The following is a 288,358-nucleotide window of genomic DNA, read 5'->3' as shown; positions in this document are numbered from 1 at the left end:
GTAGACCTGGACCTGAATCTCTGCAATGCCACTGACTGGCAAATTACTTAACTTCTCTGAACCCCAATTTCCTTATGTCTAAAATGGAACAAGTAACACCTACTTCTTATTAGGATAAAATGTTGCAATATATTCTTTCTTCTTGGCTAAGAAGCTTCTAGATATCTGAACACTGATCTAGTATAACTGCTGGTTCCGCCTAAAGTAATCCTTTATATTCCACAAGGATGATTGAGTACACAGCCAACCTGGGAGAAAGGGGGCAGTTGGATACCTGCCCCCAGGGCAAAGTGGAAAGCCCTTCTTTGAAGTCTTTGCAATTCAAACGCATCCAGATATTATCAGTGTTTCTCAAACCTTTAATGTGAACACAATCACCTGGGGCTCAGGTTAAAATGCAGATTTTTATTCCAAAATCTGGAGTGGGGCCTGAGTTCTGAACTTTTATCACGCTCCCGGAATGCAGCTGCTGCCCTTCCCCAAACCACACGATGATGAGAAGACCCCAGGGTCTGTACTGAATAGGAGATCTCCCAGACTGGGAACTCCTAGGACTTCTTAGCCTCCTTTAATCCATCTTCATTCTCATTTTCATTCTGGGGCAGCAACTCATTTTAATGCCCATATTTTTAGTTTTCTTTCTATTAAATGTGATGTTCCTTCCACCATGTTTTAACGAAGTAAAACTCCTTTTCCAAAATAACTAAAACAGAGTGTGAGCTGCCAGTTGAAGCCTCACTAAGGAATTAAATAAACCATGAGCATCTCCACAAGCATGAAGGAATGAGTTTTGCTGTGGAAAGTTGGGAATGAGAAAGGAAACTTGGCAAACAGCTGCTCAGTGTGCAACCTTGACCCCCGGGGCCCCAAGGGTGGGCAGGAGACCTACAGTCTCTTGCAACTGTGAAAGTGAAAAAAAGGGGAAAGCAAAGCTTTAGAGAGGCGAACCCGTGAACCTGTGCTTTTAGGCTTCTTTCTTCACTTCCCTCTCCAGCCTACAAGTCAGTGCACGCATAGCCCTCCCTCCTGTGGGAGCGACTGGGAGCCTAGTCCAGCAGGTTCTGGCCCGTTCAAGACCTCCCTTGGTGAGTCCTGGTGGCTCGCAGGGCCCAGAGATTTTTAAAGAGCTTGACTTAGCATATGTTTAATGTCAGTGAGTTGTTAATGTGAAAGAGTTGGCTAAATTTCTCCTCTACAATCACCGAAAGAAGTTTTGAGGTTTTAAAAAAAAATCAACCAAAGCAACAAACACTTACGGAGAGTCCATTAAAAGCTAAGAATTAGGTTAAGGACTGTGGAAAATCAAGTTTAATGAGACACTCCACTGTCTTAAGGAGTTTTCATATTATTAAAGGAGATAGACAAGCATTTTAAAAGCCACAAGACATGAATAAATGCTGTAACAGTGAAACGAGTAAGAAGGTACAGCTAATCAGAGATGGAGTCCAGTAAAGTATAGTCTGTTTTTGCCACAGGGCTTGTTACGTAAATGCACAACTATTCAGTATAAATGAACAGATGAGTGTGAATAAGTGAATGCAGAACAAGACCTTAATCTCTTAGAAAACTAAACCAGTTTTTTTCCTGTTTCTTTTCTTTTTCTGAACTATCATCTGCTAGCCTCACATGGCATGCAGCCCTCACACTGTGTTCCATCCTCTCCTCTAACAGCAGTTAGGCTTAGAGTACAAATCACCCCTCACTCTGCCTTTAATGGGCTTTGGGGGTGGGGTGCTACTTGTATATTGGTAGTTATATCTGTCAGTCATTTCCCCCGGCTATTAGCAGGTATCCTGAGAGCAGTCCTATAACCCTCGAAACAACTGTTGCCAATTTTCTCATTGAAGAAAACAGGACAAGGAGGAAGAAACAGGAGACAGCATGGGGAAGGTGCACTGACAGTAAAGGACTGAGCTTGTCTGGAAGGACAGTTACCCAGCAACCTGCAGGTGGTCAGTCATGCCTCAGAGCCATGTGGGGCTGAATGAGACCAAAGGCCTGTGCCCTGTTCAAGTGGGAAGGTGCCCTGTTGATTGTGTTTTATTGTGACACTATGTGTGCTTAATAACCATCTTTGAGGAAAATTTGCAGAAGACTTTGAAATGGGCAAATTTAAAAAAAAGATTTAGATTTCCAGGTGTCCTTTTAATGCAATACTAGGTGGTGTCGCGTAAGCCCACCTTTCAGGGTTTATCTCATTCTGTAGGGTCTATGCCTTTCATTGTCTTTGAGCTATTTTACAACTCTGTAATTTGTAGACAACTGACAGCAATGCCAATAAGTCCTGTTCATAGAAATGCAACTTTATCAAGGTGAATGTGCTGTTAGTTCCACCATATGAAAGAGGCCAGTTTTGCCTCTATTGGCAAATTTATTTCAGTGCTCCTATTTGCCTGTATATGTATCTGTTCTCTGAAGTCTCCTTTGAACTGGTGTTTACATCTTACTGGTTTCCTCATTAATTGAGTTAAGTAAAATATTTGACACACATCCATTTTATATTTGTATGAAAGTCATGATAACAAGGCATCAGATATTCATACCTCAATGGCAATGGAGAAAATAGATCAAATGCAAGTTTGTAATTATGAAAGATAGTATTTTGTGTACAAAGTGAGTATTAAAACTTTATCCACTGGAGCTGATAACTTTAAATACAACATGTTCAAGTGTGGTAGTTCTAAGAGAACAATTTGACACCTTTACATCTTCTTTTTCTCATTGTTTATCAATGGGAACTCTTTGCAATCTCATTGGTGTAGGGGAGGAAAAACTTTTCCTCTACCTTCTTATTGTAAGAGCCTGTGGCCTGCAAACTAAATTGACAAAAGCTAGATTAACAGGAGAAAAGGTTAATTCTGCATGTACACATGGGTTTTACAGAATGAAAAAGTGAAAACCAAAAGAAATGGTTAGGTGAGCAGAAACAGACTCGAAGACTAAGAAAACAAACTTATGGTTACCAAAGAGGAAAGGTGTGGGGGAGGGATAAATTAGGAGTTTGAGATTAACATGTACACACGACTATATAAAAAATAGATAATCAACAAGGACCTACAGTATAGCACAGGGAACTCTACTCAATATTCTGTAATAACCTATAAGAGAAAAGAATCTGAAAAAAAAATAGACATATGTATACGTATAACTGAATCACTTTGCTGTGCATCTGAAACTAACACAACACTGTAAATAAATTATATGCCAATACAAAATAAAAATTAAAAAAAAAGAAAAAGAAGAAATGGTTAGGCCTGGAAAGTTATATACCATATTAACAAAGGGTGTTAAGTTGTGGAGGACCGGTCAACACAAAGTAAAGGAGTTTGGGCTTCTAGGCATGGTAAATTATGGGAAGGTAAATATACGGGGGAGAAAACGAATGGAAGTTAAGGGTTATTTTAGTAAACTTTGTTTATGCAGACTCATCTCAGTTCAGACGTTTTATCTCCTGTGATAAGTGTTGTTTTCCTCCTCCTGGTGCTGGAGAGGGGAGAGGGCCCACCTTCACAAAGGGAATTTAATGCCTTGCTTTAAGTCACAAAGGGGGAGGGCGGAGAGTTCCTGCTGTGTCTATTTCTTAATTGTCATCAGCTCAAAATTATCCTTATGCTAAAGTGGCATATTTTGGCGTGGCGTATTCTGATCCCCCTTCATTGACACAAATTTAATTGCTTTATTTATGCCTGCTCCCTGATGTTGCTACAATATGTACATTATTTCTCCTGACGTAATCACTGAAGATCCCCTTTAAAGCTTTCAGAGCCAGGTCTGCACTTCTGCATGGCTGATCTGCCTTACATTATTTTCTCATCACATCTAGTTCCCAAGACTTCTTACCATTAGGGATCCACGAAAGAGAATCTAGATTGGATCTAGATTGGATTGGAATCTAGATTGGATAAGACTTTTGCTTTAGCCAAAATAATTAAAGTTATAACCAGTTCAATCTCCAGAGGATTTTGAGAATGATGTAACAACCAACCCTACTTCATTTTCGAAGTATATAGAGCAGTTCTAACATGTAGGTGCTTCACTACTCTTCTAGACTGCACCTTCACGTACTAATATGGAGTGACATATGATATATTAAATGAAAAAAAGCAAAGTGCAGAACAAGGTGTACAATATGCTACCTTCTGTGTAAAAAACGGAGAAAGATCAGAATCTATATTAGAATTTGCTTGTATAGAAAAGATGGGAACAAAACTGGGTATTTTGGAGGCAAAGATAGAAGGGAGATTTTTAGACTATATACCGGTTTATGCTTTATGCTTTTTGAAACTTGTGAGTGTATTATTTATTTTTTTAAAATTAACCATTTTTCAAAAAAATTTTAAGTATAATGTAGCTCATTAGGCTTTTCTTAAGTTCCAGTTTCAACAACATGTTAAAAAATAAAATAAATAGTGAAATAAAATGTGAACTGTAAGATTATGTGTGTATATATTTGCCTGTGCTCTATGTGCCCGAATGATCCATCAGAACAGAGTGTGTGCTCCAAACAGATGACCCCTGGCACACCGTGAACACAGTCACTACCGATCAATAACGGTATTATGCATAGCCTTTAATTTGCAAGCAAAAGAGGTTTAAAGAATGAGAGATTTGACATATACACACTACTATATATAAAATAGATAACTAATAAGGACCTACTGTATAGCACAGGGAACTCTACTCAATGCTCTATAATGGCCTATATGGGAAAAGAATCTAAAAAAGAGCAGATATATGTGTATGTATAACTGTTTCACTTTGCTGTGCAGCAGAAACTAACACAACATTGTAAATCAACTCTACTCCAATAAAAATGTTTTAAAAATTAAAAAAAAACAAACGAATGAGGGAATTTGTGTTAGGAAAAAAAAAAAGAAAAATTGCAAACATAAGACTAACACCTGACATTCTTCTTCCCTGCTCCCCCATTCTAAATCTCCAAAAGAAAGACCTCAGTTTCCAGGGTACTCAAGCATTTTAGTTACAATTGCAGCTACAATTAAACTATGTTTTAAGATGCTTGGGAGCTTATCAAGTCTTTGGTCTGTATTGGAAGTGCATAGGTCAAATTATTTACACTGGGTTACATAAAGTCTTACAAAAAAGGATACCTCCCACTTTGTAATATTACTGAAATCTTCATTTCACACAGGGCTGGTTAGCACCCATAAAGGAAAGGCCCTAAGCATGGAGCTTCTGCTGACTCTAGGGTCCCTCTCCCACATCAATCCAAACAAAAGCAACGCAAATAGAAAATAAATATCAGAAAAGCTGGCAAGTGTTTTATTTTTCCCAAAGTGACCACTCTAGTGCATGTTAAAAATATAAAATGTCTCAAAGCCTTTTCTCTTCTATATTTTGAGGGGGGCGTGCCCTGTTTTGTGAATACCTTCAAGCATGGGCTTCCGTTGCCTGCTGGGTAATCCAACAATAGATTTGCTCTACATCGTTACAGTCAAAACAGTGTTTTCCAGATGTTAAAAGCAGATAAATTTGAATCTTATCTCCACTATTTACTAATTACACAACCTTGGGCAAGTCAGTTGGCTTTTTTGAATCTCAAGTTCCTCATCTTTTGAAACGTTCAAAATAATACCCACCTCTCAGGCATCTGTGAGAAGTAAGAATAGTTAACACCTATGCTTGCTGTACACCAAGCCCTGCTCTGAGCACTTTAAGTATCACAAGTCATTTAATCATCAAAAGGACTTTAGGAGCTATGTACTCGTGTCAAACCTCAGAGGCCTGAGGGACATTGAATAATTCCCCAAAGTCACACACCTGGCAAGTGTCTGAGCCAGGATTTATACCAAGGCAAGTCTAGATCCAGAATTTGTGCTCTTAACCACCACAGAATACTGATAGTGCTTCTGTGATGTGCTGACAGACTAAAGTAATAGTGGATTATATAAGAGAGAATTTCTTTTCTTTCTCAAGCAACAGTCTGTGTATCAGCATTCAAGTCAAGCACCCAGGCTCCTTCTATATTTGTGTTCTTCTGCCTCGACGGAATTGCCTTCATCCATCTGGTCCAGGATGACTCATCATTATACACACATTCCACTCAGTCAGAGGGCTGAAGGGGACAGGCAGGTATGCGTCTTCCCTGCAACAGCATCCCTCTGAAGTTGCACATCTCACCTTAGCAAACTTCCTGTTGCCTAGTATGTGGGCATACAGACACATCTAACTGCAAAAGAGCCTACAAACATAGCTTTTATTCTGAAACAGAGAGGGAGAGGGAAGGTGGTAGAGAGGGAGAGGAAGTAAATGGAGCAAAATGTTTAAAACTTAGACAATCTGGATAAAGGGTGTATGGGTGTTATCTATACTATTCTTGCAATTTTTCTTTTTTAAAACTGAACTGAAAAGTTCAGTTTTAAAGTTTTTAAAAAGTCTATTTATGACAGAGAAAAAAGGCTATATCTACTACTTAGTCAGAACTTAAATTCCAGGCCCTATGCTAAGTACTTGTGGCAAAAACTGCAGTTTTTCCAATCTATTCTTCTTTTCTTCAGAAAGTAATATAACCCTGATCTGGACGTGTGTGTGTGTGTGTGTGTGTGTGTGTGTGTGTGTGTGTGTGTGTGGCGGGGGGTGGGGGTGGGGGCGGGGGTGGGGGCGGGGGGGGATTGGCGTATGGGCAAATCCTGCCACCTGTTTTTTAAATGAAGTATTTTGGAGTACAGCCACTTGTTTATATATACATTTTTATGGCTGCTTTTGTGCTACAATGACAGTTAAATAATCTGGCCACAAGGCAGAAAATATTGGCTGTCGGGCCCTTTACAGAAACAGTTTGCTGACTTTTGCTCTAAACCAGTTGGCTTCAAACTTTAATGAGGGGGCTTCCCTCGTGGCGCAATGGTTGAGAGTCCGCCTGCCGATGCAGGGGACGCGGGTTCGTGCCCCGGTCCGGGAAGATCCCACATGCCACGGAGTGGCTGGGCCCGTGAGCCATGGCCGCTGAGCCTGCGCGTCCGGAGCCTGAGCTAAAACTTTAATGAGGATTAGAAACACACACATGCATATACATACAACAGGTATCTTTTCTGAGCCATTTATATCATACTCATTTACCCCTTAATATTTGAGTGTATTTCCCAAGAACATTTCTTGCATAACCACAGTACAGTAATCAAATGCAGGAAATTTAAAATAAATACAATACTTTTTCCAACCAACAGTCTACATTCTGATTTTGTTAATTGTCCCCATAGTGTCCTTTACAGCAAGGGTCCCCAACACCCTTGCCGCGGACCGCTAGCGGTCCCGCCTGTGAGGAACCGGGCCGCACAGCAGGAGGTGAGCGGCGGGCAAGGGAGCGAAGCTTCTCACCGCTTTCCATCGTTTCCCATTGCTTCTCATCGCTCGCATCAACCACCCCGTCCGTGGAAAAATTGTCTTCCACGAAACCGGTCCCTGGTGCCAAAAAGGTTGGGGACCTCTGCTTTACAGCATTTTTCCCCCCTTCCACTGCAGGATCTGATTCAGAATCACATACTGCAGTTTTAAATCTTTTTGGTGAGTTGTTTTTCATGTCTTTCCCCGATTTTCAATAGGCGTAAATTTTTTTCAAAATTCAAAAATTCTTTATTAGAGATATTAACCCTTCATTTCTGATATCCACTGCAAAAATTTTCTTATAATTTGCCATTTGATTTTTGACTCTGCTTATGGTATATTTCTGCCCATGTAACCATGCAAAAGTGTTTCTGTTTTTTAAATGTAATGAAACATCTTTTTGCGTCTGGATTTTGAGTCATAGTTAGAAGCTTTTTCCTACACTGAAGTTGAAGGTGGAATTCACCTATGTTTTCTTCCAGTACCTGTATAATTTCATTTTTTACATTTTGATCTCTGATTCATTTGGAGTTTGTTTTCAGGTGAAGTGTGAGGAATGAATCTAATTTCATCTTTTTCCAAATGGCTACCCAGTTGTTTCAACAGCACTTATTAAAAGTCCATCTTTGCCCCAGGGATTTGAGATCCCATAGTTATCATATATGATAACATTCCACATGTAGTTGGGTCTATTTCTGGACTTTTCATTCTATTTCATTGGTCTGTTTGATTACGCATGTGCCGGTATCACACGGTTTTAATTATAGAGGCCTTGCAGTGTAATTCAATAGCAGGCACGCGAGTCCCTCCTTGTAGCTCTTTACTTTGCCATGTTTTCCTAAATATTCCAAAATGTTTATTTTTCCATATGAACTTTATTTCAAATCAACTTGTCTAGCTCCAGAAAAAAAGTGTTGGTGTTTTTGTTGGGATAACATTAAAATTCCGGATTAGGCACAAAACTGATATTTTGAGACTAGAGTAAGGGACTTTTTCCATTTATTTCAATTTTCTTTTGTGTCTTTCAAGAGTGTTTTATGGCTTTCTTTGTATGGGTGTTCAACATTTTTTGTAAAGTCTATTCTAAATATTTTATCTTTTTTGGGTGCCTCTGTAAATAGGCATTAAGAAATTTGAGGTTTAGGAGATTTAAATGTAACATGTTAATTTTATATCCTGTTACCTTACTGAATTACTTCATTGTTATCTAAGTTTTACAATTAATTATCTAGGGCAACACTGTCCAATTGAAATATAATGTAGTCATTCATATAATTTAAAATTTTCTAGTAGCTAAAGTAAAAATTGTTAAAAGAAACAGGTGAAATAAATGTTAAAAATATGCTGTGTTTAACTCAAGATATCAAAAATTTAGAACATGTAATCAAGAGTAAAAATAAAATATTTAAAAAATTTTTATATAGGGTCTTCAAAATCCAGTGTGTATTTTATTTATTTACAGAATATTTCAACCTAGACCTTAAACTTTTATCAGAAATATTTTGTGAATTTAGATTTCATAAATTTTACAGTTGGAAGAGCATATTCACATACCCAAATTATTCCAAACATACTTAAAAGTTTTCTTGTGACTGAAGCAAGTACCAAAAAGATCATTTTCTTTTAATATTTGTGTCCACATTGACAAAACTTGTTCTTCTTTAGAAAAACTGACATGACTTTGTAGCAAAAGCATCTATCTGTTAAATAAATTCACTAATTCTTGTGTCAATTCTGTATTACTAACATCAAATTTTAAAAGGTATTTCATAAATTGAAATTCAGCCTTGAAGTGAGGAATTAAAATCTCCCAGGGGTAACTCTCAGCAAATGGGGATAAGAATCTGGATAAATACTCCAGCACACCGTTGTTCAGGTGGGCAATTCTGAAAGCCATTCTGTAGGCTTCGCAGGAGATTACGTGGACCTATCCTCAGGGGTGACCTTGATAATGCACCCTTGCGTCAGCTTTCCCTCCTTCCCCAGCTTATCCCCTCCTGTGTTCACTCTGGCTCCCTGGGACTAGCTTCTCCAAAAGCAGCCTGTACCTAAGTCTTTATCTCAGGCTCTTTTTTTTAAAAGGAAATTCAAGAAAAGACAGAGATCTACCAAGTTTGGAGCATGGGCATGTGTAAATGGTGGAATGCTTGCGGAAAAACAAATTAGAAATATCTGGTGAGTCCTTAAAATATTAATCTGGATTTTGATTGAAAGGTGAGACCTAGAAATATAGATTTAAATGTATTCGTTATTAAATTAAGTAAGGAGAAAGGCAATGTTAAAAACTGTAGTCTGTACTGTGGCTATGTAAGAGAATATTCTTATCTTTAGGCATATACAACTTATTCTTAAAAGTTCAGAAAAATATGTATATGCATATATATGTATCTCCTTATATACATATATGTATACATATATGAAAAGAGAGAGAGAGAGAGGGAAAGAGAGAGAATCTGGGGAAAGAGAGAGAATCTGGGTAAAGAGTATATGTGTGTTCCTTGTACTATTCATGGAGCTTTTCTGTAATAAAATTATTTCCAAATAAAAAGTTAAAAAAAAAACTACTATAGAGTTTCTTTTCAAAAACAGCAAACTTCAGTCATATAGCTTCAGGGTCAGCAGCCTTTTATCTTTTTACCACCTACCTATAAAAAAATTTCCTGAAATGCTGACAAGCTAATATTGTCAAAGGCTCCACATTTGGGTTCACTAAGAAAAACAAGGAAACATTCACTCGGAAATGATTATAAACAGTCACACTTTCCCCCACTTGAAAACAAAAGGTAACGTTGGCTATTGCCTTTAAAAACTTGGCTGGCCCTTTCCTTACTGTGATGACCTGGTTTGCAGAGGCACTGAGAAAATTCATTAAAAAATGGTAAAACAGCTGAGATGTTGGATTTGAAGGTCATGTGCTGATGTAATTTCTTCCCTGGATTTCTTGGAAACTTTGCTCAGGAAATCTCTTGCTGAGTTAGTAAATAAAGACAATACAGATATAATGGGGAGAAGGTCTGTTAATGAACCAACAGCACACTGGCCAGCAACTTGAACAAATGCCTGTGAGGCAGCTCTAACATGTCAAGGCTGAAGAACTTTTACAACTGATAGCACACAATTCCTTCACTTGCCAGAGTTTACTATTTGGCAGAGCTCACAACCGTCATCTGTTCTACCTGCTCATCTGCAGTTTTCTGCAGTCTCTAATGGTACCTGTCAGGTCATCATCCGGTCTATGCCTAAATATGTCCATTATGCTTGAAACCGCACTATTATTCTTTCTCCTTGTATAAACAATGATGTTCATGGCATTATTTTTAATAGTAATTAACAAATTAGGAAGACCTTAATGTCAGTCAATAAAAAAACTCATAATTCATTGAAATTCTGAGTATTATTAAAAAGGATCAGTTGGATTTATAGATACTTATTTAGAAGAAAAAAGTTTACAATATATCACTAAGCAAAAAAAAAAAAAGAGAGATTGTAAAATAGTTTACATAACATCATTCTGATTTTTTTACAAAAAGTTATAAACTTTATCTCCATCTGCCCAAAAAAGTCTGGAAAAATAAATTCCAAACAATTCCAAACCATTAACAATGGTTTCCTGTAGGGAGGATGGTGGAAACAACTTACTCCTACTTCTTGTGTTTCATTGTGGTGAGAGTTTCCCTTACACTTCTGACCTCTTGATTCTTGTTCCTATTCCACTCCTTGGAGGTGTGTGGGCAATATGATGGGATACGCTTATTCTCTCTGACTCTTATTTCCAGGTAAGGAGTAGGCATTAGAGAAATATCACTCCTGGGTGAAGGAGTAGATTGGCAGGTTTGAAGAAGAGCGTTGTCTCTTTCCCTCTGGAATCCGACTCTAGCAGAAACCACCCTTCTGCTCTTTCATCCCATGCTGTAAGTTATGGGGATGGACCCCCTTAGGTGAGGAGGCCGTGGTTGTAACGGGTTCCCAATAATTCACTGACTGGGGCAGATAAGTGCTATCCTGGGGTTTGGTATTAGCAAGCCCACTGCTGCCTTCTATCTAGACTGTAGATTATACAGTAGATCTAGCAGTAGCAAATCTGATGTTTTGCTATCTGCCTGATTCCTTATTTCTCATTGGTTCTAAACTTGGATGAGTCATAAGTATCATTCATTGGAAGCCCTCAAATGCGAAAACACTATTTTCTTTTTCTTTTTTATGCTTATATATTGTCTGATTTTTTTGTAATGGTGAGCATGTATCAATACTACATAGAGAGATATTGATACCTCTAGATATAGAGGTATAAGATCATAAAATCTATATCCTCAGTTTTTACCTAATATCAGTATTCTTGTTTCCTCTCTGATTTGTATTGGCCTTCATACTTCAGTCGCTTAAAGCAACCACATTGCCTTCCAAGCTTAGGAGGGGTGCTTTTCCTTGATCTACTCTCTACTCCCTTGGTCACTGGACACTAATTCTCTTGTTCCATACATACTTTCCCCTATGACAGAAACCATCTAATTTGGCTTCTCTCAAGAAGATCATTGCCTCTCTATTCCATTAAGTCATTCCTATTCAGACTAGGGAAAAAGCTTTTCCTATTTTTCTAGACCCCCAGAATAATTTTGCTCTGGTGACAGACTAAGAATGGTCTCCCAAGTATTTATGGAATGTCTCCTTCATTTTCCATATCAAGGACTTCAAATATATAAAATACTATGTCCTCTCAAATCTTTATTTTTCCAGGCAAAATATTTCCACTTTTTTCAGCTATACATCACATGACATGGTTTTGATTCCCTCTAATGTATTGGCCACTCTCCTCTAAATGGCCCCCAGTTTGCTGATAAGCCTCCTAAAAGGTGTTAAGGAATGATACCCACAGAGGAATATAGTTCTTTGGGTGTGATCTGAGCAGTGCTGAACAGAAAAGGGTCACAACCGACTTGTTACAAGGATGGTACACTCTTAGCACAGTGGGAAGACTGGTGGTATACTTATTGTATGTGCGATATTGGTGATCATGTCAGAGGATCCACTCATATTGGGCTTACTGTAATATGAAACACATAAGTCACGTTCAGCCATGCTGTTGGTAAAATAGATTCATTCCTCTCAACATACAAACATCTCACGTCACTTCCACACTAAATTATAAACGCCCCCATGTTTTCTACAGTGATCATCTCTTCACAACAAAATATCCTTCCTCCTTTACTGTCTATCACTGCTCAATCCAGGTGATTCTGATCTGAGTACTTTGAAGTTACTCTTATAAATAATGCTAATAAGAAAAATCCAATAGTTTCTTTTCAGGCCCAGTCCTGCCCTCTAGAATGTTGACATTGTTGGCCACTCCCTCATTCTTGGGTTCTAGATTCTACTGCCTTCCAACTCCCATAGCACTTTCAAGGTTCCCTTCCCATTTCAAACAGTTTCTCTTCAGGCTGTCCCACCCATATCTCTGTTATTATCCCACTTAAAACACATCAATGCCTCCTTATAGCAGTTGTTCACAAGCCATTTATATATTGGAACCATCTGGGGAGCTTTTAAACATAGCTAAGTCCAGGCCCCATCCCAGACAAATTGAATCAGAATTAATATAGAGACTCCTGGATTTAAAAACCATCAGAGATGGCCCCTACTTTTTGGTCCAGCATCACCTCTCATCCCTTACCTAATGATCTAACCATATTAAATAGATTTCTTCAACATGGGCTGTTTTCTCTTTCTAGGTTGTGCACTGTCAGTTTAAGTGTCACCTCCTCTGTGAAGCCTTCCCTAGGTCTACATCAACTACACACTATTTTTTCCTTACTATTTAATTCCTTTGACTTGATAGTGAGACAGGGTTTAGGTTGAGTCAAGTTGGTAAAGCTGTAGGTATGCCCAAATCAAGGAGCCAAGAGTAGGGAGGGGTAGAAGGTAGAGTATGAAGAAGGGGTGGTACTCATATCCCTTTCAAAACCTTCACACGCATGTACATAGACACACACACACAGACACACAGACATACACACACACAGTGAATGAAAGTGGGGTCCTCTTCAAAGACCTTAGATTGCAAAGAAGTGAAAAGAAAGCATTTGGGGAAGAGATAAAGGATGTAGGAGGATTGTTTTATAATTAAAGGATCAAAAGAAAGTAGGATGTAGTCGGCTGGGGATAATAGTGAGGGAGAAGCGATTGTCTTTTGGCAAAGGGCCTTGGGTGACTGGAATGAGAAGTTTGGGGCAGACATGAGGGAGCTTGTGGGATTTACATAGCTGGTGGGGTGAGGGGTGTGTGGTCAGCAGCTGTGGGCAGCTGTCTGCAGCTTCTCAGAACCAGTTTTTGAGTCTTAACTAGGATTGATGTAAAGGTCATTGGTCCGTTGTTTGTGGTCAAACTTTTTTCTAGTTTTGAATACTTGTTCTTCTGATTGTTTCAAAAGTTGCCGTCCTGTGATTTCCCTCTTAAACTATCTTAGTATCTTGAAATAGAGAATAATATTGATTGCCTACCCAACACCATTTCCCATTTACTCTTTAAATAACTTCTTTCCCATACAGCTATGTGCTTTAAAGAAACATGATTCCATTCCCACCTCCTTATTATGATTAGTCTAAAGTTTAGAGCAATCTGTGCATGGCGTTTCCCAGGCAACTGTAATTGGTTTGGGGGATGTACCTAACCCCAAATCTAATTGGTTAGGGGATAGGGTTTCTCTTCTTCTGGACACACAGAAGAACTTTTGTAGCCCAGTGACCACTGACAGCCATCTTCCAACAAAGAGAAAAACAAAGGGATAAACCCGCTCCTGAAGACAGCAAAGCAGAGGGATGCAAAGAATCTAAAGCTTTGATGATATCACTGAGCCACTGAATCAGCCAAACTTGGATCCTGCCCTGCCTCTGGACTCTTTGTTATATGAGAAAATAAATGTTATCAGTTAAGCCATTTCTGGTGATGATTTCTGTTATTGTAGCCAAAAGCATCTTAACCTTCATCTGGATATAATTTAAAAAGATTAGATGCCTTAAACTCACATAAATTAAATGATTATCTCCTCAAAATTTCTTCAACCTTCTTGAATCTTGGCCTTAGTTCTCTCTTTCCAATATTGGTTCTAGAACTCTGCATTCAAATATCACTGAGATGCACATACTGCTGCTACCACTCAGCTCATAGACCTTCCAGGAAAGCAAGGGAGGACTGAGATGAGAGCTCCTTCCCCTTCCCAAGGCTTGGAAAGGAGTCAGATTGATTTTAACTTACCTAGTACAGGAAGCAAGTTGTTAAAGCTTTTTAAAATTATTATTATAAAATAACATATGCATCTGAGATAGCTCTAGAATGGAATTCCCAAATGATAGGACTGTATGATTTGAAAGAGGAAGAAAAAGTTAATGTGTCATCTGGTGTGTGAATATTTTATTGTCATTGAAAAAAGTTGTAAGTCCATTCATCACACTTGGTTTGCTACTCTATATCCTTTGCTTGTTCTTCAGAGGAAGACAGAATAGTTTTTGTAGCTACAAGAGGCACATCTCTCAGTTCCTGAAAGTTTTGTAGAACAGCAGCAGGAAAGAATTATTTCCAATGATCTCACAATTGACACAAAGTTGTAATTTCATTTCTCTTCAAGAAGGCGGTCTTTCAGATATTGAAATTAGAAGGCTTTTTAAAAAATGATAATACAGAAGAGACAAATTGACACTTTGATGATGATTTTTTGTCTTTCCTGTCACTATTGGCAACACAAGTCACTACTAAGGTGACTTCCAAAAACACTTAACAACTGTAAAAATTACAAATTAATCAAATGAATTAAAACTTAGGAAAGAGAAAGTCCAAGCGATCCTTCTAATTAGGGAATATAGACCAAAAGTAGAATATTTCACAGTCAAATTTAGTATACAAACAATCAAGGAAACATATATTTTGAATTATTTGCATGTCTGCATTAAAAGTTTAAAATATCTTAAAAGTTTAAAATATCTTAAGTGAAAATGATAAAAATACATTCAGAAACTATGGCTTGTGGAATCATTACTTCTCCCTCTTCATAGCAAGAAGACTCTACAATAAGATTAGTCTGTCCCCATCTCCCCGTGTAAATTAAACCTCCCATAATCACTCTCTATCCAATTAACGTTTTATTTTCTTTAGAGCACTTATCGCTCTCCGAAATGTTCTTCTCTATTTGTTGTCTAATTCCACTAGAATGTAAACTCCGCAAAAGCAGAAACCTCATCTAGTGTATTGCTCCTGTGTTCTCAGCAAGGCACTTAGAACATCTAATGCCTTTTAGGGGCTTGGTAAATATCTGTTGCATACATAAATTATGGATAAATAAATCTTGGTGAAAATATGTTTTAATTTACAGGGGAAAAGAAAAGACTCTGTACAGTATATCCTAACTAATTCAATTAATTAGGAAAATTTTCCCCGAGAAGTATTAATAATGTGACATTGTTAACAGATAGGCATGGGCATTTAGAAGCTAGTTATGAAAAAAGAATGCAAATATGTACAGATCCTTTTTAATACAAAAAATATTTACGGACTGATTTGAATTATTTTAAACGTTTCTAAATTTAAATCTTCCCAAGTTGAAAGGTGTTTTACTAAGAAGGACAAATGCCATCTCGAGAATATTTATGATCAGAGATTTCTGACCCAGCCTGAGACCCGGGGCAACAATCACCAAAAGTAATTCTTCTAATTGCCCTAACTAACTAACTACTCTTTCACATGTAGCCAAAATCTCCAAAGATGGTGAAAACTTGCCAAACACAAACTATACTCATTTGTTCAGATTGCTGTGACACAGCACCATAAACTGGCTAGCTTATAAACAACAAACATTTATTTTTCACGATTCTGGGAGGATTGGTGAGAGCCCACTTACGACATGGCTGCCCTTCTGCTGTAAACTCACAGCGTGGAAGGGGCGAGAGATCTCTCTGTGGCCTCCCAGATGGGATAAAGGTACCGAACCCATTTATGAGGGCTCTGATCTCATGACATAAGCACCTCCGAAAGACCCCCATCTCCTAATACCCTCACCTTGGTGGCGAGGATTTCAACATATGCATTTTGGGGAGACACAAACATTTGGACCATAGCACAGACAGACAAAAATGGCAGAGCCAAGAGTTGAAATTTCAGGTGTCTAACTTCAAAGCCTGTGCTTTTTTCAATATATAATATTTTCCAGTAAATCAGAGTTTGATGACATGTCAGACATGAAAATGAGATAGAGAGAAGGAACAGTTTAGAATCGTTTGGCATTTACAAAATACCTGCTTTTCATGATCTTAAAATTTTTGTGGTTAATCAAAAAGTGAAGGTCACATTAATAAGGTACTAGATGCGGTCAGACAAAAGTCAGTATCAGGTAATACATACAAACAGCATGTATGACGTTCCATCCAGGGAAGACCATTTCCATCATCATCACCATCAATTATTGAAGAACCTACTGGATGACAAAGCAGGTGTTATACTAAGGAATTAACCCAAGCATTTGAAACAGTAAATTTGATACTCCAAAGATCTTATTTCTTGAGTTAACTACAATTAACTGGAAAGCTCAAATGTGTTGACAGTATGTTAGTGTGAAACAATTAAGATATGCATCTTTGTCAAGCAAATTTCCTCCTCACTTCCATGCATTGGAAGCCAAATGCATGATTAGTACAGATTTGTTCAAAGGGTATAAAGTGGCAAAAATGCTGAACTAGTAACTGTATATATTGAAATTAAATGACAAATACTTGCTCTTTCACCTTGAATATTTACAGTAATATTTTGTTTCCTCTATGAGAGTCTTACTGCATGTAATAGAAAAGAAAATAAAAATGTCTTGAAATACAAGAGAATCTGATAAGGTCATTTGTAACATTTCTGAAAAGCTTTGAAATGCGGTCTTTAAAAAAATGCAAGTTTTAAAAAATGTCATCTATCAACATTTATTTCAGATTTATTCCAGCACAGATCAATACCTGATATAACTAAAGCATTGTTTTTCTCAATGCAAATGAAAAAAAAAAAAAAAAAAAAGGAGCTTCAGTTAAAACAAGCCACATAGACCCAAATTTGAGATTCTCATAATTTTTGTCAAGTTCTACTAGAAAGTCTAAAAGTTTTGTTTGGACTTCTAGCTGGACTGGGAGTATAGAGAACTTTGCATTTAGGCACAATATTCCTAGTTACCTTTTTGCCCAAAGCTAAGGTTATCGCTTTCGTAATGAGTATTAATACTTCCTGTAAAGCAATCTGCTTTACCACCTGTTGTTGAAAATATTCCATTTTCTTTCACAGTTGCTAGAAGATTCCTCTGCTTACATTTTGATTTCACACAGCTTCTGTGAGCCTTTCATTAGAAAGAAATCAATTCTGTAGCTCAATTAATAGAAAATGTTTGTTTATATTCTAAACAATCTGATCAGGAGTGGTTGAAAGGAGAGCTAAGTGATTCAAAAGAGGGAAATAGAATATGCAGTTTCGAAGCTACCACTGGCCGAAAGCCAAATATATTCCAGGGCTGCTCAGTGACCAGCAAGACACAAATTGATCTTGGTTGTAGTCATAGAGGGCAGGCAGGTGCTTTTGACCCCAAACAGTTACATTTCTTGGCCTCCTCTGTTCTGGCAGTGTCATCTGTAAGGCCAGGTAGCAGAAGAGCCTGTAGGACTAAACTCTTTGCTGTAACTGACTTGATTCATCTGGTGGGGGAAGCTGGCCCTTTGCTGGATTTCAGCAAACAATTGCTGTGGCACCATCTTTTATAAGCATAACACTCAAGAGAAAATACATATTAAATTTCGAAAGGCTGTTCTTGGGTCTCTAATCTCCATACTTTTCTTTGAAGATCATGTTTTCCATGAATATAATGGAGCATCATGAGAAGTTAAATAATATAAATATTGAATTATAAATTCTTATTAGGAAATGAAATGATGTGACTAAATTTTTAGTTTTGGAGAAATATTTTCTGTTTTAACTGAAAAATAAAAAGTGTACATTTAGGAAAGAGGTATAGAATAGACCCCATCTCAAAATTCATACCAATTTTTAGGAGACACAGAGAAATTAAAACCCACGGCTAAGCCTACATAATTACAAATGCCCATTTAATCACATGAATTCAGCCAACAAAGTAAATTCCATAAAAATCAATAAAAGTCTCTTTAGTTTTCTTTTCAGTCACATAGATGAGATAAACAGTTGATTAGTTGAGGATATTTTTAAATGGCCTTTTAAATAAATATCTGTTGTTCTTTTATTTAATCACAAAAGTAATACATGCTTATTATGGAAATTTTATAAAATATGAAAAGATCCAAAGTACAAAATAAAATTATCCATAAAGCTATTGTTCAAGTATAATCATCATTATGTTTTTATTGTATGTCTTTTGGATTTTTCTATGCATAAATTATATGTATGTTTACAAAAATATTGGGTTAAAATTGTATGCATCATTTTGTGACTTGTTTTCCCCCTCAATATTATACACAGTTTTCCTTTATTCTACTACATTTAATCTCTTATGACTGATATGTAAATTGTTGTCAGTGTTTTGTTAATATAAATACAGCTGCAATAAATGTCTTTGCAAATAAATTTGTATATCTACTTTCCATTATCTCATTAGGGAAATATTAGCACTGGAATTCTAAGATAAACACTTAGCCTTGTAGAAACATTGAAATAAATTATACTCTTACAAATGTGATAATAAGGCTAGTTTGACGATGCCCTAGCTAACACTGGGTGTTATCAACCACCTGTCTTCATATGTAGACAGAGCATAATCTAACAAGTGCAGGAGATAGACAAGTAGATATATTTCCTTGTAAATGGTCCAGAGATTTCCCCTGAGTTTCCTTTATGCTCAATTATAATATGAGTCAGAACCAAGTCTTCAAAAGCAGGACAAAGGGACTAAATTGACAAGAATTTGGGCCACCATGTCCATAACTTTCCTGTTGACTCATTTGTTCCTGCACACTCATGTGCCTTAGCTCTGAGGCTGCCTTTGTTTCAAGTTACTCAGTAAATCACAAAAGTCAAATCAGCAACAAAAGAAGTGAGTTGGAACACAGTACAGTGGTTGGCGCTTTTATCCCTGCAAGTTCAATGTTTTATTAAAGTATATTTGTCTATTTATCCATGAGACTAAAAAGCTGTGATTTGTTCCATCTTTTGTTACCCACAACAAAATCAGTATATTGAAAACAAACAAAACCAAATTAGTTTCCTAAGAAAATTCCAAAGGAATTACACTATCACAGGCATCAACAGTGTTTTCTATAAAGAACCAGATAGTAAATATTTTAGGTCTTGCCAGCCATATGGTCTCTGGCACAATTATTCAACTCTGCCCTTGTAGTATGAAAACAGTAATAGACAATATGTAAGCAGATGAGCGTGGTTGTGTTCCAATAAAACTTTATTTACAAAAATAGGCCGCTGGCTGGATTGGACCCTGAGGCTGTACCCTCAGGCAGACCCTCAGTCTGCCAACCCCTGCTCCATCTTACTATTTGATTGTAAAGAAAAAATACACCAAGGAATGTTTGTATAATTATCTTCCTGAAATGAAATCATTGTTTATATGAAGTAAAATCATTCTTTGCATTAAGATATAATTTTTATTAAACATCTGTTTAGTGTGAGGGATCACATGAGCCCCTGACATTCTAAGAAAGGGCCATAGAAGGGACAAGTCAAAGAAAAGGGCTGAAGGTGAAAGGGTCTCCACAGGGTGCCCTTTGCCTCACCCAAATAAAACTTAATACTGAAACTCTTCTAAAGTATCTTAGAGCTTATAAATCTTCATAGTTAGGAACAACGCTAGATCCCAAAGCAAAAACAGAGCTCTGCTCGGTGAAAAGGGACAGCTCTACCATCACCAGTGAAGAGCGGCCATTATCATCTTGATCACTGAGTATTAGTATTGGCAGGTTTGTTGCACATTATCGATTATTTTGGTGCTTATTTGGAGATAATTTTCAAACATTAGCTATCATGGCTAGTAAGAGTAAATAACAAAGGAGTGACGGAACGGCTTGAAAGTGCTTGCGAGAGGCCTGAGATGATAAAAGAAATGTTCAAATGTAAAGTCAGAACGAATACACAGTTCTTTTATAAAACCACTTAATATAGCTGTCAGATTGTATACACTTTTATAGTGTCACTTTGGCTCTATGAATAAAAGGACTTATGTATCAATGAGCTAACATGCTCAAAAGTTCAGAAGAGACTTTGTATTCTTTTCCTTCATGACACAAACCTTTCTGCCAAAGAATTTTGGCTTCTGTTGCAGATTAATTATGGCCACAAATCCTTTGACACTTTTACTGAGAGCTGGGCTCTGTACTCTCTCAGATTCTCTGACTAAAAGAGTACAATGAAAGCCCCCTTTCTCAGTTTTCAGGCCTAGGTCTCAGGAGCCTACCATTTTCATTTTCTGTTTCTTGTAACACTACACTTGGAACCATGAATGGCTGAGTAAGAAGTCCAGTTACCCTGCTGGAGAGTAGGAAATCCAACTATCTTGGGACACAGAGAGGCCCCAAGACCACATGAAGAGGAATAGGGGCCCAGCTGAGCCCAGCCCTGCAGCCATCCCATCAAGGCATCAGCCATGTAGGCAAAGCCATCTTGGACGCTCAGGACCAATTCAGTGGCCAGAATGTTAGCAGAAGAATCACCCAGCTAAATCCTTTCCAAATTCCTGACTCACAAAATTGTGAGATATAATAAACGTTTTGTTGTTTTAATCCACTAAGTTTTGGTGTACTTTGTAATGCAGCAATAGGTAACTTGAGTAGCATACACGAATGACAAACAACAAGAGATACTTATATGCATCCTAGCAATTAATTACTTTGCGTTTCTCTCTTTTATTTTCCGGTTACTTTCAATAAAATACACATCCCCGGTTTTGCACCTCTGGGTGTCGTCATCTGAAAGTTCTGTTTCACTTCCTAAACAATGACCTTCACCAAGAAATATCTAAGATCACTGTTGACACATAATTACCAATAAAAAAATTACTTTTTAAAAATTTAAAATCTGGGGAGATTGGTTCAAGATGGTGGAGTAGAAGGACGTGCTCTCACTCCCTCTTGCAAGAACACTGGAATCACAGCTAACTGTTGAACAATCATTGACAGGAAGACACTGGAACTCACCAAAAAAGATACCCCATATCCAAAGACAAAGGAGAAGCCACAATGAGATGGTAGGAGGGGCGCAATGAAAATAAAATCAAATCCCATAACTGTTGGGTGGGAGACCCACAAACTGGAGAACACTTATACCACAGAAGTCCACCCACTGGAGTGAAGGTTCTGAGCCCCACATCAGGCTTCCCAACCTGGGGGTCCAGCAATGGGAGGAGGAATTCCTAGAGAATCAGATTTTGAAGGCTAGCGGGATTTGATTGCAGGACTTTGACAGGACTGGGGGAAACAGAGACTCCACTCTTGGATGGGCACACACAAAGTAATGTGCGCATCAGGACCCAGGGGAAGGAGCAGTGACCCCATAGAGACTGAACCAGACCTATTTGCTAGTGTTGGGGGGTCTCCTGCAGAGGCGGGGGGTGGCTCTGTCTCACCATGAGGACAAGGACACTGGCAGCAGAAGTTCTGGGAAGTACTCCTTGGCATGAGCCCTCCCAGAGTCCACCATTAGCCCCACCAAACAGCCCAGGTAGGCTCTAGTGTTGGGTTGACTCAGGCCAAACAACCAACAGGGCGGGGACACAGCCCCACCCATCAGCAGGCAAGCAGATTAAAGTTTTACTGAGCTCTGCCCACAAGAGCAAAACCAAGCTCTACCCACCAGCAGTCCCTCCCATCAGGAAACTGGAACAAGCCTCTTAGATAACCTCATCCACCAGAAGGCAGACAGCAGAAGCAAGAAGAACTGCAATCCTGCAGCCTGTGGAACAAAAACCACATTCACAGAAACATAGACAAGATGAAGAGGCAGAGGGCCATGTACCAGATGAAGGAACAAGATAAAACCCCAGAAAAACAATTAAATGAAGTGGAGATAGGCAACCCTCCAGAAAAAGATTCAGAATAATTATAGTGAAGATGATACAGGAGCTCAGAAAAAGAATGGAGGCAAAGGTCGAGAAGTTGCAAGAAATGTTTCACAAAGATCTAGAAGAATTAAAGAACAAACAAACAGAGATGAACAATACAATAATTGAAATGAAAAATACACTAGACGGAATCAATAGCAGAAGAACTGAGGCAGTACAACGGATAAGTGGCCTGGAAGACAGAATGGTGGAATTCACTGCTGCAGAACAGAATAAAGAAAAAAGAATGAAAAGAAATGAAGGCAGTCGAAGAGACCTCTGGGACAACATTTGCATTATAGGGGTCCCAGAAGGAGAAGAGAGATAGAAAGGACCTGAGAAAATATTTGAAGAGATTATAGTCGAAAACTTCCCTAATATGGGAAAGGAAATAGCCACCCAAGTCCAGGAAGTGCAGAGTCCCATACAGGATGAACCCAAGGAGAAACATGCCTAGACACATAGTAATCAAATTGGTAAAAATTAAAGACGAAGAGAATTATTGAAAGCAGCAAGGGAAAAACGACAAATAACATACAAGGGAACTCTCATAAGGTTAACAGCTGATTTCTCAGCAGAAACTCTACAAGCCAGAATGAAGTGGCATGATATACTTATCGTGTTGTAAGGGAAAATCCTATAACCAAGATTACTCTACCCAGCAAGGATCTCATTCAGATTCGATGGAGAAATCAAAAGCTTTGCAGACAAGCAAAAGCTAAGAGAATTCAGCACCACAAAACCAGCTCTGCAACAAATGCTAAAGGAACTTCTCTAAGTCGGAAACACAAGAGAAGAAAAGGACTTACAAAAACAAACCCAAAACAATTAATAAAATGGTAATAGGAACATACATATAGATAATTACCTTAAACGTGAATGGATTAAATGCTCCAAACAAAAGGCACACGCTTGCTGAATGGATACAAAAACAAGACCCATATATATGCTGTCTACAAGAGACCCACTTCAGACCTAGGGACACATACAGACTGAAAGTGAGGGGATGGAAAAATATATTCCATGAAAATGGAAATCAAAAGAAAGCTGGAGTAGCAATTCTCATATCAGATAAAATAGACTTTAAAATAAAGAATGTTACAAGAGACAAGGAAGGACACTACATAATGATCAAGGGATCAATCCAAGAAGAAGACATAACAATTATAAATATATATGCACCCAACATAGGAGCAACTCAGTACATAAGGCAACTGCTAACAGCTATAAAATAGGAAATTGACAGTAACACAATAATAGTGGGGGACTTTAACACCTCACTTACACCAATGAACAGATCATCCAAACAGAAAATTAATAAGGAAACACAAGCTTTAAATGACACAATAGATCAAACAGATTTAATTGATGTTTATAGGACATTCCATCCAAAAACAGCAGATTACATTTCTCAAGTGCACACAGAACATTCTCTAGGATAGATCACATCTTGGATCACAAATCAAGCCTCAGTAAATTTAAGAAAATTGAAATCATATCAAGCATCTTTTCTGACCACAATGCTATGAGATAAGAAATCAATTACAGGGAAAAGAATGTAAAAAAAAACAAACACATGGAGGCTAAACAATATGTTACTAAATAACCAAGAGATCCCTGAAGAAATCAAAGAGGAAATCAAAAAATACCTAGAGACAAATGACAATGAAAACATGACAATCCAAAACCTATGAGATGCAGCAAAAGCAGTTCTAAGAGGGAAGTTTATAGTTATACAAGCCTACCTCAAGAAACAAGAAAAATCTCAAATAAACAATCTAGCCTTACACCTAAAGGAACTAGAGAAAGGAGAACAAACAAAACCCAAAGTTAGCAGAAGGAAAGAAATCATAAAGATCAGAGCAGAAATAAATGAAATAGAAACAAAGGAAATGATAGCAAAGATCAATAAAACTAAAGGCTGATTCTTTGAGAAGATAAACAAAATTGATAAACCACTAGCAAGACTCATCAAGAAAAAGAGGGAGAGGACTCAAAATAAATAAAATTAGAAATGAAAAAGGAGAAGTTACAACAGACACTGCAGAAATACAAAGCATCCTAAGAGACTTCTACGAGCAACTCTATGCCAGTAAACTGGACAACCTGGAAGGAATGGACAAATTCTTAGAAAGGTATAACCTCCCAAGACTGAATCAGGAGGAAATAGAAAATATGAGCAGACCAATCACATGTAATGAAATTGAAACTGTGATTAAAAATCTTCAAAGAAACAAAAGTCCAGGACCAGATGGCTTCATAGGTGAATTCTATTAAACATTTAGAGAAGAGCTAACATCCATCCTTCTCAAACTCTTCCAAAAAATTGCAGACGAAGGAACACTCCCAAACTCATTCTATGAGGCCACCATCACCCTGATACCAAAACCAGACAAAGATACTACAAAAAAAGAAAATTACAGACCAACATCACTGATGAATATAGATGCAAAAATCCTCAACAAAATACTAGCAAGCAGAAGCCAACAACACATTAAAAGGATCATACACCATGATCAAGTAGGATTCATCCCAGGAATGCAAGAATTCTTCAATATATGCAAATCAATCAATGTGATACACCATATTAACAAATTGAAGAATAAAAACCATGTGATCATCTCAATAGATGCAGAAAAAGCTTTTGACAAAATTCAACACCATTTATGATAAAAACTCTCCAGAAAGTGGTCATAGAGGGAACCGACCTCAAAATAATAATGGCCATTTATGACAAACCCACAGCAAACATCATTCTCAATGGTGAAAAACTGAAAGCATTTCCTCTAAGATCAGGAAATAGACAAGGATGTCCACTCTCACCACTATTATTCAACATAGTTTTGGAAGTCCTAGCCACGGCAATCAGAGAAGAAAAAGAAATAAAAGGAATACAAATTAGAAATGAAGAAGTAAAACTGTCACCGTTTGCAGATGACATGTTACTACACATAGAGAATCCTAAAGATGCCACCAGAAAACTACTAGAGTTAATCAATGAATTTGGTAAGGTTGCAGGATACAAAATTGATGCCCAGAAATCTCTTGCGTTCCTATACACTAATGATGAAAAATCTGACAGAGAAATTAAGGAAACACTCCCATTTATCACTGCAACAAAAAGAATAAAATACCTAGGAATAAACCTACCTAGGGAAAAAAAAAACCTGTATGCAGAAAACTATAAGACACTGATGAAAGAAATTAAAGATGATACCAACAGATAGAGAGATATACCATGTTCTTGGATTGGAAGAATCAATATTGTGAAAATGACTCTACTACCCAAAGCAATCTACAAATTCAATGCAATCCCTATCAAATTACCAATGGCATTTTTTACAGAACTAGAACAAAAAATCTTAAAATTTCTATGGAGACACAAAAGACCCAGAATAGCCAAAGCCGTCTTGAGGGAAAAAAACAGAGCTGGAAGAATCAGGCTCCCTGACTTCAAAGCTACAGTAATCAAGACAATATGGTACTGGCAGAAAAACAGAAATGTAGATCAATGGAACAAGGTAGAAAGCCCAGAGATAAACCCACGCACATATGGTCAACTATTCTATGACAAAGGAGGCAAGGATATACAGTGGAGAAAAGACAGTCTCTTCAATAAGTAGTGCTGGGAAAACTGGACAGCTACATGTTAAAGAATGAAATTAGAACACTCCCTACCACCACACACAAAAAAAACCTCAAAATGGATTAAAGACCTAAGTGTAAGACCAGACACTATAAAACTCTTAGAGGAAAACATAGGAAGAACACTCTTTGACATAAATCACAGCAAGATCTTTTGTGATCCACCTCCTAGAGTAATGGAAATAAAAACAAATGGGACCTAGTGAAACTTAAAAGCTTTTACACAGCAAAGGAAACCATAAACAAGACAAAAAGAGAACCCTCAGAATGGGAGAAAATATTTGCAAACGAATCAAAGGACAAAGGATTAATCTCCAAAATATATAAACAGCTCATGCAGCGCAATATATTATAAAAACAAACAACCCAATCCAAAAATGGGCAGAAGACCTAAATAGACATTTCTCCAAAGAAGACATACAGAAGGCCAAGAAGCACATGAAAAGCTGCTCAACATCACTAATTATTAGAGAAATGCAAATCAAAACTACAATGAGGTATCACCTCACACCAGTCAGAATGGGCATCCTCAGAAAATCTACAAGCAACAAATGCTGGAGAGGGTGTGGAGAAAAGGGAACCCTCTTGCACTGTTGGTGGGAATGTAAATTGATACATCCACTGTGGAGAACAGAATGGAGGTTCCTTAAAAAATGAAAAATAGAACTACCATATGACCCAGCAATCCCACTACTGGGCATATACCCAGAGAGGACCATAATTCAAAAAGACACATGCACCTCAGTGTTCATTGCAGCACTATTTACAATAGCCAGGTCATAGAAGCAACCTAAATGCCTGACTGATGAATGGGTAAAGAAGATGTGGTACATATACACAATGAAATATTACTCAGCCATAAAAAGGAATGAAATTGGTCATTTGTAGAGACGTGGATGGATCCAGAGACTGTCATACAGAGTGAAGTAAGTTAGAAAGAGAAAAACAAATATTGTATATTAATGCATATATGTGGAACCTAGAAAAATGGTACAGATGAACTGGTTTGCAGGGTAGAAATTGAGACATAGATGTAGTGTCTTTCCCCCCTTGGTGTCCACAGATGTATGGACACCAAGGGTGGAAAGCGGCGGGGGGATGGGTGTGGTAGTGGGATGAATTGGGAGATTGGGATTGACATGTACACACTGATGTGTATAAAATGGATGACTAATAAGAACCTGCTGTATTAAAAAAATAAATAAAATTAAATTAAAAAAAATTTAAATCTGCCACAGAACCAGTGTGATTTGGCAGACAGATCTTAAAAATAAGCAATGGAGCAAACAGTTTAATATAGTAATTAATTTCATAGCCAAACCCAACTTAATCACCATAGCCAATGATTTCCAATCCTAGTTTTAAAGCATGCCGGCATCATTAATAGATTCAAACAATCACACAATTCTCTTTAATATCTCAAAAAAAATCATTTTCTTTCATTCCCTTTAGAATAAAAATATAAAACATGTCAAACAGCAGGAATCTGGGTAAAGGGTAAATGGTATGATTCATGCATAAATAAACTTCTTCAGAATGTAGAATATGTGCCATAAGAATATGTAAATACTTGTTTATATACGATTTTTGTATCCCCATTTGGTATTGCCATCTATATAATTCTACAGCAACATTCTATTCTCTTAGGTAAAGAGCCAGGAAGTTTGTTGCATCTCTGTAACCACCTCTCTTATGGTCTCACAAGATGTACCAGTTAACTCATGGGAAAAAAAAATTTTTTTTGTCATGAAGAGAAAGGATAGTTTATGAATGAGAATTCTTTTCTATAGAAATTACTTTCTAACATAGGCTGATGTGGCACGGTATTTCTCAAAGAGGTATATAGGATTTGAACACCTCATGATATTAACATGTATTAATTGAATTAAAAAGTGTCTTTGCAAATAAGGTCAGGAAAATTTAGGAAGGAAATTGTTAAACACGTTTCCTTTTCAGAATTTTCTGGGAAACTTTAATGTACTAAGCTCTATGAACCTCTAAGGGATCCCATGGTGTGCTGAATCAAACATAGATGACTGTGGCATCCTTTTTTGGAAAAGCATTTTGGGGAATGAGTGTGGACTGAAACACACTTTGGGAAATACTGGCAGAGTGGAAAGATCTGGAACTTGGAGCCCAAAGGCCTCTGTTATAATCTTGATCTTCTATTTACTGGCTGAGCAAGTCATTTACCCACTATTAGTGTCAGTCTCATCTTATGTAAAAGGATGATTATGCATGCAACTTACTGGTACTCCACAGAGTTCTTATGGGAAATAAATGAGAAATTTTAAGTAAAACTTACTAATTCAATGCCTGCCATACAGCAGGCCCTCCTGATCAAATGCTGGAGGATGATTGTCTTTGTATGACAACATCTTTAGGTTTTTTAAGGTACTGGTGAGAATTCTAGTGCTGATTTCTTATCAAGTTCAAACATTTACCCTACTTGGATGAGCCTAGATCCAGTTCTCCAAAAATGAACCCCTGCAGCCTCACAACATCTCATGGCAATGACCACAGAACATGATATATTGTCTGCTGAGCTGAAGGTCAACTTGGTTTTGTTGTCAAACCCATCTGACAGATAGACAACTAAGCTCAGAGATTCTAAGTTAATTTCTCAAGAAAATATAAAATGGAGATGAAACCTATCTTACAGCAGAGGGCTAGTATCAGAAATTCAGAACATGGTTCATCTCTTTGACCCTTTGTTTCCTCACTTATAAATAAAAACAATAATTGCCCCATAGGATTATTTTGAGAAATTTGATATTATGTATGGTAAGTACATTGTGTGGTATAGGATATAATATACAGTTAATAAACTGACATCAAAAAGATTTTTCATAGAATTATATAATATTGAAATTAAAAGATCTCTTATAGACCACCTAATCCAATTCCTTCCTTTCTAAAATTAAAAAAAAAAAAGCTCAGAGGGATGAAGGAATTTAGCCAAGGTCATACTGTTCTTAATGGCAATGCCAGGCAGGAAGTAATAGCTTTCTCCAAATATTCAAAGAAGGAGAATAGATTGGTCCTGTATGACCCCAGGGGATAAAATCGGTGTGAAAGCCAGTGCAACATGAAGAAGACATGTCTAAAAATCTCTGTTCCCCTGTTGAAATGGGTTGCCTCGGGCTGCGCTTCCCCCCTATTATGTACTGAAGCTAGCTCTAGGAAGATGAATCAGGCCAGATGTACAGTGATCACTCTCTGGGGTGTATGCATTGAAAATTAATCATATGCATTGTGGCTTGGCCACAATCGTGACTTGGCACATGGTTGACACATTACCTAAGATGGGCCCAGTCCTATGACAGAGCCAGCTCTGGAACTTCTACTTTACAAGAATATAGGAGCCACAATCTCATTGGAAGAAAAGACTCAAAGCTGTAATTTCTCAGCACTTTGCATAAGACTGAGACTATACCAAGTATCCATATCAAAGAGTAGGGTTTCAAGGAGATTAGAGGGAGACTAAATGCCTTTAACCCAGTTGGCATTGCCACTGGGTATATATAGAAGTCTGGTTCGACTCTGCTGGATGATTAACCACAATTTTAGAATCTGTAATGTTATCTGTACCAACAGCCTTTTTATGTGGATAATTGAAAATTGGCTGCAATTATGAGATCTGACCACTCAAGACAAACTCGTTGAGCATCACTCTTGAGAAATAATGTGGATTGAGATATTCCACCCACTAGACAACCCAAGTAATGTTTGCTCATGATGAAAGAATGTGCTGTCAATCACAGTACCCCAAACCAAAAACAACAACAAAGAAAGTCCTCTCTTAGAAGCAATCTGAGTGAAACAGGACTGATAGCAGCAACAAAAGAGAAGTGAGAGGTGATTTGAGGAAGTAAGATAAAGTTCAAGTAAAGGCTGGGATATTTCAGTGGAACCTATTAAAAGGGGAACTCCAAGATATGCCTTGCATTTGCTCAGATCTGGACCTGAGTTTGCATATTTTATGATTTCAGAGTATGTTCTGAATAAAACAGCAAATATACTTAGTATGAGTGGTTAATGAGGCCAGCAGTAAAGTGGGCACATCCTGTTACAGTGCACATAATAATACAAAGCTAACATTAACCAAGCGCTTACCGTGGGCAGGCACTGTGCTAAAACGTTTCACATGAGTTAACTTGTTCAGTCCTCCTAACAGCCTTGTGATGTCAGTACTATTCTTAACCCATTTTCAGGAAACTGAAATTTAGAGAGATTAACTACTTTCCACAGCTGACAAGTGTCTAACCTCAGGTTTGAATCAATGTCTTCTGACCCCAGACCCATACTCTTCACTATTGTACTATAGTGCACTGTAGGCTATACTGTCATTTACCCCTGTGACATCTGAAATGAAATCCAGTCTTGTTGCATTAGAGCTGCTGATTTTGTTCCTGAAGAAGCCCATCATTTACCACCTCGAGTGGCCAGCCTTTGGGGAATGATGTGCCTCATTCATGTCAATCCTTGGAAAAAACCTACCCCAGATAAGTTCTTTTCACATCAAGGTCATCAGAGATCAAAGATCTACTAAGGATGATAAGTTTGATCAGGAGAAGTGGCATAAATTGAAATATAATCAGGAAAACTTTCTGACCATTATTTCACTTACATTGATAGTTAAGGAGTGGCCCACGGGTGTTGCTGAGGAATCCACTCAAAGGCCCAGCCTATCTGTGGCAGCTCTAACTTTCCTCAACATAAAGAAGGTTGGGTACAAGACCAGCCATATACATGTATAAAGCAGGTGAACTTTCAGGATGCTGAAAAGGGTGCCTGCACCTACCTTGTTTTCCTCCAGAATTGCCAACTGGTCTGAAATTCTCACCACTACTACCACTAATTTGGATAAAGCCCCCTGTCTTAGAACATAAATATGTTCTTGAAAAGGTGAATACATTTATACATCAGCATTCACTATAGACCAACCAGTGAGCTGTAGTGTTAGAAAAGAGAACTGGGCTTCAAGGGAATGAGACCACGGTAGGTAAAATTTGATGAATAAGACAATTGGAAAGTCACCACGGTGGTTTCCAAACACAGGTCTGCAGATAGAAGTTGGTCCACGGTGAAGTTTTCATTAATTTATGGTGAAACATGAGCAACAAGGACAATGTAGTAACTTTTTAAATTAAAATTGTAAATTCTGAGATGATGTTCTTTTTGGATGGTACTATGTCGTTTCTTTTATAAAGTGATAGTGATAGTAGACGAAGGTTGTGTTTTTTTCCTTAATGTCTTTACTTAGCAAAATAAAAAGCTAGCAACTTTTCGTTCATCTTTAATGTGTACATGCACATGTGCTAAGTACTTCACATTCGATATTTTATTTATCTTCACAATGACCATATGAAGAATATCCTGTGATAATCCCTATTTTATGGATGAGGAATCTCAGGCCTGGAGGATAAATAACTTACCCAATGTAATATAGCTACTGAGTGGCAGAACTGTGATGTATCCTCCTTACTCTTCCAATTTAGGGTAGGGATATTGAGGCCTTTATGGGAGGTATGGGTGCTAAAAACAGAGAGAGAAATGTTAGAGGAACTGAAGTACAGAAGATAAATTTCACCTACTTAATTTTACCATAGGCTCCCTAGAACTTTGCTTCCAAAAATATTTCCCCTTATAGTCAACATTTATAAACTAACATCATAAAATCCTACAGGGCTAAGCAAAAAGAGCCTTAAGGTTTAACTTCTTATTTTTAATAAATGAGGAAACTTAGAGGTAGTGTCTGACTTAAAATTCTAAATACTTGCATTGCACTAGCACTCAGAAGTGTTTATTTAAAGCAAAAGATATAACATAGCTGTTATTGCTACATGTAGAAAAAGAAAATAGACAAAAGAAAATGCAGCCTGATCAAATCAGCAAGGTATCTGAATGTGATAAACTCTAGCTCAGCCAACTCAATCATCCATCCCAAATGAAGTGCAGTAAATAGGAAAAAAAGACTCCAAAATACAGCTAATTTCATCTCAGTGCTTTGTACATAGTAAGCACTCAGCAAACAGTCAAGTACTAAAAAGACTGAATGAGTCCCTGATTTTATATTACTCTTCATAACATGGGCAACATGCATCTTTTCTTGTTCTAGAAATGAACATTGAAGACCTGTGAAGACGCTTAACTATGAAATAACTCTTACAAGGCTACGTTTTAATCAACTAAGTCTTGCCACTGACTAGATGTGAAATGAAAATGTGCAAATATGTTAATATAGACATACATAATGCATGCAGTGATTAACTCTTAAGAATGAGTATCATTCATTTGGCATTTTTCCAAACTCTCAACATTTGAAAACATTTTACATTACTGTGCCTTTTTGCCACCAGGGAGCCCAGCTAAGTCCAGAATCGTGCTAACTTCAGGGAGGGAGGTGGAATTCTTAACAACCACAATAACCTTGGCAGGCAGCTCTCTTATGCATGCTCTGGAGCACACTACCAAGAATTAGAATAAAGAATAAAGGATATGCTCAGCATTTCCAAGTACTTATGTACCCCTAATTGGCATCTCCTGTTGACTATGGGACAAATGAGTGAGGAGTCATTTAAATTACTTTTTTGGAGGGTGAGGGTAACTGAAACAGAATAGTGTTTTGTGGACTCAGCCCTAAGCTTCAGGAATCCCATTATAACTCATATCTCTAAGCCAAATTGCTAAAGAAGTCCATGTAATGCTTTTGAAAGGCAGGCATTGAGGTGGGGACCCCTCGTCTACCCTGTAGATCAAGATACAACCTATTACAGTGGGAACTCAGGTACCACACTGAGGCACTTCCCACCATGGCTTGGGTTTGTATGAGAAACATGATCAAATGGAATTTGATTCCTGAAAATGTATAGAGACAGGTAATTTTCAAGATGCCTCTTCACTAGGGATGAAACTAGGACTTGGAATTGTGGGTGATGACCAGCATAGTTCACAGGCTCCTCTGAATATGGGGCCAAGGGATTCCTCACTTAAACCCCTGTCCCACATTTCACTCATCCCCTCAAATGGTTGAGGCATTTGGCATCATATTCATTTTTATTGGATTTTTTTTCCTCTTGAAAACTTCTAAGCCAAGATCTAATTACATAATCTCATGATACGTCTATCATATAGGGATATCAAGGCTAACACTGTTGGACTGTATGCTAATCAATAAAAACTAGATCTATTTTAAATAAATAAAAAAATAAAGACCTTGTCTTAATTCTCTCTTTGGCCTCCAGTGCACAGTACATGCTTATTCCATAGTGGACATTTCATAAACGTTTACTGCATTGAAAAGAATTCCTATGGTGAGGAATTTTTACCTTGGTCTTTGTTTGGCTGGATGTAATCATTTCTTGGTATTTTGTCATTTGAAATGTTTTGAACCAGTAAGTAGTAATACTGAGTAGCAACATAATAACAACTGATTTATTTAACTTTTAAGCCAGGAAAATCTGCCCACTCAGGGAGCAAAATTCAGTCATACAATCTACCGAGTATTTGCTTACTTTAATGTCAAATTTCAGCTTCTCTTGAAGTATTCATCAAGGGTGATCATCTGAAACTATTCTGAAACTATCGATTCTATAACTTTTGCCCTTTGATAACAATTGACAATTTGTCAATTAAATTTGTCAATTTAATAACAATTTGATACCAATTGATAACCTTGATAACTCAACTTCCCTGTTATCAATGCCTATTCCCTAGAAATAGGTAGAAGGTTTGTGAGCTACCAGTTAGATATTACTATATACATGCAATTACTATTACTCTCAATGGCAATGATTCAACATGCAAAAGTGTTGAAATAAGTTGTATATTGCAAGCAATAAATGACTAACTTTTAAAAGTGATATACTTTAAACATATTCAAATCTAAGACTATCCCAATAACATATATTCTCACTCATTCTCACTGCCATTTGAGTTGCTTTTCGTTAGTGAGAGAGAACAAGGTGGAATTATAGCCAGGTACCAGGAACTACACATAGCACACAAGGTCTCACTGGTCACTGGTTCACTTATGGGAGTGTGTGACACACGTGAATGCCATCAGCCACATGCATCACAGTGGAGAAAAAATTTGCAAATTCTTGTTCTATAGCCATAGTCTTTTTACGAACCCGTGTCCCCTGCATTGGCAGGTGGACTCTCAACCACTGCACCACCAGGGGAGCCTGCTATAGCCATAGTCTTTTACTGAGAATTAAAATTACCTTTGGAAAATTTACATTTAAACATGTTACAGTGTGATTGTTCACCGTTATAAATAAGACAAGAGCTTCCCTGATGAAACTATTTAATAATGCACCTAACTACCTACATTCCTTAGTCTCCTTTTCTGCCTTTATTTTCCTCCATAGGATTTATCTCCATCTGATATACTATATATTTCAATTATCTGTTTCTACCTTCCTTCTAGAATATAAACACTCCTTGAGGACAGGGAGTCTTGTTTTCTACTGCTTCTTCCACCTCTAGAATAGTCCATGAAATATAATTGACACTCAGTAAATATTTGTTGCTTTCATTAAAAGAAAATTTGGGAGTTTCCCTGGTGGCACAGTGGTTAAGAATCCACCTGCCAAAACAGGGGACACGGGTTCAATCCCTGGTCCTGGAAGATCCCACATGCCACGGAGCAATTAAGCCCCTGAGCCACAATTACTGAAGCCCGCGCACCTAGAGCCTGTGCTCCACAACAAGAGAAGCCACTGCAATGAGAAGTCCGTGCACCGCAACGAAGACCCAACGCAGCCAAAAATAAATAAATAAATTTAAATGTTTTTTTAAAAAAAAACAAAAAAGGAAATTCAGATGATGAATAAAGTAAAAACAGCCCTAACAGTCTAAAACACAATAGTTAGTCCAAAAGTAAAAGTAGAGCAGTGATGGAAGAGAAACCATCGAATATAGCGGTTCTTTTCTCTGCCTGACAAATTAGAGAAAGATACAACATTTTTCAAAGGCTTGAATAATATATAAATTCCAAGAGCTTGTGAAGAAAGGAATACTTCTCAAATCAACATCTTTTAAAGGAAAACTAACATTAATTGTCAGATTAGACAGTAATATTAGTAAACAATAGAATAGTAATTCTACTAAATGAAAGTAATAAAACATTCATCTGAACTATAGTGCTAAGAAGGATGAAACTAAGATGAATTCATTTTTATTTATCAGCTAGAAGGTAAAGGATTATAAAGTCTCATTTTATTTCACTAAAGAAAACCGTAAACTTGAATAATTCTAATGCTAAACATGAATTGGCTAATATGATATATTTGTTTATTTTTAATTAAACTATTTTGTGTAAGTGTGAATTCATATGCAATGGTAAGAAATAATACTGAGAGATCCCATATGGTAACATCTTACAAAACTATAGTACAATATCACTTACTGACATTGATACAGTCAATACATAAAACATTTTCATCACCACAAGGAATCCTCAGTAGCCGTATCTACTTCCATTCTGCCCCCAACCCTCCCCAACTCCTGGGAATCACTAGTACATTCTACATTTCTATAATTTTGTCATTTCAATACTGTTACACACACACACACACATTTCTTTTTCCGGCCATGCTGTGTGGCTTGTGGGATCTCAGTTCCCCAACCAGGGCTTGAACTCAGACCACGGCAGTGAAAGCCCGGAATCCTAACCACTAGGTTACCAAGTAACTCCCAATAATGTTACATAAATGGAATAATTTGTTCTAAGTTCACAGTATGTAATTTTGGGTATCGGCTTTTATTTTCACTCAGCATAATTCTCTGAAGGTTCATATAGGTTGTTGAGTGTATCAGTAGTACCTTCCTTTTTATTTATTTTTTTTTAACATCTTTATTGGAGTATAATTGCTTCACAATGGTCTTCCTTTTTATTAAATAATATTCCATGCCATGGATGTACCATAATTTGTTTAACCTTTCACATGTTAAAGGACATCTTTAACATCTAGTTGTTTCCAGTTTTGGATATTATGTATAAAGCTGCTACAGATATTCATGTACAGGTTTTCATATGAACTTAAGTCTTCAATTCTCTGGGATAATTGCTCAGGAGTGCAAATGCTGGGTTGTATAGTAGCTGCATGTTTAGTTTTTAAAGAAATTGCCACACTGTTTTTCAGAGTGGCTATACCATTTCACATTCCCACCAGTAATGTATGAGTAATTTACTTTCCATGCATTCTTGCCAGCATTTGGTGTTGTCACTATTTTTTAATTGTAGTCATTCTGATAGGTATGTATTGATATCTCATTGTGGTTTAAAATGTGCACTTCCCTGATGGCTCATAAAATTGTATATCTTTTCATGTGTATGCATTCTTACCATGAAATGTCTGTTTCTATCTTTTGCCCATTTTCCAATTAGACTGTTTTGTTTTTCACTATTGAATTTGTAAAGTTCTTTATGTATTCTAGATACTAGTTCTTTATCACATATATGGTTTACAAATATTTTCTTCCAGTCTGGAGCTTATATTTTCATACTCTTAACAGGGCTTTCCACAAGCAAAAGTTTTTAATTTTGACAAAATCTGACTCATCAATTTTTCTTTGATTGATCACGCTTTTGGTGTCAAATCTAAGCCCTACATTCCAATTATTTTCTCCTACTTTTTTTCTAAAAGTTTTAGAGTTTTAAGTTTTACATTTGACTACAAGACCATTTTGAGTTAATTGTTGTATATTATGTGAGATTTACCTCCCTGTATGTTCCTTTACTATCCCTTGTTTACAATATAAATGTCTTCAATATTTCCTATGTAAAACCACAACAGACAGTGTTATAACTTCTGGCTTCCACCAACAATCTTAATTTAGAACCAAGAGGAGGAAAAAAAGCCTATTGTATTTACCTATATTTTTGTTTATCATGTTCTTCTGATGTTCTAAGTTTTCTTTTTTATCATTCCCTTTCTGTTTAGAGAACTTCCTTTAATTATTCTGATAGAGTTCGTTTGTTGATGACAAATTCTCTTAGTTTTCCTTCATCTGAGAATTTCTTGATTTCTCCTTAACTCCTGAAGGGCAATTTTTTGCTGGGTATAGGATTCTGGACTGACAGTTCTTTTCTTTCAGCACTTGAAAGGTCTTATGCTACTTTCTTCTGGGCTCTTATTGTTTCTGATGAGAAATTTGCTGTCATTTGAATTATTTTTCCCTGTAGGTAAAATGTCATTTTCTCTGGCTGCCTTCAAAATTTTTTTGTTATTAGAAGTTTAATTTTACTGTGCTGTGGTGTGGGTTTCTTTGGGTTTATTTAGTTTGGGGTTTGCCAAGCTTCCGGAATCTATAGATTTCCAAATTTGGGAAGTTTTCATTAATTATTTCTTCAAGTCCTTTTTCAGTCTCACTTTCTCCTCTCCTAACGACACAAATGTTATCTTTTGTTTTGGTCCCACCAGTCCCTGAGACTCTGATCTTTTTTTTTTTTAATTTAATTTTCCTGTGCTGTTCAGATTAGTAATTTCACTGTTCTATCTTCCAGATCACTAATTCTCTCCTCTGTACCTTACATTCTCCTGTTGAGCCCACCTACTGAGCTTTTTATTTTGGTTATTGTATTTTCCCACAATTTTCTAAAATTACCAATTGGTTCTTCTTTATATCTTCTATATAATTTCTGAGGCTTTGTACATTTTTTTGTTTGTTTCAAGTGTGTTTCTTTAAATTGCTCATTGATTGCTTTTTATCATGGTTGCTTCAAAATCTCTGACAGATAATTTTAACATCTGTGTCATCTTAGTGTTGGCATCTTTTGTCTTTTTTTTTCATATGAGTTTGAGATGCACTTATTCAACTGAGGTTCATTCATTGTGGAACCTCTGAAAGAACAATATCAGTTTCAGTGCTTCCCACTTTTGGTGTGACAAATAATTTTTAAAAATGAAACCTGAATATTTTTGTATTCTGGAGCTTATTTAAATCTTCTGTGCTCAATAATAGCCACATGTGTCATAGTGGCTATTATATTGGATACAGAACATCTTGAACATCTCAGAACGTCTACTGGACAAGGGTGAACTAGACACTGAACAAAATGGCTCATGATACTACTAAATGTTGATGTAAAATACAGGGGAAGGAAGAAAAATATGAGGAAGGTGGGTGAATAAATGACCCTATGAATTACAGGGATAGAAAAGATGTGGATTTATTCACAAGGCAAATCTGCAAAATGGACACCAACCTACTACCATACCATGGACTGAATTTTTAGTGATTCTAGCTGCATGGGTCTGTTCCTAAAAAAAAAAAAGGAATTCCCTTTTTCTATGAGTTGATGTAATTTGGAACAATAAAAGCTAATTGATGTGACAGCTGAGATTAGTGTGTATTTACCCTGACATTGCATGTTATGTTACATTGAGATATATCTGACTTTAGCAAATGTTGGACATATTCATTCAACATCATTTTATTTGATAGAGGAGATACAGCTACATTATAGAATTCAGTTTTTTTAAACAATAAATGAAATGATATAGAGATGACTTTGGCAAGAGAGTACAATTTCAGGGCAGCAAAGCCCAAATAAAGATAAAATATATACAAATAAATGTAAAATGGCTAAAAATCATAAAGATTTCAGAACTAGAGCTTCTTGTTATTTAATTTATTCAACAACTATTTATAAAATGTATGTTATTACAGTTCAAGCATCAGTTTCTCAGCTGAGAAACTGAGCTACAGAGAAGTTGGCTTCATTACTTAATGGGAAAGTAAGGAAAAGAAACCTAGGCCATTTCATACTACATCTAGTTTCTTTCCTATTTATATCATATGGCCATCAAATGTCTTTCATAGTCATACCAGCCACACTGGAGAGTTTTGAAAAAAATATCTTGTACTTTCTGCCTCCACGATTAACTTATAATTTTCCCTCATTAATTCATTCTGCATATATTTACCAAGTGCCTACAATGAGCCAGGAAATTCTAGGCACCAAAGTTCATCAGTGAACCAAACAAAGATCTGTGTTTGAACACTTACATTCTAGTGGAGATAAATAAATAATAAATTAGAAGATGAATATTATGAAAAAAAGAAAAAGTAGTACAGGTTAAAGCGGGGTGAGATGGGAGGTATGAGGCAGATTAAGTCACTCTTGCAGGATCTATTATAACCATCTGATGGATCTCAGCTCTTCTCCAATATTCATCTCAAGTGCCACCTCCTCTATGAGGCCCTCCTTAATACCTTACTTAAAATTTATCTTTCCGCTCTGTTCCTTTAGCACTTCCTATCTCTATTCCAGCACTTAGCATTCTGCCTTGCGTAAGATATGAATGTATCTGTCTTTTCATTAGACTGTAATTCCTGAATAAAGAGAATGTGCCTTATTAATCATATTATCCCTTAAAGAGTCACACATGATGGTTGGCTTAATAAGCATTTGTTGAATAATGAAGTCTAAATTGAATGAACTGACAAAGACCTGGAATGTTTATAAAAGGTAATCCTGATATTAGAATTCAGGAATATAAATTCAGCATGCAGATTTTAGGGCCAGTTCTCTATCCATTCTAATCTTGTTCTGTTCTGCCCATACCTATGTGGCTAGAGAGATAGTATTTAGTTTTGTTGGAGACAGTCTTTATTTTCTGCTCTTGCTGATTTCTAGTAAAAAATACCACATATTCACAAATACCATTTGATTCACTTAACAAAACAAGCAAAATAGTGGCATCATGAGGAACTTAAATTTGTCTTCAGAGCTGTCATGCATTATCCACACAGCCTATTAAATTAACTGTTACACACCAGAATTTAGGCAACTTAACCAACACTATGACCCTTATATAATATCACACTTTTACCTGAGAAAGTAAGATTTATGTGAAATTGTCAATCTTTATTTCTCTTTTGCCAGTGAATAAAAAACACAGAAATCATCAAGCTATATTCTTCTCTATTTCTTTCATGAAATGTACTGCTTTACATGCTCAAGAACCAGTAGGACTTGTTGGTTAAGAAATGTATTTCTTACAGCATAGTAGCATATTATCTTGAAAGTGCTGTTATAAACAATATTTACTACATTCACAGGTACTGAATAAAGCATAGCTATGAAACTGATTTTGGTTATACATTCTGTAGGTATTCTAATTGGTAGGTATGAATAAAAGACTTCCCCTAAGCAATCATATAACTAAAAGTACACAAAGTTTTCGCATCTTAATTCTTTAAAAAAAATCAGTTTTAGAATTTAAAGATTTAGTTGGTGCATAATTATAAAGTATTTATAAATTCTTAGTAATTCCGATATATTGAATTGGTTGAATTAGTGATTAGTGTTGCTTTTTTGAATAGAGATGTGACGACATGAAATATTAATGAAGGTTCTACTGGAATTGCTAATGATGGATTCTTCTTTTGAAGAAGAACTTAAAACAATTCTCTTTGAAATAAGGGAATGTGTTTGTATTTTTGATATTTTTATTAAACTGAAACATTGATGTTTCCCTTAAAGGTACTTATTTTTATCCAAGATGCACATACAGTATACATTTCAATTAAATTTTATCCCTGTTGTGCAGGGCATTTACTATAAAGGATAATCATTAGAGTTCTCATTATTAGAGAAACAGGGATTGATTATACATTATGATTATTATAGGAAAGTTGATGGGTCATAAGTGAGAAAGGTAACAATGGTGAGTGGACAAGAAAATGTGCAGGCCAGAAGCAGAAGAAATGTAAAAAACGTACAGGATGAGCATGAACACAAGAAACCATGTCTATACCCGCTAAATTCAATGTTTGTTTGGCTTAAAGTTTGGATCTTAAGTCTTATTTCTATTTTCCCATGTGAGTAGTAAAAGGCTGCATGCATGTGTATGTATATATAGGCCTGCAATAAGTGCCTATTTAATTAGTTTATTTACACAGGGACAGCCAAGTTGCTAAAGTAACTCTTTGTCTTTGAGACTGTGTGTAAATGCTATCAGAACAAGTGATAAATTCAACAAAATTAAAATTGTTATGTAAAATTATTTCAGACAATTTTAATTGTTTAATTTTTTAAGGTTTTGATCATCTATTTGTTGTCATATCAATACTAAAAAGCTCAAAGTTTAAGTGGGCCAAATCTACAGTTGGTTAATCCTCTCTGGTAAAAATATGAGCATTATTATCTCTTACAAAAACTATTTTGCTTAAAATGTATTGTTAGACACATTTTCAAAGACCAAGTGTATTTATGTATTTGTGCAAAATTTGAATTTCGTATCTGTCAATACTGAATGAACATTTTAGTGCAAAGCTGCCTAAACACACACATAAAATTTATAAGTTTAGAGTTTATAAAAATGTGCTTGTTTATAAAAAGGATATAACATGGGGACTCAACAAACGGTATTTCATTTAGATAAAAATGGCAAGAATTTTAATAAAATGTTAACAATGTATAAATTTCTTTTAGCTTTCCTTTTTTTTTTCACTCCTGAATTAAAGTTCTTACTCAGGAGTGCTAATTCCTCTTGCATCTTGTATATGTTCTGACTTGCTACTAGTTTATCAGTAAGCATTAGCTGGGTGTTGTCATGGTAAATGGGAAAAATGTTTTTAATCTGTCCCCATAAGTAGGTGCAGTGCTGTCAGCAGATAACAGAGAGAACAGAAACAAGGTATCTGTTGAAGTATGAAAAATTAAAAGTTTAAAAAAAGCATACTTATGTTTAAGAATCATTTCCTTGAATATTATATTTAGAGCAACATGTAAATTATGTAATTGAATAAGGTCAACAAACAGCAACTTACAAATATTATAATTTAAGAAGTGGGTACATAAGTATAATTTTCATGTTAGCTTGAAATATGCACTAAGGTGGTGTTTGATCATCACCATGATGAAAATAAATGATAAAAATCGCTATTATATAATATCTGGTCACATTTCATTAAGATTTTTCTGAGGAAAGATCTATAATAGGAAGCTCTCTTTTACTTTTAAACAAAAGTACATTCAAATTTATCTTTATTTACCTAGACTCTGATCAATTGTAACTCTCCCCTCATAGCATCTGTCTTTTATTCCTTTCTGTGAATCTAAAATGCCATTAAAAAGCACATTTCAAAATATCAGTTCAAAGTAGCATTTATTTTCCAGGTACTTTGTTTAATTCCATAAGTATTTAACACCTATAATGTGCCCAATATTGGGCTATGTATGCAATGGAATTACTTTAAAATGATAACTATACATTGTGTATTTTGTTTCACAGTTAAAACTTATATACACTCAGCAATTAAAGGACACAATATGCTAGGCTTTGCATGCAGACAAGTGCTACAATGGTTCAGAGAAATGATGGATTACTATGAAGTGGGGAACTTGGGAAAAAACTTTCTGGAGGAGGTAAGTTGGGAAAGCTGTATATGTCTAAAATGGATGACAAGGAGGGAAAGACAGTGCTCAGAGTCAGGGAAATAGCAAGTGCAAAAAGACAAAGGTGAGATTTTAGCCAGTGGAAAAGAAATCAGCCTCTTGGGGCAGATTTGTTTGTTTCGAGTGGCAGGAACCAGGCTTTCATTATAGCCTCAGGCTTTGCTTTCAGATTTACTTAAGGTTTCAGAGTTTTTACCTCTCATATGCGTTTGTCTTACTGATGATATTACTTATGGCACTCTCTTGCTTAAGCTATCCTGATTTTACCCTTTTAAGTTTTCCATTCCAGAAGCAGAATTTCCTTTCTTATAGTTCCATAAACTGAGCAGTTTCCCACTTGTTGTTTTTGTTTTGTTTTCAACTACCGGCATTTCTTCTCTTTAAGACTGTCTGCAAAGATCCAGCAAGCCACCTAAGTTTAAGTTGGTCAATGTACCTGAGTTCCACAAATGTTTATTAAGCAATTATTAGGGACCAGGCATGTACGGAGATGAAGAAGCCATGGTTCCTACCCTCCTGAAACTTTCAGCCAGGTAAAGGCTGTTTCTTGCCCCAAGTCTGCCTATATTGTCCTATACTACAATTTGCAGTTTAAAGTCTGCCAAAATAGAAAAACATAAAATAAATGATAAATGCTAAGAAGCCTAAAACTCACTCCAAAGAAGAATCAATAGGTTATACCTGTGAAGCACCTGTGATGAAAGCACCTGTGATGAAACTACAGTAGAGTAGTTTGGGTCCTAGCTCTGTCACATTTAGTACAACTTTGAACAAGATGATATAGAGAAAGGAAAGGGGACATTTCTTCATTGCCTACTGTGTGCTGGCAGTGTGATTGGTATTGGTTGTTCATTATTTAATACTCATAGATCACATCACCTTCCAGCTCCCACTTCAAAAAACAACAGCAAAAAAATTCAACACCACCACAGAAAAACAAAATTTAAAAAACATATTCTTGGGAGTTCCCCGGCGGTCTACTGGTTAGGATTCAGCGCTTTCACTGCTGTGGCCTGGGTTCAATCCCTGATCTGGAAACCAAGATTCCCCCAAGCTGCACAGCATGGCCAAAGCCCTCCCCAACAACAAAAAAAAACAAACCCATATTCTTCCTATTTTTAAGACAAATGAAAGTCCGGTGTAGAAAAGCTATGAAGCTTGGGATTTCAGACACACCTGAGATTTGAGCCTGGTCTCAACCCCCAACTCTACCACTTACTAGATTTTTGGCAAAGTTATTCACTTATTTATTCAATATTCACTATATGTCAAGCATGTTGCTAGGCACTGGGTTTTAAGAAAACCATGTGGCACAGTCCCTTTCCTTAAACCCCTTAAACTGCAGTCGAGGGAGACAGGCATGGAATGAAGTCCTTGTAATTAAGTGATAGGTGTACTTCTGGAAGTTGTACAGAGTGGCGTGGGGGACAAATGAGTCCATTCTACCTGGCATTGGCAGATGGGAGAGGACAGGAAAGGTTTCCTAGTGGACGTGGCCCTGGAGTCCCATACAGGCACCCACTGATTCAGATGACTGTGGGAAAGAACAAGACATTCTACCTTGTGTGAGCAGTGGGGCCTGAAACAGCTTGGTAAGGAATGAAAATGGTTCAGGGTGGCTGGAGTGAGAGAGCTGTAAGTCAGAAGTAGTAATACCTACTTCCCTTGTTAGAGGATTAAATATATACAGTGTTAAGCACAATGCCTGAGACATACTAGGTGCTCAAACAATGTTCCTGTTCCTCCTTCAGTTTCTCCGGTAATTATATTGCCTTCCAGCTTGAAATTCCATGACTTTATCACACCGTATGGGTTCTTATTGTATATTGGTTCATACACTATTTAGCACATCATACAGTTTCAATAAATAGTCTCTACCACAGTTGGCAGAAGTCTGGATAAAACAAGATGTGAATTTTAATAAGGGACTGAAGGAAAAGCTGACTTTAGCTTCAACACTTTCTTTCTCTCTGTCCCTCTACAGTAACTTGAATAGAGTTTTGCTTGAGTATGTGTGAATATTGTGTAAGTAGAGAGATTCAGCGTCAGTTCAACACATGGGGACAGGATTCAATATCTTTCCATGGGAACTGCTCACCCGCTTCCAAACCCAGAAGAGCTGCTTTTCTGTTCCCAGAAGTTGTGACGATCATAACGTCAACCACACTGTCAGGAGATTTGAAGGCAACGTATCATCATTGCATAACCTTAGAGCTCATCATTTCTGGCCAGAGCTTACAGTCAACTCTATCTCCACTTTCAATCTTTCTTCCCTGCCTCTATTATATGGTTGTGTACATGTCTCCCCCACTCCACAAGAGTATAAACTCTGAAATCTTGTCTTATTCAACTTTGCATCTCCTAGTTACCCGCCCCCATCCACAGTGCTTTACCCATTGCAGACATTCAGCAAATATTTGTTAAATTTTAAATATACCTGGCTAATCAGAAATTAATCTCACTTATCACAGTAGGGTTCCCTGAACCCTAGCAGCACATTCACATTTGGTGAGTGATGTGACCAGAGAGCATAGGAAGGTACCTTTTCACCTTAAACTGCAGCAATCATATTGTTTATTGTGTGTTTTCAAGGAAAGTCTCCATGGTGTAGTGGGGTAAGAGCATGAGCTATAAAGTTATACTACCTGGTTTTGAAACCTGCTACAAGTCACAAGACAGACCTTGGGTATGTAACCTATCTCTCTGTGAATCAGTATTCTCATCTGCAAAGTGAGAGTAATGGTCTAAAATGTTATTTCATAGTTGTGGTCACGAAGATTTACTGAGTTAATAGCACTGGTACATTGCTATTTTTGAAGAGCACTGGTACATTGCAAGTGCCCAATAAGAATTAGTTCTTATTTTACGCTCTGCTAAGTTTTATATGAATGTAACTGGGAGCAGGGAGTAGCTCGGCCATAGCAGGGAGATGCAAAGGCTAACAAGAAGAGGGAGGGCAGGAACATATCCAGGGATGTGACGGTAATCCCCTTCTAGGAAACATGCTTCTTGAGGCAGGAAGATATTCCTGTCATGAGGTGTGAGGCTAAGGTGCTGTATACCTGGTGGACTCTCCCCCCACCACCAATTCAGCAGGGTAAGGGATCAAAGTACCTCTCTTGGTGGTGAAGTTGCCTACCTCTTGCAGTCTTTTTTTTTTTTTTATATCAAAAGTAGTTTACTAGTTAAACATTGTTTATTATAATATAGCAATATAGACCATGGGTTAAGAATGTGGAGGCAAAAAAAGATCTAATCATGGTTTTGACCTTTATTATCTGATTGATCTTGGGCAGGATCCTTAATTTCTCTATGCTTCTATTTCTTTTTTTTTTTTTAACATCTTTATTGGAGCATGATTGCTTTACAATGTTGTTAGTTTCTATTGCATAACAAAGTGAATAAGCTATACATGTACATATATCCCCATATCCCCTCCCTCTTGCATCTCCCTCCCACCCTCCCTATCCCACCCCTCTAGGTGGTCACAAAGCACCCAGCTGATCTCCCTGTGCTATGCAGCTGCTTCCCACTAGCTATTCTACATTTAGTAGTGTATATGTGTCAATGCTACTCTCTCACTTCATCCCAGCTTACCCTTCCCCCTCCCTGTGTCCTCAAGTCCATTTTCTACGTCTGCGTCTTTATTCCTGTCCTGCCCCTAGGTTCATCAGAACATTTTTTTTTTAAGATATATATGTGTTAGCATACGGTATTTGTTTTTCTCTTTCTGACTTCACTCAGTATGACAGTCTCTAGGTCCATCCACCTCACTACAAATAACTCAATTTCGTTTCTTTTTATGGCTGAGTAATATTCCATTGTATATATGTGCCACATCTTCTTTATCCATTCATCTGTTGATGGACACTTAGGTTGCTTCCATGTCCTGGCTATTATAAGTAGAGCTGCAATGAACATTGTGGTACATGACTATTTTGAATTATGGTTTTCTCAGGGTATGTGCCCAGTAGTGGGATTGCTGGGTCATATGGTAGTTCTATTTTTCGTTTTTTAAGGAACCTCCATACTGTTCTCCATAGTGGTTGTATCAATTTACATTCCCACCAACAGTGCAAGAGGGTTCCCTTTTCTCCATACCCTCTCCAGCATTTATTGTTTGTAGATTTTTTAATGATGGCCATTCGTACAGTCTTTTTTTTTTTTTTTTTAAAGATGTTGGGGGTAGGAGTTTATTAATTAATTTTTGCTGTGTTGGGTCTTCGTTTCTGTGTGAGGGCTTTCTCTAGTTGTGGCAAGCGGGGGCCACTCTTCATCGCGGTGCGCGGGCCTCTCACTATCGCGGCCTCTCTTGTTGCGGAGCACAGGCTCCAGACGCGCAGGCTCAGTACTTGTGGCTCACGGGCCTAGTTGCTCCGCGGCATGTGGGATCCTCCCAGACCAGGGCTCGAACCCGTGTCCCCTGCATTAGCAGGCAGATTCTCAACCACTGCGCCACCAGGGAAGTCCCTTGCAGTCTTTTTTTAAAAGCATGGTCAAGTTACAGGAAAAATTCTATCACAGAAAAGTATTTTAAGTCAAATGAGTCATTTCTCTTATTAAGAGTATTTTTGAGCATCTTGGCATTTTAAACTATACTATCAGATTGATTTTTCTTTGATGTATATACATTTTTTACAGGCATAGTAATGATGTTGAGTAGTCTTAACAGAGGATTTAAATATCAGTGATGTTTTTTAAAAAAACGCTTTTTAAATGGATATATATATATATTCTTTTAATGGACTTCAGGACTTTTACTTTTTTGGAAAGCAAAGATATGGGCATTTAACTAGGTATAATGTAATTCTGTTAGGCAGGGAGGATATTTTTTCCTTCTAGTAAAACATATTGAGGCTAATAATGATTGAAGACACATCATCAAAGGAAAACATTGACTCCTGAGGAAAAGTGATCAATCAGGCATTGGAAGAGATGATTTATAAAGGTAATTATGGCACTGGAATAAGCTTTTGGGATAAGCATAGTTTGATCCATGTCAGTCATTCTTACTTCACATATGTCTTTGAGAGCCACCTTAGTGCAAAAAAGATGAGGGTCAAAGTAACAAGGTTTATAGCTTGACAGTGGAAGACAAAAATACAACAATAATCCTCCCTCCTCCTCACCATTGTCAAATTCCTTCCTGTTTGAGGATCTCAGAATCATTTAGTTGGCTACAATGATCTGCTGACTTTATCAGTATATTGTAACATGAAACCTTGTAAACTGAAACAACCTGCTTTAAATAAAAGTATTATGTGGCTAGTTTCCAACTATTTTAATCACAGTACAGCTGTAAACATTAAAAGATTGACATTTATATTAAAAAAAAACCCCTGAAATGTAATTTTAACTTTTTATCTCTATTAAACTATTCTATATCTGTGTTCTTACTGTAAGTCACCTCAATGACAGTGTTTAAGATAATCAGAATGTACATTATCCATACTTTTTCTTCTAGAGATTTTAATTTCCAACAGGAAACCAAAGTGAAATGAGTGCAAAACTAAAAGACTAGAATTCTCAATAGTTTTTCCACTGATTAGTATCTCATTTTCTGCCTACAAATCGGTTTATGGACACAATTTTGAAAGTTGCTAGGAGGACACAATCTGACAGTTAATATCAACATCTTTTGATAGTGTTTGTAAATGCTTGGCATTCTTCTTATTAGTAATACAATGTTTCTGCATTCTTATTAGTAACATGTTTGTCATAGAATATTGTGGAGTTAACATTCTGAGAAGATCAAACAATATTCAAATTTTTGTTATATGCTTGATGAAAAATTAAAGAACACATTGCTTAGTGTTACCCATAATTTTTGAGAGAGGATCTATGCCTTAAATTAATTATCAACTTCCATATATCAGAAGTCAGGTTATTTGGGTACACAGAAGTTTTTTTTTTTTTAAACCACAGCAATTGTGGTAAATTGGCTCCCAGGAGACTTCATTTACTCTTGTGTTGTCATCAGATGAATATGTATTAGGCCTCAACTTTGTATGTTAGGCTGATTTGCAGTTTAGATTGTATGAAATGGCTAAATTTCTCAGTTATCTGGCTTGAAAAAATATAATTCAAATATTGTAGGAATGAGACTCCACAGTGAATCCCCACAGTAAGGAGAATGGTCCGTTTATTTCTGAATGGAAATCCCCAATTGTCACACCACATCAATGATCTGGCATATCTGACTTCCATTGAGCTGGACTTTTAAAGGTCAGGTCTCTGGACGAAGAATTTTAGCTTAGCGGGTTATGCAGCAAAGATGCCCAAATCCAGAGCACTGTTTAATGTCAGAAATAGGTTCTCTTGAAATAGCAGAGGGGAAGAAAAAAATGGAAGATTTTAAGCGCAAAGTCTTTTGCCTAAGCACATTTTCTAACGTTTCTGCCCGTATCTCATTAAAAAGCTGGATAAAGAAACAGGGATGCGGATAGAACCACATCATCTACTTTCATGGAAGGTTCAGACTGGAGTCCCACAAGCACAATTTATTTGGTCTACATTTAAAAAATCTGGAAATGCCATATTAGAAAAAAATCCAGATTTTTGGCTTCTTTTAAGAAACGGAACCTTTGGCCACAGTGGGCCTGTATTCATACGGGGTGTGTGGGGGGAAAGCAGGCTGGATTTGAGAATCGGCTGCTTTCTGTACACATGCTCAATGATTTCCCATTCCCTGCCACCCCGAACGTCTTAACACCACGTTCACGTTGCCTGCCTCACCCCGCAGGCGTTGAGATTCCTGCAGTTTATGAAATGGATGCAAACGGGTCTTTTTTTTTTTTTTTTTTTTAAATGGGCAAATCTCTTTGTTAAAGGAGGAAGGGGGAACCAATGGCTGGTTTTGCTTCCAAAGTCCTAAATCTGCCGTTTTTCAACCATCTGACCCTAACCTACTTTTCCCGGATGGCCCAAAGTATGAAACTAAGTATCAAAGGATGGCCCTTGTAGTCACAGTTCTATCACAAGCCAGCCATGTGACCTTGGGCGAGTCCGTTAACCTCTCTTAGCCAAAGGTGATGAAAAGTCTCTAAACGGGCTTAATACCTGCTCTGAATACTTCACAGGGCTATTGCACAGCACACACGAGATTCTGAAAGTACTCCTAAATCATTTATAAACCGCAAAACGCTCCCTAGCACAAGCGTCTGTTAGAGTGCGACACCACGGCTTTAGAAGTTGGGTTCCCGGAATCCGCTCCAGTTCCGCGCTGCTCCCACCTCCCACGCTCGGGGTGGGCGGGCGGAAGAAGATTCTCAGGGAAGAAGCTCTGGAGAACCAGCTTAGAAATGCAGCGAGAAGTCCGTTAGCGGGGGTAAAGTTGTTGGCATTTTTAAGCCCCCAGAGTAACATACCAACTCCTGGCCAAGATGACAGACACCGCGCAGAGCCAGCGCGAAAACCGGTCCCCAGGCCACCTCCCTGCTCGAAGCCAGGACCCCAGGAGCCAGGCCTGAACCCTCCCGGCCAGGACCCCAGACCCGGGATTCCGGACCTCGTTCTCGTCCCCAACCCCCCCATCTCCTCCCCATCCCCCCTCCACGTGACAAGAGCCGGAACCGTCACTTCCGGCGGCGCAGGCCACGCGCCTGCGCGGGGCGCCTGGCCTCAGTGAACGGTCGGCAGGGGCGCCGCGCCGCCAACGGCCTCGAGTGGCGGGCGGCGCGGGTTCGACTGGGGCGGCAGCGGTGCCGCGGGATGCTGTCCAGAGAGTGTGCGGCCTGAGCGGACCAGCCCACTCCGCGGAGAGGCCGGTCGCCCCGCCCCCTTCGCCATCTCCCTCCATTGCGCCCTCCTCCGGGGCTCGCAGTCCGTCCTGGTGCGGCTGCTAGGGCGCCCGGGACACTGGCGGAGGCGGCCGCGTCGCCCTCGCACTCGGGCCCGCCCCCTCGCGCCCCGCCCTGTCCCCGCCCTCCTCGCCGCCCTCTGCGGGAGCCCGGCAGCTGCAGCGGAGCCGCGGAGCGGGCGGCGGGGCCGGGGCTGTGCGCTCGGCGCGCGCGGAATGTGAGGCTCGGCAGGCCGTAGCGCTCTCGGACGCTCGGACGAGCGAGGGGCGGCGACCCCTCGCGGACGCCCGGCCGCGTGCCGGACCGGGCACCTCACCCTCTCGCTCGCCCTTGCGCGCGCCCCGCGCCCTCCAGCGCGCCGGCGGGACCATGAAGAAGTTCTCTCGAATGCCCAAGTCGGAGGGCGGCGGCGGCGGCGGTGGAGCGGCGGGTGGCGGGGCCGGCGGGGCCGGGGCCGGCTCTGGTAGCTCGTCCATGGGGGTCCGGGTGTTTGCGGTCGGCCGTTACCAGGTCACCCTGGAGGAGTCACTGGCCGAAGGTACGGGCGCCCGGGGAGGCTCGGGCCGGCAGGTGAGGGAGGGCTGGGGTGTGGCGGTAGCTTCTCCAGGTCCTCGCCCGCTTGTCTCCTCGCCTTCCCGGCTCACTCTAACCCCTTCTGCCTCCTCTGCTGGGCCAGCGGGGGCTTTTAGAGTAGCTCGGGCTCTCGCTCGTAAGTCGGTTTTTCTCGCCGCCGGCAACTCTGACCTGTGCACAGTTCTTTCAGTACGAGTTTGTCATTTTCAGTGCTTCTTGACGCAAAGAAATAAATAGGAACCGTCTTAGCGAGTGCTGCGGTGTCATGATTAGACCAGTGACTCATTAAAGGGTCAGATCGAGCAGGATTGGGGCTCTTACCCGCTGTGGCTCAGGGGGGTGTCAAGCGTTGGCCTCACCACTCGCGACGCAGGGCACAGGACTCTGCAGCCCCGAGTGTTCAGCCTGGGTTTGCTGCTGCTCAGTCATCAGTTGAAAAACAATTTATTTCTGTGCGTGCGCGTGATGGAGGTGATACTTTGCCCCAAATTCAGTGAGTAGGTTGCTTTGGGGGAGCAGGTAAACTTGAAGTCCACTTATCTTTGTTTTTTAGAATCTTCTCTATCATGCAGGGTGCTAGTCACACCCTTTCGGTGTGTCTTGTTTGATAAGACTTTAAAAGACGATATGAAAGCAGGTTAACTTTCACTTGAGAAGTTTTGTGTTCGATCCTTCATTATCTTTATCAGACTATGACAACAGTTGAGAGTCTGCTTACAAAAAAGTTTGCTCCATTGAAAAAAAAATCCTACACTTTTAGTTTTGTATTTCGTGTATAATTGGCTTGTAAGAAATACTCTTGTTTCATTGCATACTTCACTGACTTTTGAGTTTTTAACTGCAGAATGATATTACAAAAATACTTAAAAATTTCTCAAGAAATAATTTGTTGATAATTTGCCCTTCTAAGTTTCAAGATTAAGAGAGAAGAAATCAAAGACAGTAGTTTTGGTTCTCTGAGGGTCAGTTGATGTGGTTTGGAGACAGTAGACTGAGATTCCACTTGTGTTTTTTGAAATGCCATAAACAATAGCAAATTAGTACAAAAGAAAAACCTGAAGATTTTTGTCTATACAATATTCTAAAGAGAAAGAAATCTTGAATTATTCAGAATGGATGTCATTGTTTTGCAAGCCATTGCCCCCAATAATGAGCCTAGCTGAACCTTACGTGGGAGGAGGATCTTTAGCTTGTCAAATAATGAATGTATGTATGGTAATTGGTGTTGATAGACGGATTTACCATGCTGTAAAAGTTCCTAGTTCTTTATTATACGTTAACTTCAAGTGTTTGAGTCGTAGATTAAGCTATAGGTTTTAAGAAGACATGGCTGTTAACTCACATGCTGTACTTCTGTTTTTGAATTGTTGTAATAACTGCAGGGTGGCTTGAATAATATTACTCACTTCATTTCACTAAATCCCAGATGGGTCTTTTACTTAATAAGAAATCATTGACATTTCATCAAGTTAGACTTTGGTAGCTTCTACCGCTGCTCCATGCATGTCCTGTCATTACCCTGAGCAAACCATTTTCAATAAAAAAGAAGTAATTTTGGAAGATGCAAATACAAATGAATTTCAAAAGGGGAGTGCTCAAGCACACACACACACAAATTAAAAAAATGTTTCAGTCACTAATGTCACTGTTAGAGTGTTCCACTTACTTTTGCCATAAATTTGTCATTTCTCTTGGAAAAATCCGTAATCAAGTGCTAGGAGGAAGCAAGCGTTGAACAAACTCTTTTGGAAGATGGCGCTTCCCCAACCCAACACCCCAGAGGGAAGGCTGAGGCCTAGGCTTTGTTCCTTGTGTATTTCTTCTATTTCAGCACGCACACAACCGAAATTATCTATATTCGGTTTACTTTTTGATCCTGACAACATATTGTTATTTCATATGCTTAATATCATCTCTTCTTTCCAAATAAGTAATGCTACAATTTAGATCAGATGTTTAAGCACAAACGTGGTTTACATTCAAGAATGATCATTCAGTAATTTACAGATACATTTGCCCAATTGTAAGATTAGGGCAAGTGCTTGTGAAAAGGCGTTACTGTAGAGTTTAGAGTACCTGAATTGGGGAGAGGTGTACCATTGAGTGGGAAAAGGGTAGAAGCAAAGACAGATCAAAAAACAAACTTAGTTGATTTTACATTTTTGCTTTGTGTCAGTGTTGTTTAAATAGAGGCAAGACCCTGTAGATGCTGTGTCCTGAGGTGTTTTTGCCATGCTACTGCAAATACAGGCAGCTTGCTCAGAATGACCTCTGCAGTGTCTTTGAGTCTTCAATAAACCTGGTGTGATGCTGCCGCCCCCCCTCTTCAAATACATACTTGATTCTCATTATTCACAGTAGTCACGTTCTATAAAGTCGCTGTGACCAGTGATTTAGCAAATACTGAATCATTGTTCCTAGGGGAAATAGTGTCAGGGTACCGCAAGCCTGTGTTTACAGCATTTTTGTCAACCAGTCACTGTATAACCTTGTTTTATGTGTGTTTCTGTTTAAAGACACCTTGTTTAATATATATTGTTGACTTGTTAACATTGAACTAATGGTCAACAGTACTGTAACTCATGCCTAAATGAAGCTTAGTGAATATACAGATTTCCTCTGTAAGGGACATCATAGCCTTCTTGCACTAAGAAACGCTAGATGGACAACACTTTGGCTCTATGCTTGGGGGCTATTTTAAACAACAAAATCACCAATAAAAAACACAAAAATGAGAAAAACATGACACTACATAGACCTTGAAAAGGGCCCTTGTTTATAGCAGTGAGAGCTGAAACAAGGCAGAGCAATACCTTGTTGATTCCAGCTGGCTTACTCAAAATTTTCACCACTATGCGCATGTCTGCAAATAACTATGAAAGTGCCATTGTATTGATATTGGGATATTTTATTGATTTCGGGGATACAAATAAATTTTAGCAAGTAAGTAACTTCACAAATATGAACTCTCCAAATAATGAGGATCATCTGTATATGTATGTATGTATAGGTATGTGTATGTATGTATATACATGCACATACATGTTTTATATATTATATATATTTAAAAAACCCACATTCTCAGGAGTATACTTACGTTGTATGTTATAACTAAACTATTGGTGTAGTTTCCTTTCTGAAATATACACTTTGTATCATAATCTCTTTCTAGTTAAGTATATAGATGTTTGAAAATGCTGACAACTTGCACCTTTTTAGTTCTTGCTCAAAGTTGAGAGGATATCACAATGGGCCATTTTTATGGTTTTCCTCGAAAACAATTTAGTTTCAGGAGTGGAATTTCAGCATCGGGCTGTAGAAATGAGGTAGAGCTATACGTGAATTTTAGCTTGAAACAGTGTCAAATTGTCAAGCACATATAATTCAATGTAACCGTCCAAGTTTTTACTAAAACGTAGGACTGCTTTTGGATCATATACCTCTGTATACCTTCAGTGCTAGTCAGAAGAATTTAATATTGATTGATAATGGGAAGAGTGGGTTGTCAAGTAGGAGAGTTTTTCCCCTAAGTGTCTTTGGTGAAAAGTGGACTTATGGGGAGCGTAGAGAGCAGGACACCATCCAAAATTTGTTAACATAGTCTAATCATGAGGTTATGGGACTGGATAGGAGTGGTATTTAAAAAAATTTTTTTTTTTTTTGCGGTACGCGGACCTCTTACCGCTGTGGCCTCTCCCGCTGCGAAGCACAGGCTCCGGAAGCGCAGGCTCAGCGGCCATGGCGCACGGGCCCAGCCGCTCCGCGGCACGTGGGGTCCTCCCGGACCGGGGCATGAACCCGCGTCCCCTGCATCGGCAGGTGGACTCTCAACCACTGCGCCGCCAGGGAAGCCCAGGAGTGGTATTTTGAATATGATTGGATGCATAGGACTTTCTGACATGGGCATGGGGGTTGTTGGCACTGTCAGTAATTGGAGGCCAGGAATTTACTAGAGTTCTGTAAAAGTAGCTCAGTAGCTCTCAGAGTTAACTGCTTAGAGTAGGGTGAATTTGGGCTAGGTGTCAATTCTTATTGTTAATTTTACAGGAAGGTAGTAAGGTACATCTGACCTTGCAGGATAAATCAGTAAGAATCTTTAAGCATGGTATCTCATTTGCAGGAATTATCTGTGGCTACCCAGTAACATGGAAGTAAAAGTTCTTGAGAGATAACAAAGCAGAGTGGAGGATTTAGTAAAGATATCAGCAACTGTTACTATTCCCTAACTATTAAATGCCTTTTTTTTTTTTTAAATGCCAGGCTCTGTACTAGGTGCTATTTATACAGCAGAGAACAAAACAGGTGTTTCTCTGGCATTATGGAACTTACAGTCTAGTGTAGAAGATAAATATTAAACAGAATTAATCAGGTTAATGTAGTTAACAAATTTGATAATTGTCATGAGAAGAAAGCATAGGGTTTCATGAGAGAATAACTGATTCAATTTGTATTGGAGGATGAAGGAAGGCTTGTTTTTTTTTTGACATTTTAGCAGAACTCTGAAGTATGAGGAGAGTTAAGTAAAGGCAGAGGTATGAAGGTGGCGTGGTATGGAGTATGTCATGAAGAGAGAAATTCCTATGTGGGGAAGAGTTTCAGGAAGTGAATTATGTCCAGAGCTATGGACTATCATGAATGAACCACATGGAAGAAGGACCCAAGGTGGTTTTGGAGAGGACCAGGATCCAGGTCTTTGTATGCCATGTTGGGGATTTTAGATTTTGTCTGAAAATGCAATGGGAAGCTACTGAAGGATTTAAATTAGGGCCGTGACATGCTCTGATTTGTATTTTCGTAAGATCATGGTGTTTGCTCTATAGAGACTGTTTAAGAGGTATACAAATTAGGTTAGTTAAGATGATGGCAGTGGGGATGGAGCCTAATGTTACTAATGCTTGAATGGGAAGACCTGGTTGTGGATTGGATGGAGGTGGGTGTTGTAGGAAGTGTGAAGAATGACTTGCTTATGTACTTCTTGGATGAAGGAGGTGCTATTTATTGAGATGGGGAAGAGTAGAGAAGGAACAGGTTTGGGGGTGTTGGGAGGATATCCAGTAATTCCAGACATGTTTAGTTGAGATATCTGAGAGGGGAAGTACATGTCAAGTGAGAAGTTGAATATATTGTCCAGTACTCAGCAAAGGTGTTTGGACTTAGAGACACGTACTTCTGATTGGTGAGCATTTGGCTGTTATTTTAAGCCCGGGAGAGGATTGCTGTAGGGAGAGGGTGTAGAATGAGAAGGGGAAGGCTCTTATGAAGGACACCTGTGGAACATTGGTCTCAGACATTAGAGTTTACCAGAATCATTTATTTGGAGGGCTTGCTAGGGCTTGGCAAAACACAGATTGCAGAGCCTGACCTCCAAAGTTTGATTTTGTATTTCTGGGCGGAGCCCGTAATTTGCATTTTTACCAACTTGCTCATCAGTGCAGATACTGCTGCTCCAGGAACAGTGCCTTGAGAACCCGCGATTTAGAGTAGGCAAAGACTGAAAAGACTAAAAAGGAGCTGCCAGAGAGGCAAAGGAATACCAGGAGAATCCGATGCCTTGAAACTCAGGAGTGAAGGGGAGGGAGGGAACAGTTGTGTTGCTGAGAAGTCATCTTACTTGGTCACTTTTTTTTTTTTTGCGGTACACGGGCCTCTCACTGTTGTGGCCTCTCCCGTTGCGGAGCACAGGCTCCGGACGCACAGGCTCAGCGGCCATGGCTCATGGGCCCAGCCGCTCCACGGCATGTGGGATCTTCCTGGACCGGGGCACGAACCCTTGTCCCCTGCATTGGCAGGCGGACTCTCAACGACTGCGCCACCAGGGAAGCCCCAGTCACATTTTTTTTGGTCAGGCATTCATGATTGTCCATGCTCAGTCGTTCACCTACCTTCTGAATCTTAGCTGTGGTTATTTCCTAGTAATGCTTTTTGCTCCAGCCACAGTGTGCTCCTCTCCTCCTTGCTCTGTGATTGAATCTTCTGTTTGCCTTCCACTCTGCTTGTGACTGTCTAATCCTAGCTTCCTAACTGCTGGCTATGATCACTCCCTTCTTCCTGTGGACATTTGTAGCTGTTTGCTTTTTTTCCCCTTATCACATTTAATCTTTTGTCTTGAGATACAATTATGTAAGCACTTGGAAACACTAGGGTGGTTAATTATTGTTCCTGTCTCAAGGCCCCTAGCAGATAGTAAAATTCTTGAGGCTGAAAGGACTCTGTGTTAATTGCTTTTTGTGTCATAAAAATTGCCTCACTGTATGATGGACATTCAAATACTTTTCAAAGGAAATGATTTTTGACTTTTTTTTTTAACCAGAATTCTTTAATAGAATTTAAGACCTAATTTGCAAATTAAGAAGCACCAGTGGAGGGCTCTTTAGTTCTTGTCCCCTCAAAGGTCTTCTGCTTACGTCTGGGGACGCTGAATTTTCTACTTTGGTGAAGACAAAGTTTCAAGACAAAGTTTGTTTAAGGCAAAGTGTTGTTTAAATTAGCTTTCTTGAAACAACAAAGAAAGAATAATGTGGCTGCCCCCTTAAGTCATCTTTCTCTATTGACATTATATTTTTCTTTATTTAGCAAAGGTGGTGAGTTAAAAGAAAATTATTTTTACGTGCAGTTGTGAAATTGTTTTATATTCTACAGTTGATTTTGACAGCCTTTTTTGGATGGAGAGCTTTTTGAGGACAGGGTCTTATTTATTTATCTCTGTATCCTTACTTCCTGTCCAGGAATTTTTTGTTGTTGTTGAATTAAACTATCAGGAAACGTTGTTTCCTTTTCTGTAATGCGTAGTTAATACCTATTATGAAGATCAACAGGTAATGTGTGATATTGACAAGATAATTTGTGACAGTACCTAACAGTGCATGCCAAATCTCTCAATCAATATGGGTTAGTTTTAGGTTCAGATTTAGTTACAAGCTTTCAGTGAAATCTGATTCTGGCATTGTAGTAACTTGCTTTTAGATTAGGTATTACATTTATCCTGAATTAAGTTTCACATTTGTGTTTGTAAAAAATCTGAATCATTTTGATTAGATAATTATTATATGGCATTCAGCCACATGTAATTTTTATGTTTCAATCAGCCGTATAGAATTTTGACCTTGATAGCAGCATATGCTCTCACAATAATATGAAAGTAATTTGCAGCAAAGGATATTACGTAGAATCTTATTAACAGATGCTTCTCTTTTGGGTTGTTTATGTTATCATTGTAGAGATAGCGCCTAAGATGTAAATTTGATTGTCTGCTGATATGTTTTCTCTAGAGGTGGCAGTTTTTTTTTTTTTTTTTTTGCGATACGCGAGCCTCTCACTGCTGTGGCCGCTCCCGTTGCGGAGCACAGGCTCCGGACGCCCAAGCTCAGTGGCCATGGCTCACGGGCCCAGCCGCTCCGCGGCATGTGGGATCTTCCCGGACCGGGGCACGAACCCATGTCCCCTGCATCAGCAGGCGGACTCTCAACCACTGCGCCACCAGGGAAGCCCGAGGTGGCAGTTTTATTCAAGGACAAGATACTGACACTAAAATAATTCCCAATTTTCAACACTTCAAAAGTATGTAGTGGAAACTATACATTTATCTCCAATAAAGGGGCTAAATTGCACTGGTATGTCAAATTTCTTTGCTTTTAGCTGTAGTCAACTTTGTGTGGTTAGTGCTGAGCAAATTGGAAAGGTTGTCTTTGGTTATTTTAAAAATAATGGAAATAAATTAATACTTGTTAGTATCTTTCCATTATGGAGTCTGCAGGAGGGATAAAAAGAAAATTGATGTTGTTAGTACTAAGGAACTAATCTTGTGTATTGTCTGGGGTTCTCTTTCACCCCTTCTCTCCTTTTTTTTTTTTTCCGTTTTGGTCAAAGCTTAAAGTAGAACATACACATTTATTAGAACACGTTTGGTAGCTATCAAAATGATTAAAACCTTGATCTGGAATTCTGACATTAAGAGTCTGAACGGCAATTTCAGTGCTGCATAAGGTTTCATCAGCAAAGGCTTGAGACTGCTCATTCCCTGATTTTTTATCCTGCATCCATCTGGTGAACCATTTATGTACCCACAAGCCACTATTTTTAGGGGACTCAGTTGGGACACTGAGTGGTTAATGACTGAGCCATTTTAAATAGTTGGGCACTTAGTTAATTTGGAGATTCTCTGTCTGTGTGTATCATCTTTACAAATGAGCTCAGTCAGCACATTTATGCTAAGTTTCAAAACTCTGGAGGAAAGTGGTTGTTGGGCCTTTCCACAGAGGGATTTTGTTTTTGGAATTTTGGGTTTGTCTTAGAATTCCAGTAACATTAAGGGCATAGTTTGGGACGTAACCTTTGGAGAGGCACTTTGCAATGGATATTATTTTAAAATGTGAAAAAATTGTCGCTACTAGTTTTCCTATTTTAACATTATATTAAATTTTGAAATGATGCCTTCTTGGAGGAAACTATTAAAAAAAAAAAGGCAAAACTTGGAGTCGGGCCAGCTGCTAATCCCAGTTAATGCCACTAACTCACATTGTGACATTTTTTTTAACTTTTTTGCATTTACTTTATTTTTTAATTAAATTTTTTTATTATTATTATTTTTTTTTATGTTTTTTGGCTGCATTGGGTCTTTGTTGCTGTGTGTGGACTTTCTCTAGTTGCGGCGAGCGGGGGCTACTTTTGTTGTGCACAGGCTTCTCATTGTGGTGGCTTCTGGCTTCTCTTGTTGCCGAGCTCTAGGTGTGCAGGCTTCAGTAGTTGAGGGTGCGTGGGCTCAGTAGTTGTGGTGCACGGGCTTAGTTGCTCTGCTGCATGTGGGATCTTTTTTTTTTTTTTTTGTAGTATTGTGAACATTTACATATAATTAAAGTTCTTCAAAATCAGAATTTTTCAGAATCATTAATATACCATAGTCTACCGTTCCAATACAATTTTTTGTTGAACTTATTTCCAGTTTTTGACATTATAAATAGAAAGTAAAGAACATCCCTGTGCAAAAAGCATTGTCCACACATTGTGACATTTTGACCTCAGTTTCCTCAAGGAAAAAAAATGAAGTGGGTAAAGATGAACCTGTAACATCCTTTTCCATTTTAGCATTCTCTGATTCTGTCTATATAACTGAATTTTACTTCTCCTGCTGATAAGAGAGGAGCATGAGAAAGAAGGGATAATGATGAACAGTTTTAGGATTGAGACTGTAATGAAAGGATTGTGTTTGATTATCATGCATTTGAGTTTTTGGGCAAACTTCAATATAGGGTAGCAATTTATTTTTTATTCCACGGTATAAAATTATTTCTTAATCATTGGGAAAAAGTCTTTAATAAGAAGTTGCCTTATGTGGTAGCCTTAAGGTAGGGGATGGGTGCTCAAATAAAATTGTGTGGCATTTCAGAGTACTATTTAATTTCAAAGGACGTACGGCCATAGTTGCTGCTTTTGTCATTTTAGTAACTTGTGTTCTCCAGGTGACTCATTTATAATATATGTATTTTAGGGTATCTGGAAGTAAAGAAACTTTCTTGTTTTTCACGTTTTTATTTGTAAAGAATATATAAGGAAGGGTATGGTTATACTTTATCTGAGTGAGTTTACGGATAGAAAATTTAACCATGATATGTGTGAGGAACGTTACTTTTGTTTGTAGTGCCGTCAGCTCTAGTTTGGGTTCCTAATACTTCTTAAAGAAGTATGTTCTTGGGCTTCCCTGGTGGCGCAGTGGTTGAGAGTCCGCCTGCCGATGCAGGGGGCACGGGTTCGTGCCCCGGTCCGGGAAGATCCCACATGCTGTGGAGCTGCTGTGCCCGTGAGCCACGGCCGCTGAGCCGGCGCGTCCGGAGACTGTGCTCCGCAACGGGAGAAAATAAACATAACATTGTAAATCAACTATTCTTCAATAAAATAAATGTTTAAAAAAACAAACAAACAAAAAAAAGAAGTAAGTTCTTATGTGGACTATCCCTCCCTTTTTAGGCTCTTTACTCACCAAATCAACACTTGTATTCCTTCAAATTTATTCTCTCTGAAGTGGACTTCTGATTATGTCACCCTCTTATTTGCCTAACCAAGTGAAATGCAGACTCATTACTCTGGGATTCAAGGTCCTCTGTAATGTGACCCCCAAGCCCCTTTCCAGCCTTAATCTCTCACTCCAACCCTAGGTGTATATCACTATTGCATATGTACTTGATATCTTCTGCACTTCTCTGATGCTTTCTCATGCCTGTTTTTCAGCTTATGTTGTTATATTTGCTTAGAATGCAGACACCTGCCTCCCCAATCCTGTTGAAATCGGATCTTGCAGAATACATTTAAAATACAGTTAGTTATTTGCAATCTTTATTTTTCCATGAAACCCTGTTTGCAACCAAATGAGTGTAATTATGCCTTCCTTTGGTGCCCTGTGTAGCAACTCTTGCTCATATTGCACTTATTTTACACAGCTTTGTTCTATTTCAAGAAAATGTCTAATAAAAAGTTTCCTCTACTGCAAGATTAAAAGCTCCTTTAAGGTTTGGCTTATGTTCATCTTATATCTCTTGCAGTGCTGTACTCATGATAGGTATTCAGTACATTTGTAAGAGATTGAGTTTTTGAACTGAACAGCAGTCAGAAGGCCAGTAAAAATTTACTGTAGGGCTTCCCTGGTGGCGCAGTGGTTGAGAGTCCACCTGCTGATGCAGGGGACATGGGTTCGTGCCCTGGTCCAGGAAGATCCCACGTGCCGCGGAGTGGCTGGGCCCGTGAGCCGTGGCTGCTGAGCCTGCGCGTCTGGAGCCTGTGCTCCGCAACGGGAGAGGCCACAACAGTGAGAGGCCCGCGTAATGCAAAAAAAAAAAAAAAAAAAAAAATTTACTGTAAAACAATTGACATATTTGTCAATTGGATTTGACATATCCTGCTGTTCAGTTGATATTTAGGAGCAGATTGGCCCTGTTTTTCAAGTTGTGTCCCTTTATAGAAATTAAAATAAGTAGATATGTTTGATGATAATGTAGGTACAGTATTATCTAGATGGATGAAAAAAATACAACCAGATTTATTTTTGGACTTCTAGCTTGTTTTATTTTTGTTATGATTACAGGAACAGTACATCTTTGTTTTGTGCGTACTGCATTGCTCTTTTTATTAGGTATGACTCTCAGAAATATTCCAGCCTAAGTTCCCTTGACCCATGGCATCTTTAAGAAAGCTACTACTGTGGGACAGAGAGAGCAAGCTGAAGAGGCCTAAAGTATGTGCTCTGAGTAGCTAATCTTAAGAAAGTAATAATGTTGGAAATGATCAAGTGGCTATGGCTTTCTCTTGAGTGGCTGATAAGTACCAAGGTTTAATGTGACAGCCAGAATCTAAGAGAATGAGAGATTAGCAAGAAGGGAGGGGTCTCATCTCCTTAATGCTCTGTGTGAAGGAACATATGATCATTACTTTGGGAAACCCCTCTGACTAGTCTGTGATATCAGAAGTGATCATTTTCTAGGTAGAGAAACACTGAATTTTTTTTTTTTAGATTAGGAAATTTGTAGCCTTTAGTGTAACAGATCAGAGGGTAGCATGCTACCAAGTCTTTATGCTTTTCTTAGTAACTAATCATTATCACCCTCAGCATTCTTCTATTTCTTCTTTGGTTTCCTGGAAGAGAGGTTTTCAGCACACTCCTTTGCTTGCCTAATTGCTGTATTTACTTATTTTCCTTAATTTTTTTGTGGTTGGGCCATTGTTCAGGCTGGCTGGAGCTTTTTACATACTTAAGTATTGTCTTTTGAATGAGATGGTCAGTGGTTAGTCTAAATTTTAATATTCATTCTGGAATCATTAAGATATTAGTACGAAAATGACTTACACATAATACAGTAAAATATTTTACTTAATGAGTGTTGTCAGGACTATTTTTCTAGGGAGTGGGATTATGCATCACTGGTCATGATCCACTTCTTCATTCTCTGGCCTGCATAACAGAGTCTTTCCTACTGAATGTTAATGGCCTATCTATTCTTTGTGTACAAAAAAATGATGCCACTGAGTCATGATCAGTAGGACGTGTGTTTTGAGTTACTTTTCCAGAAGTAGGATGAGTATGTGCTTAGCTGTGCTTAGGCTTTTTTTAAAAAAAAATTAATTATTTGATTTATGGCTGCGTTGGGTCTTCATTCTGTGCGCGGGCTTTGGTTGCAGCGAGCGGGGGCTACTCTCCATTGTGGTGCACGGGCTTCTCATTGGGTGGCCTCTCTTGTTACGGAGTGTGAGCTCTAGGCATGGAGGCTTCAGTAGTTGTGGCATGCGGGCTCAGTAGTTGTGGCTTGCAGGCTCTAGAGCACAGGCCCAGTAGTTGTGGTGCATGGGCTTAGTTGCTCTGTGGCATGTGGGATCTTCTTGGACCAGGGCTGGATCCCATGTCCCCTGCATTGGCAGGCGGATCCTTAGCCACTGTGCCACCAGGGAAGTCCCTGTGCTTAGGCTTTTAATAGTCTCTTTTGTGATCAATGACAGAAGTTTGTAAGATAGTTAACTAGTGTTGTACTGCAGTAATATAGACCTAAAGAGGTTTTTGTTTGTTTGTTTACCAACTAGCCTAGTTCAAATCCTAGTGAAGAGTTAACCAGATTGTTAAATCTTTGTTAATTTTTCATCTTTTAGCAAAATATTATTTTTACAATTCTAAGGATCTCGATCCAAATTGATAGTTATATATTTTTAAAACCCGGTGAACTAGCTGTTACTGGTTTATGTTTTTCAGCTCACTGAAGTGGGAATTTAAGAAATGTTGCAAATACATGGATTGAACAAACATGTGTTTGTCATTTTGCGCATAGTATCCTGTCTGTAAGGAATGTTAGAAGTGAGTTTGCAAGGTGCTATATGAATCCATCATGTTCAAAGTTGGATGTAACCATTTTGTTGTCCTATAAATTTCTAGCATGACAAACTCCTATTTACAGAGTTAAGGTTCAAATTTGTTCTCACTTTAGAATAGTGGCTGTCTTTCTTAATAAAGGCTACGTGTATTTTAAAAGGTTATGGTGGGCCATTATGTGTATTCTGGGACTTCCCTGGTGGCGCAGTGGTTGAGAGTCCGCCTGCTGATGCAGGGGACACGGGTTTGTGCCCCGGTCCGGGAGGATCCCACGTGCTGTGGAGCGGCTGGGCCCGTGAGCCATGGCCGCTGAGCCTGTGCGTCCGAAGCCTGTGCTCCGCAACGGGAGAGGCCACAACAGTGAGAGGGCCGCGTACCGCAAAAAAAACCCATAAAAAACCTGAGGTCAATTCTATTGAGTTTTGCTTTTTGGAGGACTAAATAAAGGGATAGGGATGGTGGGTGGTGTACAAGAATCTGAGTTAAGGCAAAGACCTTCTCAGCTTCCTTCAGAGAGGATCCCCAGTAGTCTATTAACTGGAGTTGGTGTTGCTGGACTAGCAGTCTTTCTTTTTAAATGCTGCTGCGCCGTTATATCTCCCGTAATTGTAGCAATTATCCAATTTCAGTGCCCTTATTTAACTATGAAAAAATAGAGTAAGGGATGAACCAAAGTTACACTGTTAGTGCTGGTTGTGGAGGGCAGAATTTAGGTCTCAGGACTTTAATTTAGCACTTTTTCTACCATGTGCCCTCCTTAATTGGCTCTTGCGCACATTCAAGCATTGGCCTTTGAGTGGAGTGGGACTTCAAGCAGGCTTAAGGGTCCAGGGGACTTTTAATATTCTGGAAGCAGCTGGAGTATTAATGGGTACCTGAGGAGTCTGAGGTGGACTCAAACATTTTTGAGTTAAAGTTTTTCCACTGTGCTCCTTGCTGAGGCCATCAAACTATGTGTTGCAGTTGTTTAAGATGTCAGGATTAATATGAAAAGGTTTAAAATTGCAACTTCCCCCAAATTAGTTTGTTGTCTCAGTCTAGAAAGATTCAGTCCTAAGTGAAATAATGTGTTTGTGAACTGTGAAGTAAGTAACATAAAATCACATTATTTTAGCTTCTTCATTTGAATCTAGCGTAGCAGTATCTGGGAACTCCTGGTAGGGAGGAAAGTGAAGAGAAGAGAAATAGCTGACTTCTTATCCCCTACTTCCTTCTGTTCCTAGTTCAAGGTTATGGGAACTTTAAAGCTTAGCGTATGATGTGCTGTAATATCAAATCCCCTTTTGTATTTCATTTAACCAGTTTGTGTTACATTTATTCAAAATAAAAAGACACCGGTTCTTTCAAGTTTTGTTTTAGATCATAGCACATATGCATCTGACTTAGGCCTGGAGTACTACACTTCTGAGTTTTTGCAGGAAATAAATTCATGTGACACCATAAAATTTTTCTTAAAAATGACACAACATTACTTCTGTGATATGTGTGGCATATTTTGCAAGTGAAAAGTTAGAATGGAATGGTCCTTGATCTATGATTTAAAAATACCAAAAGAAAATTTCTTAATATTTTTTATTAAACTATGGGACTATCACCATCATTATCAAGAAGCATTTATTTAATGTCTATTTTTCTAAGTAGAGAGTTTTTTTTAAATTGAGATATAATTGACATATAAGATTATATTAGTTTCAGATATACAACATAATAAGTCCATATTTATATATACTGTGAAATGATCACCACAGTAAGTCTAGTTAACATCACTACACATAGTTACAGAATTTTTTTCTTCTGATGAGACCTTTCAAGATCTACTCTCTTGGCAACTTTCAAATATACATATAGTATTATTAACTGTAGTCACATTATATCCCCAGGACTTAGAGCTTTTTTATAAGCCAAAGTATAACCCCTCCCACCCCCCATCTACCTCTAGTATCTGTCTCTCCTTTACTTCCAACTTTAGAGACTACACCCCCTGATTATCTTTTCCCTCCTCTTTTTTTCTCCATTAGTTATCTGATTTTTCTTCTGTGTTCTACTTGTTCCTTATTACTTACTATATCTATTCAGCATATCAACCTGTTTTTCTCATCTTAAAAGACAAACAAAAATGAAAATAAAGCTTTTTTTGTGGTCTTTTCATGTCTCTTTCTTTCTGTCATTGACTTTTCTGAAAAAATAGGCTTCAGTAATGGTTCTCAAAGTGTGGTTTGTGGGCCCCAGGGGGAGTGATCCCTCAGACCCTTTGAGGGGGTCTATCAGGTCAAAATTATTTTCGTGGTACTTCTAAGACGTAATTGCCTTTTACACTGTACTGGCATTTGCACTGATGGTTCAAAAGCAGTGGTGGGGGTTAAAGCTGCTTTAAGACAAATCTACGCAGTTGGCACCAAAATGTATTAGTAGTCATTGTATTCTTCACTGTCACATGCACTCATTTTTTTTTGTTGTTGTTGTTTTAAAGCTAGTTTTTCTTAACGTCCTTGATGAAGCAGTAAAAAGTCTTTTCTCAATCTTGGCTCTTGAGTCCATGTCTTTTTTTTCCCCCTGCTTGTGATAAAATACACATAACATAAGATTTACCATTTTAACCATTTTTAAGTTTACAGTTCAGTGGCATTAAGTACATTCACATTGTTATGCCACCATCACCACTATCCATCTCCAGAACTTCTTCATCTTCCCAAATTGAAACTCAGTATCCATTAATCACTAACTCCTCATTCCTCCTTTTCCCCAGCCCCTGGTAACCACTATTCTACTTTCTGTCCCTCTGAATTTGACTATTCTAAGTACCTCATATAATTGGAATCTTACAATATTTGTGCATTTGTGATTGGCTTATTTCATTTAGTATAATGTCTTCAAGATTCATCCATGTTGTAGCATGTATCAGAATTTCTTTTTTAAGTCTGAATAATAGTCCTTTGTATGTATATATCGCATTTTGTTTAGTCATCCATCGGTGGACACATTTCAGTTGTTTTTGGCTATTGTGAATAATGCTGCTATGAATGTAAGTGTACAAATATCTACTCAAGTCCTTTCTTTCATTTCTATTTGGTATGTACCCAGAAGCAGAATTGCTGGATTAGTATGTGAAAAATTCTATGTTTAATTTTTTGAGGAAATGCCATACTGTTTTCATTGTGGCTACACCATTTTAAATTCCCACTAGCAGTGTACAAGGGTTCCGATTTCTCCTCATCCTCACCAACACTTGCTATTTTCTTTTTTAAATTTTATAGTGGCCATCCAAATGGATGTGAAGTGGTGTATCATTGCAGTTTTGATTTGCATTTTCCTAAAGATAAGTGATGTTGAACATCTTTTCATGTGGTTATTACTGGTCATTCGTAAGTACGCATCTTTTTTTTTTTTTTTTGGCAGTACGCGGGCCTTTCACTGTCGTGGCCTCTCCCGTTGCGGAGCACAGGCTCCGGACGCTCAGGCTCAGCAGCCATGGCTCACGGGCCCAGCCGCTCCGCGGCATGTGGGATCTGCCCGGACCGGGGCACGAACCCGTGTCCCCTGCATCGGCAGGCGGACTCTCAACCACTGTGCCACCAGGGAAGCCCAGTACGCATCTTTTTAATATGTGAAGAAATGGGAAGTATACATAAAGCACTTGCTGTATAATGAAGTATAGTGGTGTAATTGAGAAAAGCACTTAGGTGATTGAGTTGTGTCCTGAACCTGCTGCTTTTTTCATGGAAGACTCTGTTTATTTGCAAGAATGACTGACAAACTATGGTTATTTATTTAGATTTGGGTATTTGGCAGACATTTTCTCAATTAAGTGAGCCTGTCACTACAAGGAAAACAACTGTTTTTAATGATAGAGTTTGAGCTTTCAAAAGAAAATTAGAATTTTGGAAAACTTATATCTGCCATTGTGAACTTGACAGCTTCCCGTCACTTAAAGGCTTTTCTGAGGAGATAGGTGATAATATTAACAAATATGATTTTTAAAAAAGGGTAATGGGAAATTTGGTGAACTGTTATTTTCCAAATACATGATGTTACAAATACAAGATCGACCATTGGCTTCTAATGTAACAGTGCAAAAAATTCAGTGATGTGGTTTTAGATACCACGTTGCAGTGACCTTTAAGAAACCACTAACTGTTATGTTTTGCTACAATAGCAGAGAAGAATATCCATAGTTATTGTAAAAGACTATCTTAATAGTCTTTTATCTTTTCCTCTTCATGTATGTGTGAGGCTAGGTTTTCTTCATATGCTTCATTCAGCCAAAACCACATCACGGAAGATCTACCGCAGAAGCAGGTATGAGAATCCAGCAGTCTTCTATCAAGGCAAATATTAAAGAGCTTTGCCAAAATGTAAAGCATTGCCATTCTCCTTTCTAAATTTTTGTTTCGAAAAATACAGCTATTTTTAACAAAATGTCATGTATATTGATGTGTAATATTTTTATTATTTTTTTAAATGAATTAATAAACATTAAAAAATTCTGTTTTAATTTCTAATCTGGTAAATGCAAATTGGTATAACTCACATAAACGAAAGCTGTCTGGGGTCTTCCATAATTTTTAAGACTGCAAAGGGATACTGAGCCCAGAGGGCTTGAGAATTGTTGGGTATACACTGTATGGTCTAGCAAAACTGTGTAATACAGTAGCCACGAGCCACATGTGACTGATACTTGAAATACGCCTAGTCTGAATTAAAATGTACCATAAATGTAAAATACACATGGGATTTCAGAGCCTGAATGTGGGAAAAAAAAGAATGCAAAAGATCTCATTAATTTTATGTTGATTGCATGTTGAAATAATCGTATTTTGGGTATTTTTGGTTAAATAAAATGTATCACTAAAATTCACTGGTTTTTACCTTTTTAATGAATGTAGCTACTAGAAAATTTAAAATTACATACGTGGCTCTCGCTATATTGGACATACATTGGACAGTACTCGTCTTTAATGATGTACAGTTCAATGTGTGGACCCTACACTTTGCAGTTGGGGTTCTTTACCTGGGGTTCACAGACATCCATGTGCGTTTTTCTTAGGAGAGGGCTTATGACTCTCATATTCTCAAATGGACATGTGACCAAAGAAAAGTTAGGAATGTGTTGTAGAATGTGTAGACAACTTGCTGAGTTACTGCTTGTAGTTACTTGGGCACTGCTTGTGGCTTGGATCTGGGGGAATCTCTTTCTCACACTTTGAATGGCTGGGTGAAACCTGTGGTGCTTGGGTTTTGGTGAGATGTAGTTTTGGCTGCTCAAGTTTGAACCTTGAATGAATGGTCCCACAGAAATTTTTTTTTTTTTTAGCGAGACACTAGGTATTATATAGTACTATTAGTACTAGACTGCAGGTAGACCTGAGAACTTAATTATCACATGTAGGAGTGTTGCTGTGGGAAAAATATTTTGAAACTCAAAGAGTAGTCTTAGGAGCTGTCAGAACACAGTCCACTGCTAAGTCAGGGATTTCATACATTTGATGCTTGGAATCTGACCAAATGAGTGAATTTCTTAACTTGATCATTCATAGAGGTTGAAAATAAGATATTAAGCATGTGTTAAAGTGACAGTACATTCCAAAGATGAAGTTATGGGATGCTTGCAAACCATTAATCGCTAATCATAGCAGGATTATATAAACAAGCCGCTGAATTGGAGAATATGTGAATTAAGTGGTTGCATGTTTAGTTTGAGTTAGGTCCATGATGCTGTTATGTAACAGATTCTTGGCTTATGTTGTTCTCATCAAGAAAGTCTTCCTGAAACAGTGAAATTTCAGGGCCTGCTTCAGTGAAAAGAGAATGCTGGATTGAGCGTATTCTAAACATAATTATTTCATTACAACTCTTTGTACGTTAGTTATATTGCCCATAGCATTCACCACAATATCCCATAATAACTTATTTTTGTCTTTCTCTCTCTGTAGACTTGTAAAATCATGTTTTCCAGAGGCTAGCCCAGCCACATACTAAAATTTGTTGAAAAAAAGAACATAGGAAGAACCCCCGTCTCATGGTTAGTTGATTGCAATTTGGGTGAGATGCATGAATATGGTAATTGGGTGAAGAGAGAGTTGAAGGTAGGCTAAGAAAGCAGATGATGGTTGTAGAAAGCAGATGATGGGTTGTAGAATTGTAGAATTTAACTACAATTAAATACTTAATTGTAGTATTAAGATGTTGAGGGAAACTGGGAAAAGTTGAAGGTGTAGGTTTTTTGTACTTAAGAGTTGTAAGGCCAAGGAGTCCCAAGGAGAGGTTAGCATAATGCTGAATTTGGGAAGAAAAGACAAATTTAACCACAATATATAAGAATTGGCTAAAATTTGATGCTTTTGAAGCCTGATATTCTGGTGAGCAGGAAGTTGTGAAATCAGTGAGAGAGGATTGAGACTTAATACCCAGGCTTCGGATTTGTGAATGGAGGAGTTTTGAGATGTAAGAAAGGGAGAAAACAGTAAGAGTAGTAGAAAACTAAGTTTATATGTAGTCTTTTTAAGTTCTACAAAGCAAAACAAAAAAACATTAATTCTAAAATCCGACTTTTCTGCTGTAGGAGCGAAAATAAGGATAAGGAAGGGGAAAAGATGTGACTAGAAATAACAGAAAGGGAAGTCAAAGATAGTGACTTCATTACAGTCTTACAAATGGGAGTTGTGATGAGGTGTCCTAGGGACTGGTGACAGAGCAGGGATGTTCGAGAGGAATATTCCTCTTTACTAGAATAGCTGGTTCATTTTAAATGTATTAATTTTTTAAAAGTAAGTTTGGGGAGTCATTCTCTAATATACTGCTTCTCAAACTCTAAAGTATGTGAATCACTTGGGGATTTATTAAAATACAGCTACTGACTCAGCACATCTGGGGTGGGGCCTGAGGTTCTGCATTACCAGCAAGCTTTTAGGTGATGCCAGTGCTGTTATTTCCACAGGTCACATTCTCCTTTAGCCAGTCTCCTAGGAGAGAGAGAAAAAATACCCTCCGAAGTGTTCAGAGCAGTTCATGATGAACGTCTGCTTTGTTGATGGCCTTCAGATTGATCATTAGTAGATAGCAGGACTAATGTAAGAGTTCTTAAACTTTACTTGGGGTGCTTATTGAACAGATTCCTGGACTTAAATCCCAGAGATTTAATCCTAGGTTTAGAGAACTGTCCAGAAAAGTTCAGGTTTCATAAAGCACTCTGTATAATTCATCAGTGTTGGCACTTTGATTGGCATTACACAAAAACTGCATATTAATTTAGGATTTAGCATATTGACAGTATTGAGTAGTCCTTTCCAGGAACATAGCATCTCTCCATTTTATTGAAGTCATATATGTGAGAATTACTAGAAATCTTGTAAGATTTTGGTTGAAAAACAAAGAAAAAAGGGACATAGTACCTGTTGGGTGCACGTGAGAAACTTGCCTAAACTGTTTCAAAGTCTCTCTCATCTTTATTATGAAGGTCCTTTAAGGTCAAAGGGGACAGTGCATTAAGTAATTTACTGTTTATGGGAAAAATTTTTAGGAATATTGAAATTTTTAGAAATATATATATATATACTCACTAGGGGAGGAAATAACTGGTTTTCTTTCTTTCCTTAGCTTTCTTTCTATACCATTTCTATAAATTATTTCACTCTGAAAAGAATTTGTTCTTAGAAAAGCTGTGATCGTGTACTTTGAAAGGTGTGACTTTCTAACAGTTGTCTCTGAACAGATTACTTCAGGTAGGCAGTATTTTTAGGGAAGTTGCAGTGGTTATCTGGAATCCTTTACTCAAGAGTTTCACTTTAGTCATTGTTAACCAAATGTACACATAATTACTATTATGCTCTGTCAAATAAAGTATATTCTAATATAAACCTGCATGTCTTAGAGATCTGCAAGCTAAATGAGAGAACTGAAGTCTGGGTATCAGTGCTTTTAAGACAAAACTTGTTTTGATTTTTTAATGCTACTTGTTCTGTCTGAAATTTTAAATATCTTTATAGACCGTTCTAACAGATGAAAGTATCAATGGTAAACATTATCAAATTACTACATATTGACATATTTTAATAGAGACTTCTAGTTGTCTAGAGAACTTTCTCCTGCGTTGCCAAATTTACTGTGTTCACCAGTTCTTAAGTGGACAGGACAACAGCACCCTTTCCATTTTTACAGAGAAGGAATGTGAGGCCAACAAAGGTCAGGTACCCTTAGAAGCCTGTTCATAGGGGATATATATATAGGGCCAGAATTTGGAAAAAGTTATGCTTGCTGCATATGCCAGTAGAAGTAGTAAAAAATAACTTTTTTTGGATTGCATATTTCTTTGAGAATCTAATGAAAGTTATATAGATCCTTTCCTCAGGAAAATTTACATACATACAAATCCTGCACAAGATTTCAGAGAGTGTATAGATAGGCAAATTACCGTGTAACATATTTCTTGATTTTCTGTGATTTTTACAATTTAAAAATGATATTCAAACTTTTGTGTTTTAGTAGCTTAGATAATAGTGGCTATAGGTACTTAAAATATACATGAAAATAATGGGAAGTAAAAGCATATAGAGAATTTATGTTTCTAACCTATACACAGATACTTAATTTTGGGGAGGAAATTCTGCTGCTGATTCAGATATGTGTGTGTGTGTGTGTGTGTGTGTATTTAAAGAGTTTTATGTACAATTTTTCTCTCAGTATGATTGGCTTTTCTATTAAATTTACATAAAATGTTTGTAAGGCTGTGTCTATTTTTTAAAAAAATTTATTTATTTTTGGCTGTGTTGGGTCTTGGTTGCTGCACACGGGCTTTCTCTAGTTGCGGCGAGCGGGGGCTACTCTTCGTTGTTCGTGGGCTTCTTATTGCGGTGGCTTCTCTTGTTGTGGAGCACGGGCTGTAGGTGCGTGGGCTTCAGTAGTTGTGGCACGTGGGTTCAGTAGTTGTGACTTGCGGGCTCTAGAGCGCAGGCTCAGTAGTTGTGGCGCACGGGCTTAGTTCCTCCACAACATGCGGGATCCTCCCGAACCAGGGCTCGAACCTGTGTCCCCTGCATTGGCAGGGGATTCTTAACCACTGCGCCACCAGGGAGGTGAAGTCCCTGTGTTTAGTCTTATCTCTGACTCTCAGAGAGTTTGACCAAATTCTTCCTTACTGATGTGCTGCGGTCATACTAGTATGCATAGATGGGTTGTAGGTGTGCCGAGATGGTTCCCCCTCAGCCCTGAAAGTGGCCCTGTTGTGGTTGGAGGTCCCTGCTGGTCAACTCAGGCCAAAATCAGACTGTCATTTACATCATTTACCCAGGGGGCTGGCCGAGTGGTTGGACAGCACTTAGTTGGGTAATAATACTGGATGGTTTTCTGTTAGTAGGATAAATGCAGATTTAGACAATGGAATATTAAGCCCAGGGGATGATAGAGGCTGGTGAGAAAAAATATGCTCTACTCTGCCTGACAGGCCTAATTAATCAGGAAATAGATTCAAGCTGTCTTTAAAAAGGAGGAATTAAACAAACTATTCTTTCAGTTTGAGTCTTGTGTTAGTAACATCAAGATAAACCAATTTGAAACTTGTAGAGTGGGCTTACACAGAATGTTTAAATATGTATCTGTTTTCTGTGCCAAGGTTTTGCTATCAGGCCTTGAAGTAATAGATACTTGGCTCTCTGCTGATACTTTGGCTCTGTGTGGCGATTTTTCTCAGTAGTCCCCTCCTCCCTTTCTGAAGTAATTACAGAAGGCACTGTGTTTACTTGGCACACTTGAGATTGTTAGACAAAGTGCTTGCATAAGCATCAACATGTTAGGGCTAGTGTAGTGATAAAGGATAGTGCCAGGAGGAGTTAACATATCCTGTTCAGTACACTCTATATCTTCTGTGACTTAAAAAAAATGTTTATCTTACTTGTATTGAATGAGGTGGAATTACCGTGCCTCCTAACTTCCTCATGCACATTCAGCAACAGTTTTTTGTGGTTTTTGTAATGTATGTGGTTTTTGTACTGTAATGTATGATTTTGTAATGTGGTTTTTGTACTGTAATGTATGATTTTAATTCTACTTTAATGAACCAAATTCTGGAATGTAGTTATGGGTGCAGGTTGTTTAATGTCAAGTTAGCTTAATTTAATTTCTAGGTGTCGAAAAAAATGGGTTTTCCTACTCCTCTGATCATTTCATGTTAATGTTTTAAATTGGAAAGGCTTGAACTACAGCTGTCTTCAGAACTTTGATATAGAGCTATTTTTATTTAATAAAAATATAATTTGTATTATAAAGTAAATATCTAAAATAAAAAATGGAAACAATTCATTTGCTAATGGACTTTAGATTGAATTGCCTTGCTTATATGTAAGAAATATCTAATACATACTAAAACTATAAACAAGATTTTGGAGGATGAATATATTTTAAAAACTTTGTAGACCTTTCATTGTATTTCAAAAGTTTTTAAAAAAAGAATTTTCTTTTAGTATTTTTTTTTTCTAGTAGCAGTTGTCCAAAATATGTTAAGATGGAGTTAGAACATTCCATAGTGCTCAGCGAGCTCGTTTTCCTTTGCCTGGTGTTGATGTTTTATCTGTCCTTTATTCCCCCACAGTCTCTCTATGTGATGAATGTATTCACAAACATAAATTCCCCAAATCTCTATCTCTGTAGTACACACCTCCTTGCCTCTGTTGTAGACATGATATCAAACTATTAAAATATAAAATACCTGAACTTTTCACCAAATCAACTTCTCTGTCTTCATTGGAAGGGAAGGCCAGTCAGTCACCCAAGTGAGAAACTAGAGATGAGTCTGTCATCTCCTTTCTATGAATACAATACCTTTTATTATCTTTTGCCTGGACTCTTAAAGTAGCTGTGTGGGTGTGTGTATTAATATCTCACTAACCTCTTATTAATGGTCTTCCTGTATCCTTTTGAGACCTTCTTCTTCATACTGAAATACCTTTCTAATTTGTCTCCTGCTTCTGCCCTTGACTCCTCTTCAGTCTCTTCAAACAGTGCTTGCTAATTATTATCTTTTTTAAAAATTATTTTTTTGCTTTTTTTTGACTGATTAGGTTCTCTTTCCTTTATTTCATTTTTCCCCCTCTATTAATTGGAAGTTTTATATATATATATATTCCCCCTGTTTTTTAGTGGTTGTTTAACACAAGACTAAAGTTAGTATCTATTTACTGCACAAGTATGAGAACCATAGAATGCTCTAACTCCTATATAACATCACCATTCTCTCCTCCTGATTTGTGATATTATTGTCCAGGATTTTGCATCTCTCTTCACTTTTCTTTAATCTACAAATTAGACATTACACTTATTGTTTTATTAGTCAGTGTTTAATAGTTATCCTCTTTCTTGTATGTCAGGCTTTCCATCTAGGCTCAGCTGCCTTTACTCTGAAACATTCTTCCTTTAAAGTTCCTTTAATAAAGGTCATTTTGTTAGCCTGAAAAGTTTTTATTTCATCCTCATTCTAAAAAGACTTTTGCTTGATACAGAATTCTAGGCAGATAGTTATTTTCTTTCAGCATTTTGGAGATATCATTTCATTGCCTTGCTTTTATCGTTGAGAGGTTGGTAGTCACTCTAACTGCCTTTGTGGGTAATCTGCATTTTCTCACCGGTGGCTTTGATGTTTTCTCTTTGGTGCTGTATTCTTTTACTGTGATGGTATAGGTATGGTTTTCTGTTATTTTATTTTAGTATTTTTGGGTTTTCTGAATCTGCTGATTCGTGTCTTTCATCACTTATGGAGAATTCTCAACCATATCCTTTCTAATAATGCCTCTTAGGTGACAGACGTATATTGAATCTTTTCACCATATCCTCCGAGTCTCATAACCTCTCTTTCCCATAACCTCTCTTTGACCCTTTGTGCTACATTTTAGTATATATCAGCACTCTGTTGCATTTGGATGTATCTTCCAGTTTTCCTCCTTCAGGTGTGCTTCATCCACTGTTTACCGTTTTCAGTTATTGTAATTTTCATATTAGAAATTCAATTTGTACAGTGTTATAAAATTGCCTGGCCAATTTTTTTGTCCCTGTCAATTTTGATAACTTCTTAATCCCTTTTTATACGTTCAGTTTCCTATTTTGTTTCTTTAAATATGTGGAACATAGTTATTTTATATTCTGTGTTTGGTAATTCCAGTATTTTTTAATCTTTTCAAGTCTCATTTTGTAGTTTGATTGTTCCTTCTAACTTTTGTTCATGGTGGCTGGTTTCTTGAGTGCTCAGTGATTTCCTTCTTTTAAAAAATATTTGTTGTGTGCTCATATTCCATAGAATCTCAGCGGTTGGAGTTTTTTGAGGTCTGAGTGCCTTCCTCTAGAGAAAATGTGAGTTTATCTCTACTAAACTTCTGGGTATACCCACCTGAGCTACTTTAAATTGTTGGCTTAGAATTTTTTTGCTTGGAAAGTCTCAGGAGACTCTCCCACTTCATTCAGAGCTGAGGCTAAGGTCGAGGCATATAGCTCTTTAGCATCATTAGCAGGGTGGATTGGTTTCTATTTTACATTGAGGGTGAAGTGCTTTGTGGATCTAGGCTTTATGTGGTGGTCCCATTGTGACCTTCTGCCTTTCTCAGTGTTGGCCTTTGGCTCCAATGCAGCTTATGGATTCATGCTTTCTTCTTGTTTCCTTTTGTTTCAAGGAATTCTCTTGATCTGCCTCCATGATTATTATATCCAGCATTTTAAGGACTACTGTACTAGGAAGGTAGTCTACCATGAATCTGTAGTCTCCCTCCCATGTTGCTAGAAACAAAAATTGTAATTTAAATTTTAATATGGTCAAATTTATTAGTTTTCATCTTTTTGAGTTTTTAAAATATCTAATGTAAGAAATTCTTCCCTACTTCAAAGACATGCATACCTTTTCCTTTTAAAACTTTTAGTGTTTAATTTTTTAATATTTATATCTTTAAGTCATCAAATTTATGTTTGATGTGTTATGGGATAAAGATCTAATTGACTAATTTATCCTTTTCCCAATGATATATATGCAGTGTTTCTGATGTCATTTATCAATTTTTAAAATAACTTTCATATATAAGTTGATTTGTTTCTGAGTTTTCTCTGTTATTCTGTGGTTCTTATGCCATTATATAATCTTATCAGAGTTTATAATCTTGAAAATTGGTAAAGTGACTAACCCCATTCCTTTATCTTATTTCTTTAAAAAATTGTTAGCTATTCTTATTAATTCTCTGTACTTCCATGTGAGCCTTAGAATCAGCATATCCAATTCCATGAAAAACTTAAGAAAAACTTAAGATATTAAGATTTTTATATAAATGACATTGAGTTTATCAAATAATCTATGAGAAATTGGAAACTTTGTAACATGGAGCCTTCTTTTTCATAAATATATAGATATAGAAAACTCCACTTATTTAAGTTTTCTTTGTCTTTTATTAATGTTTTATAATTTACCTTGTACATCTCTCATATATCTTTTGTTTGATTTATTCCTTGGTGCTTTTGTTGATGATATTGTTGCTATCATAAATGATATATTTATATTTTTTCCATTTTTCTCTTGGTTGCTCCTGTATAGGAATACAATTACTAGAGAATTACTTTCTAATGCAAATCTGATGAATATAAACCTTTGCTTAAAATTCTTCTATGGTTTCTTTATCTTATGCAGGACAGGGTTCACGCATCTTAGCACAATGATCTTAGCAGTGATCTTCCATGGTTAGAATTATTTCTGACTCTTTACCATGCCTCATCTCCCATAACTTCATAGTTTGGGACCTGTGCTTCAGCTATAAGGAGCTAATTGTAATTCCTTGGACATACTCTGATTTTTAAAATCTTTATTGAGATATAATTTACATATCATAGAATTCAATTTAAAGTGTACAATTTAATGATTTTTAGTATATTTTAGTATACAGATCTTCCTCGACTTACAACAAGGCTGTGTCCCAGTAAATCCGTTGTAAGTTGAATATATCATAAGTTGAAAGCGCATTTAATACCCTAACCTACCAAACATCATAGCTTAGCCTACCTTACCTTAAACATGCTCAGAACATTTATATTACATCTGCCCACTTACAGTTGGGCAGAAACATCTAACACAAAACCTATTTTATAATAAAGTGTTGAATGTCTCATGTAATTTATTGAATACTGTACAGAAAGTGAGAAACAGAATGGTTGGAAGTGTTTCAGTTGTTCACTTTCGTGATCATTGGGCTGACTGGGAGCTATGACTCGCTGCTGTTGCCCAACATCACAAAAGAATGTCCTACTGTATAACCTTAGCTCGGGAAAAGATCAAAGTTCAATATCTGAAGTATGGTTTTTACTGAATGCCTATTGCTTTTGCACCATCATAAAGTCATAAGTTGAACCATAGTAAGTCGGGGACTGTCTGTATTTAGCGTATTTGAACTACCACCACTGTCTAATTCTATAGACCGTTTTCATCAATCCAAAAGAAGCCCTGTACTCATTAGCAATCACTTCCCACTTTTCTTTTCTTGCCCCAAACCCTTGCAGTCAGCAGTCTGTTTCCTTTCTTTATGGATTTGCCTATTCTGGGCATTTCATGTAAATGGAATAATATGTGGCCTTTATGTCTGACTTCTTTCACTTAGTATATTTTCAAATTTCATCTGTGTTTTAGCATGTATCCTATGTCATTCATTTTTATGATTGAGTCATATTACATTATTTGGGTAATACTACATTTTATCTGTCCATCAGTTGATGGACGTATGGGTTGTTTCCACTTTTTGGCTATCATAAATAATGCTGTTATGAACATTTGTGTACAAGTTTTTTGTGAATGTTCTTCTGGGTATATTTTCAGAAATAGAGTTACTGGGTCATACAGTAACTCCATGTTTAATTTCTTGAGGGACTGCCAAAGTTTTCCACAGTGGCTGTACCATTTTATATTCTCTTGAAATTTATGAGGGTTTCCAGTTTCTCTACATCCTCACCAATACATTGTCTGTCTTTTTGATTATAGCCATCCTAGTGGGTATGAAGAGGTATCTCATTATGGTTTTGATTTGCATTTCCCTAATGATTAATGATGCTGGACATCTTTTCATGTGTTTATTGGTCATTTATATATATTCTTTGGAGAAATTTCAATTAAAGTCTTTTGCTCTTTAAAAAATTGGATTCTTAGTCTTTTCTTGTTCAATGGTAAGAGTTCTTTATAGATTCTGGATACTTGATTTTTATCAGATAAATGATTTCTAAATATCTTTTCCTGTTCTTTGGATTATCTTTTCACTTTTTTTAGGGTTTCAAATTGAATATTTTAAACAGTGCAGCTGTCTTTGTCTTTTTACTTTCTTAATAGCATTCTTTGAAGCACAAAAGTTTAAAATTTTGGTAAATTCCAATTTTCTTTTTCTTTGGTTTATTGTACTTTTGGTGTCATGTGTTAAAAAAGCCATTGCTTAATGCAAGGTCATGATGATTTACACCTATATTTTCTTCTGAGTTATATAATTTTAGCTCTATGTTTAGGTCTTTCATCCATTTTGAGTTAACTTTTTTTTTTTTTCGGTATGCGGGCCTCTCACTGCTGTGGCCTCTCCCGTTGCGGAGCACAGTCTCCGGACGCGCAGGCTCAGCGGCCATGGCTCACGGGCCCAGCCGTTCTGCGGCATGTGGGATCCTCCTGGACCAGGGCACGAACCTGTGTCCCCTGCATCGGCAGGTGGACTCTCAACCACTGCGCCACCAGAGAAGCCCTTGAGTTAACTTTTGTATATGGTGTGAGGTAGAGGCCCATCCAACTTCATTCATTTACATGTGAATATCCAGTTGTCCTAGCACCATTTGTTGAAAAGACTTCTTTTCTCATTGTGTTGTCGTTCTTGTTGGATATCAATTGACCATAAATGTATGCGCTTATTTTGGACTCTCAATTCTGTTCCATTGAGCTATATGTCTGTCCTTATATTGATTGCTCTAGCTTTGTAGGTAGTTTGAAATTGGAAAGTGTGAGTCCTCCAACTTTTTTCTTTTCAAGATTGTTTTGTTATTTTGAGTCCCTTGAGTTTCTATATAAATTTTAGGATCAGCTTGTCTAGTTCTGCAAAAAAAAAAAAAAAAAAAAAAAAAAGAAAAAAGGATTTGATAGAGATATTGGGAGTTTATTTATTTTTTTAAAGTGGGTATTTGGGGAGTACTTGGGGAATATTACTGTCTTAACAGTTCATTCTTCCAATCCATGAATGAGGGATGCTTTTATACTTACTTAGATCTTTAATTTCTTTCAGTGATGTTTTGGAGTTTTCAGTATACAAGTCCTTCATCTCTTTTGTTATATTTATGACTTTTTTTTAAGATTATTGATGCTTTTATCAATAGAATTGTTTTCTTAATTTCTTTCGCAGATTGTTCATTGCTGGTGTATAGAAATACAATTGATTTTACAATAATGATCTTGTATTGTGTTACCTGCTGAACTTGTTTATTAGCTCCTTTTTGTGTGGAGTTTTCAGGCTTTTCTATGTACAAGATTGTCATTTACAAATAGATATTTTTACTTCTTTTCAATTTGAATGTTCTTTTATTTATTTTTCTTAGCTAAATTACCCTTCGTAGACTCTCCTGCACAGTACCAAATAGAAGTGGAAAGAGCAGACATTCTTGTCTTGTTGCTGATTGCATGGGGAAAGTTTTCAGTCTTTCACCATTGAGTATGATGTTTTGGTACATGCCCTTTATCACACTGAGAAAGTTCCCTTCTATTCCTGGTTTGTTGAGCACTGTTACCATGAAAGTGGTGGATTTTTTCAAACGTTTTTCTGTTTTTATCGAGATGATCATGTGCTTTTTTATTCTATTAATATGTTTTATTATGTGATTGATTTTTATATGTTAAACCAACCTTGTGCACTCCTGGGGTAAATCCCACTTGGTCACAATGTATAATCTTTTTTTTTTTTTAAATATGTTCCTGGATTTGGTTTGCTATTATTTTGTTGAGAATTTTCACATTTGTAGTATAAGGGACATTGGCCTATAATTTCTCGCAATGTGATTGGTTTAATAGAATGCATTAAAAAGTGTTCCCTCCTCTTGCTTTTTAGAAGAGTTTGTGAAGGATTGGTGTTAATTCATCTTTAAACATTTGATACAATTCACTAGTGAAGTCATTTGGTCTTGGGCTTTTTTGGTTGGACATGTTTTGATTACTAATGCAATATCTTTACTTGCTATAGGTTTATTTAAATCTTCTATTTCTTCTTGAGTCAGTTTGGTAATTTGTATCTTTATAGAAATGTATTGATTTCATCTAGGTTATCTAATTTGCTGACATAAAATTGTTTCCCTTATAATTCTTTTTATTTATGTGATGTTGATAGTAGTATCTCTTCTTTATTCTTTTTTGTTTTTATTATTTTTTATTGGAGTATGGTAGCCTTACAGTGTGTTAATTTCTGCTGTACAGCAAAGTGAATCAGCTATATGTATACATATATCCCCTCTTTTTTGGGTTTCTTTGCCATTTAGGTCACCATAAAGCATTGAGTAGAGTTCCCTGTGCTATACAGTAGGTTCTCATAGTTATCTATTTTGTACATAGTAGCGTATATATGTCAATTCCAATGCCCCAACTCATCCTCGCCCCCCCCCCCGCCCCCATAGCCATACATCTGTGTCTCTATTTCTGCTTTGCAGATAGGTTCATCTGTACCATTTTTCTAGATTCCACATATAAGCGATATATGATATTTGTTTTTCTCTTTCTGACTTACTTCACTCTGTATGACAGTCTCTCGGTCCATCCACATCTCTGCAGATGACACAGTTTCATTCCATTTTATGGCTGAGTAATATTCCATTGTATATATGTACCACATTTTCTTTATCCATTCTTCTGTTGATGGACACTTAGGTTGCTTCCATGTCTGGCTGTTGTAAATAGTGTTGCAGTGAACATTGGGGTGCATGTCTCTTTATGAATTATGGTTTTCCCTGGTTATGTGTCCAGTAGTGGGATTGCTGGGTCATAAGATATTCTATTTTTAGTTTTTTAAGGAACCTTCATACTGTTCTATATAGTGGCTGTATCAGTTTACATTCCCACCAACAGTGCAAGAGGGTTCCCTTTTCTCCACACCCTCTCCAGCATTTATTGTTTGTAGATTTTTTTGATGATGGCCATTCTGACCAGTGTGAGGTGATACCTCATTGCAGTTTTGATTTCCATTTCTCTAATAATTAGTGATGTTGAGCATCTTTTCATGTGTTTGTTGGCCATCTGTATGTCTTTGCAAAAATGTCTATATAGGTCTTTTGCCCATTTTTGGATTGGGTTGTTCGTTTTTTTGATATTGAACTGCATGAGCTGTTTGTATATTTTGGAGATTAATCCCTTGTCAGTTGCTTCATTTGCAAATATTTTCTCCCATTCTGAGGGTTGTCTTTTTGTCTTGTTTATGGTTTCCTTTGCTGTGCAAAAGCTTTTAAGTTTCATTAGGTCCTATTCGTTTATTTTTATTTTCATTACTTTAGGAGGTGAGTCAAAAAAGATATTGCTGTGATTTATGTCAAAGAGTGTTCTACCTGTGTTTTCCTCCAAGAGTTTTCTCTGGCCTTACATTTAGTTCTTTAATCCATTTTGAGTTTATTTTTGTGTATGCTGTTAGGGAGTGTTCTAATTTCATTCTTTTACATGTAGCTGTCCAGTTTTCCCAGCACCACTTATCGCAGAGACTGTCTTTTCTCCATTGTATATTCTTGTCTCCTTTGTCATAGATTATGTGATCATAGGTGCATGGGTTTATCTCTGGGCTTTCTATCCTGTTCTATATTTCTGTTTTTCTGCCAGTACCATATTGTCTTGATTACTGTAGCTTTGTAGTATAGTCTGAAGTCAGGGAGCCTGATTTCTCCAGCTCCGTTTTTCTTTCTTTTTTCTTCATTCTTAAAGGAAAAAAATTTGGTTTTGTTGATTTCCTCTGTTAGTTTTTCTATTCTCTAGTTAATTTATTTTTACTCTAACTTTTATTATTTCCTTCTTTTTGGTTTGAGTATAACATGTCCACCTTTTCTAGATTTTAACCTGGGGAGTTAGGTTATTGATTTGAGATCTCTCATACTTTTTCAATGCAGTTGTTTACAGCTATAAGTTCTCCTCCAAGAATTACTTTAACTGCATTTCCTAAGTTTTGGTATGCTGTTTTTTTTCATTTTCATTCATCTTGAAGTATTTTCTCATTTCCCTTGTGATTCCTTCTTTGGTCCATTGGTTATTTATAAGTGAAATTTCTCAAATTTATTTTTGTATTTGATTTCCAGTTTTATTCCATTATGGTTGAAGAACATACTTGGTATGATTTCAATCTTTTAAAATGTATTAATTTTTTTTAATGCTCTAGAATATTTTCTATTCTGTAGAGTGTTCCATATGTACTTGGTAAATGTGCTTTCTGCTATTGCTGAGGGGAGTGTTCCATAAATGTCTTCTAGGTCCAGTTGGTGAATAGTGTTCAAGTCTTATTTTCTTGTTGACCTTCTGCCTACTTATTCTGTCCATTTTTGAATGTGGGATTTTTAATTCTCCAACTACTATCGTTTAAACATCTATTTCTTTCTTCATTTCTATCAGATTTTGCTTCATGTGTTTTGGGGTTTCGTTTTAAAGTATATATATGTTTATAATTATTATATTTTTCTGATAAATTGACCCTTTTCTTGTTACAAAATGCCCTTCCTTGTCTCTGGTAACTATTTTTGTTTTAAAGCCTAATTTACCTAATGTTAGTATAACTATTCTGGCTCATTGTTTGGTTACAAACATTTGTATGGGGCTTCCCTGGTGGCGCAGTGGTTGAGAGTCTGCCTGCCGATGCAGGGGACACGGGTTTGTGCCCCGGTCCGGGAGGATCCCACATGCCGCAGAGCGGCTGGGCCCGTGAGCCATGGCCGCTGAGCCTGCGCGTCCGGAGCCTGTTGCTCCACAACGGGAGAGGCCACAGCAGTGAGAGGCCCGCGTACTGCAAACAAAACAAAACAAAAAACAAAACAAAAAAACATTTGTATGGCATATATGTTACCATTCTTTCACTTTCAGCCTGTTTGTGTCTTTGAATCCAAAGTTGTTTTTTTTTTTAAAGTAATTTCTGACTGTTTATTGATAGCCTCTACTTGTAGACATGATTTTTGTACGTTTCTTTAGTTCTCTAGACATGGTTTTCATTAGTTCCTTCAATGTATTTGTAATAGCTGACTTAAAGTATTTGTCTAGTATGTCCAACATCTGGATTTCCTCAGAGGTGGTTTCTCTTGACTGCTTTTTTTCCCCTTCTATATGGACCATAATTTTCTGTTTCTTTTCATGGCTGATAGATTTTTGTTGAAAACTGGGCATTTCAAATAACATTATATGGCAATTCTGGAAATCAGATTCCTCCACTCCTCAGGATTTATTGTTGTTGTTTTTTGTTTAGTGACTTTTCTGGAGTGATTCTGTAAAGTCTGAAAATTTTTTTTTTTAAATGCCCCTGAAGTCTCTGCTTAGTTAGGTTAGTGGTCAGCTAGTGATAAGACATATTTTGTTAAACACCTGAAATCAGTAAGTCTTCCAGCTTTTGCCAAGGGGCTTTATGTGTGTGTTGACAGGAATTCAGTTCTCCAACGCAGTTTACAACTGTGCTTATCCTGCCTTTCCTTCTTTTGCAGAACCTCAATGTCAGCCAGAGATGAGAGGCTAGGGCCTTCTCAGTTCTGCCCTGGGCATGCCATTTTACTCTGTATGTGTGTGTGGCCTTCTCAGTTCCCAGGACTGTATCATAGCTTTTTTTTTTTTTGCGGTACATGGGCCTCTCACTGTTGTGGCCTCTCCCGTTGGGGAGCACAGTCTCCGGATGCGCAGGCTCAGCAGCCATGGCTCACGGGCGCAGCCATTCCGCGGCATGTGGGATCTTCCCGGACCGGGGCACGAACCCGTGTCCCCTGCCTCGGAAGGCGGACTCTCAACCACTGCGCCACCAGGGAAGCCTTGTGTCATAGCTTTTCAAAGCTCCCTATAGATATCTTGTTTCCTATTTTTCTATGTAAATTATTTTGGTTAACTTCTTGTTATCCCCACCTTGTGTCACTGCCTAAGACAGCTGCAGTGTTACAGAATTGTTGCTGATTGTGTTCACCAAACACTTTAGTGATAGAGCTTTTTGCAGTGTGAGTTATGAGTTGGGTTAAATAAAGACAAACCCTGAGAATGGAGCTTTTCCAGGGAGCTTTCTGACAGATCTAATAGTGATGAGTCTTGGGCTTTTTGGTAAGTCTGAACCTGTTTTATTTCTTCCATTGTCTGCAGAGCTGCAGTTACTGTGGTTGTGAGCTTTATCTTTTCAAGACTACTGTGGAACTGGGAGAGAATGATAATAGGACAAGTTAAGATGTCACAAAGCTCACTGTTTTTACTGAGATTGTTATTTTTCTTGAATAAAAGCTCCTTGAATTATTGCAAGTCTTTGTGTAATTTCCAGAGTTGTGAAAATAGAGGTTTTGACAATTTTTGCCAGTGTTCTTATTGCTTTTATGGAGGAACAGATTTTTGAAGGTCCTTAATTTTCTATTTTGGAAGTGTCCCACCTCTGATACTTTTACACTTGTTTTTTCCCCCATGCTTTACTTTACCTATTTGGGAACTACTATACATCTTCAACATTCAGCTCATATATTACTTCTTTAGTGACAGCCTTTCTGATTTTTCTCCATATACTACAACTTTTTTTGTTTTCATATGCTTTGAATATAGCTCTTTTATTCCACTTGTTATGATACTTTGTTTATCCATATTTCCTTTAAGATTGTGGGATATTTGAGACTGCTTTTAATCTCTAGTTCCTGAGAGTTGAAGAATCCCTGGAGATTATCTATAACTGTCAACATAATTTTACAAATGAGACAGGCCTAGAGAGAGTAAAATAGTAAATACTTGACTAAGTATGTTTCTAAAATCCACTTTCTGCTAATCATGTAGTACATAATCATTATGCACTTAATTATTAACATTATATAGAATTATAAAGCTGTGGTTATGTATTGCTATATATTTGCAGGTGAAAAACAAGTCTATTTTATTAGAATTTCATATATACATGTGAAATAAGATCAGGAGATGACAGATATAAAGCTAGTTAATTTTAAACACAATAGGAACTTTTTCCTTTTTGAACTTTATAAAAATAGTTTAAAAAATTGGTATATATGTATATAAGCAGTTTGATCTTTTTGAAAAAAATTACAAATAAATGAGTGTTTTTGCCAAGTAATCTCTATCAAGAAGCTTAATTTTTTCCATTGATAAAGGAATTTTTTTATAACATGTTTTAGAAGTCATTTAAGAAATTTTAGGACCATTTTATAAATTACACAGGTTAATTTATTGACCTTTCATGTACTGGCTTCCACATACTGTTTTTTTTCCCCCAAAACGTTGAAACCCATCAAAACCTTCATCTCAATTTAGTTGACTTGGTTAGGGACAACTTGTAATGCTTTTGAAATTCTGTCAGTCTCAAGAAGTGGGAAATTTCCCACATTGTAGTTATCGAAAACAATTTATGATGGTCTCTGAAGTCTGTTTCAAACAGAAGTGTTAGAGAACTGTGTTAAATTTTAGCAATGATGTGGAAAATCAATGTCAGTAACTTTGGTGACAATATTTATATTTTGAGTCTCTGGGCATATAATGTCTATACATGTAAATATATAATTTCTTTTGCATAAGCTGGATCCTAAAGTGACATTTTAAGTATTATAGGGAACAATCTATATATATTAGCCCACTTTATCTTATTGTTACCTAATATCCAAAACATAGGAGTATCATAATTCTGAATTATTGATTTTTGTTTGTAAGCTTCTACCTTGGAAACATTTTATATGGTTCTCAGTTAATGAGAAATACATGATATTTGTATTCCTATAGAAATAATCTTACAAATAAGGGCTAGCCTCTAAGACTTGATCCAGCTACTAATGTATGTGATGCCCGTCTAGGACTCTCTTAACTGCAAACAAAAGTTTGCAGTTGAATGCATCTCAGCTTAGTGTACTGAAAAAAGAATTGTATTAGTTGAAAGACAAGAGACTCTGTGTCCTGAATGAAGCTGTACCTGAAGTCAACTGAGATTGCTCTGTATATACAGTCGTCCTTTGGTATCCACAGGGGATTGTTTCCAGGACCCCTTGGGGACACCAAAATCTGAGGATGCTCAAGTCCCTTATATAAAATGAGGTAACATTTGCATATAACCTACGTACATCTTGTATACTTTGTCATCTCTAGATTACTTATAATATACAATGTGAATGCTATGTGAATAGTTGTAAATACAATGTAAATGCTATGTAAATAGTTGCCAGCATGTGGCAAATTCAAGTTTTGCCTTTTGGAACTTTCTGGAATTTTTTTTGGAAGGGGGGAAATGCTTTCAATCCGTGGTTGGTTGAATCTGCAAATGTGGAAGCCATGGATATGGAGGGCCCACTGTAGTCTATTATATGTTTAAAATTATATTAGCGTTTTTTAAAGCGTTTTTAATGCTTGCACAAAATGCCATCCTATGTGACATATTTACATAATTATTTGCATGTTGCTGGAAGTATAGGTTTCTGTATCTTCACTAGTAATTTCTTTATGGTAGAATTCTCTAAAATAAAATGAGAAGAAGAATATGGATATTTTAAGGCTCTTGATATATGATATGTAATCTTAAAGTATGGTTATGGTGGAAATATTTTACTAATTTCCACATCCACCAAGAGCATATAAAAATTGTTGATTTTAGAACATCCTTGATGACAAGTATAATGAGGCTTTACTTTTAAATAATCATTCTTTTTTCTGGGAAATTTTTTTTAGGATTCAGGCACACAACTACCCTCCTCATGGCTATAACTAATGATAGATGTATTAAAAATTCAGGTATAAATAAGCATAGCTCTTAAATATATCTCTTTCACTTTGATCACTTTTCTGGACTTTATACTTGGAAATCTAATTGCCATTTCCACATCTCCAACTGAATGTCCAACAGGCATCTCTAACTCAGCATGTCCCAAACTGTGCACTTGATATTCTGTTCCAAACTCTCCCTGTTGTCTGTCAAGAACTGTTAAGATTTTGGGATTTACCCTACTTGTTAAGCTGAGGAGTTAGCCTGCCATAGTTTCATAGATGGTGGCAGAAAACATGAGACAAAGGATTTTATTACAGTAATAGCTATAGCCAGAGTATCAGTGTTTGCTCCACTTCCCAGAGCCTCAGTTCCCAAAGGGCAACGTGAAAGGGCCAGGTGATGCCTGTACATGTAGTGGATTGTACTGTATTACAGGAGAGGAACCCTGAGTGTACGGAACCACAGTGTTTTATAATGGGCATTAAGTTTGCTCCAGGGGAGCTGGGGGCAGATGTTATCTTTATTATGCTGGGCAGTAAACGAAACTTCCCTTTGCTCTTGAGGGATACACTGGCTCTGTCTTCTAAGGCTGTTCACTATGCAGACAGTCCTGAAAAGATAGTCCACAACAAAGGCAGTCAGTGCCCTGCTTGCAAGATGGACAGAAATGCGAGAGACCCATGTTAAATTGTTTTCCAGCACAGTCTTCTCCATCTCAGTTAATGGTGACTTCATCCTTCCGGTGTCTCAGACCAAAACCCTTGAAGTCATTTTTAGCTCCCATTTTTCTCACATGCAGTGTTGTCAAGAAATCCTGTCAGCTCTCTCTAAAAAATATATCTAGAATGTTTTAATTTCTCACTATTCCTACTGCCCTGGTCAAAACCACTGTCATCTTTCAACAGAATTATTGCAGTAGCCTACTAACTGGCAAGGTAACACCTCTAATGTTACCTGCCTTCACTCTGTTCCCCACACAGTGGACAGAGTGGTCATATTAAAATATGAATCCAGTTATGTCCCTCCTGCTCAGAACCATCCATTGGCTTTCCGTTTTACTTAGAGCAAAAGGCAAAGTCCTTACCCTTATCCATACGTAAGAGCCTGTCTGATCTGGCTCCCTTTTAACCATTTGCCCTCTTTTTGTATTATACTCTCCTTTGCTCATTCTGCTCCAGGCTTTCTGGTCCCTTTGCTATTCTTCAGACATATCAGCAGGCTCCTGCCTTAGGGTCTTTGCACACCCTCTTTTATCTACCTGGAATGCACTTGCCCTCACTCCCTCACTTTCCATCTTTACTCAGAGTCACCTCAGGCCTTCCCTAGGCATCTAGCATCCAGATTAAGCATTTCAACCTCATCCCTACACCCAACACAATTTTCCAGTCTACGATCCACCCCCACTTTAATTTTTTTCTCCTCAGAATGTATCATTATCTTCTGTATAGTGCATATTTTACTTGTATATCTTGTTTCAATCTTTCTAGGATGTAAGCTCACAAAGGGCAAGGGTTTCTCTGAATTCCATATAGTTAGTTTTGTTTCTAGCACCTAGAACAGTGCTTGGCACCTTGTGAACAGTTAATATATGTTGTCGAATGAATGAATGAATGATTTACGTGGTAAAGAAGTGAAATTCTGTTTTCCGAATTTGTATTGTGTGTTAAAATTATAGTCAGGGAGGGGATATGGGGGTATATGTATACATATAGCTGATTCACTTTGTTATACAGCAGAAACTAACACAACATTGTAAAGCAATTATACTCCAATAAAGATGTTAAAAAAAATGGGGAAAAAAATAGAGTCAGCACCAAGGGAAAATGGTGAATCAGAGGTTAATTGCATTTTATTCACGGAAGATCAAAGTAGTAAGTAGTTTGTGAATTAAAGTACTACCAGCAGAACCAGTTTATTAATGTTAAGTCATTCACTCAATAAATATTTGAATGCCAGGCAAGGTGGTAGGCATTGATGATACTGGGATAAGTGAGGTGTTACATAGTCTCTGTTCTTATAGAGCTTACAACCCAGTCGAAGGGAGAGGCATTGAATAAGTATAATAGGTGCAAATACTGTGGTGGATAAATTTTTGGAAGTTCCTGTTGTAGGGTTGCAAACTCAGATGCCTACACAGGCCAGGCAAGTAATGTAAAAGAGTAAAGTGGGCCAGTGAATCACTGAAACTTCAAGAATAGAGGGAGCTGGGATGAACTGCAGAGCACATGCCCTGTGTAAAGGGGATGGCAGCTGACAGCTCCATCTAATTGATGTCATATAGGAATGAGGACCCTCTCTTTCCTTATTTCCAAGTTTTTCAAGAGAAACTGAAAAATCTAGATTGTCATCTGAAATATACCGATCTTCTGAGGCACTGTGCAGTCCAAATCAAACACGGTCTTGACCTACGAGCCTCTTCTGTATAAGGAATACTGCTTATAAAGTAAGGTTCTATCAAGAAGAAAACTCTGGGGGGTTGGGGGGGCATTGTTTTATCTTGATTATCCCAATTTTCTTTTGTTCTTTCTAAGATTTGATGTTATTCCCAGATCCTACATAGACTTTTCTTCTGGCATAACAAAGACAAGTGTGGATATAAAAATCAGTAGAATGTGAGATTTATGAGAAAAAAAAAAACCCTCTGGCTTCATCTTATCAGTGTTGTGTAATTGGACTAGCTGCTTACCTTCTTTCTCAGTGTTTAGTTTATTCCTCATCTGTAGAATGGGAATAACAGTTAAATTGCCTCATAATGTTATGAGAACTAAATAAGGTAATGTGCTTAGCAATGCTTTATGTATTGTCAGGGTTGTATGAATGTTGTGCTCTTGCCTTTTCACTTTTCAACTCCCTCTCCTTTTGTTCTCCACCCAATCAAATGTAACTGATTTATTCTTTCATTGCCTTGTAGTAGATAGAACAAACAGATAAAATAATTTTGGCATGAATTTAAGTTAGTAATTCTTTTTAGGGATATTTTTCACTTTTAAAAAAGAAACTTCTGGAGTCATTGCCTTAACCTAGAGTAACGAAACTCTGATGTATCACAGGCCAGTGGTCATTGGCTCAAATCCTACAGCCAAATAAGTGCCTGTTCCACTTAACTTGAAGATAGTTTCAAGTGACATTGTTTTCATTGGCAATGGTTGGAACCAGAAGTTGCTGAACAGCTTAGTATTTCTTCTATCTTGTTGACTAGCATGATGTCTGATGATATACACAATACAGAAAAACCATGTGTAATTTTATCCGTTCCTCTCATTTCCTTCCATTCCCTAGGGAAATAAACTTGATAGAAGTAAACACTACTAAAGCCCAGTCTTTCATAAACATGAAGTGCTTGTGTGTGTTGGGATATTGGAGCATAAGGTATCTAAGATACCATAAACTTTTTCTGTGGTAAGAGACTTATGGTGCCTTTGGGGAAGTTGTGAGTCTGGATAATCAGCAACATTGTTGTTCTTGTAAAATAATAATTCTCCGTGGTGCTGGTGGGGTTGTTGAATGGCAAGGGAGAGAAGAGTTATCTGGGGAAAAACATCCTAGGTCTTTTGTTCTTTTCTTACAACTTTATTATGAAAAATTTCAAAATATACAGAAAATTTGAAGGAGCAGTACAGTGAATAACCATATGTTCATCATCTAGATTCAACTATTAATAACATTTTACCACTTTTTTCTTAATACATTTAAATAAAAACACATGGATAATTTTGAGTCAGGACTGTGCATTAGAAGAATTATTGTTCATTTTCCTAGGTGGGACAGAGGTACTGTAGTTATATAGGTTAATGTATGCATTTTAAGAATGTATATGTGTTTAAATAGTCATGAATACTAATGAGTAAAATGACATGAATCTACAACTTAGTTTAAAATAATTCACCACCAACAAAAACATGTTTTATGGTTTTTTCAAAAGTAGAATTTAATAAAGAGTTATGTACTGAATTTGATTGTAATGTCATTTAAAATCTAGAATAACCCTACCCCCCTCATTAAAAATATTTCAATTTATTTAAACTAAAAAAAAAAAAAAAGAAAGAAAAAGAACAAAAGCAGTTCACCCATTTCTTTCTATCCCCCACCCTTCACTTCTGGCAACCACCAATCTATTCTGCATATGAGCTTAGTTTTTTAAAATATTTATTTTAAAAATACTTTAAGATTCTACATAAAAGAGAGATCATATGGTATTTGTCTTTCTCTGTCTGACTTATTTCACTTAGCATCATGTCCTCGAGGTCCATCCATGTTGTTGCAAATGGCAAGATTTCCTTCTTTTTTTATGGCTGAATAATATTCCTGTGTGTGTGTGTCTGTGTGTGTGTGTGTGTGTGTGTGTGTGTGTGTGTGTGTATGTATGGCACAGTTTTAAAATCTTTTCATCCATCAATGGCCACTTACGTTGTTTCTATATCTTGGCTATTGTAAATAATGCTACAGTGAACATGGGGGTGCATATATCTTTTCAAATTACTGTTTTTATTTTCTGCTAGTAAGTACCCAGAACTGGAATTGCTGGATCAAATGGTAGTTCTATTTTTTTGTTTGTTTGGTTTTTGTTTTTACGGTACACGGGCCCCTCACTGCTGTGGCCTCTTCCATTGCAGAGCACAGGCTCCGGACGCACAGGCTCAGCGGCCATGGCTCACGGGCCCAGCCGCTCCACGGCATATGGGATCTTCCCAGACTGGGGCACGAGCCCGTGTCCCCTGCATCGGCAGGCGGGCTTTTAACCACTGCACCACCAGGGAAGCCCGGTAGTTCTATTTTTAATTTTTTAAGGAACCTCCATACTGTTTTCCATAGTGGCTGCCCCCAATTTTTATTCACACCAACAGTGCACAAGGGTTCCCTTTTATCTGCATCCTCTCCAACATTTGCTATTTTTAGTCTTTTTGATAATAGATGTTCTAACAAGTGTGAGCTGATATCTCATTGTGGTTTTTATTTTCATTTCCCTTAAAATTAATGATGTAGAGCATCTTTACATGCACCTGTTGGCCGTATGTGTGTCTTCAGTAGAAAAATGTCTATTCAGATCTTCTGCCCATTTTAATATCAGATTTTTTTTTTAAAAAACTATTGAATTGTATGAGTTCTCTATTTTGGACATTAACTTCTTATCAGATATATGATTTGCAAATATTTTCTCCTGTTCAGTAGGTTGCCTTTTCATTTCGTTGTTAGTTTCCTTTTTTGTGAGAACTTTTTAGTTTGACGTAGTCCCACTTGTTTAGTTTTGCTTTTGTTGTTTTTGCTTTTGGTGTCAGGTTCAAAAAAATCATTGTCAAGACCTATGTCAGGGAGCTTACTGCCTATGTTTTCTTCTAGGAATTTTATGGTTTCAGGTCTTACATTCAAGTCTTTAATCCAGTTTGAGTTAATTTTTGTGTATGGTGTAAGATAGTGGTCCAGTTTCATTCTTTTGCATGTGACTGTTCAATTTTCCCAACACCATTTGTTGAAGAGACTGTCTTTTCCCCATTGTATATTCTTGTTTCCTTTGTCATAAATTAATTGACCATACATATCTGGGCTCTCTATTCCATTGCTCCATTCGTCTTTTCATGCCAGTACCATACTGTTTTAGTTACCATAGCTTTGTAATATAGTTTGAAATCAGGGAGTGTGATGCTTACAGCTTTGTTCTTCTTTCTCAAGACTGCTTTGGCTATGTGGGGTCTTTTATGGTTCCATACAAATTTTGGAATTTTTGGTTCTACTTTTGTGAAAACTGCCATTGGAATCGATAGAGATTGCATTGAACCTGTAGATTGCTTTGGGTAGTATGAACATTTAAACTATATTAATTTTTCCAGTCTAGGAGCATGGATTACCTTTTCAGCAATTTGTGTCTTCTTCAATTACTTTCATTAATGTCTTGTAGTTTTCAATATGGGTCCTTCTCCTTCTTGGCTAAGTTTGTTCCTAGGTATTTTATTCTTTTTGTAAATGGGATTGTTCCCTTAATTTCTCAATTAATTAATTAATTCATTATTAGTATATAGAAATGCAGCATATTTTTTGTGTATTGATTTTGTATCCTACAACTTTACTGAATTCATTTATTCTAACAGTTTTTGAATGGAGTCTTTAGGGTTTTCTATATATATATCATTTGTGAATAGTGACAGTTTTACTTCTTACTTTCCAATTTGTATGCCTATTATTTATTTTTTCTTGCCTAATTGTTCTATCTAGGACTTCCATAAGATGTTATGAAAAGACGTGAACAAAGTTTTTGGCCAACCCAATATTTTGCTGAATAAGTGTGGTGAGAGTGGGTATCCTTGTCTTATTCCTGATCTTCATGGAAGAGCTTTCAGCTTTTCATTTTTGAGTGCAGTGTTAACTGTGGGCTTATATGTCATATATGGCCTTTATTAGGTTGAGGTACGTTGCCTCTGTACCTGCTTTGTTGAGAGTTTCTACCATAAATGGATGTTAAAGTTTGTCAACTTTTTTTCTTCATCTACTGAAATGATCATATGATTTTTATCCTTCATGTTGTTATGGTATATCACATCGACTGTTGTGGATGTTGAACCATCCTTACATCCCTGGAATAAATCCTACTTGATCATGGTGTATAATCCTTTTAATGTATTGTTGAATTCAGTTTGCTAGTGTTTTGTTGGTTATTTTGCATCTGTGTTCATCAGGGATATTGGCCTGTAATTTTCTTGTGATACCCTTGTCTGGTTTTGGTATCAGGGTAATGCTGACCTTATAAAATGAGTTTGGAAGAATTACCTCCTGTATTTTTTGAAGAGTTTGAGAAGGATTTCTATTAACTTTTCTTTGAATGTTTGGTAGAATTCACCAGTGAAGCCATCTCATCTTGGACTTTTGTTTGTGGGGAGGTTTTTGATTACTGATTCAGTCTCCTTATTAGTAGTAATCAGTCTGTTCAGATTGTGTATTTTTTTTCTTTCTTCTTATTTATTTATTTTTGGCTATTTAGATGCTATTTTTAAAAAAATTTATTTTATATTGGAGCATAGTTGATTATCTATTTCATCATGATTCAGTCTTAGTAGGATTTGTATTTCTAGGAATTTATCCATTTCTCCTAGGTTGTTCAATTTGTTAGTAGTCTCTTATGATCCTTTGTGTTTCTGTGGTATCAGTTGTAAGATCTTCTCTTTCGTTTCTGATTTTATTTATTTGAGTCCTCTATCTTTTTTTCTTGGTGAGTCTTTCTAAAAGTTTGCCAATTTTATTTATCTTTTCAAAGAATCAGCTCTATGTGTCATTGATATTTTCTAGTGTCTTTTTAGTCTCTATTTCATTTATTTCTTCTCTAATCTTTGTTATTTCCTTCCTTCTACTAAATTTGGGCTTTGTTTGTTCTTTTTCTAGTTCCTTGAGGTGTAAAGTTAGGTTGTTTATTTGAGACTTTTCCTGTTTCCTGAGGCGGGCATTTATCCCTATGAACTTTCCTCTTAGAAGTGTTTTTGCTGCATCCCATATATTTCGGTATGTTACATTTCATTTTCATTTGTCTCAAGGTTTTAATTTCTCTGTTGATTTCTCTTTAAGCCATTGGTTGCTCAGTAGCGTGTTCTTTAATCTCCATATTATTTGTGAATTTTTCAGTTTCCTTTGTGTAATTTCTAGTTTCATACTATTGTGGTCGGCAAAGATGCTTCCTGTGATTCCAGCCTTCTTAAATTTTTTTAGACTTGTTTTGTGGCCTAACATACGATCTGTCTCGGAAAATGTTCCATGTGCACTTGAGAAGAATGTGTATTCTGTCGCTTTTGGGTGAAATGTTCTGTACATATTTGTTAAGTCCATCTGGTCTATGTGTTATTTAAAGCTGATGTTTTCTTATTGATTTTCTGTCTGGGCATCTATCCATTAATGTAAGTAGGGTATAAAAGTCCCGTACTATTATTGTATTACTGTCTATTTCTCCTTTTAGGTCTGTTAATATTTGCTTTATATATTTAGGTTCTTCTATGTTGGGTGCATAAATGTTTACAAATGTAATATTTTCTTGTTGGATTGATCTCTTTATCATGTAACACCCATCTTTGTCTCTTTTTACAGTCTTTGTTTTGAAGTCTGTTTTGTCTAATATAAGTATAGCTACTCCAGCATTCTTTTGGTTTCCATTTACGTGGAATATTTTTTTAATCCCTTCACTTTCATTCTGGGTGTCCTTACATCTAAAGTGAGTCTTTTGTAGACAGTGTATAGATTAGTCTTTTAAAAAATTTATTCAGCCACTCTGTGTTTTTCGATTGGAGAATTTAGTCCATTTATATTTAAAGTAATTACAGTTAGGTATGTGATTATTGCCATTTTACTAATTTTTTTCTGCATGGTTTTGTTGTTTTCTTTCCTGTGTTCTTCTCTGGCTTCTTTTGTGGTTTGATGGTTTTCTTTAATGGTATGCTTATATTTCTCTTTATCTTTTGTATATTTACTACAGGTGTACCTTGTTTTATTGTGCTTTGTTTTATTGCACTTCCCTTTGTTGCACTTCACAGATATTGCATGTTTTACAAATGAAAGGTTTGTGGCAACTCTGAATTGAGCAAGTCTGTCAACACCATTTTTCCAACAGCATTTGCTCACTTGGTGTCTCTGTGTCACATCTTGGTAATTCTTGCAGTATTTTAAACTTTTTCATCATTATTATATTTTTCTTGGTGATTTGTGATCAGTGATCTTTGCTGTTATTGCTATGACTCTCTGAAGGTTCAGATGATAGTATATTTTTGCAATAAAGTATTTTTTAATTAAAGTATGCACATTTTTAAGACATAATGCTATTGTACCATTAATAGACTACAGTTTAGTGTAAACATAACTTTTTATATAATGGGAAGCCAGAAAAATTGTGTGACTAGGTTTATTGCCATATGCTTTATTGCAGTGGTCTGGAACTGAACCTACAATATCTCTGAGGTGTGCCTATATAGATTTTTGCTTTGTGGTTACCGTGAGTCTTACATATAACAACTTGTATCTATAATAGTCTCTTTTAAGTTGAAAACTTCTCTAGTTTGATCCCATTGTAAAGCTCAACATTATTACTCCCTCCCGTCTACACTTTATATTATTGATATCACAATTTACCTTTTTTTATCTTGTGTATCCCTTAACTAATTATTGTAATCATAGTTATTTTTACTACTTTTGTCTTTGAACCTTCATACTATTTTATAGAAATATAAAACTCTGGCCTGCAAAGTTTCTCCTGAAAAATCTGCTTATAGGCTTATGGGAGTTCCCTTGTATGTAACAAGTTGTTTTTCTCTTGATGCTTTTAATGTTATTTCCTTGTCTTTATCTTTTGACATTTTAATTATAATGTGTCTCGATGTGGGTTTCTTTGGGTTCCTCTTATTTGGAACTCTGGACTTGCTGGAATTGGATGTCTCTTTCCTTCTCAGGTTAAGGAAACTTTCAGCCATTATTTCTTTAAATAAGATTTCTGCTCCTTTCTCTCTCTCTCCTCCTTCTGGGACCCTTATATTGTGAATGTTAGTTCATTTGATGTTGTCCCATAAGCCCCTTAAGCTATCTCTACTCATTGTCATTCTTTTTTCTTTCTGCTGCTCTGATTGGTTGAGTTCCACTGCCTTGTCTTTGAGTTGACTGATTCTTCTACTTCATCCAGTCTGCTGTTGAATCCCTCTAGTGTATTTTTTCGTTCAGTTATTTATTCTTCAGCTCTCTGACTTCTAGTTGTTATTTTTTTTATATTTTTAATCTCTTTTTTGAAGTTCTTACTGTTCATTTATTCTCAATTTGGTGAGCATCTTTATGATCATTACTCTTTATTAGGTAAATTACTTATCTCTCATTCATTAGGGATTTTTATTTTTTTTTCTGAGGTTTTATCTTGTTCTTTCATTTGGAACATATTCCTCTGTTTCTTCATTTTGCTTGACTCTCTATGTTGGTTTCCATACAGTAGATGAAACAACCACCTCTCACAGTTTTGAAGGAGTGACCCCGTGTAAGAGATGAATCTTGTCATTCAGCCCTGCCTCAGCTTTTGGATGTCTCTTAAACATCTGTGCTTGCCCAAGCAGCCTATTACATTTTTAATACCTCTCAGTAGTTGTGGATGTGCCAAGACTTGTCATTGTCCCAAAGGGACCACTTACTTTCAAATAGTTTATCAACAAAAATCATGTTTTACAGTTTCTTTCAAAACTAGTAATTAATCAAGGATTATATATTACATTTTATTGTAATGTAGCCCTGCTCCCCTCATTTTTGTACTCCACATATGGAACACTGTACAAGAAAGCTAGCCAGAGTTAATCTCTCAGACCTTGAGTGTTTCTTTGTGTTATCATTTTCCATATTCTCCTAGCCCCTGTTTTCTGTAAACTGCAATTTAAGCCATAAGTTTTATTAGGTTAAAAGTTTTTAACAAAGGTACTTCACAGGTGATGCTATTTAATTACTTCATATTCCATCACATCAGGAAGCATATAATGTCAATATTAATGCCAAATTAGTGACCCCCAAATTTCTCCCATGAAAAGGAATGTTTTTCGTTTTGATACTTTGACACCATGCAACTATCCTATTTCTCATAAACCTTTCATCTAGGATTTTGTCATACAATGATGATCCTTGCTGAATCAGTTTCTTAATATCATATTTCTCAACTTTGAGACTTTTCTCCCAGTTCACTGACAGTCTCTATCATTTTGGGGAGTGAGTAGAGTCCTTCATGTTGGGCAAGAAAACGGGTTGAGAACCTCAGTTACAGGAAACATTTAATGGTATCTAATTTTATGTAACTTTTTCCAAGTTGGCTTTTCAGTTCTTTGGAAAGAAAATACTGATTAGGAACTGAGGGACATTCAGAATGCAAATTATGCCTGATGAAATTGATTTCTTGTAGTGGTTGGGAAACTTTTTTGCTTATAGTCAGGTTATGTCAAAGAAATTAGTGTATGTTAGGTTTAACAAGGCAAACCTTGTTAAAAAAATACCTTTTTTTTCTTTCCTCAGAGCAGTTTGGTTAATTCAAAAGTGACTTAACAGTTATGTTCTAAACACATTGATTATTTATTTTCCACTTAATATTGTGTGAGACCCTCATCAAGTTGCTTAACAACTAGTGGAAGAGACAGATTGATAAACAGGATCAAATATGCTATATGGTATGGAACAGAAAGCTGTGAGAATTTTAAAGAGGTGCTGTGCATACAATTAGGAAGCCTAATTGTATGAACAAATACTTATTAAGGACCCAATTTGTAGTGACCTTTTGGATCACTACAAATCCAATTTGAATTATGGTTACATTAAATGTTTCTTGACTGTTGTTTGATGACATACTTCTCATCTTCCTAAGTAGAAGATAAAATACATCCTTAAGTACAACTACTAGATAAGTGGTTGCATTCCAACAACAATTCTTTGACAGCAACTGGATGTCTGTCAATTCAGTTCAATTCTGACAGTACCCAGAGTAGGTGCAGACCCCACAAGTGGGCCCAGTCCTACAAGATTGCCCCCATTTCAGATGACAGGGAACCACTTCTGATGGACTCGGTTGACTGCATATTTGGGTGTTCCCATGACACCCTCTTCAGGTTTGATAATTTGGTAGAACTACTCACAGAACTTAGGGAAGTGCTGTAGTTATGACTACTATTTTATTATAAAGGATACAAATGAAAAACCCAGATGAACAGGTATAGGATGAGGTCTAGAAGTTTCTCTAGTGCAGGAGCTTTTGTTCCAATGGAGTCAGGATACACCACTCTCCCAGTATGTTAGTATGTTCACCAGCCATGAAGCTCTCTGTACCTTGTTACTTGTAGTTTTTATTGAAGTAGCTTAACATAGGTATGGTTGATTAAATCATTGGTCATGTGGTTGAACTCAATCTCTAACCACTCTTTTCTCCTCAGAGATTGGGAGATGGGATAGGAAAAAGTCTGAAAAGTTTCAACCCTCTAATCATACACAGTAGTTGGTTTTTCTGGGACCAGCCTACAACCTGAAGCTATCTAGGGACATCACCAGTAATCACCTCTTTAACATAGCAAAGACCAAATCTGTCATCAATTCTTTTATTTTCATGGGATTTTGAGAACATTTGGAATGTTTTATAGTATTCTTGTAATCCAATATTTGGAAGTATAAATTTAGTATTAATTTAGCAGCCGTGCCTGGAACTGGGCTTGAATTGAACAATATGTTGAATTGGACATAGAAATATATAATAAGTGGAATTTGTGGTTACTGCCATAAATTCTTTTGATTTATGTATAAAATGAGTTAAAAATTGAAGTATGTGATAATATAGTCAAAACTCTATATTGAGGTGCCTGAGGGAGTGAGGAGCATGAATTGGGTTCGTCCTGAAAGCCTTCTGTGAAGAATGTGTGTTGGAGAATTTGGTGGATATGGGTTGGTGGCAAGCAGATAATGGTCCTCTCTTGGATTACTATAATGTCTCAACTAGTTACCTCCCACTAAATGCATTCTTCAAACAGAAATAATATTAGCTAACTAATACTTAATCAGAAAATTTTGGAAAATATAGTATTTGGAGAAATATAAACAAATTATTCCATTTCATTCTCAGAGCAGGCACTGCTGACGACCAGTACGGTGTTTACCATGTTTAGGTGTAAATCATAGTTGATGAACACATCATCTCTCTATGTAGAAAACTTAACATTTTGCCAGATCTATGTCTGATATAGGATTGGTGAAATTATCAAACTTTAATTTTTAGAAACAGGGGTTTTATGAACAAAACTTAGTTAACATTTTTCCCCTAATTTTCCTAATTCATAGGGATGAAATTACTTTGTTATATGTATGGTTGAGAATGGATGTATAGTAGGGGTCCCCAGTGCCCAGGCTGCAGACTGCTACTGGTCCGAGGCCTTTTAGGAACTGAGCTGCACAGCAGGAGGTGAGCAGTGGGTGAGGGCACAAAGCTTCCCATCTCTCCCCATCTCTCGCATTACTGCCTGAACCCCCCCACCCCCCACCAGCCCCGTCCATGGAAAGGTTGTCTTCCATGAAACCAGTCCCTGGTGTCAAAAAGGTTGGGGACCGCTGATGTATAGAATCCATGTTTCCTTCAGGAATTTTTTTACTGTGGTTCAGTGTGTACTTAACTAGGTTGTACATCAGAACCATCTGGGGGACTCCCACTGCCGCCCCAGTTAATACTCAGTTTATATTATTATATATTCATAAGAACATATACAAAAGTAGAATAATGAGTAAGGGATGGTTTAGCAAAATGTATGTATTTGGCCTGACTTGAGACCTTCTGATTCAGACTTGTCAGAACCTGGAAACTATTCAAGATAAACACACACACACCAGCTCACCAGGCAATTCTGATGCATAGTTATGCTTGGGAATCATTGCTCTAGGGGAATCTCTAAAATATCTCAAAACAAATGCTATATAAATGGTTTATCTTGACCTGTACCCATACTACTTCTGTATCTAGATATATTCTAAGTTTTAGCATTGTCTTTAATTTTTTAATCAAATAAAATTTGAGCAGTTTAAGTAGCACTTTATTAATGCTACTAATTCGTTAATGTTTGCATATGAAATTAATGTTAAATGAGCATCTTTTAAACAAATGCCCTGAATTGTTAGAGCTTTTACTTAAAGTACCTTTCCCAAACATCATCTTTTTCTCTCCTGGTAACCGCCTTGTGAGTGTTTGATTTGATTTCCCCTACATTATATACATGGAAATCCAGATCTATAAGGTGGGAGTTGTACAGTTCCTTATACGTGCAGTTAGAGCATATGGAGACTCCGGAATGAATCTGTACTGATTCTGGACTGTCATCCTAGGAGCTCTTTTCCCCTGTTGTTTATCCCCAATAGTTTACTTTTCCTTTGAGCATTTTGCACTGAACTGGAGTGCTAGTGCCTTATCATTGCTGAGATTGCTGTGTTAGAAGGACTAACAAATTGATAAAAGTGACATTTTTAAAAAAATTTGATCTTGAAACTTCACTGAATTTATTACTTCTAAATAATAGAAGTGTGTGTGTGTGTGTGTGTGTGTGTGTGTGTGTGTGTGTAGGTGCGCGTGTGTGTGTGGAGTCTTTAGTGCTTTTTTTGTTTTTGGAATTTTTGAATTTTGTTTTTCTATACAGCAGGTTCTTATTAGTAATCAATTTTACACACATCAGTGTGTACATGTCAATCCCAATCTCCCAGTTCATCACACCACCAACCCCAACCCCGCCGCCTTCCCCCTTTGATGTCCATATGTTTGTTCTCTACATCTGTGTCTCAATTTTTGCCCTGCAAACTGGTTCATCTGTACCATTTTTCTAGGTTCCACATATATACGATTAATATACGATATACTTTTTTCTCTTTCTGACTTACTTCACTCCGTATGACAGTCTCTAGATCCATCCACGCCTCTATAAATGACCCAATACCGTTCCTTTTTATGGCTGAGTAATATTCCATTGTATATATGTACCACATCTTCTTTATCCATTCTTCTGTCAATGGGCATTTAGGTTGCTTCCATGACCTGGCCATGGTAAATAGAGCTGCAATGAACACTGGGGTGCATGTGTCTTTTTGAATTATGGTTTTCTCTGGGTATATGCCCAGTAGTGGGATTGCTGGGTCATATGGTAGTTCTATTTTTCGTGTTTTAAGGGACCTCCATACTGTTCTCCATAGTAGATGTATCAATTTACATTCCCACCAACAGTGCAAGAGGGTTCCCTTTTCTCCACACCCTCTCCAGCATTTGTTGTTTGTAGATTTTCTGATGATGCCCATTCTAATTGGTGTGAGGTGATACCTCATTGTAGTTTTGATTTGCATTTCTCTAATAATTAGTGATGTTGAGCAGCTTTTCATGTGCTTCTTGGCCATCTGTATATTGTCTTTGGAGAAATGTCTATTTAGGTTTTCTGCCTAGTTTTGGATTGGGTCTTTTGTTTTTATAATATTGAGCTGCATGAGCTGTTTATATATTTTGAAGATTAATCCTTTGTCCTTTGATTTGTTTGCAAATATTTTCTCCCATTCTGAGGGTTTTTTTTTTTTTTTTTTTTGCGGCACGTGGGCCTCTCACTGCCGTGGCCTCTCCCGCTGCGGAGCACAGTCTGTGAACGTGCAGGCTCAGCGGCCATGGCTCACGGGCCCAGCTGCTCTGCGGCACGTGGGATTACCCCAGAACGGGGCATGAATCTGCGTCCCCTGCATCGGCAGGTGGACTCCCAACCACTGCGCCACCAGGGAAGCCCTGTCTTTTCGTCTTGTTTATGGTTTCCTTTGCTGTGTAAAAGCTTTTAAGTTTCACTAGGTCCCATTTGTTTATTTTTGTTTTTATTTCCATTTCTCTAGGAGGTGGGTCACAAAAGATCTTGCTGTGATTTATGTCAGAGTGTTCTGCCTATGTTTTCCTCTAAGAGTTTTATAGTATCTGGTCTTACATTTAGGTCTTTAATCCATTTTGAGTTTATTTTTATGTATGCTGTTAGGGAGTGTTCTAATTTCATTCTTTTACATGTAGCTGTCTAGTTTTCCCAGCACCACTTATTGAAGAGACTGTCTTTTCTCCATTGTATATCCTTGCCTCCTTTGTCATAGATTAGTTGGCCATAGATCCCACTAGATCATGGTATGATCCTTTTAATGTGTTGTTTCATTCTGTTTGCTAGTGTTTTGTTGAGGATTTTTGCATCTATATTCATCAGTGATATTGGTCTGTAATTTTCTTTTTTTGTAGTATCTTTGTCTGGTTTTGGTATCAGGGTGATTGATGGTGGCCTCACAGAATGAGTTTGGGAGGTTCCTTCGTCTGCAATTTTTTGGAAGAGTTTGAGAAGGATGGGTGTTAGCTCTTCTCTAAATGTTTGATAGAATTCACCTGTGAAGGCATCTAGTCCTGGGCTTTTGTTTGTTGGAAGATTTTTAATCACAGTTTCCATTTCATTACTTGTGATTGGTCTGTTCATATTTTCTATTTCTTCCTGGTTCAGTCTTGCAAGGTTATACCTTTCTAAGAATTTGTCCATTTCTTCCAGGTTGTTCAATTTATTGGCATAGAGTTGCTTGTTGTAGTCTTTTAGGATGCTTTGTATGTCTGCAGTGTCTGTTGTAACTTCTCCTTTTTCATTTCTAATTTAATTGATTTGAGTCCTCTTCCTCTTTTTCTTGATGAGTCTGGCTAATGGTTTACCAATTTTGTTTATCTTCTCAAAGAACCAGCTTTTAGTTTTATTGAACTTAGCAATTGTTTTTTTTGTTTCTATTTCATTTATTTCTGCTCTGAACTTTATGATTTCTTTCCTTCTGCTGACTTTGTGTGTTGTTTGTTCTTCTTTCTCTAGTTCCTTTAGGTGTAATTTTAGATTATTTGAGATATTTCTTGTTTCTTGAGGTAAGCTTCTATAGGTTTAAACTTCCCTCTTAGAACTGCTTTTGCTGCATCCCATAGGTTTTGGATCGTCGTGTTTTCATTGTCATTTGTCTCTAGGTATTTTTGGTTTCATCTTTGATTTCTTCAGTGATCTTATGGTTATTTAGTAACATATTGTTTAGCCTTCATGAGTTTGTGTTTTTTACGTTCTTTTCCCTGTAATTGATTTCTTTTTTTTTGTTTTTTGCGGTATACGCGGGCCTCTCACTGTTGTGGCTTCTCCTGTTGCGGAGCACAGGCTCCGGACTTGCAGGCTCAGCGACCATGGCTCATGGGCCCAGCCGCTCCGCGGCATGTGGGATCTTCCCGGACTGGGGCACGAACCCGTGTCCCCTGCATCAGCAGGTGGACTCTCAACCACTGCGCCACCAGGGAAACCCCCTGTAATTGATTTCTAATCTCATAGCGTTGTGCTCAGAAAAGATGCTTGATATGATTTCAATTTTCTTAAATTTACTGAGACTTGATTTTTGACCCAAGATGTGATCTATCCTAGAGAATGTTCTGTGCACACTTGAGAAGAAAGTGTAATCTGCTGGTTTTGGATGGAATGTCCTATAAATATCAATTAATTCTGTCTGGTCTGTTGTGTCATTTAAAGCTTGTGTTTCCTTATTAATTTTCTGTTTGGATGATCTGTCCATTGGTGTAAGTGAGGTGTTCAAGTTCCCCTCTATTATTGTGTTACTGTCAATTTCCTCTTTTATAGCTGTTAGCAGGTGCCTTGTGTATTGAGTTGCTCCTATGTTGGGTGCATAAATATTTACAATTATATCTTCTTCTTGGATTGATCCCTTGATCATTATGTAGTGTCCTTCTTTGTTTCTTATAATAGTCTTTATTTTAAAGTCTATTTTGTCTGATATGAGAATTGCTACTCCAGCTTTCTTTTGATTTCCATTTGCATGGAATATCTTTTTCCATCCCCTCACTTTCCGTCTGTATGTGTCCCTAGGTCTGAAGTGGGTCTCTTGTAGACAGCATATATATGGGTCTTGTTTTTGTATCCATTCAGCAAGCGTGTGCCTTTTGGTTGGAGCATTTAATCCATTCACGTTTAAGATAATTATCGATATGTGTGTTCCTATTACCATTTTATTAATTGTTTTGGGGTTGTTTTTGTAGGTCCTTTTCTTCTGCTGTGTTTCCCACTAGAGACGTTCCTTTAGCATTTGTTGTAGAGCTGTTTTTGTGGTGCTGAATTCTCTTAGCTTTTGCTTGTCTGTAAAGCTTTTGATTTCTCCATTGAATCTGAATGAGATCCTTGCTGGGTAGAGTAATCTTGGTTGTAGGTTCTTCCCTTTCATCACTTTAAGTATATCATGCCACTCCCTTCTGGCTTGTAGAGTTTCTGCTGAGAAATCAGCTGTTAACCTTATGGGAGTTCCCTTGTATGTTATTTGTCATTTTTCCCTTGCTGCTTTCAGTAATTTTTCTTTGTCTTTAATTTTTGCCAAGTTGTTTACTGTGTGTCTCAGTGTGTTTCTCCTTGGATTTATCCTGTATGGGACTCTCTGTGCTTCCTGGACTTGGGTGGCTATTTCCTTTCCCATGTTAGGGAAGTTTTCAAGTATAATCTCTTCAAATATTTTATCAGGTCTTTTCTCTCTCTCTTCTCCTTCTGGGGCCCCTGTAATGTGAATGTTGTTGCATTTAATGTTGTCCCAGAGGTCTCTTAGGTTGTCTTCATTTCTTTTCATTCTTTTTTCTTTATTCTGTTCTGCAGCAGTGAATTCCACATTCTGTCTTCCAGGTCACTTATCCGTTCTTCTGCCTCAGTTATTCTGCTATTGATTCCTTCTAGTGTATTTTTCATTTCAATTATTGTATTGTTCATCTCTGTTTGTTTGTTCTTTAATTCTTCTAGATCTTTGTGAAACATTTCTTGCCATCTTGTCGACTTCTGCCTCCATCCTTTTTCTGAGGCCCTGCATCATCTTCACTATCATTATTCTGAATTCTTTTCCTGGAAGGTTGCCTATCTCCACTTCATTTAGTTGTTTTTCTGGGGTTGTATCTTGTTCCTTCATCTGGTACATAGCCCTCAGCCCTTTCATCTTGTCTACCTCTTTGTGATGTTGGTTTTTGTTCCACAGGCTGCAGGATTGTAGTTCTTGCTTCTGCTGTCTTCTTGCTTCTGTAGTTTTTCCTGCTTCTATTTTTCTTGCTTCTGCTGTCTTCCCTCTGGTGAATGAGGGTATCGGTAATTTTTTTTGTTTTAAAATTATAATTAAGCCACAAAATATCCTATGCTAAAATGAGTTTTAAAAACTTAAGGTGGAAATCTTTGTTTGTATGTGACAGAAGTAATTGTCCTTTAGAATACCTGGCTATTTGTTTCATATATGATGCTTTCTGGGGTACAGTTAACACACTGTGGCATAAATAATGAGGACATTTATAATCTCACGTGAGAGGTCTGGAAGGCTTGTGTAATTCAGTTGCCAAAGTAATTCAGTGTTTTGGGTCATTTTCTCTCTCATTCTTTTTTCCGTCATGACCACATATGGTTGCCATAGGTCTAAAGAGTATATTCTTATACAACAAAATCCAAAAGCCGGAAGGAAGAGCAGAGCCTCATCATATGAATCTTTTTTTTGTTTTGTTTTGTTTTTTCTGGTTGGAAAATCTTTCCTGCAACCCTCAGCATACTTTTCCTTATGTCCCATATAGCCAAAATTGGTTACATATTCAATCCTAAATCAGCTGCTGACAAGAGGAAATGAGATTCCCATTATTGCTTTAGAACAGTGTTGGTTGATCCCCTGGAACTTTAAGAGGAACCCACCCATCTGATCCCGTTGATGTCCTATATTAAATCACATCAGTGTTTTGTCATCACTAAGATGGAGAGGCTGATGGGTAGGCAATCACTAGTATTTGCCAAACTATAGTGATATAGTTAAGTTGTTAACATTTTCCACGTCCTATATAAGAAATATTCCCACTCAAATGATATTTGTATATTTTAACTTGAGAAGCATGTTATCGTGTATGTGCTACTTCATGATTGGCATAGGAAGCCAATGATTGGGCTGTTAATTTAGTACAATGTGTTAGTTGTTTACTGTTCTTATTTTTGTCTTGTGTACAATCAGTTTATTTCCCTGTGAGATTAAGCTCCTCAGTGCTGTTACATGATTTTGGCAGGAGCTTCAAATTCTTCTTATTTAGTAGATTCTTGTTCTTCTAGGTGGATTCTCCACAGTTTTCCTGGTGCGGACTCACGGTGGACTCCGCTATGCATTGAAGCGAATGTATGTCAATAACGCGACAGACCTCAACATTTGTAAAAGGGAAATTACAATTATGGTAAGTGAAAGAGTAATTTCCTTTGAAAAATTTGGTGTATTTTCTTTCAGTTTTTCACATAACATTTACCAATCTGTAGGCAAGCTGCTTATTGGCTTGGGCACATCTAGATAACCTTTGAAGTGTACTCTTTATAGCCATACTTAGGGCTAAATAGAAACAACTCCTACCTTTCCTCCCTTCCCTATTACAGTTCAACAGGCAAACTTCTCTGCTTTCTTTTTTCCTTTTTAAAATAAATTTAAATTATGGAATATTTTGAGAATAGAAGAATGTAGAAAATTAGTGAACACCAGTTTACCCCCTACCCAACTTAAGAATTAAAGGCTTACAGATACAGTTGAAGCCTTCTGTGTATTCCTCTGTAATGTTATCCTTATACTGTTATCCTCATCCAAAAGGAAACCCCTATCCTGAATTTGGTGCTTACGCTTCCCCTGGGTATTTAATACATTCACTTATATGTGTTAGTATTCACAGACCACAGTTAGTTTTGCTTTTCATTTTTAAAATCATGCCGTAAAGTTGATTTGTGTGTGTGTGTGTGTGTGTGTGTGTGAACTCTGTAGTATTGGTAAGGTATGCTTCAGCAAGGAAAAAATTCTTCTTTAATATTAGGAAAAGTGAAAAATATTTTAATGCACCATTAAAGAAAATTTCAGTTACTCAGTTAACTAGATTAAACATTTCGAGAAAATTACAGAATAAAAATTTCCTTTTTTTCTAGAGTTGCTTATTGTCAGTGCTCTGGGTGGTTTCTTATTCTTGTTCTCCCCTCTTTCTCCTGGTCTTCTCTTCTTTTATTCTCTTCCTCTTCCTCCTCCTCATCTACTGTTTATCAAGTGCTAATATATATATTTAACATTTTTGTTTTATTTAGGTGAAATTCACATACTACACATTTTATAATTCACATTGTAAAATGAACAATTCAGTGGTTTTTAGTACATTCACAGTATTGTGCACAGACTGCCTCTACCTTGTTTTAAAACCTTTTCATCACTCCAAAAGGAAACCCCTGCCCATGAAGCAGTTGCTCCCCATTCCACTCTTGTTCCAGGCCCTGGCAACCACCCGTCTATGTTATGTCTCGATAGATTTACCTATTCTGGATATTTCATATACATGGGATCAAGCAATATATGACCTTTTGTGTCTGGCTTCTTTCACTTACCATATTTTTAAGGTTCATCCACATTGTAGTACTTATCAGTACTTCATTCCTTTTTATGAGTGAATAATATTCCATTATATATACTATATATGTATCAAAATTTGTTTATGTGTTCATCTATTGATGGACGTTTTAAAAAACCATGGATAGACATTTGGGCTATTTCTACCTTTTGGCTATTGTGAGTAGTGTTGCTATGAATATGTGTACATATGTATTGTTTATTTTCAGTTCTTTTGGGTATGTATCTAAGAGTGGAATTGCTGGGTCATATGGTAATTCCACATTTAACTTTTTAAGGAACCATTAATTCCACAGCAGTTGAACCATTTTCTGTTCACACCGGCAGTGTTAGGAGGGTTCTAGTTTATCTACTTCCTTGAAAACACTTGTTACTGTCAAGCTTCCCCAGCTGCTAAGAGGGAGATTTTCTTATTTTGTATCAACATCTTTATCAACACACATATTTTGATCCTTTTTGTTTGAAGATAGACACATTTATACAGTATGACTTATCAGAATTCTGCTTTTATTATCCCTATTCCTTAGCTAGACTAGAGTTGATTAGGCTTTGAGACTTGCTGTTTTTCAGGTAAGGCTATTAGTCAAAAGGGTGAAAAGATTTACTCCGAGATAATAGGGAATCTTAGACTAAGTTTTCTAACTTAAGCCCAGATATGGTATTGTACTGTAATTCTTCCTTTCAATAGATTTTGTATAATTTTGAGATATATAAAACATAGCGTCAACCTCAGCAAAACTCAGATCCTATGCTTTTAAATAAGCTATTTTGGGGAGGTGAGCAGTTGTCTTCAAACTGTTTTTTGATGACTAATCCTTCACTATTTATGTTTATTTATGAATTATTCACATGTTCAGCTGCTGTTAGCTAATATCTCAAATTATATTACGCACTTAAAACTAGGTTTATTTTAATGATAGTGGATGTAAATTATTTTAAACAGTATTCTTGATAAGAGTTTTTAATTTACAGACAGACCTTATTTAGATCATTATGATTTTTAACCTTATAAATGTTGATGATTGTCAACCTTATAAATGTTAATGATTGTCTTGTACTAGGAGCAAAAGTGTCAGATTTGCCATTTTCTTCTTAGTTTCTTGTACTTGTAATATTAGTGTTATCTTTATGGTTTCTTTACAGAAATCCTTTTTAGCTACTTGTTTATTTTTTTAGGTTATTTAGTTAAAAGTACATACATTCATAAATTCACTTGACTAGGTGGACATAAATTGCAATATGTTGCAGACAAAACAAACAAACGCGAGTGTAATTGTTCATAAATATTAGAGCTTAATTTCTTTATCTTTTTAAGATAAAAATAAGTAAAAGTTCTGGTATTTTATTCTTGAGTCCCAAAGGACTATCTTGTACACTCACTTCTGGAAACTTTTTTTTTTAAATTTATTTATTTTTGGCTGCGTTGGGTCTTTGTTACTGTGTGAGGGCTTTTCTCTAGTTGCGGAGAGCGGCAGCTACTCTTCGTTGCAGTGCGCAGGCTTCTCATTGCGGCTGCTTCTCTTGTTGTGGAGCATGGGCTCTAGGCACGTGGGCTTCAGTAGTTATGGCACTTGGGCTCAGTAGTTGTGGCTTGCGGGCTCTAGAGATCAGGCTCAGTAGTTGTGGCACATGGGCTTTGTTGCTCTGCGATGTGTGGGATCTTCTTGGACCAGGGCTCGAACCCATGTCCCCGCATTGGCAGGCAGGTTGTTAACAGCTGTGCCACCAGGGAAGCCCTGGAAACTGTTACTTTTGAATGAACCATCTCTTTCTTCCCCATTGAATTGAAAATAAGTATTCATTAACTATTTGCTTGTTAGGAAATGACAGTCACATGTAAATAAACTTTCCATTGAAACTGTAGAAACCTTTTTGAAATGTGTCGGATTCCATACTTACACCTAAATCTTACTTTTTGAAATTCTTTAAATATATTAATTTAGACTTCAAATCATTGTTAATGATAGACCTTTAAAATATGTTTGCCAGTTTTTAAAATTTTGTTTATTTTTTACAGAAAGAGCTGTCTGGTCACAAAAATATCGTGGGTTATTTGGACTGTACTGTTAATTCAGTTAGTGATAATGTATGGGAAGTGCTTATCTTAATGGAATATTGTCGAGGTAAGTATTTTTCTGTGGTTGTTTTTTGCTAAAAAAATTTGCCTATAAAAATGGGTTAGTAGGTGTCTTGGTTTCTCTTAGGGCAGCTGTCATCTAATTCTGGGCATTCATTGCAATCTCAGCTTTAATTATTTGCCTAAATAAGGAATGCTGTTAAAAAGTATTTAAAAACTACTCATAGTTGATGCAATGATGATGTGAGCATATGTTAATGGACAATTAGAAAAGTGCTGTTGGGTTTTAAACAGAAAATCTAAAATGTAAAGAACAGTCACCTTTCCTGATGCCTATACATTTCTTTTATAATCCAACCAAGAAGAGCATACTGTGTCCATATTAGTGTTGCAAGATTTTTTTCCAGCACGCTACCATGTTATCTTTGAACATATTAAATATAATAAATTTCAAGGATGCATTTTGATCTATAATTTTTATAAACTTACATTATGTGGTCTTTTGAAAACATCAGAAGATAGAAAACCACATTTTATTTGGATATAATGTGGTGTTTTCAAAGAAATATTTACTTGTATAGTATGCCTAAATTATTATAATAATAATTTTTAGTCCCTGAAAAGTTTTTTGTTTTTTTTTTTTACTTTAATGGGTGTAATGGGGGCAATTAATCCATTTCCTGCAAACTTGCTTTCCCCCCTCCCTCATCAGACTGTATCTGACAGTTTGGATTCTAGGGAGCCCTGGTTTATATATAAATTCTCTTAAGACAGTTATGATTGTTAATTATGGTACCAGGAACTCTTGTCACTTCCTGAAGGTTGGAGGAGAAGGAGGTTGGTGATGATAATGGAGAAAACGTTGGTCTCATTTACTCCAGTCTTGTAAGAAGGGGGACGGACAGAGGAAAATGAAATGAATCAATATTATAATATCTATTGTGATATGTTTGTAACTTATTTCCATATATAATGTAAAAAATTAGATATTTTCTTGATTGTTTTTCCTTATTTATATCTCATCTTCTCTACTGTAAAGCATTTGTGATCTCTTTAAGGAGACGATATTGATTTTCTTTACCCTACTTTCCTGAATTCTAGCATTTAAGGTGCCAATTCTTAGCTGGATGAGAGTTGACTAATAGCCCTTCGCTACTTGTAACTTTTCAAAAATAATTGAATTGAGCATAATCATAACCCTGGATGAGTTTCATTGTCATCCAGAAGACATTTTAAAAGGGGAACTACATGAGCTTCAGTTTTTAGGCAAGTGAGTATTTGGGAGCCAATGGTGCAGTCTACTGCAGATAAAATTAAGTATCTTGTTAAAAAAAAGTCATATCAAAATTTAAATGGGATGGTATAGCATTTTTTTTTTTTTTTTTTTGTGGTACGCGGGCCTCTCACTGCCGTGGCCTCTCCCGTTGTGGAGCACAGGCTCCGGACGCGCAGGCCCAGTGGCCCTGGCTCATGGGACCAGCCGCTCTACGGCATGCAGGAGGATCCTTCTGGACCGGGGCATGAACCTGTGTCCCCTGCATCGACAGGCGGACTCTCAACCACTGCGCCACCAGGGAAGCCCAGTATAGCATTTTAAATTAAGTATAATTGTAATCTCAGAGAGATGAAGATTGTTGAGGCTAGAAAAATGTTGACTTTTTAAATTTTAATAATGAAATCGGGCAGCGTATAAAAGTTCTTGTTTAGGAGATGATAACTGTGAAAAATATGTAAAGATTCGGGAGTTACATGCACCTTATCTTAAAAGACCTTCAGTATACATTGTTTCCTTTCTGAATCTGATTTTAAAATTTTTCATTAGAATAATTTTACTTTAATTTTCAGAAGACTTTGATTTTGAATAATGAAATTTTGTTTGTTTCTGCATTTGAAATGCAGCTCAAATAGAGCTTTTTAGCCTTTTTGGGGGACTGGATTTTGTGTTTCAAGCCCAAAGATCTCTGAAGGGAAGAAAGAAGATCGACTTTTGTTTAAAATTTATTCTACTCATTACAACATTGAAAGTGTGGAAAAGATAGAATGAGTTCAAGGTTATGATTTCTTATCTGTGAAAAGATATTTTAAGAATGTGAATGAACACGAAGAAAGCACTTTTCTTACTGTTTAATTTTTGGATAACATGAGTCAGGGCGTCTGACAAACGAGGATGGAGGAAATTGCTGCCTAGTCAGGTGCCTCAATCTTATATGAGACACTTTGAACAAATTACAACCAAATGGACCTGAGTTTTCTGAAAGTTGAGGATTGATAGGCAAAATAATTTTTTTTCCCCCTGCTTTAAAGTTCTAAGAAAAAACACCTATTTCAGAAAATATATGAGAATGCTGTTTAGACAGTAATAATAGAAGGAACAGGTGTGTATGCACCTTCTTACAGATTACACAGTAGCAGACATTCATTTATTCAGACTTGTTACAGGAAAGTTTCAAGTTAACATAAGCTTGCCTTTTTAAATTTCCAAACTTGATTTCTGTTAGAATGCTGTGAATGAATCATGTATTTACTTGCATTGTTAAAATATAATAATAGTAAACTTTCTCTTAGTAATTAAGAATTGTCATTATTAGATTATCAATTATTGTAGTACATTGTAATATTTAATAATTCTCTCGTGGCTCATTGTTGTGGCTATTTGATTTTAGTAAGTTACTCTGCCCACTATCTCTTAACCTGGTTTAGAGCCTTAGCCCCTTAACCTATCTCTCTTTTTCCACTCTTGTGATTCCTCTATCCCCCAATCAAGGAGATCTTCTAAAAGGTCAGATCAGGAAGTTTCCTTGGTTCTCAAGATAAAAATCTCAAGATAAAATCTTGATTTGTTTGTCTTGTCAGTATCATCTGACTTTACTCTCTTCTCTGCTTTCTAGACCATACCCACAGTGGTTCTCTTTTAGTTATTCAAAATCATTAAGCTCTTTCCCAAACTAGAGGCCTTTGTATATGTCACTTGCTATCACTAGTGTGTTCTCCCAGATCTCTACCAGGTTAATTCCTGATTAACCTTCAGTCTCAACATAAATAATCACTTCCTTAGGCCTTCTCTGGCACTCTCTTCTCCCCATCCTCCTTCACGAATTTAAATTTGGGTTTTTCTCATATTATCCTTATTGTACGTAATTATGATAAATATTTGTGTGATTGTTTATCTCTGCCTTTAGACTATAAATTCCATGATAATAGAGACTTTATCTTTGTTCACCACTGTTTACCCGTGCTAACCGTTTCTTCAAATCTGTGATGCCATCAGTTACAAGGTACACTCTGAATTTGGAGATGTTAAAATATGGCCAATAGCATTAGCAGAACGTCACTTATTTTAAGATGTTTTCACTTCAGAGATGTAAAATGTGAAAAAAAATGTATGTCATTAAATCAACACAATATGGTATAATAAGCATCCTTACATGAAAATTACAAAAAAAGCCAATTCTCCATTACCTGAGACCATAGACATTTCTTAATCTCTTTGTTTGTGGTAGTCTTCATTTATTAAAAATATGTCTTCTCAAAATTACTTTTTTGGTTAGCTGGGCAGGTAGTGAATCAGATGAATAAGAAGCTGCAGACAGGTTTTACAGAACCAGAAGTGTTACAGATATTCTGTGATACCTGTGAAGCTGTTGCAAGGTTGCATCAGTGTAAGACTCCAATAATTCACCGGGATCTGAAGGTATGAACTTTAGTCTACGTATGGATTAATGCCTTTTAAACTTTGGAGTTAAAAATGTTCTTGGATTGTCTTCATATAAACCAGTTTTTATTACTAGCACTGAGATTGGTCTCTCTGTCCCCAGCTACATTCCCTGAGGCCATAAAAGACTGACTATAGAATTGAAATTGTGCTTTTCATGACCCTGAGGGTTGCTAGCACTACTGTAGAGGTAGATTTTGTGCTCCCTACTTTGCTTCTGTTTTACAGAGCAGGCTTCTTTAAAAGGTTTCATATGAACAAAAATATGAACATCACTGACACAGGTTAGATGTCCCTCCACACTATTCTTCCCAGTTCAGCACTCCTCCTATTTCTTATAATTCATTTTAAGCATCAGGGTGTTTTCCAGAGATATTGGAGGTGACCGTAAATGGGTCTCTTTACTCATTTATTTATAATTTACTGTAGTTTTAGATAATTTACTATAATTTGGTGGTGATTGCCACTCAAAGGTCACTTTGTCTTACATTTTCATGGAATCTGACCTCTTGTATATGGTACCCACTTGTTAAATTGGAAAAAGTGCCCAAAGGGGATTGAACATTCCTGGTATCATATTGCTTGAGCTATCATTACACATATTGTTTAGAAGCATAGGGGTCCTCTTTGATACCTACAAACACTAAGATTACAAAAATTCCTCTTCCTGAAATGCTTTATGCCCAGATATCCCATGGCTAATCTTTCCCCCACTTCAAATCTGCTCAGATTCACTTTCTCAGTGAGTCCTGTCCTTGCACCACCTTATTTATAATTACAACCTAACCTTTCCATACTCTACTTGTTCTGCCTTTTATTATCACTTGTCACTTTCTCGGATACTATAAAATTTGCTTATGTATTATGTCTGTTGGTTATTTTCTGTCCTCTCCCACTACACTGTAAGCTTCCTGTGGGCAGGGATTTTTCTCTTTCGTACTGATGTATCCAAGCATTTAGAACAGTGCCTGGCACATAGCAGGGTCTCAATAAATATTTAATGAATGAATGAATCCCAATTCTGATTATACAATTCTGATTATACTTATTATACTTATATACTTTGTATACTTATACAAAGTATACAAAGTATACAAAGTATACTTTGTATACTTATTATACAAAATTTGTGAAAAGTGATAATAAAATGCTCTTAAGATACAAGAGAATAGAAGATGTCACTTAGAATATAGGTTGTTAACCATGAAAGCATCATCCAGGGAAACCTGTGCTGAAAGGATACAAGTCAAGGCAAGATTGAAATACTTGACTACAGACCTCTGTCCCTTAATTTTGATAACCAGTATAGTTCATTTCAGTTCTCTTGAATATGCAGCTTTTACATTTTCCCCAATAATTTGGTCTGACTTTTTTGCACTGTTATAGCTCATTAACTTCTTAAATGTAAAGGTGATGTTTTCAGCTGAGTCCTCTTGATTTTAAAACAAAAAAGACATTGAACTGCATAATTTTATATAGACCATATTTCATATACTTAGTTCTTTTTACATGTGTAAATTTATGCAATCCTGTTTGTTTTAAGTAAGTTTCTTTTTTTAAGTAGATTTCTTATATAAATATTTTGTACAAATATTGAATACTTTTAAAAGTAGAGTAAAATGAAATATAGAAGAAAAATTGTAAAGAAACTGTAATGTGAGTATTTTGGTAGAGTGGAGAGAAATTAAATTACTCATTTAAAACTGTATCATAAAAATAAAAACTATTGTGTAAAAATGTTAATAATAGTATCATTTATTGTGTGCTTACCTTATTTCAGTCACTATTCTAAGCCCTTTACATGTTTTAATTCTTTCAGTTTTTACAACAGTCCCCTGTAATAGATATTATTATTTTCCCCATTTTATAGATAAGGAGACTAAAGCACAAGAGTGGTTAAGCAAGTTGTCCAAGGGTACATATGCTAATAAGTAGCAGAGCTGGGCTGTGAACCCACATTCTCCTGTTTTAGAAACTGTGCGCATAATTTCATTTAAGTTACTACAACTCTGATCTCTAAGTTAAGGCATAAAGTAAAATCTGTGTTTTTCAGTGTAGTATTTTAGATAAAAATGGAATTAGGAGTCAATCAAAGGTAGAATTGTAATGTTTTTTGTTACCTTTCTATAGGTAAGCTAAGTGTCAGAAAAGGAGAAAAATGGAGGCATAGTATAGACTCTGACTGCTACTAGTTCTTCTCTTCCATAGAAGCAGTTTTTGAGAGGACTTAGGGTTCCTTGGCCCTTAGCAGAAATCATCCTGGGATGGGAGAAGCACTTTTCTGTTCTTAGTGAGAGAAGCAGTAGATAAAGTAAAGTATATTTTTGTTCTGAATCATTTGTCCTTGCTCACAATTTGAGGTATCCTCTCTCTCTCTCTCTCTCTCTTTCTTTCACTCTCTGTCTCTCTCTGTCTCTGTCTCTCTGTCTCTGTCTCTCTCTATATATTATATATCAGTGTTTAACTGTGTAAAAACATTGTTATAAAAATATAATTTTCACCTTGAAAATACTGTTAATTGCTTTTCTTTTCTGAAGGTGGAAAATATTTTGTTGAATGATGGTGGAAACTATGTACTTTGTGACTTTGGCAGTGCCACAAATAAATTTCTTAATCCTCAGAAAGATGGAGTTAATATAGTAGAAGAAGAAATTAAAAAGTAAGTGTTATCTTTATTGTGTTTTGTCTCATGGGAATTTTAGTTAACTTGAGTCTGTGACCAGCTCTGCTAATATAAATTTTAGGTATTCCATTAATAGATTTCTTTAAGATATTTCTGAGCCATAGACATTGATTAGTTTATGTCTCATCTAGTTCAATAGGAAATACATTTTATGATGGAAACAAAAGTTTCATTTGCATTGTAAACAAATTTATCAAGAAGTTTGTTAAATAAGCTATAGTAATTAGTGGAATCATTAAAGGGGGTTTGAAGTTATTGCTGAATTCAGTTAAACATCTTTGTTTTTATTGATACTGAGGATTTGTGCTTGTTAGGAAAAAATTAAATTATTTGAAAACATTAAACTTTTACTTCATATTTAATGTTAAGAAGATTGACCTAGTAATGCATTGAAAACTATGTGGAAAACTTGTTACTTTATAATATTGTATTGGAAAACTTTCTGGTAGAAATGTAACTCGTATCTGCCTTACGTTTTCTTAATCTTGTACTTTCCATGGTTGCTAGAGTACTATTAGAAGGACCTTTCCCTGACTTCTGTTTTCTAGTTTTAGAAAATAGTACTGCTTGTAAATCTTAGGTTATCTTAATAAAATGATACAGAATGCAGAAAGATCTGTCAGAATAGAAATTTCTAAGTAGCTGCCTTTTCTAAGTTGCTTTTCTTCACTTCCTTACAAATTCTCAGTTGTTTAAGGCTGCCTAGGAGCTTTCGTTTGAACTGCAACATATATTTTGAGATAGCTCAAGTAGAGCTGATCTTACTCTGGACCATTTGTATAAAACTATGGTTTTCTAGACTTACATATTTCTACTCAGGAAACAGCCTATGATGATTATGTTAGATTCCATAAAAACAAACTCCTTAGTAAACATATAAATGTCCTGAAGAAACAGAACAATGAATTATTGAATTAGCTTCTTGTGGATATATGCATATACATATAATTTTAAAAGATTGGGTTGTGATGTATAATGACAGCTGCAGAATTCTGCTCAAGCATCTTTGACTTGCTGGAAGTTTCATTTCTTGCTGTTAAGATCTGAAGTATAGTTAAGGTTCAGCAGAATTGTACACTAGTGATGAATGTAATAAGCTCATGGGTTCTTGTGCTTTGTGGCTCAGTTGAGTTAATGATCTAACCATTTATTCAGTTAACAGGTAATTATTCAGGGCCTACAATGTAGTGGACACTGTTGTTGGTATACAGTATAGCAGTGAACAAAAAAAAAAAAAGTCCCGTCCTCATGTAGTTTATATTCTGGTTTCTTAGATCACTCCTCTGTAGTAGTATCATCAGAATGTATCACCCAGTCAGGGTAATTTGGAAAAAGTAACATGGTAGAATATTGAGCTTTAAGATAATTCATGTAAAATAAAACATAAAAACACTGAAAATGAATCTTAAATTATGCCATACTATAGGAATTCCTTTGATATTCTAATAATTTCTGCACTACTTTATTCTGTTCATTGAGCACTACTTTATTCTGTTCATAATGGATTTGGAGTTTTTATACTGGTAAATATTTATTCACAGTATCTTAATTCCAGATTGCTTATGCTGACAGTTTTAGAACTGTACTTAATTAGTATAAGTAATGATAGTTAATTATGGCAACGAGATTACTCTTAAAACAACAATTATAAAAACAAACGTAAAGGAGATTTACTACCATGTGCAAGGAATTATGTTAGAGTCCATAAAAACAAGCTGCTTAATAAACATAGAAATTAATTTTTTGAGAGGGTGGAAGCTTTACTTTTAAATTAATAGACTAAAATATTTTGATAAGGATATTTTCATAGTCAAATTGTATTATTTCCTATAAGAAATTCAAGGAAAACTATTTCCCATACATCACCTTTATTTAAAATTTTTCTATTAAAAATTGTTTTTATCATTATAGATGCAATTGCACTTGTTGAATAAAAATGTGTATAGATGCTTTGTATTGTTTAATCCTTGATGGACTTTTAATGAGCTTTTAAAATAGTATTATTTCTTGATAATGTTATCGAACCTAAAAGTTTTTCGTAGTATTTTATGTAGAAACAATGTAGTATCTGTCTTTTTTTTTATATCTCCACTCCATTTTACTTATTTACTGCCAGGTATACAACTCTGTCATACAGAGCCCCTGAAATGATCAACCTTTATGGAGGGAAACCTATCACCACCAAGGCTGATATCTGGGTAAGGCCAAGAAAGGCTGACATTTTCACTAACCAAATTAACAAAATCTGATTATTTTCCCCCTGTCCTCCGCAAGGTATTTCCTAATAAGTAGCAGAGAGTGGTGGACAGTAAAGCTTCTTCTTCAGAAGAAAAATATTAGCACATATTACCTTCTTGATCCTGAGATGGAAAGCTTAGGGATAAAAAGGCAAATAAAGGATTTCCATATAATGTAACTTTTTATCACAGTATTTTTTAGAATTTAAATTATATGTGATTGTTAACAATTTTTTTTGATTTGAGTGCAATTTTGGTTGATCACAGTATGGAAAAGCTAGACCTAATTCTTACGTAATATTGTTGATAATTTTCTGGAGTATTTTAGGATCTTTTTAGTGGAAACTAACGAGTAAAACTTTTTAAAAATTATAAACATACCATTGACTAACCTGTATATATTTAGGTTCTTTATCATTTAGCATCTATATCTGGATTGAATTATTGAGATATATCATGTTTCTATAGAGTTGAACTTTACGTTAGAGTGCCCGCACTTCTTTAGAACTTATTTCAGAAGTAAAATATGTTTGGGCTATATTTAATAAACTAGCAGGAAATTCTATTTTAGATGTGAACTCATTTAAATTTATCACGTATTTAGCCACATCTACCACTAGTGGCTATGTTAGGGATGGAGGAAAAATACTCCTTTGGAAGTAGTTCTAGAATTTCCAAGAAAAGTCATATTTATTTTGTTTTAAAACGTAATGTTTAGAAAGTAGTCGAGTGTAACGTGTGAACCCAAATGAATATCTTCTTGGTGCCCCTCTCCTGGCCTTCTCTTATAGGGGTTGGGATACCAGATATTCTTGCAAGATAATAATAAAAAAAAGAGTATCTATGATTGGTTTTCCTTTGTCTACATAATATACACTCTTTGACCGGTGGTTCTTAAATCTCGTGGTAGTTGACTTTTTAACCATATACATAATTTAATCAAACCATGAATAGGTTTGATTTAGGTAATTTGATACTGCTTACAGATCACCAGCTTGTGTGACTCAAATTCCGTTGCTCTTCTCAGCGTTAACATTTGACTCATTAAATGGTTTATAGTAAATGGCTTGCAGTATAATGTAGAAAGCAAATTCAGCTGGATCTTAATTTATAAAATGAAAGTATTAATTAGAGGAGGTGATTGTGGAAGTCTTTCCTGGCCTAATTTTGTGACTGATGTTGAAATCCACATTACCTAAAAGCGTATTTCAACAGCAGAGGAAACAACAGACATTATAGCTTGACTGCTGTTTTGAAATCATCAAGGGTTGATTAAAAAAAAAAAAAGTCTCTAAGAACTTGATTGCAGCCCAATATCTTAACAAAAAGGAGGGAATCTTTTTTTGTTGTTTTCATTTTTCACCAGGCTTCGAATGCATGCCAGGCAGCATACTAAATTGTCAGTGATAAGTTTAAAATTTATACCATTTACAGGTTAGTATATGGGACAGTATTTCTATAATAGATAACTTGGTATAGCTGTGGGATGACAAATAGATACTCAAAGATAAAAAAGAAGCCAGAAAAGTAATCAGAAAACAGAATCTGTGTTTATATGCTTGACAGAGTTTTAATTTCCGTGATGCCATTTTAATGCTTGTCTTAGCTCAGATGAAATGCTACACGTCTTAGGTGTGAATTCAAGAATATCCAGAAAAAAAATATTGCTGATTCAGAGGGTTATGATATTGAGGTTAAAGTATTCATTTAGCATATATATTTTGGGAAAAAAATTTTTGTTTTGAAGTTTTCATTGTAGGTTATTTTTATCCTGAGAACTAGGATGCTGATTTTATTGACCAGTAGGAAATTCAGTGACAGATGCTTCATGTTACCTTTTAACGAGGAAAATTAAAGACGGTGATACTCAGCCTTCAAAATAAGGTCATTCGTTCCCTCCTGTTTCTTCAACAGTTCTCATTGTATCAAATGGATAAAGAGGGAAATGCCTTTGGTGTGAAAAAAAATTAGGATACCTCACTGTGCTCACACTCTGTAAAGCAAGAGTATTTTAGATTTATGTTTTTTAAGTACACTGGCGTTGCTATCTAAAATTGTTATCTGGGAACTCCCACAACAAAAGATACGTTATTAAAGGTTTGATTGACAAGATAAAACTGGCTAAAATGCAGATCTTGTTGGCCTAACTATCATTTGGGCAGAAGAAATGTGTAATTTAATGCAGATATTACACAATTAATAATATACTTTTTAGTGCTTTTAAGGAACACTCACGCTCAATCTGTTGCATAAAAGCTGAAAATATCTTCCTTACAGAAAAAAAGCATTGTAAATTTTTTTAAAGCCACATTGAACTGGTTATTTCTATTCAGAATCTTAATACTTTTGTTAGTCATATGGTAAATAATCTAGTAATGTTTTTGTACTAATATATTGAAATTTCTAGAGTATTTAAACTTTTTTCATTGGAAGACTGTCATAGTATTGAAAATAATGTGTTGTAAGTTAATATTGTTGAACTCAGAAAGGTATTTCTGTATACTGTGATCTTCATAGTAGTTATAAAGCTAGTGTATTTGTTAATTGGGTTTGCTAAGTTGCTGCGTGGAGAAAATCCAACGAAGGAAAGCTGATTTGCTAATTTTTAGATAGGCCAAATTTCAGTTATTGCTGATGTAATTGTATAGTTACTACTGGGTAATTTTATACAATCAATTTAGAATTAGAATCACCCCTTACACTCATAAGGCTCATAGGTGACACTTCCTGTGACAGCATAATGATTTCTTGAGCAGAAAATCACATTTTATTACTGTGTCTCAGGTGTGAGCTGTTGGCAGTTTAGCTAAAAATTTCCTGTGCTACTTTTCCAGATGCAATTTGTGTTTTAGGGTGTTTTGTCTTCATTGTCAGCAAGTAGATTTATTGGTGCTATGATGTCTGTGAATCCATGCAAGTGAAGCAGACAGAGCCCTTCCTTTTTGAATTTTATATAGATTACCCAGGTGCAAATATGACTAGCGTAATATAGAATTAAAGTTGTAGGATTATATATAGAAGTAGAGAACGAATTTTTATATTATGTGCTCAGTGAATAATATATTATGAAATAATGACGTGCTCAGTGAAATCAGTGAAAATCAGGGAATAATCAGTATTGATGGTTGTATGCTAAGTTTAACTGTGCTGGTTAACTCGTACTTGGAATTTTAAAACAGATATTATAGTGAATTTTTAAAGAATTCTGCTCGGAGGAGCCTTGTGCTTACATCGTTGGTTGTTATATGCTAGTTATGTACTAAATATATATTTTCCTTGTGAAAGAAATAAAAGTGTAATTTTTCTCCCGAAGGGAACCAGCCACTTATAATTTTAGTTATATCATTCATGATCTAGAGTTCCATGATAACATTAATTCAGCCAGCTAGCCACAGATGTGATAGAAAAATATGGTAATGATGCAGTTAAATGCCTTTTTAAAAATTAAGTGCATTAATTTGTTTAAGTTGTAATTTGTGAAAAGATTGATCCAGTATAGAAACATTAGGCTTTTATTTTTTTTAATAACATATTTAGTTCTTGGTTTGTGGCTACTTTTTTTTTGTCTTGTGGTTAAGTTGATACTTGAGCTCTGATGATATTCATGCTTCTTTGTTTTACAGGCCCTGGGATGTTTGCTGTATAAACTTTGTTTCTTCACTCTTCCTTTTGGTGAGAGTCAGGTTGCTATCTGTGATGGCAGCTTCACCATCCCAGACAATTCCCGTTACTCCCATAACATACATTGTTTAATAAGTAAGTACTTGGAAAATTTATTAAAAAAATTATAAGATAACCGTACTTAGGGCCTGCTGTTTCCATTCCTTTACCTAAACCTAGTCTTTTAATTTCATGTATTATAATTTTATGAAACTATAGTCAAGAAATACATTGAAAAAGATGTTTATAAGACTTCTATAGGAATGAAAGCAGATTAATTAATGATTAGTACATGGATATTTTTAAGCTCTAGGTAAGGTTTTATAAAACATAGAGATTATATAATTAAGGAAACTGGAATTTCTGGAAAAACTTACAGCGTAACATTTAATTATTCAGTCTGAACTTTTGAAATCCAAATATCCAGACCTGTTGCTTCTTTAGATCACAGTATTGCCAATCTTAGATAGTAGTTTATTTGGCCACTCTTTTTAATATTCCTTATTGATTATAAAATTAGAAAGCAACCTAAGTGTATGTCAGAAGGAGAAATCCTGTGGGCCTTTGATTCCAAAAGAATACCTCAGTTTTCATTACAGCCTCTTTTAAGAATTTTTTCTTCCTTTTTGACAGGTACTGTAATTTAATATTTTATATACGCACATGGTACAATTTTCTGAAAAAGATGATTTGGGGGAGGAGGAGGATCATCAGATATAAAATATGTTAGGAAGTTGCAGTATTTAAACAGCACTGCCCTGCACTGTTTCAATTAAAGTGTTTCTAGCATTTCTACTCTGTTTTTTTCCATTTTAAACATCCTCTGTCATAGCCTCCAGCCACTGAGATCAGTGCAGTAGAAAAGAGGGTCAATGTAAATATATTTGAGGTTTTGTATAATAAAGATAGCAGTTCAACTCAGTGGGGAAAAACAGATGGAAATACAAAACTTTATTATCCACTTGTGGATGAAAAATCAGACTGGATCTCTACTTCAAACATTATGCTAAAATTTCAGATAAATCAAAGACCTAAATGCAAAAAATAAAACATAAATGTACTTGAAGAAAATAGGTCTGAATTTATTTATAACACTAGAGTAGATAATGTGTAAACTAGGCTTTTAATCTCAGGAAATAGAAAAGATGAATCCATTGACATATAAATTTAAACCATTAAAAATTCCCCCAAACCATGAACCCAAGCATAAAGTCAAATGGTAAACTGGAAAAAAAATTTATTACACACTTGACAATTGGCTAACTTTTGTAATTTATGTTACACATTTGACAATTGGCTAACTCATGTAACTCAAAAAGAAAAGGGCAAACACTCCAGAAGAAAAATAATCAAAAGAAAATGGAGGATAGGGAGGGTGGGAGGGAGGGAGACACAAGAGGGAAGAGACATGGGAACATATGTATATGTATAACTGATTCACTTTGTTATAAAGCAGAAACTAACACAACATTGTAAAGCAATTATACTCCAATAAAGATGTAAAAAAAAAAAAAGAACCTTACATTCTAGAGCAAGGGTCAGCAAACTTTTTCTGTAAAAGGCCAGACAGTCAGTAAATAGCTAAGCTTTGCAGACCATAGAGTCTCTGTTACAATGACTCAACTCTGCTGTTTTACTGAAAGCAGTCACAGACAATATGTAAATGAATGAGTGTGGTCATGTTCCAATGAAACTTTAATTACAAGAACAGGCAGCAGGAAGAGTGTAGGGTCTAATAGGCCATCAAAAGGACCATGGCTTTAATTATGAGATGAGGGGGCCACTGAGCTCTTTGGGTAGAAGAGTAACATTATTTTTGTGAAAAAGCATCATTGTGAAAAAGCATCATTATTAAAAAGGATCATTTCAGCTACTATGTGAAGAGTAGTCAGTAGAGGGGTAAGGAGGCAAGAAGATGGGAAAGGTATAAGCTCAGCGAGACGTTCAGAAGTTACTCCAAGAAAACAAGAGTGAGATGAATTTGTCTTGCACCAGGATAGTAGCAGTGATGGGGGCAAGATGTCGTCTAATTCTGATTATATTTACAAGATATAGTCATCATGATTTGCTAGTGGATTGGATGGGAGGGTGAAAGAGGAAGAGAGGCAAGGATGACTCCAAGGTTTTATGACCTGAGTGAGGAGAAGAATGGAGGTGCCTTTACCGTGATTGGGAAATACATGTGGGACGAGCCAGTTTTGGAAGGAAAATCAGTTTAGTTTTGGACATATTAAGCTCAAGGTGACCATTATATACTAAAGTGGAGATATTAAACAGGCTATCAGTTATATGACTCTGGAGTTCAGGAAAGAAGTTGTGGTTGATATAAATTTAGGTCTTAAGTTAGATAGTATTTAAAACCATGAGACAGGAAGAGGTCACCTTAAGTGCACGTATATAAACAAAAGAAGTTTATAATACAAACCCTGAGTTACTCCAATATTTGGAGGAACCAACAAAGGACACTCAGAAGTAGCAGAAAGAGAGGAAGAAAACCTAAAGAGAGTGGTATCCCCAAAACTAAGTGAAACCAGGCTTTAAGAACAACTGCTTCAAATACTAACAATAGGTCAAGTAAAACGAGGACTGAAAGCTGACCACTGGATCAACAACAGAGAAGTCATCAGTGACTCTTAACAAGAACTGTTTCAATGAAGTGCTGGGGACCAAAGTCTAAGTGGAATGAGTTCAAAAGAGAATATAAATTTCAGAGTCGAGTCATTAAGTATGCACGACTCTTTCCTATAGGAGGATGTGGTGCCAAAGGAGTTTGTTTGTTTAGATGGGAGATTTTATAGCATGTTTGTTTGCTGATAGGAACATACTGTATTCCAAAATGACTAACTATATAGTTACACTATGGATTAAAATCACAGCCCTGAACTATCACACAATGTTATCCTGAGAAAGATAAAAAAAAAAAAAAAAAAGAAAGAAAAGAAAACGGAGCCTAAAAGGATATCTAGCTTTACTTTGCAAACTTATTTAAAGCATGATCTTTTTGTTTCTTTAATGTGGATTTGCTCATACATGTTGGAAATCAGAGAATTATGTCAGTTGAACACAAAAATTACATTGCTTCACGTGGAATGCTTTTCCTAGGCGAGGGGAGGCAGGGCAGCGGTGGGGGAGCTGGCGTGATAACTTGTAGGGGAAGGAAGTCGCCCTGAGCTTGGCTGCTGCACTGCCAGCTTGTAGACTTTCCACTACAACTGGAGAACATTAATAAGAATGCTTGTACCTGAGGTTTTCTTCCCAGAGAGGTCTACCTCTCAGCTTTTGTGTGACTCTCTACCAATGGATGGCCTCCTGACTAGCACACTCGCTGGCTCGGAACTGCACTTTTATCTTATTGGTTGAGAACCTCCTAGTCTTATTTTGATGTGTTTTTATGTCCTCGTGGCAGCCTTCAGCCAAATTAAGCTACCTGCCTGGTCAGCCCAAGTTACCTTCCCAGATACCAGTTAATGTTTTTGTCAGTGTTCTGGTGACAGAGCTGTATAGTTTTTTTTTTTTCAGTGGTTTGTCCCAGCTCTCTTTTCCTCATTAGCCCTGTTATTTTTAGCCTGCCATTTTGCAGAATGTGAATTTTTTTTAGAGCGCAAACATACTTTAGAGTATATTTGAATAAACTTCATACCCATAAGCTGCTCTGTCTTATCCAGTTGCTTTCTTCCTTCATTGTCCAAAAATTAGGGCATCAAAAGCATGGAAAAAACTCATTAATTGGAATGCTCAAAAAATAGATTGAGGAATTTACTTTGGCAGTTGAGTGTTCTGGCTAATTGAAGTTTAACCTTTTGTTGAAGCCCTTGTTGTAAATCATTGTATCTGTGGCACTGTTTTGTTGTTAAGTATAATGCTTTAATCACAACTGGACTGAGGATTTTATTGAGGATCTTGCAGTGTCTTCGCAACTCAGTATTCTCATTGGACAAAACTGTATGAGAGGCTGGACAGTATATACCCTGATTCATGATTTAATTTGCTTATAGTGATGAAATCTTATTTTTTTTTGATAGTTACAAGAAATTTCTGGTTTATTTGCACAGCTATAAATGAGAGATTTTCAACATTTCATTCAGAATGCAACAGTGTAGATTCTAAGAGATCCAGTCGTTTCCAATCTTCCCTCTTGCCACAGCCAGTTTATATCTCAGGTTTACAAGTCCTGCTTAAACTTCAGACACAGGCTCCAGTACACTAACTCTGCAACCTAGGATTAGGTTCTCATTTGAGTAGACTGATAAATCACATACCAGCTACAGCTCCTACAGCCTGTAGGGATGGGATGGGATTCTGTTTCACATGTGAGGCTTCTTTCTATTTGAGATCTTATTTTCTTGTGTTAGGTTTGTTTGTTTTCCTTCTCTATGTATGTGTGTATGGGTATGTGTGTTTGTGTATAGTAGGAAGGTAGAAAAGCTAAACACTGCAGATAATTTTAGGATCTAATTGGACTCTAGTTCATTGATGCTTTACTGGGCATCATATGCTTGCTTTATTTTTCAATAAATGTACAGATTTTAGTTTTTATCAATGTTAGTATAAATTTGGCCATGTATTAATTTCTTTGAACTGATTTCTCAGAGCTAGGCAGAAATAAAAAAACAAGGTTGAATAAAATAAAAGCACTCAAGTAAATGTTGGTATTTTATCTCCCGTCAAAGGGCTTTTGTGGACTTTACTTTTTAAATATTGTCTTGAGTAGTAAAAGCTTAATAACAAAGTAGAGATTTTTTAAAACCCGAACATACTTATCTATAATGCAGTGGTTTTTAGAAAACATTTAGATTCTTTGCAATTTTATTTTATTTTATTTATTTATTTATTTATTTTGCGGTATATGGGCCTCTCACTGTTGTGGCCTCTCCTGCTGCGGAGCACAGCCACTCCCCGGCATGTGGGATCCTCCCGGACCGGGGCACGAACCTTTGTCCCCTGCATCGGCAGGCGGACTCCCAACCACTGCGCCACCAGGGAAGCCCTGCAATTTTATTTTTTACGTTTTTCGCATGTGACCATGCCTGTTTCTCACTATCCTATTTAGGTTCCTCTGTCTGCTTTTATAATAAACTAATTGGTGATTTACATTGCTTTCAAGTAAATTCTACCTTCAGAAACAAGAAACTACCTAGCTGTGCTCATAGGTTTTGAAAGTGAAGCTTTTTATTGCCAACTGTCTATTCATACAATGTAGTTGCCCCACATTTATTTATAAGATAAAACATTTAAAAAATATATCTTCTTAGTATGAATAGATTTACTAATGCTGTTTACATCTATTTTATATGATTCAAGATTTTTGAAAATGAAATAGCCATGCTTAATCTTTGTTAAAACTGTATGGTTTGTGGTTATATAAGTATTTGAATATAATTTGAATATACTTTTGATTATCACCAGTTTGGTCAAGGGTAGTTATTATTATTTATATAATAATATTTAATATATTAATGATAATAATTGTTAATTATATTAACTACTGTCCACAAAGCTCAGTTTATTAACTTTCTGCAGACTTTACTTCTTAAAAGTAGCAATTATTTAGAATTTTCCTTCTTAGCTTCTGTTAACTTTTCCAGTAGACAAGTAATGGAGATGGATTGCAGGGGGCAATGAGGAGAGAATCACTTTGCATTTTTGGATCTAAGAGTTGAAAAGAACTTAGAGAATATTTAGAGGAGAATGAGAAGCATAACTAACGGGATTACTGAATAGTTTTGATGAGTGAACAGAAGGCTGGTTGCTTCACCTTTCTTTTAGCTTCTGTTATGGTAGTTAAGGAAGTACATTGTGGAGATTAAGAGCAATTTGGCCTCCGGAGCCAAATGGCCTAGGCTTGCATCTGCTCTGTCACCTATTTGGTACAGGATACGGGGCAGCTCCATTTATTTCAGTTTGATTTCTAAAATGAGCATATTAAATGACCTACCTCTTAAGGTTATTGTGAAAATTAAATGAATTATGAGAAGTGCTTCTTAGTATGTGTGAGTACTCAGAAAGAGATGGCCTTTAATACTACTATCATTATTACTACTATAGCTCCCACTACCACTACTATTGACGTCATTATAATTCTTCCTGAGCTAACCTAATTTTTGATTTTCTGGGTGAGGGTCAGGGCATCTGCTGTCAGATACTAAGTAGGATGTACTTTCCCTGCAGAGATTTCTTTGGATGCTTTGAAGCCAAACTTGGTTTTTCAGGTTAAGGTTGGATATCAAACGTTTACCATAATTTATCATATATTCCAGAATATACTGTTAAATGTAACTACTAAGATTAATTTTCTTAACTCTTAACTTTGTGCATGAAATAGTGATATATAATATATAATGAACCAGTCTGTTCTCTGTATCTGTCTTTTTTTTTTTTTAAGTGAGATCATATGGTATTTGTTGTCTGTCTGACCAATTTCACTTAGCATAATGCCCTCACGTTCATTCATGTTGTTGCAGATGGCAAGATTTCCTTCTCTTTTTTTAGTGACTAATATTCCATGGTGTGTGTGTGTGTGTGTGTGTGTGTGTGTGTGTGTGTATGCCTCTCATTTTCTTTATCCATTCATCCATTGATGGATACTTAGGTTGCTTCCATATCTTGGCTTTTGTAAATAATGCTGCAGTGAACACGGGGGAGCAGATATCTTTTTGAGTTAGTGTTTTTGTTTCCTTCAGATACATACTCAGAAGGAGAATTGATGGATTATATGGTACTCTATTTTCAACTTTTTGAAAGACCTCTGTACTGTTTACCACAGTAGCTGTACCAATTTACATTCCCACCAGCATTGCACAAGGGTTCCCTTTTTTCCACATTCTACCAACACTTGTTATTTCTTGTTGTTTTGATAATAAATACATTTATTTTAATACCTGTTTTCTGTGGGAAACCAGGAACTTGCTTATTTAGATACACTTAAAATTTATTATGGAAGTTAAAAAATACATATAAATATAGGCAGAACAGTGCAGTGGTTTATCATGTACCTGCCACCCAGCTTCAGTGATTATCAACTCATGGCCAATCTTGCTTCATTTATGCTCTTCACCCACTGTCTTCCTATATATTTTTTTGTTGAAAAAAATCTCAGACATTTTAATGTACCTTTGAAAAGAAATCAGAGATTAAGATAGGGTTTCCTTGAAGGTTTTCAGTCATTGGCTCTGGGTTACCATTTGGGGAGATGTAAAGAGAGGGCTGTGATCAATAACTTTTAGGAACAGCTACCAGGGCTATCCCAAATATACTATCCTGGCATATTTATAGTGCCATTAGTCTTTACATTATGATTGAACACATTTATTTAATTAGCTGCTAAATTTGGTTTCATTTCAACAGTCCATAGAATAAGGTTTGTAGAACATCTTTGCCTAACATGTAAGTTTCTATAATACTTTCCATAGGTCAACAGACAAAAATAACAAGTTAATGCTTGAAGTATTTATGATTGCAAAATTAGAGTGGGTATTTCTCTTTTCAGGTAAATTACTATAAGTGTAATAGCTGGAAGTCTGTGGGAGAGAAAAAGTGTCTTTGTGGAAGGAAAAAATATTAACAAATTTTAAGCAGGAACATTCTTTTGAGACCTCTGTCCAAAGTATTTTCCTGTTAAATTTGTTGAGCTGTTAGATTAGAGATGCTGGTTTAACTTTTACTTAGGACCCGGTATGGATCCATCATTTTAGGTAACTTGAATGGAAACTACTTCATTTAATTTTTGGTGTGCGTCCTCGATGTAACCGTAGGGTTAACTTGGCCACTGCTGTGCTGCAGCAGCCACTGCTCCTTTAGCTGCTCTTTTTGCTAGAATATGCATGGATGGTGTACTTTCCTTTGCAAAATTAGAATAAGCATAATTAATTCAGTTGCCTTGGGCAAGTGATTTTTATCAGATAGTCTGATACATCAGTTGGAAATACTGTGGTGGTTTAGTCATATAGTACCTTCAGTGCTGAGACTGTTCTGTGTTCTTAGGTTGAGTTAGTGATATTTGTTTCAATAGAAAGAGTCACACAAGTAAGAGGAGCAGAGAAATATCCTTACATTTCTATTATGGCTTACTTTTTAAAGGTCGATTTTATATTTACAGTAGAATCAAGGTTAATGGGAATGGTCTTGTGCTGACTCACATGATCATATTAAGTTGGGTAAACAAGGGTGTATTCTAGCTTCTCTGTCTTTTTTAAAAAACTTAATTACTAGGGGGCTTCCCTGGTGGCGCAGTGGTTGAGAGTCCGCCTGCTGATGCAGGGGACACGGGTTCGTGCCCCGGTCCGGGAAGATCCCACATGCCGCGGAGCGGCTGGGCCCGTGAGCCATGGCCACTGAGCCTGCACGTCTGGAGCCTGTGCTCCGCAACGGGAGAGGCCACAACAGTGAGAGGCCCGCGTACCGCAAAAAAACAAAAACAAAAACAAAAACAAACTTAATTACTTGATTCACTTTTGGATGAATTAGACACATGTATTCCTTAATCCACTCCTTCTCCTCAGGAGCATATTTCTATAGATGAAATGGTTTTATTGTCATGAAGTAGGAGTTAATAAAACACTAGACTTGAGGTTTAATTATTGTGAGAGAAAATGGCTTTGGATCAACTACTTAAAAATTGAAATTGTCATTTTTGGTAGATATGCTCCAGTGTTTAGCTGGATTAGAACTGATACCTCTACACTCCAGATTACATCATTCAGTAATCTAGGAGTACATTTTGCAATCCATTCTTTTGGAGAGTTTGAAAAATTACATTATTAAGTGCTTTAACAGTGCCTTATTGAGATTTTTTTCTTTTTTTTTAAATGGCTGATAACCTTCAATATAAAAATATTCAGAGATAAAAATGTAACCATGGTCTACTGTGGGTTTCAGCCTCTTTATACTTTGAATTTAGAACCAAATTAGAGATGGGGCACAGGATCTCATTAGATAAAATGACAAAACAGATTGCAGAAGGGACTCTGAAGCCAAATGGGCCTATTAATGCATATACAACCCCCAAATATACTCTCACAGAGTCATAGACAATGTTGGAAAACCATGGACTGCTTCCACAGAAGTAGGCCACTTGGCAAAACATGGTTCTGTAGAGAACATACATGTCCTCAGAATAAACTGTTGAAAGAAAGACTAACAGAGATGGACACGTGTAGGTGCGTATTTCTTTTCTTCTAGTCTAAATTAGACAAATCACTGTCTTTCCCTTGGCGAGGACTGTATTATACTAATAGAGAGAGGTCACTAGCACAGTGGTTTTCAAACCGCTTGACGGTGATCCATGGTAAAAAATACATTTTACATATACATACACATAAAACAAGTTTCTTGAAACATTGCTTATACTTACAGTAATGCACTCTAATGTTTTCTATTCTACTTTACTAAAACAAATGCTAGTCATGACCTTTTAGGCTGATTTTATGTCACATAAATGGTATCAGTACAGTTCGGCAAGCGGAAGTGCCTCCAGAAGATGTATTCCCACATGGAAACATGAGCCAGGGGAGTTAGAGGTCCTTTTGTTTGCTTATAAGATGTTATCAGTTCTACCCACATTGGTAAAAGTCTGTTTAAATTTATCCCCATATCATGTACTGTTGTTACTTTTAAAACATGTAATATCTGTTGGTATCAAGATAAAATATAACTTTGGAGGATGAAATAAACCTTGTAGATTTTTCAGATCTTTTCTGGATTTGAATGAAGTTGAATATGCATTAATAAATATTAGACTTAAATGTTCTGAGTTATTTCTAACAATGGTGATACAATAGTAAAATATCAATTTTGTAAGTGATATCTGTTAGCCTTTTTAAATAAATAAAATCAAGTGATATGCAGAATATAATAAAACCGAGTCCAGAATCTCCCAAATAAATTTTTGTATGTGCTTAGTGTCACTTGCCAAACAACCATGTTTTTAGCAAATAAATTTATCATGCTGTTGGAGATGTATTACACATTGTTTGTTCAAATATTACTTAAGTTTGAAAGGTAGATTTAATTCATTTTGATTTATAATTTTAATTTAGCTGTTTATATACCTTGATATCTCTGTACATAATTTTGTTAGTACATTTTAGAATATTATCTAATTAACGCTGTAAATTTTACATTGCAGATAGGTTTAAAAATTATTTGAATAAGATGAGAACTTAGAGTTAATCAATGAAGCAGCGTTAGAATATGAAGACTGCTTTAACAAAATATGGATTTTTTACATATGTAATTGAGTATAAATGTCAGCCTTCTTGTGAAATTGTAAATTAACAAGTAGTTCAAGAAATTGACAAGTGGTAGTGGTCATTTTGGTTAGAAAAAAGGTCAGGCCTTCCAAGCAATGCTGTAGGGTTGGTGTGAAATCTGTTCATAATAGAACCACGAAATTATGATTGTACTTCTGAACATGATGTGGATAGCATGTTGAAATACAGAACTATGATGAATATTGCTATCATCAGCGTGGGAAGAAAGCATGTTTTAGGAAAATTATAGTGCCAACCCTCTACTACTTTGTTAAACAGACTATAATGCATACAAATTCAGTCTTCTCTTAAATGATTTAGGAGCACTTAAAAATTAGTAGAGGTATTTTAGATAATAGTGAAAATGAGGACCCCTGCTACAGCCCTGGAACTTTTTTGGATAATTCCCCAGTGTTCACTAAACTTACTTTTTCTTTTGCGTTAGGGTCCCAGAAAAATACTCATATTTGTCGTTCATACTTTCAGTACAGAACTGTTCTAGGACTGGTTTGTCTTTAGTTTGGGATATTGTATAAAATAGCAATTCTAATGTTTTCTATATACGTTAACAAAGTTTGGTGGAATCATCACTGCTCTTAGAATGGAAATATATATATATTTATTTTATCCTTTTAATGTACCCCTAATTGCTTCCGTGTTCAATGAAACGTCTTAACATTTTGATCTATTCTTGCAGGGTTCATGCTTGAACCAGATCCAGAACGTAGACCCGATATATTTCAAGTGTCATATTTTGCATTTAAATTTGCCAAAAAGGATTGTCCAGTCTCCAACATCAATGTAAGTAGTTTTGCAAGTAAATATGAATTTAAAATCCATTTTATCTGTGCGGATATATATACTTGCAGAGTTACTTGTTTCAAGACAAGTGGTCTCATGGTATGTTTGTGATTAGTATTTTTGATACAAAGCTACAGTTGCCAAACTATGTACTGTGGTGCTCTGGGGAGCTACAGTGGATTGAGGGCACTGCAGGATGTTTTGCATATTTGAGGGAAACACAGTGACCTCTGTCTGATACAGCACAAACTACTATTATTAAGTTGTTTGGGCCTAACTGTTGAAAAAACAGGACTGTTAGATTTTTGGGGAGCAGGGTGGGGCCGGGTGTCATGAAAAATTACTGAGACACTAAGCACCCTAAAGTTTGGTTACCTTTGGCATAAAGAGCATAGGCATTGTAAATGCAGAGAACTGGGTTCAATTCTGTCTTTATCAGTGACTGATTTTGTATATTTTGGGGAGTTACTTAATAGTTTGTTACTTTTTCTGTAAAACAGGGATAGTAATTATGAGGATTAGAAATAATAAATGTAAAACCCAGTGTCTAGTGCAGGGAAGCTGAGTTGGTAATAGCTATTACCATGCAAAGGCTTTGAATTGTATCTGCATACTTAACTACATCAGATTAACGGTATATGGCGAGTCTGCTAATTTTAATAAAAGTCTAGAATCATCAGTGATTTTTAAGCTGTTCTCAACATTGTGAAGATCATTCTGGCCTGACTTGTTTTATAGGTTTCCTTTGTGTATAACTTAATCCACCCCACTGAGAAAAAAGAAGGAATTTGGTACCTTTTCCTTTTTGTTTTTTGAAGTTCTTACTATGTCAATATAATATATTCTTGGTTGAAGCTGAAAGTCATTACTAACATTCTTGTAATGAAAGTAGCTTTATTTGACATTTGCCTGGATTTTTAGCTTTTCACTCAGCAAACATTTATTGAGTACTTACTATAAGCCTAACATTATAGAGGATAAACAAATGAGTGAAGCCTCTCCTCTTGTTTTCTAGACTTGACAAGCAGTGTCATGAAAATTACCTGCAGTATGTAAAACAACACGGTATTCATGTGCTTGGTGTTTTGCTGCTTCTTCCAAAGAGTGTGAAATAGTCATTGATTTACAAGTGTAATATAATCCTTTATACCCAAGATTTACCCATTTGTAAAGTGGATATAATGATGTTGTTCTGTTTATTTTCCAAGGGTTTCTGTGGAACACAAATATGAAAGTGACATTTGTTTAACATGCACTGATATTTGCAAATATATGTGAACAATTTTGTGGAACACAAATATGAAAATGACATTTGTATAACATGCACTGATATTTGCAAATATATGTGAACAATTTATAGATATCTGAGGTGAAGAGATTGTCTCACAGACAATACTTTTAAAATTTAAGAGTGTATCTGTAGTGTTTAAGTAAAGCTTTCTGCAATTGAAATAAAAACTAAAATGAAAAGTTTTATTTTTTCTTCCAAGAATTCTCCTATTCCTTCAGCTCTTCCTGAACCGATGACTGCTAGTGAAGCAGCTTCTAGGAAAAGCCAAATAAAAGCCAGGTAGGCAAAACTATGCTGAAATTTGAAAAGGCATTTAAGAAAAAAGAGGACAGTTCTTGTTTTTAATCCTAGCAAGTGTCATTCATTAAATATCATCTTCACCCACAAAAAGTGTCGTATTCCTTATTGCAAGTACAGAATAAGCTTTCTTATATAACAGGGTTTGACAGCAGTTGCACTTGAACTGCTACCTCTCAGCAATCACGAAGTGATTGTGTAACTGCTGATGTTACACTGGGTCCTTTTACAGGGGGAAGTTGTCATTTCGTCACATGGCAACTAATTTATGAGATTTTATGTTTTACTTAATAGCTAGTATGATTTTGTTTAATTTACTGAAAGAAAAAATAGCTATGTATATTTTATAATGAGTGGTTATAATGGTAATACTTTTAAGACTGATAAAGAAATATAATGTTTTAAATAATTTTTTTTTTTTTTTTTGCGGTACGCGGGCCTCTCACTGCTGTGGCCTCTCCCGTTGCGGAGCACAGGCTCCGGACGCGCAGGCCCAGCGGCTATGGCTCACGGGCCCACCCAGCCGCTCCGCGGCATGTGGGATCTTCCTGGACCGGGGCACGAACCCGTGTCCCCTGCATCGGCAGGCGGACTCTCAACCACTGCGCCACCAGGGAAGCCCTTAAATAATTTTTATAGTTCTTTACTACATTAATGTTTGATACGAATTACATAGGTTAAGACCTAAATCTGACTAATGATTGAATTAATGACTGATTTTTTTTATTTTTCTCGTGCTTTCTTTTTTGAGTTTAAAAGTTAATAAGCAGGACTGTATTTTACATTATCAGACAGGCGTAATATTACATTTGGGGAGATTTCTTGGCCACAGTTTTTTGTATTGTATTTTACTTATGCAAAGTATTTTATTTGACATAAAATACATAAAAAATATTTGTCACGCACTTGTTACATTCAAGATACAGATACTGAGACCACAAAGAAAAAGCAGCAGTGTTTATTTCCAAGGAGCTCTGATCCAAATGAAGATAGACGGGTGAACAGTCACACCTTGATAGATATCAGGCAGCTCTGAGGGTGGAGGAAGGGAAAGAAGACAGGAGCACAGGAAGAATCCGGTGGGAGTTGCTGGACTCTTTTCTTGAAGGATGAATAGTCTAGTCACTTGGAATGATGGGCAGTGAAACCATAGCAGGCAAACATTGCCGATGAGGACAGCCTTTGTGAAACTACAAGGCTGGGGCATAATAAGGGCACATGTACAGGAGTGGTGGGAAATGAAGATGAGGAGGGGGTAGGTAAATATCAGTCATGAGCAACTTTATATGTCATGCTGAGAAATTTGGATTTTGGCCTTTAGACTGGTGAGTTTTCAACTTTGCAGTCAGTTCTACTATTTGGAACTTGGTTGTCAGGTGTGTTATAAATAATCTGTTATTTGTAAATTATTGAAATATCACTTGAGAATGACTTAGTTTTTTTAAAAAAATATGGCATCACTCTAAAAACATTATCTTCATTCACTTAAATTTAAAATACTCTTTTGAGTAAGAGACGAAGGAGTAATGTGATGTCTAACTTGCAGGAATCCAGCATGACTGACTGTCTTACCCATGACATAGCTGTAGTTAGCAACTGCTGTTATAGTTGAGTGGTCATTATGAATTATTGTAGGACTTGTCAGTTGAATTTTATTGTTCCTTATATTTTAAAATAATTATTTTGTTAATGATTAAATCTTTAAGAAAGTAGATACAAATTTTTTAAAAAGCATGAGTCAGCTGAACAGTAATGCTTTGAATATCTTTTCACCATGACACGTTACAGCTATACAATTATAAGGAAATGAAATAGTTAATGAAATAGTTAACTAAAATTCACAGTGCTAGTCATAGTATGTTAAATCTATACATTATGTATATTAAAAAAATAGGGTTCATTGGTGCTTATTGGTCAATAATATAAGTTTATTTTTTATTGATAGTATCAGTAAAGAAGTTGAAAAATTCTAAATGTTAAAAAGTTGTAAATCATTTTTTTTTTCCATGTAAAAGGCATATTTCCAGAGAGGGGAGGAGGGGGAATCTTTAAATAGCCAGTATCATTATTTACATGTTTTAAAGCTTTTATGGATATTATCTGCCTGCCCTGCCTTCAGTCAGTGGCACTTTTTGTTTCACTTCTTAAAACCCCCCATCCACCTCCCCAAAATTTGCATCTGCTCTTGGGACTGTTACACATGTGAAACTTATATGATTTATATCTTAAAGATGGAAGGGTTGAGAATCACTGCCCTGGCAGATGGAAACACTGAGGGATTTTAAGAGAAGAGAGTGTATTTTAGGAAGATTATTCAGGCTAGTCAGCAGAAAAGAAAAGAAAGGAAGCAAAAAACCAGCTCTTTGTCTGCTACAATAGTGCAAAGGAAGCTGCAGTAGCAGTGTTGATGTCAGTAATTACTCGTTCTTTCATTTTAGTTAAGTTTGTATTTTCACTTTGCTGAATCTGTCCAGGCATTCTCCTCCCATTTCTTCATAGACCGCTTACTTTCTTTTACTGTCTGATGAAATCACATTTATGTTTAACCTCCAGTTCTCACCTGCGCCTTCTCTAGCCAAGTTAGGTTAAAGGTAAAATTACTCCTCCATGAAACTCTTGACAGTATTAGCTTAGCGCTGGTTACTTTTTCTGTCTTATATTTTATTATATTTTCATGAACATGTGCCATATTTTCCTAGGTAGGCTGTAAATTCTTTGAAGACTGAGCCCTATTAGCTGGATATCAGTAATTGTATAATAGATATTGGTACATTAGTGAAATAAGTTAGGAAACACTAGACTAAACAAAGTCTGCAGAACTTTTAATATGCTTTTTAGAGGTTTGCCCTGCTCGTGTGTTGTGAATCCTTTATGGAGCTATTTAGAACAGGAACAAGGCAGGGTGAGGTCTGGCCTATATACTGCCCACTTAATGAAGAATGGGTAGGCAAATAGAAAGATTGTATACAATATTTCCCCCAAATTACTTAAGTTTAGGGAGTACAGCATTGGTTTTAGTGCCATATCCATAATTTGAACTCAATAAATAATTAGATTAAATGAGATATAATTGGTTACATGTATACATGATCTTTTTATAGCCTTTTAGTTCTATTTTCGTATGACTTGTACCATCCCCATCCCGTGTAAAACATAAATGTTATTTTTAGAAAACAGCACACATACAGTGCATTTCTATGATTTTCCAAAATCTTTTGATTCAATTTCACATCCTTTCTTTCTGAGAAAGATAGTTGTTGAGAGGGCTCCCTCTTGTGGTATCTCCAGATAGAGGAAAGAACTGTAGAGTCCTGTGCAGTTATGATAGACTGGACTTCCTCTAAATGCCGCAGATGTGTACTTGATAAATCATAAGTATGCAAAACTTTTAAGCGTCAGATCATTTTGAAAATGTGCTAAGAGAACTTGATAAAGAGATTTTATTGCAATCCTTTTGAAAAGTGAGCATAGACCCTATTAAGAAGTATTCGAGTTTTTTGTTCTGAATTTATAGAAAGCAGAGTTGATAAATACGTAAGTTAAAGATTTTTTCCTGGCTATTTTTGAAAGAGAAAAGCAAATGTCTGTGTCTTCTTGAATTATATTTAGTGTCTCTTGCTTTCAAAACTGCTTTCCACTTGACCACTCACATTTGTGGCCTAAACTAAGTCCTAGTGGGAAAACCTTTATATAATTTCCATTCAGTGTTTTAAGTAAAGCAAAGTTAAAGATTTAAGATGCTGAATGTGAGCTGATAGCTCCACCAGTTAAAAGTTTTGGCTTCTTTTGTTTTGCATGCCTTAGGCCCTATTCTTTTTTTTTTTCTTAAGCCAGGAGTCCAAGCTAAAGGAGCCTGTTGTTTGTTGTTTCTTATTTTTGTTTCTCTGACTGGTTTAGAGAGTTGGCTCTGTTTTGTCCAAAACCTTATTGAGAAGACTTCTGTTTGCTTCCTTTATTTTATCTCCTTAAGAGCAATTCTATACTCTTTTTTTGCCAGCTCCGGTGGCAGACTATAAGTGGTAGCAATCTGGCTTGAGGAAATTGGTTAGGTTTATTTTATTTACTTCCTTATCTTCATTAAACATTTAGTACTTGAAAATGAGACTTAGGAAGAAGCCAAGAGGACGAACATGACCATCAGTAATAATAAATATGCATCTGTTGAAATAGATCCTTTATAGAACAAATAGTAAGTTAGAAATGATCCCAGTATTTGGAATGACATGTGTTCTTCTGTTGTAGAATAACAGATACCATTGGACCAACAGAAACCTCAATTGCACCAAGACAGAGACCAAAGGCGAATTCTACTACTGCCACTCCTAGTGTGCTGACCATTCAAAGTTCAGCAATACCTGTTAAAGTCCCAGCTCCTGGTGAATTCAGTAACCACAGACCAAAAGGTGATACAGCTCTGCCAACCTCGTCCCCTTTTTAGTTAATTTACATAAACCTTTTATGGCTCGATTTCCTAGAAATGTAAATTATTGGCAGACTTACTGTTGTGAAGCAGATATGTCACCTAGTGCTTTAAGAAACATAAAGCTACTAATGTCTAATAAACCCACCTAATTGTTTTCCTAATGTTGTCAGCAAAAGTAAGGTACGGGTAGTATAAAAGTATGGTATGAAAAGCTCACAACCTGCTTATCTCTAGAGTCATCGACTAGTAGGGTTCGAGGTTGATACTAAAGTTCAAGAGTATAGAAAATTCTATATTGTATTGGAAAGGAGGAATTTGAAACTCTAGGCTTACAAAGCTTTAATGTTAAAGTGTTTTCAACTAGTATGTTTTAAATTAGGATACTCTAATGGTTAAAAGCCTACATGTTGAGTCTTAAGAACCTGGATTTGAGTCCTATTTCTCCTATTTTTTAGTAATATGTGTTATGAAAATACTAGTACCTATCTTATGGGACTGTTGTGAAGACTAAATGACTGCATACTATAATGCCTGCCACATAATATGTCCTTAAGAAATGTTCACTATTAACTACTGTTACTACTATTAGGTAAAGTATATGTTCAAGGAAGACATTTATGTTATCTGATGTAACATAAGCCTGTGGTGATCAGGCATACCCGATGGAGGAATAGGGAAAGGGAAGAGGGAACAAAAGGGGAATTTGAAGTCTTTTATGTCCAATTCCCATTTTACCATTTCTTAGACTCACTGTTCTCTTCTGTAAAATGGGAAAACAGCCATTCTGCCTATTATAAAGAGTAAATAACAAGGTGTATGGTATCTAGGAAAATTCTGTTTCATGGTAAGCATTCAGTGTTTGGGTTGGAGATGCTATTCGGTTTTATTTTATTTTTTGCGGTACACGGGCCTCTCACTGTTGTGGCCTCTCCCGTTGCGGAGCACAGGCTCCGGACGCGCAGGCTCAGCGGCCATGGCTCACGGGCCCAGCCGCTCTGCGGCATGTGGGATCCTCCCGGACCGGGGCACGAACCCGCGTCCCCTGCATCGGCAGGCGGACTCTCAACCACTGCGCCACCAGGGAAGCCCTGTACATCTCTTAACATTGCTTTTCTCATTAAATCTTATATAAAAAGTACGGAATCTAAAAAAAAAAAAGGTCATGAAGAACCTAGGGGTAAGACAGGAATAAAGACACAGACCTACTAGAGAATGGACTTGAGGGTATGGGGAGGGCGAAGGGTAAGCTGTGACAAAGTGAGAGAGTGGCATGGACATATATACACTACCAAACGTAAAATAGATAGCTAGTGGGAAGCAGCCGCATAGCACAGGGAGATCAGCTCAGTGCTTTGTGACCACCTAGAGGGGTGGGATAGGGAGGGTGGGAGGGAGGGAGACGCAAGAGGAAGGAGATATGGGGATACATGTATATGTAGAGCTGATTCACTTTGTTATAAAGCAGGAACTAACATACCATTGTAAAGCAATTATACTCCAATAAAGATGTTAAAAAAAAAAGTAACACATGAATAAAATTTTAAAATATATTCATACAATACAATAGCATTCAGAACAATGTAGACGTCCCCATTCTTTTTCTTTCCAGAGTAAACTAGCAGCAGTTAGGTATACACCCTCCTAGTCCTTTTTTATGTTCTTGCATGCATATACACAGATATAAATAATTCACGTTGGGTTAAACACAAATGGATTCGTACTATACATAGTTCTCTACAACTTGATTTTTTTTAAACCTAATATACTTTGGAGAGCTTTGCATATCAGTGCATATAGATCTACCATGTAGTTTTTAATAGGTATGTGATATTCCATCATATGAATGTACGATAGTTTATAAAACTTTTTTGGTTATTTCCAATATTTGCTATTATTAATAGCGTTGTGATAAACATCTATATAATGAACACTTGATTTCCATGTCAGCATTCTTCTGAGGAAGCTATTAAAGTACACTCATTTAAAATTATTCAGATACTGCCAAATTACCATCCAAAGAAGACTTCAGAAATTTATGCTACAGCACCAACGAGGTGTGAGTGTCCTTTCACCTTGTCTTTACCAACACTTGATAGTATTGGTTTTTTAAAAATGTTTCCCTATTGACAGGTGAAACATTTTTGATTTTATTTTAATATTCCTGATTAACGGTACTGTTTCACGTTTACTGACCATTTGTTTTCTTCTGTGAATTGTCTTTTGCAATTTTCCATGAGATTGTTTGTTTTTTATTTACTTTTTATTGCTCTGAAGATTTTATCTTTATGTATTCTGAATATTCTTTGCCAAATATATTGTAAATATTTTCTTCCAGTTTATCATTTGTCTTTAAGTCATGAACTTACTGAACTTCTCTGAGCCTTCATTTCATCATTTGCAAAATGGGGAATAATAGTATGAGGATTTAATGATGTACTCGGAAGCATGGTTTTCATGTAGGATTGTAGTGTTGTTTTTTGGGAGTTCTCCGGTGCTCTGTGGGCTTGGCTTGAGAAACAAGGAGCTCTATTCAGCTTGATAACACTAAAGAGAAGTCACAGTTTGTGAGGTGAGAGGTGAGTTCCATGAGTTATTGCATGATGCTCATTGGCTTGTGATTGCGCTTCACCTGCAGCTGAAAGTGTTCTCCAGTTAGACATCAGGGCCTTAAAAGATGAATGTATAGCTCAGGAGCTGAACTTTTTAATACTCTTCCAACTGGAAATAAATACACTTAAAAGGCTAATCGTGGTTATGTCTGTGTGGCGGAATTATGGTTTTAATTTTCTTCCTGTACTTTTATAAACATTTTCAAGAATAATTAAAATGAACATGCCATTTTTTTGTAATTGGAAGAATTAGAAATAGTTATAAAACGATTTTCGTAGAGGTGTTGAATTTAAGGCCTGTGGAGTGTTTTTTTTTTTTTAACATTTTTATTGGAGTATAATTGCTTTACAATGGTATGTTAGTTTCTGCTTTATAACAAAGTGAATCAGTTATACATATACATATATCCCCATATCTCCTCCCTCTTGCATCTCCCTCCCTCCCACCCTCCCTATCCCACCCCTCTAGGTGGTCACAAAGCACCGAGCTGATCTCCCTGTGCTATGCAGCTGCTTCCCACTAGCCATCTATTTCACATTTGGTAGTGTATATATGTCCATATATACACTACCACTCTCTCACTTTGTCCCAGCTTACCCTTCCCCCTGCCCGTATCCTCAAGTCCATTCTCTAGTAGGTCTGCGTCTTTATTCCCATCTTGCCCCTAGGTTCTTCATGACCATTTTTTTTTTTTTTTAGATTCCATATGTATGTGTTAGCATATGGTATTTTTTTTTCTCTTTCTGACTTACTTCACTCTGTATGACAGACTCTAGGTCCATCCACCTCACTACAAATAACTCAATTTCGTGTCTTTTTATGGCTGAGTAATATTCCATTGTATATATGTGCCACATCTTCTTTCTCCATTCATCTGTCAATGGACACTTAGGTTGCTTCCATGTCCTGGCTATTGTAAATAGAGCTGCAGTGAACATTGTGGTACATGACTCTTTTTGAATTATAGTTTTTTTCAGGGTATATGCCCAGTAGTGGGATTGCTGGGTCATATGGTAGTTCTATTTTTAGTTTTTTAAGGAACCTCCATACTGTTCTCCACAGTGGCTGTATCAATTTACATTCCCACCAACAGTGTATGAAGGTTCCCTTTTCTCCACACACTCTCCAGCATTTATTGTTTGTAGATCTGATGATGGCCATTCTGACTGGTGTGAGGTGATATCTCATATTGTAGTTTTGATTTGCATTTCTCTAATGATTAATGATGTTGAGCATTCTTTCATGTGTTTATTGGCAATCTGTATATCTTCTTTGGAGAAATGTCTATTTAGGTCTTCTGCCTGTTTTTGGATTGGATTTTTCATTTTTTTGATATTGAGCTGCATGAGCTGCTTGTAAATTTTGGAGATTAATCCTTTGTCAGTTGCTTCATTTGCAAATATTTTCTCCCATTCTGAGGGTTGTCTTTTCTTCTTGTTTATGGTTTCCTTTGCTGTGCAAAAGTTTTTAAGTTTCATTAGGTCCATTTGTTTATTTTTGTTTTTATTTCCATTTCTCTAGGAGGTGGGTCAAAAAGGATTGTGCTGTGATTTATGTCATAGAGTGTTCTGCCTATGTTTTCCTCTAAGAGTTTGATAGTTTCTGGCCTTACATTTAGGTCTTTAATCCATTTTGAGTTTATTTTTGTGTATGGTGTTAGGGAGTGTTCTAATTTCATTCTTTTACATGTAGCTGTCCAGTTTTCCCAGCACCACTTATTGAAGAGACTGTCTTTTCTGCACTGTATATTCTTAAGGCCTGTGGAGGTTTGAAGACATTAACATTGATGAAAAAGAATCCTTCTCTCTCTCTTCTTGCACTCTCCGTCCTTTTCTCCCCTTAGGGTTAAAGAGTCATATTTGAATTTATGGTAACTTGTTGGAAGAGAATATAGAAATTATAGTATATTGAATTTCCTCTTTTTGAAGTTGTCTGTCTCATCCTTTTTCGGTTATTTCAAAAGTTTATTCATAGGATTTTCCTATGGTAAAATTTATAAAGCTTATAAAAAAATGCCTGTTTAGGAGACAGTGTTAGTAGATTCACTACAGCAGCATTTATTGAACATCTGTTATGTAAAAAGTTCTTTGGGGCACTAAAAGAAATAATAAATAAGTCTTCACCCCATCCTTCAGTTAGGAAATAACCATGTAAACAATTAATATGTGCAAGGCAAAAAGAAACTTTATAAACTGAGTGGAAGCACTAAAGGAAGGAAGAAGGAAGAGAGATTTGAGATAAACTTTAAAGGTAAGAAGAGTTGCAGTGGGTGGAAAGTGGCATTTTAGACAGAGAATCATGTCAGCAAAGATGCAGACTCGTGATGGTGCATGATACAGTTGAGAAATGTGGAGCATTTCAAATTGGCATGGTTGGTGTGTTCACGGAGAGATGAAGTGTGAAAGATTAAGTGTTTCTGAGATGTTGACTTGTTCACGAGTGGTAACTGACAAAATTAACTTTCATGGGTACTTTTATTATAGTAAATAATCCCTTTAGACTATACGCACATGGAAGTTTCTATAAGATGAGGATATGAATGCCTTGGTTAATGATTATTGGAATGCGTGTTTTGAAATGCAGCCATTTTATTGAAGTCATGAGTATGTTAATGTAAGTTTTCGGACACCTCTTATAGGAGCGCTGAGACCTGGAAATGGCCCTGAGATTTTACTGGGTCAGGGGCCCACTCAGCAGCCTCCACAGCAGCATCGAGTACTTCAGCAGTTACAGCAGGGAGACTGGAGATTGCAGCAGCTTCATCTGCAGCATCGTCATCCTCAGCAGCAGCAGCAGCTACTTCAGGATGCTTATATGCAGCAGGTGATCCTTTCATTACTTGAGATACAGAAGTACTGTTGTGGAATTCATGCCGCTCTTGAATAGCAGTGAATTCCCTTTTGTATCATGGGTACTTTGAACTGTAGATTGGAGTAAACATTTTGCTCAGTTTCCTGATTATTAAAAGAATATGTAGTTTGGACTTCTGTAGTGGTGCAGTGGTTAAAAGTCAGCCTGCCAATGCAGGGGACACGGGTTCGAGTCCTGGTCCGGGAAGATCCCACATGCCAGGGAGCAACTAAGCCCGTGTGCCACAACTACTGAGCCCACATGCCACAGCTACTGAAGCCTGCATGCCTAGAGCTTACGCTCCACAACAAGAGAAGCCACTGCAGTGAGAAGCCTGAGCACCACAACGAAGAGCAGCCCCCACTCGACGCAGCTAGAGAAAGCCTTCTCACAGCAGTGAAGACCCAACGCAGCCAAAAATAAATAAATAAAAAATTTTAAAAAAAGAATATATATTTTATTTGCATTCTGTGAGATACTCAAGAATACTCCTGTTGTAATAGGTTGTATCGTGGCTTTTTGAAGCAAACGATGTTCACCCAGTCATTTGGCATTGCAAATAAGTACTGCAATTTATGATGAATATTATCTTTTTCAGGTTACATTTTGAGTTCATATATATAGCCTAATAATGTTATTGTTGGAAAGGTGATATTAAGACTTTCAGAAGTAATATTGTCTTGGGTTTTTGTTATTTTTTCTTTTTTTGCCTTTGTTGGGTGTGTGTGTGTGTGTGTGTGTGTGTGTGTAGGGTTGGCATTTACAGTTGGAAGGGACATAGAAAAATATGACCTGAAGTTCTAGTCTGTCCTTTGCCTCATCAGAACCTGCGCATCTCTAGTTAGCACTAAACTATTTTAAATTTAATGACTGTCATCATCATCCTTCCATCATTTTCTGAACTATTTTTGAGCCAGTTTATATGTATGCTACTTCTCATGGGTGTACCCCGTCCTCTGGTCTTGACTGATAGACCCAGAGTGGAGGATAGTTAAATAGGGGTGCCATTGGATGGCCAGAAGATATCATTGAAGGGGAGACAGAGGATCTTGGGAATTTACTGTAATGGTTCCTGGACACAAGTCACTTCAGGGGTCTTCATTAGCTGGTAAACGTGTTTAGGTTTAGGTTTCTTCCAGACATCCTTAAACTGTGCTGGAGATGGTTTTAGTTGAATCTGTTATGTTTCATTGATAATTTTGAAACCAATTCCAATAAGCTGATTTAAGTTATAGTCACTTACTGACTATAGGTATCTTACATTAGTGTTTGGACTATTGAGTACCCAAGTCATTGTTATGGTAAGATCAATACCTAAAAAAAAAGGTTCTCGCACAAAAAAGGCATGAGTAATACTGATGAGTTTGTTTTTCCAATTGTAGTATCAACATGCAGTGCAACAGCAACAGATACTTCAACAACAGTTTTTAATGCATTCAGTATATCAGCCGCAACCTTCTGCATCACAGTATCCTACAATGGTAAGCGTTATGTAATTTCTAGAGATTTCTCTCTGAGTATACATTCCAGTGTTGGAATTCACAGTACGAATTGTATTATTCAGAATTTAATAATTCAGAATCAACTCGTTAGTTTATTAACATGTATTTTATCAAAGCCAGATATGTATTCTTAAGCAGCTTTACGTTGGGCTGAACGTGGATCTGGCACATCTTATCTGATAGTATAAGGAGATGATTGGTTACCCAGGATCTCTTGTCATATGTCTCTCTCATTTGGCAAATGTCTGTTGAAGAAAAGAAAAGAAAAGAAACCCAAAGGAAAGTTGCATTTGCTTCAGAGAATAGTTTGACCTGTTTTTACAGCAACTGCTATACCAAGTGACTTTAAACTACCATATCGTTTTTTATTAAACTATTTAAAGGAGAATTTTTGAATCCTGCCAGGTGACGCTAACTTTCCAGTTCCTTTTTTTTTTAATTGAGGTATAATTGACATAAGATTATATTCGTTTACCTGAAACTGTCTACCTGAGATAACGTAATATTTCGATATTTGGATATATTACAAAATGATCACCACAGTAAGTCCAGTTAAACAACTTCTTAAATAGATTTATTTCTGTTTTGGTTTTTTGGCCGCCAGGCATGTGGGATCTTAGTTCCCCCAGGGATCGAACCCGCTCTCCCTGCCCTGGAAGGCAAAGTCTTAACCACTGGACCACCAGGGGAGTCCTTTAGATTTATTTCACCTTGTAGTTTTCTAGTAGCAAGCCGCTCCTTCAGATAAAAATTGTTTTTCATGTTTCTGATTTTGTTGCCAGTGTGAAAAGGAAAGAGCATAGTAAATAGGGGCAATGCTAACAGTGCTTTAGTGACCTTGAGCATTGTTTTGTATAACGGCATTTTTTGTTTCAGATGCAGCAGTATCAGCAGGCTTTCTTGCAGCAGCAAATGCTAGCTCAACATCAGCAGTCTCAACAACAGGCATCACCAGAATATCTCACTTCCCCTCAAGAGTTCTCACCAGCCTTAGTGTCCTACACTTCATCACTTCCAGCTCAGGTTGGAACCATAAAGGACTCCTCTTATAGTGCCAATAGGCAAGTATTTTTCCACTGAATACAAAGGAAATTATTGTGGCAGTGGGTGTTATCATGGAGTAGAGTCACTAAGTGGCTCCTGAATTAATTTAGAGCCCATCTTAGAGTTCCCTTTGTTCTCTTACTAGTCCTCTCTCCTGACCCCTTTGCATCTCCATCCTTCTTTCCATTTCCATCAGTTAATTCTGCTAACGGCTATTTGCAAATAAGGCTTAGCAACATCCAGCAGCATTTAAGGCTAAGAAAATTATTAGCTTATATGTTAAGACATTCTTTGTTTGACAAACTTAGTAGTTTAAAACGATGATAAACATTTATTATCTCACACACTTTCTTTGGATCAGGAATTTAGGAGTAGCTTACCTGTATGGTTATGACCAGGGAAGGGTCTCTCATGAGGTTACAGTTAAGATGTTGGCTGGGGCTGCAGTCCACTGAAGGCTTGCCTGGTACTGGTGGATCTGTTTGTAAGGTCACTCACATGGCTTTGGGCAGGAGGCCTCAGTTTTTTGTCACATGGATCTCTCTAAAAGGCTGCTTGAGTATTCTCTTTGGCAAAATCAAAGACTGTTTTGAACAAGGAATTGTTTATTCTGGTTTCTTTCAGAACACGTGGTCCAAAAGAGAGGGCAAGGAGGAACCTTTGATGCCTTTTATGATCTAGTCTCAGAAGTCACACGTTGGCACTTCCACCATATTTCATTTGTTATCTGAGTCACTAGATCTAGCCCACATTCAAGGGCAGGGGAATTTGGTTCCACCCTTTGAAGGGAGGAGTGTCAAAGAACTTGCAGACGTATTTTAGCACGTGTTTGAAGTGTAGGTTAAGGTGACACCCTCCCTTGAGTTACAGTCTACGAAGAAGAATCCATAAATTCATTCCAGGAACAGGAGGAAGATGATTCAGATCGGGAATTCTAAAGTTGTAAAAGGATCATTGACAGGCAGGAGGGGCATGCCCATTTCTCTTTGAGTTTTAACCTCTCTTATCTGTGTTTCTAGAACTTGGAAAGTCCTTGAAGGTAGTTTTGGAATTAGAGATGGGATTCCTTCATACGGAGGCAGTTGATGCATTCCTAGAGTGGGTTCTAAACTGAATTACATTTATTATTAAGATACCTAAGTTATATTTACTAGAAAGACTATCTACTAGTTGGCCAATTCTAGCTTTCAGTGAGTGTTCAAACGTTCCATTCTTGGCTCAACTATACTGAAGGGGCTTGGGCTAGGGGATTAAATGGGCAACTTTTGCCCTTTCTTCCCTTTCAAGATCTGTGTGGTGGCAATGGAAGTGAGCTCCCAAGGGGAAGGTGAATTTAAGGGGATGAGTCAAGGCTTGCAAAATTGAGATACTTCTTTAGAAGCACATAGAGATTCTCCCTCCATTACCGGTGTTAGAAGGTCTGGATCTGAATTGTTAAATGAACTTGACAACTTTGTTATACTGCCTCGTGCCTATGCTGTATTTCCAGGCTGGGTTGAGGGAGAGGTACCCAGGTATTCTTAGGTTAAGAAGGCTTTAAACTCTCATCTTCTATTAAAAGCCAAGAGGCCTATTGGATAAATTTCATAGAACCAGTAGTCCTAGGCTCCAGACTATAGATTTTTTTGTTGTTGTTTGTTTGTTTGTTTTTGCGGTATGCGGGCCTCTCACTGTTGTGGCCTCTCCCATTGCGGAGCACAGGCTCCGGACGCGCAGGCTCAGCGGCCATGGCTCACGGGCCCAGCTGCTCTGCGGCATGTGGGATCTTCCCGGACCGGGGCACGAACCCGTGTCCCCTGCATCCGCAGGCGGACTCTCAACCACTGCGCCACCAGGGAAGCCCCAGACTATAGATATTTTAAACACCACGAATAATTTATTATATAGAAAATAACCCTCCTCTAGTTTTAGGCAATTCATAAAGCAATTCTAGCAGCTCACCTTTTGTTGGTAGCTATGTAGAGAATGTCTTTGTCAAAAGGAAAATTATTGTGATGTCTCTCAGCATAACCAGGACATAAAATCACCTTATTCAGTAGTGATTTTAGAGTGATACTGTTTGATATGGGAACTGATTTTCACTTTAAGGTTTATTCACTATGATAAATAATAGTTAATATTTAATGAGTGCTTATTTATTTATTTATGTTCTCTCTGCTTTACATGTATTAAATCATTTAATTTTCCCAGTAACCCTATGAGGTGGATACTGCTACTCTTGTTTCACAGATAAGGAAGTTGAGACCTAGAGAAGTTAAGGAACTTGCCCAAGGGTACACAGCTAGTGACCTTTATGGAGGTGATTCAAATCCCATGTGGTCTCCTTTCCAATCCATGCCCTTACTGCCACCTCCATCATAATAAAATCATCTGCTTTTCCAAGTGTTTATAAAGTATGAACTAGGAAACTTTAAAATTTTCAATTATAATGTATTTTTTTCCTCCTTTTTCCTCTCTTAATTTTTATTCTAGGTCAGTTGCTGATAAAGAGGCAGTTGCAAATATTACAAATCAGAAGAACATCAGTAACCCACCTGATATGTCAGGGTGGAATCCTTTTGGAGAGGATAATTTCTCCAAGTTAACAGAAGAGGAACTGTTGGACAGAGAATTTGACCTTCTGAGATCAAGTAAGGGACACTTGAAGGCTTATTTTGCTTCACAGTAAAATAACAGCTCTATAATTATTCAGCAAGGCCAAAGACTGTTTTGGGATGGTAAAGAGAAAATTCTTTTTGTGCATTTGAGGGCAAAATTCAGGCCATCTTCTTTTACATATACTATCAAACTATATTGTGTGCTTTAGAAATCAATTGCTTGATAGTAGCTGTTAAACCCAAGATTGCTGATAATATGCTAATTCCGAGCACTTAAATACTGCATATCTTTGAATGTTAATTCAGAAATCTCCAAAAAATGGAAAATTAATGCTCAAATAAAAAGGGAGAGATAAGTATCTTGCCTTACTAATCATTTTGCAGCTCTGTTTTCTTGCACACTCAGTAGAAGATATTGTGGGTCTGAGATGCCCTTTGAAAGTGCCTGAAAGAAAACATGGCTACTACATTATGTTAATGTTTTGTAATGTCCCTTTAATGAGTGGTGACATAAACGGGCTGCCTTGTTGTCCTGGTATGGCAAAAGTGAAATAAATTCTTTTCCATTTTAAATCAGATATCTCAATGTTTTTACTTGCAGTCATTGCCTTATCTTAAACTACCTAATATATATGTCAAGTCTCGCTATACATATTTTAGAAGTTATTTTTTGGAAAAGGTATGTATGGAGTATTTTGGGGAGGTTGCAAAACAGTAGCAAAAAGCTCACTCCTGGAGAGTCTATAGATAATTGTCAGGTTTCTGAGTCTTGGGGGTGTGTGTGTGCACGTGTGTGTCCAGTGTGTTTCCCCATTTTGCATGTGAAAAGAGGGTCTTGATGGTCCCTAGGTATAGTTCCTAGTTTCTATTTTATTTTAGGTAACTGGCCTTATGAGAACATTAATTAGATGAAGTACTTTGTTCCAAATTGGTATATATTTTATATAAAGTTTGTAAATGCCCTGAATTCATGTAAGAATAGTTGTTTGGAATTTAAATTGGTATTTTACATATTGGTTATATGATTATGAAAAATTAAATTGATTAAATGCAGATATAAAAATGAGTTCTGAGCCTTTAATAAAGGTTTGTTGACTTTGGTAAAACCAATCTTACATTTTTTTTTTATTAAAAAAATTTGTTTTAAACTACAACATTTTTGTTTGGCATTTTTCCTACAATTTATGTTGAGTGGTCCCCAAAGCAAGATATTTAAAAAAGGAAGTAAAATATCTCTTTCCTTTAGGGAGATGATAGGGAGATACAGGGGATAACCAATCATTGTAATTTACAGAATTATTTTTAAAGCAAAAGGGAGAATTAAGATATTCATTTTAATGTATTCTGACCAGGATAGTAACTAAGGTTTGCTAAATCAGTGTTTTCTACTCTTTGGGTGAACGTTCCCCTCCCCACTGTTTTTAAAAAATAAATCAGTTTATGGAATGGGTAAAGTATTCACATTTTTTTGTGCCTTATAAAAATGTTATTCTAAGCTCCCTAGAATTTGTAGTGACACCCAAGTGTTAGTTACTTTGCATAGGCAAGAATGGCATACAAATATTCATGTATACCTAACTTCATAAAAATTGGATTTAGCATGTAAAACTCTTAACCAGCTATTTGCTTTCAAACTTTAAGGTCTGATTACATGTGTAATTTGTGTATGTGTTTGTATACACATGTGTATGCCAAGAGAGTTCAGACTTCATTGCAGCATTAGATATGGAAAGATACTAAGTTCCAAATGTCAGTGCAGGAGGAACTTTATCTGAAGGTCAGACATGGAGCAACTCAGCCATTTGGGAAACTGCCTAGATGGTCCCCGAGCTATTGAAATCACTGTCACAAGGACAGTGTACTGAAATTGGCACATAGCACCAGAAAACGTGAATTCTGATACCTGGCCAAGTCATTTAACTAGGTTTACCTCTGTAAAGTCACTTAACTGCTGTTTCACTTACTTATTTATAAACTGGGTATAATGATGCTTACTTCATAGGGTTGTCAAGAAGATTAAATAATGTCTTTAAAGAGTTTGGGCACTCCATAAATGTCACCTCTGCTTTTCTCACCTTCTGTATAAGTCTTTGGGCTCTGACTCCTGAGGTTATTGCTCTATAACCAGCATTTAAAAATTATATCTAAACTGTCAGGTTTCTCAGCTGGCAATTAAAAAAACCAAATAGAAGGGGCTTTGTGGGCAAACACATCAACAGCAGAAGTGATGTATGACAGCATGGAAAGAGATGGAAAAATGTCTGGTTTTCCCTTAATAATTGATAGTTATAGTAATGGGGTTCAAAAAAGCTGAAATGTCTTTAATAAAGTTTATAAAGAAATCAATAAAGTATAGAATATAGTTTAGAAAGATTTCCTCCCAGATTTGACTTTATTGTAATATTGAGTCATCTTAGCACCCGTTTCACTCACAACCAATAAGGTATCTAATATTTGATCTACTTGATAAGGGTTTAAATTACACCGATGGGCAAAAGACCTCTTCTAGAACCTTAAGAGTTTCAGTAGACTAACGGTGTAATGAAAATTGATTGTTGGTCATTACTGGTTGGTTCCTCTGTCCCTATCAACTTTTTCCAAAATGAATAAATTATCAATGTGTTTGGAATATCAAATTTATCTTTTTTCTCAGCACAGATATTTATCAACAATTTTTCAAAGTCCTTTCTGAGATTTTTTATATTTGGCTTATGAAAGCTTTCCAGTGAGAAACTGAATACTTTTATGTATGGTCCTTAAAAATATAGGCATTGCCCATGTAATGATTGTTCAGAATAAAACATTGCCATTTGAGGTTTTAGTTTTTAAATGGTATGTGGTTATTTATTTAAAAAAAAAAGCAAAAAGATGTGCTGTCTAGGAAATATTTTACTTGTGTGTATTTTCCAGAAGGTAATTTAAAAATTATATTTTGAAATACTAAAATTCCAAGATACCAGTAACTGGTGATAAAAAAACTGGTTTTTTAGTGATCTTTAAGAGAACAGTTGAATCCAGCTGGCAAAGGGATTTAACATATAAAATATAAATCAAATTCTTCTTGCTTTTGCTTTCAGTGTAACAATATTTATGGTTTGGAATTTTTTACCTGTTCCTATTTAAGACTAAAACATTAAATCGAAATTAAGCGTTATTAATAAAGCTAGTCTCAGTATTTTTTACAGTTTAAGCTTGTATTTTTCATGGTCTTTTGTATCAAAGCATCCAGATTAGTATGTAAGCTTCAGAAATCTAATTGTCATAATATTTAATACATTAAACACGAATTAGAATATAGGTGTTTGCATTGGGAAAATTTTTAAGTTGCATTTGTTTGAATAGTTGTGTAGCTCTACATGTTAATTAAAAGTAATACTTGATGGAATATTGTTTTCTTGTTGATAGTGGATTTATTGTTTATTTCTGTTTAAAATTGCATCAAAATAACTAAAAGGAAGAAACTAAAGACTGTGGCTGCTTTGCATATTCTACTGAATGTGTTGGGTGTTTTTTTCTGAAGCCACAGTATGAAATAGATATAAACATCTGTATATATAGTTAGTTTGCTGTAAAACATTAACTCTCACCATTTTAAGCTGATTCAGACCTATCACTGTTCCTTTAGGGCAGAATAACAGAACTTTTCAGGTATATTAGAACAGTGTCAGAAGTATCAGATGAAGACTGTACTTTTAAACCTTATTCTTTAACCTTTTGGCTATTCAAGCCATTATCCATATAAGCTGCTGAATTAACTTTTTAGAGTATATTAATTTTCTGATGATAGTATGAAATACAGTTTGATTTTAGGATTTTAAAATCCTGTATTTTTGCCATCTGTATCCATTACAATTCTTGAAAAGATACTGTCTTTATTCAGCACACAATTCTTTTGGGAAGGCAGGAAGAGGTAAGTTTCTTATATTGGACAAATCAAGCTCAAGTTTTGCTCTAATGGAAAGAAAACCAGTTCTTTGAAAATGGAGCTTAAATACATTTTAGGGGTGACTATGTATTTGAAACTCTACATACCATTTTGTTAGTTTTTATTTATAGGTAATTGATAATTAAAAAAATTAATATGTATGTTTATCTTTTATTTTGTGCCCTGGGACCCAGATTATCATGTAAACTTTGGAAATCTAAATGGTTTTCTAAAAATCTTCCATGGAAAAATTGATCCTGTGTTTTTTGGAACAATGAGAGCATGATTCATTTTATAGTGAGTTTATTCTGCTTCCTGTTGTGAAATAATTGGATAAATGAACTTTGTATGGAAGAGTATCTTCATATTTTAACTTATGGGGACCCCATGTATAAAAAATATTTGTTTACCCCTACATGATAGTATTTGTACTCTTGTCATAACTACATGGTGCTGTTTATACATTTACCATGAATTTACCATAGATAGATGGAGATAATACATCACTGCATGAGGATTCAAAGAACTTTAGTGGTAACTTTGCATTTTTATATGCTGGGAACCATTGGAACAGTAGTGGTTTATAAACCTGGAGAATATGTTAATATGTAGATTCCCAAGCTTCTACTCAGATAATCTGATTCATTAGGTCTGTGATAGGACCCAGGTTTTATACAGGAGTATAAATACATTTTGTACGGGAGTCCTGGCAATTATGATGCAGATGGTTTAGGAAGGAAATCTGGTCCTGATTTTGACCTAAGTACCTATAAACTATATACTTACATGCAAATATATATATATATAAGTATAATTTTATCAGGGCCTGATAAAATTGGTAACCCACAGGTATCCTCTGTGATTCAGTGAATCTTAGGCCTCTCCTTAAAGTTTGATTGTGGCTTCCCACCACAATAAATTAAAGACACCCTTGGTTATATAAGATGTTCTCCAGCCTTATTTTTTCAGAAAGTTGCTATGAAAGTAACTTCTTTACAAGAAAATATGTTGGACAAGAAAATATGAAAAAGCTTTTTTTCATAGTACAATCAGCATTTGTTACTGATTTCCTGAATTAAGTATGCAGTGAACACCTTGAAAAAGAACATCTAAAATAAATTTTCATTGTTATCCATTTCTGTATTGGATTTGAAAATAACCTCTTAAGTTTTGGAAATTTTATTTGTGCATAAATCAGTTGTCAGATGTGTTGCCTTAAAATATTAACTAGTGCTTCAAACAAAATTTTAAGTAAAAATTTAAACAACCTAAAATTTCGTGTGGATATTGCAGAATTAGTTTTAGCCATAAAAGCTCATAAATGTGTCATAAAGGTGTTTAAAGAATCAGTTGTCCATAGCAATAATTGAGTATTTTCAGGATATTGTAGACTCTAGGGCCTTGCCTTCTCAAGCTTGTGCTCCCTGGACCAGCAGTATCATGTCATCTGGAAGCCTGTTGAACTGCAGAATTTCAGGATCCATTGCAGAACCATCCAGTCAGAATCTGCATTTTAACAACTCCCAGGTGATTAGAATGCACATTAAATTTGAGAAGCACTGTCCTAGGAGATTGCTGCTTTAACTTGGGGCTTTTTGTTTCACTCTGCAGTTACGAGTCATTTTTAAAGAATTCTAATTCTATTTGGATTCTCCCTCCCCATCCTGCCATCCCTTAGGACTCAAATGAAACTAGCATAGTTTACCCATAGAATTCCTGGGAATATGAAAAGTATAGTCCTGGGAATGTTTAAAATATCTGTAAGGGCAAAATGGGTCCCTAATAGCATATGTTTGATTACCAAGAATCAAAGGATAGGCATTTTATAAAAATCCAGAAGTTCTCAACTGATAAAGTGCCTGCGATGTGCAGAGTTTAAGAGCAGGGAAAAATAATCACTACTAGGGAATTAGGATATATTAAATCTTCTTCAGACATACCAGACCTGCTCCCACCCTCGAGCCTTTGCTCTAGCGCTTCCTCTGCCTGGTGTGTTCTTCCCCAGGTATCTACTCCTGCCTCCTTGGAGTCTTTTCTCACCTGGTACCTGTTAGAATCACTCTATTTCACTCTGTTTATTACTGCAACCTGTGTCTGCACCCTTAATTCCTTTTACCCTGCTCTACATTTTTCTCTCTAGCTTTAACAGTCTCTATTTCTCATGCTTGTTGCTTATCAGTCGTTTTTCCATGCCAGCATATAAACTCCATGAGGACAGGAGTCCTCTTTTTGTTTGCTATCGCATGCCCATTGTCTAGAACAGTGCCTGGCACATACTAGATGCTCAACTATTTGTTGAATGAAAAAATGAATTCTGTTGTTAAGACTTTTAATTTAGCAGAGAAATATCTATATCTTTGCATTTGTATGTATGAGAATGGTTTAACCAAGTAATATGAGAAATGAACAATAACATAAAATGAAGTAACATATAGTGAATTACTTTTTATTGCTATTGAGAAATAGGATTTACCTATTTTATGAATGAATGACCATTTGCAATATTTTTTCCATATGTGCTTTCAGAGAAAGTTTACCAAATATGTCTCTGTTTAATAATCTGGGTTTAACTTCAGATCCAATATGTCACAAGTTAAAGACACCTGGTATTTAAACAAACCAAATTAAGTTATTAGGTTAATTGTATTTAGTGAAATCTAGCACTGTGATTACATTGTTAAACTTGCCTTTGTAGCAACAAATATGTATTAAACTCAGGACTACCCACTAATACTTAAACAGATGAACTTTGAATCTCATATTTTTCAAGAAGGCTTTGTTTAATTTTCACTTTTATTTATACTGTATGCCGCTTTTAAATTTAAAGATCGTTTTGTTTTTATTTTATTTTTTGTTTTGTTTCATCTTATTTTTGCAGACAGGCTCGAGGAGAGAGCATCCTCAGATAAGAATGTAGAGCCACTTTCTGCTCCACATAACCATCCTCCAGAAGATCCTTTTGGTTCTGTTCCTTTCATTTCTCACTCAGGCAAGTTACGTATGTAACATCATGACTATCAATAAAAAATACACACAAGAACAATAAGAGTAACAAGGGCAAAAACCCTTATTATAAAGCCAAAGTAGGAATCAGGTTTTAGTTACAGCAAATAGAACAGAAAATTATTTTAACCTTTAGCCATCCTAGTTTTCCTAATGTTCTTTCCATTGGGTTATTCAATTTGTGCCTTTTGCAAACACAGAAAAATGCTGATTTGCGTAGTAGAACCATAACTGGTTCTTTCTACCTCGACTATTGGATAGTATTGAAAAATTTCATGCATGAAAATATCTCTCACTTTTATATACTTAAAATACATTTATAGACATTTTTATTCTTAGCTTTTGCTTAAAAATCCTGTTTTCCTAGTTTATACATGCTCTCTTGTAGCTGTGTTTAAAAAGTATTAGTGACTTTGTTACAATTTGTGACAAAGTACCTATTTTCTTCTTACTCCTTGCTTTGATTTCAATCCAGAATTTAATTATTCACCATTTAAGAATATTTGTGATAATATTTTCAAAGTAATTACCTAGTTAATGCTGTCGAAGATACTAGGATGGAATAGGATCCCACTTTGGCATAAATGGATTTTTGAGTTTGTATAGTTAGAGTGGAAAAACTGAGTTTAATCTTAGAAAAGGGAAATGCATTGGAAGAAATTATGCTTTACTAGAAGGTAAAGGTTTTGTTTAATATATTCAAGGTAATTGTCAGCTATGTTCTTTGGTTCTGTTTCATTTATTTCTCACTCAGGCAAGTAAAATATGTGACATCATCACTACCATTTAAAAGAACTTCATACAAGAGAGAACAGTAACAAAAGAAAAGCATTGTGAATGTAAAGCCAAAATAAGAAATAGGTGTTCAGGATTTCTGATAATACACTGAAGCAATGTTATAGCCTTTCAACATTCAGATTTGGTTATCCAGAACAGTACGGTAACTAAGAGTGTTTCTATATACTTTGATGTTCCATATTTTTACTCTTTGCCGTTTATTGAATAAGCAATCCATATTTTTGTCATTTTCTGTTAGCTTCCGTCAGATTATCTTTTTCATGAATGATATGAAATCATTAACTGGGGAAGACAATTTACTGTGTCAGTTTACTTAATATGTATAGATGCACTCCCTCACACCCCCAGTACCCTAGGTCAAAAACTGTTACTGTTTTTTTTTTTTTTTTTTTAAATAATAGCTCAAATGGTCTTTATAAATTCTCAAGAACATGGTACTCACTGACTTCAGATAGTGATCTGTTTGTGGCAGAAAGCGGTTTCAGTACTAGCTCTTTTTCATACCCTAGAAGGAATTACATAATCCCCTTCAGGTTTGTACATATCTATGCAACTTCTTGTCTGTTCTTTAATAGCTTCTGAAAGAACCCTGGGGAAATGAATAGGAGAATCAGGAACTAGAGTAAGCCTCAGTGATTTGCCCTTTCCTTGGGCACCCTTATTTTGGGGTTGGTCTAGGATTTCTGTAGTTAGAAATAATGCTCACAGATTTGAGCTTGATTGCTGCTGTTGCTATTTTGTTTTTCTTTTTTCCTTTGGGTATTTAACTTCTCTATTAGATTTTAAGCTTGCTGAGGGTTGAAAACATGAATTTTCTGTCTTTGAATCCTTCCCGGTAGCCAACCCAGTAAGTACCTATTAATATTCATTGGCTGTATGAAAAAATTATGACTATTCCTAAAAATTCATACTCCTTGGTGTTAGGACAATGACCATAAAAAATGCCCTTTGATATAAATGCTACTGCTCCAAAAAATATTTTTAGATTTAGTGTTAATAAGAACATTGGAATAGTTTGGTTATGAAAAAATTGAGTACATAGACTAGAATAAAGGAGGGAATGGTCATAAGAGAAATGTGCCTCCAGAGAGAAGGCAATCACTTTGCTATATTAGCTTTGTTAATTTATTTTTATCAGATTCAAAATACATAATCAAAATTTAAAAATCTGAAAATAACTTACTGCCACTGACCTATTCATCATCAAGATTAGAAATACTTTGTTATAAATAATTTTTAGGTAACAATAAAGTATTTGAAGGCATTCATTTTCCTCTAAGAGTAAAATAATTGAATCTCTGAAGCAAAAAACTTCCTCATAAGCTTTATGAAGAAATTGGAAAAAGAAAAAGGAATTCTACCCATTGAAAATATATTCCACGTGGCACTGTGAGCATCTGGAGATCTATAGGACTAGGACAGAAGAAAGGCAAGAAACTACTTCTAAGTATTGTGTGTGTGCAATACAGGGTGATATGTATATGTGATAAGCCATCTTACTTGAATCTGAGAGTTGACAATTCTGAACATAATTTAATTTTAGGTAAACCATATAGAGAGTGCTAGCTGAGAATAAAATGAATTCAGTCATGAGGCAGAATGCTATAAGAACTGTAGTGGCAAAGTGAATTTAAGAGACACACTGTCTTAAATCTAGTGTTCCTTACACTGGTTTTATTAGGAATTGTGTTCTTTTTATTTGGAAAGAAAAATTGCTGTTAAAACTTTTAATCTTAACTTTGAAATTATAATGAATTAGTTTTTACTTTGCTTTTCTTCAGTTTATCATAATTTTATAAAATTATTTTTAAGCTACATTTTTAAGTTAAAATAACATGTGTATCTACTTTAAAAAGTTGGATTTAACAAGGTTTATAATGAAACAAAGTCACTTCTCTGCTTGCTCCCTCCCTATACCCTTTCCCTGTTCAGACTCCCTGGAGATAATTTTTCACTTCTGGCATTGTAATATGTCATGCTTATTCTTCTATTTCTTACTTTTTTTTTCAATTTTAGATGATGTGTATAGACTTCGTATTTTGGAAAATGATGATTTAGATTAATTACACTGTTAGCACCCAGCCCCAATCACATGCACCTGTCCTTTCGCTAATTTCCAGTACAGTTTTGACACTGTTGTTGGTTGTCCATGTTGTTCAATGTGTACATTTTATGCATATGTAAGTATTTGTCACTGAGGTCCAGTATACCATTTTTACATTTCCTTCTTTAAGGTTTTATTTTTCCTGGAGTTAATTATAATGATGTTTATAAAAATGACTGTGTTTTGTTCCCTGGTTTTTTCTGTACCCTGTCATTGATTCATCTCCATTTGGAAACGTACATTTCCTCCCAATTTAAGGTGGCTGTCATTTTCATTTTTACTTGATTATGTCTCTGGCGGAGCTCTGCAGCCTGAGTCGGTTGCTTCCTGTGCCTGCCACGCACTTATCATCCTAGTATTTTCCTTTGCCCGTCGATCCTCCTGGGAATTCTTGGATCTCCTCTCTTCCTCTTTCTTGGTTAGTAGAGCAACTCCTCTAGAAATTTCTTGAGAAAATATATATGCAAGGGAGGAAAACTTTTAAACTTTGCTGCCTTTTTTGCCTAACCTGACACTTGACTGATAATTTGACTGGGTAAATAATTCTTTGTTGGACATAATTTTTCCTTGTGAATCTTCAAGGTACTGCTTCATTGTATTCTAGCTTCAAAAAAAGGGATAGGGGGCTTTTACTAGAGGAATGGCTGCACTCTATGCCCCTAACCCTAGGTCCCATAGCCTCTACTATTTAGAAGCGAAAATACCTGTTTCTTCTCCTTGTTAGCTGCATGTACGGCAGATCCGGTACAGTCAGCAGCCTTAGTTTGTCTGTATGGATGCCTGTTGGTTGCCTTGGCTTATGAGTATCACTTTTGGACTTCTTAAGAAACTTAGCTGAAGGTAACATTTTGGTAGACCATGTCTTCAAATGAATCAAATCTAGCTTTCCTTCTTCTTAGCTTTAAACATTTCTTTATGGGCAAGATTAAATTTTGGAATTATTCTTTTACCCAGAAATCAAATAATTATATCAAGAATCTGTTTGGTGCTGTATAGAAAGGGAATATCTTATTCCATAAGCTGATATCTTAATTATAATGGAATTATATATACCTTTTAAGTCAGGTTACTAAACTGATATTAGTAGTGTGGTGTGTCATAAAGAACATTGACTTTCGAATGATAAAGCCCTGGGTATGAATCTTAGTTCTGTCCCAGATTAACCATGTGATACCGGGTGTTGCCTAATTTCTTAGAGGGTTTCTGTATCTTAAATTGGGGATAATATTAGCTAGTTGATGAGATTGTTGAAAGGATTAAATGAGAGCATGTTATACAACACACGAACATCCTTAGTGTTGGTCGCTATTGTGGCTCTCGTAGGTAGTGTTATTAAATAGTAGTTTTACTACTTACCACTAAATTCCAAAATCTTAGTGTTAAATAAGTTTTGAAGCTGCCATCTAGCTTGTAGTAGTACAGAGTTCCAGTAATAATAAGCTAACTACCGAATTACATCTTTTAATGAAGTGTAGAACCTGTCTGTGAAGCTGTTCCCCACCAAGAACTGTTTTAACAGTGCCGTTTCTATTTTTATTAAAGCATTAACTCCCACTGTTCAGTACAGTTTACACACAAACATCCTGTTAAAAGCATGGTGCTCGTTCCCAGTCCTGAAACGCACCCAGCCTTCCTTCTCCCCGAGGCATCGTGTTGCAGTTAGTTGAATTACAGCGTGGACAACCTAATTTTAATAAACACTCTCAAATTCTGAAACATATAGTATTTGAAGAATTTCGTCACTGAAGTTTTAGATTTCTTGTATTGCATTTCATCTTTAATTAGGTTTGGTGAACTTCCCTTACTCTCCCCAACCCCAGACCTACCTCATGGGTCTCATTATCTCACAGGGAGTTAAATTGAATTTAGGGTTGGGAAGGTCACATCATATATAACGAATACTTGTTGGAACATAAATTATTACAGATTGTCAGTCCAATTGCTGGGTCATTTTATAAGCCATGATGAGTGTACTGTTTATAACTTTAGATTCTAGTAATTCTTGAAGATCAAGAATTTTCCTCTTCCAGAATGTCAGTAATAATGGTTACCTTACTGAATTGAATAGTTACCTTATTGAACTGAATGGTTACCTTATTGAATCCTACTGTACACGTACAGTGGAAACAGTCTCAGAGCAGGATCAGTGACTGGCTTAAGGTAAGATAGTTTATAAGCAGGAATCCAGCTCTGTCTGATGCTAAACTCTGTTCTATAAACAGTCGCAAAACAAAAGTGTTAAATGACTTGTTTTACCAGTGTTCAGTAGATGTTCTGTGTGAATTGTTCCACTTGTACATGTGTTTTTGATGTATCCGTGGGACGACGTGAGCTTCACGTCCAACTCCTCCGTCACCTTGATTCCTCAAGTATCAAGGGACTTGTTTTGAATGAAAACCTACAATAATATGAGTGACGTGATAGAAATGTCAGTTTTATGACATTTTTAATCAGAGTGGCAAATACTGCCTTGTCGCTTGGCCTGTCTTGAGAGAAATCGTACAGATTTTGATAAAACCTTCTAATCCAGTAATCCTTGGGTCTGGCATGGTAAATTGCTGAGAAATGATGGCAGGCAGTATGCTTCCAATTCAAAGTGAGCTTTAAAGTCTTACATCCCCTCCCTTATACCCCAAACGATGAGACAACAGAAGGCATGTAATTACAATAGCAGTTTCAAGCCATTCATCCTCTATAATCCGATAGCAAGGAAAAGAACATCAAAACAAAATTTTCTTGAAACTGGAAGCTTCTTATGTGATTAAAAATGTACCACCTATTTTATAACTAAAAGAACTGTCCTCTAAAAGATGGAAACCTGATTAGAAGAATGGTAATATGAATAGTATGATGCAGCTATGCCCCTCTCCCCACATTGTTTTGGATGTATTCTAAATATTTTGTGTTTTTTGGTATAGTTTATAGAGGTTCATTTATGTGGTTTAAGAACACATTTGCAGTATTTATTTAAAATAGTGTGGCATTACCCAGGATCTCATTCTTTTCACAAAGTATTTGTTTAAAAGAATACTAAGTATATGAAAGTCTCTGAAAATTGATGATAAATTTTAGCTTTTGAGTTTGGAGTCATCTTTTGGACTGTGTAAAACTATGATGTCTTTGAACTTTTAGCATCTAGAAATAGCTTTTTATGAAAACCCGAGCTTGGAATAGATGAATTCATGTTCTTAGGTTCTTCATTTGGTGGATTCATGTTCTTAAATTCATTTGGTTAGATAAGCTTGTTCTTCAGAACCTCCCAGTTGGTTGTACCTCTGTCAGTCATTTTCCAGATCACTAGAATCAGGATTAGTACATGGGTTTCACAACTGTTAAAGTGAATGATAAGTTTCTTGAAGTCAGGAATTGTCGTATCTTTGTATGCCCCGTACAGTACCTTGATGAATGAATTTATTATCAAAGTATACTTCGGTAAAATCTAATATAAACTTTCTCTCTCTCACACACCCTAATAGTTAATGAGCTTTCACTAGATAAGATGAATTTTATTAATGTTCAGCTCTATCAGGTAAGTTCCATGATTGTCCTTATTTTACAGATGAGGAAACTGAGGCTTTTTTGGATGTTGATCTTCTGCGGATTTTGTAAAGTTGTGTATGCTTTCATTTGTTGATAAAGCCTTATAGTATTTCCAGACCTTAACCCTACAGGGTTAAAGTATTTATCGTACCGTTCAACAAAACACTGTTTACTGAAATAGAAACAATACTGTGCTCATTCTATTAGTTTTTCGTTTTTTTGTTTTAGTTTTTAAAAATTTTCAGGCATAGCTTTTGTAAATTTTCAGGCAGGATACAAAAGGAACACACGACAAGTCTGTGGTATTTTGCAGGGGGTTGGTGCTAAGCTATACTGAATGTTTGCTGGTGATGATATTCTACTGGTAGTTTAATTGTAGAATTTACAGATGAGAATTTTAAAACTAGTGTCATCAGCAAAGAAGTCACTATGGCCTTAAACTTGGACAAGTCATTCAGCTTTTCCCTAGTTTCAAATTATTTATGTATGTAAAGAGATTGGACTAGGTCTTTAAAAATCTCTTCTTGTTGTTTGCTTTCAAGATATAGTTGAAACTATGAAACAGGATTAAAGTCACTGAAAGAAAGAAATGAGAAGAGAAACCAGAAAGCCAGGGGATGAGCATTGGTTGGTAACACTGCGTATTTTGAAGTGGTAGGAAGTCATCATGATAGTGCTCTGCCATGGAAAGCAAGGGGAACATTTTTGAAGATGTGGTTTAATAAGACTGAAGGGGAAAGATCGTAGCAAACCTTACAGGACATTTTCACCCTAATGTTGTATGGGAGCCTAAATGGTGGGGAGTTAAGAGAGAATGTATGAAAACCCCTTGGCACTGCATTTCACTCAGGACAACATTAGTTACTATCTTCTCTGGTTCATTTCTCAGTACCATTAGAAATGTATAGTAGGTACTCCACAAATAATCATGAAATGATGGTATAATACATTGGCAATAGCAATAATATAGCCCTTGACTGAGTACCTACAATGTGCCAGCACTGTTACAAGCACTTTACCTGAATTCTCACTTTAATCCCCGCTGCATTTCTCTGAGGCAGATATAATTGCCGTGTCCCTACTTTACAGCCGAGGAAACTGAGACACTAAGTAATACCTGACTCCAAATGAGAACACAGGTCATCAAAGGACACTTTGATGAAGTAAGGGAAGTATACTATATATTTTGATATAGACAGTTACCAAGTGGTTAATTTGGTATTTCACTTATTTAGTAAATGCTTGTTATTTTATGGATGGTACTGAATAATTGAAGCACTACTTTGTTAGCTTTGAACTACTATCTTGAAATTCTATATCTGAGGTATATTAAGCCATAAAGCAGTGAGAATATGCAGAATCTATGTGTGTAAATAAGTACTAGTTCTCGAGAGAGGAATTTATATGCCACACGAGAATTTAAGACTTCATAACATCATTGCTGTTCTTAATAGTTTACCCAAATCTGCATTGTCTAACTTAGTCACTCACCTTATTCTCAGGGTTTGGCTCTGATTCGATTTTGGCTATTTCCTGCAATCAAACCCAACCTCAAAAGATGAGGATTACTCAAAAAGCTGAAATTTTTACAGTCTGTAGTTCCAAGGCACAAAACAGAAATAAAAATATCCTGACAAGAAGCCATCAAAGTATCATTCTACTGTATTTAGTTTAAGGAAAGAAGAATGCCCTACTTAGAGCCAAAAATAAAGATTGGTCAATATATGAAATTTTACAGGGTTTTACCAATATCATTTAATGGAGAAAAATGCAACTGAGGTATGATCCTGGGCACATTCTAGACATTTGTTTATGCTTTAAATACATGTTCCTGGTGCTTACTGTAAATATTACAGCTCCCCTTCTGCCTACCTGAAAGCCAGCCATTTTTATGTTAATAACACAAATCTCAGTAGATATAGGGATTATTAGGATTTGGGATATATTGAATTATAAGGCAACATATTTAGGCTATACTTTTGGGAAATTAACTTAAGCAGTGAAATAATCCTGGTTTAAATTTCGTGGTAAACCAAATGTGTAATATTTGCTCTAACGGTTTGGAAGAAGCAGTCTAGCACCAAGAGCAAACAGTAGGAATATCTGAATTTTTTTTAATGACAGAAATATGTTTAGCCAAAGAAATAGGTTTTAAAAGTTGATGGCACTCAGCTATGAAGTCACATTTTAAACCACTGTACATTGTACAGTTGGTAACCAACTTTCTAACTTGTAATACTTATTTTGACAGTCTTGTGCCTTTGGAACAGGACTAAAAGTCTTAGAATATATTGAAATAATTAAAAAAAATTTTTATTGGAGTATAGTTGATTTACAATGTTGTGTTAGTTTCTGCTGTACAGCAAAGTGAATAGCTGTACATATACATATATCCACTCTTTATTAGATTCTCTTCCCATATAGGTCATTATGGAGTATTGAGTAGGGTTCCTTGTGCTATACAGTAGGTCCTTATTAGTTATCTGTTTTATATATAGTAGTATATGTTGACCCCAATCTCTCATTTATCCCTCCCCCCCTTTAATTTCCATTTCTTTCTCAGTTTTTTACAGCTTCATAGTGAAGAGAGGAAAATTAAGTGGATGGCTGTTGTCGCAGAAAGTGAGACTTTACCTAGGATGGTTGTAACCTGCAGCTTTGGAGCGTAACTTTTCCCCAGCAGGAGGTGCTACAGAGAGATAACCACCTGTACTTCAGACTGTGCTTCATGGTGCTTCATATTTGAGCTGCTCCTAGTATGCTGGCAGAGAGGCCCGTTGCTGCTCTTGATTCTATGTTAGGTTATGAAGGAGTGGAAGGATGGAGAAGTAGAGAGACATTGAAGCAGGGTCAGGGTGCGTAGGTTCTGAGAATATGGGAGAAAAAAGGAATTTGGATAAATATTTTTGATTGCTTGTTTTAGTTTTATGAAGGGGCGGCAATAAAAGAAATAAAACCAGTCTGTATACACCAACCAGAAATTTCCCCAGTTGCCCACAACCATTGGGTCCAGAAAGTAGGTAGGAAGTTGGAGTATGATGTATGAGATAATTGAGTTTGGCCTTGCTCTGGAGATGAGGACGGTTAACTTTACCAGGTGCTTTTGAGTCAGGCACTACTTTAAGTCCTTTCTTTACAACAGTCCTACAAAGTCGAACCTGTTATTATCATATTATTCTCTCATAATACTATATATTCCCTCACGTATGAGGGAGCAGAGTAGAGAGAGGATTTAGCTGTGGTCTTAGTAGAGATTGTTACTAGGTTAACTTGATTAGCTCTGCATTGATTTTGCATAAGGAAGGAATAACAGTAAATCGATAAATTATGATTAAAAAAGGGGTTTTCTTTCTCCTCTCAAAGAAAAAGTGCATGATCATGGTTCTGTTTAAAATACTGAAAAACTAGAAACAACCTAGATGTAAAACAACCTAGAGGTGAATACTTAAATGCTATACATACAATGTTTTATTATGTTTCTATCAGAATTACTAAATGGACTATGTTGATACCTGTAAAAGATGCGTTAAAAATGGTAAGTGAAACCCTACAAATTTATATCCACACTGACAATTTAAAAAGCAGATCTGTATAGCACCTTACAACAAAGAAATACATATCTGTATTAATACAACTTTGAGAAGCTGACAAAAGGCAGACAGAGTAGGGAGTAGAAAGTGACAAATGTGTTCTGGAAAGCAATGTTGACCATTTGGGTAAAGGAGACAGTTAATTTAGAAGACGAGGATTAATATAAGAATACCAAGAGAAGGTCAAGTGAAGGACTCTTGTCCTATGTTAAATATTCCAGAAGATTTCTAGGAACAGAACTCTGTGCCCTAGAAATGGAACATTTTCCAGGGAAATTGTCGAGCGGCATTTTCCCTAAGTGCTTTTTGCAAAATTGTTTATAAAGGTTAATAGGTGTTACATGTAACAAATAAAAGTGTTTGTAGCGAAGCAAATTTGGGAAACCCTAGGCTTCATTCAGTCAGATTCTTCTGTGTACAATGTGTCAGCACCTTTAGTACGATGAGCATTTTCCAGGTGAGTGGTGGTGGTGAGGGGTACATTGTAAAGTGCAGCATTTCATAAACTCATGCGCCTGAGACCACAGAACTGTTTGGTTCTTGTTACGGGAATAGGCGTTCTGCAGAAGACACTTTAGGAAGCATACTGGAATGTTCCTGGAGGCGTCCATGAGCAGGCAGGAGGGGTGCCCATGTGGCTCTCTGTGGGTGGGTAAGTGCCTGAAGAGGTACTAAGTTAACGTGTATCTTAGAGGGACTGTCCTAAAGTCAGGGGTGATTGCAAGTCTTTGCCATCGCATTTTTTGCTTTTGGATAAAAATTCATGAAAATAAATGCTCTGGCTAATCTAAAAGTAATCTTTGTTTTTAATATCAGAAGTATGCTGTATGGAGAAGTCAAATGAAAATCTGCATTTGATTTGATTTTAATCTGTTAGGATTTAAGATAAGCTTATTATGAATATGTAAAGATACAGCATATAACTCTTGGCTGGTTTCAGGGAACTGGCAGATGAATAATGGATGAAGATTATATTTGTATTTAAGTATAACTGATAGAAATCTCCACATCTTCTCTCCCCCTCACTCCTCAGCCCCACTAGATTTCCTCCCCACTCCCCGCTTCACGGTTGTCAACAACCTGCATGAGCTGACCGGAGCCAGTGGCCATTTCCGTCGTCAGTTCATTGGACTTCTTTGCATCACCCTGCGCAGTTGTCTACTCCCTCCCCCGGAAACACTCTCCTCTCTTGGCTTCGGCAACATTACACTCACCTGCATTTGGTCTTCCTCTCTGGCACTTCCCTGTTTGCTTTGCAGGTTCCTCTGTTGACTTCTAAATGGTTTATACCTGAGGGCTCAGTGGTGGATCCCCTTTTCCTCAGAGAGACGCTGAAGGGTTTTCAGCAGTAGCCACATGATTAGTGTGTCAGAAGAGTTATTCTGGTGACAGTGTAAAGGAGCAGTTTGAGGGATATGGTACTGGAGGCAGACAGGCAAGTTTAGAGGCTAAGGAGTTGCTGGATGAAGATGAGGGGATGGGATAGACAGCTGGCAGAGGGAGAGGAGGGACCCGATTCCAGAGTTTAAAAACACTATTTGGTGGGAAGAGGGAATATGATTTATAGATTTCTGCTAGTTTTCAGAACTTGGTAGGTAGATGGAAGTGTTGTTCACTAATTTAGAGGGACTGGTGAGGACACATTTTAAGAGAAAAGATGATCTCTTGAAATTACTGAGTTTGAAGTAATGGTAGGAGATACATATTTATGATAAGTATTAGATGAATAGGATATATGAGTATTCATGGTAAGAATCAGAGGTCCACTCATTACTGTGTAAATGCTGATTAACATACAAGTAGTTAGGACCCAGGGCAGGACATGCAGAGGGAGAAAGACAGCCAAGGATAGAACCCTGGGGAGCGTACATGTGTAGGGAGATGTTTGTGAAAGAGAAGTCTCTACAAATATGACCAAGAGGGAATAGAGAGGTGGGAAAGACAACAGTGCTGACTTTCAAAGAGAAGGAAATAACTCAGAGGTGTCCTGTGCCATGGAGACCACTTTGTTAATAACGCAAAAGAAATGGTCCTTCCGTCATAAGGTATAATTAGTTTCCATGACTAAAGACTATACTTCCAACCCTAGCTAATTGTTTTGAAAATATCTGATCTTAGAGGGGAAGGGATAAATGGATATGTGGTTGGATCAATTCAAATTGTTTCCTACCTCTGGAAAATCAATTCAGTACACCAGTGTATTGGGAGGGCTGTATGTTTTCATGTAAACTAACATTCTGTTTATCTTTACTGTATATCATACAGTGAAATTGTAGAGCACTGTATTTGATACAGTTTTATTACCTATCATACAGTGAACATACTGATAGTTAAGATTTTTATTAAAGTAGCATGCTTTTAATATCATGTCTATTAGTACAGGTATGACAGTTTACGGAAGATGTGGCATCTAGGGAAGGCAGCTATCCTTGGTACCGTCTCAGTTCAGTAGCTGGTCCTTAGTTTTGATCAGGCTCTGGGGATGCACTCATATTAACCCAACTCATAAGATACTTGTTTACAAAAAAACACCAGAATGCCAATTTAAAAATTACACAGCAAAACATAACTAAGCAGATAAGCTATTCATGCTTGCTGATCTCTGTGGGAAAACTTCATAACAGAGTTGAAATATAAGCAGAAGGCTGTTGGGCAAACATGGGGTCTGAGCAGGGCAACTGACTGGATAATCTTATTTTGAAGGTGGAAGAAGAAAATGTGCTTGTGTACTGTATTCAGAGTCCTATTCTGGGTACTGTAAGTAAGACTTAGCTGTCAGTGAGCACCTATGGTGAGTAGGTGGTGTGTAGGGTAGAGAGACAAGTAAGTCTGTCTGCACTGAAGGACCTAACCATCGACTATGAGGCCAGGTGCATCCCCGCCCCCCTCAAGCCTAATGATAAAGAACTGCCGTTACATCTTCCTCTAAGGGAACTGCCATGAGTGATCTGTAATGCTTTGTGTTAGTACATAATGTTTACTGCAAATGGGTTTTGAAATGCATTGGAATGATATAATAATTTCTCTTTGAATTTGCAGGTTCTCCTGAAAAGAAAGTTGAACATTCATCCATGAATCAAGAAAATAGCACTGAAAACCCTATCAAGAATACAAAAGCAAGCCCAGTATCTAAAGACCACCGGACTGGAAAGAAAACCTCAGAGAATTCATCAGTACACGGTCAACTGCAAAAGGGGAACGATGAATCTGAGAGTGATTTTGAATCAGATCCCCCTTCTCCTAAGAGCAGCGAAGAGGAAGAGCAAGAGGATGAAGAAGTTCTTCAGGGAGAACAAGGAGATTTTAACGATGACGATACTGAGCCGGAAAATCTGGGTCACAGGCCTCTGCTTATGGATTCTGAAGATGAGGAAGAAGAAGAGAAACACAGCTCCGATTCGGATTACGAGCAGGCCAAAGCCAAGTATAGCGACGCCAGCGCGGTCTACAGAGACACATCTGGCAGCGGAGCGATCCAGGATCCTAGTGCAGCAGTCCTCACGCCCACCCAGTTACCCTCGGACGTCGGGGCGGGGACTCCCAGACCGGAGTTTGATGTCTTTGGCGCCGTCCCCTTCTTTGCTGCACGTGCTCAACAGCCCCGCCAAGGGGAGCCGGAGAAGGACCCCTCCCCCGAGAGCCGGCTTCCCGCCGTGGGGCTGGAGCCCGAGGAGTTCGATGTCTTCACCAAGGCGCCCTTCAGCAAGAAGGTGCCCGTGCCCGACGCGCCTGCGCTCCCCGCTCGTCCGCAGTGTGTGGATATATTTGGCTCCACTCCGTTCCAGCCCTTGCCCACATCAGCAAGTAAAAGCGACAGCAACGAGGACCTTTTTGGGCTGGTGCCCTTTGAGGAGATAACCGGCAGTCAGCAGCAAAAAGTCAAGCAGCGCAGCTTGCAGAAACTGTCCTCCCGCCAGAGGCGCACGAAGCAGGAGGCGGCCAAGAGTAACGGGAAGCGGCACCACGGCACGCCCACCGGTGCCAAAAAGCCGGCCAAACCCGCCTACCGCACCCCAGAGAGGGCCCGCAGGCACAAGAGGGTGGGCCGCCGGGACTCCCAGAGCAGCAATGAATTTCTGACCATCTCGGACTCCAAGGAGAACATCAGCGTTGCCCTGACCGACGGGAAGGACAGAGGGCACGTCCTGCAAGCCGATGAGGGTCTGTTGGACCCCTTTGGGGCCAAGCCGTTCCACCCTCCGGACCCGCCGTGGCACCCCCCGCATCAGGGCCTGAGCGACATCCGTGCCGACCACAACCCTGTCCTGCCCGGGCGGCCCAGGCCGAATTCACTCCACGGGTCGTTCCCCGGGGCAGATGCGTTGAAAATGGATGATTTTGGTGCCGTGCCCTTTACAGAACTCGTGGTGCAAAGCGTCACCTCACATCAGTCCCAACAGGCCCAGCCAGTCGAATTGGACCCATTCGGTGCTGCTCCGTTTCCTTCTAAACAGTAGATAATTTCTGACTCTTGTTATTAACTCCTGTTTCAAAGAAAAAAGTATGAATAGTTTTATGAATTTGAAAGAAAATTTATTTGTATAGCTCTTTATATCATTCATTCTTACAGGTCAATCAGAATAGGTGATTTTTAAATAAACCAAATAGAAAAAGGAAGTATCTGCACAGGGTAGCAACTCCACGTCTCTTCCACGCAGGAGCAAAGGGAGTGAAATGGCAAGCTCTAACCTGGGGTTTCAGCTGCAGACGTGAAGGCACAGAAATCCAGGGAAAGCGTGTGGGCCCTTTCCAGTCGTGTAGTCCCTGAAAAGGGACTGGAAAGCTGCAGCTTTATTTTTATAACAGAATGTCACTTGTGTGTGTGTATCCGAGGCTCATTCCAGAATCCAGCATTTAAAACTAAGGTTGTTTGTACATACACAAGTTGCATTTGTGGATTTTTTTTTTTTAAGGTCTCTTCTAATTTCCACATTGGGGAAAAAAAAATCCACTTCTCATAAAGAATGAGAAAGTTATTATCTGGAGAGTGCAGAGATTTTAGTCCTTACACCTTTCTCTACAAAGCGGAGCCAGAGGTCACAGACTGTTGTGCCTAAAACTGTTTCATTTAAAAAAACAAGTGCCATTAATATGGAATATCTATGTAGACACCTTGAACAAAAACTAAAGATAGATATCTGACAGGTGGAAAAATGTAGAGAAAAAAATGATACAAAGAAAAAACCACTCTACTTCAGGAACACTTTATGTTCTGGTTTTGAATGGCTTCTTGCTCAAAACTTATCATGTCCCTAGTAAAGCAGATTATTGGAAAAACTGGGAGTGAGGACAAGGGTCATATAGAAATTTGTGATCTTATTTTGAAGGTGGAAGAAGAAAATGTGCTTGTGTACTGTATTCAGTACACAAAATATGTAGCTAAAACCCTGAGTTTTTGAGACGTTTACAATGTAAAATCATGTTGCATTTAATAATGTGCTTTATTAAATTACCACCTTCGCCAACTATTCCCCAAGTCGTGAGCAGCAATTTCTGAGTTAGGTCTGGAGGGTGGAGTAGTTTTAATAAAGTGCACAGAACAGCGAAACCCACAAAGCCTTACCGGCAGGACTCGCACATCCTGCCGCAAATACCTCTGCACTAGTAACACGAGATCTGAGAGTGGCTGTGAGGTGTCAGATGACCAGGGGCTAGCATCTCCACTCTGCTAGTTAGCTGATTGTGTCTTTAGTGAAAAGAACCCAGCTACCAAATTGCCTTTTTTTTTAACATCACAAATCCTAATTAGAAACTTGAGGTTTTATAGAAGTTGTTTAATAAGATAGAAATCACGTCTATGAATTAATGTGAATAGAGTATGTGTGCTTCCTGTGTCTCCAACTATTTTAAGTTATAATTAACTGTCCTTCCCTATCAAATTAACATTTAGAGGTTTCTAGAACCATTAAAGCTATTTACAAAAAAAGGGTGAAAACTCTTTTCAACTGGCACTCACTCTCCTCGATTGCTCTATTTTAAGTTAACTCTCTTTGAGCCCAATTAAAATGTATTTTATGAGTAATCTTAATAGAATCTCTTAATTATAGTGCCCCAGTTGGGTTGAGCTATTTGCCTGTTTTTTCACAGTTCTAAATTTGGGAAGAAGCAAAGTATATGTAACTAAACCATCTATTTTTTTTATTGCTTCTCTCTTTTTTATGTTTTAAATCAGATACAACTTTTGTGGACAAAGGGGGAAGCAGTATGTGAATCAGAGTGAAGCAGAGGCAGACTAAGCATGACATTCATTACTGCTTAAAAGCTGTACTTTTAGAGCCCAAGTGCACCAGTTACTTGTCCTTGTGCCAAAGGCAAATATTATGTTTGCACCTTTTTTTTTTTTCTGATTCTCAGGTTGATTAATACTGCTAATGCAAATGCTCAAGTAGATGTGCTTGAAAACTTTACAAAGTAGATTCAAGTGATACTTTCTTTTAAAAGTGAAGAGTTGATGATTACACATAGTAAATTCATGAACTACAGTAGGTTTGTATCAAACAGAATCTGTTTTTTAATGAAATCTGTTGGTTGATGTATACACAGTATGCTTCTTTGACTATTTTAGTCCTTAGCCTTGGTCTCTGCTAGACCTCATGAGTTTCTTAATTTAGAAGGGGTAGAGATGAACTAGTATGGTTTCCTTGGGATGTAAACATGAAATACCTAGAGTCTGTCTGATACCAAGGCCTTGCTTACAGTTGTTTTTCAATACACTGAATAATTTTAAATGATTTAGATACTGATAGACACTTTGGCTTATAATGCTGGATAAATCCTAAGGAAACACTTTGACACTGTTTAAAATATTTACCTTCTTATGTTTATTATATCACAGCCCAGTGACTTTTCTCTTGAGATTATAGCTCAGAAGAGACATTTAGGACTTAATAGGGGACCCAATGGGAGAGAAATGGGGAGATTCCTTTGTGTTGAAGTAGAGGCATTTTCCCAAGGAGTACAGGATTAGGGTTGCTTTCCATTTCCCATCATGTTTTCCCACTACTGTTAGGATGTAAGTCACTCCACACAGCTGATGCCCAGGTAATTCCCTTATGAGAATTATGAGAATAAAGCTCACAAGACGTGTGAAAGAGCTTAACACATACTTGGTACACAGCACTCAGTAAAAGTTTGGCTCTATTGTGGGATGGTCCAATTCTTGCTTAAGGAAGGAAAGTTGAAAAGAAATCATGTTCCTATTTCTCAGTTGTCTTCTGTGCTTCTTTAGCATGTAAAGTAGTCATAACTCTAAACCTGTAATACTTGAACATCACTAAGGGAAGTAAAATATTATGAAGCTAGCAAAAGTCTGAGGCCAAAGTTATTTCTGTCCTAACAGCTTTAATAATGCTTATTGATTTTGAATCTTTTTAAAAGTGGACCATTTGCTTATTTTAATATTATCACTTCAGCAAAATGTTAGTGTTAAAAAGATCAGTTTTTATGGCACTGAGGAATGTATCTGCTAAGACACAAAAGTTGCTTGGTATAGATATTAGGCAGAGGAGGAGAGGTTTAACTGACTAGAATGTTTATTCAAAAGTATACATCGGGAAAGTGTGATTCTTCCACTGACGCGCCCCATCCCTGTGTGTGTGTGTGTGTGTGTGTGTGTGTGTACATGGACACAGTTACGACATTATTTGGAATTGTAGATAGAAGCAGCTTTTGATCCTACCCTGTTTATTGTTTGACAGTGATAGACTGCTGTCCTCATCTTGCTGGTGGGAAATACTGAGGTGGAGCCCCCTCCTCTACTCTGGTGTTCATCAGGCAGAGTAGTCTTCCTACTATCCAGCCTCTCTGCTTGGTTTATTTTAGGTTGTGGTACTTCATATCAGCATTGCTAGAAGGTACACGTGTATTAGTATCACTAGTTCTGAGGAGTTTGGGTACATTTGTTTTAATATATATAGAATGTGCAGTAAACATTTTCTTCCTTTTTTTTTTCTTTTTTTTTTTTTTAGCAAAATTACGCATCATTTTAGGTCCAATGTTGAGCTGACAGATCTACTGTGAGAATAACAATGATAGTTTATTTGAAAACTTTTATACACAGTGGTGTTTATATATTAGGGTAAATATATAGACGCACACATGCTTGTACATGTTACACCTCTCTACTGTGGAGTTAATGTGAATTTTTAAATTTTAAATGGAATTGCAACCACAATCATTACTAAAGGAACATTCACTCCTGGTGAGGGTTTACAAAAGCCACTAAAAGAATAAGGTAGACAGATGAAAATGCAAACGGCCATCATTTGGGGTTATTTTTATTTAAAAATTTATTGTACTACTTTTAAAAGAGAATTGTTTTTATTCCTATGCTCTTTTTGTGATTGAAATGTCATCTAATAGTAAGCAGAATAGTAATAGTAAGCTACTTTTTAATTGCTGGCAAACAGCTTTAAGTGCACTTTCTTTGATTACACTTCCATTTTTTGTTAAACTTGAATTTTCTGAAGCCTTTTATGTACCACTAAGCAAATATCTTTAACTTTTAATAAACCTGATTTACATCTTTATTACATTTCTAATTGTTGAAAACATACTTTCTAAAGTAAGTTAACTTCAGTCCTCACATACAGCTGGAAAACTGTTATGAGACAGAATCAGTTGCTTTTTTTTTTTTCTTCCTATATCTAATTAAGCACTAACTGATTTTAGTACTATATTGCCTTTACATTGCTTATTCTTATTGACTGAATCCTGTCCCTCATTCACTTCGTTTTGTTTGAAATTTAAAGTTATTTTCTTACTGTATTTATCATACCTACTGTTTTAATAATCTGCTTTCTTTAAATGCAATAAATCCCAAATGGATTGCATATTCTTTATAATCAGTGACTTCAGAGTTTTTCATTATTTGTCATCTTATTAAAAGTTTTGGATGCAAACTTCTAGTCAGTTCTTTCATTTACACCACAGACATTAAGCACCTATTATGCAGCAGCTAATGGAATAGAAAAATGAGTAAGATTAGATCTCTCTTCTAAGGGGCTCACAGTTTTGGATTTAAGTAAGCAAACACATTTTGACCTAGCATTTATACTACAAAAACAATAACACAACTTGTTCAGGGATTACAATTACTGATACTTACAATGATGAAGGTATGGCAAAAACATAAGACTTTGAAGTAGCTTTTGAATGTTTGGCATAGTTTTTGCATTACATATAATTTATTTTTTAAACTCTTTCTTTAAAAACTGGTGACATTTTAACTGTTGTTAAAAAATATTTAGTTTTAAATAAAATACTGTAGTCCTTGATTATGTCAGAAAAGAGGCTTTGGCATGTTAAAGAGAAAACTGTTTATTGGATTGATGGACTAAGTTTGGCGTCAAGATTGCAATATTATCTTATGTATTATTCCACAAACTGGAGTTTTAGATTGGTGGCTTGTGGAAAGATTCAACTTGTTTGTTTGTTAGAAATGAACTTTTTTTTTTCGGAAGTAGTAACATTTACCTAAAGTTATGTGGAAAAATAAGGGCTTTCTTTTTAATAAATGGTACAAAGGAGCAAAATATCCGATGATAAAGGTTATCTAAAAAGAACAGTGTGGGATGTGCCACTGTTCAAATTCAGTTATAGTTAACTTCTTTCGAGAATAATATATGCTGCAGTTAGAGCTGTTTATTTTGCGTAAGCACATCCTTTTTTAAGGAAGTCCAGCTCCAGCATCATATGTAAGATGCAGTTAATATTCTCCTGTTGAAAGCATGAGCTTTTGAAGTTTTATTTGTTGCACATTTAAAAAGATGATAGTTCACTTTTGCTTTAGATAGTTGGCAGTACTGAATTTACACGTGTGTTCTGCAGTGTTTTTGATCCCGGGTTTGCAGAGCATGACTTGACCTTGGTGGCTATCATTCCTGTCCTCTTAAGGATGGCCGTTTCACTGTTCATGAGAGACCCCCGCTGTTGCTACCTCTCCTTTCTAAAAATGTTTTCTCAAAGGTAGTTTCAGTTTTGGATCATTCTCCCGCTATCCTACTAAGCAATTACGGTACAGAATTTCAGGGGATGTTTGTACCCCAATAGTATCCGTAGCTCTTTTCAGTGTAAACACAGTTATTGTGAAAATGCATGTAAAAGACACTTCTGCCCCTCCCCTAACAGCTGAGCTGATTCTTCACTGCACACACTTCGGCAGGGGTAAAATTACCCGGAATGATGATTACAAGTGAATACAGACCTACTCAGCTCAGCAGGAATCCAGAAATGCAGGCTTTGCCCCTTGATATTTAATGCAGGGCAAAGGATATCTCTAGGTAGGTACCTGCCAAATGGAGAGTTGTACAGCTTTATGCCAGTCAATCACAATCTTCAAATCGGTTACTCTGTCCAGGCGGGATGCCTTTAAGATGTGACACACATTCCCTGAAGCTTCATTCCTGATTCTAAAATAATATGATTGTGAAGCTGTTAAGTATTATAAAGAATGACAAGCAGCACTTTTAACATATTTAGTAAACCCAGTTTATTTACATAATACATATTTTGCCATGCAGCTCATGAACCGCACTCAGTGTAACAAGAAAGACAAGCACTATCTTGCTATTTGAAAGTGGTTTTATATAGAAAGAAAGATAATTCTCTTAGATGAATTAACTACAACTTTACAAATCACTATAGACAATTTAAAACAGCCATGAATAATTTTAAAATGTAAATCTGTAGGTAAAGAGCTTTTATAGTTTACACACTGGTAAAATTAAAACCTGTCTTTTTTAGTACTGTAGCTGAATAGTGTACTTTTAATCTTATTTTAATAAATCTACAAAACAAATATACATTATTACAAGGCTCAGATTCATAGGCAATTTTTAAATATTCTTTAATGTTAACAACGTCTTAAAAATTTTGCCAGTAGTGATGTGCACACAGTAGGTGGTCAATAAATGCTGATATACAGAAGTGTTTATAGTTGACAGCAATCCACATTCATTCATTCATTCCCTAATAAGTACATTATAGTAAAGATAAAAAGAACTTTCTTACAATATTTAATATTTTCATAAAAAGATGAAATGTTTACATGGTATAATTTAGTTCTCCTTTACAGTCAGACCTGTATGCTTATCAAATTCAAGAACAGTCTTAAAGTATGGTCTTTTTATCGATTAATTCAGATGGCAAGTATTAATTCATACACTATAACAAAAAATAAGACTATTTCTAAAAATGAAAAGAAAATGAAATTTAAAGTTCAATATGTTTTTATTTTGAGAAGATTTTATAATAAAAAAATGGCACCAGACCTAAAATAACTAGACTTCTCCTTCTTTTTTATATTAGTTATAACTACGCAGTATATTCTGTTTGACCAAAATGACAAAATATCTGTTTAAAAGCAATAATACCATGTAAGCCAATAAGGGATGCTTTAGGGAAAATATATCCTATTATCATTTCACCAAAATCTTCTTTCACTTAACATATGAATCAAATTTCTGGCCCTATGAGGTAAAATGGCCATTTTCAAAGTGGCGTTCCATCATAATAAGGGGTATAATGTGGTGTGCCCTTAGCCTACTGGGGGAGAATTCTCCTTGCTGAGATACTAGAATGGGGAATTCATATTCCAAAAACACTACACTGAAAAGAAATACAAAATTTTACAGATGCATAAACTGAGGCACATTAACTTAACATTCCAAATATCAGATGTATAAATGACATTTTGGGAATAAGCTTCACCATCAGTCAACACCTCCTGATACTTAGAAATTCCAATGTTCTGAAGATACACCAGTATTTAAAGCAGTTCATGTCAACCCATTAAGAAACTTGGGTAATATTTTATATTCCAATAAACAACATGTTTTTATGAATGACTGCTTTATGGGATTTAACTTATGCATATGAAAAGACCAGAGAACAAGAGTGCTCTGTTGTATGATGGGGCAGTGAGATCTATTTTTTAAGTATATACAATGCAGTTTCAGGCCCAAAGATTAGATAGTGTATATCAATACTGTAAGTTATCAGTGCAATACTAACACATGCATAAACAGAGAAAGACCAGAGCACAGGTGAATAATCATGTCATCAACTGGGGCATCTGCATGACTTTGTTCTAAGGCTTAAGGTTCATTTCAGGGTCAAGAACTGGGCCATCTGGATTCTATGCCCTTGAAAGTAGCACCCATGTACCTGGGAACCCCTATCACCAGGAACTTTAAGACTGCAAACTCAAGAGAAGTGAAAAGTCTTCTGTTATAGGAATTTTGGAACCCCAAATCTACCGTCTACTGCCAAGAGCTCAATTATTAAATGGAATTAAATAATATTTGAAAGTGAAAAGCTTAAATGGCTAATAACTTGGTTTTTAGACCACAGAATTTGTTGCCTGGTCATGTAATCGGTTCTTAACATGACTTTTACCTGATGGGAAATGACGATGCAAGTTCTTTTCCCTTTCTCAACGCCTCTCTCAACTTAAAGGAGAAGGTGTTTAAAGTTTTTGTTCTAGCAAACTAAAAAATCCAATGTTCCTAGGGAGAAGAGAACCTACAGCTGAAGGAAATACTATATCTTAAGTGCCGGTTTCTCACAAACCATCCATTGACAGGCTAGTGATTAATCAAAGTCAATATCAGCTTGTGACAGGCTATCGCAAACCTTGCCTTGATTAGGCACTTAAACTTGATGATCTAGTCTAAGTATCTCCTATTAAAGGAATCACACAAGAGGACTCCATTTTATAATGGAGGTGAGCCCTTCCTAAGGAAGTTAAGCTGGTGTTCAGTAAAAGGAGTACTATTTCTACACTGGCTTCACATTCATTGTCATTCAGATGTTTGTTATGAATGCCAACTAATTTTCACTTTCTGTACAAGCATTAAATTAGTAGCCTTAAGGGCCCATAAAACAGTTACTCTTACAGATCCCCAAGTATATTTTTCCATTTTTATAAAGTATTACTCATGATATATCAAACCAGAGGGAAAAGGAAAAACTAATGGGAATCTTAGAAATAGTGGGGTATACAACTCCCCGTCATATATTGCTTAATAACTGAATACACCAGGTGGCCATACCTGAATTCACAAATGTGAAACATAGTCAGGACAAGGCTTGCTATGTCTGTACTGCATGACATATACTGTTGACTGATGCCACCAATATAACATCACTACTGCAAGGACATGCCATATTTGGTGGCTTGATCCGAGGTAGTTTAGTTGTCCTGGAAGGGAAGGTAGAGAGAAAAGAATATTGACTGTAATTATTTTGATATTAAAATAAAAATATATTTCCATCTCTGGCCCTGGAAATATGACTGAGCAGCAAAAAGATTTTGGCAGTCTCAGAGTATCTGGAGACCGACTGGAGATTAATTCAGACTGAAATGTTTTCTAAAAAAATGTTAATTCATATTTGAGTCTGACTGTAAGGTTTTAAATTCATTAAGTATACTGGTGAATTTTAGAAATACTATTCCAAATGTCTTTTCAAAATCAAGATGTGGTTAATTTTAGGAATTTGACCTTTTGTCTCCCATGTCTCAACTTACATACCTGGTGAAGAAAAGACATTACATGAGAGAAGCAAAGGATATTAGTGCTACAAATCATGGAGTTTATTAGGTATGAAGCAGATACACGGTTGTGTTTGGGTATAAGTCTACTTGAAGCACTTTTTATTTTAAGCAGGTGTGTAAGGAGAAAGCTCAGACCTGAATCTTGTGCTATCAGACTAATGGAACAATTTGCAAAACGTAATTAGTAATGAGTTAATTAACTAAGGCTGATTAGTTCATATACAACTTAGGAAAATTACTTCATTTCTCTTTGTGGTTAAACAAGTTTAAATTCCAAGGAGATTAAATAATTAACACGTGGGAAGCATCTTGGAAAACAACAAAATAAATAACAAAATACAGAGCCATAGACATTAAAATGTAAATAATTTTTTCTTACTCATGGTGCTTCTATGGTCATGTAATGTACTGGGTTGGCCAAAAGGTTCGTTCGGGTTTTTCGTAATATTTTATGGGAAAACTCGAACGAACTTTTTGGCCAACCCTATAAATATTCTCTAACCTTCTCTGTCTTCTCTTACCAAGAATAATAATCAGTATAGTAAGTAGATTTTAAAGTATAAGTCAACAGGATCTTTTCTGTGGAGGTTCTTAGCCACTTTTTGGTGCCATGGAACACTTTGACGGCCTAGTGAAGCTCACAGACTCATTTTTAAAAGCATAAAACACTGAGGATTATAAATAAAACTGATTAGTTTGTAATACAAGTATTACAGATTCACTGAATTCTGTCCATGGACATCTTGGGGATCCCTGACCCCTTAAATACCACTGTGATGTTTATATACTAAAAAAAAAATTAACCTGAGCTGAAAGTAAGTTCTTAGGTTTAAATTTTTTGATTTCACAGTATTTACCCACCATCTCACCACCACTACAACATGTTTCTCTTTAGAGCCAGGTAATAAATGAGGACTGGCCAGACAAGGAATGTTTCATTTTTTATGATCTCTGTACCTCTGCTCAAATGTACCTGTACTTGCACACATTCAGCTACATGGGGCATGTTTTATGTCAAGCTCATCTTGAGAAAAGTTAAGTTACATAATGTTTGACTTTTATAGATGCCCTATGTTAGACAACTGGGAACTTTAAAAAAATTTTTTTATAAATTTATTTATTTTTGGCTGCATTGGGTCTTCGTTGCTGCACGCGGGCTTTCTCTAGTTGCGGCGAGCGGGGGCTACTCTTCGCTGTGGTGCGCCAGCTTCTCATTGCGGTGGCTTCTCTTGTTGCGGAGCACAGGCTCTAGGCGCACAGGCTTCAGTAGCTGTAGTTGTGGCGCATGGGCTTAGTTGCTCCGCGGCATGTGGGATCTTCCTGGACCAGGGCTGGAAACTGTGTCCCCTGCATTGGCAGGTGGATTCTCAACCACCGTGCCACCAGGGAAGTCCCCAAGTAGGAACTTCTGATCTGAATATTTTAAGGCCTAAAAACACTATGGCCATAATCACAGAGTGCAGACAACTTCCGTTGGTTAATTTTCTACATCTATGATGAATAAATTAATAATAAAATAATTATTAATAAAGTGATACAAAAATGTATTTTACCAAAACTGTTTTATCTGAGGAGAATTCTGACCCTGCCTGGCAGATGGGTGGTCTTCAATTCAGGGACATGTCCTAGTTATGTTCCCAAATCCTAATGTTTATATTCAGGTTCTTCGTTGTAGTCCATCCTTATTTAAAATTCAGTGGAGAAAAGTCAAGTGCAGAGAGGAATGCCTGAGGTTCTGCAGTCTATTCATTCTCTAGTTCGGGGTTTCTCATTCTTTCTTCTTCCCCAACCCACATGACGAGCTGCACAATCCTATCTTTGATTCACTGTGGAAGAGGTTCTTAACCCAGGAAGAAGGGAAGACAATTTGCAATTTGAATTTAAACTGCTCCCCTACTTCTAGCCCCCAAACCGAAAGACCACTGCCTTATGTCTCTTGTTATTCTTGACTTGAGCCAAAGGTCACCTGGACTTGCATCATTCTGTCCCTTCCTAAGCCACATATTTCATTTATGAAACTGGGGTTGAGGGGCATCATAATAACAATTGCTAAGATTTACTGAGTGCTCACTACTCTCAAGGAACCGTGCTAAATGTTTCATATGCACTTTCTCATCTAATCCGCACAATGACCCCAAGAGAGAAATGTATTATCTTCATGTTTCAGAAGAGAAAACTGGGCTGAGAAAGCTTATGTGACTTATTTAGCTCATGCAGCTAGAAAGTGGCTGATGGGGGATTTGAACCCAAGCAGTCTGACTCCAGAGCTGAAGCTCCTAAACAAGCAAATACATGTTGTGGAGAACATTATTCACTCTACCCAGTGTCCTCTTAGTTATTTTCTATCAGAAGACGTTTTCCTCTGGACTGAAGAAGTAGGGAAATCTGTCCTTCTCTTAAGTTCCTGGATTGTGTGTATCTTGGGGACATGAACACCCTTAACTTAGATTAATTTCCTCTTACCACTGGGTGCCAGGAAGCTGAAAGCCAGACGGATGGGCTTTCTTTTATAGAAACTTACGATAGATACATTATGAAGTAATCCTAAACCTGGCTTCTTTTCATTATCCTGTTATTTTCCTTTGCCTCTTGTTTGTTTTATGGATCTCGCACATATATTGATAAATTAATTTTTAAGCATAAGCTGGTATACAAAGAAGTAAATGGTAATTGCTAACTAGTGCTCCACAAAAAAGCAGTGGCTGGGAATTCGTAATTGTGAAATGGTGGTGACCCTATCTACTGGACTCAACTCATATTGTGACAGTGAAAGACAAAGTTTGTGAAAGCCATTAGAAAGTTCAAGTTTTAGATAACATTTGAGAAGAGAAGAGCCATTCTATAATCAATAATATTGGGGAAAAAAATCTAAGTTTTGATGCTCTGAAACATATACCTCCACTACATATTTAGAATAAAGTTAGAAAACCATTATACAAGTGATACGTACCTGGAAAATACCTTTCTGGAACTTTGGAAATGTAGAATAGGAAAGCAAGAAGAGCAATCACATACATCACAATTACACGGGGTGCAAAGTCCTAAAAAGCAAAACATATTTTTTCACAGATCTTGCCTACTGTGATTCAATTCTCAATTTCTTATAAATCTAATTCATAGAATTAGACAACACACAGGAGTAGAATTCATAGGTGGGATTTAAGTGTGTTAAATCTGAATTGCTTTTGCAGACAGTCTCCAATGAGAAAAAGCTTGCAGTCCAGAGGACTGGAACACAGAGACAACCCTAAAGGTCAGGGCACCAGGGCAGCTAAAGCTTCAACATAGTTTAGGTCCTAAGGGCGTCCAACTCCATCTACAACATAGGGTGGAATACATATGGGAATGGAGTTGCCAGCTGAATAAGGAGAGACTAAACAGGGATTTGTGGCTGGAAAAGAGCCAGGAGGCTTGGCCCAACAGTGAAATCTGTTCCACATCCCAGATAAATGGCTCTCTTGAATACGACTCTACAAAGCAGTCCATCTCACAGCTCTCTTGGAAAGCTTTTCCTTGCTCTAAGAAAATCAGCCAGCTCTAATTTATACATGCTGTTCCTAATTCTGGTTATAAACCTAATTTACCAAGAAGCCATTTACGAAATAAAGACAAATTATTTCTCTTCCCTCTAACAGATATTTGAGAATCATCATGGGCCCCCTCCCCTAAATCCTATACCCTCAGACTAATCAACCTCAGATTTTGCAAACATTCTAGAACACAGCTTCACCCTGCCTCCCACGATTAGCTCTTTGGAACTTTTCATCTTTGGTTATGTGCCTCTCTTTCCATCTTTTTTTGCTGAACACAGGATTGTTCCCTTTTTTTTTTTTTCCCTTTTCTGAATTTCTTCAAAATCTACTGGCTTAATGGGTCTGGTTCTCTTTCTTTGTCATGATAAGCATAAAAGGATGTGTTTCCCTCATCCCAGAATTTCACTCACTTCTATGTCAGTAATTAGTTATTCATTTGTGGTTAGGATTAAATCTAGAGTGGCACTTCCCCATTCTATTTTCTGGGCATCGAAACTGTCAGAAAAACAATGTTTTCACAGATATCGGAATCACTGAAGTTATTCCTCACTACTATCTCACCTTTCTCCCAATTTCCTAATCTTATAAAGAAAGCATCACCGTCATCCTCAAGTTGGCAAGACAGCCAGATCATATCACTCAATTCACTACACCACAGACTTCCTTTCTTTTTAGTTTTATATGCAGATGCTTTCCACCATGCTGTTGCCAACAGTACGTAAGCCTACTTTTAGTCCCTCTCTTGTAAAAAAAAAATATAATTCCTTTGAATAAAACCTGCATTTAAATCCCTATATTCCAAAGGTCCCATTGCAACAAGTGTACGCGATTTCTTCTAGATTTCTTGGCATAATTAGTTATGTTAAAAATTCTCAAGTTTACTCTCTAGCACACACTTAAGGCATTTTTATATAAATCTCTAAGAACTTAAGTCTTACTTCTAATTCCCTTCTCAAGCATGCTGAGGAATTCTCACTGAGGTTCTTCCTAATGTACTCCAACTGTTCCCCCCATAATAACTAACTGTCTTTTATTTTTCAGTATATTTTCCTTGCAGGGTGGAATATGCTCCCATGGCTCTAGCTACCAAGACAGTAATGACTGTCAAATCTCCATCACTAGTCTCAAACTCCAAGCTAAATCCAGACCCTATCTCCACCTTTACATCCCACGGGAACCTCAAACTCAGGTCCAAGAAGAAATCCTTCCCAACTCCTTTTCCTCCACAAACAACAAACAAATCAACTGCTCCTACTGGCATTATCCCTGCCTCAGATGACAAAGCTGCAAACCTGGGAGTCCTCCTCTACAGTAAGGACTTGGGTATTTACAACCTATGGGTAACAGAAAGAGAATTAAGAATGCATCATCTCATAGAAATACATCTCAGAAGAAAATAGTTAGACTTCTATCACTACAAGGTATGTTTATTTATTTATATAGATGTGAAAAATTATTGCATCATTATGCAATTAGAAATGTGCCCTCAAATGACAAAGGTCCACCTTCTTGGCCTGATTACATTACTTTACTGAAAGGAATAAAATTGAAAGGACAAAAAAAAAAAAGGGAAAAATATTGACCACACTCAACCTACCTGCACAATAGGAGCACCGATTCCTCCATTGAGCCAAACCCAGTGAAGAGTAGGGATCACTCCATATCCCGAAACAGAACAAAAGATGATAGAACGGAGCCTCTGCCACTGCTGTGTGAGGTAATTGGGATGAATCTGAGCAAAGAACACCGCCAGGATCATAGCAAGCACTGTGATCAAGTACACTTGACGCCAGTACTAGAATGAAAGGAAATCACATTTTAATTGTTATTAACAATAAGGGAAGGAAAAGAGTAATTTTCAGTTTTGGCTTCTACATTATACATTCCAAATTCTATTTATTTGGTATTTTCATTTCCAAACATGATTGCCTTCCTTCCTTAAAACAATGCATGTTGCGTACGGCTGCTAGGTTTCTTAGGATGATAAACCAGACCCCAAAGTGAGCTGGTGAAGAACACATTTATTCACACAAAAGCATCTCCAGAGTACCTATTATAGGCCGAGGCAATTTAAGTCTTGTGGAAACAAAGATGACTATGACAGGGGCTCTCTCAGTGGGTGAGCTCATAGGCTATGAGAGGGGCAGACATATAAACAAATGATTATAATCTAATGATAAGTACTGTAACTGAGCTGTGAAGAGAATGTTGTAGAACTACAGAAGAGGGAGCAATTGATACCTGGATTAGCTAAAAAATGCTTCACAGAGGAAATGACATCTCAGCTGGGGCTTGAGGAATACATAAGATTTTCATGAGAAGAGGGAGCTCTCAAGGAAAAGGAACAGCACACAGAGCAAGGAAGTTTTACAAAGGGAGGCTGAAAGGCAGATGTACTGTCAGGCTAAGTATTTGTACTTTATCATGCGGGCACTGAGGAAATAGCAGAGTCCTTGAAGAATGAGATGACATGGTTGTTTTTCCAACTGACTTATTAGAATAACTCTGACATCAGTGAAAAAGAGAGATGACAGGAAGCCAGCTAGCCAATATTATTACAGAATAATTGATTCAAGGAGAAAATAGGAGCATGGACTTTTGTTGAACAAGGTAGATGTTAGCACCAGATTCAGGACACATCTTTGAAATAAACTAGTCTTAATGGTTGACTGGATGTGTGAGAGGGCAGTAGAGGATGGCTCAACTGTTTCTAGTATGAAAGGCCACGCAAATGGCTTGTACTAATAAGCAAATGAACAAAGATGATCCAGAGTGTGTGTGTGTGTGTGTGTGTGTGTGTGTTGGGGGGAGAAAATGGGGAAGCATGAAAGAATGTTCATTTAAAAATATATCAAGTTTGAAGGACTTATAGAATATTTAGGTATCTAAATGAGCAGTTGAAAAGCTGCTCTTGATGCTCAAAAGTTAGCATCACCTAGGACAGAGTTCTTAACCTGGGCTCCAAGGACTTCTCTGGGACCATTACACTTCTTGAAATTCACACGTCAAAATGACTGGTCAGTCTGTGCCCAAACGCACATTATCCGGGATGGAGGGTCCATAGTTTTCAATCTCATTCTCAAAGCAGTCTGTGTTCCTTAAAAGGTAAAGAGCCACTATAGCAACTGAATATTTGGAAATGATAAGATACCAGAGGGAAGAAAACTTTTCCTTTTAAATGATCATGGACTGTATTAGCTCTAACAGTCTTTTTTTTCTCTTTAATCTACCTTGGACTTCTAGTTTTTCTGAAAAGAGATTTACAAAAAGTGTCCCACTAGTCTCTTTGATGATCGGATATATTTGGGAAGAGGTAAACAAAAAACAGGTTTCAGAGAAATACATAATAAGCAAAACAATTCTAATATTACATGACTGTACTCACAAGCCTTTTTTTTTAAAGATACAAACAGTTTCATGCAAAATGAATACGTTGTGAAAGGTGAGTAGATATGAATAGTTTACTATTAAAACCAAATCAATTTACAAGGTAAATGGCATGTACACTTAATTTTAAGCTTATGTTCCAACGTAATCAGGCCTAAAAAGCAAATGGCTCACGTATAAGTGGCTACAATTAATAATGTTCTTACATTCAAACCAAATTATGATTTTTCGCTTTGCTAGTTTTACACTCCAGCAGTGTTGACAGTTTTCTATTATTGCGTAGCAACAAAGGTCCTACATAAGAATTCCCAACAGTCAGAGGACCCCTGCACTGCAGCCAATCCTCCTAGAAAGTGAAGGCTGGGGATATGGCTTGGACCACCTGCTCCACGGGGAGGGCTCGGGCACGACAGGCTCTAGTCCTGTGACTAGTAGGCACACTGCACCTGGGAGAGCGGCTCAGTCTTGGCTCTGAAAGGGAAGGAACTAAAAGGATAAACAGAAAACAAAAAAAACGTATGGTAGGAGAGCAGGAGGAAAAGAGAGTAGGGTCAATGGAGACTTTCTGAATGGGAGGCCTTGAGATGTACTGAGCCCTCAGGAAGATTCAGTTTGCCTTCTTGGCTGGGACATGAGGAGAGGAGGTAGTTTGGTTGGCCAACATATTTAGATCAGTTGCTGTATAATTTGATCACAGTGTTTCAAATGCTGCTTTGCACAAGGCAAAACTGACTTTTGTAACTTTAGGGTCAGAAAGAAGAGTTGATCTAGAACTCACAATAGACACATGTTTGTTAAAGATACTCACAACCCATCTGGTCTGTCTCTAGACCTGCCTCCAAACATAAGACTAAGGAAAGGAAAACATATTTCTTATATAAGAATATGGGTCAACACACTCGCAGATATACCTTTTGTTTTTTTCTCACTGAGAGAGGAGTAAAGGATAAGAAGGGAAAATGGAAAGCAGCAGCTAACTTCATAATTTTAACAAGTGCTAACTTCACCTTCAACTCTATAAACACAAAAATAAAAGATATATAATGAACATCTGAGGAACCATGTAGCTATATGGGTTTAGTGGGGAAACATTAATAATTTAATGTTTACGTTAAGTTTCAGAAAATAACAACATATATATATTATTTTCCATTCCTTTCCAGGTTAGTGAAGGGACTAGGAACTGATAATAGATGTTAGAAATCACAGGGCCCTTTTGAAAAAGGAGTTTATGCCTCCACCAGACTTTCGTTTCTTCTATAAGTTAGTTAACTATGTGCTTATTCAGAAGTTCAAGGGAACCATGGCAAGAACACCCAAGACCTATATAAGAAACGTAGAATGTAAAATGTTTTAAGTTACTTACGTTATTACAATAAAATGCATAAAATACGCCAGAGACATAGCAGCCCAGTATTCCAATAGAAATTCCTGCATAATCTAATGCCATCCATCTACGACAGGTTTTTTCTGATCGATGGCAGGAAAAAAGATGATAGCCCACAGAGCAAAGCATACAGACCTATGGAAAATAAAACAAATCTTAGCAAAGTGAAACAAACAAACAAAAAAACAAAAGCAACTCATGCATGATGTTCATGGAAGTGGTCAGGTCAAGTTCAGGCTTTTCAGCCAAAGAGACCTGGACATGGACCCTAGCTTTGTGCCTGACTATATGTCATTTCCCTAAGCCTCAGTTCCTCATGGGTAAAATGGGGACAACAATCATAAAGAAAGAAATCTATAATGATAACTACTTTATAACATAAAAAATTTAATGAACAGTGCAGTAGAAGGAAATCTACTGAGGCTTATTTTGATCTATGAATAAGTTTCCTTTCAAAAACTACTTACTACAGAATACATGTCCTTAAAGAAAAATAAACCAAAGAATATGGAATTGTATGACGTAAAAAAAAATAAATCCCTCCCAGTCAATCTATTCTCCAGTGGGAGCCACTGATAACATCTTTTTTGTGTCCTTTCAGATATTTTCAATAAACATATCAGATACCTATGATATAGAAGTCCACACACACAAGAACACCATATATACTTCTTAATCAAATGGAATCATACAGTCTGTTCTGCTATTTGTTTTTTTCACTTAAGACCTTTTATGTCTGTATGAGACTTCATTGTGTAGAGTTTACTTCTAAGTTAAACATAGCTTTGCTGCGTTCAAGGAAAAATAATTATGACTTATGCTGATTTTATACGTTATCAGATTGAGAGCAAACCTAACGTAATTCTATCAGTTGCTCTGAAGATTGATAAGGTTTCCACAGCTGAACTCCCTCTAGCCATTAAATACCTACTGCGTGTCATACAGTGGGGATACAAAGATGAAACCTCTACTCTCAAAGACATTTTTCAGAAACAAGTGAACAAATGGTGATACAGGAAGTCCTATAGGAAAAGTCGGTGCAGAGCACAGTTAGAAAATAGAGGAGGGAGAGTACCAGGTCTGTGGGTGCATGTGTGTACTTGTGGGTGGGAGTGGTGGGCAGAAAAGAGCTACATATTTCATAGAAGGGTTGCCACCTGAGCTGCACCTTAAGTTGACCTGGCATTCATCAAGGACATAAATAAAGGTGTGCACAGGTTTACTGGAGGGCCCATAGGAAAAGCAGCATACTGAGAAACACAGCATCATTAAGGAATGCTATGAGGCCTTCTTCATGATATGATTATGACAGATCCTATACATCAAGGAGTTTTAACTTCAGTATTATGGGCTCTGTGTGATACTTCTGAAAATTTTAAGTGCACCCTTACAGAAAGGCTGAGATGAGAGGTTACAGGCATAGCCCTAGGAAGCAATGACTAGAGCCTACACTAAGCCAGGGACAGTGGGGGTAGGGAAAATGGGCCAGATAAATGGTCATCTAGCTATTCCGTAGTCTGACCATTAAACCAACCTAAGTCCCCACAGCCTCAATATCAATATTCAAAACAAGGTTCCTAGCCACAATCTCATTTCTTCATCCACTATCTAAAATCCTTAACAGTCTGTGGCTTTGGCTACTACAAGTCAGAGTTTATTGACCCAATTAAACATAACTCTAAGAAGCTTGGTTATTTGTTTTATCTGATTATCCCTGAGATAAAACACAGTAAATTCAGAGAACATGAAGGTGTATATTCTCACTGACAGGGAAAGATCTCATCATCACAATGCTGAGTGACACAAAACAGCAAGCACAGAGATGACCACAGCTCAGAAGGAGGTAGATAGGAAAGGTAGGCAGGCAGGTGTGAGGCAGCTGTGATACACAAACGTCTGGAGGAATCTGAACCCAAATGTCAAATGTGGAAGTGGAATTTCAAATGACTTTTACTTTCTTCCAAATACTTTTGTGTTTGCTTCAATTTCTACATGAGTATATGTTATAGTAATAATAACAACAATAAAGCTAATTTCATTGTGAAAAGGTAAATAAAAGTGGAAAGAGAAAAACTACAGTATCAAGAGGAAAGTAAAATATACGGTATTCATAGAGAACATCTGAGTTTTAGAAAAGTTAACCTAGACTTAGTATGTTGTTTTAAAAGGGACATGTTGTTAGAGTTGCTTAAAAAACTGACTGAAAAATTATCTGACATTGAGTATGTCTCCGTTTTCTGGAAAGTTTCCTTCTGTGGAGTATCTCACTCCATCCAGGTGGACAGGTAATTAGAGCATGACATCCTACATCTAAGCTCCTTGCCATGATAACCAAATGCCTCGGGATCTGGCTCCTGCCTATCTATCTCTCCAGCCTTACCTTTCTCCATTTTCCTAGGGTTTAACCACAAACACCAGCACCTACAGGTCCAGAAAGTGCTAAGCTGTCTCTTGCTTCTGGTCCTTTAGGCACTCTTTTTTCTGCTTCATTGCCCTGCCTCACTCTCCCTTCTGCTCACCTATCTGGGTGACTTGATCTTTATGACAGGCTGGTTTTGTTCAGCACTGTATTCCCGATGCCTAGCTTAGTGCCTGGATATAGATAAGAGGTATTAGAAAGATATTTCTTGAACTGAATGTTAATGAACTGAATCTGGGGAAAGGTGTTCTCAGATTCTATTCTTCTCTAACATAGAAAGACTTCAAAGCCCCTAAAATTACATTCTACTATTCAGAATGTACTCTATTAAAAAACTCTGGTTGGTACGAAAGCACTGAGCACGTAAAAAGAGTAGAAGTAAAAAGAGTAAAAATGTTATATCTTTAAAAAATTAAATGTAAATCAATATTAATACATATATTTATGGTTTACCATGCTGCCTGCTAACTAAGAATTTGGGGAAATTGGGTGAACAAGTCATAATTTCATAAAAATAAAAATAATAAAAATGGTATCTGCAAGTAGGGAAAATGTGCTCATTTGTCTTTAGAAGCTGTACTGTGTGTAACAGAAAGATCAGTGCACTAGCAGTTAGGAGAAGAGGATTCTACTGCCCTGCTGAACAATCCAAGTCACTCTTACCACTTTGGGTGTTTCTTCACTGGCAGTTGTTTTAATTATTTCGTCTTCTCAGTTTTGCAATGCACTGCTTTCTTAAACCATTATGAAAATGAATGTGTGTTCCCTGAAATAACCAGCTGTGGCTGGGTGGCTAAAGGGCCTGGGGTAGAGGAAAACATGTGGGATCCTCAAAGGAAATAATATCTGTATAACAGTAGAGTATAAACCAATTTTTCTTATATTAAGCACATCTTAGTCTATAAGATACATCTAAAAATTAAGTATGGAGAAATTGATTCATTTCCATTTTAAAAATTGGGATAGATTTTAAAGAGCTGTTTAGGCTCCAGTCAGGACAAAAATTAAACCTGAGAAAGAGTATACTTTAAAAAACACTTAAAGAAAAAATAATTTTCTAATAAGAACACAAAAATACAGAGTATTCTTTCCCTCAAAGAAATTTAAAATATGGTTCTAGGAGCTAGAATTAGAAGAAAAGGAGGAGAGAGATGTTTCCAGTGTGTTTCTTGATCATGTAAGTCCAAAGTTTTGAGTCAAATGATGAAGGCCTGAAACTATTACACAATGAAAGCAACACCTGTGCAGTTTACTTATCGATTCCCCTCTCAGAGTAGCAGCAGGTTAACTGCAGGGAGTGCTGGCCTACGTTTGGAGGGAGAGGCATGATAGCTTTTTCTTTTCATTTTTATGATTTTTTTGTACTCTCTTCATTTTTTTTAAAATTTAAAAAATATCAACTGGATTTTGGTCCACGTTAGTTTTCTTTTTCAGAATTACCTGTTTGAAAAATTATTAAACGTAACTTTTAAAGGCACTTTGTTACAGATCCCGGAAGAAAAATTAAAGTGCTGAGGAACACATACAAGAGGCTACAGAGGAGAAGAAACTGAAAGTATCTGAAATCAGGCACGTGCAAAAGACCCAAAGGAAATTAACATTAAAGTGAGAGAAAAGATTACCAACAAAACAAGACATTAAAACTAAGACAGTATGGAAACAACAAATACAAAAGGCATAGACATATAAAAGATGAGAAATCTTCCCAAACAAGTTTTAAGCAGACAACAGAGTTCTACTTCAGTCGGCAAACACAGTACAGAGATTCCTATCTTTGTATTAATCTTAAAGCAGAGAGGTCTAAAAAAAGGAAGAGAAAAGAAAGAAATTTTCTCAATCTTTAAAACTTACTGGATTTCAAATATACTCTAATAACATCCAAATACACTCTCATAAAAACATACTCTGGATGCTTATATTATGAAAGTGAATAAGCTAAAACCTATATGCTATTTGGGGGCTCTTTAAAGCAAGTTGTGGGTGTGAAGTAAGGTCACCTGCCCAAGCTTGTCTGACTAAAGTTCTCTTTACCAATAATAGTGTTTATGAAATGACTTACCTGGAAGCAGAAAAGGCAAATAGAACAAATTACAAAGTCTTCTCTGGATGCACTTGCTGAAGGTAACACAGATGTCATGTCATATATTCCCAGTGTGAAGAAGAGAAAGAAACCCAGCAAATGACTCCAGATGTTTACCGTCTCATTAGATAAAATAAACAAACTGGAAAAAACCAAACGTGCAGCTCAGATTCATATCTGTTCGCTCACTGTCAGCATTTAAAAGGTTATGGACAATTTTGGGGATTATCTAATACGTGCTACTTTAAGCCCTTAACCCCATCTTTACCTTTCCCATCAATCCTGGGATCTTACAGTTTTTTCTTGCTCACCTCTATTATACTTACCATTTCCTTCCTCAATTAGAGTTATTTATGTATAAATTCCACCTCATCCTCCAGCTTATCAACTCCCTGATGGCTGGCATGATTCATCTTTATGACACTACTGTTCCAAGCACAGTGTCTTGCTCAGATTAGATGCTAAATGTCTACAGAAATGAATGAGCAGATTAAAACTGGGTGCTAGCTACCATACTCTGACACTCAGTAATAGGTATCTGAAAACCCGCTAAGTATAAGTTTAGGCATGAACTTAAAATACCTTTTTAGTACTCATTACATGCAAGTGCAAAGTTAAATGGACTTGAGAGAAGCAGGATAAATGCAAATGGATCCACTGGAAATGTCCTTTAAGACAGGCATTCTGCAACAACTTTGCTGTGGTGGTTTTGAAACCAAACTAGTTTCCAGGTGGCATGAGTTTATTCCTTTTTTGGAACGACAAGAGGTTACTTTTACTATCAGTACTAATTGCCCTCTTTCAATACGCCCTAACTGGTTTGAGTTTAAGTAGCCCTGGCAGTGCAGGCCGGTGCAGAGTGTTCCCCGCCGACCAGGAGTCAGGAGGCTCACTGTCCCTTCACTCCCACCCTGGGCAACAAATTAGCTCTGGGATCATGAGCAAGTCACTTAACGTCTCTGGCTTCAATTTCTCCATCTCTAAAACAAGGGAGCTGGATTAGATGCTGCTGCAAGTCCCTTCCAGCTCCTTCCTTAATTTTGTGAAATGTTTCTCCAGCTGTGGATAAGACTCATCAGATTATCAAAAGGTGATGTCATGACTAAAGGTTGAAATCCTCTTGCAAAATCTAATCTTTTGTTTAAACTAAAGTCTTTGACCTTCACTGATTCAGAATCCTTATTGGTAAGCACTAACGTATAACTCTAATACTGAATTTGCAGCAGTCACCATGGTTCATATTTTCCCATGTCATAAACATAGCAGGGTCTCACACAATCAGACGATCACCAAGGATAAAGTGGATCCTGTATCATGGATTTCAGGCTTTATCCTGTATAAGCATCAAGTATAAAAACTACTTATACTGGGGAGTGGGAGAAGAGATGCAGGGATGTGAAGAGACACATCTAACCCCAGGACTGTTTGACAGCCAATACCACATTCTGTCTGTTGCCTCAGAACTTTTCATTTGGTGAAACCCAGTATAACCTGATTAACTGAGCAGAGAGGCATAATCTTGACATGTTCCTTCCAACTAACAGAGTATTGGCAGAACAGTTGTGACGTACAAAACCTCTCCTTATATCCAAAATGTGTCCTCGTCCCTCTAGACAAAGGACAAAAGCTGAACCTGGAAAAGACCAAGCTGGTGGGAAGAGCACTTAGCAGAATATCCCCTGTAGGGGATCTACTCTTATTCTATGAGAAGTTAGACCTATACTCTGTTCTGCTTCAAAATCAACAATCAACTTCATCATCATCATCATCATCTATTTGGCTTCAAATTCAATGACCATGGTGATAACAAGTCACCATTTACTGAGTGCTTATTATGTACCAGGCTCTGTGTAGCATTTTACATACACAATCCCATTTCGTCCTTACTACTTTCTGAGGCATATACTGTAATTACCCTCACTTTTACAAATGGGGAAAATAAGGCTGGGAGAGGTTAACTTTTGTTCAAGGTCCCACAGCTGTTAAGTGGCAGATCTGCACACCCAAGTCTTTTTTACTCAACAGCCCAAGATCTAAAGCACTATATTTCACTCCTTAATCCATGAAATTTGGACCCTAATATTAGAATGCAGAGGTGGGTATAAAACTATTTAAGGCAACTGACTACCTGCTCTATCCTTATGGAACTCTACATCCACAGCAGAGCCCAGCTCTGATTTCTTGTGTAATAACTTATGCAAAGGAGTCAATGGGGAGGAAAATGGCACTCAGGATTCAAATTGTGAAGTACTGTGGGCCATGCATCGAAGCCAAGTAGGGATGGACAGTGATGTCACCTTGTGACCCTGAGTCAGAGAAGCAATTTAAAGGCAAGCAGGGCAAAGGAACTGGGGTAAGACCATGCCAAAAACAAGATCAAGAATCAAACATGTGGTTGCTGCTTGAACAATTCAATGGCTCACATTCCAGCAGTGGGGTTTGTCACTACAGTGACCTGGAGCTAAGCAACATGGGTATCTTAATTCTCTTAAAGTGGGGTCCTGTAATTAAGTACATATAGGGAGTTTTAACAGAAAGCTAGTCGAAGAACTAGAACACTAATTTTTCAGTTTTGTTTTTTTAAACCCAGGCTTTCAAGGGACTCTATTTTAAGAGTTTAAATGATGACGGAATTCCTTTTTTAAAGACACTTCTATAGTGCTCTAGTGGAGGGCAGTGCCTGTTATAGGCTCTCTTTGCTATAGTGCTTTTCCCACACAGCGTTTTTTCACAATGGTTATTATGTAATAGTATAACTAGCTCTTTAATGTGTGTCACCCAGGCTAGACCTCAGTATTTTCATGAGAACAAGGGCCATACCTGCTGTTCTTTGCAGGACCTGGTAGGGTGCCTGGCACCTAGCAGGGGTTCCATACTATCTGCTGAATGAATAAACCAGGATTTCTAAATGTATGGCATTGTGAACTTGTTTCCTATTATACAGGCACTTATCTGGCCCCAAACATCTGAATTTCCATAGGGCTGCCTTAAAAATAAACAAAGCTTTGGTATACACAGGGGCAAGTATGGCTCAGTCATTGTCAGTGGGGTCGATTCCAACATGTATCCCAATAAGCACCAAATGGAATAAAGGATGTAAAAATTCCTTTGTAAAGAGCAAAGCCCCACAGGAGTTAGTGATTATGACCATTGTTACTATCATTAGTCCATGGATCAAGTAGCCCGGTGGCGGAAGAAGCAAAGACAACGAGAAAGGAGAGGTGGCAGAAAGGGATGAAAAGGTTGGGACAGCTAGGAAATGATGGGCACGGAGAAACGCGGGGAAAGCAGCAGGCGGACCAGACAAAAAGGCTGTAGGTGAGGAGGAGGGGCCGCCGGCGCGCCCCCCAGGCGCACCCAGCGGAGGCGGCCAGACTGTACCTTTTGATACACAGCCTGGAGGGCAGGTAGGCCCGGTAGCCGTCGGTGATGTACGGGTTGTCCTTGAGGGACACGGGGATCTGCTCGTAGGTGTAGAGGCGGATGCCGCGGGGCACCAGGACGGGCCAGTACTGGTAGCTGCCCAGCTCGATATAATGTGCGCTCTTCAGCAGCTTCTGATGCATCCTTCCTGGCCGCCGCCGCTCCCCAAGCGGGGAGCTTGCCCAGGCCCCGCCTCCCCGGGGAGGGGGCTTCGCCCCCGCAGCCCCCGCCCCGGAGCCCGGACGTGGCGCGAGGTCCTACGGCCCTGCCTTTGCCCAGGCCGGGCTCCGTTCACAGGGCGGCCACCGCCGTCAGCACCCCGGCGGACCGGCAGCGTCGCAGCCCTCCCTGACGTCAGCACGCCGCGGCGGGCCCCGCCCCTCGGACCTGGCTGGGGCCGGCGCGGCTGGGAAGGGGGCGGGGCCGCAGTCCGCGCGTGTGCGACTGTAAGCAAGGACGTGCGGGATTCGCCTGGGGTTCACGGGCAGCTCGAGCGCTTACGAGCGGCGGCCGGCCTCTCCTCTTCCGTGAGAAGAGCGCGGTACTGTACAGCGAATTCAAGTGGTTTTTTTTTCTTATTCTGTTTTTAATTAGAAGCAATATGTGTTACATTTTGAAAATCAAGGGGAAAAGAGTAACTGGAAGAAAAATAGGAACTAGAGCTAACTCTTCACTGGTTACTTTTTATCGTGAAATCTCACACACTTGGGGTCAGAGGGGACCTTCGAGGTTTTCTGGGCTAAGGTCAGTCCTTGCAAGTGGTTGGAAATAGAGGAAAACTGATGTACATGGAACTATACCAAAACCGAGCATACGCTGAGTCATAAAGAAAGCCCCAGCACATTTAAAGCACCAAAAAGCATTCAGAGTATTTTCCCTGACCACAACAGACAAACTAGGAATAAACAAGAAAACCGAAAAGCCCCAAATGATTGGAATTGAAACAAAACCCTTCTAAGTATTTAATGGGTTGATGAAGAAATCACAATGGAAATGAGAAAGTATACCTAACTTAATGATAAAGATGAAATATATCAAAATTTGGGGGACAAGTGTTATAGCTTTGTCTCCGGCTACGAATTATGATGCAAATGCTTATTCATAATGGCAACAGGGCAAAACATCAGTTTTGCATCCATATGTGTAGAATCTTTAGCCCATTGTTTGGTTACATGCATGATGAGAATCATTCATGATGCCTATTATTTATGTTTTGTTATTGTGTTAGTAATATTAGTTGCTGTGTGAGAGGCAGTATGGTTTACTGATTAACTTCTGGGCTTTGAAGCCTTGCTACCTGGGTTTGAATTCAACCATTTACTTAGCAAGTATTTAACCTCTTTGCGTCTCAGTTTTCTTACTAGTAAAATAGGGATAATAACAGTACTTTGTGTTGTAAGGATTAAATCAGTGAATCCATGTAACACTCGGAGAAAACTGCCGAGCATATTGTTAGCCCCCCAAAATGTTATCTATTATTAGATTTCAAGGGAAGATATATTAATAGATAAAACTAGACAAATTTAGATAAATCCTAAGCGAACTTAAATGTCATGTAAAAGGAAACACTGAGACTTTTTTTTAAGCCATGAAGCCAAAACTAATATTTAAAAGCTTACTGTGTGTTCAGTACATTAGCTCTGCTTAAGGTTACTGTGTATAGGAATTCTCATTTCCTAGTGGAGGAAGATCATGCCTGAGAATGCCTGCCATGCTCATAGAAGTCTTCTGGGAAGTTCTTTCAGCATGTATTCACGCTGGTGCCACAGGAATGTGGCCACCGCTGACCCAAAGATGGATCAGTGGCCCATGAAATGTCCTAACACAGATGTCCATGCAAGAGCAACGGTAATTAGCTTTCTTCGATCAGTGTCTTTCTTGGGAATTTGGCCTGGAGATGCGGGAAGAGAGCTTGTAACCTGGTATTTGAAACAGAAGTAGAAAGATGCCCAGAGATCATCAGAGACAGAGACCTGAGAACGGCGGCTGCATTATGGTAATGGTGAGACACTAGAGTGAAGAATTAGGAATGGCAGCTGCTTTTATTGTTGTGAAACCTGTTGCAAAATGACTTCTGGACTGACTTCAATCATTTATAACCCATGTCAGTTCTCTCTAATTCATTCACGTGGTTTAATTTTTAAAGTAAGCAGTCTTTAACACTAAGTACTTAACTCCCACCCGCCCTTATGAAATGAATGGACAGATATGAAAACATAGATATAGCAACAATCCATGTCTGAATCTAGAGAGAAAAAGAGGTCTATGAGTAAAAAAGTGGAAAGAGCTCTATTTCCTCTTCCACTCAGGCCTGTAAGGCAATGGAAGCAGGAGCCACATTGCTTTGGGGCATCTCTAACAGTGGTAACGCAAAGGGGAGAGGGCACAGTTCCCCACAGATAGCTGTGGGATTTTGCACTTTGAGGGCTCTGGCTGTTTAGTCATGGTGCTTGACAGAAGACATCAGTAGCATGCCTGGTAAAGGAATGCCAGGGGCTCCCCCTCCTGGTGGGGGATCAACAGCTGCATCTAGCAGAAATCTCAGTGCGCTTGAAGTGACAGGATGGGGAACTGAACTGCCCAGTAAGAGTTACTGAGAAAATGGCAGCATCTCATCATAAGCACCTGTGGAGAGACACATCTTGCCTTTAATACACTTGTGGTAGGGGGTAGGAAATTCTCGAGGAGTTGGGAGTCCTACACCTTCACATGGGCCCAAGAGCCAGGAAACTTCAAATTTTTACTGTTGCTGTGATCAGTCTGTGTCCTACAGGGATTTGAGGTTTGGGGACACTCAGATTGTGCCTTGTTTTATAGGATGGCTTTCAGTGATCTGGGATGGAGAGACATGGGGGCTTCATGGAGCATCTGGGCTTCATGGAGCATCTGAGATATTTTTCCCTTCCCTCCTTCCTTCTTGTTTATTCTTTTTCATAGCTGTAAAATGATATTGGAGCGAGACTTGCAGGTATTGGAATGGACGCACCATGGAAGTTTACATTTATTGAATTCCAGTTGTGTGCCACACATTTGTCCCAGAAAACAGAGATGAATAAGACATCTTTTAGATAGTCATCTTTACCAATCTGCACAGCAAACTGACATTTTGACTGCCTCCCCTCCGCACCCCCCACCATGAAACTCTCTTTTCTAGACTTTTGAGACAACTCACACCTGGATTTTTTCCTTACTTTTCGGCCTGTCCATTCCAGAGGCCTTTGATAATTGCTGTTTCTCCACCTGAGTATTAAACCAAGGTGTGTTTTAGGATTCTTTCTTCAGTTTTTGAAAAAATGTATTCTATTTTTACTCTCTATATTTCCGTGGCTTCAGTTACTATCTTTAAGCTGATGTCTCACAAATCGATAGTTTCAGGCCAGATCTCCTTTCTGTACATCTGGATTCACATACAGGACTGGACATGGAAGCCTGAAACAGTGAAAATGAACTCATTATCTTTCCTCCTGAATCTGTTTTTAACCCTGATTCCCTGTTCACTCAGTCTTTTAAGCCTTGGAGTTATCTCCTCCCTTGGCTGCATTTTATCAGCACCTTCTTTTCCTTCCTTCCCCATCACCACAACCAGTTCCTTGCCAATGATTGCAACCCTCCTGTCAAATGAGGCTGATCTGAAGAAACAATAAACCACAAACAGTTCATCAACTTAACTATATCTTCTTTAATTCCATACCCAAGTCGCTGAAGAAGATGACAAAAATACCGTGGATTGGTATCTCTGCAAATTCAGTTTACAGTTTCTGTGGAACTTTCAACTCCACTTTGGATATTCTAACATTTGCTGGACACCTTCTACTCCCCACCCACCACTTAACATTAGCAGATCAACCCCTTCCCCTTTCACAGAGAAACGAGAGGTCAGAGAGTGGGAACTTCCTCAACTTTCTGCTGCTAACCCTCCCCCTCTAAGCTCACCCCAAGTTAAAGCCCATCCTTTGTTTCCTTTCCTTTGTCTCAGTAGAAATGACCCCTTTGAACCCGCTACTTCAGGTCAATCTGCTACCTGTTTTCTGGATCATGTTCCCTTTAGTCGCCTCATGGATCTTGCTGTGTCACTTACCTTTCTCTCAGATGTATCTCCAACATTCCCCTGTCTGTTTTTACTTTCCCTTTGGCTGTCTCCCGGCCTGAAGTCCTCAGTAAGTTGCCAGATAAAGCTGAAACTCACAGCTCTCATGCTGTGCTTTCTTTTTCAGTTGACACCTTGGATGTGACTTTTATTTGGATAGGATCTTTGCATATATAATTAAGTTTAATATCTCCAGATCATTCTGGATTTAGGGTGGCCCCTAAATCTGATGACTGGTGTCATTGTAAGAGAAAGGAGAGGAAGATTTGAGACACAAGCACAGAAGAAGGCCACGTGAAGACAGAAGCAGAGATTGGAGTTATACCGCCACAAGCCACAGAACCCGTGGCCCATGGTGCCACCATATGCTGGAAGAGGCAAGGAAGGATTCCTTCCCAAAGCCGTTAGCGTGAGAGTGGCCTACCCTACAGACTTAGGACTTCTGACCTCAGAACTGAGAGAATAAATTTCTGTTGTTTTAAGCCACCAAGTTTGTGACAGCCCTAAGCAACTGATACAGATTTTGGTGTTGGAAAAGGGGTGTTGCTGTAACAAAAGCTAAAAATGTGGAAGTGGCTTTGGAATTGGGTAGTTTATAGAAGTTGGAAGAATTTTGAAGTGCGTGATAGAGAAAGCCTAGATTTCCTTGAAGTGGTGGGTGGTTGGTAAAAACGTGGATGTTAAAGGAAATGCTGATGAGATCTCAGAAGGAAGTGAAGAGTGCAGTAGAGAAAGCTTCTATCATCTTAGAGCATACATGTATTGTCATGAAAAAAATATTGGTAGAAATGTGAATGTTAAAAGGTTCTTCTGGGGAGGTCTCAGGAGGAAATGAACATAGCATTAGAAAATGAAGGAAAGGAAATCTTTGTTATAAAGTGGCAGAAAACTTGGCTGAATTGAGTTCTATTGTTGGGTGAAAGCAGAACTTAAAAGTGATGAACTTGGATATTTAGCTGAGGAGATTTCCAGGGAAAGTGCTAAAAAATCAGCCTGGTTTCTCCTTGCTGCTTATAGTGAAACATGAAGGAAAGAGATAAATGGGAGGAAGGAACTGTTAAGCAAAAAGAAACAAGCATTTGGTGATTTGGGAGATTCTCAAACTGTCTAGATCACAAAGAATGCTAAAATTAGGAAATTCATTGTTGGAAAAGCATGCTCTGGAAAGAGGGTCAAGGATATGGCTGGGCAACCTTTTGCTTAAGAGATTGTCTTGTAACTTACGGATTTACTCAACCATTCAGCAGAAGCCAGGAATAGATATGGGGCTATCCAGAAAGATCTGTGGGGACCCTTCTGTCTAATGGAGTAGACCTCCATGTCATACAGAGGAGGCACACACAGTTTTTGAGAAAGTTGTATTAGCAGGAACGCTGACAGTTACTTGTTTGCAAACATGTGTTACCCTTCAAGAAAAAGGAAGAATGTCTTCAAGGGCAGAGCCCCCGTGACACAGAGACTGGCAGGGTCCCGTCATAGGCCCAAAGGACAGAGCATCAGGCCACAGAGGATTATTTTCAGGCCTTGAAACCTAAAAGAATTTGTCCTGCTGGATTTGGAGCTTAGTTGGGAATGGAGACCCCTTTATTCCTCTTTTGCAATGGGAATGTCTATCCTGTGCCTGTCCCACCCTTGTATTTGGGAAGCAGATAGCATTTTTTCTGGTTTCACAGACTCTACAGATAGAGAAGAATTTTGTCACAGGATAGATCATACCCAGAGTCTAACCCATACCAGATTTAGATGATTTAGATAAGATTTGAGACTCTTGAGCTGATGATATTTAGATAAGATTTTAGAGTTAATGCTCTAATGGGTTGAGACTTTTGGGGTTGTTGGCCTGGGGTGAAGGCATTTTGCATGTTTGTCACACTGTAGTGGGTTGAATGTGCCCCTCTTCCCCCCAAAAAGATATGTCCTCCTGAAACCTGTGAATATGACCTTATTTGGAAAAATGGTCTTTGCAGATGCAATTAAGATTTCAAGATGAGATCAGCCTGGATTGGGCTGGGTCCAAAATCTGTGATGCCACCACCATCACCATCTTCCGTGGGTCTCTGTTAATAAGTTCTTTTTAGTCCTTATTTTACTGATTTATCTGCAGCACTTAATTGCTGACCACTTTCCCTTTCTTTCCTTCCTGAGTTTCAGTAACCATATTCTGATTTTCTTATTTTTCGTAACATACTACCTTAGTCTCTTTTGTGATCACTTCTTCTTTTGCCTATCACATAAATATCCATGTTCTTAAGGGTTCTGTGCTTGATCTCTTTTTCTTGTCCCTTTACATAGTGTAATTACACTGTAACTGTCTCGATTCCTAAGGTTTAATTTCCACATATATGCTCCTAGTTCCCAAATTTCCATCCTGAGCTGTACACCTAAATATCCAGTTTCTTATTACGTATTTCCACTTTGATGTCTCTCATGACCTTCAAACTCAGGAACATATTGAAGCAAGTTCAAACTTTTTCTCTTCAATTCTTCTTTCACCCATTTTTTGGATAACACCACCATCCATCTATAAATTCAGCAGTTGTCTAATGTAAGAGGTGGAAAATAAATACAACTCATTTGCTAACCCTGATGGATAAGTAGTGGCTCCTGGGAGAGCTGATTTGAGTTGTAAAGAGTATAATATTTTTTTAAAGATTTTTTTGATGCAGACCATTTTTAAAGTCTTTATTGAATTTGTTACAATGTTGTTTCTGCTTTATGTTTTGGTTTCTTGGCTGCAAGGCATGTGGGATCTTAGCTCCCTGGCCAGGGATCGAACCCACAGCCCCTGCAATGGAAGGCGAAGCCCAGCCACTGGAAAGCCAGGGAAGTCCTATAATTATTTTTTTACATCTTTATTGGAGTATAATTGCTTTACAATGGTGTGTTAGTTTCTGCTTTATAACAGAGTGAATCAGTTATACATATACATATGTTCCCATACCTCTTCCCTCTTGCGTCTCCCTCCCTCCCACCCTCCCTATCCCACCCCTCCAGGCGGTCACAAAGCACCGAGCTGATCTCCCTGTGCTATGCGGCTACTTCCCACTAGCTATCTATTTTACGTTTGGTAGTGTATATAGGTCCATGCCACTCTCTCACTTTGTCACAGCTTACCCTTCCCCCTCCCCATATCCTCAAGTCCATTCTCTAGTAGGTCTGTGTCTTTATTCTGGTCTTACCCCTAGGTTCTTCTTGACATTTTTTTTCCCTAAAATTCCATATATATGTGTTAGCATACGGTATTTGTCTTTCTCTTTCTGACTTACTTCACTCTGTATGACAGACTCTAGGTCCATCCACCTCATTACAAATAGCTCAATTTCGTATCTTTTTATGGCTGAGTAATATTCTATTGTATATATGTGCCACATCTTCTTTATCCATTCATCCGATGATGGACACTTAGGTTGTTTCCATCTCCTGGCTATTGTAAATAGAGCTGCAATGAACATTTTGGTACATGACTCTTTTTGAATTATGGTTTTCTCAGGGTATATGCCCAGTAGTGGGATTGCTGGGTCATATGGTAGTTCTATCTGTAGATTTTTAAGGAACCTCCATACTGTTCTCCATAGTGGCTGTACCAATTCACATTCCCACCAGCAGTGCAAGAGTGTTCCCTTTTCTCCACACCCTCTCCAGCATTTATTGTTTCTAGAGTTTTTGATGATGGCCATTCTGACTGGTGTGAGATGACATCTCATTGTAGTTTTGATTTGCATTTCTCTAATGATTAATGATGTTGAGCATTCTTTCATGTGTTTGTTGGCAGTCTGCATATCTTCTTTGGAGAAATGTCTATTTAGGTCTTCTGCCATTTTTGGATTGGGATGTTTGTTTCTTTGATATTGAGCTTCATGAGCTGCTTATAAATTAGGGAAATTAATCCTTTGTCAGTTGCTTCATTTGCAAATATTTTCTCCCATCTGAGGGTTGTCTTTTGGTCTTCTTTATGGTTTCCATTGCTGTGCAAAAGCTTTGAAGTTTCATTAGGCTGCATTTGTTTATTTTAGTTTTTATTTCCATTTCTCTAGGAGATGGGTCAAAAAGTAACTTGCTGTGATTTATGTCATAGAGTGTTCTGCGTATGTTTTCCTCTAAGAGTTTGATAGTTTCTGGCCTTACATTTAGGTCTTTAATCCATTTTGAGCTTAATTTTCTGTATGGTGTTAGGGAGTGATCTAATCTCATACTTTTACATGTAGCTGTCCAGTTTTCCCAGCACCACTTATTGAAGAGGCTGTCCTTTCTCCACTGTACATTCCTGCCTCCTTTAACAAAGATAAGGTGATATATGTGCATGGGTTTATCTCTGGGCTTTCTATCCTGTTCCATTGATCTTTCTGTTTTTGTGCCAGTACCATACTGTCTTGATTACTGTAGCTTTGTAGTATAGTCTGAAGTCAGGGAGCCTGACTCCTCCAGCTCCATTTTTCGTTCTCAAGATTGCTTTGGCTATTCGGGGTCTTTTGTGTTTTCATACAAATTGTGAAATTTTTTGTTTAGTTCTCTGAAAAATGCCATTGGTAGTTTGATAGGGATTGCATTGAATCTGTAGATTCCTTTGGGTAGTAGAGTCATTTTCACAATGTTGATTCTTCCAATCCAAGAACATGGTATATCTCTCCATCTATTTGTATCATCTTTAATTTCTTTCATCAGTGTCTTATAATTTTCTGCATACAGGTCTTTTGTCTCCTTAGGTAGGTTTATTCCTAGATATTTTATTCTTTTTGTTGCAGTGGTAAATGGGAATATTTTCTTAATTTCACTTTCAGATTTTTCATCATTAGTGTATAGGGATGCCAGAGATTTCTGTGCATTAATTTTTTATCCTGCTACTTTACCAAATTCATTGATTAGCTCTAGTAGTTTTCTGGTAGCATCTTTAGGATTCTCTATGTATAGTATCATGTCATCTGCAAACAGTGACAGCTTTACTTCTTCTTTCCGATTTGGATTCCTTTTATTTCCTTTTCTTCTCTGATTGCTGTGGCTAACGCTTCCAAAACTATGTTGCATAAGAGTAGTGATAGTGGGCAACCTTGTCTTGTTCCTGATCTTAGTGGAAATGCTTTCAGTTTTTCACCATTGAGGACGATGTTGGCTGTGGGTTTGTCATATATGGCCTTTATTATGTTGAGGAAAGTTCCCTCTATGCCTACTTTCTGCAGGGTTTTTATCATAAATGGGTGTTGAATTTTGTCGAAAGCTTTCTCTGCATCTATTGAGATGATCATATGGGTTTTCTCCTTCAATTTGTTAATATGGTTTATCACGTTGATTGATTTGCATATATTGAAGAATCCTTGCATTCCTGGAATAAACCCCACTTGATCATGGTGTATGATCCTTTTAATGTGCTGTTGGATTCTGTTTGCTATTATTTTGTTGAGGATTTTTGCATCTATGTTCATCAGTGATAATGGCCTGTAGTTTTCTTTCTTTGTGACATCCTTGTCTGGTTTTGGTATCAGGGTGATGGTGGCCTCGTAGAAAGAGTTTGGGAGTGTTCCTCCCTCTGCTATATTTTGCAAGAGTTTGAGAAGGATGGGTGTTAGCTCTTCTCTAAATGTTTGATAGTATTTGCCTGTGAAGCCATCTGGTCCTGGGCTTTTGTTTGTTGGAAGAATTTTAATCACAGTTTCAATTTCAGTGCTTGTGATTGGTATGTTCATATTTTCTATTTCTTCCTGATTCAGCCTTGGCAGGTTGTGCATTTCCAAGAATTTGTCCATTTCTTCCAGGTTGTCCATTTTATTGGCATAGAGTTGATTGTAGTAATCTCTCATGATCTTTTGTATTTCTGCAGTGTCAGTTGTTACTTCAACTTTTTCATTTCTAATTCTATTGATTTGAGTCTTCTCCCTTTTTTTCTTGATGAGTCTGGCTAATGGTTTATCAATTTTGTTTATCTTCTCAAAGAACCAACTTTTAGTTTTATTGATTTTTGGTATCATTTCCTTCATTTCTTTTTCATTTATTTCTGATCTTTATAATTTCTTTCCTTCTGCTAACTTTGGTTTTTTTTTTTTTTTTGTTCTTCTTTCTCTAATTGCTTTAGGTACAAGGTGTGGTTGTTTATTCGAAATGTTTCCTGTTTCTTAAGGTAGGGTGGTATTGCTATAAACTTTCCTCTTAGAACTCTTTTTGCTGCATCCTATGGGTTTTGTGTCGTCGTGTCTCCATTGTCATTTGTTTCTAGGTATTTTTTGATTTCCTCTGTGATTTCTTCAGTGATCACTTCATTATTAAGTTGTGTATTGTTTAGCCTCCATGTGTTTGTATTTTTTACTAGATCTTTTCCTGTAATTGATATCTAGTCTCATAGCATTGTGGTCGGAAAAGATACTTGATACAATTTCAATTTTCTTAAATTTACCAAGGCTTGATTTGTGACCCAAGATATGATCTATCCTGGAGAATGTTCCATGAGCACTTGAGAAAAATGTGTATTCTCTTGTTTTTGGATGGAATGTCCTATAAATATCAATTAAGTCCATCTTGTTTAATGTATCATTTAAAGCTTGTGTTTCCTTATTTTCATTTTAGATGATCTGTCCATTGGTGAAACTGGGGTGTTAAAGTCCCCTACTATGAATGTGTTACTGTCAGTTTCCCCTTTTATGGCTGTTAGTATTTGCCTTATGTATTGAGGTGCTCCTATGTTGGGTGCATAAATATTTACAATTGTTATATCTTCTTCTTGGATTGGTCCCTTGATCATTATGTATTGTCCTTCTTTGTCTCTTCTAATAGTCTTTATTTTAAAGTCTATTTTGTCTGATATGAGAATTGCTACTCCAGCTTTCTTTTGGTTTCCATTTGCATGGAATATCTTTTTCCATCCCCTCATTTTCAGTCTGTATGTATCGCTAGGTCTGAAGTGGGTCTCTTGTAGACAGCATATATATGAGTCTTGTTTTTGTATCCATTCAGCCAGTCTGTGTCTTTTGGTGGGAGCATTTAATCCATTTACATTTAAGGTAATTATCAATATGTATGTTCCTATTCCCATTTTCTTGTTTTGGGTTTGTTATTATAGGTCTTTTTCTTCTCTTGTGTTTCTTGCCTAGAGAAGATCCTTTAGCATTTGTTGTAAAGCTGGTTTGGTGGTGCTGAACTCTCTCAGCTTTTGCTTGTCTGTAAAGCTTTTAATTTCTCCATCAAATCTGAATGAGATTCTTGCTGAGTAGAGTAATCTTGATTATAAGTTTTTTTCCTTCATCACTTTAAATATGTCCTGCCACTCCCTTGTGGCTTGCTAGTTTCTGCTGAAAGATCAGCTGTTAACCTTATGGGGATTCCCTTGTGTGTTATTTGTTGTTTTCCCTTGCTGCTTTTAATATGTTTTCTTTGTATTTAATTTTTGACAGTTTGATAAATATGTGTCTTGGCGTGTTTCTCCTTGGATTTATCCTGTATCGGACTCTCTGTGCTTCCTGGACTTGATTAACTATTTGCTTTCCCATATTAGGCAAGTTTTCAACTATAATCTCTTCAAATATTTTCTCATTCCCTTTCTTTTTCTCTTCGTCTGGAACCCCTAGAATTCGAATGTTGATGCGTTTAATGTTGTCCCAGAGGTCTCTGAAACTGTCCTCAATTCTTTTTATTCTTTATTCTGCTCTGGAGTAGTTATTTCCAGTATTTTATCTTCCAGGTCACTTATCCGTTCTTCTGCCTCAGTTATTCTGCTATTGATCCCTTCTATAATATTTTTAATTTCATTTATTGTGTTGTTCATCGTTGCTTGTTTCATCTTTATTTCTTCTAGGTCCTTGTTAAGTGTTTCTTGCATTTTGTCTATTCCATTTCCAAGATTTTGGATCATCTTTACTATCATTACTCTGAATTCTTTTTCAGGTAGACTGCCTATTTCCTCTTCATTTGTTAGGTCTGGTGGCTTTTTATCTTGCTCCTTCACCTGCTGTGTGTTTTCCTGTCTTCTCATTTTGCTTATCTTACTGTGTTTGGGGTCTCCTTTTTGCAGGCTGCAGGTTCATAGTTCCCGTTGTTTTTGGTGTCTGTCCCCAGTGGCTAAGGTTGGTTCAGTGGGTTTTGTAGGCTTCCTGGTGGAGGGGACTAGTGCCTGTGTTCTGGTGGATGAGGCTGGATCTTGTCTTTCTGGTAGTCAGGTCCACGTCTGGTGGTGTGTTTTGGGGTGTCTGTGGACTTATTATGATTTTAGGCAGCCTCTCTGCTAATGGGTGGGGTTGTGTTCTTGTCTTGATAGTTGTTTGGCATAGGGTGTCCAGCACTGTAGCTTGCTGGTCGTTGAGTGAAGCTGGGTGTTGGTGTTGAGATAAAGATCTCTGGGAGATTTTTGCCGTTAGATATTACGTGTAGCTGGGAGGTCCCTTGTGGACCAGTGTCCTGAAGTTGGCTCTCCCACCTCAGAGCCCCAGCACTGACTCCTGGCTGGAGCACCAAGAGCCTTTCATCCACACGGCTCAGAATAAAAGGGAGAAAAAGTAGAAAGAAAGAAAGAAAGAAGATAAGATAAAATAAAGTAAGGTAAAATAAAAGAAAGTTATTAAAATAAAAAAATAATTATTAAAAAAAATTTTTTAAAGAAAAAAACGGATGGATAGAACCCTAGGACAAATGGTGAAAGCAAAGCTATACAGACAAAATCTCACACAGAAGCATACACATACACACTCACAAAAAGAGGAAAAGGGGAAAAAATAATAAATCTTGCTCTCAAAGTCCACCTCCTCAATTTGGGATGATTCGTTGTCTATTCAGGTATTCCATAGATGCAGGGTACATCAAGTTGATTGTGGAGATTTAATCCGCTGCTCCTGAGGCTGGGAGAGATTTCTGTTTCTCTTCTTTGTTCACACAGCACCCAGGGGTTCAGCTTTGGATTTGGCCCTGCCTCTGCGTGTTGGTCGCCGGAGGGCGTCTGTTCTTCGCTCAGACAGGACGGGGTTAAAGGAGCCCCTGATTCAGGGGCTTCAGCTCACTCAGACTGGGGGGAGGGGGATTGCGAATGCGGGGCGAGCCTGCGGCGGCAGAGGCCGACATGACGTTGCACCAGCCTGTGGCTCACTGTGCATTCTCCCGGGGAAGTTGTCCGTGGATCCCGGGACCCTGGCAGTGGCGGGCTGCACAGGCTCCCCGGAAGGGGGGTGTGGAGAGTGAGCTGTGCTCGCACACAGGCTTTTCGGTGGCGGCAGCAGCCTTAGCGTCTCGTGTCCGTCTCTGGGGTCCGCGCTTTTAGCTGTGGCTCACGCCCGTCTCTGGAGCTCCTTTAAGCAGCGCTCATAATCCCCTCTCCTCGCGCACCAGGAAACAAAGAGGGAAGAAAACGTCTCTTGCCTCTTCGGCAGCTCCAGACTTTTCCCAGACTCCCTCCCGGCTAGCTGTGGCGCACTAGTTCCTTCAGACTGTGTTCACGCCGCCAGTCCTCTCCCTGCGATAAGACCGAAGCCCGAGCCTCAGCTCCCAGCCCCGCCCGCCCTGGCGGGTGAGCAGACAAGCCTCCCGGGCTGGTGAGTGCCGGTCGGCACCGATCCTCTGTGTGGGAATCTCTCCGCTTTGCCCTCCGCTTCCCTGTTGCTGTGCTGTCCTCCGTGGCTCCGAAGCTCCCCCCTCCGCCACCTGCTGTCTCCGCCCGCTAAGGGGCTTCCTAGTGGGTGGAAACCTTTCCTCCTTCATGGCTCCCTCCCACTGGTGCAGGTCCCGTCCCTATCCTTTTTTCTCTGTTTATTCTTTTTTCTTTTGCCCTACCCAGGTACATGGGGAGTTTCTTGCCTTTTGGGAGGTCTGAGGTCTTCTGCCAGCGTTCAGTAGGTGTTCTGTAGGAGTTGTTCCCCGTGTAGATGTATTTCTGGTGTATCTGTGGGGAGGAAGGTGATCTCTGCGTCTTACTCTTCCACCGTCTTCCCCCTTTCCCCCCTATAATTATTAATTAGGGATGTCTGCTCTGGGCTGGGGAGCATCATTCTAGTCCTACTCGTTTGCGGTTATGCCCTAGATTCTTCCCTTATCTTCCTCTCTCACATTCAGATAGTCACCATATACTGTTGGATTCTGTCTCTGTTTTGTCTCTCAAATTTATCCCTTTTCTTCATTCCTGTTGTCACTGCTATAATATGTCACTAGCTACCTCTGGTCCCCACCTGCAACTCATAATTCACTCTCCACCTCCATGCTCTTTAAAACCTAAATATTATTTATTGCTATATAAACAGATGGAGAGCCAGTCAAACCTATAATCTCTAGCTATACCCTACAGGATATACTTCAAGCCATTTACAGTAGTATACCTCAAGACCTAGACCCTGACCTAGGATTGAGATGAGCCTTGTCTCTCCCAGCAGCCTTACCCACCAGACACGTGACATACCGAGCTACTCATAGTTTCCTGAAGGCACCACATTATTTCCAATCTCCTTGCCTTTGCACATGCTGCTCCCTCTGCCTGGAATGCCCTTCACCAATTTTTCCCCTTTCTTTGCCAGAATAGCTCCGATTAATTTTTCAAGTCTCTGCTGCAGCATTACCTTTTCTGGGAAACTTTTCATATACCATTATTCCAGATATAGTCTCAGTGCTTTTCCTCTGTGTCCCCTTGGTGTGTAGGCAAACTGTGGAACTGAATTTACCACACTACAGTGGAATTACCTTCTTTCTTGTAGGTATTTAGTGTCCTTTGAGGAATCTTTATTCTGTTTGCAGTTCCAGTGCCTTAGGTGTTTAGTATCTTTTTTTTTTTGACCATGCAGTGCAGCATGCAGGATCTTAGTTCCCCAACCAGGGATCAAAGCTGTGCCCCCTGCATTGGGAGCGTGGAGTCTTAACCACTGCACCGCCAGGGAAGTCCCAATATCATTTTTTTTTAAATTAACTTTTTTGTGGGGAGGTAATTGTAGACTCACATGTAATTGTAAGAAATAATAGAGTTGTACCCTCACCCAGTTTCCCCCAGTGGTAACACTATAGTACAGTATCACAGCCATGATATTGACACAAACACGGTCCAGGTACAGAATGTTTTCATTACCACAAGGATCTCTCCTGTTGTCTTTTATAGTCACACCTACTTCACTCTTACTCTCATCCCCTCCTTAACCTCTGACAACCACTGATCTGTTCTCCATTTCTACAATTGTGTCATTTTAAGAATATTATGTAAATGGAATCATACAGTATGTAACCTTTTGGAGTTGGCTTTTTCCAAAAGGATAATTCCCTGGCAGTTCATTCAGGTTGTTTCATGTATCAATAATGTGTTCCTTTTTAGGGCTGAATAGTACTCCATAGTATGGATGTACCACCATTTGTTTAACCAACCACCTGTTGAAGGACATCTGGGTTATTTCCGGTTTGGGGCTATTACAGATATAGCTGTAATGAACAATAGTGTACAGATTTTTATATAAACATAATTTTTCATTTATTGGGGATAAATGCCCCCAAATGCAATTGTTCAGTCATGGTCATATGGCAATTGCATGCTTAGTTTTATATGGAACACCAAACTGTTTTACAATAAATTTTTAATGAATAAAGGAATGAGCAAATAACATTGTTCAAAATCTTTAGAGTGAATATTAGGATCAAATAAATCTGTTTCTACTAATTGCATAGTCAATCACGTTAGCTACAAGAATGATATTCTAAATACATTGAAACATACTGCAGAGCAGAAATCAATAAAGCTTAAATGTGATAAGCTTCTTCATTACTCTAGGAGTCAGGGTTTTTATCCTAAACTGTTTATAGCAATAGTGCGGTTAGATTTCTCACAAATGATGTGCAGACACTGCACTATAATGTTTAATCTCTAAATGGCTGCACTTTGAAAATTACATTGAAAAGCCTCCATAAATGATAAACATAGTTTGTTAATCACTAACGTAACATTAAACATGTAAACACAAATCCCTTGAAAATTTTTTTCTATTTTTATGGTGTTCCACTGGACACCATAAAGGTGCTACAACCTTGATAGCATTCTCACTTCATACCAAGTCTATCTTTTTATTTGAAATTCATACCCAGCACTTAGAATAAGGTTCTTCAGTTATCATGGAAGGAGCATGTGCTCTAGACCCAGATGGACACGAGGCTGAATCTGAACAATATCGCTTACTGGCAAGTTACGGAATCTCTCCTGGCTTTTATTTTCTCATCTGTTAGGTGAGGATCCTTCTAAACAACCTACATGACATGACATGACAGAGCTGTCAAGAGAAACAGATGAAATAACATGTACAAAGTGTACGAAAGGCATCAATAATGTTCAGTTCCTTTCTCCTATGGCATTTTTATAAATTTTAAATTTGGATTTATCTTTTTTAAAAAATGTATTTTATTGAAGTATAGTTGATTTACAATGTCATGTTAATTTCTTCTGTATAGCAAAGTGATTCAGTGTGTGTATACACACACACACACACACACACACACACACACACACATTCTTTTTCATATTCTTTCCCATTATGGTTTATCACGGGATATTGAATACAGTTCTCTGTGCTATACAGTAGGACCTTGTTGTTTATCCATTCTATGTATAATACTTTGCATCTGCTAATCCCAAACTCTTCTATGGCATTTTTAATTTCCTGAGGAATAAATTTCTAAGGCTTATTTATATACTTTGTCATGTTGTCCAGGGGATTTAAAGAATAGCTTAAAAAAACCCAATCAGATCCAAGGAAATATTCAAGGGCACTTGTTATAATCTGCCAATGAGCCTTCTTAACATTAGAGATAGATATTAATATAAAGAAAAACAATTTATGCCCCACTGAAAAAGTTAATATCTTGGGACACAAACCTTATATTTCTTGACTTTTTTCTTGGTAATGAATATACATTCACTACAGTTCAGTTCAACTAAGTGAAGGAATTGTGTTTCTTAATGTGGACTAATATATTTTGATTTTTAATAATTAAATGCTATCAGAAACAAGATCACCACTGACAGAGCCCAGAATTTTAAACAAACACCCACTTGGAGAACGGCCAAGAGCACAGATCAAGAACTACTTAGAGAGATCACCATTTACAACAAGTAGGAATAGTAGCTTACTAATCATCTTGTATCTGATTAGAATTTATAAATTTGAGAAGTGGTAGCCTTTCCACCTGACTACTTGCTCTGCAAAATTTAGGAAGATAAGTGTAATTGACAAAAAATGCAAGTTGACCTAATTTTGCATTTTTCAATGTTATTTTTGGATTACTATGGGGAACCTCTGTATGTCAGAAAGAAGAAGGAAAAGAGACATTTACCAGGAATATAAAGGAGCTACTCTACAGTAAAAAATGATTGGGTATATGTTTCAACTCTATTGAGGCTCATAAGAAGATAGGTTTAAACAGTGGCGTTAAACCAAAAAATCAAGGTTTGGTTCTGTTCTCTGGAGGCTAGGTACCACATGGGCAAGGTAGGGCTGCACCACATGGCCATGCCTAACTCTGAATATCATCTCCATCAGTCCAACACAAAGGTCTGAATGATTTTGATTAGTCTTCTTCAGGAAGACCCCATTAAAATGTGTTCAAATTACCTTCGTGATATGATCCATTAGCCCTTGGCATGGAATAGTTTACCAGATCAGCTAGTTGCTACCTAGACTGGAACTCTGCGAAAATGAAGCACAGGCAGTTTAGTTTTGTTGGGAGTGTGGAAGATTATGGGAAGTTCCTGGCATCAAGTGTTTATAAGGAGGAATAAATGAGGAGCTGAAAACGAGGTTGGGGGCAGAGAAAAGGAAGCAGGAGCACCCTGGAGTGTTGCAGGATCAGCAGACTGGAAACTTTTCAAGAACAGGAAACATGTCTAGTTCGCCATTGGGCACCATTGTTCACAGGTTAAATACCACAGTGCCTGGAACGTAGTACCTGAACAAAAATGTTTATTGAACAGGTGGTCTAAATTGGGAGGTGGTGTCTATTCTGAAAGGAGAGATAGAGCTCCTTAAATTAAATTTATATACCTAACGGAGTTTGCCTAAGCCTGGCCTTGCTGAAGGCTGTAGAGCCACAATGTGGATGGGGGAGGCTGTAGAATTTCTTTCTGTAAGGTTTTTAAAAACAAGACAGACTGTTATCTGTCTGCAACTGTTTCTATGCAAGACAGAAGAATGATCTGAATAATTTGAATAGCCTCTGACCCTTTTCATCCTTGGGCTTTTTTGTTTTTAATTTCAAGAAATGCATTGCAAAAGCATGTACAGCCACCATTCACCATCAAGTAAGAACAGTCATCATTTGTTGAGAGGCTGTTGTATGCCAGGCAATATGCTGAGTGTGTAACCCGTGCATTGCCGAATTGTTTGATTTTTGAGAATTCCTGCGGATTTTACCATGTAGTGACACAGTCCTCCTGCAGGTGTCAGTCTTTCCCTGCAGAATGTTACCCGTTGAGTCGACTTCCGCTTTACACTGAAATAGGGCTGAGAAACCAGTGATTTTTAAAGTTGGTAACACTAAGGTTAAACAAAAAGATCGATTTATTACCTATATCTGAAATGAACTTCCTAAATATCAGCCTGACCGTTAGAAAGTTAAATTCAAAAAACTTTTTAAAAAATAGAAACCTTGGTGATTAAGTTCACATACTTTTTGAATGGCTTTGCAGTTTTACCTTATCTTTAGCCTAAAAGAAGATAATTTGTCCTATTTTCTTCAGGAAAACTGAAATAAGACTCGTTTTTGCAAGGCAAGCTCAGAAGATGGATGAAAAGCTTCTGGCCTCCACTTATGCCCCGTTTTGAACCGCCCTGTCTACCTCATTTCTGACGATTTTTCCCTTTTCTCAGAGGGGTTAGTGTGACTGAGCTTGGGGAAATGACTGGTCAGATCTGACTGGTTCCTGGCAGAGGCAGAGTTCATCAGCCTCCCTTCCCTCCACCTGGGCCTCAGCTTGTCCTTTAGGCGTGTGGCCATAGCAGGTGCTGAGAGTACAGCCCTGCAGGAACATGCCAGGACAAGATGGAAGAGTAAAGCAGAATTAGCAATACGCCCAGAAATAGCAAATTTTAAATTGTTATCCCATGGTTTTTGCAAAAACACTCTTCGAGGCTTGCTTCACTTTCTTGATGCTTCTGGGCAAATGCATAAAATATTTTCACCCCTGTAGCTCTGTATGTGGCTCTGGTGAGTCAGTATGTCATACAGTGACAGCATCTGATTTTCGGGTATACTCTTGAAACATTTAGGGTTTCGCATCTCAGAGCTGTGGAATTTTTATCTCTTCCATCAGACCCCTGGGTCCAGCTTGAAGGCAGTACTTCTTAGATTGCGGTCTGTTGATCATCTGCATCTCAATCGAGGGGGTGTTTGTTAAGGGAAAAAAAGGCAAAATCTTAGACCTACCTGTCTTCAGAACCATAGAACCAGGTTCTCTGGAGGATTTACAAGAAACAACATTGATTCTTTCCCTCGCTGAAGTTTGAGAAGTACTGAAAAACAGTGCTCCCAGGAGACATCAGTTCTCTGAGCACAGATTGCAAGTCTGATTTGGTCCTAGTTGCCAGTTGCTATCCCTGTTCACATGGGGTATCTTCAGGGCTCTTCCCCATTCCTTATTCTCAGTTGAAGTTTATGCCCAGAACCTTTATTCACTAAGGATGATCTGAGAATCTCCCAGAGTTCAGTGCATTTTAATAAAGTCCCCACTGATAATGTCAGGGGACCCTAAATTCTAGCACATTTATTCTGGATTAATCCTGGCATAGTCAGGACCCCCTGCTTACCTTTCTCCTTTTCTCCCCGCATCTGTCGAGTGGTATTCCTGGCCACCTCCCTTCTCTTCTGTTCTTTACCTAGCAAGAAATGATCTCTTAAGATCTGATCCTGGGTCCTTCCTCAGGGACAAACTCTTCAAGTCCTCCAGGGAGAGGTGGTTGCTTAGTCACAGTGCAGGGTACTCACTGCCTCGCTCTCTAATTTGTTTCCTATCCGCTTCTTGGAAGTAGTTTTCACCTTTTTTGTATCCCTGGCATCGAGCCTAGTGACTAGGACATAGTAAATGTTTACTGTGTGCTGACTCACAGAAGGATTTTCAAAAATCCTACCTCCCTCTTCTATTTCTGTAAATCAGTGTAAAGCAAATATTAATAAGTAAGCTCCTTGAGGATAAGGCCCAGGGCTTCTTCATCTTTAACATGAAGAAATGAACCTATGCATGAAAATGTGTATCTCTCACTTCTGTTTCCATGTACCAATTTGAGATACTATTATATGGAACACTAAGGGGAGGGGCCATATCTCCCTCATATCCAGCTCTTGACATAGTATCTAGCACATACTAGCACTTGCTAAATGTTTACTGAAATAAAATTCAAGAAGCTACCGAGAAATCACTCTCCGTGAACTCATGTAGTACAGCAAGAAAAGGTAGCCTAACTTTTACATATGCACCTGGAATGTTCTCCCAGACAGAGAGTTAAAGAACTTGTCCTGGGTGCTGCACTGGGTAGAGATGGATGCAAGACTAAAACCCAGGGTTGCTCAGGTCTGGAGGAGCCATTCAGCAGAACAGAAAGATGGGGTGCTTTCCTGGGTCGCTGGCTGGGGAGCCCCCCAGTGAGGGTTGTAGGTAGTCCTCATTTTCCAGAGACGACCATTCAATACATACATGTCATCTTCCACCAAGCAGTTTTGCTTGTCCATCCTCTAAGTGTAGTCTAGGGGAAGAATCTAGGAGGCCTTGTAAGGATTAAAGTCCATTATATGATAGTTTTAGTATGTGCATTTCTCCATCACAGGTGGGAAAAAATCCATCTTTTTGAGCCCATTGTAATGCAGCATATAGAAGGTAGGGGGCAGTGCTGGAATACAATATATATGACAGAGGCAGAATTATAGAGGAGGTGACTTAGGCAAACTTAAGGGTCCTTTGGAGTCAGTTGGTTGAATTTTCTTGCTTTAACAGCATCCACTACCAGCACCAGCAAAAATATTAGTGATCATGTATTCCATGGCTGGTGAGTGGCAGCGTTGATCTTTTGAACCCAAGTCTATAGATTTTTAGTTCACAATGTTTTTTATTACACTGCAATGTGATTTCTTTCAGTAGGTTTTTTTGTTTGTTAAAAATAACTACCTATTTTTCCAGATTATAAGAATAGTAAATTATCCTTATAAAATTCAAACTTAGAGACATGGATGTTTAAGAAGGTAAAAGTTTCCATTTTCCCAACTCCCTTCCATTTATAAGTAATGCTAACAGCTCAGTATATATTCTTATACTTTTTCTTATATATAAACATATCTTTTTAATAGAAGTAGAAACATATTATGGTTACTTTTTTCCATTGGAAGCTTTATGCAAAGTGCACCAAGACTTGTTCAACGCACATATGGACTAATAGGTTTATGCACAGCTTTTTTGAGCTAATATATGTGGTTACTTTTGAATGTTGGCCCTGCAGCTCCTAACAATTGTTTTTCTCCTGTTGTTTTCCAGATTAGCGTTATTGTGATTTTAGCCTTTTTAATTTGTAACACATGGTGTGATTCAAACCACTGAGTCTTAGCATCTGTCAATGATAAGATCATTCTTTTTAGTGATATAAGGATGGTTGCCCATAATGTGGCAGAATTTGGCTTTTCATTTTTTGTTATGTTATTAATCACTGTAGAAAAGAACTTGTGGTAATTTTTTTTTCTTCTTAAGCTTCAGTGAGTATCCTGAAGTCTCTTTTAAATTTCCACACAAAATGAAAACTAAGGTGGTTTTGGATTTTCCAAAGCAAAACTATTTTTCTCTGTCCCCCAGATTTGTATTCTAAGTCATTTATGTAGCACTAGCTGACACTGCTCTCTCACACCTGGGAATCTTGTATGCTGCAGTCATAATGATGGAATAGGGCAGTCTGGCGTGAGCAGTGGATGGGACTAACGTAATGGAGCCACATTGAGGCCACTGATGTGCTTAGAAGAGCTCACATTAGGACTACCTGTGACCTGTCTTCTTCAATACTGTCCCTGATGTTACTGATTTAAGGGTCTGGTTTTCTCCTTTGAACTCTTTCTCTTACTCTGTTTAGAACTATTTATTTCTCATTTCATTCCTTTTAACTTCAATTTTAGTATGTATTTCTTCTGATATAATTTATCTACATATATACACTTTATGAATATAGTAGTAGTATTATATATTATATATACATACACTTTATTAGTACAGTATTACTTGCTTAACATACAAAGAAATATACATTTTTGGTATTGGGTGTATGTGCTCAAATTTTTTTTCCTGATGGTAGTGTACGATAAAAAATATTTGAGACCACTGTACAATATTATGAATTTCTTGTGGACTTAGATCATTTCTTTTCTTCTTGATATCCCTAATTGCTTAGCACAATGTCTGGCCCATAATAGAGGATTAATAAGTATTGTTGGCTGGCTGGCTGGCTTGCTGGATAGATGGATAAATTAATAAATCATGTGACTGTGTTTCTCCTTTTGAGTAGGAGGTCATCTTAAGTTACCATTTAGTAAATACTTCAGGTACTAAGGACACATCTGGGTGATCAAACAACTAGACTCTGATAATTGATCTAGATGCTATGTTTGGATGAATTAAAAACTGATTCAGCTTGCCACATTTTCCAACAGTCCACCAGACTGATGGATTACCACAAAATAAATGGTGAATATGATTGAGAAATTTTATGTAACCCTGCTCCCCAGGATCCATTTGTCTTAAATATTATCAGAATCCTATCTAGGGTTTAGCAAATGACATGATCTCCACAAACATTTATGTTTAGATTTCTTTATATTTCTTCTCCCTTTGGTAAAAAGGTCATGTGGTCAGAGCAATACAATGACATGATCAGGGATGAAGAAACAGGGCGAAAAGAAAAGTCCTGAAAAAGGTTTGTATGGCTCATATTCAACTGAAATGTTGACCCCCCCCAACATTAGTCTTCTCATTTCCAACTCTTTAAGGTGACAGTGAGGGGACTGAGGGTCATTGCCAAGCAACAGCGCCTCTGACTCAGTCTTCATGTCACCTCTCCTGTGGCTGATGATTTCCTACGTCACTGCCATTCTTGATATTCCCTTCGACAACTACGTAAAACAGGACCTAGTACATAGTAGGAACTTGAAAACTGTTTGTGTATGAGACATGTCTTCTCTGTATAATCTGAGCTCACGTACCTGCAAACGTACATGTCTTTGGTTGTGGAGGTGGTAGTCACGTGCCGGCCAGGGCAGGGCTGGGGGGCGTGGCACAGCATCAGCACACTCCTCACCCAGCCTGGCTTGGTCAGGCGGTTCTGCTCAGCACCACCTGTCTGCCTGTTGGTGAGGGAATGGCTGTTATCTCCTTCAGCTTTATCTTCTTTGGGATCCTCTTCCCCTGTGCAAATAGATAAATAGACAAAAAGCCAGGTTGGACACTATAATAAACCCTGTGCTCTTTCCATCAGAATTTTCCACATCAGATTCAGCTTGGTGCATTGCTGATGTTCTCTTAATTTTGCATGGTTGTTTTAACGATGTGGGCAAAATAGAAGGAAATGTGAATTTCTATAAATGGGGGCATAGTTTGGAGTCCAGCTGTGAATTATACGAGTGTGTAGTTGTTGTTGATAAGACCATTTTCTGCCTCTCGCTCTTCTATTTTTGCCTTGTTCAAAATCACATATTAGACATGAATGCCCTCTCTTAGTGCTGGTACCATGATATTCCTGACCAATTTTACAAGAGAAGAAAAGCGCACTGAGGCAGAATGGTTTCTACTAGCCAGTGAGGTGAAAGTTATTCATATACTCTTCTTTTTATTTTAATTCAAGTTAACCTTTCAAAAAAGATTTTAAGGGCCAATTATATGTGTCAGTGATTTTCCTTCATAGTGGGTGATTTAACACATGTTACAATATAGCTGTCTTTTATGCTGGAAGAAGAATCTGAATCTTCCTCAGAACCATAGTGGAGAAATTGTTTATTACTCAAGATCTAGAACATACAATTTTTAGCCATTATTGGTAGAGTTACACTTTTTTCTTTATTGTCTGTGATAGGTACAAAGTGTAAGCCACAAACTCAGGCAGGCAAAAGGTATAATTTTATTTTTCTAAAGCTTGCTTAACTTCTATTGTAACCCGTAACTGAGCTGAATAATGCCCCTCCCCAAATTCATGTTCAGGGACTTCCCTGGCCGTCCAGTGGTTAAGAGTCCACGTTTCTGCTGTGCGGTGCGTGGGTTCAACCCCTAGTCAGGGAACTAAGATCCCAAATGCCGCATGCATGGCTCAGCAAAAAAAAAAAAAAGAATAAACAAATTTGTGTTCACCGGGAGTCTGTGGGTGTAATGGTATTTTAAGATAGGGTTTTGGCACATATAATCAACTTAACATGAGGTCATGCTGGATCAGGGTGGGCCCTAATAAGAAAAGTGGAACACGTGAACATAGTCAGGGCGAAATGTGCAGGTGGGGTCAGAGATTGGAGAGATGCATCTACAAGTCAAAGAAGGATAAGGATTGCTGGCAACCATCAGAATCTGGAAGAGGCAAAGAGAGATTCTTCCCTAGAGACTTCAGCCCTGCTGACATCTTAATTTCAGAATTTTAGCCTCCAGAACTATGAGAAAATGAATTTCTGTTGTCTTAAGCTACTCACTTTTTGGTAATTTGTTATGGAAGCCCTGGGAAACTAATATTCAGCCTCTTTTTAAGTTGGAGTAGCAGAAAATTAACTTATTAAATTTGGGGAATCCTTCCTCTTTCTCTGGAGTTACTTTAAGTAGCAGCAAGATGTGATGTTGAAGTGGGGACCATCAGATCCTTGACATCACCAAGCCACACTGGTGTCCCTGATCCCTAAGCTGTCTCCCAGTTGGCCTGCACCTATTTCTTCTCTGAGATATTGACATCTCCCAGGACTTTAAACTAGGACAATAGTTTGCAAATCCCCTCTGTTCTTGAACTCCACAAACCTATTTGGTAGTGTTGCCACCTCTCCAGAACTTGGCCTAAGGAATGGCTCAGAGTTTATTACTGATGCATGTTCTCATTATTGAGGATTATTTTTCTAGCTCTTTATTTTTCTTCCCCCTTGTGGTGGAAAGGAGGTGGCAAATTCTTGCTCATTCATGTAACTTTCTCTGAGATCTTTTTTCCATGTCTTAATTATTTTTTTTCCCCTAACAGTGTAAATTAGTGACTTTCAACTGGAGGTAATTTTCTCCCTAGTGGTCATTTAGAGATGTCTGGAGACATTTTTGCTTGTCACAGCTGGGGAGTGGGAGGGTTGCTACTGGCATCTGGTGGGTGGAGGCCAAGGATGCTGCTAAATGCACAGCCCCCAATACTTCCCAATTCCTCTTTGATGTAAATAAATTATTTACATTAAAATATAAAATAGAGCATAGCATTTATTGGGGCTTCTGAATTGGCTAGATAGCTAAACCACCTAATTTAGGAGGAGAAAAAAAAACCTCCTTTGGAGCCCAACATTTTTTGGTTTATTGGAGGTGTTTGGATGACTTAGGCAAGTGCATATTTTAGCTAATTCATGCCAGGCTGTGAAGAATGTTGGGCTGAGAATGTATAAACATTCCTGCTTTTCTTATCAGCTGTTTAAGCAGGCAACTTCACACCTCTGGGCCTTGGTTTTCTCATGTGTTAGAGGTTTAAACTAGGTTATCTCTGAAATTCCTTCCATTGAATTTTTCCCTGTGATTTAGGAACAGATTGTGAACAGAAATAATTTTTATATACAGATTCTTAAAGGTACTAATAAAAATCATCTTTTTTTCATGGCATTCTTTGGGAATATGGAGATTGCTAGTTGTTCAATAAATTTATTCTCTTCTTTCATGTGCCCATAAATTAGAGTAAAAGGATAAGCTTCTATAATAAAGAGACCCACCAATATAGTGACTTTAAAAAAACAAGACCAGACCACATTTCCCATATTCCTTTGCGTTTGGATGTGCTTAAGTTCTCTCCAATAGGTGAGGGGAGGTGAGGTGTCTAAACTCTGACCCTAGTCCTGAAGGCAGTGGGTGTGCCTCCTTCATGCCTTCCATTTTCCTCCAGCTGGAATCCCTGGTCATCCATTTTCAACCATCTAGGTGACAGTGATGCCCTGGAACCTCAAATGATGGAACAGAGCAGAACTGTCCCACCAAATTGCATTGCTGTCCTCAGAGCTGTTTGGTGTAAGACACAAAATGGTTTTTTTAAGTCACTATATTGTTAGGTGTTTTAATTATAGCAGCATAGCTTTTTACCATAATAAGTAGAGGAATTCCCTACATAAAGACTAAAACAGCACATTTTTAAAAAGGTGCATGCTGTTATATCCAGTATGAGGTGCTAGTGTTGACTCAATATTTCATCACCAAAATATAAGTGAAACATTTTAAAGCAAGGAGAGGATATAGAAGAGATTAGGTCTATCTTGTTCATAATCTCTTTTTTTGTCACCTGGCTCTGTACCATTTTCTCTTGTAAATTCTGTACCAAATAATAATCCTCATAATCTACTTTGAGTTGACCTGTTTTGTTTTAGGCATGACCTCTGCGATCAGAGAATTATGAGTTTCTCTATCTGCAGTTGCTCAAGTTTAGACTTAGTGTATTTTCTTTCCTACCATACTATTCCTCTTCTGGCTCTCTCTCTTTCTGGACTTAATGCATGGCTGGAACATAGGGCATGTGGGTATCAGCCCTGTGTCTATGCACAATTGTCTACTATAGCCATTTGGAAAGAACACCTGGGAGAGATTTCTTCCCTTTATGCTGCAGGAAGGTAGAGGCAGAGGTAAAGGGGACTGGTGGTTTAGATCATCTTGGCTTTTATTGGAAAGGCAACAACTTCTTTCCAGTATTCTATAAAAATCACTACTGTGTGGCAAATGTTCTCTTTGGCTATTTTTATTATGACTCATCTGTAAATTATAATAGTAGTAATTATTAAGTATTAGTTCAAATATTATCCTAACTCTGAACTGTCGTCATGTTAAATGAGAATTTCATGTTTTAACTATGCAAATAGAAACTATTTTGTTGGGATAGGTATTAATTGAATTACAAGATCATGAATAGGAGAAAGACTATACATTGAATATTTAATTTTATATATGTTCAAATGTGGACAAATAGGTTAATCTTTCTCCTATTTATTTTGTTCTGTCTTAAAGGCAAAGTTGATTAGCTGAACTGTGACCTGAATGAAAGTGGCAATGATCATCTTATCAGTCTCTCCTCTTAGCTTTCTTTATACGGACCCATCTTATGTGCTTGGCGTAGGATAGCTTGCAATATGGCTGCTGTTTGAAATGAAAATCCTTCCTAGGTTAGTAAGGTGATTTGGGTTAGAATTAGTTCAGTGACTTTGTTTCTTTAATGAACTTGGAGTATAACTTCTGCTGATAATTTTAAATTGGTTTTTTGGCAAGAAAACTTTTTGCAAGCTTTAACTTGATATTAGTTCATGCGGGCCTACATAATTGATTTTTGTTTTTCAAGTGACAAGATGAGAGTTTAAGTCCATACTTGCTTGCTGTGACTTCCTTTGGACTTGACAAGGAGACCCACCTTTCTTCTGCTGTTCTGAGTAAGCAGCTGTGGATAGTTTCACAGGAAGCAAATCCCCAATAGGGAACTTTTTGGAGTTGTTGCATTTGCTCTTTATGCTCTCTGTGTTTTGATACACTGAACAAGGAATGTTGATGAGACATGAGGCAGAACAGCTTGTTCCTCCACAGCTATTTTGACTTTGCAATGCTGGCAATAGTAAAAAGAAAAAAAAAAAAGTTTAGTGTGTTAACTAAGCAAACACATGGCGCTTGGAAGAAGGCTACGGAACAGCTAGGTTATTCTTGGTATCAAGAACCCTATTGCCTAGGGACTTTGAATTGCAGTTCATGAATGCATAGTACTTGGAGTTCTACATTTCTCTAGGTGTCCTTTGTCTCTGGGTGTGTTAATAGGAGCAAAGGGTGTTGCTAATGACGTAAAATCCAAGTTGTGTTCAATAATCAAATTTTAGTACAAAGAAGATGCCTTAGAAGAAGTGACACCTCAAAGGATTCAGAATGTGATTATGGAAACAAAATTTGTTAAAATAAATACCCATGCTACTTTGGCTATTAATAAATATAGATTATCCTGAAGAAATAGAAAATATCAATACCAGGGATTGGTTTGATTAGTGGCACTGCTAGGGATTTCAGAACAATGTGGATTATAAGCTTGATTTTGTGAGTTATTGCTGCTGTTTTTCACAGAAGTGATAGTGTGCCAGCTTTGAGCCAAGGCTTAAAGAGGCACAGCAAGCTTCCATCTGCCTCCTTTAAGCACCTACAATCTGCCATGAGAAGAACATGCCATAGGTAGCCACAGTTCCTTTTGCCAGGGTCCTAGAATCAGAGATGCAAGGAACCAGCCTGAACATTGGCCAAGCTGAGCCTAATTGAGCTCAGCCAATCCACAGCCAGCCTGCAGACCTATGAAGGAAAAATAAATATTTTGTTGGTTTTAAACTCTTGAAATTTGGTGGCTGTTTCTTATGCAGCATTATTATAGCAAAACCTGACTAATACGCTTTTATGAGAGGTCTCTAATTTCAGGCTGTTGGTATGTGAGAACCAGAGCATATCTGACACAGTTTTTATGTACTATTTCAGATAGAAACCACTGTTACTCTCTGTGGTTTCTGCAGTGTAGTCAGGTTTACTGACTAGAACTCACAGTTTCTGACTCCTCTCATCTCTTTAGACTTGAACGGATCCCAGTCCTGGGTGTGGCATCTGGCATCTTAAGTGGCCACCTGAAGAGCTGGATGACACAGTCCAGAAGTCTGGTGTGCTAATTCCCATGGAACAAACTTTGATCACTGGGAAACTGAAGATGGGAGGGAGAAAGTAAGTATCCCTGACCCCTTCTTCCTCTTTTCCATGGACAATTCCAACCACACAGCCACATGGCTCATCTGAAGAAGCCCTGTATGGCCAAGCAGATGCTTCTGCTGAAGGATTTCCTCTGTCTTTTTACGACTCATCATGAAGCTGTGGCCAGCATGTTAACAAGTCATTTTGCATGGCTTTCCATCCTTTCTTGCCTCATTTCCCTTTTATCCTCACTTTCATTGCCCTGGTTTTCACATCCCAAAGAAAGCACCACCACTTAATCTTGATCCAGGCTGTGTTTTCTAGAGACCCAAACTAACACATAGACCTAGACCATCATGTCAAGAAGAAGATGATAAAAATGGTGATTATGATGATGTCACCCAATATGTATTGATGACCACTTACTGTGTGTCAAGCAATATGATGACTGCTTCGAATTCATTTCATTTAATACTCACTACAACTCATAAACTGGGCAATATTATTACTTCATTTTGTAGAGGAAGAAATGAAAGCTTAAAAAGGTTTGATTATTTGGCCAAAATCTCATATCAAGGAAGTGGAGCCAGCGTATAAACCCAGATATTTCCGATGTCATATCTTATGAGTTAAACCACTAAGTAGCACAAATAAACTGCAGGGTAGGTAATGGGTGCCAAATTGCAATGTCTGTGTGCTGCAGAGCACCCAATACAGTACTGCATATAGTGTACATTTAATATATAATTTATTGATTTTATAAATAATTTATTAAGCTTCTACTTATTAATAGTATTCTGATAAATATAGACTCATTCTACTAGCATTCGTAGATTGTCAATTTTAAAAAATTAGACTCTAAGAGCCATGTTTAATAGTAAAACATATTTTAAATCAGAAGATCTTTTAGAATTTTATAGGGCTAGAGAGAGACCATAACAATTATCTTTGTATGTTTTATGAAAGTAGTAGTATTTATTTGAACCTGATGAATTTGGAATAAAACGATATTTATGACAGTAGGAGTACTCTTTTTTTTTTTTTAAACCCTCCTTGTTGCTTTATGGAGGCAGCTCATTGTAGTATAAAAATAGTGAACTAAAAATAAGTGGACCTGAATTCTTCCCTTGAGGTTTTCACTAACAAGCTTATAGTTTGGGGAAAATCAGTTTGGACTAGAGCTTCAGATGCATCATATGTAAAATGCAAAATTGGTTGAAGGCTATTTCTACCTCTGATAACATTTGTGATTTTCCTGAGGTTATTGGGGAAACTATAGCCAGATGGCATCTGAAGACAGAGTTAAAGGCACTCTTTTCATGATATGTTCTCTTTCCCTCTTCCAAATTTTTCTTTCCTCTCTCTGTTTCTCAGTATTTCAGATTACTTGTTCTTTAGAATTCAGTTCAAATACCTTTGTGTGTGTGTGTGTGTGTGTGTGTGTGTGTGTGTGTGTGTGTGAGAGAGAGAGAGAGAGAGAGAGAGAGAGAGAGAGAGAGAGAGAGAGAATATCTTTCCTGGCTTTCCTAGACAGTTTCCTACTTTTTACTCCTGAGTAACTTTACATATCTATACTATAATTCTTTCTCTATCATATGTGATTATTTGTGTCTATGTCTATCTCTCACTAAACTGTGGACATTTTCAAAACCACAACTAAACATTTACTATACTTTAAAAAGGGAATCAATTGCAGTGGTATTACAGAAGCTACATCTTTTTTTTTTCCCCTAAATTCCTTATGTACTCATCGACTTTAATTAGGTATAAGCAGTTTGAGAACATTTTTTGTGATCACCAAATTCCACTTTTGTAAAGATATACTAGCTCAAATGCTCAAGGAAACATGTACAAGGCTTTTTATTGTATCCTGTTTGCAATAATAAGAAACTGGAAATATTCATATTTGTCTTTTAGTAGAGGAACAGCTAAATTCTCCTCCTGTTCTCTTTCTCTTCCTCCTCTCTCTCCTCCTGTACTAGTTCTCTGCTAGTACTCCTTTCTTCTCTACCACTAGTGCTACAACCACCACCAATAACACGATATTGATGCCACTACCGACAATAATTAATTATAAAGAGCTTATTGTATTGAAGAAGGGAGTGGGGAGACAGTATTGTGGATGGTAGTAAAGGGACTTTTAAAATAATATTTCATATTTTAAAAGGACAAGACATTCTTTTTTATGGCTACCAGTTTAATCTGTTCTTTCTATGAAATCCTTACCAAGTCTAAGATTATGAAAATATTGTCCTATGCTTTTTTCTAGATGCTTCATGGTTCCAGCATTTGTTTGAGGACCTATGTCACATCTCACATCAATTTTTGTTCATGGAGTGAGGTAGGAGTTGAGGTTTACCTTTTTTCTTCATAAGGGTATCTAATCATTCCAGGATCATTTGCAAAAAGATTTTCTTTCCCCAATAAATTTACATGGCACCTTGGTTGATAATCAATTGACCATATATGCTGTGGGTATATTTCTGAACTGTCTGTTCTATTTGTTCATGTTATTTTTAAGCCAATACCACACTGTCTTGATAGCTTTATCAGCTAGTTTTAAGTCCTCCAACTTTGTCCTTTTAAAATAATATGTTGTATAATCTAGGTCATTTGCATTTCCATATGAATTTTATAATTGATTTGTCAATTTCTTTGAAAAAGATCACTGAGATTTTATTGGGTTTGTGTTGAATGTATACATCTATTTGGGCAGAATAGATAACAACAATATTGAAAATTCAAATTTATGCATGTGGTTTTTCTTTCCATTTATTCAAATCTTTAATTTTTATCAGAAATGTTTTATAGTTTTCAGGGAAGTGGTCTTGCATTACAATAACGTTCTTAGGTATTTTTGTGATGTTATTGTAAATGATACTGCTTTCTTTCTTTCACTTTTCAGTTGTTTGTTGCTAATATATAGAAATACATTGTCCCCAAAGGTTTTCCATTGCACCTTCCTTTAACCTTTTCATACCTTTGTCATCCCTATGCAATCATTAATTTGCTTTTGGTCACTGTACCTTAGTTTGCACTTTCTAGAATTTTATATAAATAGAACTATATAGGTTATACTCATTTTGTCATTTATCATAAATATTTTGAGATTCAGTCATGATGTATCATGTATCAATAGTTTATTCATTTTTGTTGCCAAGTAGTATTCCATTGTGTAAATATGCCATAATTTGTTTATCCATTCACCTGTTGATGGACATTTGGATTTTTCCCAGTTTGGGCCATTATAAATAAAGCTCACATGACCATTTGTGTACAGATCTTTATAATGGACACTTTTTTTCCATTTACCTTGGGGTAAGTACCTAAGACTGAAATGGCTGGATTTCATGGTAATCTTTTTAAAAAACTGATAACCATTTTTCAAAGTTGTTGTACTATTTTGTAGTTCTGCCATCAGTGTGTGAGAGTTCTAGTTCCTCTATATCTTCACCAACACTTGGTATCACCAACCTCTACTGATTTGTTTTTTAATCTTGATTTTAGCCATTCAAATAGGTGCATAGGAGTATCTCGTTGTGGTTTTAATTTGCATTTCTCTAGTTACTAACCATGTTAAGCATCTTTTCATATGCTTATTTGCATTCATATATATATATTGTTTTTGCTTAAGTGTCTGTTCAAACCTTTAGTTCTTTTAAAAATTAAGTTAATTTTTTTCTGAATTTTGAGAATCTTTATGTATTCTAGATACAAATTTTTTAATCATGTATATTGTTTGGAAATATATTTTCCCAGCCTGTGGCTTATTGTCTCATTCTCTTAACAGTATCTTTAGAAAAGCAGAAAATTTTGATAAAGTCCAATTTTTCATTTTGTTTTTTCATAGACTGTGCTTTTGTTGTATCTAAATAACCTTTGCCTATCACAGGGTTATAAAAATTATTCTTCCATGTTTTCTTCTAGAAATTTTATAACTTTAGGTTTTTACAGTTAGGTCAATGATCCATTTCTAGTTAATTTTTGCATGTGGTACAAGGTATGGATTGAAGTTTACTTTTTGATTATAGGTACCCAGTTCTAGCATCACTGTTGAAAAGACTATTCTTTCTCCATTGGATTTCCTTTGCACCAATGTGGAAAACAGTTGTCCATATATGTGTGGGTTTGGAAACATATATGTGTGTTTCTTCACTGATCTATTGGTATATATTTATACAATTGTCACATTCTCTTCATTACTTTGATTATAAGAAGTCTTAAAATCAGATGGTGTTAACTCTCCAACTCTGTCTTTTCTAGGGTTGTTTTTGACTATTTTAGGTTCTTTGCATTTGCATATGTGTTTTCTGAATTTCCGTTTTTCAGTTTCTGCAAAAAGCCTGCTGGCATTTTGATTGGAGTCGGCTTGAATCTGTAGATCAATTTGGGGATAAATAACATCTTAACAATATTGAGTCTTTTGATTAATGCATATTTTATCTCTATTTATTTTGTTTTTCTTTAATTCTGTTAACAATGTTTTGAGGGTTTCAGTGGTCAGGTTTTCTATATTTTTGTGTGATTTATTCCTAAGTATTTTGTATTTTTTGATGCTATTATAAGTGGCATTTTAAATATTCCATTTCCAATTACTTGTTGCTGGTATACAGTAATCGAATCGATTTTTATGTGTTGATCTTAAATCCTAAAACTTTGATAAGTTCACTTATTAATAGCTTTTACTCTAGGTTTCATCAAATTTTTACACAGATGATCATGTTTTCTGTGAATAGAGACAGTTTTATATGCTATTTATTACTTTAACTTTCCCCCAAGTTCTGCTTTGACAAAATCATATAGTTTGTACTCTTTTCTTGGTCTGTCTTCTTTGAAACAGTATAATTATTTTGAAATTCATTCATGATCAAACTTCCTCTATATTTGTCCTGATTTTCTGTATAATTTTCCTCTCTATTATTAAGAGTGGAGTGTTCGCAAGAGGGAAGAGATATGGGAACATATGTATATGTATAACTGATTCACTTTGTTATAAAGCAGAAACTAACACACCATTGTAAAGTAATTATACCCCAATAAAGATGTTAAAAAAAAAAAAAAAGAGTGGAGTGTTTATCTATAAATGTGTATTTGTCTAATTCTCCTTGTAGTTCTATCAGTTTGCTTTATGTACTTTGGCCTCTGTTATTAGGTCTGTAAACATTAGGATTATTATGTCCTTTTGATGATTGGACCCCCTTATCATTGCAAAATAACTCTACTTCTGATAATTTTCTTCTCTCTGGATCCTATTTTGTCTGATATAAATGTATTCACTCAACTTTTATTTTTATTAGTAAGTTTTATCTTTTTACATTTTTTGACTTTTAGCTTATTCAAGTCTTTATATTTAACAAATGCTTTTTTTGTAGGCAATGTTTTAGTTTGGACTTGCTTTTTTAAAAAATTCAATTTGACAAACTCTAGAGTGTTGAGACCATTTATTTTCAGTAAGATTGTTGATATGATTAGGTTTAAGCCATATTGATATTTGTTTTCTATTTGTTCCACCTGTTCTTTGTTCTGCTCTCTTTTTCTACCTTCTTTTGAATTAGTTGAACATTTTTTCAGAATTCTATTTTATCTCCTTATGTTTTGGCTTAAGGCTATAACTCTTTCTTTTGTTATTTTAGTTTTGCTTTAGGGCTTATAGTACACATCTTTAACTTATAAAAAAGACTCCTTCAGCCATTTCACATATACTATAAGAACCATTTCACATATAGTATAAGAACTTGAAAATAGTATATTTCTATTTCTTTCCCCCAATCTTTATGCTATTGCTATCATACATCTTGTTTTCATGTATGCTCTAAACTGTGCACTACATTGCTATTATTTTTGTTTAACAATTATCTTTCAAGAAGATTTAAATAAGAAAAATATCTAATATCTTCAATCAAGTAGTTACCGTTCTTGTGCTAATCATTACCTTATGTAGACCCATACTTCCATATTGTATCATTTTCCTTCTTCCTGCAGGACTTTCTTTAACATTTCTTGTGGTGTGAGTTTGCTGTTGATGAATTCTTTCAGCTTTTCTGTGTCTGAAAAAGTCTATTTCACTCTTGTTTTTGAAAGATATTTTCACTGGATGCAGAATTTTAGATTGACAGTTTTCTTTCATACTTTAAAGATGTTGCTTCATTGTTTTCGTGCTTGCACTGTTTCCCACGGAAAATCTGCCATCATTTATGTTTGTACCTCTCTTTGTAATGTGTGTGTGTTTGCATGTGTATGCCTTTACTCTCTTCGTTTTTTAATATTTTCTCTATAAAACCAGTTTTGACCAGTGAGATTATGGTATGCCTTGGTGTAGTTTTTCATGTTTCTAATGCCTGAGTTTGTTCATGTTTCTTGAGCTGCTTGGATCTATAAGGTTATAGTTTTTATCAAATCTGGAAAATTTTTGCCATAATTTCTTTAAACTATTTCTTTGTCCCATGCCTCTCTCCTCTCCTTTGTGAACCCCAGTTTCACATATACTGGACTGCGTGAAGGTGTTCCACAGCTCGCTATTGCTGTACTTGTATCTTTTAAAATTCTCTTTTCTCTCTGTTTCCATTTTGTATAGTTTCTATAGCTTCAAGTTCACTAATCTTATTTTCCCCTGTTATGTTTAATCTGCAGTTAATCCGATCCAGTGTATTTTTTACTCCACACATTGTATTTTTCATCTCTAAAAGTTTGATTTGGTTCTTTTCTATATTTTCCATGTCTCTATTGAACTTTTTCAACATATGGAATGCATTTAAAATAACTCTTGTAATGTCCTTGTCTGTTAATTCTATGATCTGTGTCATTTTTTATTAAGTTTCAATTAGCTATTTCCTCATTATGGGATATATTTTCCTACTTTTTCATATGCCTGGAAATTTTAAATTTCATATGGGTTTTATCCTGTTGCATCCTGGGTATTTTTGTATTCCTCTAAATATACCCAAGTGTTGTTCTGGGATGCTATTAAATTACTTGGAAACTGTTTGATTCTTTGGGTCTTGCTTTTAAGATTTTTTTAGATGTGAGCTTGAACAGTGTCCATTCTAGGGTTGTTTTCCACTGCTTCAGTAAAACCTTCTATATACTCAAAGCCCCATGAAGTTTTCCAGTCTGGCTGGTGAGAATAGGCATTTTTACTTACAGGCACTCTAACCTCAGGGTGATTCTTACCCTGGACTTGGGTAGTTTTCCCATGTGTCTGTGCTGATCAGTACTTTGATAAATACATAAGGGTGGGCTCATTGTAGATCTCTTAGGTTTTCTCTTTGTGCAGCTCTTTCCTCTGTGGTATTCTGCAATAAACTCTTGCTGCCTTGGGAGTCTTCGACCCTCATCACTATCTTCCTAACTCAGTGTGTCTCTTAGTCTCTCTTTCTGAAGACTCTCAGAGTCTTAAGACATAGTCCAAAACTAGGGCTTGCCTTGTTTCCCCCACCCCTATCTTTAGGAATCCCTATTCTTTATTGTCTGATGTCCAGTGTCTTTCAAACCATTGTTTCATATATTTTGTCTGTAATTCGTTTCAGGCAGCAGGATAAGTCTAGTCCTTGTTACTCCATCATGGCCAGAAGCAGATGCACATTGATATATTTCTATAAATTTAAAACCAACCTTGATTTTCTTGGATATACCCTACTTGACTATGTTTTTTTTTTTTTTTAAATACTGGTTTCAGGTTTTTTAAAAAAATTTAGTTTATGAAGGGTCTAGTCCTTCAGTTTTCTTTTCCTGTAATATCTTTGTCAGGTTTTTTATTTTTTAAACATCTTTATTGGAGTATAATTGCTTTACAATGGTGTTAGTTTCTGCTTTATAACAAAGTGAATCAGCTATACGTATGCATATATCCCCATATCTCCTCCCTCTTGTGTATCCCTCCCACCCTCCCTATCCCGCCCCTCTAGGTGGTCACAAAGCACTGAGCTGATCCCCCTGTGCTATGCAGCAGCTTCCCAGTAGCTATCTATTTTACATTTGGTAGTATATATAAGTCCATGCCACTCTCTCACTTCATCCCAGCTTACCCTTCCCTCTCCCCATGTCCTTAAGTCCATTCTCTACGTCTGTGTCTCTATTTCTGTCCTGCCCCTAGGTTCTTCATAACCATTCCAGAGTTATGCTGGCCTCATAAAATGAGTTGGGAAGTGTTACCTCTATTTTCTGAGTTTGTGTGTTTGTATTTTTTCTTTCTTGAATATTTAGTAGAATTCACCTGTCAAGCAAATTTTGCTTAGAGTTTTCTTTGTGGAAAGTTTTTGAGTACATATTTAATTTCTTTAACAGATAAAGACCTGTTTAGATGTTCAGTTTCTTCCAGTGTAAATTTTGTTTTGAAGAAATGTGTTCATTTCACCAAAGATATAACATATGTTGACATAAGTGTTTTCGTAATATTCCAGTAGCATTCTTTTAAAATCTGGAGAATCTGTCCTGATAGTCCTTCTTTAATTCCTAGTAGTAATAATTTATGTTGTCTCCTTTTCACTTGATAAGACTTGCTAAGCATATATCAATTGAATTAATCTCTTCAAAGAACCAACTTTGACTTTATTTTTAATAGTTTTTTAAATTTTTAAATAGTTTCCCCTTTCCCCCTCTATGATGCATCCTGCCTCCTGCTACTTCACCAGAGATGAAAGCCCTCACTCGTCTCCTCTCTCTTAGAATGGGATCATAACTATGTAGATTTTAATTAATTTAGCTTTATTTATGTTTTCAGTTCTCTTGATAGGTTAAAAAAAGCTATGATTTTTGTGTATTATCTGGCTTTTCCCTTAGTCTTAGGTTTGAGCAATCATGTCCATGATTTCTGAATTCCGATCTTTTTGATTAATTAAAAAATTTATTTTAAAGCAAGCATCTTATTAAAGTCAGAAGAATGGGTTTTCAGGCAGAGTTCTACTTTTTACTGTCTGTGTAGCCTTGGATAAACTACTCTCTGGACCTGCTTTGCCCACTTCACGAAGTAAACTTTTAGCTACACATGGGCAAAGACTGGATCTATATTTGATTATCATTGCATCCTCAGTGCCTAGCAAAGTATCTAGTATGTACTAGGCACTAAATGGATAGTTATTGAACCAGTGAAAGAGATTTGAAAGAGAAAATTGGATCTGATTTTATACATTTTAATTAGCTCTAATTTTTAAACCGAGTTGAGTTTTTTCTCACAAGTTTAAAGATTGAAATATGGCTCTTAAACAGGAAATCCATAGAAATCTGTAGATCTGAAGAGGTATTCAAGTTTGATAAATACTGGGTTAGACGATGGTTAAAAGACTGGTATTTGTGTGTTTATTAAAAAATATGACTAGGAAGCTCCTATTCTCACAGGAAAGCCTCAGTTGAGAGGGAAAGCTGAGGCTGCAGGTCCATATTCTGCATTGAAAACATGGTAGTGATGCCTCGCTTGATACAAGATGCCTGCCTTGTATCTGACAGGGGACTGCTTCAGTAAAACCTTTTTCCACTGCTTCAGTAAAACAGGTCAAACCCTTGGATTTGTACCAGAGCCCCAGGAAAAGAACTGAAAGAGTGTGTACTTACTATCTAAAAGTGTAGTGATAATGTGAGGTGGGGGAAAAATGATCATGATATGTGTGTGTGTAGGTGTGAACACAACATATGTATGGAGAACCCTCTTTACAGGTCCTTTAAAATATGTTCGTGAAAAGTCTCTGTCCGGACTTTAGCTAAGCTACTCCATTGTATTGCTGCCTCGGCATCCGTTTTGTTTGGCCAAGCAACCTGTGGGGGACTTAAACTGATACTTACTCCCCTCATGCAAGGGCATGCCCTGGACAACAGCCTGCGGAGTCACAAGCAAATTAAGTCCCTGACGTGACTTCTCCAACAGCCTTATGATCGTGCTTCCCCTGCCTCCCAGGGTCTTCACTTGTGCTCCCCTAGGTAAGACCCCTGTGGAGCCGACCAAAGCTCTACTCTTTTTGGTTTCAATTGACTAATCCAGACTTAGCCCAGGAAGCCCAAAGCACTCTACCCACGACCCTCATAAGGGCCTGTGCCCCAGGTCCTGTTGTTCTCTCTGTGTCTGTACCCTGCCTTGACTTTGTGGTGTGGTCCCTTGAGGCATGTCGTGTACTTCCTCTAGGACCTGTGAGTGATCAACTTCTCCCTTTCAATTTCTATTGTCGTCTTTTGTTGACTACCATATGGCACCCTGTGTCCCACTTAACAAAAGTTAACAAAGTCCTAACATTCTTTGATTTAACAAAAATAACCAACATTTATTGAATAGTCTATGTGCCACTCTCTGTTCCAAGTTCTTCACAAAAAGTTTAATCCTTACAGTAACACTGGGAGACTGGTACTATTTCTATCCTCATTAGTCAGATAAGGAAGTTGAAACACATAAAAGTTAAACTTGTCAGCATTTCACAGCTAGTAAGTGATAGAGCTGGGCTTGGACCCCAGATAGTCAGGATCTAGATCTTGTGCTCGTGACACCTCTGCTATGGTGCCTCCCTGGAAAGCATCTTAGTATTTTCATTGTTGTTTCTGCTAATATTGTTCTTATTATTCTGTACCTTGTTGGTAGATACTCGCTATGAATTTGTTCTTGTTGGATTTCTACAGTCTTTGTTTCTTACAAAGCTTAAACTCCTGCCTTCTCTTTTTTACCATTCTTTTTTCTTTTCTTTTAGAGATCTTAGTTTTTTGACAAATGAAAAATTTATATATTTAAGGTATACAACATAATATTTTGATTTATGTGTACATTGTGAGATGATTACCACAATCAAGCTAATTAATATATTCATTACTTCACATATTTACTTTTTTTGCAATGAAAACACTTAAGATCTAATTTTTTTGTTATTTTTTTCATTGCCTCCTTTTTATTGAAATATGGTTGATATACAATATTGTTTTAGTTTTAGGTATACAGCAAAGTGACTCAGTCATGTTATTATTTTCCACTTTAAGTTATTGAATATAGTTCCCTGTGCTATACAGTGAAGGATCTACTTTTTTAAAGCAAATTTTAAGTATGTAATATAGTATTATTAACTGTAGTCATCATGCTATACATTAGATCCTAGAACTTATTCATCCCGCATAACTGAAACATTGTCTCCCCATTTCCCCCCACTTCCCTGGCATCCACCACTCTACTCTCTGTTTCTGAGTTCAGCTATTTTAGCTTCTGCCTTTATTATCCCAAAGCTTAGCCAGGGCTTTTTGTTACCCTTGAAATGAAAGCTAAATCAACAAACATCTGTTACAGCACTGCTACTAGAATGACTATATTTTAGAACTGCAACTCTTTTTTTCTGAATCTGGCGCCATAACTATTTGAACTAAAGATATTTGAAAGTATCAGTCAAGGTGCTAGAGCAGCAGTGGTGATAGCAGCTCCAGCTGTAGTGACAACAGTGAATGTGGCTGGGTCCATGGATGAGATAGACAGATTTAATGGTGGCAGAGGAAATGCTGGGATTTCACATCTTTGTGTCTTCAAAATTGACTTACTGAACACAGATTCTGGAAGTACAGTGGGGAAAAATATGGAAACAGCTCTCTCCCTCATGTACCTTATAGCCTATTGAAGGGAGATCAATAGCTCATGGACAATAAAAGCAAACACTTGAATAGAGCTTACTATGTACTGGACACCTTTCCAATTGCCTTACATGCACTATTTCATGTATTCCACCCAATAATCCTAGGAGGTGGGTACTCTGATCTCCAGTTTGCAGATGAGCAAACTGAGGCACCAAAGGTTAAGAAACTCGCTCAAGATCCCACAGCTCATAAACGACAGAGCTGATATTTGAACCCAGGAAGACTGGCTCCAGAACCTGGTCCCAAACACCATCCTAGTCTACTAACAAGTGGTGAGTCAACTAACAACTGTGAGAAGAGCTACAGAGACAATGAGAGGATGAGTATTTTAGTATTTTCAAAATTTACAAAATAATGTAAATTATTTTTACATTTTTGGACATCTGTGGAGTGGTAAATGTGTTCCTAAATATTAGATATAATTATAAGGAAATATGTTTATATAAATCTATTTGGTAATAGGTTCTGAAGAGTTTTGTTTTAATCGGGATTTTGGATTATACATGACTTTGAACCTAGTCTGGAGGGTCTCAGAAGCCTTGCCTGATGAAGTGATGAGGGGGGGTGAAAAGACTCAGCCAGGGAAAGCTGTGTGTGTGTGTGTGTGTGTGTGTGTGTGTGTGTGTGTGTGTGTGTGTGTGAGGGGTGGAGTGGCTGGCGGAGAAGCTGGAGGAATGTTTCAGGCCCAGGGAGAAGCTCATTCACAGGGCTTGTTGTAGAAACATCTCTGTAAATACCTTCAAAGTCAGGGGCAACTTGTGATTCTTTAAAATGCAAATTCACTTCATGTACAACTTTCAGGTCCTATTTTGTAGCATAATGCAAAATGATGCTGGGTTTGTATATGCCTTTAAGCTAACTGTTGAGCACGTATCTCTTACGCTTCCTGCTTTTTAGGCAGTGAATGGCAAGAAGAAAAGGCTTGGGAATCCTGGAAAGCTAAGGTTACGTCTCAACTTCTTAGTCACAGTCATTTCTCAATTATTTGGGGTTGTGCTCTCTGTTTTTGTTTTTTTATTAATAGAAAATGTCTTAAAAGTGCATATCTGAAGGCTTTCATTGCTTGTAGCTGTCTGGTAACCATCAAACACCCCCCAAGCTAGACAATCAGGTTAGTTCTGAGCCCTATACCTGAGCCAATGGGTCCTTAAAGAGGAAGCTATAGTTTAAACAAAGGCAAAAGGAATTTGGAGGGCTGTGGATTCAAGTACTACAAAGACAGAGTAGAGGAATGTGAGAAAGGGAAGAGGAAGAGGAAGACTGAAGCACTGAGACTACTTCTTTGCTCAATTTGGTTCTCTTCTAATATGTAGAAAAAAGAGATTAACTAGGAAGCAAATAGAAATTAGATTTTTAGCAAGCTTTTAGTGATTTCTCATTAAGTGACACGTGGTGTTTAGTGTTCCTAATGAGTTGCACTAAAATCATTTTTACATTTTTGGACATCTGTGGAGTGGTAAATGTGTTCCTAAATATTAGATATAATTACAAGGAAATATGTTTATATAAATCTATTTGGTAACAGGTTCTGAAGCGTTTTGTTTTAATCGGGATTTTGGATTATACATGACTTTGATTTGTCTCCTCCTTTATCCCCATTGATCGAGAGCTGACTGTATTAGGTGTCTGAACTTGAGTGGACACACCAGATCTCTTTGAACCTTGGTTTCTTGATCTATAAAAAATGAAGCCACTCCCTGGTGGCACAGTGGTTAAGAATCCGCCTGCCAGTGCAGGGGACACGGGTTCGAGCCCTGGTCCGGGAAGATCCCACATGCCGCGGAGCAACTAAGCCTGTGGGCCACAACTACTGAGCCCACAAGCCACAGCTACTGAGCCCGCGTGCTGCAACTACTGAAGCCCGTGCGCCTAGAGCCCGTGCTCCGCAACAAGAGAAGCCACCACAATGAGAAGCCCACGCATCACAATGAAGAGTAGCCCCCACTTGCCGCACCTAGAGAAAGCCCGCGGGCAGCAACAAAGACACAACACAGCCAAAAAAAAAAAAAAAAAAAAAAAATGAAGCCAATATCTCTATTACTCAGGATATTTGTAAGGATGGCATAGATAATATGCAGCAAAGTGTCTTGTGTAAAGTCTGGTACAGGCTAGATGCCCGAACCATTTAAATTCCCTTCTTTCCCTCCTTCCTTCCTTCCTTCCGGCCTGTCTGCCTTTTTTCCCCTGTCTTCCTCCCTTCATCCCCTCCTGGCAGTGGAGTAGAATGTACAGAGGCCATGTCTTAGGTTTGCTACTCAGAGGCTGGTGAGCTTGACTTAATCTCTCTACTCCATAGTTTTCCCATTGGTAAAATGAAAGAATCTATTCAATAAGCCCCCTAGGAGTCCAGCAAGTTATCAAATTCTACAATCCATTTTTTTGATTCTTGAGTTATGCATGAAAATATTTGAGTGTACTTTCAGTCACAAAGTTGTTCCAATTTCTGCCTGTCCAAAAGAAGATTTTGATCCTAGCTTCCCCCCGCTGTAAACCTGGGGAAAATTTCTACAAAAACAGCTTGACTAAATTTATAGGCCCCCAGCTGACTTAGCAGAATCCAGGCAGCTGAATGGATGAGTTTCTCTTAGCACAATGATGTTTGGTTACACAGCTGCAGCACTGGGGAGAAGAGACTGAACCAATATTTATGACATGAGACTGTGACTTGAACTTTAAAACTAGTTCTTCTGCAGGATTTAGATCATGCTTTTTCATTTCCTTGGAAATATGAATAGCCGTGTATGGTAGGCCACATAATGCCCTTCCTCCCACAAGATGTCCATTTTCTAATGCCTGGAACCTGTGAATATGTCAATTTACAGGACAAGAGGGATTTCGTGTGTGATAAAGTTACGGATTTTGAGATAGGGAGATTATCCTGGATTATCTGCTGACCCTAATGTAATCACAAGGGGCTTCGTAGGGAGCCAGGAGGGTCAGAGGAAGAAAATAGTGATATAATGAAGTGAGGATGGGGGGGTTGAAGAGGCTATGCTGGTGCCTTTGAAGATGGAGGGTGGGTCCACAAACCAAGGAATGTAGGCAGCTTTTAGAAGCTGGAAAGGTAAGGAAATGGACTCTCTCCTAGAACCTCCAGAACGAATACAGCCCTGCCAACACCTTGATTTTAGCCTGTAAGACCAATTTCAGACTTCTGAACTACAGAATGGCAAGATAATAATTTTCCCTTGTTTCAAGTAACCATGTTTGTAATTTGGTAAATCAGTAATAGGAAACTAATATACCATGACTACCAAAACAAAAACTCTACATTTTGAGTCATTTATTCTTCCCCAAATAAATCTGGATGAACAATTCTAAGGATGGGAGAAAAATTTTACCTGCTACAAATTGGTAGTTGGAGAAAAGCCTTGGTGAGTGGAGGTGGCCTGCACCTTCTAACACTTTGAGGTGGGAAAGGTTTGAAATTTCCATTCACTGGGGGGTTCAGGTGGGCTACAGAAAAAAGCTCCATTTAAGGGAGCTACTAATTTACCGAGGTGGAAATTGGTTGGAATGGGTCTGTCTCCTGTTGGGAATCTTCACAAGCTATTCAATTTCAGCTCTATTTCCTCTTCCTGTTCCAGGAATATGAACAAGATTGCCCCAGAAAGGCCACTGAGTATTGAATAAGATGATATTGAGACCTTTACTGTTCTTCTGAATTATTCCATATCTCCCTTCCCCAATCTAACTTTTCTATAAAGTTCAATATGATTTCTTTCCCTTGCTAAAGGTAGGTGGCTGTTAGCAAGAGGGTGCCTCTCAGGTGGAGCAATAGGGAGGGGTCATGAACAGAAAAGCAGCCATAGATGGACATTGGGTGGTTCTCAATGAGGTTTTTTCCTCTCTAGGTTTCAGTCCAGCTTTGCTATAAGTTAAGAGGGACCCATCTGTAGGTCAGGTTCTGGGGAGTTGACTCTGAGCCAGAGATTTGTGTGCAGGAAATTTCTTAAAGAGTCTTTTAGGAACACTTGTTTGGGAAGCAGAGTTAGACAGAAGGAGAACTGAACTGTGATTCAGTTGCAACAGAGCCCTCAGCTGATCTCACAGGAAGCTCTGAAGCTTGAAAAGCCCTTCAGAGATGTCCTAAGTTTAGGTGAGGGGAGTGGGTCTTTGTACCCCCATATTGACTAGTCATTGGATATGTGGCTGCCCCAGGGGAGTTGGCTTGATTTGGGGTGAGGCATCTCCCTTCTGCTGAGGGCAGTACCCCAGGAGGGACTCAGCTGTGACCCACAAGCAGCCGGCACATCCAGGTAGCAGGGGAAATGGGTGCCTGCGTCCTGAAGCAAGGAGCTGGGTGGTGTACCTGAGCTACCCTACACCAGTGAGTGAGTGTGGAGAAAGGGAAAGTAGAGGAGTGAGATCAGCACCAAATTGATCGCTTAGTTGATTCCGGAAAGATGATTTATAGGCTCTATGCTATTGGCTTAGCAAAAGTTGCTTGCTTAATTACTTAGCTCCACTTTCCAGGAGTAACCCTTTTCATTGCTTCTACATCCCCATGAGGGTGAAGAATAGAGAATTAAAGTAGTTGAAAGTCAAAGATAAGCCTGCCTTTAAATCTCACATTTCAACCTTGTTGAAAAAGAAAATTTCCATGTGTCTTGTCACGTTTACCCTCTGAACGTTTTCATCTCTGCCTTTTTTTGTCTACGCTGAAGGAAATAGCATTAAGCAAAATAATTATACAAAGTTGGGGAGCAGAAAGGAAATCAGTGCAATTTAAGGACTTGGATTCAGTGTGACATATGTTTATGGAACTCCTACTGGGTCCAGACCAGATATATCATCAAATATTTATTTTAGGTAATAGAAAATCCATAGATAAGTACTTTTTTAGAGCATAAGCAGGCGGCAGTGTTGGACTGATGGCACATTAAGAAAGTCAGGAGTCTCTGGAAATTATTTTTTACAAATTATTCTTAGTTTGTTGCTGTTAAGTTGATGAAAAATCTATTTTCCTCTATAACTTAAGTAACATTGTGAGAACTACTGAAGGTAGAGTCTAGCTTAATGACATAAAGTTTCCAGTCTTTCTAATTGTTTATTTAGCCCTTGTCACCTCAGTTATTAATTTTCCTTTTTTTCTCATCTCACTTCTATATTTTACAAATATCAGCCCCACCCTGTGTATCTTTATTATTAATTCATTCAACTTCTGTTACAAAGAGATCAAACATTTATTCCTTTTTGAACATTTATTTCCCTACAAGCTTAGAAATATTTGACTGACAGCAATAGCTACCCCCATGGAGCCTGTGTAAACATGGGTTTATGGGCTGCTATGCAGGCCCCTTTGGTGATTTACTTTCTGGTCATTGGGATTTATTTATTTTTTGATGGAGTGGTAAATTGTGAGGCTGTAGACCTTGCCAGGTTTCCAGGTATCAACTCAAAAAGCCTTTCTGGAAAAACTGTGGTTGGCATTGCAACACAGAGAATGACCAATGATGCATCATATATTTTTAATAGATATAATGTTTTAATAAACATTCTCCTCTAAAGCAATGGATTTTAAAATAGGCTTTTGCCTTGATGTAGCCACCCAGCTGTGAGTTTTATAAGGCAACAATCTCCACATCATTAGATGTTATGACTAATATTCTAGCAACTGAAATAGTAGCTATTTACATGCACATAAAAAGTTAAAATGACATTTAAGGTGCACCTACACTCAGAAAAGTGTGCTTGTGAAAGTGATATCACGAGTTCCTCATTCATTTTTCCCATGTTGACTTATCTTGTAAAGATCCCTTGCAAACCAAAAAGGTAACTTAGGAAACTTATCCCCACAGTGACACCTGGGACCTCTCCAATCTTGAGAGCAATGTAGACTTGCCTTCCACCTCCAATCCCACTGCCCCTTAGAGTTCAGGCTTCCTGAAGATATCTGCTAATTTCATTGGCTCGTGGGTGTGTGGTCAGTTCCCATCTTTGCCTTCAATGTTCTTATAAAGGAGACCTGAGAGAGCTTCCTTGCCCCTTTCCCATATGATGACATAGCGAGAAGTCTGCAACCTGAAAGAGGACCTCACCTGACCATGCTGGTACCCTGATCTTGGACTTCCAGTCTCCAGAATAGTGAGAAATAAATTTCTGTTGTTTGTAAGCTATCTAGTCTGTATTTTGTTATAGCAGCCCAAATGGACTAAGACACATCTCCTAAGTGATTTATGTTATTAGAAGAATAACCTGAGCATATTTGGCTCAGCTTCTGCTATTTCCTCTAAATAAAATATTCAAATATAGCATGAGTATCTGCTTGGATTATGATGGTGTCAAGGATAATTTATTTCTTAACCTTAATCTAGTTTTAGTTATATAAAGTCGAAGACTGTACTTGATGTGAAGGAACTGAATTTTATTCAACCAAGTTTTAAAAATAACTTAGACTTCAGTGGATCCTCCCATGATAATTTCTTTTCTTTTTCATATTATTTAAAAGATGCTGCTATATTTCCCGTTCCTGAATAAGGTGGAATAAGTATCAGTGACTATCTCAAGCTTCTTCAAAGCTTTTCTTTACCTTAAACTATAATTTTGGGTGTTTGCAGGATCACGTTTTCAGGGTCCTTGTAAATGAAATGAATCTGACTGGATCATTTTCCATCTTGTTCTACATTCTAATTTTGAGCTAAATATAACATTCCTTTAAGTGGTCCAACCCCCACCCCCATGATATGCATACATTTCTTGAGGGTTTGAGACTGAGTCTCCTTTATGCCCTTTCCCTCTTGTAACCTTGCCTATAATAGGTGATCAGTTCTCTCTGTAGAGTGAGTTCTTTTTTTTTTAACATCTTTATTGGAGTATAATTGCTTTACAATGTTGTGTTAGTTTCTGCTGTATAACAAAGTGAATCAGCTATACATAGAAGTATATCCCCATATCTCCTCCCTCTTGCATCTCCCTCCCACCCTCCCTATCCCACCCCTCTAGGTGGTCACAAAGCACCCAGCTGATCTCCCTGTGCTATGTGGCTGTTTCCCACTAGCTATCTGTTTTACATTTGGTAGTGTATATATGTCCATGCTACTCTCTCACTTCGTCCCAGCTTACCCTTCCCCCTCCCTGTGTCCTCAAGTCCATTCTCTACATCTGTGGCTTTATTCCTGTCCTGCTCCTAGGTTCATCAGAACCATTTCTTTTTTTTAGATTCCATATATATATGTTAGCATATGGTATTTGTTTTTCTCTTTCTGGCTTACTTCACTCTGTATGACAGACTCTAGGTCCATCCACCTCACCACAAATAACTTTATTTCATTTCTTTTTATGGCTGCGTAATATTCCATCGTATATATGTGCCACATCTTCTTTCTCCATTCATCTGTCGATGGACACTTAGGTTGCTTCCATGTCCTGGCTATTGTAAATAGTGCTGCAAAAAACATTGTGGTACATGTCCCTTTTTGAATTATGGTTTTCTCAGGATATATGCCCAGTAGTGGGATTGCTGGGTCATATGGTAGTTCTATTTTTAGTTTTTTAAGGAACCTCCATTCTGTTCTCCATAGTGGCTGTATCAACTTACATTCCCACTGACAGTGCAAGAGGGTTCCCTTTTCTCCATACCCTCTCCAGCATTTATTGTTTGTAGATTTTTTGATGATGGCCATTCTGACCAGTGTGAGGTGATACCTCATTGTGGTTTTGATTTGCATTTCTCTAATGATTAGTAATGTTGAGCATCTTTTCATGTGTTTGTTGGCCATCTGTATGTCTTCTTTGGTGAAATGTCTGTTTAGGTCTTCTGCCCATTTTTGGACTGGATTGTATGTTTTTGTGATATTGAGCTGCATGAGCTGCTTGTAAATTTTGGAGATTAATCCTTCGTCAGTTGCTTCATTTGCAAATATTTTCTCCCATTCTGAGGATTGTCTTTTGGTCTTGTTTATGGTTTCCTTTCCTGTGCAAAAGCCTTTAAGTTTCATTAGATACCATTTGGTTATTTTTGTTTTTATTTCCATTTCTCTAGGAGGTGGGTCAAAAAGGATCTTGCTGTGCTTTATGTCATAGACTGTTCTACCTATGTTTTCCTCTAAGAGTTTTATAATGTCTGGCCTTACATTTAGGTCTTTAATCCATTTTGAGTTTATTTTTGTGTATGGTGTTAGGAAGTGTTCTAATTTCATTCTTTTACATGGAGCTGTCCAGTTTTCCCAGCACCACTTATTGAAGAGGCTGTCTTTTCTCCATTGTATATTCTTGTCTCCTTTATCAAAGATAAGGTGACCATATGTGTGTGGGTTTATCTCTGGGCTTTCTATCCTGTTCCATTGATCTATATTTCTCTTTTTGTGCCAGTACTATACTGTCTTGATGACTGTAGCTTTGTAGTATAGTCTGAAGTCTGGGAGCCTGATTCCTCCAGCTCTGTTTTTCTTTCTCAGGATTGCTTTGGCTATTTGGGGTCTTTTGTGTTTCCATAGAAATTGTAAAATTTTTGTTCTAGTTCTGTGAAAATGCCATTGGTAGTTTGATAGGGATTGCATCAAATGTGTCAATTGCTTTGGGTAGTACTGTCATTTTCACAATGTTGATTCTTCCAATCCAAGAACATGGTATATCTCTCCATCTGTTTGTATCGTCTTAATTTCTTTCATCAGTGTCTTATAGTTCTCTGCATACAGGTCTTTTGTCTCCTTAGGTAGGTTTACTCCTAGGTATTTATTCTTTTTGTTGCAATGGTAAATGGGAGTATTTCCTTAATTTCTCTTTCAGATTTTTCATTGTTAGTGTATAGGAATGCAAAAGATTTCTGTGCATTAATTTTGTATCCTGCTACTTTACCAAATTCATTGATTAGCTCTAGTAGTTTTCTGGGAGCATCTTTAGGATTCTCTGTGTATAATACCATGTCATCTGCACAAAGTGACAGTTTTACTTCTTTTCTGATTTGTTTTATTTCTTTTTCTTCTCTGATTGCCATAGCTAAAACTTCCAAAACTATGTTGAATAATAGTGGTGAGAGTGGGCAACCTTGTCTTGGTCCTGATCTTAGAGGAAATGCTTTCAGTTTTTCACCATTGAGAACGATGTTGGCTGTGGGTTTGTCATATATTGCCCTTATTATGTTGAGGTAGGTTCCCTCTATGCCTACTTTCTGGAGAGTTTTTATCATAAATGGGTGTTGAGTTTTGTCGAAAGCTGTAGAGTGAGTTCTTCCTCTCTTAGTTTAGTAAGGGAGCGTTAGCCTGTGAAACTGTTTCGCTTGTTGGTTAGTACAGAAGAAAATATGGATTGATCTCCAAATCTCCATACTCTTATACCGAAACCATCTTTGATCAGGCATCCAAGAATTTTTGACTACTTTTACTTAATTATAACAGTGATTATCGCTGCACACCTCCCTTACTCCTTAGTCATTTAGAAGTGTTGCGGCATTTTATAAAGAATGGGAAAAAAATCAGAGACCTTTTTCTTAATCTCTATAGTGTTTATTAATATTAATGAAACAGCATGAGAAACTTGCTTGAAGAAAAAAAACAAGAAAGTGAGCACTGGGTACCAAGAAAATAGAGTTGCCTTCTTGTCAGGAAGTAACTCTCCTATGACTAAATCCAATTGCTTCAAAAATGAGGAGTCTTATTTCTTGTGATTTGAATGCCTGTCTCATCTTATCTGTAGGAATCCCAGGTTTCACAGTAGAATCATCCTGACGTATGCTTTCTTTTTCAGTTTTGATACTGAAAAAGGAATACTGCATTGCCTAGCACAATATTTGAGCAGCATGCCCACGGCTGCAGCTGAATCTTGAAAGACTTTGCGGGTTATGACATTCCCCTAAATGTGCTGAGCTTTCTTTAACCTTTCATAAAACATTGTGATCTTTATGGACTGTATCATATTGTGCAGTAATGTGCTTTATTGTCCACAGAATAAGCTTTTCTTAAAGATAATTGGAAAGCTGGAAATGGCTGCTATCGGCTGATTTTTTAAAAATACATTATTTCTGAAATGGGGCTGGTGTAATAATGACCCTATCTCTTCAAGATTTAAGATTTGTCTTGGCAGAGAAAATTGATCCATTTCACCTTTGTCTAATGGAAATTTTTATCTAGGATTATCTGTTTATGTTAATGAATGTTCCTCTGAAAACGGAACTTGAGGGGCTGTAAATCTTGGTGACACTTCAGTTTCATAGGGGAGAAATTGGAAAGGATTCTAGTATTTATCTGCCTGAAATTGGTTATAAAAACAAAATTATCTTCGTGTACCTCCAGCATCTGATGTTTCCTGGAATTTCATTATATTTTTGAATAATCCAGTGCAATAGTAAGAATGGTGTTTCTATGTTACCTCATTCAGAAGTTGTTTTTACTTTTTCTGTTTTCCAGTTGGTTTCCGATACTGACATTAAAAAGGAAGTGAAGCCTTTTGCTTACTCACTCTTTTAGGGATGAGATTTTTTTTTCTGCATAATCTTAATAGTCTTCAGCTATTGTGGGTTCGTTATCTGAGGTTATGTGAAATGTGTTAGCAGGACAGCCATCATTTCCCTTTTTAAAAAACTATGGCTTTAGAGAACAAACGTATGGACACCGAGTGGGGAAAGAAGGGGTGGTGGTGTTGGTGGGATGAATTGGGAGATTGGGATTGACATGTATACACTAATATGTATAAAATAGATAACTAATAAGACACTGCTATATAAAAAATACATATATAAATGGCTTATGAATTCTGATCGGTTGACTAAATTCTGAGGTTAGTTTCAGAATTGCTTTACATTAAACAAACTATTTTGGTTCTTCAGAGTAGTTTTTGCACCAAGCATACTCTATCTATAGTATTTGGAAGTTGTAAGGTGATAACTTTGAAAAGTCATCACTGTTATTACAAATTCTTTTTCCTCACGTTTGAAGTAAAATTGGAGAGTGAGATCAATTCATTTAAATGTCAGCTCATCAGAGAAAAATGGAGGTTAAAATTTTAATTGCATTAACTTTTTAAAAGAAATGAATTATTTCTTTATAGAGACTACTAACTATTACTATCTGGTAGTTATCAGGATTACACTGTTTTTATGTTTGTCTTGTAGCTACTTGCTTGGAAGTTTTTCTCCTTTAGAAAATATTTGAGTTATTTCCCCAGGATTTGAAAAAGAAAAATATATTGGCAACATTTTGCATTCCAAAGATGATATGAATGTAATTATTTAGCTGTGTGACATTAGGACTAAAAATTGGTAGGAAATTTTAGTTTTTTAGTATGAGCCCATTTATGACAAAGGGTAGAAAGGCAGCAAGCAGGAGTAGTGTTTGCTGCCGGGAATATTCTAACAAATCATATTTTGACATCCATATTCACATTAATCATTGCAGCTGCCTTTCAGTACTAAACGGACATGAACAACAAGTAGGGTACAAAAATCATCCCTATTTTTCTGGAAATTGAAGGAAAATCTGGCATTATGGGATAGAAAACAGAGCAGTAGGCTGGGAATCAGGAGAACAGATCTGGCTGGCTAAAGAATTGTGTGACTGTGGAAAGGCCATTGCAGCTTTCTAAATCCTAGTTTCCTCAACTTTAAGATGAAAATTGAAAACCTGTGCCAAAACACAGCTGCGCTGTGAGGAGTCAGAACAGTGGTTACTTTGGTGGGGAAGTGTTGGGAGGGACTTCGGTTGCTGTGGGGTTTCTGGGATGCTGCCAATGGTTTCTTTCTTGAACTGGGCGTAATTTACACAGTTGTGTTGACTTTGGGAAAATTCCTTAGGCAGCAAGATGGCCCAATGATCCAGGTACTTTTCTGGTTGTATATGTAGTTCAATTAAAAAGTTTCCTCAAATACCTGCTATTTCACAAGATCACTGGGGGGACTGTAATTGAAAACATTTGGAAAATGGTAATGTACATTCCAATTTTAGATTTAAGTCTTTGCAAAAATGTACAGCTTTTTTGGTATAGATCACATGTATTGCTTTCCATATACCTCTAACCTGACCTCTTCTTATTTATTTATTTTTACTATGTGTTTCAGTACCATTATGAAGGTCCAATAAGTTTATTTTCTGATAAACTTTATCTTAGAGCATTAGTTAAGAAAAAAGGCCAGCAAATGCTATCATATGCAGAAACAATGCCATTATCACAATCTGAGACTCTTTAAATATTTCCTTTTACCTGGAAGATGCCTTGAACCCCCAATCATTCATCCTGGTATCTACTCAGCAGCTTTTAAGGACAAAGATAGAAAACAAACTTTAATTGCACCTCTACTGACTTGCAGGCTACTCCCTGTATTTCTTACTCAGAGCCCTGGATGTTCTCATGTGCTTCTTACTTTCTCCCAGCATCCCTCAGGCTTCTTAGACTCTTCACTCCTTCCTCCCTCTGCACAGAATGGCTTGGGACTGCACTTTGGAGAAGACGTACATGGAACCCTGTCTGCAGGTGTCTGTATAGGAGGAAGGTAGGGGTAGGGCATCAGGGCAGGTGGTGCAAATTATTGGGCCCTCGACCTGATGAGGTTGAGCATCAATCCACATCCTGCTTCATGTTTTTGTTTTCAGCCTTTTCCTCCTGTTAAGGAGTCGTCCCCTCTCCCCACCAACCCCACACGCTACACTTTTTCTTTTTCACTAGAGGAAACTCTCTTGGCAGCCCTGACTATTGACTGTCTAATCTTAGTATCTAAGTTGATTGCAAGCACTAAATACTGGTAAAGGTACATTTCCTCGACTGCTGAAGGAGGACTATGTCTCTGTATAGACCGAGAATTCAAGACATACATTTCCATGTGGTAGAAAGACGTGGGGCTAGGAGCTAGAAATCCTGGGCTCCAGGCTCCCCTATGCTGCAATCCAAGCCACATTGCAAAGTGGGTTGAAGCATGTTTTCTCATCAGCAACGTGGAGATAATAACTGCTCTCTGCCTAATCAGGCTTATTGTCAGGATTTAATGAGAGAATGCATTCTAAAATGTTTCAACAACTGTAAACTGCTTTGCAGAGTTCAGAAATTAATAAATAGGATTTTCCTGCTGGATGCAACCTTTTAAAACATCTAGTTCAAGTCCAACCTTCTAATTTTAAAGATGAGAGAAGTATAACACTGTTAAGTTTTTCATATCAATGTTAAAAATAGCTCTATGATAAAAATAGTTACAAAATTGATATGTTCTAATGAACAAATCCTCCATTGAAACATTGAAGTTTATAAAAACATAAGGGATAAATATTTGAACCACTGAAGAATTCTTTGCTTTACAAAATCTTTCTTTTAAGTAGCAAGCCTTCTCTTTCAGGACCTTAAAATGTTCCAGTACATATCTCTTGTATGAGGCTAGGAGTAGACATTTAGATTATGAAGAAATATGAAGTCAAGATGCTTCCAAGGAATATTCCAGAAATGCCAGGCCATTGGAAGGCAGATTAAAATGTCAAGGTTGTGGTAGAAAGCAGGAGGTGTTTGGGGGACCCAAGAGCAGGACTGGCCTTTCCATCTAAGCTGGAGCTCCTCAAGGACGCTTCACTGGTTATATTTGTGAGGTATGAGGTAACCTCATGCAGAGGAGACAAGAGTTTCTGCAGTGGGTCAACCTGGGGTTGATTCTGGCTTCACCGCTTGTTAGCTGGGTGGCTTTGGGGGCATGACTAAATGACTAAGCTTCACTTTCTATAGCAAGAAATATGCATGTAGCACTTACTATCAGAGTTGTAGTCACCCACTGAGAAGACCTTGGTAAAGAGACAGTCATCATGCATGACACAGTGAGTTCCCTTCTCCCTGTTGCAATCTCAGAGTCTCACACTGAGGTCTGAAGGGGTCCAATAAATAATACCACCTTGCCCTGCCTGAGGACCAGTTCAGAGCCAATTGCATAATGGATGTACTATATATATTACAATGATACAAATATTTACCTATGTATCTGTGTTTCTATCTATGTGTCTATGTTTCTATCTATCAACATCCAATGTGAAATATATGTACCAATATCAGCTTTATTGCTGGTAAAAGCTGGCTGGGAGGAATAGCTTACATATGCAGCAATAATGAACTTCTTGATACAGCATCCCAGAACTAGACCACACACTCTGTCAGAGACAGCATGAACCAGCCATGGGCCTTACCACATGGATGCCTGCCCCTGTGGACTCAGGGTGTTGAGATGAAGACAAGGGTGTTTGCTTTCCTTGGGCCAGTCTTGCCCTCAGGAAGAAGGAGAGTGGAAGGCGCTAAGCCACTTACGTTTAATTTCTTCTTCCAAACTCATTAGACTGTAAGTAACTTAGCTTCCCTGCAAAAGAGAGAGAGTGGCAAGAGGGAGACCAGGGATGTTACAGGAATGGATGTGCTTCCACTGGGAAGAAAATGTCAGCTGTGAAGATCAGGATTTCCCTTGAAATGAGCACAGGGGGCGTGGTGAAAAGTATGTGGGAAATGCATGTTTGATGGATAAATGAGTTTGTATTTAACCCTAATAGAACTTCATTTTGTTAGAGGAGACTGATCATTTCAGGCAGTACAGAGCACTTTGGATTCTGGTTTTCTCATCTGTGGTAAAAATCATCCTACTTTCATGTGCTTATTAGAACAACATAATCAATACACCATCAGTGTCCTGATTACCAGAGGCTGACTGTTTTACAATGCAGGGCCACAGGGTGGGGTAATGGCTTAGCCCAATCACTAAGGGTCGACCTGCCTTTCAAGGTACCATTCCTTCATTAATTGTCACTATTATTCAACCAGTGGATGATCTTCTTAGCTGCACTAGCTCTCTGTGTACATCTCTATTGTGGCCACAAATGTATCATGAGATATTTGGTCAGATGCTTTCCTGACATCAAATTATGCTATGAAATAGCAATAGTTTGGTGTAATAGAGAATACAGAGGCTCTATATTATTTATAATATTTATAGAGGCGCTACCATTATTTATTTAAAATTTAAAATCAAACATAGGTAAAAAACTTTCCACTTCTCACAATAACTAAGAGAATATTTTTATCTCAAAAGCAGCCTATAAAGACCTCATAAAATTTCAACCTACTTTTTCACTGTCAACAGAGACCCGTTGTCAAATGTATTATAACTATGTATATGTCTCTACTCTCTAGACATGGAGAAAGCAAAGACCCAGACAATTCTCTCGATAGATCAGAATTCACAAGTAACAGCAGGAATGCTAGAAGCTAGTCTGGGTGGGAGAGACACACTCTGCATGAACTCTTAATTTTAGTCAGCCGTGCTGAGAACAGAAGTCACTGCCAACTGGTTAGATATAAAATAAAAAAATATTATGTGCTTGGCAGAGTGGAAAAGTCATGCACTGCAGTAGTAAAACTCAACATATTTGTCACCCAAAATAAAAAGGGCACAGTCTAAAACTTGAGGTTTGCCAGGTTGGAGGGAGCAGAGAAGTTTTATATTTGTCAGTGTGCCCTCAAGGCAACAATATCTTAAGTGATATGAGACATCGTCCTGCTGGATTTCGGCACATGAAGTTTATCCAGTGTCCCTGCGGCTGAGTTTTCCTTAGAATGTCCTTCTAAGTGTAAAGGGGAGTTCAGAGGCACCAAGTAAAAGGACAGAGGCCATGTGGCGTCTTGATTTTTCTCTTCTTTTTCACTTCTCAAATCCTAAGGAAGAATCTCATCATCTGAGGGCTAAGTTATTCAAATAATAGCTTTTCTTCTATCTGAGGCACTCTGCTAACTGCTGTCGCAGAATCTTCCTACATCTTGGCAGAAAGTGGCTCCCTGTGGCCTGTTCATCAGATGCAACACCTGCATTTCAAATCACTCATGGTCTGGCCTCCCCCTCTTAAATAAAATGAATGGTAAGATGTTTAATTTATATCAAAGTAATAACTTAGAGAATATATTTGTACTCATCATTCACTTTAAGAAATAAAATATTACAAATACCTGAGTATCCCTTCTCCATTGTATTCTCCTCTTAATCCCAAAGGTGGCTACTGTTCTGAATTTAAGTTTATTTCCATGCAGTTTGTCGTATTTTACTACAAATATATTTATCCATATCATATTATTCGCATGATTTAAAACCTGATATGAATACTACCATTATTGTATGTGTTCTGCAAAATGTTTCATTTATCATTATTGTTTTTGTGAGATTTATTCATGTAAATATGAATAGCTGTAGTTCACTCATTTTCACTGGTGAGTAGTATCCCATTGTTAGAATGAATCACAGACCAATTTTCCATTCCCTATCGATGAATGTTTTTAGTCTCCAGAACTGTGAGAAATAAATTCCTATTGTTTAAGCCACCCAGTCTGCTGGTATTTTGTTATAGCAGCTGGAAGAGACTAAAATAATATATATTGGATCTTTTCCTTTTTTAAAATATCTAGTCCTTTTACATGATCATTTTAATCTCTTTATTTCTTTTTGAATTTTTAACATTTCCCTTTTTCCAGTTTCAGCTAAGTGATTGTCAAATGTTTATTCACTCCTGCATTCTTTAAAAGTTAGTCTTCTAATGTTCTAAAATCTAAAAATTCTATTTTTCCCTTTTATTTCTAATTGTTTCCCAAGTTCTGTTACCTCTCTTTTCAAATGTTCCATTCTTTCAATCACTCCATTTGTATGTCTTCCTAATTCTTATTTATGTTTCTCAAGCATATGTCTGTCATTTCTTTTAATTCCTTTTGCTCTATTCTGTTATAATTTTTATCTCTTTTGTCGATATACGTTTCTGGCAAGCTTTCATTTTTGTAGGGATGTTATTTTGATTATTTATTATTATTTTTTCCATAAAATAACTTTGTAAGAAGTCTGAACATGACTCTTGACTGTTGCTCATTTTATGCACTTTTTAATCTGTTCTAGCTTCACTGCTTGAGAGCTCTCTCTTCTGTTTTTTCATACTGTGATGTCTCCATACTTCCTGAATTCTGCTTCTTCTGTTCTCCTCCCACACTTTTATCTTGTCCTTTTTTATTTTTTTGCGCTTATTATTTGTATCCTACTCAGTTAGATTCTACTCCAAGCTGTTTTACTTGGTGTGGAATTTTTGTCCTGATAATGAGATTTGGTATGCTAATTTTGATCGTTTATTGGGCCAAGACTGTTCTAGCACCACCAGAACTTATTGCTGTCCTCTTGCATTCACCCTTGAGTTGGATTTTATAGAACATCCTTCCAGTTTCAGTTGCTGTTCTCATATTGCCCCACTGCATTTACTGTTGGAAAATTTGAGAGTCTCTTCATCTAAAGCTATCAGAATCCCTATTGCCCTTTCCTCTGCTTCTCCTTAGACAGTTTTTGATATTACAGGGGTTCTGTAGCTGATAGTACAGTGATGGTGGTTCATCTATACCTACTCATGTTTTGGAGTTTTTGAGGATACTGTATCCCTTAGTTTTGTCATAGATGTTGTCTGTGGGCCTTTGGTTTTGCCATTCTATTTTCTGTGTCTATTTTCATGGGGGATTAAGGGAAATAAAAAAAAAAATCTTGCCCCATCTTTATTCTTCCCAGAGTCTTTCTCATCCCTCATGTATGATTATTTGGATAATAATCCAAATGGATGGAAAGTAACATCTTTCCATCATTAGAATGATTTTTGAGAACTTTTTGGGCAGAAAACAATGCCCACTTTTAGGAAGTAGTTGCTTATTTTGAAAAAAATTCAAACCTACAGTAAATTTGAAACTATACACACCAAAAAAAAAAAAAGTAACTATGTGAGGTGATGGATGTGTGAATTAGCTTGATTGTGGTAATCATTTCACAATATATACACATATCAAATTATCATATTGTGTACCTTAGATATATACAATTTTTATTTGCCAATTATACCTCAATAAATCTGAAAAAAGAAAGTATAATACAACAAACTACAGTATAACTTTTCCTCAGCTTTACCAATTGTTACCATTTTGCCCCTTTTGCTTTATTACCCTCTTTCTCTCTCTCCCCACACACACATACACACATACACACAAGTGCATGTGTGTATTGTTATTACTGTTTTTATTGTCTTTGCTAATCAGTTTGAAAATACATTGCAGACATTATTCCCCTTTATTTCTTAAAACATCAGCCTGTTCTTCTGAGGAATAAGAAAATTCTCTTACAAAAACACAGTGCAGTGATCAAATTCAGTAAATTTAATGTTGAAACAATGCTGTTATCTAGCATATACACATTTTACCAGCTGTTTAAATAATATCCTTAACTTTTCAGATTCCAGTTCTAGTTCAGGATCTCTTCATGGCATTCAGATATCAGTTCCCTTCAGCTCCATTTAATCTAGTATAGGTTAAGGATCCAGTCTTTATCACAACATTGACCTTTTTTTTTTAAAGAAGGGAGTCCAGTTGTTTCGAAGGATATTCCTCAAGTAAGATTTGTCGGATTGTTTTCTCATGACTTAGTTATGCATTTTTGTCAGAACTATGATATTTGCTGTTGTGTCCCTCAGTGTGCCACATTAGGGGCATGTAGGGTCAGTTTGTTCCATTATTGGCAATATTAATTTGATTGGTTGGTTAATGTGGTGTTCATTAGTTTCTCCACTGTGTAGTTATAGTTTTCCCTTTTTTAGTTAACAATTTATCTGTGGGGAGATAATGTAAGATGTTGTAGATATTCTATTCCCCATTAAGCTTTCACTTAGTGGCTTTAGCATCTATTTGTGGTTCTTATGTGTATCTATTATTACTGTGATGTTCATAAAATAGTTTTATAACTATATCAATCTTTTTATACTCATTAATTGGCACTTTAATGCACAGTATTTCCCTTCTATCATCTTATGTAATTAACAGTATGATTTTATGGATTTTTAAAATTAAATTGGTTATAATCAGTTGCTATCACTATTCACTTTAATGCTCAAATTGTCCCAGATTTGGTTGATGGGAGCCCCTTTAAGCTGGCTCCTAAGTTCTTTTTTTTCATGTTTCTGTAATTTTTGAGAACTTCCTTACTTTTTGAAAAAAAAAAAGGCATTCTTGGAATGTTATATTCCAAGGATCCCTGGTTCTTTTTAGTAGAGAATGATATTTATAAACCAAGATCTAAGCAACTGGTATGCTCATGGCTATTGCAATGGCATTTTTTTTAGACTCCTATGTGTGTGTGTGTGTATGTGTGCGTATGTGTGTGCAGAATGAGCTAGGAAATCTATTTCTCTCTCTCTTTCTGATTCTGATTTCTGATCTTGCTTTCACTCTCCCTCATATTGATACTTCTAATTCCAGTCCAACACAGCAAGATTATTCATTACTTTCCCTCATTCCTTATTTGTGTCTCTTTTCTCTGACAGTGAGAACACTGGCTCCAAAAAATTACATTTATTTACTCTATTTACACACTTTCTAAACAAAGTAGTTTTAGAATACTTGTTTACCATCACTAACAGAAATTTGCTAAATAGGATTCAGATTTTCTTTGTAGTTCTTTTTGTCTTTAGACTGAGTATATAATCAAATTGCCTTCTTTTTTCCTTCTTGTTCATGGCTAAATAATTATCTATCTATCAATCTATCTATCTATCTATCTACCTATCTATCACATTTTCTTTATCCATCAATGGACACTTAGGCTGCTTCAATATCTTAGCTATTATAAATAATGCTGCAGTGAACATATCTTTTTGAGTTAATGTTTTTGTTTCCTTTGCTAAATAACCAGACATGAGATTACTGGCTCATATGGTATTTCTGTTTTTAATTTTTTGAGGAACTTTCATACTATTTTCCAAAACGGCTATACAAATTTACATTCCCACCAGTAGTTTACCAGGGTTCCCTTTTCTCCATATCCTTACCACTCTTGTTTTCTTTTTTAACATCTTCATTGGAGTATAATTGCTTTACAATGGTGTGTTAGTTTCTGCTTTATAACAAAGTGAATCAGTTATACATATACATATGTTCCCATACCTCTTCCCTCTTGTGTCTCCCTCCATTCCACCCTCCCTATCCCACCCCTCTAGGTGGTCACAAACCACCTAGCTGATCTCCCTGTGCTATGCAGCTACTTCCCACTAGCTATCTATTTTACGTTTGGTAGTGTATATATGTCCATGCCACTCTCTCACTTTGTCACAGCTTACCCATATCCCTCCCCATATCCTCAAGTCCGTGCTCTAGTAGGTCTGTGTCTTTATTCCCGCCTTACCCTAAGGTTCTTCATGACCTTTTTTTTTCTTAGATTCCATATATATGTGTTAGCATACGGTATTTGTTTTTCTTTTTCTGACTTACTTCACTCTGTATGACACACTCGAGGTCCATCCACCTCACTACAAATAACTCAATTTCATTTCTTTTTATGGCTGAGTAATATTCTGTTGTATATATGTGCCACATCTTCTTTACCCGTTCATCTGTTGATGGACACTTAGGTTGCTTCCATGTCCTGGCTATTGTAAATAGAGCTGCAGTGAACATTGTGGTACATGACTCTTTTTGAATTTTGGTTTTCTCAGGGTATATGCCCAGTAGTGGGATTGCTGGGTCATATGGTAGTTCTATTTGTAGTTTTTTAAGGAACCTCCATACTGTTCTCCTTAGTGGCTGTATCAATTTACATTCCCACCAATAGTGCAAGAGTGTTCCCTTTTCTCCACACCCTCTCCAGCATTTATTGTTTCTAGAATTTTTCATGATGGCCATTCTGACCAGTGTGAGATGATATCTCATTGTAGTTTTGATTTGCATTTCTCTAATGATGTTGAGCATTCTTTCATATGTTTGTTGGCAATCTGTATATCTTCTTTGGAGAAATGTCTATATAGGTCTTCTGCCCATTTTTGGTTTGGGTTGTTTGTTGTTTTGATATTGAGCTGCATGAGCTGCTTGTAAATTTTGGAGATTAATCCTTTGTCAGTTGCTTCATTTGTAAATATTTTCTCCCATTCTGAGGGTTGTCTTTTGGTCTTGTTTATGGTTTCCTTTGCTGTGCAAAAGATTTTAAGTTTCATTAGGTCCCATTTGTTTATTTTTATTTCCATTTCTCTAGGAGGTGGGTCAAAAAGGATCTTGCTGTGATTTATGTCATAGAGTGTTCTGTGTATGTTTTCCTCTAAGAGTTTGATAGTTTCTTGACTTACATTTAGGTCTTTAATCCATTTTGAGTTTATTTTTGTGTATGGTGTTAGGGAGTGTTCTAATTTCATACTTTTACATGTACCTGTCCAGTTTTCCCAGCACCACTTATTGAAGAGGTTGTCTTTTCTCCACTGTATATTCTTGCCTCCTTTATCAAAAATAAGGTGACCATATGTGCATGGGTTTATCTCTGGGCTTTCTATCCTGTTCCATTGATCTATCTCTCTTTTTTGTGCCAGTACCATACTGTCTTGATTACTGTAGCTTTGTACTATAGTCTGAAGTCAGGGAGCCTGATTCCTCCAGCTCCATTTTTCGTTCTCAAGATTGCTTTGGCAATTCGGGGTCTTTTGTGTTTCCATACAAATTGCGAAATTTTTTTGTTCTAGTTCTGTGAAAAATGCCAGTGGTAGTTTGATATGGATTGCATTGAATCTGTAGATTGCTTTGGGTAGTACAGTCATTTTCACAATGTTGATTCTTCCAATCCAAGAACATGGTATATCTCTCCATCTATTTGTATCATCTTTAATTTCTTTCATCAGTGTCTTATAATTTTCTGCATACAGGTCTTTTGTCTCCTTAGGTAGGTTTATTCCTAGATATTTTATTCTTTTTGTTGCAATGGTAAATCGGATTGTTTTCTTAATTTCACTTTCAGATTTTTCATCGTTAGTGTATAGGGATGCCAGAGATTTCTGTGCATTAATTTTGTATCCTGCTACTTTACCAAATTCATTGATTAGCTCTAGTAGTTTTCTGGTAGCATCTTTAGGGTTCTCTATGTATAGTATCATGTCATCTGCAAACAGTGACAGCTTTACTTCTTCTTTCCGGTTTGGATTCCTTTTATTTCCTTTTCTTCTCTGATTGCTGTGGCTAACGCTTCCAAAACTATGTTGCATAAGAGTGGTGAGAGTGGGCAACCTTGTCTTGTTCCTGATCTTAGTGGAAATGCTTTCAGTTTCTCACCACTGAGGACAATGTTGGCTGTGGGTTTGTCATATATGGCCTTTATTATGTTGAGGAAAGTTCCCTCTATGCCTACTTCCTGCAGGGTTTTTATCATAAATGGGTGTTGAATTTTGTCGAAAGCTTTCTCTGCATCTATTGAGATGATCATATGGTTTTTCTCCTTCAATTTGTTAATGTGGTGTATCACGTTGATTGATTTGCATATATAGAAGAATCCTTGCATTCCTGGAATAAACCCCACTTGATCATGGTGTATGGTCCTTTTAATGAGCTGTTGGATTATATTTGCTATTATTTTGTTGAGGATTTTTGCATCTATGTTCATCAGTGATATTGGCCTGTAGTTTTCTTTCTTTGTGACATCCTTGTCTGATTTTGGTATCAGGGTGATGGTGGCCTCGTAGAATGAGTTTGGGAGTGTTCCTCCCTCTGCTATATTTTGGAAGAGTTTGAGAAGGATAGGTGTTAACTCTTCTCTAAATGTTTGATAGAATTCGCCTGTAAAGCCATCTGGTCCTGGGCTTTTGTTTGTTGGAAGATTTTTAATCACAGTTTCAATTTCAGTGCTTGTGATTGGTCTGTTCATATTTTCTATTTCTTCCTGGTTCAGTCTCGGCAGGTTGTGCATTTCTAAGAATTTGTCCATTTCTTCCAGGTTGTCCATTTTATTGGTATAGAGTTGCTTGTAGTAATCTCTCATGATCTTTTGTATTTCTGCAGTGTCAGTTGTTATTTCAACTTTTTCATTTCTAATTCTATTGATTTGAGTCTTCTCCCTTTGTTTCTTGATGAGTCTGGCTACTGGTTTATCAATTTTGTTTATCTTCTCAAAGAACCAGCTTTTAGTTTTAGTGATCTTTGCTATCGTTTCCTTCATTTCCTTTTCATTTATTTCTGATCTGATCTTTATGATTTCTTTCCTTCTGCTAAGTTTGGGGTTTTCTTGTTCTTCTCTCTCTAATTGCTTTAGGTGCAAGGTTAGGTTGTTTATTTTGAGGTGTTTCCTGTTTCTTAAGGTAGGACTGTATTGCTATAAACTTTCCTCTTAGAACTGCTTTTGCTGCATCCCATAGGTTTTGTGTCATCGTGTCTCCATTGTCATTTGTTTCCAGGTATTTTTTGATTTCCTCTGTGATTTCTTCAGTGATCACTTCGTTATTAAGTAGTGTATTGTTTAGCCTCCATGTGTTTGTATTTTTTACAGATCTTTTCCTGTAATTGATATCTAGTCTCATAGCGTTGTGGTCAGAAAAGGTACTTGATACGATTTCAATTTTCTTAAATTTACCAAGGCTAGATTTGTGACCCAAGATATGAGCTATCCTGGAGAGTGTTCCATGAGCACTTGAGAAAAATGTGTATTCTCTTGTTTTTGGATGGAATGTCCTACAAATATCAATTAAGTCCATTTTGTTTAATGTATCATTTAAAGCTTGTGTTTCCTTATTTATTTTCATTTTGGACGGTCTGTCCATTGGTGAAAGTGGGGTTTTAAAGTCCCCTATTATGAGTGTGTTATTGTCGATTTCCCCTTTTATGGCTGTTAGTATTTGCCTTATGTATTGAGGTGCTCCTATGTTGTGTGCATAAATAGTTACAATTGTTGTATCTTCTTCTTGGATCGATCCCTTGATCATTATGTAGTGTCCTTCTTTGTCTCTTGTAATAGTCTTTCTTGTAAAGTCTATTTGGTCTCATATGAGAATTGCTAATGCAGCTTTCTTTTGGTTTCCATTTGTATGGAATATCTTTCTCCATCCCCTCACTTTCAGTCTGTATATGTCCCTACATCTGAAGTGGTTCTCTTGTAGACAGCATATATACGGATCTTGTTTTTGTATCCATTCAGCCAATCTGTGTCTTTTGGTGGGAGCATTTAATCCATTTACATTTAAGGTAATTATCAATATGTATGTTCTTATTCCCATTTTCTTAATTCTTAATTGTTTTGGGTTTGTTATTGTAGGTCTTTTCATTCTCTTGTGTTTCTTTCCTAGAGAAGATCCTTTAGCATTTGTTGTAAAGCTGGTTTGGTGGTGCTGAACTCTCTCAGCTTTTGCTTGTCTGTAAAGGTTTTAATTTCTCCATCAAATCTGAATGAGATCCTTGCTGGGTAGAGTAATCTTTTTTGTAGGTTTTTTTCCTTCATTACTTTAAATATGTCCTGCCACTCCCTTCTGGCTTGCAGAGTTTCTGCTGAAAGATCAGCTGTTAACCTTATAGGGATTCCCTTGTGTGTTATTTGTTGTTTTTCCCTTGCTGTTTTTAATATGTTTTCTTTGTATTTAATTTTTGACAGTTTGATTAATATGTGTCTTGGCGTGTTTCTCCTTGGATTTATCCTGTATGGGACTCTCTGTGCTTACTGGAGTAGATTAACTATTTCCTTTCCCATATTAGGGAAGTTTTCAACTATAATCTCTTCAAATATTTTCTCTGTCCCTTTCTTTTTCTCTTCTTCTTCTGGACCCCCTATAATTCGAATGTTGGTGTGTTTAATGTTGTCCCAGAGGTCTCTGAATCTGTCCGCAATTCTTTTCATTCTTTTTTCTTTATTCTGTTCTGCAGTAGTTATTTCCAATATTTTATCTTCCAGGTCACTTATCCATTCTTCTGCCTCAGTTATTCTGCTATTGATCCCTTCTAGAGTATTTTTAAATTTCATTTATTGTGTTGTTCATCATTGCTTGTTTCATCTTTAGTTCTTCTAGGTCCTTGTTAAATGTTTCTTGCATTTTCTCAATTCTATTTCCAAGATTTTGGATCATCTTTACTATCATTATTCTGAATTCTTTTTCAGGTAGACTGCCTATTTCCTCTTCATTTGTTAGGTCTGCTGGGTTTTTACCTTGCTCCTTCATCTGCTGTGTGTTTTTCTGTCTTTTCATTTTGTTTATCTTACTGTTTGGGGTCTCTTTTTTGCAGGCTGCAGGTTCATAGTTCCCATTGTTTTTGGTGTCTGTCCCCAGTGGCTAAGTTTGGTTCAGTGGGTTGTGTAGGCTTCCTGGTGGAGGGGACTAGTGCCTGTGTTGTGGTGGATGAGGCTGGATCTTGTCTTTCTGGTGGGCCGGTCCACGTCTGGTGGTGTGTTTTGGGGTATCTGTGGCCGTATTATGATTTTCGGCAGCCTCTCTGCTAATGGATTGGGCTGTGTTCCAGTCTTGCTTGTTGTTTGGCATAGGGTGTCCAGCACTGTAGCTTGCTGGTCGTTGAGTGAACCTGGGTGGTGGTGTTGAGATGGAGATCTCTGGGAGATTTTTGCCGTTTGATATTACGTGGAGCTGGGAGGTCTCTTGTGGACCAGTGTCCTGAAGTTGGCTCTCCCACCTCAGCAGCACAGCCCTGACGCCTGGCTGGAGCACTGAGAGAGTGTCATCCACACGGCTCAGAATAAAAGGGAGAAAAAATAGAAAGAAAGAAAGAAAGCCATAAAGAAAAAGAGAGAGAGAGAGAGAGAGAGAGAGAGAGAGAGGGAGAGAGAGGGAGGGAGGGAGGGAGGGAGGAAGAGGATAAAGTAAAATAAAGTAAGATAAAATAAAATAAAGTTATTAAAATAAAAAATAATTATTAAAAAACATTTTATAAAGTAAAAAAAAAAACGGACGGACAGAACCCTAGGACAAATGGTAAAAGCAAAGCTATACAGACAAAATCACACACAGAAGCATACACATACACACTCGCAAGAAGAGTAAAAGGGGAAAAAATAACCTATCTTGCTCCTAAAGTCCACCTCCTCAATTTGGGATGATTCGTTGTCTAATTCGTTGTCTATTCAGGTATTCCACAGATGCAGGGTACATCAAGTTGATTGTGGAGATTTAATCCGCTGCTCCTGAGGCTGCTGGGAGAGATTTCCCTTTTTCTTCTTTGTTCGCACAGCTCCTGGGGTTCAGTTTTGGATTTAGCCCCGCCTCTGCGTGTAGGTCGCCGGAGGGCGTCTGTTCTTCGCTCAGACAGGACGGGGTTAAAGGAGCCGCTGCTTTGGGGGCTCTGGCTCACTCAGGCCGGCGGGAGGGAGGGGCATGGAGTGCGGGGCGGGCCTGCGGCGTCAGAGGCCGGCATGACGTTGCAACAGCCTGAGGCGCGCCGTGTGTTTTCCTGGGTAAGTTGTCCCTGGATCCCGGGATCCTGGCAGTGGCGGGCTGCACAGGCTCCCCAGAGGGAGGTGTGGATAGTGACCTGTGCTCGCAGACAGGCATTTTGGTGGTGGCAGCAGCCTTAGCGTCTCATGCCCGTCTCTGGGGTCCATGCTGATAGCCGCGGCTCGCGCCCGTCTCTGGAGCTCCGTAAAGCAGCGCGCTTAATCCCCTCTCCTCGCGCACAAGGATACAAAGAGGCAAGAAAAAGTCTCTTGCCTCTTCGGCAGCTCCAGAGTTTTCCCCGGACTCCCTCCCGGCCAGCCGTGGCGCACTAACCCCCTGCAGGCTGTGTTCATGCCGCCAGTCCTCTTCCTGAGATCCGACCGAAGACCGAGCCTCAGGTCCCAGCCCCTATCCGCCCCGGCGGGTGAGCAGACAAGCCTCTCGGGCTGGTGAGTGCTGGTCGGCAACGGTCCTCTGTGCGGGAATCTCTCTGCTTTGCCCTCTGCACCCCTGTGGCTGCGCTCTCCTCCGCGGCACCGAAGCTTCCCCCCTCCGCCACCCGCAGTCTCCGCCCGGGAAGGGGCTTCCTAGTGTGTGGAAACTTTTCTGTCCTCACAGCACCCTCCCAGAAGTGCAGTTCTATCCCTATTCTTTTGTCTATGTTTTTTCTTTTGCCCAACCCAGGTACGTGGGGAGTTTGTTGACTTTTTGCAAGTCTGAGGTCCTCTGCCAGTGTTCAGTAGGTGTTCTATAGTTGTTCCACATGTAGATGTATTTCTGATGTATTTGTGGGGAGGAAGGTAATCTCTGCGTCTCACTCTTCCGCCATGTTGAAGCTCCTCCTATTATTTTTGTAATTATTCTTGCATGCTTATTTTTAAAATATGAATTTTCATATAAACTTGTTTAGTTTGACAAAAAATCTTGTTGGCATTTTTCTTAGTATTGCTTTACATTTATAAACTTAAGGCCAACTTGAATTTCAATTATTGTTAAATGCCCAGCACCTAGCATGTTGCCAAACTCATAACAGACATTTAACAAATACCTGTTGGATGGACAAATGAATGAATAAATGAACACTTTTATGGTTTACAGGTTTTATAACTTGGCTCAAGTAGGCATGTCCTTGAATATGTTATATTCTAATTAAAAGTTTAAAAGTAACTTCTTGGGATAAAAGTCTCAGTCACAATGTTAACAAGTGTATTTTTCTATCTTAAGAAAAAGGACTTTATGTAAAATTATTTAATAACAACCACCCTATAGCATCTTTGAATGTATTAAAAAAAGACATCCTTTCCTCAGAAACTTCACTATCATTTGTTGAAAAAATAATATCCTGAGTCTTTAAAGGATAAATTACTTCATTATTTAAATAAATACACAAATATCTGATCTCTTACATGTGACTAGTTCCCCTTCGTGCTGTGCAGTGCTCAACTGACTCACAGTCGTACGGGGCTGTCCTACGTAATAGTGTTTAAAACAGATTTGAAGTAGGGTAATAACATGAGCAATAATAAAAGTCTCATTTTCACCTGAAGATGACAAGCCTAAAGACTAGAAGTAGGTACAATGTTCTGAGGTTTTCTCTTTAAGTGTTTCCATTAGCTTGTCTATACTCTCTCTTATGACATAATTCCTATATCTTTGCAACAAGAGATTTATTTACACCCTTTTCTGTGTGTACACACATGCACACAACTTTCATTTTAAGAAATCCCAGTAGGCTTTTTAATCTCTTTGTGCCTCTTTCTCTGCTGAAATGCAGCTGCCTCAGCTATGGAAGAGAGCAGCCAACTGGCACAAGACAAGAAGTACAACAGTTGGCAGAAAGGAAATTTTGTTAATGACACCAAAAATGTGAGTCAGTTTTCTTGCGAAAAACTGCATGATTAAATCTTTGATGGAGAAATGGCAAACTTTTAGTAATCTCTTAGCATAACATGTTAGTCTTTATTACATATAATTTTTCAGTATCAATGATATTTCTTTTTTGAAAAGAAGGGAGCAGGGGAACCATCCACCAACAGAAGATAAAGCTGTAAATATCGTTTGCCAAACTTTTTTATGTTTGTGAATGTAAATTTTGTCATTTGCAGTGCCAGGTGAACAGTTAAGGATTTCCCTAGATTTATGGGAAATTTTCCTCACTTACACATGTTTCTGGGTAGAGTTAAAAGTGTAGGTTTGAGAGCCAATGATTGGTGTAGCAACTAGAGCATGTTTCTCTCTGGCATCATAAACTCCATGGAAAGAGTTCAGGAATCATAATACAGGTGTGCTCACTGATGCATTGTTTGGATAAGCTCCTATGAGCTTTCATAAGGCATTTAACTCACCAAGAGACAGTCTTCCATAGTAGTTAGAGGAAAAGAGTGTTGTCAGAAAGACCTGGTTCCTGTCTTGGCTCTGCTGAATTGTTTTAATAAGTTAATAAGCTAATTTCTCTAAATGTTAATTATCTCATGAATAAAATTGGATGTGGGTAAGATAAAAGCAATACCCTTGTGTTGTGAGGGTTAGAATAGGAAATGCTTAGCATTCTACTAGCTATTATGTTCATTAAGTAAGGTAGAACAGGAAGTTCTTCCCAGTTAGCTGTTTGTAAATGTGAACTGTGCAAAGTAGGGAAAGTTAATGGAGCAATACTATTGTTCTAAGTCTACATGTCATCTCAATTCCACAGAGCAAACAAGAATCTGAAATCTAGTGTTCAGTAATTTAATTGTCTGGAGACAATGGGTCACCACAGGTTTTCAAGATATTTTAGGACAGTCTTTCTGGTGCCTTCCAAAAAGAAGCCATTGATCCTATTGTAAAAATGTCTTGTGGGATGTTTGTGGGATAGGAAAAAAAAAAAAACATTGGGCAAATTAAGAGGTGTTAAGACTCAATAAAAAAAACTATGGCAAAAGTATCCACTGTTGATAAAGCCATTTTACTCAGATGCAGAGCTATCCAATAGAAATTTCTGTGATAATAGAAGGAGTCTGTTTCTGTGTAGTCCAGTATGGTAGCCACAAGCCACATGTGTCTATTGAGTACTTTATATGTGTGTAGTGTGATGGAGGAACTGAATTTTTAGTGTTATTTAATGTTAGTTACTTTAAATAACCAAACATGGCTAATGGCTACTGAATTGGAGGGCATAGCTTTATGGTGTCCAGGCCATAACTGGAAGTGTAAATTATTCTGAAAAGAAAGCATCCCCTCAATCAACAATTTTTAAAGATCAGTGGTATGCACCGTACCAAGATGACTTCCTGCTAGGTAGCATTTGTGTATATCTTCAGCATAATTCTTGGGACATGGTTTGCCAGCATTGAATAAGTATAGCCCTGTACATTTGTTTTTTGGATGCGCTCTAGTTCAGTAGGACTGAGCACTCACCTGACTAGGGCAGCTTGGCTGCGAAACCTTTATTCTCCCCACCCCCACCTCCAAGAGCTGTTATAAACACTGGAAAAAAACTGTGGACCATCTGTAGCTGCAGATGGGGATTTGTGGACAGTGTACAAGTTGCAGTCATGGAATCAGCAGAGATGCCCAAAATATGTCATCCAAATTGACCAGTCAAAATAGTGAGGAGAACATTATCTTGTTCAGATACTTGGTCTCACAAACACACTCTGGTGAATGGGCCCCTCGTAGGGTCACAGGCTCATTCCCTTTCCTCATTCTCTGATAATACTACTGGTTTAACTTTCAGCAGTCTGGACTCAGTCTCAGGGACAGTTTCACTGCATGACCATCTGAAGTACCGCAAAATGCATCGCTATTGGCATTTTCTACTATTGATTTTTCCTGCACAAAATAGGTTGTGAGCAAGTGATCTTTTGTCTTGTTTGCAGCAATGAATACTGTGGGCAATGGATTATGTTGATTTGATTATGCTGGTGGAGTAAAATTTTTTTTTTTATTCATCATCTTTGAGCTTTTCTTGTGTGAAGCCTCTAACATACATAATTTTGCCATGTCAAGCTTAAAGTCACATCGAGGCTAATAGACTAAACTGTTTGAATTTGCTGAGAAGGCCACGGTTAAACAGGCAGTTATCAGCACCAGACCATGAGGGCCATTTAAGGTAACTTGCTTTACTTGTGAAGCCAACAGCCCCTTTCTCTCAGACCTAGAATTTTATACTTCTCTAAGTTTTGATAGATTCATATATTGCATTTAAGATGCATTATAATGATATTGAACATGGGGCGGTTTGATCCTGTGTATCTGGTGGAATGATTCAATAGAGAATGCCAATGTGGAAGAAAATAAACCAGAGCACCATTAGCCTGGGTCTCTATTTAAGAACGCCAGCCTTCAGGAGACTCTCACAGGGCATTTTAACTTGGAGAAAGATGTGGCATGTTTTATAGGGCTTTAGCAGGAGGGGTCTAGCAGAAGTTCAGCCAGTTTCTGGAACGCTTGGTTAAGGACCGTTCTCAGAGGAGATAGAATTTATTCTGCGGATGAGCAATGATTATTGAGCAATTTGGATTTTATCAAGAGGGCCGGAGAGGAACAGTTAGGAGCTAAGCCCAAGTGCAAGAGGGTGGGGAGAAATGGCTACAGGGGACAAGGAGCTGCAAGGACCACTGTGGAAAATTTGCAGTCCTTCAGCATCTCTCACAAGTTATGCAATCAAATCGTGTAACAGTGCTTTCTTTCAAGAAAGGATAGTTAGGCTAATGAAGACCATGGTTCCGTGGGTTTTTGTGACTGGGGAAATACATATTCTGAAGTGGGATATGAACCAAGCATTTTGGGGGCACAGTGGCTGTGGCCATGCTAGGTGGGCATTCTTACCCCCCACTCCTGTCCACAGGGAGGAGCTTGATCAGGATCTGTGGATTCCTACTGGTCCCTCTCTACCCCTGGAGAAGGAGGAGGGCTGGGCTTGAAAGGTGAGTTGGGAGGAGAAGCAAACAGCATGGCCCAGACCCTCCCAGGCCTGCACAGAGGGTGCAATCCAGGCAGCTCACCCTGCTTGGCAGTGAACTTGAACTTGGAAGCACAGCTCTGCACTGTGCTGGTCCAGGTGACTGTACCCAGGTGTATGAGTCTGATTCAGGGTGTACCAGCCAGCTTTGTGGCTGAAAATCTCACCCATGTTCTCCAGACCAATTTTACCAGTAATACGAGTGATGTTTTGATCTCCATCTATCTGAATTATGCATCTGTTTTTCCGTTAGTTCCAAACTTAGAAGTGGGGAGACAGGATGATTTAATTACTGACCTCCCAAAGGTAGGTCAGTGGGCCTAGGAATTCTTGGGATAAATTTTAAATTATACTGTTGGTACATGGAAAAAATACATGGGTGTGATCTGGGCCACTTTCAGAATTAATTTCAAACCAAATAATAATAGTAAAAATGATCACTGCTATTCACTTAATATGTGCCAGGTAATGGCCTAAGCACTTTCCGTATGTTGTCTCAGTTTTTACAGTAAGTCTAATAAGTACACATGATGATTAATCCCATTTTTTTCAGGTGAGGAAGCTGAGGTTTAGCGAGGTTGAGTAGTTTGCTCAGCTTCACTCTGCTATAAGTGGTCATTCATGCCACACAGTTTCTCATAGACCTGAGCTCTGCATCTGTCTCCTTGTGTTGGACTAGCTCACACCCTCACTGTTCCCTGATGACTTATGCAAATGGCCACTCTAGGGTATGGCCTTGAAACTGCCTTCACCTTCCTCCTGATTCCCTAACACTTTTTCTTTGGCATTTATCTTTCTCTGGTTCCACATCCAGACTTGGCTAGATGCCTCTGATCCCATTCTGTTTTGCTGATCCTCTGAACTCTGCTTGTCTCTTTTTATACCTTGGCTTTCCCGTGCAGTATTTTACTTTGCTCATATCCTTGGATTTGCGGTCCCAATTACCTTGGTTATAATTATCAGATACAATTTTAGTTAACTTAGTCTCTTTTTCTTTTCCTGCAAGAAGAATATGATTCAGAGGGGCTGAAGGAAGGGATTTAGACAGTAAAATCTTATATATTCAATGCTCAAAACAGCTATGTTATCCTGTGGTCGGAAAAGAACTATTCCTCTGAAATAACCTTGCAGTATTTGCTTTACTGCTAAGTGATGCCTTTTTGCCTTTTGGAGAAAAATGCCCCACAGATGATCGTGAGTTGCTGTGAGTGCACACAGAAGAGTAGTCAAGGTGAGGCTGAGATATCTGAGCGTAAGAGTCAGGCTCTGGGAGAATGTAGAGGACACCAAACACCCAGATCAGGGTATAAGCAGATGAGACCCTGTGTTGGTCGATCCCCTAGAGAAACCAGCTTCACGTGAGGACCAAGCTCTGGAAAATGTGAAGTCAAAGCCAACAGGAGTACATGAATGGGAAGGTCTGGGGAGCTGGGAAGGCCCAAGGACTCTTGAGATCTGAGGTCCACTTTGTCTTGAAGGCACAGCCCGCTCACTATGCAGTCTTGACAACCACCTTCTAGGTACAAGGACTCACTGTTAATTGTAATCCATTTTGCTCATCTGGGCGATCGGTGAATATTGAGCCTTTGTTAGGTGCACAGCACTTTCAGGAAGTACGCGATATACTAGTGAACAAACGATATGCTGGTGAGAGAAATAGGGAGATTAGCAGTCATTGCGGGAAGGGCTGGAATTGTAGGGCCCTGCTGGAACGTCAAGGAGGGAGGGACATCCAGCTGTCCTTGAGAGATCAAGGAAAGCTTCCTGTCTGTAGGCAGTGTTGTCCAGTCTTGGATTTGCAGGGTAAGTAGGAGTCAGCAAAGTTTGGGGAGAGGAGTAAGAGTATTCCAGGTAACATGCTTGAGAAACCGAGGGCAAGAGAGAGCACAGGACACTGAAATTACCCAAGGATGTTAAGCTTAGCACAATCTCTGAGTGTGATGTGGGGAATATCAGGAATTGACTCTGGATAGGGCAGCAAGAGGCTTGTAGCTCCTGTTAAGGGTTCTGGAAGCCACTGAAGGATTTTGAGCAGGAGAGTGATGTGGTCAGGAGTTTATTTTACAGAGATTGCTGTGGCTTGTTCAGAGAGCAGAGTGGAGAAATAGGAGTTCAGACACTGGGAAAACCAGTGTGCAGATTGTGGAAGAGTCCAGGTGAGACGTGACAGTGCTTTGAATTGGTGGTGTAGCTGCATGAATAGAGAAGTGAATGGACTACAGGGACATTTAGAAGGTAAGGTTTGCAGGATTCTGTTGTTCATTGGTGCAGGAGTTGAGGGTGAGGGCTAAGGAAGCATTAAGGATGACTTCTAGGGTGGTGCTTGGACACTGGGGTGGGTGGTATGGCCGTTGATGGAGACAGAGGACACGGGTGGAGATTCGGGCTGCTAGGGACCTCTGATGACTGTCAGTTTAGCCTGGGCCGTGCTGAGTGTGAGGTGCCTGTGGGATAAGCAAATGGACCTGTCCAGTAAGCAGTTGGATGTGGGGGTGTGAAGGCAGATCTGGCTGGAGGAGGGGTTGTGTAGTCCAGAGCATGCAGCTGAGGCCACAGGAGTGGATAGGATGGAGAGCTAGTGTATATGGAGGGATAAGACAATTTTGAGTGCCTTCAGTAACGAAAAGTGATAATCACTGTCTGAATAAAGCTTTAAACTCTTCCGTGCTTTACTTTGAACAAAAGATTTCTAAACTCATTACTTTATGCAGTTTCAAAAAGATCAGTACATCGATCAATTTCCTTTATTGCCTAGGGATGACTAAGGTCTTGTTTTTCATTTGAATACTTTGAACATCCCTATTCTAATAAGAAGGGCCCCTTTCAAATATGAGAGAAGCTAAAACCTGCTGTGAATAAACTTTATGTTTTATCATGATAAGACAATGATTATTAAGTATGTATTGGTTCTACCATGGGTGCTGACATAAGAGCGCTTAACAGGAAGTATGTTTCTTGCCCTTTGGCTATCAATCTTAAACAGGCACATCTGCCATGGAACCTCACCATGCAGATTTATCAGCAAGAAGATAGGAAAGCATGCAGCAGGGCCATATTTCTCCCTACCTACCCTCTTGGACATCCCAGAGGCTGGTCTTGCCCTAGCATTCAAACGTGTTTCTGAACAACAGACAACGTTACATGCAGTGGTGTGTGCTGGTAAATGTTAAAAAACTGGCTTTCTGGGAAAAGATAAAAATAAAATAAAAAACAAGTCTTGATTTGTAACACTGCTGATTTCTGTGCTATCAATATTCCTATGTTGGTCAGTTTCAAGCTTCCAGCCTGACCTCCCTGACCACAGAGCTGGGAAGAGATGTGTAAAACCAACACTCACCAGCTGGTGGGGGTCAGCTCCTACATGCCTACACCCTCTTCCCATTTCTGCAGACAGCTTCAACCTGGCAGACAGTATTTTGTTAAGAGGTGTTATAGTTTTGACAAAAAATATATGTTATCGTGTTTGCTACCAAATATGTTGGGAGTGGTTCCCAGACAGGTGGAAGGTACTTCCAAAAGAGTGTATGTGAAATCAAGGAGGACAAGAGTTGTGGAAGGGAGGAAGTCGAAAGGGGAGGGATTCAATAGAAGGATCAAGAGGCAGGAGGACAGTGCAGTTTTCCCCTTGGTTTTGTTCGTAGAGCCATGTATTGCACCAGTGGGTGGGTGCTGGGCGTTGTCGCCCCACTCACTGGTGGGTTAACTGCGTGGGACTGCGGAGGCTGCAGGAACACTACGGCTGCTATTAGAGCCCCATTCTCAGCCCAGAAGATGAGGCATTGTCCAAACTGCCACTTACCAGCAATTGTCGAGACCTCAACAATCAGTGTCAGTGTTTCTGTTGTTGTTGTTGTTTTATTATTATTTTTAATTGAGGTGTAACTGACAAGCAACGGTTGGTGTTCTTTGAATCTTTGACTTTCAAAATCTCGAGCTGTCTAGAATTCTCAAACTTTCCCTTTCTGGATATTGAGGTTTGGAAGAATAGCTACAAAACACCCCAAGCCAATCCACACCCGCCTAACAGAAAACAAAGAAAAAACTGTTTCAGCTTAAAGGATGTTCAGGAAATAATTTTTAATTCTTATAATTAAGTTAAAAATCCAAAAACGCTTTGATTTAAAGTCTACCAAATGAACAGTCTGAGGAACTGAATGGCTTTTTAGAATGAGCTTTGGTTTAAGATAATATTGAGAACTTTACATTCATGTTCTTCAAGCAACAATCCACATAAGGCTCTACTAAAACAATCTGGCTACAAACTATAAAAACATTTGTTAAACAAACAAATTCCAAAAGACTTTTTTTGTCAGTGCAATCTCAAGTACACAGAAAGAAAAGAGAGGATATAGTTATTTGCTTTGTTTAGTGAAAGATTCTTTGTGCCTGGATAGTCTATGGATTATTGGTTTTTAAAATATGATATTCTCTTTTACAGCCTAAATCCCATACGTAAGAGTTCTCGCCTGTTCGAGGTTTATGTGTTGAGTCATGAGTGTCTGTTTATATACGTATGAATCTCTGTGTGCTTAAATATAATACTCAAATCGATGCAAAACATAAATATACTCAGGGGCCATAGTTAAGAATTGATTAAACAACACACTGAAGAGGAATGTATGATGTTTTCCCTCTGCTTCCTCTCTTCGCGCCCCTCCATCTCTCTCTCTCTTCCTACTGCGCTCTCTCCCCACACCTCTCACCCTTACCATTGGTCCTGCCCTGCCCACTAAAGCCTCTGCACCTTCCTGCTTGTAATTTGTCGCTAATCAGCTGTCAGTGTCATAGCCATGATAAGAGGTTCATCTCTGGCTGAGGGTAATGGCCTTAAAAGTCACAGAGTCAATGTCAATGGGATCGCTCCAATTCAATCACTGAGCTGAATGAGGGATGGCACCTGCTGACATTAGCACTCATTCTGAGCTCAAGCATCTGGGCCCCAGTAAATAACCATCAGTGGGTGGGTCTGGGGGACAGGTCATTAGCCCCACGAAAAATAAATATCGCTTCCCTTGATGGCTGCGAGTAATTTAGCTCAGACGAGGAAATTTCACCCTAGATTAAGTATGATGAGCCAATATCAGTCAGAGGAGGCCAAACAGTGAGAGCTTGATGAGATAGAGGGAAATTTATATTCAGCTGGCTGCATGTGAGATGAGCTCAAAGAAACGACTTACCCTTCCGGCCCATCTTCCTGTGCACGCTCGGTGGTGGGTTTAGCTCATTGCTTGCCTTCTTTAATTTTTTGGAGGGTGTTCGAAGTAGCGACTAGAGGCTAGACCAGGGAGAAAAAGGAGGACAGGATTCAAATTTTTCCCCACTTTGCATTTGTGATTTTGTCCTCTAGCATGTAATGTCACAGCTTTGCCCTTGTGCCAGCACTTGGCTAGCGGAAGGGCTTTGCCATGCCTGCCGGCTCTCACATGCAGACCTCCCCTCCTGAGAGAGCAGACTCAGCTTTAATTGTTTTGGAGGCCCTGGAGGCTCCTTTCCAACACTAGTAAATAAGCTGGAGAGGGAGATAAAGTAGGACTAGGTCCCTCCTTTTTGATTCTTGGGAAGGAAGAGCTACCACCCTTGATTCACAAGAACATCTTTTTATTTGTCCCTCCGATGTGATCCATCAAATCCAGAAGGGTTATTAATAGAAGGTCCTTATTAGAAGCAGTTTAGCTCACTTTAGAATCATATTTTATATCTGTAGGGATCTGCCCTTGGTCCACCCTCTCCCTCATTGAACCTGATATATCTGAAAGCTGGGTGGATCAGCTTCCCAAGCAGTCTCTTACATTAGAAACTGGAGGCAAGATTATTCTTTTGCTGCCTGCTTTGATAACAGACCTTGGAAGGTGTTTCAATAGCATATATATCAGCCACTAAACTATTTTCTAAGTCATGCCCATCTGATAATTAGCTAAAAATTCTATAGCATTTTTGAAAAGCAAGATTTTGTTACCTGACTTGTATATGTGAACTGTGTTCTTATAGTTCTAGAAACAGTTTCATTACAGAGAAATGGGTCATAGCAGCAACAGTCCTGGAGACCCAGAGGATGGTAAAGCATGGGTGCATGTGTAGTAAAAGGGGAATCTTGGACAGAGGCATGCGATGCAGATGTACTCTCACGCGGGAGATAGGATCAGTCCAGACTTCTGTGAAAGCTCTCACTCTCATAAGAGCTCAATAAGTACTTCTTGATTGAATTCATAAAGACCTGCTGTGATAACTAAATGCATCTCATCTATGAGCTCATGGTACCTGTGTATTCAGAACGATGATCACAATTGTAAATATAAAGGTATTTGGGTATTTATTTGTTCTTGATCTACGGTCAGTGCTCAATGAGTATTTGATGGATGAAGGTTAAACAGATATTTGCCTTAAGTCTCCCCTTATAGACTGTAAATTCCGTAGGAGCAAAGCCTGTCTGTGTCTTCGACCACTATATTCCTGTGCAGAGCTCAGGGAATGCCATGCAATAGGCGCTCAATAAATATTTGACAGATGAATAAAATTTTTTTGAGCACTTCTTATATGTCAGGAACTGCGTGAGGGACTAAAACGTATGGTATATATAAGATGGAGTTTATTATTTAAGAAAAAACATATCCATATATAAGAAGTTCAAAAAAGAAGAAAGACGCAAGTGCTATACACAGATATTTTCTATGAGATAATCTGATGTTGCTTCTGTTTTTACCAACATGTGAAATGAATTAAAGAAGGGCGTACTACCATTGTACAACTAAAGCTCTTGAGGAATTCCTATAGGAAAGAAAATATACTCCTTGATCTATGGAAATTCAAGTACAATGATTTTATGTTTGGTTCTTACCAGGTAAATGCCCCCAGGATATATTCTTGTTGAACATGTCAGACTCTTTAAGCTCTTCTGCCCCTTTAGCTGGTAGACTTTTTTCAGAGTGAGTTGTGAGATTCACAACTTTGTGATATATGTAGAGAAGGTATTTTATCAATTGTACAGATGAGAGAAGCAGAGGAATTAAAGAGACTTGCTCAGTATCACAGATAAAGCTGAACATAGATCCCAAGTCTTTATCACTAAACAAGTAAGGGAATGAGGAGGGCAACATAAGTGTTAAAGTCTTTAATTTATCCGCACAGTACAATATTATCATCGTCCTCATTAAAAGACCCTCATGGACAGAAATGTAAAATTAATAAATGAATATAAAAGAATTATTTTATTATGGATTTTATTATAGATGCTTTTGTATGCCTCTGTCAAGAAAAACTTAATAATTGGCCAATACTTTCTGGAACCACAGTGGATGAAGTTTTCTGAGTCAGGTTATTTTAAAATACTAGCTATGCTTCTGGCAGACTAAGCAAAGAGGTAAAAAAATAATTACTCCCATACTCCCTATTTCAGTGATCTGAAATCAAAGAAAATTTTTTCTCTGCAGAATCTTTGGTATAAGCAGATTCTATTGATCAGATTACTTACGTTTTTACTTTTGAGGCAAATTAGATAACACTGATTCTACACTTTTGATTGTTTTGCAAAAAAAAAATAATTTTTAGAGTTGGTGTTTTTAAAATGTAGAATTCAAGTGTTCAATACAGAAAATTTAAAAAATAATGGTAATTTTAGGAATTAAATTATTTTCTTGTTATTGGACAGCATATTTATTTCCATAATGAAAATTCTGACTAATAATATTTATCCTAAGAATATTTATCTTATTCTAACATTTTAGAAGATGTATGTGTATAGATTCATATGTTTTATATATCAAAGTGGAAATTGTTTCAGAATCAGATGCTGCTGTTCGTGTGACTAGCAGGTTGTCTGTTTTCTCTGGTTGTTCTCTCTCATGCTAAGAAACTATGGTCAAATTTTACTGTCTTTCTATGTAGTATATACTGAAGTGAAATCTATAGAGGCCCAGGGATTTAATTTCTTGAATATTTATGTTTGGCTTTTAACACTTTTTATAATCACAATATGGTTAAGCCTCACTTAGTAGCTGAAAAGTGATTTTTCTTATTTGGTTTTCTTATTTTAAGGTTTTGTTGCTAAAGGTGAAAAGTAGTAGAGCCAAAGGTTTAAGGCTGCTGATAGATGTACACGCAAAATTTGTGCCTCAGATTTGGTCACTTTGGTGTATGGGCCAGTGTTGTAGCTAAAACAGTCTTATGCTGGTCAGAGTAATTTGAATGAATTAAAGTCAAGTATCGAGTGTGCATGAGTGTGTGTGTGCATGTGTGTGTGTATGTGTGTGATGAATGGAGGGAAGAGGAATGGGATATTAATTCGCTCTTCCTTCAAATTCTGAACATTTCCACCAGCCTTCCTCATTGTCACCATATTCCTCTGCCCACTTTGACTTGGGAGAGAAAGATTTGGGAGTGGGTGGAAAAAATAAGGAAGAGAAGAAAAGAAAAATGGATGAGTGAAAGAAGAAAGAAGAAAAAGTAGAATTTTGTGTATATTTACATACATAATAAGTATAAATATACAGTAAATTAAAAAACCCAACAACAAACCAACCTGGTGCAAAGGCTCCTATAGAGAATAGGATTACTGTGTTCTAGAGGTCAAGGAGCTAAATGCTAAACACTTTACATACATTGTTCTATCTAATCTTCACAATGATAATTATTCCCATATTAGAAATGAGAAAAGTGAGGCTCAAAGAAGTAAAGTGAACTGTCTAAGCTCACACAATAATAAAAGGCCATGTCAACTTGGAACCCAGGTCTCTTTGACTCCAAAGCCCTGCTTTTAGCCACTGCATTTAACAAATGCTTGTCCAGTTGAACTGAGCATATAGAGATGCAGATTTTGTTTTAGGTTGTTTGGTGTATGTGGCCACCAATACAGAGAATGGCTGGGATATGTGTGTCAGAATGACATTGGGAGATACATATATTAGGCCTCATCATTGGAAGGAGAGATAGGTGTTTTTTGTTTTTTGGTTTTGGTTTTGCAGAAAAAGCAGGAGGATGTATTGTGTTTTGAGAGTTTGGCAGAGAAGTTGGTGCAAATGGTGACTGTTGTGATTTCAAACCATATGAAACAATACCATCATGGCGGAGGTGAAGACTTTTTCCTTTAGTCTTAGGTAATAAGGGACTTCCATTTTTCTTCTTTTTGAGAAAATGCACACCCTGTTTCTAAACCCCAAAATTGAAGGATGAGAATGCAATAGAGCTGTGTTCCATAGAGCTTGCTAAAATGTGGCCACCACTTGGTTAATTAAGATTTTTGGATTATCTGTGCTCCTTGGGCTTCTCCTTTTCACTCCTGCTCCAGCATTTAGGATGTGTCACTTTTGTTTCTGATTAGTCACCACAGAAGAAGGAGTACCATTTGGCTTTGCTAGTTGTTAGCAGGAATTAATAGGAGATAAAGGTCACATTCCATGGTTAAAATGAAGCTTAGGGATAAATTGTGTAATAAAATATTCCATGTTTTTTCTCTTCTCTCTTAGCATAGTGACCTGAGAATTCTGTCCTTTGTAAGTTTGAAAATAAGCACTGGATGTTTGTCAGTCAACATTTGTAAGTACACACACACACACACACACACACACACACACACACACTCAATAACAACAGCCCTTTGTCCTTCAGACTCACTTTACAGGGCAGAGCTCATTAAATTTTCAGAGCTTGTCTGTCTTTCCTTAATCAGGTAGACAGGGTTGCTATGACGTGGTGATGATGTGGTGGACAGGACCTAGGTCAGAGCTAAGTAAGCCTACAGATAATTGGACTAAATTGGGAATTTTAGTATTATAGGTTTTAATAGTAAATATGTTTCCTAGAAAGTTATATTTTAAAAGTTTTTCAAGTTAAAGCCTATACCAAATCCACTGGGGTGATTCTTCTGTGAAAAATAGTCCCCCAAACCAGTATATAAATATCATACTTTTAAAGGGTATAATCTCTAAATCCATTTATTTTAGAAGTACCATTTCCATTTATTTAGAGTTTCTTTCAGTGGAGCATCCTGTAAAGATGATGATGATGATGCTAGTGGTGGTGATAAAGAAGAAGATAAAGATCAACAGTATTAATACAAGATTCATCAGCAGGATACTATTAGTAATAATTAATTACTAGAGCAATTTTGTTATAAGTTTTTGAAATGAGATTTTGGGGTTGTAGAATCTAAAGGACTTTATTGAAAGGAAAAGATAAAAAATTTTAATTTTCATATTTTTACATTTCTCTTTTGCTTTGGAAGTCTTATTTACATTGTCCCTTCTATTCTGTAATAGCTGGCATTTATTATGACTTGATATCTGTCTTCAGTGTTTGTGCATGAGAAACTAATGAACAAACAGTTGACAAAGTCAACACAGTAAACAGGTTGATGATGAATTGATTGCTATTACACACGTATCCTGTGCATTCTATCAGTTGACATTTTGAACTTCTCCCCTAAATGCAGGTTGCTTTCTCTCATCTAGGAAATAGATCAAAGGCAGGCATTCCCAATTAAGCCTGGTGAGGGCCTCTACCTCCTAATTACAGACTAACTTACTGTGTCTAACTGTAGCAGACATTTTGTTAGCAAATTGCTTTGAACACCCAAGTATGCCCAATAAAGCAAATAGTAAAATATTAGAGTTACTGGTGGAAGTGTTCAGTGTGTTGAATTTTACTGCTGAATAGTCTATAGTAATATCTTGGAGTCACCTACCTTTTTCTTTTGCTTTTCTTTTTAGAGGATGTTGTAATTTGACCATTAATAGCAAGACTATGACTTAAAAGTCATAGGGAGAGAAAAAAACAATGACTGTTATCAATTAAAGAACTTAGAAGAATTTGCAAGAATATTGTAGGAGGGAATTCAAGTTTGTAGTGATTACAGTGTTGTGGGAGGAGATTGATAACGTAAAAAAGCTCATATGAATTTAACCAAATTGTATAAGAAGAGATTGTTGCAAAGAGTGGATTGGAACCTAAGTTTGTGTGAGTAAGGAAAAAAGTTTTATTTTACCTTTTGAAACTCTTTGTTCTGTTGCAGTTTTTTTTTCTGTTTGAATTTTATGTTGATGGTAAGACAAATGATTCAGATTTACATCATTGTAATACTGATATAATGGCAAAATGTGAGATTACAGAATGTAGAGCTCATAAATCAACTGTATTCTAGATTTATTTTTAGACATTTTACAGAGACACAGATGAAGCAGTTGATAAACTAGAGAATGGCTGTTTTCTGGCCATCTATTGTTCAATGTATCTTTTCTCTTCTAAAATTTTTCATTAACAATTTTTTTCTTGAGTTCTGTTTACACTTCTTATTAAGATCAGGGATACCATACTATTATCCACTCCAGACATCTTTGGCAAGTTAACGTTTACTGGCTTCTGACTCTAGAGATGGGGTTAAATCCTTCCTTTTGTTTTTTGGTTCAAAACTTGCCCAACAAACTCTTGGCAGTAAACCCGAGAGGGGTTTGCCAGTAGACTCATTGTTATTTGTGTGACACCTTTGTTCTGCGTAACTTTTTGAGCCCAAATCCTTTGGTTCATATAATTTAAATTTAACCAACATTCATTGAGCGCTTATTCCTTCTCTTTCTGTTCTTTAGTTTACAATGCAGTATATACAGCCCTTTATAGTTTACCAGGAATATGGAGTCTTTGTAATTCTTTACAGTTTCTAAGGAATTTTTGTCCATCTTTTCTCATATGACTGGTTTTATGTGGACATAGATTTATGACATGATTCCTACTCTGAAGATGCTTCCAATCAAATTGAAAAGGTAAACATAAACCTAAATGACTTATTACTCCATTATGTAACTTCTAAATAATCTTCAGTAGAGATTTGAAAAAGATATAATAAAATATAAGAACGTATCAAATTTGACACTTTCTTACATAGAAATACATGGCCTCACTTTTAGATATTTGGAAGCTTTAAAGTGCTTTTTATTTTAGAATTTTTACATCAGATATTTGTATTAATAATGGAGAGAATAATACCTAACACTTGTAAAACATGTAATACTTTTTGAGGAGCTTTTAAATCTTGGATTTCATTTTATCCTCATTAATTTGATAATCTGCTGAGGTTCTTTTCTATCCATTGATTTGATTACAATTGCTACATAGCGAAAAGATAAATGGAATTACACTATATTAGATCTTGAAGGAAATATAAAGATAATCTAATCTAATGTCTTTACTTTAAAAATGAAACTCAGACCAAGGTTAAGTCACATTGCTTAGGTCACATTGCTAGTTAGAGCCAAATCTTCTGACATTAAATCAATCGCGTTTTCTACCAAATCACACTGATCATGTCCACTACGGGTTTTTCAAGCCTTGTGCTCTGGAAGACTGATGGGTTCAGGTGTGAATTATCCCGTTTGACTCCCTGTCCCACCCGAATGCACTGTTCACTGCTTGCTCTCTCTTTCCTTCCTGCCTTCTTTCCTTTTCGTTTCTGTCTATGTCTGCCTCTTTCTGTTCTTTCTTTCTTCTGTTTATTCAGATATTCAGTTATTCGTGTACACTAGACAATCATCTACTGCATCTGTTTCATCTTTGCTTGCTAGAGTACATGGTGGCTGAAGTTATTTGATCCTGATACCATGATATCAGATATGGTATTAGAATGCCTGCCCTGAGTATTTGAATATTAAAATGAGTCCATTTCTAGAACTAAACAAAGTAGGCTTATGAAATAGAGATAGAATTTGTAACACTTCACTGAGTTCCCCAAGAATTTTTGTTGCTAGAAGAGCATGTTAACAACGTCTACCTAAGAGTGTAGATACTGAAATATTTCTGATCCGTGGTTAATCTAATGTGGTATTCTCTGTCTGTCAAGGACACCAGTGAAGTTTGTTGTAGAGTCCCACTGTAACCTTCAAAATGTAAATGTAGGCCAACTCTATCTCAGGGGTGAGGTGGTGGCACTCTGGGCTCAGATCTCACATGCATGAAAGGCCCTTATTTAGATTTTTCAAGATCAGTTGTATACAGTCTCAGAGATGTGTTAACCAGATTGAAGGCTGTTTATCGTAAACGTGAGACCTTTTGTCTCATGACCACACCTCAACACCTATACTGCCCTATGTATTCTTTTAAAAAATTTATTTATTTAATGTATTTATTTTTGGCTGCAATGGGTCTTCATTGTGGTGTGCAGGCTTCGTACTGCAGTGGCTTCTCTCGTTGAGGAGCACAGGCTCTAGGTACTTAGGCTTCAGTAGTTGTGGCGCACGGGCTTAGTTGCTCTGCGGCATGTTAGATCTTCCCGGGCCAGAGCTTGAACCTGTATCCCCTGGATCTGCAGGCAGACTCTCAACCACTGCGCCACCAGGGAAGCCCTGCCCTATGTATTTTTAAATCCTGTAATTATCTTATGATTAGCCAAGTCTACACTGTATGCTTTTCTGCAAAATGTGTTAATTTGTTGAATGTGTGCATTGTATATATACGGACTACAATTTAAACTGTTTTTGGCTTTTTTTTCTTTTATCTTTAAAAGCTCTGAGATCCTCAGTAAGACATGGCAGAGACTGTTTTAAACTTTCAGAATCCATTTATTTTGTATTTAACTTCTCTTATATCTTGTTACAGATTTATACGGAAGTCGATATGTTTTTCGTGTTTAGATTGAGTTCTCATATGTTCTGCCTAAACACAGCCTCAGTAATACAGGTTATAGTGTTACTAGCTCTGGTTTAATTTAAAAGTTTCTTCCTTTTGCCTTTGGTGAGATTCAGTCCTGGTTTTTCAGGGTATTGGACTGAATCAGTGGTCACCCTACTTATACCTCTTGCGATTTTATAGACAAGTGATATGTCCTCTGTGCTTCTTAGTTACAGCATGAAATATGCTAGTGCCCCTGGCTCTTTAGGTGCCCATCCCTGAAATTTTAAAAATACCATTGGGTTTACTTTGATATTTGTTGACCGATAGCCACAAACATTGTCTCAGAAATTAGCACACTATGGCTGAAGAGGAGAATATTTTTTGTTAATTATTCATTTTCATTGTGTGAAAGTAAATCAACCTGATTTTGGAAATTTTTTTGTTTAACATCTTTATTGGAGTAAAATTGCTTTACAGTGTTGTGTTAGTTTCTGCCGTATAACAAAGTGAATCAGCTATATGTATACATATATCCCTATATACTCTACCTCTTGCGTCTCCCTCCCACCCTCCCTATCCCACCCCTGTAGGTGGTCACAAAGCACGGAGCTGATCTCCCTGTGCTATGCAGCTGATTCCCACTAGCTATCTATTTTACATTTGATAGTGTATATACGTCAATGCTACTCTCTTACTTTGTCCCACCTTACCCTTCCCCCTCCCTGTGTCCTCAATTCCAATCTCTACGTCTGTGTCTTTATTCCTGTCCTGCCCCTAGGTTTGTCAAAACCATTTTTTTTTTTTTTAGATTCCATATATATGTGTTAGCATACAGTATTTGTTTTTCTCTTTCTGACTTACTTCACTCTATGTGACAGACTCTACGTCCATCCACTTCACTACAAATAACTCATTTTCATTTCTTTTTATGGCTGAGTAATATTGCATTGTATATATGTGCCACATCTTCTTTATCCATTCATCTGTCCATGGACACTTAGGTTGCTTCCATGACATGGCTATTGTAAATAGTGCTACAGTGAACACTGTGGCACGTGACTCTTTTTGAATTATGGTTTTCTCAGGGTATATGCCCAGTACTGGGATTGCTGGTAGTTCTATATTTAGTTTTTAAGGAACCCCCATACTGTTCTCCATAGTGGCTGTATCAATTTACATTCCCACCAGCAGTGCAAGAGGGTACCCTTTTCTCCATACACTCTCCAGCATTTATTGTTTGTAGATTTTTTGATGATGGCCATTCTGACTGGTGTGAGGTGATACCTCATTGTAGTTTTGATTTGCACTTCTCTGATGACTAGTGATGTTGAGCAACCTTTCATGTGTTTGTTGGCAATCTGTACATCTTCTTTGGAGAAATGTCGATTTAGGTCTTCTGCCCATTTTTGGATTGGGTTGTTTGTTTTTTTGATATTGAGCTGCTTGTATATTTTGGAGATTAATCCTTTGTCCGTTGCTTTGTTTGCAAATATTTTCTCCCATTCTGAGAGTTGTCTTTTCATCTTGTTATTGTTTTCCGTTGCTGTGCAAAAGGTTTTAAGTTTCATTAGGTCCCAAGTTTCATTAGGTCCCATTTGTTTATTTTTGTTTTTATTTCCATTTCTCTAGGAGGTGGGTCAAAAAGGGTCTTGCTGTGATTTATGTCAAAGAGTGTTCTTCCTATGTTTTCCTCTAAGGGTTATAGTGTCTGGCCTTACATTTAGGTCTTTAATCCGTTTTGAGTTTATTTTTGTGTATGGTATTAGGAAGTGTTCTAATTTCATTCTTTTACATGAAACTGTCCAGTTTTCCCAGCACCACTTATTGAAGAGGCTGTCTTTTCTCCATTGTATATTCTTGCCTCCTTTATCAAAGATAGGGTGACCATATGTGCATGGGTTTATCTCTGGGCTTTCTATCCTGTTCCATTGATCTATATTTCTATTTTTGTGCCAGTACCATACTGTCTTGATTACTGTAGCTTTGTAGTATAGTCTGAAGTCAGGGAGCCTGATTCCTCCAGCTCTGTTTTTCTTTCTCAGGATTGCTTTGGCTATTTGGGGTCTTTTGTGTTTCCATAGAAATTGTAAAATTTTTGTTCTAGTTCTGTGAAAATGCCATTGGTAGTTTGATAGGGATTGCATCAAATGTGTCAATTGCTTTGGGTAGTACTGTCATTTTCACAATGTTGATTCTTCCAATCCAAGAACATGGTATATCTCTCCATCTGTTTGTATCATCTTTAATTTCTTTCATCAGTGTCTTATAGTTTTCTGCATACAGGTCTTTTATCTCCTTAGGTAGGTTTATATTCTTTTTCTTGCAATGGTAAATGGAAGTGTTTCCTTAATTTCTCTTTCAGATTTTTCATTGTTAATATATAGGGATGCAAGAGATTTCTGTGCATTGATTTTGTATACTGCTACTCTACCAAATTCATTGATTAGCTCTAGTAGTTTTCTCTTAGCATCTTTAGGATTCTCTATGTATAGTATCATGCCCTCTGCAAACAGTGACGGCTTTACTTCTTCTTTTCCGATTTGGATTCCTTTTATTTCCTTTTCTTCTCTGATTGCTGTGGCCAAAACTTCCAAAACTATGTTGAATAAGAGTGGTGAGAGTGGGCAACCTTGTCTTGTTCCTGATCTTAGTGGAAATGCTTTCAGTTTTTCACCATTGAGGATGATATTGGCTGTGGGTTTGTCATATATGGCCTTTATTATCTTGAGGTAGGTTCCCTGCATGCCTACTTTCTGCAGGGTTTTTATCATAAATCGGTGTTGAATTTTGTCAGAAGCTTTTATGGATCTATTGAGATGATCATATGGTTTTTCTCCTTCATTTTGTTAACATGGTTTATCACATTGATTGATTTGTGTATATTGAAGAATTCTTGTATTGCTGGGATAAACCCTACTTGATCATGGTGTATGATCCTTTTAATGTGCTGTTGGCTTCTGTTTGCTATTATTTTGTTGAGGATTTTTGCATCTATGTTCGGTTTTGGAAATTATTGAAAATAACTTAAAAAGTTTAAAAAGAGCAAAAAGTTTTTCGGAAGTCTAGTGTTTGAGTTTCAATGTTGACATAATTACAAAAGTAAGATCCAGATGTTACAAAAATATTCAAAGTAAAACATTCCCCAGTATGACTTTTCCATTCACCAGTATGACTTTTCATCATCAGTAACTTGGTGGGTATCTTTCTACCTTTTTTCTACATCATATAAAGACTTGACAAGTTTTACCATTAAGTTATACTTATTTGAAAATGGTCAAAATGAAAAGTTGAATAAGGCAATATTTCATTACTTTACTTTTACTCTAAGTGAGTGAATTCTGTAATTTCTTCCTTCTAAACAGCTCTTGAAATTACTGACTACAATACCAATGATGGAAGCAGAAGTAATGTAGTAGAAATAGCCCCAAATCTTGCAAAAAAAAAATCTCAGATTCTGGCACTTACTAACCTCACTAGTGGCATGACTTTGAGTAAATCATTTAATATTTTTTGTTCTTTTCTGAGATTTTTTAGTAATTCTATTATTCTCTTACCAGATAAAAAGCCTTTTATACATGGGTTTTCTTTTAGAAAGAAATTTATGAATAACAAAGAATGAAAAATTCAGAAAATTTTTACATAAAGGAATCACATGGCAAAAATAAAAGAGTAATTTCTAATGGGAGGAAGAGTTTAGTATTGATTATATTTTGGTATAGAGTAGATAGCTTTATGTTATGATCCAAGGTAACACCCAGAATCATTAAACCACATTCTTAGCTTTTAATATAGTTTTAATATAGTTTGCCTTTCAAAAGAAAAGAAAAAAATGTTGCAAGAGGTAAATCCAAAGAAAATGGAAGAAATTTCATTGATGTAATTCATTTTGCCTGTATTCTTCTTTGTATTATGCCTCTCTTTGCAAAGCCATTACATAAAATCTAATTGGCTAGATTATAAATTCGACTTATATTTAGAATTCATCTGTGGTACGAATATTAAGTTTCAGGCTGTTTCATATTGCTGGTGTTAGAAAATGAAATCAAGAAGCAGAAAATGTCTACAAATCTGAGGTGAAGTGGATATGTCCAAAGAATTCCAGGTAATGAAAAAGATAGATATTTTTTTTCTAGTAAGCAGACATACCCATCCATATTTTACTGAAATGTGAAGATGGAAACTATATTATTTACTCTCAAATTTCTTTAGGAACAGTGTTACAATCTTCTTTAGAGGTAAGTATCAAACTTGATGTCTTTCAGGGTTGTGATAGAACATTGCCAATCTATTTTTTGGATATTGAAATTGGGCTGATAGAAACATGAATGATTCCATGATGTGTGGCAAGGCATTCTATCTTTATGGGTAGAAGAATGGCCTTGGAGTGTTGGGTTTTATTCTCCCTTCTGTCATGCTCCAGTTGTACAGCTATGATCGTTGATATACTGTCCTTGGGTTTTCCTTAACAAGTTTAAAGCAAAAAAACGTGTAGGCATTTAGATACCTGCTGGGGACATTCAGTAGTGTACTGCAGTACGGTTCTGATACTAACCACACAAAGTTAGCATCAGACACCACAGTTTTAAGGGCATGGTCCCCAGTAAGACTATCCTCCCTTTAGATGCCAGCTGAAAATTTGGGGGTCCCCAGGCCTCCTACACATCTGAACAACTGGCTACAAATCTAGGGCATTCCCACAACCCCTCCTTCAGATTCAATAATTTGCTAGAATAACTCCCAGAACTCAGGAAAGAGCTACACTAATGATTAAGTTTTATTATCAAGGATATAAATCAGGACCAGCCAAATGTAGAGACACATAGGGCTGGCTCTGGGAGGGTTCTGAATGTAGAATTTCTATGCTCTCTCCCCATGGGATCAGGGTGCATGAAACTCCTCCCACACTAATGCATTCACCAATCAGGAAGGTCCCTCAAGCTTTGGTGCTGATAGTTTTTATTGGGGTTTCATTATGTAGGCATGGCTGGTTGAATGATTGTCCACATAATTGAACTCAGTCTCCAGACCCTAGAGACTGGGATGTCAGGCAGATATCACAGATCAAAGCCCCAGTCATCTAGTAACATAATCAGCCTTCATCCTCAATCTATCTAGGATCCTAAGTGAGTCACTTAATTAGCATAAACTCAAGTATGAGTCAAAGAGTGTGTAAATAACAAAGACACTCCTTTTCCTCAGGAAATTCCAAGGATTTAGAGTCTCCCTCCCAGGAACAAGGACAAAAGCCAGTCAGATTCTTGGTTATACAGTAGATGGTGTGCTCCGAAGCCCTCTCTTTAAAAAGTGAGTAGTTTTTTTTCAACTATATATGCGCCATAAGCTAGTCATAAAGTCAGACTTTCTGGTTGTTTTGTAACTCCCTTCTCTTCTAATCTGTTCTTATCCTTTCCTGGTCTGGTGGAGTATGAAATCATGTTCTAATGTTGGTAATTTTTGTTTTTCCCCTGGGAAAACTATGTGAATCAACATGGCTTCTTATTTTGAGGCAAGGTCTACAAGGATTAAGGCTGAGAATAATTTCTGATATTAATAAATACTAAAAGTATGTCTCTCCTTGCTGGCCCCATGCTTCTCAATATTCATTGACTTCAAATGCATAACTGTTGTGATTGATACTGTAAATCGTAGCAATATGATCAGTGGTCAGAGTTGATCTGATTTGGCTTTACCTATGTGCATGTCTTAGGATGAGACAGGTATGGAAATAATAGGCCCATCACTTTCATTTTTTTTTTTTTTTTTTTTTTTTGCGGTACGCGGGCCTCTCACTGTTGTGGCCTCTCCCGTTGCGGAGCACAGGCTCCGGACGCGCAGGCTTAGCAGCCATGGCTCACGGGCCCAGCCGCTCCGCGGCATGCGGGATCTTCCCA

General features: G+C 37.3%; 2 protein-coding genes across 4 annotated transcripts; one reads left to right on the top strand and one right to left on the bottom strand.

Annotated features, from left to right (window-relative positions):
* Positions 1 to 50,656: 50,656 nt before the first annotated feature.
* BMP2K (BMP2 inducible kinase) lies at positions 50,657 to 176,495 on the top strand (the record flags this gene model as incomplete). 2 transcript variants are annotated; one of them, XM_082653641.1, is made up of 16 exons in its annotated part: positions 50,657 to 50,825; positions 107,227 to 107,345; positions 110,559 to 110,664; positions 114,167 to 114,309; positions 116,868 to 116,989; positions 119,130 to 119,211; positions 122,874 to 123,006; positions 133,855 to 133,958; positions 135,449 to 135,528; positions 139,789 to 139,949; positions 145,218 to 145,402; positions 146,812 to 146,910; positions 147,808 to 147,992; positions 150,448 to 150,605; positions 157,376 to 157,495; positions 170,572 to 176,495. In XM_082653641.1, the coding sequence occupies 16 exons, from the start codon at positions 50,657 to 50,659 to the stop codon at positions 171,987 to 171,989; spliced, it is 3,384 nt and encodes a 1,127-aa protein (XP_082509767.1). In that variant the 3' UTR covers positions 171,990 to 176,495. The 2 variants fall into 2 exon arrangements, with proteins under 2 accessions (XP_082509767.1, XP_082509766.1); XM_082653640.1 differs by lacking the exon at positions 157,376 to 157,495.
* Positions 171,979 to 197,591, bottom strand: PAQR3 (progestin and adipoQ receptor family member 3). 2 transcript variants are annotated; one of them, XR_014296680.1, is made up of 8 exons: positions 197,275 to 197,591; positions 193,873 to 194,035; positions 189,374 to 189,529; positions 186,218 to 186,415; positions 184,038 to 184,128; positions 180,585 to 180,733; positions 177,821 to 177,941; positions 171,979 to 172,016 (listed from the first exon to the last, which is right to left on the bottom strand). XR_014296680.1 is itself a non-coding variant. In XM_082653642.1 (6 exons), the coding sequence occupies exons 1-6, from the start codon at positions 197,457 to 197,459 to the stop codon at positions 180,591 to 180,593; spliced, it is 936 nt and encodes a 311-aa protein (XP_082509768.1). In that variant the 5' UTR covers positions 197,460 to 197,591; the 3' UTR covers positions 178,022 to 180,590. The 2 variants fall into 2 exon arrangements, 1 of the variants encoding a protein (XP_082509768.1); XM_082653642.1 differs by lacking the exons at positions 171,979 to 172,016; positions 177,821 to 177,941 and having other exon boundaries at positions 178,022 to 180,733.
* Between the last annotated feature and the right edge of the window lie 90,767 nt (positions 197,592 to 288,358).

The sequence above is a fragment of the Grampus griseus genome, assembly GCF_964374135.1.
Source record: "Grampus griseus genome assembly, chromosome: 4".
NCBI lineage: Eukaryota > Metazoa > Chordata > Mammalia > Artiodactyla > Delphinidae > Grampus > Grampus griseus.
This window is presented reverse-complemented; position numbering and strand designations above follow the sequence as displayed.

Coding starts and splice junctions, on each gene's coding strand:
- PAQR3 (XM_082653642.1), bottom strand. CDS start 197,459: ATGCATCAGAAGCTGCTGAAGAGCGCACATTATATCGAGCTGGGCAGC. Junction 189,530..193,872: donor TTTGCCTTTTCTGCTTCCAG/GTAAGTCATTTC, acceptor TATTTTCCATAG/GTCTGTATGCTTTGCTCTGT. Junction 186,416..189,373: donor ATGCATTTTATTGTAATAAC/GTAAGTAACTTA, acceptor CTTTCATTCTAG/TACTGGCGTCAAGTGTACTT.